The sequence below is a fragment of the Ranitomeya variabilis genome, chromosome 3 (genome assembly GCF_051348905.1).
Source record: "Ranitomeya variabilis isolate aRanVar5 chromosome 3, aRanVar5.hap1, whole genome shotgun sequence".
Classification (NCBI taxonomy): Eukaryota; Metazoa; Chordata; class Amphibia; order Anura; family Dendrobatidae; genus Ranitomeya; species Ranitomeya variabilis.
The window spans coordinates 408,814,801-409,103,158 of record NC_135234.1 but is presented as its reverse complement, the minus strand read 5'-3'; the positions used below and the strand labels follow the sequence as shown (position 1 = coordinate 409,103,158).

The following is a 288,358-nucleotide window of genomic DNA, read 5'->3' as shown; positions in this document are numbered from 1 at the left end:
ACCGTCACACTCAGCAACTTTGCACAGAGAACGACAACAATCCGTGACGTTTCAGCGTCCTGGATAGCGATCTCGTTGTGTTTGACACGCAGCAGCGATCTGGATCCCGCTGTGATATCGTTGGTCGGAGCTAGAAGTCCAGAACTTTATTTCATCGCCAGGTTGGCGTGTATCGTCATGTTTGACATCAAAAGCAACGACGCCAGCAACGAGCATAGGGGGCGTCGCAGCGTCTCCTTCTAGCCAGTCGGTACACTCCGGCTGTTTGACATGGAGCTAACAACCAGCGAGAACGAGAAGTTAGTCGCCGTTACGTCACTGGATCGCTCCTGCATCGTTCTGGAGTTGCTGTGTTTGACGTCTCTACAGCGACCTAAACAGCGACGCTCCAGCGATCTAGTTTAGGTCGGCTCGTTGTCTATATCGCCACAGCGTTGCTGAGTGTGACGGTACCTTTAGGCTACGTTCACATTTGCGTTGTGCGCCGCAGCGTCGGCGCCGCAGCGCACAACGCAAACAAAAACGCAGCAAAACGCATGCACAACGCTGCGTTTTGCGCCGCATGCGTCGTTTTTTTCATTGAATTTGGACGCAGCAAAAATGCAACTTGCTGCGTCCTCTGCGCCCCGACGCGGGCGCCGCAGCGAAGCATGCGGCGCAAAACGCAAGTGCGCCGCATGTCCATGCGCCCCCATGTTAAATATAGGGGCGCATGACGCATGCGGCGCCGCTGCGGCGCCCGACGCTGCGGCGCTGGCCGCAAATGTGAACGTAGCCTTAGTCATGTTTCTCTGGCCTTATATAGTGATTTGCACTATGTTTCATTTGGTTTCACCCTGCCCTTCAAGTGGCCAGCTTTCAAGATAAGATGAGACCAAGATATTAGTCATACATCAGATAATGGCCAATAAACCCATAGATACATAAAAGCCCACAAGGGTTAGGCCATGTTCACACAGTGCGTTTTTTACCGCGGAACCGCGGCGGTTTTGCCGCTGCGGTTCCGCAGCTGTTTTCCATGCAGGGTACAGTACACTGTACCCTATGGAAAACAGGACACACTGTGCACATGGTCCGGAAATTTAAAAAAAAAGCCGTGCTGAATAGCTCCCGGAAAAAAGAAGGAGCATGTCAATTCTTCTTCCTGAACCGCAGCGGTTCTGCACCCATAGACCTCCATTGTGAGGTCAAAATCGCAGTAAAACCCGCAGATCAAAAATATATCTGCGGGTTTTACTGCGGTTTGTTGTGCAGAACCGCTGCAGCCGGAAGTGCGGGGAAGCCGGCGGAAGTGCGGGGCCGGAAGTGCGTGGGCGGAGAGACATGGAGGCATACCGGCGCATGGGGATCGTGTCGGCCGTTTGATTGATTTGGTATGTGTGTCTGTGTGTGTGTGTATGTGTGTGTGTGTGTCTGTGTGTGTGTGTGTATGTGTATGTGTGTGTGTGTGTGTGTGTGCGTGTCCCCATGCGACGCTAGTGCCACCATTGTGCTAAGTCGCCGTATGGACTACTACTCCCATCCGGTATTAGGATGGGAGAGTTGTCCCTGTGTCCGGCGACTTAGCACAATGGTAAAGTTACACCAAACACCTACACACAATACACATACATGACACACAGTACAGTACATACAACACATAACACAGTATATACTCACCAACAGCACACTTGTAGGCGAAGCCCTCGATCCTCCAGGAAAAAATCGCAAAATAATAAACCAAATCCATACTCCCTGTCCGCAGAATCCATAAAACGAGTGTCCCACGCCGATCGGCTGCTCTCCGGCGATACACTGCCAGGAGCGAAGCTCCTAGCAGTGTGTCGCGTACTGTTCCGGAGTTCAATGACTCCGGCGTCTCGGTTAACAGCAGTACAGCTGCGTTGAACTTTCCCACGCAGCACTGCCGTTAAGCGAGAGTGCCGGGGTCAATGACCGCCGGTAAACTCGCTCGCGCATGCGCAGTGACACACCGACAGGAACTATGGCTCCTGTCAGTGTGTTGCTGCATCCGTGGAGAGCAGACATATCTCTGGATGTGTCTGTTCTCCATGGAAAATCTTCGTGGGATACGTGGCACTTAAATACGTGGCACTTAAATACGTGACACGTGTCACTTATACGTGATACGTGTCACTTAAATACATGATACGTGTCACTTAAATACGTGGCACGTGGCACTTAAATACGTGGCACTGAAATACGTGATACGTGGCACGTGGCACTTAAATACGTGGCACGTGGCACTGAAATACGTGGCACGTGGCACTGAAATATGTGGCACGTGGCACTTAAATACGTGGCACTGAAATACGTGGCACGTGGCACTGAAATACGTGGCACTTAAATATGTGGCACGTGGCACTTAAATACGTGGCACGTGGCACTGAGATACGTGGCACGTGGCACTTAAATACGTGGCACGTGGCACTGAAATACGTGGCACGTGGCACTTAAATACGTGGCACGTGGCACTGAAATACGTGGCACGTGGCACTGAAATACGTGGCACGTGGCACTGAAATACGTGGCACGTGGCACTTAAATATGTGGCACGTGGCACTTAAATACGTGGCACGTGGCACTGAGATACGTGGCACGTGGCACTTAAATACGTGGCACGTGGCACTAAAATACGTGGCACGTGGCACTTAAATACGTGATACGTGGCACTGAAATACGTGGCACTGAAATACGTGGCACTGAAATACGTGGCACGTGGCACTTAAATACGTGGCACTTAAATACGTGGCACGTGGCACTGAAATACGTGGCACTTAGGCTATGTTCACATTTGCGTTGTGCGCCGCAGCGTCGGCGCCGCAACACACAACGCAAAGTAAAACGCAGCAAAACGCATGCACAACGCTGCGTTTTGCGCCGCATGCGTCCTTTTTTTGATTGATTTTGGACGCAGCAAAAATGCAACTTGCTGCGTCCTCTGCGCCCGGATGCGTGCGCTGCAGTGACGCATGCGGCGCAAAACGCGGAGCGCTGTCATTCAAAACACGTCCACTCATTTTGGTGTTTAGTCCCAAAATGGAGGATGGAAGAAGAAAAGGGTTGGCCAAGGAAATGACATCATTTCTTTTTTTTTTTTCCCCCACTGCAGTTAAAGCTTTATTTGTGTCAAACACAGACAATTTGCAGAGAAAACTGCATACAAAACGCACAAAAAACCGCACTAAAAAACGCACCAAAAACGCACCAAAAACGCACCAAAAAACGCACCTGCGTTTTCTGCAGAGACCTGCAGATTCAGTCAGGAAAAAAAAAGGATGGAAATCCTGAACGTGTGAACATAGCCTTAGATAAAACTACCACAGACAGAGGTTAAATAAACCTTGTTTTACAATAACAAACTTAAAACTGTTTGTAAACTCAAAGGTCTTCAGACAATAAATAAACAGCTCGAAGGGTATGTGCACATGTCCGGATTTCTTGCAGAAATTTCCTGAAGAAAACCGGAAATTTTCTGCAAGAAATCCGCATTTTTTTTTTGCGTTTTTTTCGCGTTTTTTTTAGCATTCTGCAAGCGTAATTAGCTTGCAGAATGCTAAAGTTTTCCAAGCGATCTGTAGCATCGCTTGGAAAACTGACTGACAGGTTGGTCACACTTGTCAAACATACTGTTTGACAAGTGTGACCAACTTTTTACTATAGATGCTGCCTATGCAGCATCAATAGTAAAAGATAGAATGTTTAAAAATAATAAAAAAATGCTTATACTCACCCAGACGATCTCCTCAGCGGCGTCCGTTCCTCTTCCTATAGCTGGTGTGTGTGCGCAGGACCTTCCATGACGTCGCGGTCATGTGAGCGGTCACGTGAGCGGTCACATGACCGCTCACGACCAATCACAAGACAGTGACGTCATCACAGGTCCTTCACCGCACACCAGCTATGAGAACCGAAGCGGCAGCATGCAGCGGTGAGGCGGGAACACTGCGGGGGACATCGAAGGTGAGTATAGGACTATTTTTTATTTTAATTCTTTTATTTTTTTACCAATTATATGGTGCCCAGTGCGTGGAGGAGAGTCTCCTCTCCTCCACCCTGGGTACCAACCGCACATAATCTGCTAACTTCCCGCATGGTGTGCACAGCCCCGTGCGGGAAGTAAGCAGATCAATGCACTGCTAGGTGTGCGGAATCCCCGCAATTCCGCATTTTTAATGAACATGTTGCTTTTTTTTCCGCGATGCGATTTTTTCGCGGAAAAAATCGCAACATTTGCACAAAAAATGCAGAATACACGGTAAATAATAGGAGGCATATGTTGGCGTTTTTTTCGCGTTTTTATCACGTTTTTATAGCGAAAAAACGCGAAAAAAACGCTAAAAATCCTGAACGTGTGCACATGGCCTCAAGATTGTGTCACATTGAGCATTGTCTGTCTGTAAATGAATGACAAGAAATGCTGCTCTGTAATGGTCTGTATGCGTTCAGTATATTTCAAAATGGACTCAAAATAGCCATTTTTATATTCACATTACAATCCACTCTTGTCTATTTTGAGCCAAACATTATTTATACAAGGTACCATATCCTAAGGGGATGGTTTTAGTGGATGATTGGCATAAGGATAATAATGGAAGTGTGCACTGTATACAACAGCACAAAGCAATGCATGTGCAAATTATAGCAAGATTACTATTATATGTGAAGTTTTAAGTCACATCTTCTATGTCTTCATCTTGAGTTAATACCCCTGTCCGCTTTGTCCATAACTGTAAAGGGGTCCGTACTGCCACCAGACATGTTTCTAATATATTGGTAGCAGTAGTACTCTAAGGCCGGGGACACACTGGTGCGAGATACGGCCGAGTCTCGCTGGTTAAAAGCAAGCAGTGGCAGCGGCACTCCGGAGCGGAGCGTGCAGCTCCATGTATTGCTATGCGGCTGCACGCTCCGCTCTGGAGTGCCGGTGCCACAGCTTGCTTTTAACCAGCGAGACTCGGCCGTATCTCGCACCAGTGTGTCTCCGGCCTTAGTCATATAAAAATGGCTAGTGTTCATCAGCTGAGCCAAGTAAATCCATAGATTCTGTTTGGTCTTCATTAAGCTCCACTTTCCATGGTTGGTCTCTTGGTTTTCTTTCTGAAGATCTCTTGAGTAGTGACCAAACTTGAAAGGACCATGCACTCGGTGGCTGCAACGATGCACCATTTCCAGATTTTGATCTAAAGGGAAAATATATACTTGTCTGTTGAGACGTGTTCCCACTTGTCTTGCCGGAGCTTCATAACTATCAGCACATTATTTGATCCACAAGCAATTACTTCTACCAACGGCACCATCCCCGACGACCACACACTTAATAGTCTGCATGGCTGCAATCTTGTGTTGTCAGTCTCCACACTGATGACTTAATGCAGACCTCACTCTCTCCCTGTCTCTCCACCGGGCGTTGGCAGCTCTACACAGGGTTTCCTTGGCTGAGGGGATGGTGCCGTTGGTAAAACATGTCTCTTAATATCATACACAACAAACAAGTTCCCTTCAGAATATGTTCCAACGGTATCTGACAACTATGCTGTCACAGTTATGATCGGCGGAGAACCTTACACCCTAGGACTATTTGACACAGCAGGGCAGGAAGATTGCGACAGATTACGACCACTTAGCTATCCACAGACGGACGTCTTCCTCGTCTGCTTCTCCGTGGTGTCTCCATCCTCATTTGAAAATGTGAAAGAAAAGTGGGTACCAGAAATCACTCATCACTGTCCCAAGACTCCATTCTTGCTCGTCGGGACACAGATCGACTTAAGAGATGACCCCTCCACAATCGAGAAACTCGCAAAAAATAAACAGAAGCCAATCAGTCCAGAGACAGCCGAGAAGCTGACCCAAGACTTGAAGGCGGTGAAATACGTGGAGTGTTCCGCACTGACGCAGAGAGGTCTGAAGAATGTGTTTGATGAGGCTATCCTAGCTGCCCTCGAGCCTCCGGAAACTGAGCAATTACTTCTGCAGGTTCTGGAGGACCTTTGTCCCCCAGATTTTTACACCATCATTGATAGGATGTGAGAATCCAAATCCTTTAGCAAATTTAACCTGATGGGCACCCCCTCTGATCTGTGCCCATTGGTAAGTAGCTTTTTCTCCCAGGTGTCCATATTTCTGGTGTGCCCACTGAGTCAATCCGAGCCGTCCCTCAGTGGTGTCAGTCTTTGAACTGGATTCAGCAACTGATATTTTGGAATGTTCATCTGCTACTGAGTTGAAAAGTCTTTCCAGTGTACCTGAAGCACAATTAGCATCAACATTAAACACAGTCACTTTAATTCTTTGTACAATTACCCAGATATCTTGCCACAACTCTTTCCCCACAGTACAGGATTGTTCCATTCAGTAGTAGTAGGCACAAGCACACGGGTTTCTAAAAAATGTTGTAATTATAACCTTGCACCCACTGAACTGTTTTGGATTTACATAAATCAAACTGGCCTCCACCCTTGTATCTTCCAAAGCTTTACCATGTTGGCTGTTTTTATTTTTACAGTTTGTCACTAAATCTACATTAGGGCGTCTATCCATTTGTGGGGTGTGGCCAGCTAGTTAATCACTCTTATTTCCCCTCCCCATTGATCCTCCATTTTAGATGAAGGCATCTTGGTAGGAGATAATGATAGCCCCCTCAGTTGGGCTTTGAATTCCTGTATCAAGGATTTCACTTCAGCATAAAGATCCTCAATCCCCGCTGCTGTGGGCTTTGATGGAGACGACAAGGGAGTGGGCCCTCTCTCTCCCTGTGTCCTGTCTGGCCCCTGCTGTGGAGATTCAGAATCTTTTACTGTAACCATTTCATTATGTGACACAGCTGACTTTCTATTAATTCCTCTCTTTTGATACAAATTCCACATTGCGTCAGTACCAATCCCATCTATTTTATCCCTGTGGACGCCATCCTTTATTAAGGCCCTAAACATATATTTTCGGGTAATACGGGTCCTAGGATTGTAATTACTTTTGACATCATTCTGCTCTTCAGTGGGAAAATTACCCTTTTGTTTGGGACCCCAATCTTCCAGATCCCTTAACTGTCGAATTGCCTCCAATATACGGGCAATTGTTTTCCCTGTCTGATTTACCATTAGCGTCATCATGACATGTTTATAAGCTGGAGGGGCATTTCTAATGATACGATTTGTAACAGATATACTTACAACAACTTGCATATAATCATCATAGGTGTTTGCTGAAATAGCTTTTTTTCATGACCTCCTCCTTCAACCTCTGTCAAAACACTGTACTGAGTGGGCACCATCCACTAATGAGTAAAGGGATCTCCTTCAATCTCTGAGCACAATCTTTCAACGTAAACCATGGTTTTTCATTGGGCGGCCAGTCCGCCTCAGATGGGTATTTATGCTGCAATGCCATAGTCACAACATCAAGCATACTACACACCATATGTGGTTGCTGGATTAACAAAGTACAAAATGCCTCCTTCACTACAGGCTCATGACTGAGTTGGACAAATTTGGGGCCAACCACAGCATCCACCTGTACTCCATGAGCCCCCATCTCCCATAATCTGACTGCCCAAGCTACCGGGGATTAATTTGACTTTTGAGAAAAACGATCATGAAGGTCATTAAGCTCCTTCTGACTGTAATCCTCTACTGCATTCTCATTCCGTCTGCCTGTCGCTGTCTCTACAATATGTCTCCGATATATAGGATGAGCTTTCACTGGGTTAAGAGGAGGATCAATTTCCCTCTTCCCATGGAAATGTTCATCCTCAGACTCGGGATCGGTGATGTTTTCGGAGTCAGTTGAATTCCAAATATCACCATCCCACTGATCAGGGTTCCACTCTATCCCTGCTTTGGCTATGGCCAAGGCTACTTTGTTTTTATTCACCTTCCCTAACCTCTTTCTGTATTTATACTCTGCTACACGTACGGCAGCCTTTTCTGCAACATTTTGATATCCATCACATCTGTCCATTAATAACTTTTTCTGACATTGTGCTCTAACCAATGCATTCTGGGCCTCACACAACTGTTTTTCCAATTTCTGTACTTTTGTTAACATACGTATTTTTTCCTCATGCTGTTTTCTATATGCAGACAACAATATCCATCCGCGCCTAGCAATAGCGCCCAACTCTTTACCTTTCTCCACTTTCACTTTCTGTAAGCATGCAACAACATCAGCAGGTTCAGCATCTTTCAAACATTTGTCCCATGCTTCACCCAAACCAGCACTGTGCGACCACTTGGTTGCCAAAATATGATAGGGAGCCTGTTCCCAACCTGGAATCTCAATAGACTCACTCACCGCCACCTTTTTCTTAAAGAAGGGCATGTTTTACGCAATATAACACTATCACACAGAGTCCTGTTAATATTAATAAAAAAAAAACCTGAGCCTTCTGCGTATCTTGCCGACTACGCCAAATTATGTATTGCCAAGTTTTTAACACTAAGGTTCAGATACGGCTTTAAGGAAGGCTACTATTTGCGATATAACGCAATTTTATTTCAAAGTACAAAATTAAAGGAATGGTATGTGTTGTGAATTAGACTATACTGTTATGACCCCAATGGCAGAGGGTCTCAGAAATAAATACCAAGTGTGCAAACACAAAAAACCAGCTCATAGGGCAGTGGTAACTGGGCTGACCGTATATCTAATCCTAGCACCACAAATAGCAGCAGCCGGGGAACGTGCCTACGTTGGTTCTAGACGTCTCGCGCCAGCCGGAGAACTAACTAACCCTAGAAGGGAAAAGATAGACCTTTCTTGCCTCCAGAGAAAAGACCCCAAAAGTTGGATACAAGCCCCCAACAAATAATAACGGTGAGGTAAGAAGAAAAGACAAACGTAAGAATGAACTAGGTATTTAGCAAAGAGAGGCCCACTGACTAATAGCAGAATATAGTAAGATGACTTATACGGTCAGCAAAAACCCTATCAAAAATATCCACGCTGGATATTCAAGAACCCCCGAACCGTCTAACGGCCCGGGGGGAGAATACCAGCCCCCTAGAGCTTCCAGCAAAATCAGAAATCACATTTAGTACAAGCTGGACAAAAAATAAGAGCAATACAAATAACCAAAAATCAAGGAAGCAGGACTTAGCTTAATTTTGCAAGAACCAGGGCCAGCAGACAGGAGCAAACAGAAAGGACTGATTACAACGATGCTAGGCACCAGACTGAGAATTCAGGAAGTTCATATAGCAACACCCCTGGAATAACGACCCAGGTGGGTGCCAAACTGAGGAAAGACAATCCCAGAGTCATATCACTAGTGACCACAAGAGGGAGTCAAAAAAGTCTAATTCACAACAGGTATGATTGAATAGTATGATTGCGTACACCTTTGTATATTTTAAGATACAAAGTACATACAGTATAAGGATTAAATTCATATAATGATTAAGTACATATTAGGATTAATACATATAATGATTAAGTGCATATACTCACATCATCTGTCACCAATTTGCTTTTAAACTTCATCCGTCTGGAAAATCAGAGAAGCAACACCAAGACAGAGAACCCCTGGAAAATTCACAACACTCAAATAGCCATTTTTATATTCACATTATACCTGCCCAGGAGATGTGGTATGCTCCGTACACAGTCAGACACAGACAATTTTTAAAATGAACTTTTGTTCATGGGAAAAACCTTTTAATGTCACCGGCTACAGTGTGTGTGTGTGCGACTGTGTTCCGCTGGTGGTACCGCGCAAGAGGCTGATACCACCAGCAGTTTCCATATTGAGACACCCATCACTTGGGTGTCCTAATATGGCAGTCGGTGAACTTCTGCCGCTTGGAATTCTGGGATCTGGATGCATCTGGATGGAACAGGATGTGAAGACATTACAAGGTAAGTATATTTATATATATTAAGATACTGTTGAGTAGATATCAGACATGCATATATGGATAAAGTGTATTTGGTTACATAGTTTTTGTAAAAATGTCATGTATAGGCTAGGTGATTCCTGTTTCCATTAGGCAGATGCTTTCCAAGCTTCACATTCCAGTTATTATACTCATTTTGGAATTTTGTTTTCCTTATATTCAGTAAAAGAGGATTTTGACACTCACAGTAAAATCTGATTATCGTAGCCTTCATTGGGGACACAGAAAATAATGGGTAAAGTCTGCTGCTATCAGGAGGCTGATATTAAAATACTTCTTAAAGGGAACCTGTCACCAGGTTTGGCCGATAGGAGTTACGGCCACCACCTTTCAGGGCTTATCTACAGCAGGTGCTGGGTCTCTCTGACCTTTCCCGGTGCCTGCGAACTGCAGTAATTTGCCCGGCCCTCAGTAGGGCAGATAAGTACGCCTGCGCAGGAGCGCGATGCCGAGGAGCCATGAAACAAGCATTAGGGCCGCATTGCAAGAAGATGGGAGGCGCCACACTTGTGACACCCATCGGACCGGACCTCCCTGCAGGTGAGTGTAATAGAACTTATTTTTCTTCTCTTGCAGGTTGGATTGGGGGCGTATCTACAGCATTACAGCATTATACATTGCTGTAGATAAGCCCTGAAAGGTGATGGTCATAACTCGTATCGGCTGAACTTGGTGACAGGTTCCCTTTAAGAAAAAAATCTGCTCCTGCCCAAGAGGCTACATCTGGCCTGCTGACACCCAACTGTTCAGTTAGTGCTTAGTCATTTGGAGATGTAAAATAAAGACTACCCAGACAAAGGAGGATGCTGTGTCCCCCAATGAAGGTTATGAGAAAGTAATGAGTGAGTACCAAAAATCCTCTTTTCTTAGACACCTCATTGGAGGGCACAGAAAATGATGGGACTTCTCAAAGCAGTCCTTGGGGTGGGAAAATGAATAACAATATTGCAGAAGGAAGAATAGCAATCACATTACCACCTGTTCAACTGACACTTGCAGTACTCTTCTCCCAAGACTTGCGTCAGCCTTTGTATATGTAAGATCTCTGCAGAGATGTTGACTATAGTCTAAGTATCAATCTTAGGCTATGTGCACACGTTCAGGAAAGTTTGCAGGAAATCCGCTCACGTTTTTTTCACGCATTTTTTGCTTGTTTTTTTTGCGGATTTTTCCGGAGGTTCCTGTTAAATATTTGGCCAAGCCAGCCAGTTTTGATTTTTTTTGTGCTATTTTTGCGTGGATTTCCTTCACCTTCCACACGGGGGAAGAGAGAAGAGCTTTGCTAGATGTTGTGCAAGTTTTCAGGAATTCCACTACAAAACTTCAAGTCACAAAGATCTCACAGAACCTATAAGTAAGGAGACTTAACAGGTGTCAGATGGATTGACAGTAGTAGGAGTACTACAAGTGCCAGACGTGTTGAAGACAGACGTGCTGATGACCAGAGCCCAGCATTGTCCAACAAAGGAACTACAAGCTGAGATATTTCAAGGTAAGAAAAATGGATTTAATTAATTCATAAAAAAACCAAAAGATAGTCAGCTCACCTGAATATCAGCTATTCCACACCTGTTCCTGCACGGAAAAGTTGAGCACTCAGTCCACAGAAAAATCGATGAATCCAGTAGGAATGTAGTAAAATCAGTAAATTTATTTCTTCATTTTTAAAAAAAGGAAAGAGTTGAAGCCTATGGTACACCACTTGTAAATAAGTTATAATTTCTTACAGCATTATACACACATGGCAGCGTTCTTCAGACGTGTTTCGACTAACGTTTTAATCAACTAATTCATATGCTAATTTAAGTCAGCTGGAATTCTTATGTCTAGGTGAAAAATCTAGCTTAGAAATGTTTTGGCTTTCTTTATTTGCAGAATGCAAGATAGCAAATCTAAAGATAGATTCTAAGCTAATATCTAGGAAAAAAGAAAAAGAGCAAATTTAAAATATTTTACATTTGGTTGATGTTTTTCACAAGTTCGTTACAGAGAAGTCCAAAAAAAGACTGTGTACAAAGATATAACACAGACACACACATAAGACACAGACACTGCCACTGCTTTCTACAATGCCACTCTCGCATCAGCTATTGACACGGTTGCCCCTCTCGTCCATGGCAGAGTGCGACGTATCAATAGACAACCTTGGCACAATAACACCACTAAAAAGCTCCGGCAAGTGTCCAGGGTTGCGGAGCGGCGTTGGAAGAAAACACACTCGCAAGATGACTTCACTGTATTCAAACAAGCAACACTCGCTTTTAAATCTGCTCTCACCTCTGCTAAACAGGCCTACTTCACAACCCTCGTATCTTCCCTATCCTACAACCCCAAACAGTTATTCAAAACCTTTAACTCCCTCCTCCGCCCCCCACTGCCCCCTCCAACCTCCCTCATCTCTGCTGAGGACTTTGCCACACACTTTAAAAACAAGATCGACCAGACAAGGCAAGTCTTTATTGTTCAACCACCACAACCCCTTTGTATACCATACCAATGCCCAAACCCCATAACCTCCCTATCCAACATCACTGAAGGGGGGCTTAATTGTCTCCTCTCCAAATCGCACCTCACCACCTGTGCGCTCGACCCCATCCCACCTCCTCCCCAACCTCACCACCACACTTATCCCATCCCTAACCCACTTGTTCAACCTATCACTAACTTCTGGCACCTTCCCTTCTGCGTTCAAACATGCCACAATCACGCCTATCCTTAAAAAGCCAACCCTCGATCCAACTGCTATGTCCAGCTATCGCCCAATATCGCTGCTCCCATTCGCTTCCAAACTCCTGGAGCAGCACGTCCACGCTGAACTTTCCTCCCACCTCTCATCTAACTTGTTGTTAGACAATCTACAATCTGGTTTCCGCCCCCATCACTCAACTGAGACTGCCCTGACCAAAATCACTAACGACCTACTTACCGCCAAAGCTACTGGACAATACTCTGTACTCCTCCTTCTAGACCTGTCCTCTGCTTTCGACACAGTTGACCACTGCCTCCTACTATAGATCCTCTCCTCCTTTGGCATCAAAGACCTCGCCCTATCCTGGATCGCCTCGTACCTTTCCAATCGCACATTCAGCGTCTCCGACTCCCACACTACCTCCTCATCCCACCCTCTCTGTTGGAGTCCCCCAAGGCTCTGTTCTAGGACCCCTACTCTTCTCAATCTATACACTTGGCTTGGGACAACTCATAAAGTCCCATGGACTATATGATGACACTCAGATATGCCTCTCTGGCCCAGACGTCACCGCTCTGCTGTCCAGAATCCCAGAGTGCCTATCAGCCATATCCTCCTCTCGCTTCCTCAAACTCAATGTGGACAAATCTGAACTCATCATCTTTCCTCCATCCCACAGATCTTCCTTACCTGACCTATCTATTGCAATCAATGACATAATGCTTTCCCCCCGTACCAGAAGTCCGCTGCCTCGGAGTAACCTTCGACTCTGCCCTGTCCTTCAAACCGCACATCCAAGCTCTTTCCACCTCCTGTCGCCTCCAGCTCAAAAATATATCCAGAATCCATCTTTTCCTCAACCTTCAATCTACGAAAATGCTTGTGCATGCCCTCATAATCTCCCGCCTTGACTACTGCAACATCCTTTTCTGCAGCCTCCCTGCTAACACCCTTGCACCTCTCCAGTCCATCCTTAACTCTGCTGCCAGACTAATCCATCTCTCTCCTCGCTACTCCTCCGCTTCCCCCCCTCTGCAAATTTCTTCACTGGCTCCCATTCCCTCAGCGTATCCAGTTCAAATTGCTAATACTGACCTACAAAGCCATCCATAACCTGTCTGCTCCATATATCTCTGAACTAATCTCCCGATATCTTCCCTCACGTAATCTCCGGTCCTCCCAAGACCTCCTTCTCTCCTCATCCAATCGCCTCCAAGACTTCTCCCGAATATCCCCCATCCTCTGGAACTCTCTGCCCCAACACGTCCGACTATCAACCACATTCGGATCCTTCAGACGGAACCTGAAAACTCATCTCTTCAGAAAAGCCTACAGCCTGCACTGACCCCGCTGCCTCCTCATCACTACCGAAGCTACCGCCTCACCAACACCGGAGCTCCTGCAACCCCCAACCTACTGTCTCCTTCCCCATAATCCTGCAGAATGTAAGCCCGCAAGGGCAGGGTCCTCGCCCCTCTGTATCAGTCTGTCATTGTTAGTTTGTTTACTGTAAGTGATATCTGTAACTTGTATGTAACCCCTTCTCATGTACAGCACCATGGAATCAATGGTGCTATATAAATAAATAATAATAATAATAATATAAAAACAATAACACTGGTGCTCACCCAGAAAGAAACAACAGATCCTAAGCTGCTGGAATCAAGACAGAGCCTGTGCTACAATCTGTCCATATAAAGGTTCAACACATAATACTAAAAAGATGCCGCGCTATAGGATTGTTACATGCGAATAGTGTAACACAAAGCAACAATGGGAATATAGTGTATTCCACCCTTATGGCGTTGTTAGAGTTAATCTACACAAGGATTCCCATGGGTTAATGTGTAACAGCAGGGGAAGGGGGGAGAGGGAGGGGGGTTACGCCTGCAGTTCACACTGTCCCCTGCACGAATATATGTGAGTAACAGACGCAGCTGACTGTTTACCTGTAAGCCCAGCATGCGATATCCCTAAGAAGGTGCTGTAATGACTGGGTGTGGAGCCTCTTGCTTTGAGCGGACACCAGGGGAATCCAGCAGAGGTGTATCTAGCCTTTCCTGCACCCGGGGCAAAGGATCAGTTTGGCGCCCCCCCCCAAACCTCCCTCCCAAAAAACCTCCCCCATTTGAACCTTAACTCTATTGAAACTGTATGACCAAGCCAAGGTACATTCCTGAATCCTCATAATGTTAAACTAGATACCAATAAAAGTAAAATTAATTGAGACATCAGTAGGTTGTGTTTTTGAATATCAATATTGAATCAGGAGCCCCATATAATCCTGCATAAAGGTTAATAATGGCCCCATAAGATGCTCCATAGACACATTTGCCCAATATAGTGCTGCAGAAACGTTGATTATGGCCCCATAAGATGCTCCATAAAGATATTTGCGCCATATAGTGCTGCAGAAACGTTGATTATGGCCCCATAAGATGCTCCATAGAGACATTTGCCCCATATAGTGCTGCACAAACGTTATGGCCCCATACAGACACTTGCCCCGTTATAGTGCTGCACAAACGTTATGGCCCCATAAGATGCTCTATACAGACACTTGCCCCATATAGTGCTGCACAAACCTTATGGCCCCATAGATGCTCCATACAGACACTTGCCCCGTTATAGTGCTGCACAAACGTTATGGCCCCATAAGATGCTCCATACAGACACTTGCCCCGTTATAGTGCTGCACAAACGTTATGGCCCCATAAGATGCTCTATACAGACACTTGCCCCATATAGTGCTGCACAAACATTATGGCCCCATAAGATGCTCCATACAGGCACTTGCCCCATATAATGCTGCACAAATGTTATGGCCCCATAAGATGCTCTATACAGACACTTGCCCCATTATAGTGCTGCACAAACGTTATGGCCCCATAGATGCTTTATACAGACACTTGCCCCATATACTGCTGCACAAAAGTTATAGCCCCATAAGATGTTCTATACAGACACTTGCCCTATTATAGTGCTGCACAAATGTTATGGCCCCATAGATGCTCCATACAGACACTTGCCCCGTTATAGTGCTGCATAGGGTTGAGCGAAACGGGTCGATCATTTTCAAAAGTCGCCGACTTTTGGCTAAGTCGGCGTCTCATGAAACCCGATCCGACCCCTGTGCTTGTCGGCCATGCGGTACGCGACTTTCGCGCCAAAGTCGCGTTTCAATGACGCGAAAAGCGCCATTTCTCAGCCAATGAAGGTGAACGCAGAGTGTGGGCAGCGTGATGACATAGATCCTGGTCCCCACCATCTTAGAGAAGGGCATTGCAGTGATTGGCTTGCTGTCTGCGGCGTCACAGGGGCTATAAAGGGGCGTTCCCGCCGACCGCCATCTTACTGCTGCTGATCTGAGCTTAGGGACAGGTTGCTGCCGCTTCGTCAGAAGCAGGGAGAGCGTTAGGCAGGGTCCACTAACCACCAAACCGCTTGTGCTGCAGCGATTTCCACTGTCCAACACCACCTTCGGTGTGCAGGGACTGTGGAAGCTATTTTTTTTTTTTTTTCCCCTCAGCGCTGTAGCTCATTGGGCTGCCCTAGAAGGCTCCGTGATAGCTGTATTGCTGTGTGTACGCCACTGTGGAAACCAACTGCTTTTTTCAAAGCACATATCCTCTTGTTCCTTCCTTTCTGCACAGCTATCTTTTTTGTTTGTCCACACTTTTTATTTAATTTGTGCATCAGTCCACTCCTATTGCTGCCTGCCATACCTGGCTTAGATTACTGCAGGGAGATAGTAATTGTAGGACAGTCCCTGTTTTTTTTTTGTTTTTTTTGTGGGAGATTAAGATTGGCATTTCTGCTACAGTGCCATCCCTGTGTGTGCCATCTCTCACTGAGTGGGCCATAGAAAGCCTATTTATTTTTTCCGTGATTTGTGTTCTAAATTCTACCTCAACACAAAAACACTACATCAATCAGTGGGAGAAAAATATTGGCCTCAGTCAGGGCTTGTGTGCCACTGCTGTGTGTGCTATCTCTCATTCAGTGGGCTATAGAAAGCCTATTTTTTTTTATTTTTTTTTTAATATTATTTGGTTTCTAAAGTCTCCCTGAAAAAAAAAAAAAAAACTAAAAAAACAGTGGGAGAGTAATATTGCCCTTTCAGCTTGTGTGCCAGTCTTGACTCCTGGGTGTGCCACCTCTCTCTCTCATTCAGTGGGCCATAGAAAGGCTATTTTTTTTTTTGTTTTTTTTAATATTATTTGGTTTCTAAAGTCTCCCTGAAAAAAAAAAAAAAAACAGTGGGAGAGTAATATTGCCCTTTCAGCTTGTGTGCCAGTCTTGACTCCTGGGTGTGCCACCTCTCTCCCTCTCATTCAGTGGGCCATAGAAAGCCTATTTTTTTTTTTAAATATTATTGGGTTTCTAAAGTCTCCCTTAAAAAACAAAAAATACATAAAAAAACAGTGGGAGAGTAATATTGCCCTTTCAGCTTGTGTGCCAGGCTTGACTCCTGGGTGTGCCACCTCTCTCCCTCTCATTCAGTGGGCCATAGAAAGCCTATTTATTTTTTTTTTAAAATATTATTGGGTTTCTAAAGTCTCCCTTAAAAAACAAAAAATACATAAAAAAACAGTGGGAGAGTAATATTGCCCTTTCAGCTTGTGTGCCAGTCTTGACTCCTGGGTGTGCCACCTCTCTCTCATTCAGTGGGCCATAGAAAGCATTTTTTTTTTTTTTTCCTTGATTTGTGTTCTAAAATCTACCTCAACACAAAAACACTACATCAATCAGTGGGAGAAAAATATTGGCCTCAGTCAGGGCTTGTGTGCCACTGCTGTGTGTGCTATCTCTCATTCAGTGGGCTATAGAAAGCCTATTTATTTATTTATTTTTTTTCTTATTATTTGGTTTCTAAAGTCTCCCTGAAAAAAAAAAAAAAACATAAAAAAACAGTGGGAGAGTAATATTGCCCTTTCAGCTTGTGTGCCAGTCTTGACTCCTGGGTGTGCCACCTCTCTCCCTCTCATTCAGTGGGCCATAGAAAGCCTATTTATTTTTTTTTTTAAATATTATTGGGTTTCTAAAGTCTCCCTTAAAAAAACAAAAAATACATAAAAAAACAGTGGGAGAGTAATATTGCCCTTTCAGCTTGTGTGCCAGGCTTGACTCCTGGGTGTGCCACCTCTCTCCCTCTCATTCAGTGGGCCATAGAAAGCCTATTTATTTTTTTTTTTAAATATTATTGGGTTTCTAAAGTCTCCCTTAAAAAACAAAAAATACATAAAAAAACAGTGGGAGAGTAATATTGCCCTTTCAGCTTGTGTGCCAGTCTTGACTCCTGGGTGTGCCACCTCTCTCTCATTCAGTGGGCCATAGAAAGCATTTTTTTTTTTTTTTCCTTGATTTGTGTTCTAAAATCTACCTCAACACAAAAACACTACATCAATCAGTGGGAGAAAAATATTGGCCTCAGTCAGGGCTTGTGTGCCACTGCTGTGTGTGCTATCTCTCATTCAGTGGGCTATAGAAAGCCTATTTATTTATTTATTTTTTTTCTTATTATTTGGTTTCTAAAGTCTCCCTGAAAAAAAAAAAAAAAACATAAAAAAACAGTGGGAGAGTAATATTGCCCTTTCAGCTTGTGTGCCAGTCTTGACTCCTGGGTGTGCCACCTCTCTCCCTCTCATTCAGTGGGCCATAGAAAGCCTATTTATTTTTTTTTTTAAATATTATTGGGTTTCTAAAGTCTCCCTTAAAAAACAAAAAATACATAAAAAAACAGTGGGAGAGTAATATTGCCCTTTCAGCTTGTGTGCCAGTCTTGACTCCTGGGTGTGCCACCTCTCTCTCTCATTCAGTGGGCCATAGAAAGGCTATTTTTTTTTTTTTTTTTTGTAATATTATTTGGTTTCTAAAGTCTCCCTGAAAAAAAAAAAAAAAACATAAAAAAACAGTGGGAGAGTAATATTGCCCTTTCAGCTTGTGTGCCAGTCTTGACTCCTGGGTGTGCCACCTCTCTCCCTCTCATTCAGTGGGCCATAGAAAGCCTATTTATTTATTTTTTTAAATATTATTGGGTTTCTAAAGTCTCCCTTAAAAAACAAAAAATACATAAAAAAACAGTGGGAGAGTAATATTGCCCTTTCAGCTTGTGTGCCAGGCTTGACTCCTGGGTGTGCCACCTCTCTCCCTCTCATTCAGTGGGCCATAGAAAGCCTATTTATTTTTTTTTAAAAATATTATTGGGTTTCTAAAGTCTCCCTTAAAAAACAAAAAATACATAAAAAAACAGTGGGAGAGTAATATTGCCCTTTCAGCTTGTGTGCCAGTCTTGACTCCTGGGTGTGCCACCTCTCTCTCATTCAGTGGGCCATAGAAAGCATTTTTTTTTTTTTTCCTTGATTTGTGTTCTAAAATCTACCTCAACACAAAAACACTACATCAATCAGTGGGAGAAAAATATTGGCCTCAGTCAGGGCTTGTGTGCCACTGCTGTGTGTGCTATCTCTCATTCAGTGGGCTATAGAAAGCCTATTTATTTATTTATTTTTTTTCTTATTATTTGGTTTCTAAAGTCTCCCTGAAAAAAAAAAATAAATAAATAAAAAAACAGTGGGAGAGTAATATTGCCCTTTCAGCTTGTGTGCCAGTCTTGACTCCTGGGTGTGCCACCTCTCTCTCTCATTCAGTGGGCTATAGAAAGCCTATTTTTTTTTTTTTTTTTTTTTAATATTATTTGGTTTCTAAAGTCTCCCTGAAATAAAAAAAAAACTTAAAAAAACAGTGGGAGAGTAATATTGCCCTTTCAGCTTGTGCGCCAGTCTTGACTCCTGGGTGTGCCACCTCTCTCTCTCTAATTGTGGGCCATAGAAAGCCTTTTTTTTTTTTTTTTTTTTAATATTATTTGGTTTCTAAAGTCTCCCTGAGAAAAAAAAAAAAATAAATTAGGTGGGAGATTAATATTGACATTAGTGCTTGAGTGACAGTCCTGCGTGTGTGTCATCTCTGTGATTTTGTGCCACAGAAAACAGAGTGTGTAACATTGTGCCTGATTTTCCTTGTGGTCTCACCAACCTGTTAAGGGATATTGAAATCATACTGAAGTTATAGCTCACCGTGTAAGTTGTTTGACAGCAACAAATAAAGTTACTTTGGTTAAGATTTTAAAACAATGAGGAAGTCTGGTGCAAGAGGTCGTCGTGGGCGTTCATTGTCAGCTGGTAATGATGGTAGTGGTAGTGGAGCATCAGGTGGTCGTGGGGATAAAAATATTCCACCTAAGTCTGGAGCTGTGGAGCCAGTTTCGTCGTCAGGCTACACAAGGCCTCGAACGCTCTCTTTTCTGGGAGTAGGAAAACCGCTTTTAAAGGCGGAGCAGCAACAGCAAGTTTTGGCTTACATTGCAGACTCAGCCTCTAGCTCTTTTGCCTCCTCTTCCGAAACTGGTAAATGTAAAAGCAGCGCGTCGCTTGTGGATGTTCACGGTCAGGGACAAGTCGCTTCCTTGTCCTCCTCAGCAAAAACTACAACAAGAGAGAAGGATGCAGCAGGCGACACAACGGGTCACTCCATGGAGCTCTTTACACATACCGTCCCTGGCTTAGAAAGTGAAACATTTAACAGGCCATGCCCATTACAAGTATATTCTGACATGGAGTGCACTGATGCACAGCCAGAGTACTATGCTGCTCCTTTGACTCAGACCACCACATTGCCCTCTCAGGGTACAGATCCACAATCAGACCCTGATGAGACTATGTTGCCCCGCCACGAACGCTATACCACCGACCGACACAGTGACACAGACGAAGTTGCACACGAGCTCGAAGAGGAGGTAATAGATGACCCAGTTATTGACCCCGATTGGCAGCCATTGGGGGAACAGGGTGCAGGCGGCAGTAGTTCAGAAGCGGAGGTGGAGGAGGGGCCGCAGCAGGCATCAACATCGCAACAGGTTCCATCTGCCGGGCCCGTATCTGGCCCAAAACGCGTGTCAAAGCCAAAACCTGTTGGAGCACAGCGTTGCCATCCGGTTAAAGCTCAGTCTGCAATCCCTGAAAAGGGATCCGAGTCTAGGAAGAGTGCAGTCTGGCATTTTTTTAAACAAAATCCAACTGATCAGCGCAAAGTCATCTGTCAAAAATGTTCAACTAGCTTAAGCAGAGGTCAGAATCTGAAAAGTCTAAATACTAGTTGCATGCATAGACACTTAACCACCATGCATTTTCAAGCCTGGACTAACTACCAAACGTCCCTCAAGGTTGTAGCACCCTCGGCCAATGAAGCTAGTCAGCAACGCAACATCCCTTCCGTCACTGTAAGGCCACCATTTTCCGCACCACCGGCAGTATCTGTGCAGGTTTCTTTGCCAGCCAAAAGCAGTCAGGGTCAGGGAATCACCAGTTTTGTAGGAGGAAATATTGCATCTAGGGCACGGGCGGAAACAATACCGTCTCCAACCGTCTCTCAGTCTGCCATGTACACCGGCACACCCGAAAGTTCCACGATCTCCAGCTCTCCAGTCCAGCTCACCCTACATGAGACTCTGGTTAGAAAAAGGAAGTACTTATCCTCGCATCCGCGTACACAGTGTTTTAACGCCCACATAGCTAGACTAATCTCGTTAGAGATGATGCCCTACCGGTTAGTTGAAAGCGAAGCTTTTAAAGCCCTGATGGAGTACGCTGAACCACGATACGAGCTACCCAGTCGACACTTTTTTTCCAGAAAAGCCATCCCAGCCCTGCACCAGCATGTTAAACAGCGCATCGTCCATGCACTCAGGCAATCTGTGAGTACAAAGGTGCACCTGACTACAGATGCATGGACCAGTAGGCATGGCCAGGGACGTTATGTGTCCATCACGGCACACTGGGTGAATGTGGTGGATGCAGGGTCCACAGGCGACATCAATTTAGGGACAGTTGTGCCTAGCCCACGGTCTAGGAAACAGTTGGCTGTAGGCGTTCGCACCCCCTCCTCCTCCTCCTCCTCGTCCTCCTGCAGAAGCTACAGCTCTTCCACAGAACGCAGTCTGCCAACCACTCCATCGGCAGATGACACTGTTGCACACCAGTTGTCCCATTATGGGCCAGCTACTGCCAAGCGTCAGCAGGCTGTATTGGCTATGAAGTGCTTGGGCGACAACAGACACACCGCGGAAGTTCTGTCCGAGTTCTTGCAACAAGAAACGCAGTCGTGGCTGGGCACAGTAGATCTTGAGGCAGGCAAGGTAGTGAGTGATAACGGAAGGAATTTCATGGCTGCCATCTCCCTTTCCCAACTGAAACACATTCCTTGCCTGGCTCACACCTTAAACCTGGTGGTGCAGTGCTTATTGAAAACTTATCCTGGGTTCTCCGACCTGCTCCTCAAAGTGCGTGCACTTTGCTCACATATCCGACGTTCGCCTGTACACGCCAGCCGTATGCAGACCTATCAGCGGTCTTTGAACCTTCCCCAGCATCGCCTAATCATAGACGTTGCAACAAGGTGGAACTCAACACTGCACATGCTTCAGAGACTGTGCGAACAGAGGCGTGCTGTTATTTATTTGTGGGAGGATACACGGGCAGGCAGTAGGATGGCAGACATGGAGTTGTCAGGTGTGCAGTGGTCTAAGATACAAGACATGTGTCAAGTCCTTCAGTGTTTTGAGGAATGCACACGGCTGGTTAGTGCAGACAACACCGTAATAAGCATGAGCATCCCCCTAATGCGTCTGCTGATGCAAAGTTTGACGCACATAAAGGAGCAGGCGTCTGCACCAGAGGAAGAGGAAAGCCTTGATGACAGTCAGCCATTGTCTGGTCAGGGCAGTGTACAGGACGAGGTAGCGGGCGAAGAGGAGGTGGAGGACGAGGAGGATGATGGGGATGAGTATATTTTTAATGCCGAACCTTTCCCGGGGGCACAGGAAATTGGTTGCGTGTCACGGCCGGGTTCTGGTTTTTTGAGGGACACAAGTGACGTAGATTTGCCTGCAACTGCCCCTCAACCAATCACAACCGGAGATTTGACAACTGGAACTTTGGCCCACATGGCGGATTATGCCTTACGTATCCTAAAAAGGGACACACGCATTACGAAAATGATGAACGATGACGATTACTGGTTGGCCTGCCTCCTTGATCCACGCTATAAAGGCAAATTGCAAAATATTATGCCACATGAGAACTTGGAACTAATATTAGCAACCAAACAATCAACTCTTGTTGACCGTTTGCTTCAGGCATTCCCAGCACACAGCGCAGGTGATCGTTCTCACACGAGCTCCAGGGGGCAGCAGACTAGGAGTGTTAGGGGTGCACACATCAGAAGTGGCGTTGGACAGAGGGGTTTTCTGACCAGGTTGTGGAGTGATTTTGCTATGACCGCAGACAGGACAGGTACTGCTGCATCAATTGAAAGTGACAGGAGACAACATTTGTCCAGTATGGTTACTAACTATTTTTCATCCCTTATCGATGTTCTCCCTCAACCGTCATTCCCATTTGATTACTGGGCCTCCAAATTAGACACCTGGCCAGAATTGGCAGAATATGCATTGCAGGAGCTTGCTTGCCCGGCAGCAAGTGTCCTATCAGAAAGAGTATTCAGTGCTGCAGGTTCAATATTAACCGAAAAAAGGACTCGTCTGGCTACCCAAAATGTTGACGATCTAACATTCATTAAAATGAACCACAACTGGATTTCGAAATCTTTTGCCCCACCTTGCCCGGCCGACACCTAGCTTTCCTATGAAAGGCTCTTGCCTGTGAATTACTTTTCTAATGTCTAATTTGCTGCAGCTGATTGTACAGCATACGACATGTTTACACCTCCCTAAATGGCCAAACTCCCCACACGGGGCCGTGGTATCGCGACTTGGCGCAAGCACCCGTGAGACTGCTGTTTGTCTGAAGAGGTGGGTGTGCTCGCTTTTGGTTGACGGCATTGCTACTGGGTCCCTCATAGTACAATGTAGTGTCTCTGGCGGTGGTGGTGCGCACCCAACGTCAGACACACCGTTGTAACATGAGGGGCCCTGGGGCGGTCCCGCCGGCCTCTAGAGAGTTCCCCCCTACCCCAGCTCAAAATGTGCTCTACCACATGCAAAATTATGTCGCACAGCTCCACCAATCTTTAGTCTATTCGCTGACATCATTCAATGTCTGGCACTGACAATACAAATTTGTAGACATCTATGATGCAACTTAAAGTAGTCTGTGTCTGTGTCCTATATTGGCACCATTAAATAGTTACTGCCAAATTACTATGTCAGAAACTCAGCAGATGAGCCCACCCCTGTACCTAAGTATGCCACCTTTTTTTTTGTTTTGGTTGTTTTGCGAGACATTAACATCTATTTATATTTTGGGAGTACTGGGACAGACACTCCTTGCACTACTCCTCCACTCACCACCAAGCTGCCCGTGTATCCATGTAACCGCTGTAAAACTGCCATGAGCCTATTGTTTGTTATTTTAGGCCTTTGAAGCCTGTCTGCGGTCCCTCCTTCCACTAGTCCTCCACTGACCAGACCACTGCTGCCCGTGTACCCCTGGAACCAATTATAAAGTGCCTACAGCCAGCCCATTTTTTTATGTTAGGCCTTTGAAGCCTGTCTGCGGTCCCTCCTTCCACTAGTCCTCCACTGACCAGACCACTGCTGCCCGTGTACCCCTGGAACCAATTATAAAGTGCCTACAGCCAGCCCATTTTTTTATGTTAGGCCTTTGAAGCCTGTCTGCGGTCCCTCCTTCCACTAGTCCTCCACTGACCAGACCACTGCTGCCCGTGTACCCCTGGAACCAATTATAAAGTGCCTACAGCCAGCCCATTTTTTTATGTTAGGCCTTTGAAGCCTGTCTGCGGTCCCTCCTTCCACTAGTCCTCCACTGGCCAGACCACTGCTGCCCGTGTACCCCTGGAACCAATTATAAAGTGCCTACAGCCAGCCCATTTTTTTATGTTAGGCCTTTGAAGCCTGTCTGCGGTCCCTCCTTCCACTAGTCCTCCACTGGCCAGACCACTGCTGCCCGTGTACCCCTGGAACCAATTATAAAGTGCCTACAGCCAGCCCATTTTTTTATGTTAGGCCTTTGAAGCCTGTCTGCAGTCCCTCCTTCCACTAGTCCTCCACTGACCAGACCACTGCTGCCCGTGTACCCCTGGAACCAATTATAAAGTGCCTACAGCCAGCCCATTTTTTTATGTTAGGCCTTTGAAGCCTGTCTGCGGTCCCTCCTTCCACTAGTCCTCCACTGACCAGACCACTGCTGCCCGTGTACCCCTGGAACCAATTATAAAGTGCCTACAGCCAGCCCATTTTTTTATGTTAGGCCTTTGAAGCCTGTCTGCGGTCCCTCCTTCCACTAGTCCTCCACTGACCAGACCACTGCTGCCCGTGTACCCCTGGAACCAATTATAAAGTGCCTACAGCCAGCCCATTTTTTTATGTTAGGCCTTTGAAGCCTGTCTGCGGTCCCTCCTTCCACTAGTCCTCCACTGACCAGACCACTGCTGCCCGTGTACCCCTGGAACCAATTATAAAGTGCCTACAGCCAGCCCGTTTTTTTATGTTAGGCCTTTGAAGCCTGTCTGCGGTCCCTCCTTCCACTAGTCCTCCACTGGCCAGACCACTGCTGCCCGTGTACCCCTGGAACCAATTATAAAGTGCCTACAGCCAGCCCATTTTCTTATGTTAGGCCTTTGAAGCCTGTCTGCGGTCCCTACTTTAAATACTCCTCCACTGACCACCAAGCTGCCTGCCCGTCTATCCATGTAACCGCTGTAAAACTGCAATGAGCCTATTGTTTGTTATTTTAGGCCTTTGATAGCCTGTCTGCGGCCCCTACTTGCAATACTCCTCCACTGACCACAATGCTGCCTGGAGTGCCTGCCTGTGTATCCATGTAACCGATGTAAAACTGCCATGACTGCCTACTGTTTGTTATTTTAGGCCTTTGATAGCCTGTCTGCAGCCCCTACTTGCAATACTCCTCCACTGACCACACCAATGCTGCCCGTGTACCCCTGGAACCTATTTAAAAGTTCATAGAGCCTAGTTATATATTTTATTTACTATTAATAAGGCCATGATGGACTACGCTGTACCACGCTACAAGCTAACCAGTCGACACTTCTTTTGCGAGAAAAGCCATCCCAACCCTCCACCAGCATGTAGAAGACCGCATTGTCCATGCACTCTGGCAATCTGTGAGTACAAAGGTGCACCTGACAACAGACGCATGGACCTGTAGGCATGGCCACGGAAGATTACGTGTCCATTACGGCGCAATGGGTTAATGTGGTGGATGCATGGTCCACAGGGGACAGCCTACTAAGTCTGTCTGCAGTCCCTAATTCAAATTGTCCTCCACTGTCTAAATCGGAGCTTCCACCTTCTGGCTTTCGGCCTATAGTATCAGAAATTAAACTGCATTTGGCCTTCAACTTTGGTTAGGGCCTACTAACGGCTTCTGCCCCTCCCTGGTGTTGCCCTCAACTAAATAAAGCTGAGCTTCAACCTTCTGCTCCAAATTACCATTTTAAAAAATGCAATAGGCTTTTCCGGCCTACTAAAGGTGTCTGTCTGTGTGCCCCTGCCTGGTGTTGTCCTCAACTAAATAAAGCTGAGCTTCAACCTTCTGCTCCAAATTACCATTTTAAAAAATGCAATAGGCTTTTCCGGCCTACTAAAGGTGTCTGTCTGTGTGCCCCTGCCTGGTGTTGTCCTCAACTAAATAAAGCTGAGCTTCAACCTTCTGCTCCAAATTACCATTTTAAAAAATGCAATAGGCTTTTCCGGCCTACTAAAGGTGTCTGTCTGTGTGCCCCTGCCTGGTGTTGTCCTCAACTAAATAAAGCTGAGCTTCAACCTTCCGGCTCTCATTAAGTGGTTTTAAAAAAAAAAAATGGTGGTTAGGGCCTACTAACGGCTTCTGCCCCTCCCTGGTGTTGCCCTCAACTAAATAAAGCTGAGCTTCAACCTTCTGCTCCAAATTACCATTTTAAAAAATGCAATAGGCTTTTCCGGCCTACTAAAGGTGTCTGTCTGTGTGCCCCTGCCTGGTGTTGCCCTCAACTAAATAAAGCTGAGCTTCAACCTTCTGCTCCAAATTACCATTTTAAAAAATGCAATAGGCTTTTCCGGCCTACTAAAGGTGTCTGTCTGTGTGCCCCTGCCTGGTGTTGTCCTCAACTAAATAAAGCTGAGCTTCAACCTTCTGCTCCAAATTACCATTTTAAAAAATGCAATAGGCTTTTCCGGCCTACTAAAGGTGTCTGTCTGTGTGCCCCTGCCTGGTGTTGTCCTCAACTAAATAAAGCTGAGCTTCAACCTTCCGGCTCTCATTAAGTGGTTTTAAAAAAAAAAAATGGTGGTTAGGGCCTACTAACGGCTTCTGCCCCTCCCTGGTGTTGCCCTCAACTAAATAAAGCTGAGCTTCAACCTTCTGCTCCAAATTACCATTTTAAAAAATGCAATAGGCTTTTCCGGCCTACTAAAGGTGTCTGTCTGTGTGCCCCTGCCTGGTGTTGCCCTCAACTAAATAAAGCTGAGCTTCAACCTTCTGCTCCAAATTACCATTTTAAAAAATGCAATAGGCTTTTCCGGCCTACTAAAGGTGTCTGTCTGTGTGCCCCTGCCTGGTGTTGTCCTCAACTAAATAAAGCTGAGCTTCAACCTTCTGCTCCAAATTACCATTTTAAAAAATGCAATAGGCTTTTCCGGCCTACTAAAGGTGTCTGTCTGTGTGCCCCTGCCTGGTGTTGTCCTCAACTAAATAAAGCTGAGCTTCAACCTTCCGGCTCTCATTAAGTGGTTTTAAAAAAAAAAATGGTGGTTAGGGCCTACTAACGGCTTCTGCCCCTCCCTGGTGTTGCCCTCAACTAAATAAAGCTGAGCTTCAACCTTCTGCTCCAAATTACCATTTTAAAAAATGCAATAGGCTTTTCCGGCCTACTAAAGGTGTCTGTCTGTGTGCCCCTGCCTGGTGTTGTCCTCAACTAAATAAAGCTGAGCTTCAACCTTCTGCTCCAAATTACCATTTTAAAAAATGCAATAGGCTTTTCCGGCCTACTAAAGGTGTCTGTCTGTGTGCCCCTGCCTGGTGTTGTCCTCAACTAAATAAAGCTGAGCTTCAACCTTCTGCTCCAAATTACCATTTTAAAAAATGCAATAGGCTTTTCCGGCCTACTAAAGGTGTCTGTCTGTGTGCCCCTGCCTGGTGTTGTCCTCAACTAAATAAAGCTGAGCTTCAACCTTCCGGCTCTCATTAAGTGGTTTTAAAAAAAAAAAATGGTGGTTAGGGCCTACTAACGGCTTCTGCCCCTCCCTGGTGTTGCCCTCAACTAAATAAAGCTGAGCTTCAACCTTCTGCTCCAAATTACCATTTTAAAAAATGCAATAGGCTTTTCCGGCCTACTAAAGGTGTCTGTCTGTGTGCCCCTGCCTGGTGTTGCCCTCAACTAAATAAAGCTGAGCTTCAACCTCCTGCTCCAAATTACCATTTTAAAAAATGCAATAGGCTTTTCCGGCCTACTAAAGGTGTCTGCCCCTCCCTGGTGTTGTCCTCAACTGAACAAAGCTGAGCTTCCACATTCTGGCTTTCGCCCTATACTATCAGATATTAAACTGCATTTGGCCTACTAGTGTGGTTAGGCCCTTGAAACAGTGTCTGCTGCTCTTGGGTTTGCTACTCCACTGAACAAAGCAATGCCGCCTGTTTAGTCCTGTTACCAATTTTGAACTGCATGTAGCCTACTTTATTCTTTGGCCCTATATCTGTTTCCTCCTCATCCTGCCCATTGCCCAGCCACTGCTAAATGAGTCTGCTGGTACATTGACCTAGACCACTACATTCCCCTTGTACTCTACACAGCCAGAATCTGACCCTGCTGAAAGTAAGGTTCCCCTTCCCGCATGTTATACCACCTTACACAGGGACAAAGAGGAAGGTGCAGATGAAAGTGCAGGTTCCTTCATCAGGTGGGGGGGCATACTCGTTGGCGACGTCACTGGCACAGGGCCCCTCAGAGTACGCAAAAGTGTCGCTGCTGGTGGGAGGCGCCCCCGCCATGCAAACACACCGCCGTACTTTGAGGGGCCCTGTGCCAGTGGCAATGCGAACGAGTGGGCCCCCCCCTGCTTGCTCAGGATCACAGCACTTGCAACGTTTAAATACTTACCTTTCCCTGCAACACCGCCGTGACGTAGTCCACATTTCCTGGGCCCACGAAAAACTTGAGCCAGCCCTACTCCCCCCACAACTTTCCCCCAATTCCCTATGCCCAACTATTATTATACAGTTAATTAAGATTGGCAAGCTTCAGAAACAAGAATGGATGTTTTTGGCATTAAAATGGGCACTGTAGGTGTTTTCCTGGCCTCCACTCACTGCCGACTATGCTTCCCCATTGACTTGCATTGGGTTTCGTGTTTCGGTCGATCCCCGACTTTTAGCGATAATCGGCCGACTGCACTCGACTCGACTCTGGACAAAATCGGGTTTCCCAAAACCCTACTCGATCTTAAAAAAATGAAAGTCGCTCAACCCTAGTGCTGTACAAACGTTATGGTCCCATAGATGCTCCATATAGACACTTGCCCCGTTATAGTGCTGCACAAACGTTATGGCCCCATGAGATACTCCATACAGATATTTGCCCCATTTGCTGTTGCTGCGATAAAAAAAAATCACATACTCACCTCTCCATCGCTTAGGCCCCCAACACTTTCAATATTCACCTGCTCCTCGTTCCAGCCGCCGCTCCATCTTCCGCCTCCTCTGCACTGACGTTCAGGCAGAGGGCGCGCGCTAACTACGTCACCGCGCCCTCTGACCTCAGCGTCACTGCAGAAGACGGAGCGGCAGCTGGAACGAGGAGCAAGTGAATATCACGCAGCGCTCCCCTCCCGTTATACTCACCTGGCGCGGTGCAGTCCCTTCCCCGGCACTGCTGCTTCTTCCTGTACTGAGCGGTCACCGTTACCGCTCATTACAGTAATGAACATGCGGCTCCACCCCTATGGGAGGTGGAGCCACATATTCATTACTGTAATGAGCGGTACCATGTGACCGCTCAGTACAGGAAGAAGCTGGGGTACCGGGCAGCCAGGGACCGGGCCAGGAGTAGATGAGTATAATAAGACAGCTGCCGCACCCCCTCCCTGGCCCTGCCAACCCCTGGGTATGACTCAACGAGGAGCCTCCTTGGACCTCCGCATCATCAGGCGGCCCGCTGGTGCCCCCCTGTCGGCTGCGCCCGGGGCACATGCCCCGGCTATCCCCCCTGGATACACCATTGGAATCCGGTGCCATGTGTGTCCGATGTTAAGGCGCTTGTGTAGAGCCAGGGACTCCCCGGCCGAAGGTGTCCCTGGATACAGCACGGGATAGGAATGAAAATGGTCGCTAAGCTCCGCCTACCTGTGACATCACACTAAGGAAGGAGCGCTGTAGTGCTCAAAGGAATGTGAATAGACCAACCGACGCGTTTCAAAGAGCTGCGCTCTTCTTCATTAGGGTTACGGTCCCTCAAACTCCCCGTCCTTCATATATGTTCTGTGCAGGCGAAGCCACGCCCCCAATCTCACCCCAGATACCAAGCAAGGATATAAGCCCTCAATTACCCATACTAGGAGCTGATTAACCCTATAGTAGTAAACCAAAAGGCAACAGTTAATTTCTAAGGAGTGAAAGGCTGGGTGAAAATTTTATACCTATTCAAAAAGCAAAGTTTGTTTAATTCATTAAATTTATTAGATTTATTAAAATTACAATTAAAATTAGGACCCTCCAGGAAATTCTCCCCAACTGGGAGTTGTGTGGTCCCTAATAGTGAAAATATTTAAAATTACTGTATATTTAAAAATGTGCAAAAATGTACATAGGGATATGAATAAAAGCCTAAGAGTTTTGCATATGACTAACTCATGTGGCTGGTGTTCCGAATAAAATGTATGACTGTGGAACATAAAAACAACTAATATTGTGGCCCCCAACAACTTCTACTTGCCCCATAGATGGATGTTCAAATATTAATATTCAGTCTAGAATGCAAATCCAGTTCTTGGTTTAAACCTTTTGGGGCTAAAGTGTCCAGGGTGAAAATCCACTGTGTTTCTACCCTGGACATGCTTTTAATAAAATCGCCCCCTCTTGGACTTTGATGGACCTTTTGAATGCCAATAAATAAAATCCCTTTAGTTGACCTATTGTGTCTTTCCATGAAGTGACGCGACAGCGGGTATCCAATATACCCTTTTTGGATGTTTTTTAGGTGTTCCTTAATACGCACCATCAGACACCGTTTCGTGCGTCCAACATACAATTTCTGGCAGGGTCATTGAATTAGATAAATAACTCCCGTGGAGAAGCATGAGATATTTTCCTTTATCTTGAATTCCCTTGTTCCACTTGAATTCTTGAACGCAACCTGCTGGATTTTTTTAACCCCTTAGTGACAGAGCCAATTTGGTACTTAATGACCGAGCCAATTTTTACAATTTTGACCACTGTCATTTTATGAGGTTATAACTCTGGAACGCTTTATCAGATCCTGCTGATTCTGAGACTGTTTTTTCGAGACATATTGTACTTCAAGATAGTGGTAACATTTCTTCGATATTACTTGCGATTATTTATGAAAAAAAACGGAAATATGGCGAAAATTTTTAAAATTTTGCAATTTTCAAAATTTGTATTTTTATGCCCTTAAATCAGAGAGATATGTCACGAAAAATAGTTAATAAATAACATTTCCCACATGTCCACTTTACATCAGCACAATTTTGGAAACAAAATTTTTTTTTGTTAGGGAGTTATAAGGGTTAAAAGTTGACCAGCAATTTCTCATTTTTACAACACCATGTTTTTTTTAGGGACCACATCACCTTTGAAGTCATTTTGAGGGGTCTATATGATAGAAAATAACCAAGTGTGACACCATTCTAAAAACTGCACCCCTCAAGCTGCTCAAAACCACATTCAAGAAGTTTATTAACCCTTTACGTATTTCACAGGAACTGAAACAATGTGGAAGCAAAAAATGAACATTTAACTTTTTTTTGCAAACATTTTACTTCAGAACCATTTTTTTTTAATTTTCACAAGTGTAAAAACAGAAATTTAACCACAAATTTTGTTGTGCAATTTCTCCTGAGTACGCCGATACCCCATATGTGGAGGTAAACCACTGTTTGGGCGCACCGCAGAGCTTGGAAGTGAAGGAGCGCCGTTTGACTGTTTCAATGCAGAATTGGCTGGAATTGAGATCGGACGCCATGTCGCGTTTGGAGAGCCCCTAATGTGCCTAAACAGTGGAAACCCCCCACAAGTGACACCATTTTGGAAACTAGACCCCTTAAGGAACTTATCTAGATGTGTGGTGAGCCCTTTGAACCCCCAAGTGCTTCACAGAAGTTTATAACGTAGACCCGTGAAAATAAAAAATCGCATTTGTTTTCACAAAAATGATTTTTTCGCCCACAAATTCTTATTTTCACAAGGGTAACAGGAGAAATTAGACCACAAAAGTTGTTGTGCAATTTCTCGTGAGCACGTTGATACCCCATATGTGGGGGTAAACCACTGTTTGGGCGCACCGTAGAGCTTGGAAGAGAAGGAGTGTCGTTTTACTTTTTCAATGTAGAATTGGCTGGAATTGAGATTGGACGCCATGTCACGTTTGGAGAGCCCCTGATGTGCCTAAACAGTGGAAACCCCCCACAATTGACACCATTTTGGAAACTAGACCCCTTAAGGAACTTATCTAGATGTGTGGTGAGCACTTTAAACCCCCAGGTGCTTCACAGAAGTTTATAACGTAGAGCCGTGAAAATAAAAAAATCGCATTTTTTCTACAAAAATGATCTTTTTGCCTCCAAATTTTTATTTTACCAAGGGTAACAGGAGAAAATGGACCCCAGAAGTTGTTGTACAATTTGTCCTGAGTACGCCGACACCCCATATGTGGGGGTAAACTACTGTTTGGGCGCATGGCTGAGCTCGGAAGCAAAGGAGCGCCATTTGACTTTTCAATGCAAAATTGACTGGAATTGAGATCGGACGCCATGTCGCGTTTGGAGAGCCCCTGATGTACCTAAACAGTAGAAACCCCCCAAAAGTGACCCCATTTTGGAAACTAGACCCCCCATGGAACTTATCTAGATGTGTAGTGAGAACTTTGAATGCCCAAGTGCATCACAGAAGTTTATAATGCAGAGTCGTGAAAATAAAAAATATTTTTTTTTTTTAACAAAAAAGATTTTTTAGCCCCCAAGTTTTTATTTTCACAAGGGTAACAAGAGAAATTGGACCCCAAAAGTTGTTGTCCAATTTGTCCTGAGTATGCTGGTACCCAATATGTGGGGGTAAACCACTGTTTGGGCGCACGGCAGAGCTCGGAAGGGAAGGAGCGCCATTTTGGAATGCAGGCTTTGATAGAATGGTCTGCGGGCGTTATGTTGCGTTTGCAGAGCCACTGATGTACCTAAACAGTAGAAACCCCCCACAAGTGACCCCATTTTGGAAACTAGACCCCCCAAGGAACTTATCTAGATATGTGGTGAGAACTTTGAATGCCCAAGTGCTTCACAGAAGTTTATAATGCAGAGTAGTGAAAATAGAAAAAAAATTTTTTTCCACAAAAAAGATTTTTTAACCCCCAAATTTTTATTTTCACAAGGGTAACAAGAGAAATTGGACACCAATATTTGTTCTCCAATTTGTCCTGAGTATGCTGGTACCCCATATGTGGGGGTAAGCCACTGTTTGGGCACACGGCAGAGCTCGGAAGAGAAGGAGCGCCATTTTGGAATTCAGACTTTGATAGAATTGTCTGTGGGTGTTATGTTGCGTTTGCAGAGCCCCTGATGTACCTAAACAGTAGAAACCCCCCACAAGTGACCAAATTTTGGAAACTAGACCCCCTAAGGAACTTATCTAGATATGTGGTGAGAACTTTGAATGCTCAAGTGCTTCACAGAAGTTTATAATGCAGAGTAGTGAATATAAAAAAATATTTTTTTTCCCACAAAAATGATTTTTAGCCCCCAAGTTTTTATTTTCACAAGGGTAACAGGAGAAATTGGACCCCAAAAGTTGTTGTCCAATTTATCCCGAGTACGCTGATGCCCCATATGTGGGGGTAAACCACTGTTTGGGCGCACGGCAGAGCTCAGAAGGGAGGGAGCACCATTTGACTTTTTTAGCACAAAATTGTCTGTCGTGTTTGGAGACCCCCTGATGTACCTAAACAGTGGAAACCCCCCAATTCTAACTCCAACCCTAACTCCAGCACACCCCTAACCCTAATCTCAACCCGATCCATAATCCTAATCACAACTAGTGTTGAGCGATACCGTCCGATACTTGAAAGTATCGGTATCGGAAAGTATCGGCCGATACCGGCAAAGTATCGGATCCAATCCGATACCAATACCCGATACCAATACAAGTCAATGGGACTCAAGTATCGGACGGTATCCCTGATGGTTCCCAGGGTCTGAAGGAGAGGAAACTCTCCTTCAGGCCCTGGGATCCATATTAATGTGTAAAAGAAAGAATTAAAATAAAAAATATTGCTATACTCACCTCTCCGACGCAGCCTGGACCTCAGCGAGGGAACTGGCAGCGTTGTTTGCTTAAAATTCGCGCGTTTACTTCCTTACTTGAAGTCCCGGCTTGTGATTGATCGCGTGCCGCCCATGTGGCCGCGACGCGACCAATCACAGCAAGCCGTGACGTAATTTTAGGTCCTTCAGGATTTTAAAATTACGTTCTGGCTTGTGATTGGTCGCGTCGTGGTCACATGGGCGACGCGACCAATCACAAGCCGTGACATCACGGGAGGCTGGACACGCGCGCATTGTCCTGCCTCCCGTGACGTCCCGGCTTGTGATTGGTCGCGTCGCCCATGTGACCGCGACGCGACCAATCACAAGCCAGAACGTAATTTTAAAATCCTGAAGGACCTAAAATTACGTCACGGCTTGCTGTGATTGGTCGCGTCGTGGCCACATGGGCGGCACGCGACCAATCACAAGCCGGGACTTCAAGTAAGGAAGTAAACGCGCGAATTTTAAGCAAACAACGCTGCCGGTTCCCTCGCTGAGGTCCAGGCTGCGTCGGAGAGGTGAGTATAGCAATATTTTTTATTTTAATTCTCTCTTTTACACATTATTACATTAATGTTGTTTCGATACCGATACCCGATACCACAAAAGTATCGGATCTCGGTATCGGAATTCCGATACCCGCAAGTATCGGCCGATACCCGATACTTGCGGTATCGGAATGCTCAACACTAATCACAACCCTAACGATAATCACAACCCTAACCCCAAAACAGCCCTAATCTCAACTCTAACCATAACCCTATTCAAAACCCTAAATCCAACACACCCCTAACCCTAATCTCAACCCTAACCTCAAACCTAACCCTAATCCCAATACACCCCTAACCCTAATCCCAACCCTAACCTTAACCCTAATCCCAACCCTAAACCTAATCCCAACCCTAATCCCAAACGTAACCCTAATCCTAACCGTAACCCTAATACCAACCCTAATCCAAACCCTAACCCTAATCCCAACTCTATCCCTAACTTTAGCCCCAACCCTAACCCTAATTTTAGCCCCAACCCTAGCCCTAACCCTAACTTTAGCCCCAATCCTAACCCTAAATTTAACCCTAACCCTAGCCCTAACTTTAGCCCCAACCCTAACCCTAAGGCTACTTTCACACTTGCGTCGTGTGGCATCCGTCACAATCCGTCGTTTTGGACAAAAAACGGATCCTGCAAATGTGCCCACAGGATGCCTTTTTTGCCCATAGACTTGTATTACCGACGGATGGCCACACGTCGCGTCCATCGTGCACTGGATCCGTTGTGTTTTGGCGGACCGTCGTCACAAAAAAAGTTCAATGTAACCTTTTTTTTGTACGTCGCATCCGCCATTTCCGCGCATGCGTGGCCGTAACTCTGCCCCCTCCTCCCCAAGACATAGACTGGGCAGTGGATGCGTTGAAAAACTGCATCCACTGCCCACGTTGTGCACAATTTTCACAACGTGCGTCGGTACGTCGGGCTGACGCATTGCGACCGCCCCGTACCGACGCAAGTGTGAAAGAAGCCTAAGGCTACTTTCACACTAGCGTCGTACTCGGCCCATCGCAGTGTGTCGGGCCGACGTACCGATGCTAGCGTTGTAAGCGCCGCACAACGGGTGCAGAGGATGCTGTTTTTTCAACGCATCCGCTGCCCCATTGTGAGGTGCGGGGAGGCAGGGGCGGAGTTCCGGCCGCGCATGCGCGGTCGGAAATGGCGGGCGCGTCGCACAAAAAAAGTTACATGTAGCTTTTTTTGTGCCGACGGTCCACCAAAGCACGACGCATCCATCGCACGACGGATGCGACGTGTGGCAATCCGTCGCAATGTGTCGCTAATGCAAGTCAATGGAGAAAAAACGCATCCTGCAAGCACTTTTGCAGGAAGCGTTTTTTCTCCAACGACGCATTGCGACGGAAGCCAAAAAACGCTAGTGTGAAAGTAGCCTAACCCTAACCCTAGCCCTAACCCTAAATTTAGCCCCAACCCTAGCCCTAACCCTAGCCCTAACCCTAGCCCTAACCCTAGCCCTAACCCTAACCCTAATCCTAGCCCTAACCCTAACCCTAATTTTAGCCCCAACTCGTCTCTCCTGCCGGCCGGCAGATGGCAGCAGATGGCGGGCGCACTGCGCATGTGCCTGCCATTTTCTTTGCAGAGGAAGAAGCCGGCCGGCAAGAGGAGACGCAGGAGGACCCGGGGACACCGGGTGAGTATGATAGGGTCCCCGAATCCCCCTATTTCTCTGTCCTCTGATGTGCGATCACATCAGAGGACAGAGAATTACAGATCGCTTTTTTTTTTTTGCGGTCGCCGGTAAACAGTTAATTACCGGCGATCGCAAAACAGGGGTCGGTAAAAACCGACCCCGATCATGTTCTTTGGGGTCTCGGCTACCCCCGGCAGCCGAGACCCCAAAGATCTTCCGGGTGCCGGGAGGCGAGCGCACTGCGCATGCGCCCGCCGTTTTTTCCCGGAAAAAAGATGGCGGTGCCCATCGGGAGCCACGAGGAGCACCGGGGGAGATAGGTGAGTATTGGGGGGCTATTGGGGGCCATCGGGGACACTATTTATCTGTCCTCCGATGTGCGACCGCCGGTAAACGGTTAATTACCGGCGATCGCAACTTGGGGGTCGGTAAAACCCCCCCGAATCATGTTCTCTGGGGTCTCGGCTACCCTCGGCAACCGAGACCCCAGAGAAAATCCGACTCTGGGGGGCGCTATTCACTTTTTCCACAGCGCCATTAATTAACGGCGCTGTGGTTTAAGTACCCTTAGCGGCCGCCGTTAAAAGGCGTATCGGCGGTCGTTAAGGGGTTAAAATTAGTATTAATGCAGCCATATCAACTGCCACATGAATCTGGGGGCACTTGGCAAGTGTTCCCCAACTATTTTATCCTGACATAAGGTCATCCAGTGCTTACTAATAATCCGCCTAAACTGTTTATGGCCTGCATGAAACTGAGTAATAAATGGTAGTTGGCTTATCTGTTCTTTAATATTGGGTGATTTTACGGTTATCGGCTTATTGCTATGTAGTAATGTGTTTCTTGGTACGACCCCTGTCATGATCTCAATGGCAAGAGAACATAGCATAAGCATATATAGGAACTAGCTCTTGGAAGATGGAAACTGAGCTGACCATGAACTAAACCTAACGCACAACTAGCAGTGGCCGGGTAGCATGCCTACGTTGATTCTAGATGCCCAGCACCAGCCGGAGGACTAAATAATGCTAGCAGAGGAAAATATCAGTCCTAGCTCACCTCTAGAGAAATACCCCGAAAGGAGACAGAGGCCCCCCACATGTATTGGCGGTGAATTAAGATGAAATAACAAACGTAGTATGAAAATAGGTTTAGCAAATTTGAGGTCCACTTACTACATAGCAGAAGACAGAAAGGACACTTTCATGGTCAGCTGAAAACCCTATCAAAACACCATCCAGAAATTACTTTAAAACTCTGGCATTAACTCATAACACCAGAGTGGCAATTCCTGTTCACAAGAGCTTTCCAGACACAGTAACGAAACTACAGCTGTGAACTGGAACAAAAATGCAAAAACAAACATGGACAAGAGTCCAACTTATCTAGTAGTTGTCTAGGAGCAGGAACAAGCACAGAGAGGCTTCTGATAACATTGTTGACCGGCAAGCAACTAACAGAGCAGCAAGGTTATATAGCGACTCCCACATCTTGATGGGAACAGGTGAACAGAGAAGATGAAAACACCAGTTCAATTCCACCAGTAGCCACCGGGGGAGCCCAGAATCCAAATTCACAACAGTACCCCCCCCTCAAGGAGGGGGCACCGAACCCTCACCAGAACCACCAGGGCGATCAGGATGGGCCCTATGAAAGGCACGAACCAGATCAGAGGCATGAACATCAGATGCATTCACCCAAGAATTATCCTCCTGGCCGTATCCCTTCCACTTGACCAGATACTGGAGTCTCCGTCTGGAAACACGAGAGTCTAAGATTTTCTCCACAACGTACTCCAACTCACCCTCAACCAACACCGGAGCAGGAGGCTCAACGGAAGGCACAACCGGTACCTCATACCTGCGCAATAATGACCGATGAAAAACGTTATGAATAGAAAAGGATGCAGGGAGGTCCAAACGGAAGGAAACAGGGTTAAGAATCTCCAATATCTTATACGGGCCGATGAACCGAGGCTTAAACTTAGGAGAAGAGACCCTCATAGGGACAAAACGAGAAGACAACCACACCAAATCCCCAACACAAAGCCGAGGACCAACACGACGGTGGCGGTTGGCAAAAAGCTGAGTCTTCTCCTGGGACAACCCCAAATTGTCCACCACCTGCCCCCAGATCTGATGCAATCTCTCCACCACAGCATCCACTCCAGGACAATCCGAAGATTCCACCTGACCAGAGGAAAATCGAGGATGAAACCCCGAATTACAGAAAAACGGGGACACCAAAGTGGCAGAGCTGGCCCGATTATTGAGAGCGAACTCTGCCAATGGCAAAAAAGCAACCCAATCATCCTGGTCAGCAGACACAAAACACCTCAGATATGTCTCCAGGGTCTGATTAGTCCGCTCGGTCTGGCCATTCGTCTGAGGATGGAAAGCGGACGAAAAAGATAAATCTATGCCCATCCTAGCACAGAATGCCCGCCAAAATCTAGACACGAATTGGGTCCCTCTGTCAGAAATGATATTCTCAGGAATACCATGCAAACGAACAACATTTTGAAAAAACAGAGGAACCAACTCGGAAGAAGAAGGCAACTTGGGCAGAGGAACCAAATGGACCATCTTAGAGAAACGGTCACACACCACCCAGATGACAGACATCTTCTGAGAAACAGGCAGATCTGAAATAAAATCCATCGAGATGTGCGTCCAAGGCCTCTTAGGAATAGGCAAGGGCAACAACAATCCACTAGCCCGAGAGCAACAAGGCTTGGCCCGAGCACAAACGTCACAAGACTGCACAAAGCCTCGCACATCTCGTGACAGGGAAGGCCACCAGAAGGACCTTGCCACCAAATCCCTGGTACCAAAAATGCCAGGATGACCTGCCAACGCAGAAGAATGAATCTCAGAGATGACTCTACTGGTCCAATCATCAGGAACAAACAGTTTATCAGGTGGGCAACGATCCGGTCTATCTGCCTGAAACTCCTGCAAGGCCCGCCGCAGGTCTGGAGAAACGGCTGACAATACCACTCCATCCTTAAGGATACCTGTGGGCTCAGAGTTACCAGGCGAGTCAGGCTCAAAACTCCTAGAAAGGGCATCCGCCTTAACATTCTTAGAACCCGGTAGGTATGACACCACAAAATTAAACCGAGAAAAAAATAATGACCAGCGCGCCTGTCTAGGATTCAGGCGCCTGGCGGTCTCAAGATAAATCAAGTTTTTGTGGTCAGTCAATACCACCACCTGATGTCTGGCCCCCTCAAGCCAATGGCGCCACTCCTCAAAAGCCCACTTCATGGCCAAAAGCTCCCGATTCCCAACATCATAATTCCGCTCAGCGGGCGAAAATTTACGGGAAAAGAAGGCACAAGGCCTCATCACGGAGCAGTCAGAACTTTTCTGCGACAACACTGCCCCAGCTCCGATCTCAGAAGCGTCGACCTCAACCTGAAAAGGTAGAGCAACATCAGGCTGACGCAACACAGGGGCAGAGGAAAAACGGCGCTTAAGCTCCCGAAAGGCCTCCACAGCGTCAGGGGACCAATCAGCAACATCAGCACCCTTCTTAGTCAAATCGGTCAATGGCTTAGCAATATCCGAAAAACCAGCAATAAATCGACGATAAAAATTAGCAAAGCCCAAAAATTTCTGAAGACTCTTAAGAGAAGAGGGCTGCATCCAATCACAAATAGCTTGAACCTTGACAGGATCCATTTCAATGGAAGAGGGAGAAAAAATATATCCCAAAAAGGAAATCCTCTGTACCCCAAAAACACACTTAGAACCCTTCACACACAAAGAATTAGACCGCAAAACCTGGAAAACCCTCCTGACTTGCTGGACATGAGAGTCCCAGTCATCCGAAAAAATCAGAATATCATCCAGATACACAATCATAAATTTGTCCAAATAATCTCGAAAAATATCATGCATAAAGGACTGGAAAACTGACGGAGCATTTGAAAGACCAAAAGGCATCACTAAATACTCAAAGTGTCCCTCGGGCGTATTAAATGCGGTTTTCCACTCATCCCCCTGCCTGATTCGCACCAAATTATACGCCCCACGAAGGTCAATCTTAGAGAACCACTTGGCCCCCTTTATGCGAGCAAACAAATCAGTCAGCAACGGCAAAGGGTATTGATATTTTACAGTGATTTTATTCAAAAGCCGATAATCGATACATGGTCTCAAAGAGCCGTCTTTTTTTGACACAAAGAAAAAACCGGCTCCTAAGGGAGATGACGATGGACGAATATGTCCCTTTTCCAAGGACTCCTTTATATATTCTCGCATAGCAGCGTGTTCAGGCACAGACAGATTAAATAAACGACCCTTTGGGTATTTACTACCCGGGATTAAATCAATGGCACAATCGCACTCTCGGTGCGGAGGTAATGAACCAAGCTTGGATTCTTCAAAGACGTCACGATAGTCAGACAGGAACTCAGGAATTTCAGAGGGAATAGATGATGAAATGGAAACCACAGGTACATCCCCATGAGCCCCCTTACATCCCCAGCTCAACACAGACATAGCTCTCCAGTCGAGGACTGGGTTGTGAGATTGCAACCAAGGCAATCCTAGCACCAAATCATCATGTAGATTATACAGCACCAGAAAGCGAATAATCTCCTGGTGATCCGGATTAATACGCATAGTTACTTGTGTCCAGTATTGTGGTTTATTATTAGCCAATGGGGTGGAGTCAATCCCCTTCAGAGGAATAAGAGTCTCCAAAGGCTCTAAATCATACCCACAGCGTTTGGCAAAGGACCAATCCATAAGACTCAAAGCGGCGCCAGAGTCGACATAGGCGTCCGTGGTAATAGATGACAAAGAGCAAATCAGGGTCACAGATAGAATAAACTTAGATGGTAAGGTGCAAATGGAAACAGATTTATCAAGCTTTTCAGTGCGCCTAGAGCATGCTGATATAACATGAGTAGAATCACCACAATAGAAACACAACCCATTTTTCCGTCTAAAATTCTGCCGCTCGCTTCGGGACAGAATTCTATCACACTGCATACTCTCTGGCGACTTCTCAGTGGACACCGCCAGATGATGCACTGGTTTGCGCTCCCGCAAACGCCTATCGATCTGAATAGCCATTGTCATGGACTCATTCAGACCCGCAGGCACAGGGAACCCCACCATAACATCCTTAATGGCATCAGAGAGACCCTCTCTGAAAGTCGCCGCCAGGGCGCACTCATTCCACTGAGTAAGCACAGACCATTTACGGAATCTTTGGCAGTAAATTTCCGCTTCATCTTGCCCCTGAGATAGGGACATCAAAGTTTTTTCTGCCTGAAGCTCCAAATGAGGTTCGTCATAAAGCAACCCCAAGGCCAGAAAAAACGCATCCACATTGAGCAACGCAGGATCCCCTGGTGTCAATGAAAAAGCCCAGTCTTGAGGGTCGCCCCGGAGCAAGGAAATCACAATCCTGACCTGCTGTGCAGGGTCTCCGGCAGAGCGAGATTTCAGGGACAAAAATAATTTGCAATTATTTCGAAAATTCTGAAACCCAGATCTATTCCCCGAGAAAAATTCCGGCAAAGGAATTCTCGGCTCAGATACAGGTGCATGACAAACAAAATCTTGCAAATTTTGTACCTTCGTGGCGAGATTATTCAAACCTGCAGTTACACTCTGAAGATCCATTACAAACAGGTGGACACAGAGCCATTCAAAGATTAGAAGGAGAGAAAAAAAAAAAAAAATTTCAGCAGACTACTTATTTCTCTCCTTTCTCAGCCAAGGATTTTAACCCTTTAGTTGGCCGGTCAAACTGTCATGATCTCAATGGCAAGAGAACATAGCATAAGCATATATAGGAACTAGCTCTTGGAAGATGGAAACTGAGCTGACCATGAACTAAACCTAACGCACAACTAGCAGTGGCCGGGTAGCATGCCTACGTTGATTCTAGATGCCCAGCACCAGCCGGAGGACTAAATAATGCTAGCAGAGGAAAATATCAGTCCTAGCTCACCTCTAGAGAAATACCCCGAAAGGAGACAGAGGCCCCCCACATGTATTGGCGGTGAATTAAGATGAAATAACAAACGTAGTATGAAAATAGGTTTAGCAAATTTGAGGTCCACTTACTACATAGCAGAAGACAGAAAGGACACTTTCATGGTCAGCTGAAAACCCTATCAAAACACCATCCAGAAATTACTTTAAAACTCTGGCATTAACTCATAACACCAGAGTGGCAATTCCTGTTCACAAGAGCTTTCCAGACACAGTAACGAAACTACAGCTGTGAACTGGAACAAAAATGCAAAAACAAACATGGACAAGAGTCCAACTTATCTAGTAGTTGTCTAGGAGCAGGAACAAGCACAGAGAGGCTTCTGATAACATTGTTGACCGGCAAGCAACTAACAGAGCAGCAAGGTTATATAGCGACTCCCACATCTTGATGGGAACAGGTGAACAGAGAAGATGAAAACACCAGTTCAATTCCACCAGTAGCCACCGGGGGAGCCCAGAATCCAAATTCACAACAGACCCCCATTTCAAATTTTGCTTTATCCAATAAGGATTTTGGGTAGCCTTTATCTATCAACTGTTCTGTTAGGTAGTCTGATTCTCTATAGTAGTCGTCAATTTTCGTGCAGTTGCGTCTTATTTGCATGAACTGGCTCTTCGGTATGTTAGTAAGCCATACAGGGAGATGGCAGCTTATGTGAATAAAACTATTTGCATCAACTTCATTGCGATAACATTTCGTTTGTACCTGGTTACCTTCTACATAGATGTTGAGGTCTAGGAAATTGATACTTGTGGTGCTGGTTGTTGGGGTAAATTCAAGGCCATAATCATTCACATTTAGACTCGATAAAAAGCCATCAAGATCATTTTGTGTACCTTCCCAAGTAAATAAGACGTAATCTATGAACCGACGCCAAAAAACCAAGCCCGTATGTAGTTGCCCAGTTTGATACATGTGAGACTCCTCCCATTTGCCTACATACAAATTAGCGTAGCTTGGGGCAAATCGAGTTCCCATGGCTGTACCCCACGTTTGCACAAAAAATTGGTCCTCATAAACAAAATAATTGTGTTGCAGAATAAATTGTATGCATTCCTGTATGAACTCAACCTGTGTTGGTTTATAAGTGCCCAATAGTTCAAGATAGTGCCATGTGGCAGTTGTTATGGCTGCATTAATACTAATTTTAAAAAAATCCAGCAGATTGCGTTCAAGAATTCAAGTGGAACAAGGGAATTCAAGATAAAGGAAAATATCTCATGCTTCTCGACGGGAGTTATTTATCTAATTCAATGCCCCTGCCGGAAATTGTATGTTGGATGCACGAAACGGTGTCTGATGGTGCGTATTAAGGAACACCTAAAAAACATCCAAAAAGGGTATATTGGACACCCGCTGTCGTGTCACTTCATGGAAAGACACAATAGGTCAACTAAAGGGATTTTATTTACTGGCATTCAAAAGGTCCATCAAAGACCAAGAGGGGGCGATTTTATTAAAAGCATATCCAGGGTAGAAACTGTTATGAGCTGGTGGTTTAGGAGCAACATGGGACGTGCTCTGGAGGAGGTGGTACCTATACTGACCGCAGTTCCTGAGCTTAACACAACACTAGAAGTAGCCGTGGGATGTTCCTGTCACTCCCTAGACACCTCGTCACAGCCGGAGGACTAACTACCCCTAAAGATAGAAACAGGAAAGCTATCTTTCCTCAGAGGAAATCCCCAAAGGATAGGACAGCCCCCCACAAATATTGACTGTGAGTGGAGAGGGAAATGACATACGCAGAATGAAACCAGGATGTAGCAAAGGAGGCCAGTCTAACTAGATAAATAGAACAGGAAAGAATACTGTGCGGTCAGCATTAAAAACTAGAAAAATCCACCACAGAGTTTACAAAAATCTCCACACCTGACTAAAGGTGTGGAGGGTAAATCTGCTTCCCAGAGCTTCCAGCTTAACTGAATAAATCCATACTGACAAGCTGGACTAGAAAAAACATAGAAAGTGCAGAAAGATTAAGTCCAAAACAAGTGGACTGCAAAAGAACAAGCAAGGACTTATCTTTGCTGAACTGGTCAGAATATCAGGGAAATCCAAGCAGAGATGTGAATCCAGCCAGGAACCATTGACAACTGGCACAGGCTGAAGGATAGAACCAGGCTAAATAGTCGAGCCAGAAAGACAATCAGTGGAAGCAGCTGCTGACTACTAAATCCAAGGAGCAGCAGTACTGTTGTGTATCCGCTTTTTGGGCTCCCCTGGTGGTTGCTGGTGGTACTGGTGACTTGTTTGCACTTTGCTGCTTCTGTTCACCTGCTTCCATCAGCGTTTGGGAGTTTCCTATTTAGCCTTGCTCTCCAGTCATTTCCTTGCCGGTCATCATTGTAACCAGAGCCTTCGGTTGCATGTTCCTGCTACTAGTCTGCTGATCAGCTAAGTGGACTTTGTCCTTTTGTTTTGTACCTTTTGTCCAGTTTGCAGTTTTTGTAATTCTCTGTAGCTGGAAGCTCTTGCGGGCTGAAATTGCCACTCCTGTGTCATGAGTTGACACAGGAGTCTTAAAGTAATTTCAGGATGGTTTTTGAAAGGGTTTTCAGTTGACCGTGAAGTCCTCTTTTGTATCCTTCTGCTATCTAGTAAGTGGACCTCTCTTTGCTAAATCTACTTTCATACTGTGTATGTCTTTTCCTCTTAATTCACCGTTATTACATGTGGGGGGCTGCTATCATCTTTTGGGGTATTTCCCTAGAGGTAAGCCAGGTCTGTTTCTTCCTCTACCAGGCGTAGTTAGTCCTCCGGCTGGCGCGTGGCATATAGGAAGCCGTAGGTATGCTCCCTGGCTACTATTAGTTGTGTGGTAGATTTAGCTCACGGTCAACTCGAGTTTCCATCACCCGAGAGCTCGTTCGTTATTTATATGTTTCTTACGTTCCCTTGCCATTGGGAACCATGACAGTATGACCGGCCAGTGTTAAACTTATTGGCAGAAGAAAGGAGAGAAAAAAGAAGTCTGTAAATTTTTATTTTTTTTTTCTCTTTTTCCCCTATGCTTGCTCCATAGTTGGATCAGTTGTATTTCAGCTCTAATTACAGCCTTTGCCTTTCTCTCCTTATAATCCTTGAATGGCTCTGAGCTCACCTGTTTAAAGATGGATCCTCAGAGTTTGGCTGCAGGTTTAAATAATCTTGCTACGAAGGTTCAAAATTTACAAGATTTTGTTATACAGGTCCTTCTCAAAAAATTAGCATATAGTGTTAAATTTCATTATTTACCATAATGTAATGATTACAATTAAACTTTCATATATTATAGATTCATTATCCACCAACTGAAATTTGTCAGGTCTTTTATTGTTTTAATACTGATGATTTTGGCATACAACTCCTGAAAACCCAAAAAACCTGTCTCAATAAATTAGCATATCAAGAAAAGGTTCTCTAAACGACCTATTACCCTAATCTTCTGAATCAACTAATTAACTCTAAACACATGCAAAAGATACCTGAGGCTTTTAAAAACTCCCTGCCTGGTTCATTACTCAAAACCCCCATCATGGGTAAGACTAGCAACCTGACAGATGTCAAGAAGGCCATCATTGACACCCTCAAGCAAGAGGGTAAGACCCAGAAAGAAATTTCTCAACAAATAGGCTGTTCCCAGAGTGCTGTATCAAGGCACCTCAATGGTAAGTCTGTTGGAAGGAAACAATGTGGCAGAAAACGCTGTACAACGAGAAGAGGTGACCGGACCCTGAGGAAGATTGTGGAGAAGGACCGATTCCAGACCTTGGGGAACCTGAGGAAGCAGTGGACTGAGTCTGGTGTGGAAACATCCAGAGCCACCGTGCACAGGCGTGTGCAGGAAATGGGCTACAGGTGCCGCATTCCCCAGGTAAAGCCACTTTTGAACCATAAACAGCGGCAGAAGCGCCTGACCTGGGCTACAGAGAAGCAGCACTGGACTGTTGCTAAGTGGTCCCAAGTACTTTTTTCTGATGAAAGCAAATTTTGCATGTCATTCGGAAATCAAGGTGCCAGAGTCTGGAGGAAGACTGGGGAGAAGGAAATGCCAAAATGCCTGAAGTCCAGTATCAAGTACCCACAGTCAGTGATGGTGTGGGGTGCCATGTCAGCTGCTGGTGTTGGTCCACTGTGTTTCATCAAGGGCAGGGTCAATGCAGCTAGCTATCAGGAGATTTTGGAGCACTTCATGCTTCCATCGGCTGAAATGCTTTATGGAGATGAAGATTTCATTTTTCAGCACGACCTGGCACCTGCTCACAGTGCCAAAACCACTGGTAAATGGTTTACTGACCATGGTATTACTGTGCTCAATTGGCCTGCCAACTCTCCTGACCTGAACCCCATAGAGAATCTGTGGGATATTGTGAAGAGAAAGTTGAGAGACGCAAGACCCAACACTCTGGATGAGCTTAAGGCCGCTATTGAAGCATCCTGGGCCTCCATAACATCTCAGCAGTGTCACAGGCTGATTGCCTCCATGCCACGCCGCATTGAAGCAGTCATTTCTGCCAAAGGATTCCCGACCAAGTATTGAGTGCATAACTGAACATTATTATTTGATGGTTTTTTTGTTTGTTATTAAAAAACACTTTTATTTGATTGGACGGGTGAAATATGCTAATTTATTGAGACAGGTTTTTTGGGTTTTCAGGAGTTGTATGCCAAAATCATCAGTATTAAAACAATAAAAGACCTGACAAATTTCAGTTGGTGGATAATGAATCTATAATATATGAAAGTTTAATTGTAATCATTACATTATGGTAAATAATGAAATTTAACACTATATGCTAATTTTTTGAGAAGGACCTGTACATGCTCCTATTTCTGAACCTAAAATCCCTACACCAGAGGTGTTTTCCGGAGATAGATCTCGGTTTTTGAATTTCAAATATAATTGTAAATTATTCCTTTCTCTCAGACCTCACTCCTCAGGAGATCCTGTCCAGCAGGTTAAGATTGTAATCTCTTTGCTGCGAGGTGACCCTCAAAATTGGGCATTTTCATTGGCACCAGGGGATCCTGCGTTGCTCAATGTGGATGCGTTTTTCCTGGCTTTAGGGTTGCTTTATGAGGAACCTAATTTGGAGATTCAAGCTGAAAAAGCTTTGATAGCCCTATCTCAAGGGCAAGATGAAGCGGAGATATACTGCCAAAAATTTCGTAAATGGTCTGTGCTTACTCAGTGGAATGAGTGCGCCTTAGCGGCAAATTTCAGAGAGGGTCTTTCTGATGCCGTTAAAGATGTTATGGTCGGGTTCCCTGCGCCTACAGGTCTGAATGAGTCCATGACAATGGCAATTCAGATTGATCGGCGTTTGCGGGAGCGCAAACCCGTGCACCATTTGGCGGTATCTTCTGAAGAGACGCCAGAGAAAATGCAATGTGACAGAGTTATGTCCAGAAGCGAGCGGCAGAATTATAGGCGTAAAAATGGGTTATGCTTCTATTGTGGTGATTCTGCTCATGTTATATCGGCATGCTCTAAACGTACTAGGAAGGTTGACAAGTCCATTTCAATTGGCACTTTACAGTCCAAATTTATTTTGTCTGTAACCTTGATTTGTTCATTATCAGTTATTACCGTGGATGCCTATGTGGACTCTGGCGCCGCTCTGAGTCTTATGGACTGGTCCTTTGCCAGGCGCTGTGGGTTTGATTTAGAGCCTCTGGAAGTCCCTATACCTCTGAAGGGTATTGATTCTACACCTTTGGCTTGTAATAAACCACAGTTCTGGATGCAAGTGACTATGCGTATGACTCCAGACCATCAGGAGGTGATTCGCTTCCTTGTGTTGTACAATTTACATGATGTTTTGGTGCTTGGATTACCATGGTTACAGTCTCATAACCCAGTCCTTGACTGGAAAGCTATGTCTGTGTTAAGCTGGGGATGTCGGGGGGCTCATGGGGACACTCCTATGGTGTCCATTTCGTCATCTATTCCATCTGAGATTCCGGCATTTTTGTCTGATTATCGTGATATTTTTGAAGAGCCTAAGATTGGTTCACTCCCTCCTCACAGGGATTGTGATTGCGCCATAGATCTGATTCCTGGCAGTAAATTTCCAAAGGGTCGTTTGTTTAACCTATCTGTACCTGAACATGCTGCTATGCGCGAGTATATTAAGGAGTCCCTGGAAAAGGGACATATTCGTCCTTCTTCATCACCTTTAGGAGCCGGTTTTTTCTTTGTCTCTAAAAAGGATGGCTCTCTGAGGCCTTGTATTGATTATCGACTCCTGAATAAAATTACAGTCAAATATCAGTATCCATTGCCTTTGCTGACTGATTTGTTTGCTCGCATAAGGGGGGCTAAGTGGTTCTCTAAGATTGATCTTCGTGGGGCGTATAATTTGGTGCGAATTAAGCAGGGGGATGAGTGGAAAACCGCATTTAATACGCCTGAGGGCCATTTTGAGTATTTGGTAATGCCTTTCGGCCTTTCTAATGCTCCTTCGGTCTTTCAGTCCTTAATGCATGATATTTTCCGTGAATATTTGGATAAATTTTTGATTGTTTACTTGGATGATATTTTGATTTCTTCTGATGACTGGGAGTCTCATGTTCAGCAGGTCAGGAGGGTTTTTCAGGTTTTGCGGGAGAATTCTTTGTGTGTAAAGGGTTCAAAGTGTGTTTTTGGGGTTCAAAAAATTTCCTTTTTGGGGTACATTTTTTTCCCTTCTTCTATTGAGATGGACCCTGTCAAGGTTCGGGCTATTTACGACTGGACGCAGCCTACTTCTCTGAAGAGTCTCCAGAAATTCTTGGGCTTTGCTAATTTTTATCGTCGATTTATAGCTGGTTTTTCTGGCGTTGCTAAACCTCTGACGGATTTGACTAAAAAGGGTGCTGATGTTGCCAATTGATCCCCTGCTGCCGTGGAGGCCTTTCGGGAGCTTAAGCGCCGCTTTTTGTCTGCCCCTGTGTTGCGCCAGCCTGATGTTTCTCTTCCCTTTCAGGTTGAGGTCTATGCTTCCGAGATCGGAGCGGGGGCGGTTTTGTCGCAGAAAAGTTCCGACTGCTCGGTGATGAGACCTTGTGCGTTCTTTTCGCGAAAATTTTCGGCCGCCGAGCGAAACTATGATGTTGGTAATCGGGAGCTTTTGGCCATGAAGTGGGCATTTGAGGAGTGGCGTCATTGGCTTGAGGGTGCCAGACATCAGGTGGTGGTTTTGACTGATCACAAGAATTTAATTTATTTGGAGTCTGCCAGGCGCCTGAATCCTAGACAGGCACGTTGGTCGTTGTTCTTTTCCCGGTTTAATTTTGTGGTCTCGTACTTACCTGGTTCTAGGAATGTGAAGGCAGATGCTCTTTCTAGGAGTTTTGAGCCTGACTCTCCTGGGAATTCTGAACCTGCTGGTGTCCTTAAGGATGGAGTGGTTTTGTCTGCTGTCTCTCCAGATTTGCGACGTGCTTTGCAAGAATTTCAGGCGGATAGACCTGATCGTTGTCCGTCTGGTAGACTGTTTGTTCCTGACGAGTGGACCACTAGAGTCATCTCGGAAGTTCATTCTTCTACTCTGGCAGGTCATCCGGGAATTTTTGGCACCAGAGATTTGGTGGCTAGATCCTTCTGGTGGCCTTCCCTGTCTCGAGATGTGCGTGTTTTTGTGCAGTCTTGCGATGTGTGTGCTCGGGCCAAGCCTTGTTGTTCTAGGGCTAGTGGGTTGTTGTTGCCCTTGCCTATTCCGAAGAGGCCTTGGACGCACATCTCTATGGACTTTATCTCGGACCTCCCTGTTTCTCAGAAGATGTCTGTCATCTGGGTGGTGTGTGACCGTTTTTCTAAAATGGTTCATTTGGTGCCATTGCCTAAGTTGCCTTCCTCATCTGAGTTGGTCCCTCTGTTTTTTCAAAATGTGGTTCGCTTGCATGGTATTCCGGAAAACATCGTTTCTGACAGGGGTACCCAGTTCGTGTCTAGATTTTGGCGGGCTGTCTGTGCCAGGTTGGGCATTGATTTGTCTTTTTCGTCTGCATTCCATCCTCAGACCAATGGCCAGACGGAACGAACTAATCAAACTTTGGAGACTTATTTGAGGTGTTTTGTGTCTGCGGATCATGATGATTGGGTTGCCTTTCTGCCGTTGGCGGAGTTTGCTCTTAATAATCGGGCTAGTTCTGCCACTTTGGTTTCTCCTTTCTTTTGCAATTCAGGGTTTCATCCGCGTTTTTCATCTGGTCAGGTTGAATCTTCGGATTGTCCTGGAGTGGATGCGGTAGTGGATCGGTTGCATCAGATTTGGGGACAAGTGGTGGATAATTTGGAATTGTCCCAGGAGAGGACTCAGCAGTTTGCTAACCGCCGTCGTCGTGTTGGCCCCCACCTTCGTGTTGGGGACTTGGTGTGGTTGTCTTCCCGTTTTGTCCCTATGAGGGTTTCTTCTCCTAAATTTAAGCCTCGGTTCATCGGTCCTTATAGGATTTTGGAGATTCTTAACCCTGTTTTCTTTCGTTTGGACCTCCCGGCATCTTTCGCTATCCATAATGTGTTCCATCGGTCGTTGTTGCGGAGATATGAGGTACCGGTGGTTCCTTCTACTGAACCTCCTGCTCCTGTGCTGGTGGAGGGTGAATTGGAGTACGTGGTAGAAAAGATCTTGGACTCCCGTATTTCCAGACGGAGACTTCAATATCTGGTTAAATGGAAGGGCTATGGTCAGGAAGATAATTCTTGGGTAACTGCCTCTGAGGTTCATGCCTCGGATTTGGTTCGTGCCTTTCATAGGGCTCATCCAGATCGCCCTGGCGGTTCTTGTGAGGGTTCGGTGCCCCCTCCTTAAGGGGAGGGTACTGTTGTGTATCCGCTTTTTGGGCTCCCCTGGTGGTTGCTGGTGGTACTGGTGACTTGTTTGCACTTTGCTGCTTCTGTTCACCTGCTTCCATCAGCGTTTGGGAGTTTCCTATTTAGCCTTGCTCTCCAGTCATTTCCTTGCCGGTCATCATTGTAACCAGAGCCTTCGGTTGCATGTTCCTGCTACTAGTCTGCTGATCAGCTAAGTGGACTTTGTCCTTTTGTTTTGTACCTTTTGTCCAGTTTGCAGTTTTTGTAATTCTCTGTAGCTGGAAGCTCTTGCGGGCTGAAATTGCCACTCCTGTGTCATGAGTTGACACAGGAGTCTTAAAGTAATTTCAGGATGGTTTTTGAAAGGGTTTTCAGTTGACCGTGAAGTCCTGTTTTGTATCCTTCTGCTATCTAGTAAGTGGACCTCTCTTTGCTAAATCTACTTTCATACTGTGTATGTCTTTTCCTCTTAATTCACCGTTATTACATGTGGGGGGCTGCTATCATCTTTTGGGGTATTTCCCTAGACGTAAGCCAGGTCTGTTTCTTCCTCTACCAGGCGTAGTTAGTCCTCCGGCTGGCGCGTGGCATATAGGAAGCCGTAGGTATGCTCCCTGGCTACTATTAGTTGTGTGGTAGATTTAGCTCACGGTCAACTCGAGTTTCCATCACCCGAGAGCTCGTTCGTTATTTATATGTTTCTTACGTTCCCTTGCCATTGGGAACCATGACACAGTACCACTTAAAACCACCGGAGGGAGCCCAAGAGCAGAACTCGCAAAAATGCCACTTACAACCACCGGAGGGAGCCCAAGAGCGGAATTCACAACAAGAAACACAGTGGATTTTCACCCTGGACACTTTAGCCCCAAAAGGTTTAAACCAAGAACTGGATTTGCATTCTAGACTGAATATTAATATTTGAACATCCGTCTATAGGGCAAGTAGAAGTTGTTGGGGGCCACAATATTAGTTGTTTTTATGTTCCACAGTCAACATTTTATTCGGAACACCAGCCACATGAGTTAGTCATATGCAAAACTCTTAGGCTTTTATTCATATCCTTATGTACATTTTTGCACATTTTTAAATATAATTTTAAATATTTTCACTATTAGGGACCACACAACTCCCAGTTGGGGAGAATTTCCTGGAGGGTCCTAATTTTAATTCTAATTTTAATAAATCTAATAAATTTAATGAATTAAACAAACTTTGCTTTTAATCAGCTCCTAGTATGGGTAATTGAGAGCTTATATCCTTGCTTGGTATCTGGGGTGAGATTGGGGGCGTGGCTTCACCTGCACAGAACATATATGAAGGACGGGGAGTTTGAGGGACCGTAACCCTAATGAAGAAGAGCGCAGCTCTTTGAAACGCGTCGGTTGGTCTATTCACATTCCTTTGAGCACTACAGCGCTCCTTCCTTAGTGTGACGTCACAGGTAGGCGGAGCTTAGCGACCATTTTCATTCCTATCCCGTGCTGTATCCAGCGACGCCTTCGGCCGGGGAGTCCCTAGCTCTACACAAGCGCCTTAACATCGGACACACACGGCAATGGATTCCCCTGGTGTCCGCTCCAAGCAAGAGGCTCCACACCCAGTCATTACAGCACCTTCTTAGGGATATCGCATGCTGGGCTTACAGGTAAGCTGTCAGCTGCGTCTGTTACTCACATATATTATTCGTGCAGGGGACAGTGTGAACTGCAGGCGTAACCCCCCTCTCTCTCCCCCCTTCCCCTGCTGTTACACATTAACCCATGGGAATCCTTGTGTAGATATACTGTGTAGAAAGAATTTCTAAGGAAATTAATGATGTTCCCAAGATTGACTGTAATGTGGAGAGTCAAAAAGATGTGACACACATGTCTGTAATGGCCACTCAAGGTGACCTTGTGTCTCATGATGAAAAACAAGATGGAGGAAACGTAGGGGCCATGACAACTGACAAAGATGATGTACAAGGGCCACTAAAAATAGAAGACGAGTCGGAGGCCCAACAACTCATTCAAACTAAATCTAGGAAAATCTTGTTAAAATTATGCAAAATCATTCCTGCATATAATGACAAAATCCATGTGTGCAGAAATTCAGAGATATTTAAGAGTTTTGCTGATAAGTTTGATTTGACTAATGAGGAGAAAAGTCAGTTGTTTAAAATATGGCTTCCAGTAACTTTTCCAGAAGGTTCTCATTAAAAATGCAGAATGATGAGTTCCATGAAGAAATGACTGATGTAGAAAGATTAAAAATTTTGATATTCTGTGGTTTAAAAAAAAATTATCCAGATATTGATATTCTTAAAATTAAGGATTGGCCGGAAAGAATGTACTTTTACATTCATGTCCATATTTGAAAGGTTGTACAAAACTGTCATTACAAATTTCAATAAACAATCAATAATAAATTGTTTTGTAAACAAATTTGGATTCGTAAATCCAGCATCTCGTGTTATTGCATCACAAAAAGATTCTTTATTTGAATGTGCGCAATCCCTTGATTTTTCTAGAAAACATGAGAATTTTGAAAGGAAAACAAATTATACTAAGTTTTTGAAAACAGACAGAATTATATCATATCAGAAACCAAAATCTGAGTTATTCCCAAAATCACATCTATGAAGTACGAAGAAAATTACGCATTTGTTATAAGCCCTATGAAAAAATGCAGGAGTCCTCCAGTGAAGTTGCTCTGAAAGGGTTAAAAGCTGAATGTTCAAATCTGTCTGTAAAGATGGCGGAAATTGGCAGACAGAAACAGGTGAGCATAGGGGGTGAGCTGAACACTCCATTTTCACAGCTCTTCAAAGAATCCATAAGTCTAAAAATGGCAATTTTGAATAGAGGTTTTCAACAAATTATCGACAGAGAGATAAATTTTGGTTTAGGAATTTGCTAAAAATGTAATTATATTATATGATGTGTAAATGAGTTATACAATGTATAATTAATATGTAATTATTGTAAACAGTATAATTCTGCAGTTATATATTAATATAGTATACAGTAAATACTTTCGCATATTTGTATAAGTAGAGATTATATTAACTGTATTTTTATATGTATAATGAAATAATTCGAATTTACTCTAATAATACTTAGAATTACATTAAATGCATTTCTACTATATAATTGTCTAAGGGTCACTTCCGTCTTTCTGTCTGTCTGTAACGGAAATCCCAAGTCACTGATTGGTCGCGGCAAACCAGCCACGACCAATCAGCGACGGCCACAGTCCGGCGGCAAAATGGCCGCTCCCTACTCCCTGCAGTCAGTGCCCGGCGCCCGCTCCATACTCCCCTCCAGTCACCGCTCACACAGGGTTAATGGCTGCGTTAACGGATTGCGTTATGCCGCGGTGTAACGCACTCCGTTAACGCTGCTATTAACCCTGTGTGACCAACTTTTTACTATTGATGCTGCCTATGCAGCATCAATAGTAAAAAGATCTAATGTTAAAAATAATAATAAAAAAAAAAAATAGTTATATACTCACCGTCCGTCGCACCCTCGGATCCAGAACAGGCCTTTCCCACTCCTCGCGACGTTCCGGTGACCGCTCCATGCATTGCGATCTCACGAGATGCTGACATAACGGTCTCGCGAGACCGCTACGTCATCAACCTCGCGAGACCGCAATGCACTCTTGGGATTGGAGCGCGCGAGGAGCATCGGTAAACGCTTCGCCTGGATCCGGGGGCCAACGGAAGGTGAGTATATAACTATTTTTAATTTTAATTCTTTTTTTTAAACAGGGATATGATGCCCACATTGCTATATACTACGTGGGCTGTGCAATATACTACGTGGGCTGTGCAATATACTACGTGGGCTGTGCAATATACTACGTGAGCTGTGCAATATACTACGTGAGCTGTGCAATATACTACGTGGCTGTGCAATATATTACGTGGGCTGTGCTATATACTTTGTGGCTGTGTTATACACTACGTGGGCTGTTATATACTACGTGGGCTGTGCTATATACTATGTGGGCTGTGTTTTACACTACATGGGCTGTTATATACAATACGTGGGCTGTTATACACTATGTGGGCTGTGTTATATACTGCGTGCGTGGGCTGTTATATACTACGTGAGCTGTGTTATATGCTACGTGGGCTGTTATAAACTACGTGGCTGTGTTATATGCTATGCGGGCTGTTATACACTCCGTGGGCTGTGCTATATACTCTGTGGGCTGTGTTATATACTCCGTGGGCTGTGCTATATACTCCGTTGGCTGTGCTATATACTCCGTGGGCTGTGCTATATACTACGTGGCTGTGCTATATACTACGTGGCTGTGCTATTTACTAGGTGGGCTGTTATATACTACGTGAGCTGTGTTATATGCTACGTGGGCTGTTATAAACTACGTGGCTGTGTTATATGCTATGCGGCCTGTTATACACCCCGTGGGCTGTGCTATATACTCCGTGGGCTGTGTTATATACTCCGTGGGCTGTGCTATATACTCCGTGGGCTGTGCTATATACTACGTGGCCGGCCGCGAACAATCAGCGACAGACGCAGTCCGGCTGCAAATTGGCGCGGGATTTGAACCACGCTTCGCTAATTGGTCACGGTTGGCCGAATCCTGTGTATTCAATGTATTATTCTAAAATCTTCATAAATAAACTACATACATATTCTAGAATACTCGATGCGTTCGAATCGGGCTACCATCTAGTATTAAATATATACATATGTATAAGATATTTAAATTATTTTGTTTTTTAAATAAATATGAAATTAATCTTTATCTTTCATTTTCCCTTAGAATTTTAATTTCAAAGCAGGAATTGAACAAAAAAACCTCTTACATGGATTTATGTCTTTATTTACACAGGAAGTTATAATAACTGTATGATTTTATATATTTAACACTTAAAAGAAATAATACATAATTAACAATTTAAAATTTGTGTACTGTAAGTTTTTTCTGTAACAATCTAAAACTTGTTTTTCTTTGCATGGTAATAATATATATATTTTTTCTCCACTGCATGGCATGACATGTCACACCCCTGTTTCAATTTAGCGCTGTAAGAAGAATTGAGAAGCCCCTCAGCCATTACAAATCAAATGATTCAGTTGCAGGCCCAGGGCCGTATTTAGAGTTTCTGCTGCCCTAGGCACTTTTAGTGCTGCCTCACCCATTGGTGAGTATGACAATATCGGCAGTGACTTTGGCAAGAATCGCTGATGTGAAAGTCGCATTTTGCAGCAGATCCAGCAGTTTTTCTGCATGTGCCGCATAACGGATCACTTACGGCAACACTGCGTTCAGCCTCATTCATTCCTTAAGGGATTTGCGGCACTTGCCATGATCGGGCAAATGCGGTACCATACCTCCCAACTTTTGAAGAAGGGAAGGAGGTATAAAGTTTGCGGCACACTACGTGCGCTGTGGCAAATTTTAGGCCACGCCTCTGACCACACCCATTTCACAACTAGTCACACCCATATCCACGTCCCAACCACAGCCATTTAGCACTGCTGATCACACTGTTTTATAAACAATAGTTATAAACCCAAAAAAATATGGCCACACAGTGCTCCATACTGTATAATGGCCACACATGATGCTCCATACTGTATAATGGCCACATATGATGCTCAATACTGTATAACGGCCACCACACATGATGCTCCATACTGTATAATGGCCACACAGTTCTCCATACTGTATAATGGCCACACATGATGCTCAATAAATGTATAATGGCCACACAGTGCTCCATACTGTATAATGGCCACACAGTGCTCCATATTGTATAATGGCCACACATAGTGCTCCATACTGTATAACGGCCACACAGTTCTCCATACTGTATAATGATCCCACATGATGCTAAATACTGTATAATGGCCACACATGATGCTCCATACTGTATAACGGTCACACATGATGCTCCATACTGTATAATGGCCATTGGCCACACATGATGCTCCATACTGTATAACGGCCACACATGATGCTTAATACTGTATAATGGCCACACACAGTTCTCCATACTGTATAATGATCCCACATGATGCTCAATACTGTATAATGACCCCCTCCTGTATGCATGGCTCATCTCCCTCCCATCCCATATGCATGGCTTATATCCCCCCTCCTGTATGCATGGCTCATATTCCCCCTTCTGTATGCATGGCTCATATTCCCCCTCCTGTATTCATGGCTCATATTTCCCCTCCTGTATGCATGGCTCATATTCCCCCCCTTAATGCATGGCTCATATTCCCCCCTGAATGCATGGCTCATATTCCCCCCCTGTATGCATGGCTCATAGTCCCCCTCCTTTATGCATGGCTCATATTCCCCCTCCTGTATGCATGGCTCATATTCCCCCTCCTGTATGCATGGCTCATATTCCCCCTCCTGTATGCATGGCTTATGTCCTCCTTCATCCCCCCGTCCCTCATACTCACCTGTTCCACACCGCGTGGCCGCGCCAACATCCCTCTGGCTCTTTCCCGACTCCCGGCAAAGCACCTTCTTCCTGAGTGAGCAGTCATGTGATACCGCTCATTAAGGTCATGAATATGTGCATATTCATGACCTTAATGAGCGGTACCACGTGACCTCTCATTCAGGACGAGCTGCAGATGCCGAGACTAGGCATCGCTGGAGCAGGGTGAGTATCGTCTTCAAGGAGGGTGGGTGGGAGGCGGGCGGGCGGGCGGCCGGGGTGGGGTGGGGGGGGTGCGGGGTCGCGGTCAGTCGGGAGGTGACCCAGGACTTATGAAGAAAAAAAAAAAAACCTTGCTCAGGTGCCGCCCCCTGCATTGTCCCCACCCTAGGCACATGCCCTCAAATGCCTAGTGGCAAATACGGCCCTATACCAAATATAGCTGTAGAAAAAATGCTCAAGTTTCTTATGGATGAGTCCTATCTATAGATATTTTACAAAGTGTTAGGTTATGTGTATTTGGGGAATATTCAAACAAATATTAAAATATTAAATTTAATAATTTACAATGCACATTGATAATTAGGATACAATATTTTGGGTTAACATACATGTATTCTTATTCTTTGTATGTGAAATATGTAGTTTCAACTTCTATGTGTGTCACAGTCTGAGTGACAGATGACAGATGAGAGTATGAGCAGCTGCTAAGAGTGAAGTTAACTTAAGAGTGAATAACGTGGAATGTGTATGTACAGTATGAGAGAGGCCTCATGGTATTCTATGAAATATTATTTACTCAACATATATTTCTATATTTCTTTAGTAATTACTATTACTTGATTTAGTTAATTGTGAATAAGTGCAATCACACATCAATATGGTTTATCAAGAAAATCTACATTTAGAACATTTTCCCAAATGATAATTTTATGGTATTCAGCGTTTTTTTTGTTACATAGATGGGTACACATCTTCAAACAAATATATGGCACAAGCTGATATGACAGTTATAAAATATAATTATTTTTAATTTTGATTTCAACAAATGCATTTTTTTATAAAATATTATTTTTGGGTAATAAGGGGGAAATGTGTTTTTGATCCTGATTACATCATCACATTTCAATACCTCTTCTTCACACATTTTAATAAAAAATATTAATAAGGTATTATTGGGTGTAATAACATTAAGTATTATAACATTCATTTTTTTTCTCTAATAAAGGGTATTATATGCAAAGTTGCATAATTTCAATATTTTGGTAATCCAAGGTTATGACAACATCTACATAATGGAAATATTAAAGGGAATGTGTTATTGAGACATAACCTCTGCATTTATCATCAACATATAAAGGCCTTATTTTTATTCTAATTTTTATTTTTCATTTTTATTCTTACTTCATTCTTATTCTTAATTTTTATTTTTTATCTCAAGAAAAAAAATCAATATTTAATAAACTAATGTCTAGTATAAGAATATTGATTTATTAAATATAGTGATCATATGGTTTCATTATATAAGAAATGTTTCGATTCTGAGTTAAATACAACAATTCTTTCACTCATTCATTCATTTATTCATATATATTCTTATTTTGGTTCATGGCTACGCATTCTTACATATTATTGGTCTAATAAATATAGTTTATTAATAAAGTTTTAGTAATAAAGATGGAAACACTTGTTACATAAAAGACACACTGACATCTATGGGTTCAAAAAGAAATTACACCTATGACATAAAAATGTCCTATCACAAAGAATATGGTTAATAATGTATTATCATTTATTATTATTATTTTATTTTTCCAAATATGAATTCCATATTGATATTCTGATGATGATAATAATTATATGGATATTATTGATTGCTATGGTGTGCTGTGATATTATAGGTTAGGAAAATTTCCAGATTTGTTATAGAATAGGGAATGAAGACTTCAATCAAGAAACTGAAGTTATGTTAATAAAGACTTTTCATATTTCTAAATTCAATTGATTCTTAAAAGTTGCAAGAAGAAAAAGCCGTTATCCAGAAGTTCCACAAGGTAACAATGTTATGATTTCTGAGTAATAATAGACTGTGTCAATTTCAATTCATGTCATCACTGACAATCACAACTGCAGCATCCATCACTGACAACTATGAGTACAGTATCTAAACTGACAACCACAATTGCAGAGGACGATGATCCTATGATGCTAAGATGAACTGTGTTATCACGCTTTACTATCTTCCAGTGGTTTCCTATCACCTATATAAGACTTCCATGAAAGCTGGTGAAGAATAAGGTAATTGTCAGGACGCTACAACCCTGACATGTGTCCTGTGCACTAAGAACTGGTTATGGTGCTATGTTTAGCAAGGAAGAGTCAATTTAACCCTTTCTGTGCTGACCAAAGACGTCACACCTGTTCCAAGACCAGTGCGGATGATATGGAAGGATTCCAGATGATTTCCAAGGCAAGCCAATGTAGGTCCAGGTGCGTCCAGGTGACACTGCACAGATATTAAAGCTACATTTCATCTATGAACTTTGTTTTCTTATCAACATTTGAATTTATGGACTTTGATTGACACATGACACACAGTCTCTACAAAATCTACATGCTATCATCTATTTCAAAAGAATTATAATAAAGATTGTTTTAAAAGAACCAAGAAGACGACATCAAGATGAAGACCAGATGACATCAGACCTGAGATGCTTCAATTCTGTATAGGGAAGTGTAATTATATATTTTATATGAATATTGGTCACGGCTTACCATAACATGAATTTACATATCATTATGTTATTGAGTACGTATAACAATATTATTATTATTCATATTATTATGAACATTAAATTATTTTGCCAAATGAGAAGAAAAGAAGAAAGAAAATCTAATTATTAATATGTTTACTTTGAGGGTTCCAATCAATGTCTGTCACCCTCAAAAGGGGAATTGTTAAATATTAATTATTGAATTATTCTTATACTGAATTCTGTACTGAACACATTGCCTTTCGCTGACGTTACAAAAGCTATTTCTGTATATATAGCTCAGAGTATAAGTTAACACCATATAGAGAGGACATGTGATCTGTAGGACACATATATAACTGAGACTCACAGAAGGGTGGGGGCTCGTCACATGGGGGCTGTCACCTCCTGCCTTCACCATCATCCTCCATGGACGTCAGACAAGTCACACAAGGAAGGTACAGCTGGTAGCCATGATTCTACTCCATGAAAGAAAGATGACTTCTACTCCATCTCAGAAACGATGAGTAACAAGCGCTGATATTTACAAATGGGCAATCTGTTCGTAACTATTTCATCTATTTTTATGTTTTGCTGCAATGTGGTTTTTCTGTGGACAATTCAATAAACCACTACATTTTTTATGAAAATATCATGACATTTTTTCTTTAAGAGTAACGCACCTGGTGAATAGTCTTGATTAAATAAATGTTCAAAATAAGCATATTTAACAGTTCCCAATGCAATAATATAGCTGCAAATCCGCAAAAAATCTCCATAATTAACCCCTTACTGACCTCGGACAGGATAGTACGTCCGAGGTCAGCTCCCCTGCTTTGATGCAGGGCTCCGCGGTGAGCCCGCATCAAAGCCGGGACATGTCAGCTGTTTTGAACAGCTGACATGTGCCCGCAATAGCGGCGGGTGAAATTGCGATTCACCCACCGCTATTAACTAGTTAAATGCCGCTGTCAAACGCAGGCAGCGGCATTTAACTACCACATCCGGCCGGGCGGCGGGAAATGACGTCATCGCCGACCCCCGTCACATGATCAGAGGTCGGCGATGCTTCAGTATTGTAACCATAGAGGTCCTTGAGACCTCTATGGTTACTGATCCCTGGTAGCTGTGAGCGCCACCCTGTGGTCGTCGCTCACAGCACACCTGATTTTCTGCTACATAGCAGCGAACAGCAGATTGCTGCTATGTAGCAGAGCCGATCGTGCTGTGCCTGCTTCTAGCCTCCCATGGAGGCTATAGAAGCATGGCAAAAGTAAAAAAAAAAAAAAAAGTTAAAAAAAGTGAAAAAAATAAAAAATATATAAAAGTTTAAATCACCCCCCTTTCGCCCCAATCAAAATAAATCAATAAAATAAATCAAACCTACACATATTTGGTATCGCCGCATTCAGAATCGCCCGATCTATCAATTAAAAAAAAGCATTCACCTGATCGCTAAACGGCGTAACGAGAAAAAAAATCGAAACGCCAGAATTACGTTTTTTTGGTCGCCGCGACATTGCATTAAAATACAATAATGGGCGATCAAAAGAATGTATCTGCACCGAATTGGAATCATTAACCACTTCATTACCCAGCCTATTTTGACCTTAATGACCTGGCCATTTTTTGCAATTCTGACCAGTGTCCCTTTATGAGGTAATAACTCAGGAACGCTTCAACGGATCCTAGCGATTCTGAGATTGTTTTTTCGTGACATATTGGGCTTCATGATAGTGGTAAATTTAGGTCGATAATTTCTGAGTTTATTTGTGAAAAAAATGGAAATTTGGCGAAAATTTTGAAAATTTCGCAATTTTCACATTTTGAATTTTTATTCTGTTAAACCAGAGAGTTATGTGACACAAAATAGTTAATAAATAACATTTCCCACATGTCTACTTTACATCAGCACAATCTTGGAAACAAATTTTTTTTTTGCTAGGAAGTTATAAGGGTTAAAATTTGACCAGTGATTTCTCATTTTACAACAAAATTTACAAAACCATTTTTTTAGGGACCACCTCACATTTGAAGTCAGTTTGAGGGTTCTATATGGCTGAAAATACCCAAAAGTGACACCATTCTAAAAACTGCACCCCTCAAGGTGCTCAAAACCACATTCAAGAAGTTTATTAACCCTTCAGGTGTTTCACAGCAGCAGAAGCAACATGGAAGGAAAAAATTAACATTTAACTTTTTAGTCACAAAAATGATCTTTTAGCAACAATTTATTTATTTTCCCAAGGGTAAAAGGAGAAACTGGACCACGAACGTTGTTGTCCAATTTGTCCTGAGTATGCTGATACCTCATATGTGGGGGTAAACCACTGTTTGGGCGCACGGCAGGGCTTGGAAGGGAAGGAGTGCCATTTGACTTTTTGAATGAAAAATTGGCTCCAATCTTTAGCGGACACCATGTCGCGTTTGGAGAGCCCCCGTGTGCCTAAACATTGGAGCTCCCCCACAAGTGAACGCATTTTGGAAACTAGACTCCCCAAGGAACTTATCTAGAAGCATAGTGAGCACTTTAAACCCCCAGGTGCTTCACAAATTAATCCATAACAATGAAAAAGTCCTTTTTTTTCGCAAAAAAATTATTTTAGCCTCAATTTTTTATTTTTCACATGGGCAACAGGATAAAATGGATCCTAAAATTTGTTGCACAATTTCTCCTGAGTACACCGATACCTCACGTGGGGGTAAACCACTGTTTGGGCACATGGTAAGTCTCGGAAGGGAAGGAGCGCCATTTGACTTTTTGAATGAAAAATTATCTCAATCGCTAGCGGACACCATGTCAGGTTTGGAGAGCCCCTGTGTGCCTAAACATTGGAGCTCCCCCACAAGTGATCCCATTTTGGAAACTAGACCTGCCAAGGAACTTATCTAGAAGCATAGTGAGCACTTTAAACCCTCAGGTGCTTCACAAATTGATCCATAAAAATGAAAAAGTACTTTTTTTTCACACAAAATTTCTTTTAGCCTCAATTTTTTCATTTTCACATGGGCAACAGGTTAAAATGGATCCTAAAATTTGTTGGGCAATTTCTCCTGAGTATGCCGATACCTCATATGTGGGGGTAAACCACTGTTTGGGTGCACGGCAAGGCTCGGAAGGGAAGGCGCGCCATTTGACTTTTTGAATGGAAAATTAGCTCCAATCGTTAGCGGACACCATCTAGATGCATAGTGAGCACTTAAAACCCCCAGGTGCTTCACAGAAGTTTATAACGCAGAGCCATGAAAATAAAAAAATATTTTTCTTTCCTCAAAAATTATTTTTAGCCCGGAATTTTTTATTTTCCCAAGGGTAATAGGAGAAATTGGACCCCAAATGTTGTTGTACAGTTTGTCCTGAGTACGATGATACCCCATATATGGGGGTAAACCACTGTTTGGGCGCACGGCAGGGCTCGGAAGGGGAGGCACGCCATTTGGCTTTTTGAATGGAAAATTAGCTTCAATCATTAGCGGACACCATGTCGCGTTTGGAGAGCCCCTGTGTGCCTAAACATTGAAGCTCCCCCACAAGTGACCCCATTTTGGAAACTAGACCTCCCAAGGAACTAATCTAGATGTGTGGTGAGCACTTTGAACCCCCAAGTGCTTCACAGAAGTTTATAACGCAGAGCCATGAAAATAAAAAATAATTTTTCTTTTCTCAAAAATGATTTTTTAGCCCACAATTTTTTATTTTGCCAAGAGTAACAGGAGAAATTGGACCCCAAAAGTTTTTGTCCAGTTTCTCCTGAGTACGCTGATACCCCATATGTGGGGGTAAACCACGGTTTTGGCACACGTCGGGGTTCGGAAGGGAAGTAGTGACGTTTTGAAATGCAGACTTTGATGGAATGCTCTGCGGGCGTCACGTTGCGTTTGCAGAGCCCCTGATGTGCCTAAACAGTAGGAACTCCCCACAAGTGACCCCACTTTGGAAACTAGACCCCCAAGGGAACTTATCTAGATGTGTGGTGAGCACTTTGAACCCCCAAGTGCTTCACAGAAGTTTATAACGCAGAGCCGTGAAAATAATAAATGTGTTTTCTTTCCTCAAAAATATTTTTTTAGCCCAGAATTTTTTAATTTTCCCAAGGGTAACAGGAGAAATTTGACCCCAAAAGTTGTTGTCCAGTTTCTCCTGAGTAAGCTGATACCCCATATGTGGGGGTAAACCACTGTTTGGGCACATGCCGGGGCTCAGAAGGGAAGTAGTGACGATTTAGAATGCAGACTTTGATGGAATGGTCTGCGGGCATCATGTTACGTTTGCAGAGCCCCTGATGTGCCTAAACAGTAGAAACCCCCCACAAGTGACCCCATTTTGGAAACTAGACCCCCCAAGGAACTTATCTAGATGTGTGGTGAGCACGTTCAACCCCCAAGTGCTTCACAGAAATTTACAACGCAGAGCCGTGAAAATAAAAAATCATTTTTCTTTCCTCAAAAAAGATGTTTTAGCAAGCAATTTTTTATTTTCACAAGGGTAACAGGAGAAATTGGACCCCAATATTTGTTGCCCAGTTTGTTGTGAGTACGCTGATACCCCATATGTGGGGGTAAACCACTGTTTGGGCGCACGTCAGGGCTCAGAAGGGAAGTAGTGACATTTGAAATGCAGACTTTGATGGAATGGTCTGCGGGCGTCACGTTGCATTTGCAGAGCCCCTGATGTGCCTATAGAGTAGAAACCGTCCACAAGTGACCCCATTTTGGAAACTAGACTCCCCATGGAACTTATCTAGATGTGTGGTGAGCACGTTCAACCCCCAAGTGCTTCACAGAAGTTTACAACGCAGAGCCGTGAAAATAAAAAATCATTTTTCTTTCCTCAAAAAAGATGTTTTAGCAAGCAATTTTTTATTTTCACAAGGGTAACAGGAGAAATTGGACCACAATATTTGTTGCCCAGTTTGTCCCGAGTACGCTGGTACCCCATGTGTGGGGTTAAACCACTGTTTGGGCGCACGTCGGGGCTTGGAAGGGAGGGAGCACCATTTGAATTTTTGAACGCAAGATTGGCTGGAATCAATGGTGGCGCCATGTTGCGCTTGGAGACCCCTGATGTGCCTAAACAGTGGAAACCCCTCAATTCTAACTTCAACACTAACCCCAACACACCCCTAACCCTAATCCCAACTGTAGCCATAACCCTAATCACAACCCTAACCCCAACACACCCCTAACCACAACCCTAACCCCAACACACCCGTAACCCTATTCCCAACCCTAACCCTAATCCTAACCCTAATCCCAACCCTAACCCTAATCCCAATCCTAACCACAACTGTAACCCCAACACACCCCTAACCCTATCCGTAACCCTAACCACAAGCCTAATCTTAACCCTATTTCCAACCCTAGCCCTAATTCCAACCCTAACTCTAATTCCAACCCTAACCCTAAGGCTATGTGCCCACGTTGCGGATTCGTGTGAGATTTTTCCGCACCATTTTTGAAAAATCCGCAGGTAAAAGGCACTGCATTTTACCTGCGGATTTACAGCGGATTTCCAGTGTTTTTTTGTGCGGATTTCACCTGCGGATTCCTATTGAGGAACAGGTGTAAAACGCTGCAGAATCCGCACAAAATTGACATGCTGCGGAAAATACAACACAGCGTTTCCGCACGGTATTTTCCGCACCATGGGCACAGCGGATTTGGTTTTCCATAGGTGTAAATGGTACTGTAAACCTGATGGAAAACTGCTACGAATTCGCAGCGGCCAATCCGTTGCGGATCCGCGGCCAATCTGCTGCGGATCCGCGGCCAGTCCGCTGCGGATCCGCAGCCAAATCCCCACTGTGTGCACATGCCCTAACCCTACCCCTAACCCTAACCCTACCCCTAACCCTAGTTCTAACCCTAGTTCTAACCCTAACCCTAGTGGAAAAAGAAAAAAAAATATTTTCTTTTTTTTTATTATTGTCCCTACCTATGGGGGTGATAAAGGGGGGGGGTCATTTACTATTTTTTTTATTTTGATCACTGTGATAGGTTTTATCACAGTGATCAAAATGTAGCTGGAACGAATCTGCCGGCCGGCAGATTCGGCGGGCACACTGCGCATGCGCCCGCCATTTTGGAAGATGGCGGCGCCCATGGAGAAGACGGACGGACGCCCGGAGGCTCGGTAAGTATGAGGGGGGTGATCTGAGCACGGGGGGGGGATCTGAGCACAGGGGGGTGGCATCGGAGCACGGGGGAGCGGGCAGGAGGACGGGGGAGCGGGCAGGACGACCTAGGGGGGCGGACCACATAACGGAGGACTGGGGAGGAGATCGGTGGGTGTGGGGGGGGGACAGATTAGGTTTTCCAGCCATGGCCGATGATATTGCAGCATCGGCCATGGCTGGATTGTAATATTTCACCATTTTTCATAGTGAAATATTACAAATCGCTCTGATTGGCTGTTTCACTTTCAACAGCCAATCAGAGTGATCGTAGCCACGGGGGGGGGGGGGGAAGTACCACTCCCCCTGTCCCTGCAGATCGGGTGAAATTGGAGTTAACCCTTTCACCCGATCTGCAGGGACGCGATCATTCCATGACGCCACATAGGCGTCACAGGTCGGATTGGCACCGACTTTCATGATGCCTACGTGGCGTCAAAGGTCGGGAAGGGGTTAAAAACGCCAGCTCAGCACACAAAAAATAAGCCCTCAACCAACCCCAGATCATGAAAAATGGAGACGCTACGAGTATCGGAAAATGGCACAATTTATTTTTATTTTTTTTTAGCAAAGTTTGGAATTTTTTTTCACCACTTAGGTAAAAAATAACCTAGTCATGTTAGGTGTCTATGAACTCGTAGTGACCTGGAGAATCATAATGGCAGGTCAGTTTTAGCATTTAGTGAACCTAACAAAAAGCCAAGCAAAAAACAAGTGTGGGATTGCATTTTTTTTGCAATTTCACCGCACTTGGAATTTTTTTCCCGTTTTCTAGTACACGACATGGTAAAACCAATGATGTTGTTCAAAAGTACAACTCATCCCGCAAAAAATAAGCCCTCACATGGCCAAACTGACGGAAAAATTAAAAAGTTATCGCTCTGGGAAGGAGGGGAGCAAAAAACGAACACGGAAAACGAAAAATCACAAAGTCATGAAGGGGTTAATGAACATGCTGCAATTTTTTTCGCGGAATGCATTTAGTTGATGGGATGCTTAATGTAAGCGGTTTTTAAGTATTTTTGCAGTGGAAAACCACCCAAAAAAATGAAAAAAAAAAAAACCTTGAAAAATCCAGAACGTGTGCACATAGCCTAACAGAGTAGACCAATAAACTTTATACCAGGCTATTTGTGCTCCCGAAGGTGTAGGATCCAAAGTTTCTTATTATCCAAAAAAGGTTTTTATTTTTTTCTCAAGAAAAGCACATACATTGATAGCATAAAATGTTTTCCTCAGGTATATTGTGATAAGTGTTCCAAAATTGTGGATAGCTTTATAAGAGGTAGTATTATGCTAAATAGGGTGTGGACCACTAAAATTAGTTCCTAACACACCCACTATATAGCTGCTATACAAGATAGAAGTTTACAAGAGGACATAATGATGGTAAAAGCAAATGCATTACATAAATATATAAAAAGCATAATAAAATTAGATTATAACAGATAATATATAAAATATGTTAATGAATATCATAAAATTGCAATATAATTATATAGCGAATATAAATGGTTGTATGTGACTAAAATACATTTAAAACACATAGATTATAAAAAGAGTGCTAATTAGAGTTATGGAAAACAGTTTTCTTTTTTTTTTATATCCCCTCAAGGACTTCATTTAACCCAACTGGAAGTCCCCATTTTAAAAATCCAATAGGATTCTTTGCGATTCAATTTATCAGTGCAGCTAGAGCAGTTCTCCGGAATTTGCTCAACTGGTGTAACTTTTATGTTAAATTGTTTGTTGTGCTTCAAACATAAGTGTCGAGACAAACTGTTTCATGAAGCCATTTTTTGCATTGTAAACAAACTCCTATACAGAAAAGTATGCGCTGGCGTGTACTCCGGAGGACAGAGAATGAACTTCAATTCAATATTGCGGCCAGCATGCAGCCAGCGGGTAAGGAAAGGGTGAATCAAACACCCGAAAACCCCGCCCATATGACCCAAAACTGGTCCCGCCAAATTCAGGTGACAGGTTCCCTTTAAATAGCAAAACCACAGGTGTAATAGATCTAAATTAAGGAGACGCCATAGGTATATGGCGCCACGATCACCACGCGACCGCCGCCATCACCATGAAAGGGAACCGGAAGTACGTCATCTCCCAGAATCCCCAGCAAAGGACGGGGACGGCGCATGCGTGTCACGGCGCTCGACATCACCGCAGCCATGTTGATTAAGGGAACACAGTAGGTATACAGTGCTGCAATCACCACGCAACCGCCACCACCAAAAGGACAGGGACCCGGAACATACGTCACCGAGTGCCCTAAGAAGACATAGTTGGTGGCGCTCCTCCCAGAGTCCTAACCAGAAGACGGAGACAGCGCATGCGTGACACAGCGTCTCCTTAATTTAGATGCTGTGCATCTGTCAGGGCTTGGACTCATTCTTGATTTAATCTCCTTCGTAACTGTAGTTGCCTCCAAGGCAAAGTGCTTCTCTAGGTCAAGTAGCGCTTCCTCAGATAATATAGAAAGTTTAAGCAAATGCAAGTGAGATTTTATTTTATCCTGAACTTGAGATATAGGAAGGTCTCTAAAATGACTATGCATATCTTTCCCCTCAGAGGATTTTATGAATGGGATATAAATGTTTAAAGTGTGTGGGTGTAGAGCTCTTGACAGTAGCTTGCCACTCCTATTGCCTAGTTGCTAAAAGTGGCTTCTAATTCGTTCTCTAAAACATTGAGTCTTCTGATCTCTAATTGCTAATAATTTCAGTCTAGCTGAAAGTTATGTGTGTATAGGTGAAGATGGATTACGTTTATGTTGTGTTTCAAGCTTAGAGATTTGGGAAGAACAATCAGTTATTTCTGTTGCCTGTTCTTTCTTGAGGGGTGCTCCATGCGATAAGAGAACGCCTCTTAGGACACTCTTCTGAGCCTCCCATTTAAGGCCTCTTTCACACTAGCGTCGTGAACTGCACGTCGCTATGCGTCGTTTTGTAGAAAAAACGCATCCTGCAAAAGTGCTTGCAGGATGTGTTTTTTCTCCATTGACTTGCATTAGCGACGCATTGCCACACGTCGCAACCGTCGTGTGACGGTTGCGTCGTGTTGCGTCGGACCGTCGCCACCAAAAAACGTTGCTTGTAACGTTTTTTGGAGCGTCGTGCCGGTCTTTTCCGACCGCGCATGCGCGGCCGGAACTCCGCCCCCGCCTCCCCGCACCTCACAATGGGGCAGTGGATGCGTTAATAAAGAGCATCCGCCGCCCCAGTTGTGCGGCGCTTCTACAGTATGCGTCGGTGTGCCGCAACGTCGCATTGCAACGTGCAGTGCACGACGCTAATGTGAAAGTAGCCTAATTGAGTGGGAGGTAGGATCCTGGTCGTGATCAGAAACAAAATTCCGAATAGTTTGTTTGGTTCTCAAATGAGGACCCAATTGTATTGAAAAATAGATTGGAGCGTGATCTTACCATAATATACATTGACATTGTCAGAGATTGACAGCAGCATTTAACAGGTTAACATTCACTGGTGGATGGCAAATCCACCTGTGGTTGTTAGGGGCACATATCAGCTGTTGAAATTAGCTTACATGTGCCGGAAAAGATGTGGGCTCAGCGCCGGAGTCCACATCAAAGGGCTAGACCCGACATGCGCCTTACATGTATGATGCAACATGAAGGGGTTAAAGCTCTGTTTATACAATCTAACTCTATTGAATTTACTTCAGTGTCGCCCAAAAGATCCAGAAACAGTTTCTGCACTGTAGAGTCCAATTTCAGATGTGTTTATAGATTTCAGTAAACAGTGAATGCAGATGTTGTTACGACTGTTGCGGTTTTCTAAGTACTCCACCCCCGATGTTAACTCCACCAGCATGGATGTGTGGCTAAAAATGATGTCTCTATGAGCTTGTAATTCTTTTAATACATTTTCCTGAGGCTTTTCAACCTCCACCACCCGTGAACTCAGTCTTTAATGCATGGTGTTCCATTTTATAAGTACTTTCTACACTGCTCAAAAAAAATAAAGGGAACACTAAAATCCCACATCCTAGATATCACTGAATGAAATATTCCAGTTATAAATCTTTATTCATTACACAGTGGAATGCGTTGAGAACAATAAAACCTAAAAATTATCAACGTAAATCACAACTAATATCCCACGGAGGTCTGGAGTTGGAATGATGCTCAAAATCAAATTAGAGAATGAAGTTACAGGCTGATCCAACTTCAGTGGAAATGACTCAAGACAAGGAAATGATGCTCAGTAGTGTGTGTGGCCTCCACGTGCCTGTATAATCTCCCTACAACGTCTGGGCATGCTTATGATGAGGCAGCGGATGGTCTCTTGAGGGATCTCCTCCGAGACCTGGACTAAAGCATCTGCCAACTCCTGGACAGTCTGTGGTGCAACGTGACATTGGTGGAGACATGATGTCCAAGATGTGTTCAATCAGATTCAGGTTTGGGGAACGGGCGGGCCAGTCCATAGCTTCAATGCCTTCATCTTGCAGGAACTGCTGACATACTCCAGCCACATGAGGTCTGGCATTGTCTTGCATTAGGAAGAACCCAAGGCCAACCGCACCAGCATATGGTCTCACAAGGGGTCTGAGGATGTCATCTCGGTACCTAATGGCAGTCAGGCTACCTCTGGCAAGCACACGGAAGGCTGTGCGGCCCTCCAAAGAAATGCCACCCCACACCATTACTGACCCACTGCCAAACCGGTCATGCTGAAGGATGTTACAGGCAGCAGATCGCTTTCCACGGTGTCTTCAGACTCTGTCACGTCTGTCACATGTGATCAGTGTGAACTTGCTTTCACAGGGTGCCAGTGGCAAATTTGCCAATCCTGGTGTTCTGTGGCAAATGCCAAGTGTCCTGCACGGTGTTGGGCTATGAGCACAACCCCCATCTGTGGATGTCGGGCACTCAGCCCATCCTCATGGAGTCAGTTTCTAACCGTTTGTGCAGGCACATTCACATTTGTGGCCTGCTGGAGGTCATTTTGCAGGGCTCTGGTAGTGCTCCTCCTGTTCCTCCTTGCACAAAGGCGGAGGTAGCGGTCCTGCTGCTGGGTTGTTGCCCTCCTACGGCCCCCTCCACATCTCCTGGTGTACTGGCCTGTCTCCTGGTAGCGCCTCCAGCCTCTGGCCACTACGCTTACAGACACACCAAACCTTCTTGCCACGGCTTGCATTGGTGTGTCATCCTGGATGAGCTGCACTACCTGAGCCACTTGTGTGGGTTGTAGAGTCCATCTCATGCTACCACGAGTGTGAAAGCATAACCAACATTCAAAAGTGACCAAAACATCAGCCAGAAAGCATTGGTACTGAGATGTGGTCTGTGGTCCCCACCTGCAGAACCACCCCTTTATTGAGTGTGTCTTGATAATTGCCAATAATTTCCATCTGTTGTCCCATTTGCACAACAGCATGTGAAATTGATTGTCAAACAGTGTTGCTTCCTAAGTGGACAGTTTGATTTCACAGAAGTTTCATTTACTTGGAGTTATATTCTGTTGTTTAAGTGTTCCCTTTATTTTTTTGAGCAGTGTAGTATGCAAATGAACCTCTCCAGGTCTTATTTAGTAGTTAAGGTTTTAATATATTTACTTATTAGTGATGAGCGAATATACTCGTTACTCGAGATTTCCCGAGCACGCTCGGGTGTCTTCCGAGTATTTTTTAGTGCTCGGAGATTTAGTTTTCTTCGCCGCATCTGAATGATTTACATCTGTTAGCCAGCTTGATTACATGTGGGGATTCCCTAGCAACCAGGCAACCCCCACATGTACTTATGCTGGCTAACAGATGTAAATCATTCAGCTGTGGCGAAGAAAACAATCTCCGAGCACTAAAAAATCATCGGAGGGCTCATCACTATTACTTATCTCATGCAAGTTCATGCTGTCTGCTTCCTCACAGTCCTCTTTTGCTGTTTATGAGGAGAATTGCAAGAGGCTGAGGTCTACCTTTGCAATGAGCAGTCTGGAAGGGCTGCCGGTGCCATTTTGGAGTTGGTGCTTGTGGCACGAGAATGGGTGTTTGAGCTCAAACATAGGTCCATGTTGCTCTGATCGCCTTCTACGCTGGTACTCAGTTTGTTAAGTCGTCTGGCTTTGCCCAAATGCTTTTGAGGCAAATATCTCTGCTTGATAGTGACGGCAAGGGAGGATTAGGCACAGAGCTGCAGGCGCACACATCTTAGGGTATGTTTCCATGGTTAGTAAACGCTGCGGATTGGACGCTGCATACAGCCGCAGCATCCAAATGTTACAGCATAGTGGAGGGGATTTTATGAAATCCCATCTCCACTATGCGTGCACGGACTCCTCCAGCTTCCCTGCGTATATGCACAAGCGGCGTGTCTTTTTAGACCGCAGCCTGTCACTTTAGAGCGTCTCCGCAAGATGTCTCCACAAGATTAATATCACAGTCCAATGTATAGGATGCGGCGATTCCGCATGGTTCAATGAACACATGCGGAATCACTGCGCGTACAAAAGCCGGTAGCGCTTTGGATGGAGCAGACATGTGCTGCGTCCAAAGTGCTGCCAATACTGAACGTAGAAACATACCCTTACTCCTCCATCAGTATGCCCTGCCTCCCGTTTGCTTTTCTCATATACTTTAAAAAAAACAAAACAATTAGGCTAGGGTCATATTGCGTTAGGGCAGTCCATTTAGCGCATAGCGCTACGGACTGCGCTAACGTAATGTCCCAAAAGGGATCGCGTTAGCCGATCCCGCTAGCGCAGATCCCCGATCTGCGCTAGCGAAGAACGGACCGCGAACGCTGCAAGCAGCGTTCGCGGTCCGTCACTCAAATGACGGCACATCGCTAGCGCACGCCCAATGTGGGCGGGCGCTAGCGACGCGTTCACCATTACAGGCTATGGCGGCGTTAACGGACTACGTTAACACCGCGTTATGCCACGGTGTAACGTAGTCCGTTAAACGCGGTCACATAACGCAATGTGACCCTAGCCTTAGAATATTACATTAGACAGATATGCTCTGAAATATATATTCTCTGAAAATGAGTTCTTAACAGTCCCAAAACGCCACCTGCAACCGTCTGACTAGGATTTCTAAAGATCATGTGGGATGTACAAAAATTAGAAATATAACTTCTAACACTGGAAGTGGATATAAATCCACGCCGCCAATGTTCCAGAATGTAGTAGGAGGATCCAAATACAGAGAATCGTCAGCTGCCTCAGCTGGTAAGGAATCTCCTCAGAATTTTCATGTTCCCAAGCCCCCAAGAAAAGATTTGCATAGGATGGTGCACATAAAGCCTCCATTGCACTTTCCTGTATTTGGAGTCTCTTCAGTAGCGTAGCTACTGGGGGTCAGAGGGGGTGGTCGCCTGGGGCCCCGTACTCTGAGGGGGCCCACCCGGACCTACTGTAATTATCGGCGTGCACAGCGCACCCATGCAGTTACACTATGGGGCCCCTGAGCAGATGGGGGGGCCGGTGCCAGCAGTGGGCCCCCCGCCAGTCATCGCAGGTTTAACTATCAGCTTAATGCCGATACAGTTGACCGCATTGATGAGGAGCTTCACGCTCCCACTCCCATCATCCCCCTATCAGTGTCTGACGCAGACACTGACAATGGTCGTGATGACATCACTACCTGGCACCTGCTGTCAGATGAGCGGGAGCTCGGAGCAGCGCAGGAGCCAGGAGGAAGAGAGGTATTTATTTTATTTTTTATGGAGGTGCATCATACTATAGAGGCCTGAGGGGGTGCATTATATTAGAGTCTGCCTGGGGGTGCATTATATTACAGTCTGCCTATGGGGGCTGCATTATATTAGAGTCTTCCCAAGGGTGTATTATATTACGGTCTGCCTATGGGGGGCTGCATTATATCAGTTTGCCTATGGGGGCTGCATTATATTAGCATCTGCCTGGGGGGTGCATTATATTAGTCTGCCTATGGGGGACTGCCTTATATTACAGTCTGCCTTTGGGAGGCTGCATTATATTACAGTCTGCCTATGGGGGGCTGCATTATTTTACAGTCTGTCTATGGGGGCTGCATTAAATTACAGTCTGCCTATGGGGGCTGCCTTATATTAGTCTGCCTATGGGGGCTGTCTTATATTACAGTCTGGCTATGGGGGGCTGCCTTACATTACAGTCTGCCTATGGGGGCTGCATTATATTAGAGTCTTCCCAAGGGTGTATTATATTACGGTCTGCCTATGGGGGGCTGCATTATATCAGTTTGCCTATGGGGGCTGCATTATATTAGCATCTGCCTGGGGGGTGCATTATATTAGTCTGCCTATGGGGGACTGCCTTATATTACAGTCTGCCTTTGGGAGGCTGCATTATATTACAGTCTGCTTATGGGGGGCTGCATTATTTTACAGTCTGTCTATGGGGGCTGCATTAAATTACAGTCTGCCTATGGGGGCTGCCTTATATTAGTCTGCCTATGGGGGCTGTCTTATATTACAGTCTGGCTATGGGGGGCTGCCTTACATTACAGTCTGGCTATGGGGGGCTGCATTATACTATAGAGTCTGCTTATGGGGGGCTGTATTATACTATAGAGTCTGCCTATGGGTCGGGCTGCATTGTACTCTAGAGTCTGCCTATGGGGGGGCTGTATTATAGTCTGCCTATGGGGGCCTGCATTATACAATATAGAACCTGCCTATGGCGGTGCATTATACTATAGGGAGTTTGCCTATGAGGGGTGCATTATACTATATAGAGTCTTCCTATGGGGAGTGCATTATACTATATTGAGGACTATCTAGTGCATTATACTATATTGAGGCTATCTAGGGGGCCATCATACAGTGTGGAGATTACAGTAAGGGGGTCATCATACAGTTTTGGAGCTATCAAACAGTTTGGGGGATACTAAGGGGTCAGTATATATATAGTGAGGGGGCATTATACTGTGTATAAGAGAACATCATATTGTGTATAGGGGAGATGTACAGGGGGGAGACTCGGGTCATTATTAAATGTAAAGTGGGCACTTATAGGGGAACTCAGGTTACCGTGACTGTCAACGGGGCACACAGGGCACTATTACTTTCTAGGGGACAAAATGTGGGCACTGTTTTCTATGGCACTTGCACCTGGCATTACTATATTCTAGAGCCGTGATGACGAACCTATGACACGCGTGTCCGCACTGACAAGCGGAGCCATTTTCGATGACTTGCGGCCGCATCCAGCCGCATAGAGAGAAGTATGGGGCCGCATGCGGAGAAGGATGTTTCATCCTCGGCTCCTGCATGGCCAGGTGCAGTAGCTGAGGATAGAGATGGGCGAACCCGAACAGTAGAGTCAGATAGACTGCCCAGACATCAGGTGTTTGTCGCGCTGTCATGTGCTTGTCAAAAGACAGCGTGAGCACTCAGCTGTGATTGGAGGTATAAAGTTTACCTCCGGTCACTGGTGTCAGTTGATGTGACAACTGTTCCCATCATCTGACACCTGCTACCGCTAATTACAGTGAGAACAGGAGCTGCGGATGGGAGTATTCATCAGCCACTGCTGCACTGTAAATAAATAATAATAAAAAAAAAACCTGCATGGGCTCGCCCCTATTTCTGGTAACCAGACAAGCAAAACTCACAGCTGGGGGCTGCAACCCTCAGCTGTCAGTGTTAGCAAGGTTGGTTATAAAGAATAGAGGGGTTCCCACACTGTTTTTTTAAATTATTTAAATAAATCATTTAAAAAAACAACGTGAGGTCCCCTCATTTTTGACAACCAGCCTTGCTAAAGCTGACAGATGGGGTTGGTATTCTCAGGCTGGTAAGGGGCCATGGATATTGGGCCCCTCAGCCTAAAAATAGCAGTCCGCAGCTGCCCAGAAAAGGCTCATCTATTAGATGCGCCATTTCTGGCGCTTTGCCCTGCTCTTAAAACTTGCACTGTAGCGGTGGCAAGTGGGGTGATAGTTGGGGGGGGTTGATGTCACCTTTGTATTGTCTGGTGGCCTCAAGCTCCGAGGATAGTAATGGAGATGCTTCAATAAGAGGCCCCCATTAATTGAAAAAGACTCCTTTAATAACCTTAATTAAACCATACTTACGATCTCTCCTATTTTCACTGAAGCACTCGTTCTCCTGTAATAAAACTGAAATAAAAAAACAAGAATGTACCATACCTGTCCATTGTTCTGTCCCACGCCATAATCCATGTCTGGGGAGAAATAGTTTTCATCCTGGACGGTGCCAAGATGTGAGCGCAGCCTTAGTGACTAGTGGTGACATCACTGAGGCTGCGTTCCCAGGCGGGCTGAACTGCGGTGACCTCGGTGAGATTCCCGCTAGCACCATGAGAAAAACTAACGGTGCTAGCGGGGATGTCACCGAGGTCACCGCAGTTCAGCCCAGCTGGGAACAGAGCCTTACTGACCGGAGGTAACCTAGGTGACGTCACCACCGGTCTCTGAGGCTGCGCTTGCAGCAGTTCATTCACCAGTGGTTCTCAGCCTGGACGGTCGCATCTTGGCACCGTCCAGGTTGAAAACTGTTTATCCCCCAGACATGGATTACAGCGTGGGACAGAACGACAGACAAGTATGGTATATTGGTTTTTTTTTATTTTAGTTTTATTACAGGAGAACGAGGGCTTCGATGGAAATAGGCGTTTAAATAACAATGGAAAACTGTTTTTATTTCTAATAAAGGACTTTATTCTGGCTGTGTCTTTATTTACCATACAACTATAGGATTATTAATAGATAGGTGTCTCATAACGGATAATGGATAGGTGACTTCAACCCCACAAATATGAACCCTACTTGCCACCACTACAGGACAAGTGGGAAGAGCCGGGCAAAGTGCCAGAATTGGTTTATCTAATAGATGTGCCTTTTCTGGGCAGCTGCGGGCTGCCCTTTTTAGGCTGGGGGGACAATATCCATGTTGTGAGTTTTTATTATCCAACTTGTTTTTATTATTTATTTACAGCACAGGAGCAGCTGATCAATTCTCCCATCCGCCGCTTCTGCTCTCACTGTTATTAGCGGCTGCAGGTGTCGGATGATGGGATCAGTAGTCCCAACAGCTGAAACCATTGACCTGAGGTAAACTTTATACCTCCGATCACAGCTGAGTGCTCACGCTGTCTTTTGACAGCGTGGGAACCGCAGGTCTCTGACCAGCGGGGAGGATTTCACCGCCGAACAGAAGCGATGTTTGCCACGCTGCCAAGCACATGACAGCGCGACAAACACCCTGTGTTTGAGCAGCCTATCCAACTTTACTGTTTGGGTTCGCCCATCTCTATCCTCAGCTACTGCACCTGGCCGTGCAGGAGCAGAGGATGAAACATGGCAGCGTGGCAAACACTGGATGTTCGGGCCCCCATTCAAGTGAATGGGGCTGGACCTGAACATCCAGGGGTCCACCCATCTATGTAGTGTAGAATACTCTGTGCGGGAGGTCTGTAGGCCAAAACAACAGAACTCCGACACAGAGCATCTAGTTGTGGGACTTCCGGTTTTCTTTGACTTCACTTCTGGCTGGCAGAGCAGTGGATTGCTGCGGGGGACGCATCTCTGGGGGCCCTGTGATCACCATTACCAGCAGCCACATAACCACAGCAACCATCATCCAATCTACTGTTCTGGGATGCCATGGATTTCTATTTGACCATAGTTACTGAGATAAGTGAGGAGGCTGGGAGAGGTGAAGGCCAGTGCTATGTTTACCACTTCCCACCATTAGAAATAGCGTCAGCCATCTTCATTTACATAAGGAACTCCATCTTGCAGCATAGTGCAGAATCCATTTCACCACTATTACTGTTGTGCATTCTTATTAACCCCTATTTCTGCTGATTAACCCTGACCTTTCCGAAATGACAGCTACATGTGCCATCTTGTGATCAGTTAACCCCTAATTGCCTGCAAGGCTAACAGGCTATCTATAATTCTATCTTCTGTCACTGCCCCCCTGATGGAGAACCCAAAAAATAAAAAACAAGGTTAAGTAAAGGAAGTGGTAGTAGCAGTAGCCAACCTTTTCAAGAGACATGAACCAAGATGTATGCCATTATAGAAAAAAAATTGCAGATCATTTTGCGTTCTATGTACTGAAACGGTAGTAAGCAGAACGTGCAATATAAATAGACATTTTGAAACTAATCATTCCCAGCTCTTGAAAAATAAGTGAGGATGAAAGGAAGGAATACATTTCCAGGCAGCTACACACCCAGGGTTGGACTGGGGTGTCTGGGGCTCACCAGCGGAATGGACTCTAGGGGCCCACCCTACATCTATATGCAAATATCTGTCAGTTGTTGTCCCCATTATAGTGGAGCATCGGCTGCAAAACACAGGTGGCTCCTGCACATCTACTGTGCGCCCCCATAACTGGGATGTATAATTATGGTAGTTTACATTAATGGGGTTCTTTGGTTAAAACAAGTTATCACCGATACATGGCCTCCATAGGATAGGTGATCGCTTAGGTCCGACCAATAGAAACTACACCGATCGGAAGAATGAGGAAGTTTTATCGTTGATAGGACACTTATCCCCATTTTAAAATGGAGCGTTGGCTGGGATATCTGAACCCAGCTCCATTCATTCTCTTTGGAGCTTCTAGAAAAAAACAAGTGCAGCCACTGAAGGAATGAATGGATCAGTGGTCAAGTCGGATATGCCACTCCAGTCTAATGGGGATAAAAAGTTCCACATTTTGCTGAATGGGTCCAAGTAGTCAGACCCCCACCAATCAATACGCTATCACCTATCCTGTGCTAGGTGATTACATTTTTCCACAGGAAACCCCCTGTAAGTGTATTTCTGATCCTGTTTTCCAACTATTTAATCTCTAAAGGAAATAAAGAATCTTCTCCTTAATAATATCAGCGAGAACAAGTGACCGCCATTTACAACACAATCCCCTATTCCAAGACCAATACCACCACACAGGAAGAAATGCCGCCACACCATGACCAGACCACATATTACCACCACACAGTGACCGAATAATATGACATATTACCAGCATATAGGGACCAAATAATAAAACATACAAGGGACAAATACCGCCACACCATGACCAGACCACAAATTACCACCACATAGTGACCGAATACTACAATACTGATTATGAATACAAACCACAATACTAGCAACACTGTTATTACCACACTATACACCGTAGCTCTGTATATAGTGAGTGTACAGGTAATACAGTGACCTCCAGTGACATTATACACAGGAGCTCTGTATATGGCATCAGTATACAGGTAATACAGTGATCACTGGTGACATTATACACAGGAGCTCTGTATATAGTGTCAGTGTACAGATAATACAGTGATCACTAGTGACATTATACACAGCTCTGTATATAGTGTCAGTGTACAGGTAATACAGGGATCACCAGTGACATTATACACAGGAGATTTGTATATAGCGTCTGTGTACAGATAATACAGTGATCACCAGTGACATACACAGGAGATCTGTATATAGTGTCAGTGTTCAGGTAATACAGGGATCACCAGTGACATTATATGCAGGAGATTTGTATATAGCGTCTGTGTACAGATAATACAGTGATCACCAGTGACATACACAGGAGATCTGTATATAGTGTCAGTGTACAGGTAATACAGGGATCACCAGTGACATTATATGCAGGAGATTTGTATATAGCGTCTGTGTACAGATAATACAGTGATCACCAGTGACATACACAGGAGATCTGTATATAGCGTCAGTGTACAGGTAATACAGTGATCACCAGTGACATTATACACAGGAGCTCTGTAGTCAGTGTACAGGTAATACAGTGACCACCAGTCACAGTATATAGTGTATAGTGTGCATGTATATGTAATACACTGACTCACGAGTTAACGTCTGTAGTTAAAGTCCTTCATCTTCGCTTTTCTTCTTTAATCAACAAAGACCGCTGTCACTTCTTCCAGCCAGGACTCGTCTCTGCAAAAAATAACACACAGTCATCAATAGCTGATCGCTTTCAGAGCACTTTCCTCACTTTTCCCGACTTCTACACTACGTCAGATGAAGAAGAAAAGCGACAGTGCCGCCCTGCCCAGTAACAGGACCTCCCTTTTGTTCCCTCCATGGAAAACTGTTTCCTAAAAGTAAATTATACTACAGTAATAATAATGTCCCTAATTGGACCCTAAAGAAATTATGTTCCCCACTTGTCACCATAAACTAATATCGCATGTTCCTCATTCTGGCCCTTGAACAGTAATTAAGTCCCTCATCCCGGCCCCCTTTAATAATCTCTCCCAGCCTGGCCCCCTATATTTTATAATATGCCCCAGCCTGGCCCTTTATATTTTATAATATGCCCCAGCCTGGCCCCCAGTTACCCATCCCGCTTCCCTAGCTATACATACTGGCCCTCATATGTCGCTTGTCCTGCCCCACCATATATCTCTCCTGGACCCCGTATATCCTTCCTGGTCCCTTGTCCTGCCACCCCCATATATCCATCCTGGCCCCCCATATATATGCTTCCTGGTCTCTTGTCCTGCCTCCCATATATCCATCCTGGCCCCTCCCCATATATCCATCATGCCCCCCCATATATATGATTCCTGGTCCCTTGTCCTGCCTTCTCCCCCATAAATCCATCTTGGCCCCCCATATATATGCATCCTGGCTCCCCATATATCCATCCTGGTCGCTTGCCTTGCGCCCCCATATATCCATCCTACCCCCCCATATATCCATCCTAGCCACCCCATATATGCATCCTGGTCCTTTGTCCTGCCCCCCCAGATATGCAACCTGTCCCCCCATAAATATGCATCCTGGTCTCTTGTCTTGCACCCCTTCCCCAGAACTCCATCTTGGCATCCCATATATACAGTTAAGTCCATATATATTTGGACAGACAAAATTTTTCTAATTTTGGTATAGACATTACCACAATGAATTTTAAACAAAACAATTCAGATGCAGTTGAAGTTCAGACTTTCAGCTTTCATTTGAGGGTGTCCTCATTAAAATTGGATGAAGGGTTTAGGCGTTTCAGCTCCTTAACATGTGCCACTCTGTTTTTAAAGGGACCAAAAGTAATTGGACAGATTAAATAATTTTAAATAAAATGTTCATTTCTAGTACTTGGTTGAAAACCCTTTGTTGGCAATGACTGCCTGAAGTCTTGAACTCATGGCCATCACCAGACGCTGTGTTTCCTCCTTTTTGATGCTCTGCCAGGCCTTTACTGCGGTGGTTTTCAGTTGCTGTTTGTTTGTGGGTCTTTCGGTCTGAAGTTTAGTCTTTAACAAGTGAAATGCATGCTCAATTGGGTTGAGATCAGGTGACTGACTTGGCCATTCAAGAATATTCCAATTCTTTGCTTTAATAAACTCCTGGGTTGCTTTGGCTTTATGTTTTGGGTCATTGTCCATCTGTAGTATGAAACGACGACCAATCAGTTTGGCTGCATTTGTCTGGATCTGACCACACAGTATGGCTCTGAATACCTCAGAAATCATTCGGCTGTTTCTGTCCTGTGTCACATCATCAATAAACACTAGTGACCCAGTGCCACTGGCAGCCATGCATGCCCAAGCCATCACACTGCCTCCGCCGTGTTTTACAGATGATGTGGTATGCTTTGGATCATGAGCTGTACCACGCCTTCGCCATGGTTTTCTATTTCCATCATTCTGGTAGAGGTTGATCATGGTTTCATCTGTCCAAAGAATGTTCTTCCAGAACTCTGCTGGCTTTTTTAGATGTTTTTTTAGCAAAGTCCACTCTAGCCTTTTTCTTCTTGATGCTTATGAGTGGCTTGCACCGTGCAGTGAACCCTCTGTATTTACTTTCATGCAGTCTTCTCTTTATGGTAGATTTGGATATTGATACGCCTACCTCCTGGAGAGTGTTGTTCACTTGGTTGGCTGTTGTGAAGGGGTTTCTCTTCACCATGGAGATTATTCTGCGATCATCCACCACTGTTGTCTTCCGTGGGCGCCCAGGTCTTTTTGCATTGATGAGTTCACCAGTGCTTTCTTTCTTTCTCAGGATGTCCCAAACTGTAGATTTTGCCACTCCTAATATTGTAGCAATTTCTCGGAAGGTTTTTTTCTGTTTTCGCAGCTTAAGGATGGCTTGTTTCACCTGCATGGAGAGCTCCTTTGACCGCATGTTTACTTCACAGCAAAACCTTCCAAATGCAAGCACCACACCTCAAATCAACTCCAGGCCTTTTATCTGCTTACCGTATATACTCGAGTATAAGCCAACCCAAGTATAAGCCGACCCCCCTAATTTTGCCACAAAAAACTGGGAAAACTTATTGACTCGAGTATAAGCCTAGGGTGGAAAATGCAGCAGCTACCGGTGAATTTCAAAAATAAAAATAGATGCTCCATACCATTCATTATTGCCCCATAGATGCTCCATATAAAGCTGTGCCATATATAATGCTCCATACCATTGATTATTGCCCCATATATTATCCATATATAGCTGTGCCATATAGAATGCTCTGCACTGTTCATTATGGCCCCATAGATGCTCCATATAAAGCTGTGCCACATATACAATGCTCTGCACCGTTCATTATGGCCCTATAGATGCTCCATATAAAGCTGTGCCACATATACAATGCTCTGCACCGTTCATTATGGCCCTATAGATGCTCCAAATAAAGCTGTGCCACATATACAATGCTCTGCACCGTTCATTATGGCCCTATAGATGCTCCATATAAAGCTGTGCCATATATGCTCTGCACCGTTCATTATGGCCCCATAGATGCTCCACATAAAGCTGTGCATATGCTCTGCACCGTTCATTATGGCCCTATATATGCTCCACATAAAGCTGTGCCATATATGCTCTGCACCGTTCATTATGGCCCTATAGATGCTCCATATAAAGCTGTGCCATATATGCTCTGCACCGTTCATTATGGCCCCATAGATGCTCATTATAAAGCTGTGCCATATATGCTCTGCACCGTTCATTATGGCCCCATAGATGCTCCTTATAAAGCTGTGCCATATATGCTCTGCACCGTTCATTATGGCCCCATAGATGCTCCTTATAAAGCTGTGCCATATATGCTCTGCACCGTTCATTATGGCCCCATAGATGCTCCTTATAAAACTGTGCCATATATAATGCTCTGCACCGTTCATTATGGCCCCATAGATGCTCATTATATAGCTGTGCCCTATATGCTCTGCACCGTTCAGTTTGGCCCCATAGATGCTCCTTATAAAGCTGTGCCCTATATGCTCTGCACCGTTGCCCCATAGATACTCCACATAAATCTGTGCCATATATAACGCTGGTGCTGCTGCTGCAATAAAAAAAAAAAACACATACTCACCTCTCTTGCTTGCAGCTCCCCAGCGTCCGGTCCCGGCATCTCTCCGCACTGACTGATCAGGCAGAGGGCGGCGCCCTCTGACCTGAACAGTCAGAACGGAGAGACGCCGGGAAGACAGAGCGGCGCCCGGCGTGTGGAACGAGGATAGGTAAATATGCGATACTTACCTGCTCCCGGCGTCCCGCTCCTTCCCCCAGACAGCTGGTCTCCGGGTGCCGCAACATGATCGCAGTGTTCCGGCGGTATAGGGAAGCACCGCGCAGGGAGGGGGCTCCCTGCGTGCTTCCCTGAGACCCCCGGAGCAACGCATTCCAAATGACGCTCCTTCCCTTCCGAGCTCTGCCATGCGTTCAAACGGTGGTTCCCCCCACATATGGGGTAGCAGCGTACTCAGGACAAATTGGACAACAACTTTTAACATCTAGATGAGTTCCTTCCCTTCCGAGCTCTCCCATGCGCCCAAACAGTGGTTTACCCCCACAAATGGGGTATCGGCATACTCAGGACAAATTGTACAACTACTTTTGGGGTCCAATTTCTTCTCTTGCCCTTGGGAAAATAAAAAATTGGGGGTGAAAAGATCATTTTTGTGAAAAAATGATTTTTTTTATTTTTACGGCTCTGCATTATAACTTCTGTGAATCACTTAATGGGTCAAAGTGCTCACCACACATCTAGATAAGTTCCTTAGGGGGGTCTACTTTCCAAAATGGTGTCACTTGTGGGGGGTTTCAATGTTTAGGTACATCAGTTGGTCTCCAAACGCAACATGGCGTCCCATCTCAATTCCTGTCGATTTTGCATTGAAAAGTCAAAGGGCGCTCGTTCCCTTCCGAGCTCTCCCATGCGCCCAAACAGTGGTTTACCCAAACATATGGGGTATCGGCGTACTCAGGACAAATTGTACAACAACTTTTGGGGTCCATGTTCTCCTGTTACCCTTGGTAAAATAAAATAAATTGGAGCTGAAGTAAATTTTTTGTGAAAAAAAGTTAAATGTTCATTTTTATTTAAACATTCCAAAAATTCCTGTGAAACATCTGAAGGGCTAATAAACTTCTTGAATGTGGTTTTGAGCACCTTGTGGGGTGTAGTTTTTAGAATGGTGTCACACTTGGTTATTTTCTATCATATAGACCCCTCAAAATGACTTCAAATGAGATGTGGTCCCTAAAAAAAAAATTGTGTTGTAAAAATGAGAAATTGCTGGTCAACTTTTAACCCTTATAACTCCCTAACAAAAAAAAATTTTGGTTCCAAAATTGTGCTGATGTAAAGTAGACATGTGGAAAATGTAACTTATTAAGTATTTTGTGTGACATATCTCTGTGATTTAATTGCATAAAAATTTAAAGTTGGAAAATTATGAAATTTTCAAAATTTTTGCCAAATTTCCATTTTTTTCACAAATAAACGCAGGTAATATCAAAGAAATTTTACCACTATCATGAAGTACAATATGTCTCGAGAAAACAATATCAGAATCACTGGGATCCGTTGAAGCGTTCCAGAGTTATAACCTCATAAAGGGACAGTGGTCAGAATTGTAAAAATTGGCCTGGTCATTAACGTGCAAACCACCCTTGGGGTAAAGGGGTTAGAATTCATTGTGGTAATGTCTATAACCAAAATTAGAAAAATGTCTCTGTCCAAATATATATGGACTGAACTGTATGCATCCTGGCTCCCTATATATCCATCCTGGTCCCTTGTCCTGCCATCCCCCATATATCCATCCTACTCCCCTCGATATATATCTAAACTTGCCGCCCCATATATGCATCCTGGTCCCTTATCCTGCCCCCCATAAATCCATCCTGGCTCCCCCATATATCTGTCCTGGTCCCTTGTCCTGCCACCCCCATATATCCATCCTGCCCCCCTCCATATACAGGTCCTTCTCAAAAAATTAGCATATAGTGTTAAATTTCATTATTTACCATAATGTAATGATTACAATTAAACTTTCATATATTATAGATTCATTATCCACCAACTGAAATTTGTCAGGTCTTTTATTGTTTTAATACTGATGATTTTGGCATACAACTCCTGATAACCCAAAAAACCTGTCTCAATAAATTAGCATATTTCACCCGGCCAATCAAATAAAAGTGTTTTTTAATAACAAACAAAAAAACCATCAAATAATAATGTTCAGTTATGCACTCAATACTTGGTCGGGAATCCTTTGGCAGAAATGACTGCTTCAATGCGGCGTGGCATGGAGGCAATCAGCCTGTGACACTGCTGAGATGTTATGGAGGCCCAGGATGCTTCAATAGCGGCCTTAAGCTCATCCAGAGTGTTGGGTCTTGCGTCTCTCAACTTTCTCTTCACAATATCCCACAGATTCTCTATGGGGTTCAGGTCAGGAGAGTTGGCAGGCCAATTGAGCACAGTAATACCATGGTCAGTAAACCATTTACCAGTGGTTTTGGCACTGTGAGCAGGTGCCAGGTCGTGCTGAAAAATGAAATCTTCATCTCCATAAAGCATTTCAGCCGATGGAAGCATGAAGTGCTCCAAAATCTCCTGATAGCTAGCTGCATTGACCCTGCCCTTGATGAAACACAGTGGACCAACACCAGCAGCTGACATGGCACCCCACACCATCACTGACTGTGGGTACTTGACACTGGACTTCAGGCATTTTGGCATTTCCTTCTCCCCAGTCTTCCTCCAGACTCTGGCACCTTGATTTCCGAATGACATGCAAAATTTGCTTTCATCAGAAAAAAGTACTTGGGACCACTTAGCAACAGTCCAGTGCTGCTTCTCTGTAGCCCAGGTCAGGCGCTTCTGCCGCTGTTTATGGTTCAAAAGTGGCTTTACCTGGGGAATGCGGCACCTGTAGCCCATTTCCTGCACACGCCTGTGCACGGTGGCTCTGGATGTTTCCACACCAGACTCAGTCCACTGCTTCCTCAGGTTCCCCAAGGTCTGGAATCGGTCCTTCTCCACAATCTTCCTCAGGGTCCGGTCACCTCTTCTCGTTGTACAGCGTTTTCTGCCACATTTTTGCCTTCCAACAGACTTACCATTGAGGTGCCTTGATACAGCACTCTGGGAACAGCCTATTTGTTTAGAAATTTCTTTCTGGGTCTTACCCTCTTGCTTGAGGGTGTCAATGATGGCCTTCTTGACATCTGTCAGGTCGCTAGTCTTACCCATGATGGGGGTTTTGAGTAATGAACCAGGCAGGGAGTTTTTAAAAGCCTCAGGTATCTTTTGCATGTGTTTAGAGTTAATTAGTTGATTCAGAAGATTAGGGTAATAGGTTGTTTAGAGAACCTTTCTTGATATGCTAATTTATTGAGACAGGTTTTTTGGGTTATCAGGAGTTGTATGCCAAAATCATCAGTATTAAAACAATAAAAGACCTGACAAATTTCAGTTGGTGGATAATGAATCTATAATATATGAAAGTTTAATTGTAATCATTACATTATGGTAAATAATGAAATTTAACACTATATGCTAATTTTTTGAGAAGGACCTGTATATGCTTCCTGGTCTCTTGTCCTGCCCCACACATATCCATCCTGGCCCCACATATATGCAACCGGCTCCCCCCATAAATATGCATCCTGGTCCCTTGTCCTGCGCCCCTCCCCCATCACTCCATCTTGGCCTCCCATATATATGCATTCTGGCTCCCTATATATCCATCTTGGTCCCTTGTCCATCCTACCCCCCTCGATATTTATCCATCCTTGCCACCCCATATATGCATCCTGGTCCCTTATCATGCCCCCCATAAATCCATCCTGGCTCCTCCATATATCCGTCCTGGTCCCTTGTCCTGCCACCCCATATATATGCTTCCTGGTATCTTGACCTGCCCTCCATATATCTATCCTAGCCCCACATATATGCAACCTGGCCCCCCATATATATCCATTCTGCCTCCCCCTCTCCCCACCCCCATTTACTGCTCTGGCAAAAGTTAAGAGACCACCACATCAAAACCCTGTCATGGTCAGCCCAATCTCCAGACCTGAACCTCATTGAAAACCTCTGGAATGTATTCAAGAGGTTGATGGATAGTCACAAGCCATTAAACAAAGAACTGCTTCAATTTTTGTGCCAGAAGCAGTGTGAAAGACTGGTGGAAAGCATGCCCAGATCCTTGAAAGCTGTGATTAAAAGTCGTGGTTATTCCACAAACTATTGATTTCTAAACTCTTCCTGAGTTAAAACATTAATATTGTTGTTTCTAAATGATTATGAACTTGCATTCTTTGCATTATTTGAGGTCTGAAAGCACTGTTTGTATTTTTAATTTGGACCATTTCTCCTTTTCAGAAAAACAACCCAAAATTTATTGCTTGGAACTTCGGCGACATGTCAGAAGTTTATTGAATAAATGAACAATTTACATTTTACTAAAAAATATACCTATAAAGAGAAAAATCAGACAAACTGATAATATTGCAGTGGTCTCTTAATTTTTGCCACAGCTATATATGCATGCTGGTCCCTTGTCCTGACCCCCTCCCCCATAAATCCATCTTGGCCCCATATATATCCATCCTGGACCCCTGTCCTGCCCCCCCATAAACCCATCCTCGCTCCCCCATATATCCATCTTGGCACCCCAAATATCCATCCTGGTCCCTTGTCCTGCCACCCCCATATATCCATCCAGGCCCCCCCATATGTATCCATCCTGCCCCTTGTCCTGCCCCCTGTATGTGTATCCATCTTGGCCCCTTGTCCTGCCCCTGGCCCCCCATATGTGTATCCATCCTGCCCTGAGAGCGAGATAAAAAAAATCCTCTTTGGCTACTTTCGCACTTGCGGCTGTACGGGGCTGTCGCTAAGCGTTGGCGCGACGTACGTTGTGAAAATTCAGCACATCGTGGGCAGCGGATTGTGTTTTTCAACGCATCCGCTGCCCATTCTAAAGTCCTAGGGAGGAGGGGGCGGAGTTCCGGCCACGCATGCGAGGTAGGAAATGGCGGACCCGACGTACGAAAAAACGTTCCCTTGAACGTTTTTTCGTGACGACAGTCCGCCAAAACACGACGCATCCAGTGCACGGCAGACGCGACGTATGGCCATACGTTGCGATCCGTCGGCAATACAAGTCTATGGGAAAAAAACATCCTGTGGGCACACTTGCAGGATGCTTTTTTTCCCCAAAACGACGCAAGTGTGAAAGTAGCCTTACCTGCCTGCGCTCCCGGCGTTATCCTCCTCCTCCTCTGCAGGTCGGCGCACACATACTAACATGGCCGCCGACTTAGCAGAGGCCAGCGGTGAATGTGTGCGCCGACGGGCGCACACTCCTCAGTATTGATCGGGATGTGCACCACAGCGGTTCAGGTAATGAACGCTGCGTGCGCGCGCCCCTGCACATACGCGGCCTGCGCTTTTAAAGGCCCTGTGCCCCCAAAAATCGCAGACTTTTTTTTCTTCTCCTCCTCCTCTCCTTCCCACAGCCAAGGGCCCACCAGGGATTTCCCCGGTACCCCACCAGGCCAGTCCAACCCTGGCTACACCTTTAGAAGAGCCAATCTAATTCCATCCTTAAATTTGTAAAACGCTCTACAAATTTAACATCTGCAAGTTTGAACATTGCTCACTCCATAGCTCAGCATGGGAAAGCCCTAACTGAGGGAGAATTTATTAAAGAAACTCTAGCATGCGCACCAGTTCTATTTCACGATATGCAGAATATCAATTAAAGAGAGACATGAAAAATATTTACAATCACAATCTCTCTTGATGAAACTACTGATGTCACATCACATGCTCAGTTGGTCATTATTGGTCGATATTCTGATGGTCTCACAATAAGAGAAGTGTTGATAAAGTTAGTATCAGTGCCAACAAGTACATCAGGAAGCAAAATATGTAAGGTTGCTATAAAAACATTCCGTGACTTAAGCATTGATATCTCTAAAGTTGTGTCAGGGACGACAGATGAGGCACCAAACATGGTGGGGAAACAAGTCGGATTTGTCAAATTGTTTACGGAAGCTATTGAACATCCGATTGTGTCTTTTTATTGTATTATCCATCAGGAGGCTTTATGTGCCAAGGCAGGATTCACCGACTTAAAACGACAATGTCAGTTGTTACAAAAATTGTTAATTTAATAGCTGCTCACCCCCTTCACAAGCAAGAATTTTCTGCACTTTTACTGGAAGTTGATTCCATCTACAGTGGATTGCTGATATACAATAATGTAAGATGGCTTAGCCGAGGCAAAGTTCTTGAGCGCTTTGTGGAGTTCTTTGAGAAATTAAGGTATTTCTTGAGGATAAGGATCTGGGAAACTTTCCTCAACTCAATGATAAGTGGGTCAACAACCTGATGTTTTTTACAGATCTCTCTGTTCATATTAATGAACTGAACTTAAAGTTACAAGGTTTTGGCAAAAGTATTGACGTTATGTTTGGATACATAAAAGCTTTTGAAAGTAAACTTATACATTTTAGTTTCTACATTTTAAGTATTTTCCTCGAGTAACAAAGTATTTTGAGAAGGACAGTGCAGCTGTACAAAATGAAATGGAACCCTTGCATATAAAGTACCAGCATGTTTTAAGCTCGTTACTTGACCAGCTCAGTGATAAATTTAGAAGTCTAGAATGGACCATGAAAATAATTAAGTATCCTGATGCAGTAGTCTACAGTAGTTTGGAATTAAATGGTTTACAATGTATGCAAATTGATGATTTGGAGATGCAACTTGCAGAATTTCAAGACAGCATCTGGCCTCAGGTGTTTGTCGACTTGAGGTCAAAGCTTGAGAATCTGGAAAGGTGCCGCTTGGAGAATCACGAGGAGTGCCACTAAGAACAGGAAATTTGGAGTGCCTGGAACCAAATACCAGACACTTTTAGCACCCTGAAAAATATAGCAATGGCTTTACTCACAATTTCTCCCTCTACGTACTTTTGTGGGACCTTATTCTCAGCGTTAAATAATATCAAAACCAACAAAAGAAACAGATTGACAGATGAAGGTAGTAGCGCTTTCTTGGGCTTGAAGTGTTCAAAATACCACCCTTCAATTGAAGATTTAGCAACAAAAAAGTCACTAATAGGCAGGTTAAAGAATTCACCCTTCCCCTCACTTATCTTAGTTCACAGCCCCACACACCCAAGTTAAATAACATCAAGACCAACAAATGAAACCGACTGACAGATGAACAAAGAAGTCACTAAGCAGGTAAGTTAAATAATTAATTTTTGGTTTATTAAAACAGGATTTTTTTGGTTGCTAAGGGTACCGTCTCACAGTGGCACTTTGGTCACTATGACGGTACGATCCGTGACGTTCCAGCGATATCCATACGATCTCGCTGTGTTTGACACGCAGCAGCGATCAGGGACCCCGCTGAGAATCGTACGTCGTAGCACATCGTTTGGAACTTTATTTCGTCGCTGGATCTCCCGCTGTCATCGCTGGATCGGTGTGTGTGACACCGATCCAGCGATGCATTCGCTTGTAACCAGGGTAAACATCGGGTTACTAAGCGCAGGGCCGCGCTTCGTAACCCGATGTTTACCCTGGTTACCATCGTAAATGTAAAAAAAACCAAACAGTACATACTCACATTCCTGTGTCCGTCAGGTCCCTCGCCGTCTGCTTCCCGCACTGAGTGCCAGCCGGAAAGCAGGGCACAGCGGTGACGTCACCGCTGTGCTCTGCTTTTACTTTACGGCCGGCACTCACAGTCAGTGCGGGAAGCAGACGGCGAGGGACCTGACGGACACCGGAATGTGAGTATGTACTGTGGGTTTTTTTTACATTTACGATGGTAACCAGGGTAAACATCGGGTTACTAAGCGTGGCCCTGCGCTTTGTAACCCGATGTTTACCCTGGTTATCCGGGGACTTCGGCATCGTTGGTCGCTGGAGAGCTGTCTGTGTGACAGCTCTCCAGCAACCACACAACGACTTACCAACGATCACGGCCAGGTCGTATCGCTGGTCGTGATCGTTGGTAAATCGTTTAGTGTGACGGTACCCTTACTGTAAAATCTGTTTCTCGCAGCCTTCATTGGGGGGGGGGGGGGGGGGGGACACAGGAACCATGGGTGTATTGCTGCTGCCACTATTGAAGGCTGACACTATGCACAAAAAAAGTTAGCTCCTCCTCTGCAGTATACACCCCACTGACTGGCATTCTGACAATCAGTTAGTGAGAAAGCAATAAAGTTAAAAAGTTGACAGAACACAATCACAGATGTCTGAACTGTAAACATAGAACCTAGAAAACAAAGAACAACATCAACATGGGAGGGTGATGTGTCCCCCAATGAAAGGTCTGAGAAAGATTTTATGGTAAGCAACCAAAAAATCCTGTTTTCTCTCTCGCTTCATTGGGGGACACAGGAACCATGGGACGTCCCAAAGCAGTCACTGGGGAGGGAGAAAAAGACTTCCATCAGGTCGGAGAACTCACCACTGCGGCCTGCAAAATCCGTCTGCCTAGGCTGGCGTCTGCCGAACCGTAGGTATAGACCTTGTAAAATTTGCCGAACGTGTGGACGGAAGACCAGGTTGCCGCTTAGCAAAGCTGTAGGGTGGAAGCCCTGTGGTGCAGTGCCCAGGAGGCGCCAACTGCCCGGCTAGAGTGAGCCTTAACCCCAGGAGGGGGCACTCTGTTCTTGAACCGGTAAGCCTCCAAAATTGCCGTTCTGATCCAGCGAGCAATAGTCACCTTAGAAGCTGGCAAGTCTCTGCGCATACCATCTGGAATGACGAAAAGAGAGTCTGTCTTCCAAAAAGAGGCTGTTCTAGCCAAACAGACCTTCACTGCCCTGACCAGGTCTAATTTGTTCAAAGAATGCTCCAGAGAAGGAGTCGGAGACAGACAAAAAAAAGGGAAGAACAATGTCCTCATTGGAGGTGGAAGGCGGACACCACCTTAGGAAGTACAGTGGAGGCCGCAGGACCACCTTATCCTGGTGAATAACCAAGAAAGGAGGTCGACAAGAAAGGGCCGCGAACTCCGAGACGCGCCGGATGGAAGTGATGGCCACAAGAACGGCCACCTTCCAGGACCGAAAAGACAGGGAAAACTCAGAGGCTCAAAGGGGGAGCCCTTCAGGACCTCCAGGACTAGATTAAGATCCCATGGATCCATGGGAACCCGGTACAGAGGGGCCGCATGCGCTACTCCCTGAAGAAAAGTCTTGACATGTGGTCGGGAAGATAGCGTCTTCTGGAAAAGAATGGAGAGCGCTGAAACTTGACCCTTTAGGGAGCTAAGGGCAAGACCTGCGTCCAGTCCGGCCTGGAGAAATGCCAAAATGGAAGGGAGAGAAAATGACATAGGTGGAACGCGATTGGACTCACACCAGGAGATAGGCCCTCCAGGTCCGATAGTAGATCCTAGAAGATGACGGCTTCCTAGCCTGGATCATGGTGTAAATCGCCCGATCTGAAAACCCGGATGCTTTTAGAACCTCGGTCTCAACAGCCACGCCGTCAAACTGAGCGACCGAGAATTTGAATGGCAGATCGGACCCTGAGACAGCAGATCGGATCTGTCTGGAAGCCACCAGGGGGCATCCACGAGAAGGTTGACGATATCCGCGAACCAAGACCTTGTGGGCCAGTCCGGTGTGATCAGAAGGACCGGCACCCCCTCTGCCTTGATCTTCTTCAACAGCTTGGGAAGAAGGGGAAGGGGATGTAACAGATAGAGGAGCACGAACTGCGACCAAGGAATGGCCAGAGCATCGGCGCCCACTGTGAGAAGATCGCAGGACCTGGAGGCGATCCGAGGGACCTTCCTGTTCAGACAGGATGCCATGAGGTCCACATCCGGAGTCCCCCATCGAAGACAAATCTGATGGAAGACCTCCTGATGCAGGGACCATTCCCCTGTCACGAGGCCCTTGCAGCTGAGAAAATCGGCGGCCCAGTTGTCCACGCCAGAGATATGCACTGCAGATATCACCGGAACCGTCGCCTCTGCCCAAAGGAGGATCTTGGATACCTTGGCCAATGCCAAGGGACTCAGAGTCCCTCCCTGGTGGTTGACATATGCCACTGCTGTGGCATTGTTCATCTGAATTCGAATTGGGAGACCCCTGAGAAGTCTTTCCCGGTGAATAAGGGACAGAAAGTTGGCCTGTATCTTGAGGACGTTGATCGGCAGAGAAGACTCCTGCGCGATCAACGACCCTGAATCCGTCAGGTTGCCGAGGAGGCTGGCGTCCATTGTCACCACCTGCCAGGAACAGGAAGGAAGGACCTGTCCTGGGAGATGAGGGGTGACATCAACCACCAATTGAGGGACCGTTTGACCCAGGACGAGAGCAGAATCAGACGATCCTTGAGAAAAGACAGACCTGTAACACTGCGAAAGGATTGCTTGCTGAAGAGGTCTTGAGTGAAATTGAGCGAAAGGAATCGTTTCCGAAGTTGCTACCATCCTCCCCAGGACCTTCATGGCCGATCGGAAGGATGGAAGCCGGGGGCCCTGAAGCAAGCGAACTTCCCGAAGAATAGCTCTCTTCTCTTTGGGAAGGAGGACTCTTGCCTGATGGGTGTCGAACAGCATGTCTAGAAACACGAGGTGCTCAGAGGGAACAAGACAGGACTTCTTCCTGTTGACAATCCACCCGAAATGGGACAGGGTATCGAGGACAATGGTCAGACTTTCGTGAGCCTGGGAAAAAGACGGGGCCTTGATAAGAATGTCGTCGAGGTATGGAAAGAGCACCAGACCTCTGATCCTCAAAATAGCCATCAACGCTGCCATGATCTTTGCAATTTGGTTCAAATCCAGCACCAAAACATCCTCCGAAGGCGCGTCCGAGAACGCCTCGCCTGACTTGGGGGAGGAAGACCGGGAAGAAGCAGAGCGCTGAGACGGACCGTGGGGTGAGATGGAATGGGAAGAGGACTCAGTCCGGCGTTCCTGTCGGGATCTTTTGCAGCCTATATTGGAAGTCTCGGACGGAGCTTCCTGTGACCCGCTGGCTACTGCGGAAGTCTGTAGGGGCAACCTATCAAGTACGGACACCAGGGTCTGAGACACAGATTGTGACAGAGAGGAAGCCCACCCTGGGGTAGAGGCGTCACTCTGAAGCGGAGCAGCAGGGAGTTCCTGGGCAGTGGGCACAGTGGGGTTGCTGCAGGCCTGACAGAGGGAAGAGGACTGACCTGAGGGAAGCCTACAGTTACAGGACGAACATACAAAGTGTCTGACTAAAGCAGAAGAAGAGGAAGCAAGAGGACGGGATCGTTCTCCCTTCGAATTAGACATGATGAACGGGCCCCTAAAGAAAATGCCAGGTTAGGAGACAAGAGGGCAGAGGAGAGTGTCAGTATGCATTGCAGAGCTACTCACGGCAGATGTCCTGTAAAGGCTTCCAGACAGTAGAGGCTGCAGAGCTCAGTGGAAAACAGGTCCTGCAGAGGAAAACACCAACCAGAGCCACAGGCGGAAAATGGGGACCGACGAGAAGATACAGGGCAAAAAGCGCACACTGTCAGAAGTGCGCTCTGTGATGGCTGGAAGAGGGGGGGAGCCAACCATGAGAGAAGTTTGGCGCCTAACGAAAATATGCTGCGGCCAGGAGTGGGCGGAGCCAACTGCATGATCCGGGAGGACGAAGAAGGCACCGGTGGGCGGAGCTCGCCGGGAGCCAGAAGAGGATGAGACGGCGGGAGAAAAGCCCGCCCAAAGGAGAACGGAATGGGGGCGAAGTCACAACGCCAGAGTAGGCCCCGACAGAAGCTGGGGCCTAAATTAGAACCGCCGGTGGGAGAAGTGGCGCGGAGGCCTACAAGGCCTCTGCGCTGACGCAGCGATTACCTCCACCCTGGGGAAAAAAAAGGGAACCCAGAGAAAAGGTACCGGAAACGTGGGGAACTATCTAGTGTAAAAGAGATCCAGGGTGAGATAGGAACCCTGGACCCCCAAGCTGAGCCTAGCAGGGATGAGCCCTAAAATACTCACCTTCTGCATCCTGCACCTCAGTCACACTTGAGGAAGAACCCTTGGGATAGAGGTACCTTATAATCCAGGGAATAAGTATGGGGCGTCCAGAAAGACCTGTTGATGGACGTCCTCGTCTCCTCGAACAGACAGGCTCTGGAGGGCGAGCGGGTGGGAGACTGGGCTAGGACCGGTCCGGATCTCCTCAACACACTGCTGTGTTAGGGGTCTTGGTCCTGCCGCCAGATCTATGAGGATACGGGGTGGCAGTACACGCTGTACTCATTGTATGTGGGAGTACAGTTGTGACCGTTCACACTGTATCCTTCCGGAAACCTGAAAAGGAACGGCGCACATTGAGGTAGATATGGGTTTAATGAAAGACCCGTGTCCACTTCCTACTGACACCAAGCTAAACTGATTTTCAGAATGCCAGTCGGTGGGCTGTATACTGCATAGGAGGAGCTAATTTTTGGGCATAGTGTCAGCCTCCTAGTGGCAGCAGCATACACCCATGGTTTCTGTGCCCCCAATGAAGCGAGAAATAGTTATATTACAATGATACATTTTTGTTATTTAAACTATAAATATAGCTAAATTATGTTTTCTTTCTCGAAGTGACACCACTCGTATGCTCTTTTTTGGCGCATTTTGACACATCAAGTTCAAAAGGTTGCCCATCACTGTTCTAGAGGGTCGATTTAGAATGTAAAGGGCACACAGTACCACACAGTAGGTGCATTAATAGGGACACATACGGCAGCAGCGCTCGGTATTGGGGTATCAGCAGGATAAGGAGTTTGTGCAGGTTGGGAATAGATGACTGTACTGAAAATATGAGACGTGAAATGTGTCTTTGTTGTAATTTCTGCAGACGAGTCCTGGCTGGAAGAAGTTGTGTCAGTCTGGGCCAGATGGAAAAGACGTGAAAAGTGAACAATTCCATCAGAAAGAACGTCAGCGGTAAGTCATTATCTGTAACTGTGCTGTGATCTCTTATATGTTCTGCAGGGCTGGTATTTACCACTGACCATATGGCGGTAATATCAGTGTTGAGCTTTATAAAGATCATTTTCAGTAACAGCACTGTCATCTCCTACATCCACTATTAGGGTGTAGCACACAGTTGCAATCAACGTTACCTGGTTAGGGGCTGACTCAGAACTTTCTTCCCCACCCCGGAACCACCAAAACCCTAGCTACGCCTCTGCTCTTACTACATTCTGAATCATTGGCATCGTGAATTTATATCCACTTCAAATTCGTACAAGTTACTCCATACTGTGGATTGGCAGCAGCTGATTTCTTCAGCTGATCTAGGGGTTGCTACTTTAGCAACCTCATAAGGTGAGCACATTCTGCTTTAACTTCCCTTTTTAACCAGGATAAAATCCTATTGCTCTCATTGTCATTTTGGTTTTTATCCATTTGAAAAACAAATTTAAGCATCTTGTCCCTTTGTTGTTTGAATATCACACTAGTACCGTCTTGAAGGGTTATGATCTGAGAAAATGGGGGAATGAAAAAATCAGTTGAATCATTATTGACATGTGTATACTTTTAGAAGTTGAGAAAAATGCTGTGTGACAGAGCACACAAGCACTAACATTGCATTGAATCAGCTGAGAAACCTCAAACTTAGAGATCAGATGAAAGGAAATTTGTCAGAAAATTACCTATTAAAATTTTTTTTTTATTACATAGACTTTTTCCACTTCTCCGTGTCTCTTGAACTCATCATCCACGCTAGGGAAAAAAAACAAAAACAAAACAGCTCAAATCCATATTGGTCAACTTAAAACAGACCACCGGCACAGTGAGAGACCAAGCAGTCACAGGTGATTCAGATGTGGCTTCTTGCCAATTTATTTCACTTTAGTGTTGGATTCACTGACACACAGCTCAGTATCTATAGATAGATAGATATAATCGTCTAAGGGGTACTTCCGTCTCTTTGTCTGTCTGTCAAGGAAATCCCGCGTCGCTGATTGGTCGCGGCCAGCAGGGCACAGCGACGGGCACAGTCCGGCCACGAATTCGCCCCTTCCTACTCTGTCAGTGCCCCCTCCATACTCCCCTCCAGTCACACAGGGTTAATGGCTGCGTTACACCGCGTTATGCCACGGTGTAACGCAGTCCGTTAACGCTGCTATTAACCCTGTGAGACCAACTTTTTACTATTGATGCTGCCTATGCAGCATCAATAGTAAAAAGATCTAATGTTAAAATAAAAAGAATAAAAAATCATTATATACTCACCTTCCGGCGCCTTTCTTGCTCCTCGCGACACTCCGGGCCATGCATTGCGGTCTCGCGAGATGACGTAGTGGTCTCGCAAGACCGCTACGTCATCTCGCGAGACCGCAATGGATTCTTGGGACCGAAGCGTTCCAAGGAGCATCGCTAAACACCTCGCCTGGATCCAGGACCCGCCGGTAGGTGAGTATATAACTATTTTGTTTTTAATTTTTTTTTTTTTTAACAGGGATATGGTGCCCACATTGCTATATACTACGTGGGCTGTGTTATATACGGTGTCTCTGCGCTATATGCTACGTGGGTGGTGCTATATACTACGTGGGATGTGTTATATACTGCGTGGGATGCTATATACTACATCTCTGTGCTATATACTACATGGGCTGTGCTATATACTACATCGCTGTGCTATATACTGCGTGAGCTGTGTTATATACTGCATCTCTGTGCTATATACTACGTGGGCTGTGCAATATATTACGTGGCTGGGCAATATACTACGTGGCTGTGTTATATACTGTGTGAGCTGTGCTATATACTACGTGCGATACATGAAATGTGAATAGCATACTGGCTTGTGAAATCTATGAAAAAACACATGAGATGCTTAGCACAAGATTTAGCCAGTATGCTATTCACATTTCATGTATCGCACATTTCCTTGCTTTAGCACAATAAACTTGAGTGCAGCCATTATCTATTTGCTATGTAAGACTTTTTGGTTATGCACCAGTTCAGACTAGATTGCTGTTCAGTCAGTTTTCCTATATTTACTATGTACTGTTTTTTCTGACTTGAACGCCCCGCCCTTCACCATGCTGTGATTTTAATTACATCCAAACACAGTTGGTTCCGACCTTCCTATAAATGCAGGCTTTACCATGTTATTAGCCATAGGTAAGTGTTCACACTAGGCAGACAGGTTAGTTACCCATCCGATCTGAGATTACCTTGACGTTTGGTGGATGGGCTCACAATTTTTGGCCAAATCTTGTGCTAAGCATCTCATGTGTTTTTTCATAGATTTCACAAGCCAGTATGCTATTCACATTTCATGTATCGCACATTTCCTTGCTTTAGCACAGTAAAATTGAGTGCAGCCATTACCTATTTGCTATATGCTACGTGGGCTGTTATATGCTACGTGGGCTGTGTTATATGCTACGTGGGCTGTGTTATATGCTACGTGGGCTATGGTATATTTCTCTGCTGTATCTGTGCATCATGAATCGTGGTATGTGTTAGAGGGGGGCCCACTGAGACTCTTTCGCCTGGGGCCCTCAAAAACTGGAGCTGGCCCTGGCTTCACTGATTGATTCATGGCCGACCGGGTGCGACCAGTGACAGGCGCAGTCCGGCCGCGAATTGGCACGGAATTTGAACCATGCTTCGCTAACTGGTCGCGCCGGCCGGCTGAATCCTGTGTATAAATTGCATTATTCTGAAAACTTCATAAACTACATACATATTCTAGAATACCCGATGCATTAGAATCGGGCCACCATCTAGTTGCTTTATATTGTCCTCCATGCTACTGATTATGTCTGTTACAAAGAAAGAAGAGCAAGAACCCTTCTCTTGGTGTACTGTGTAAGGGATTCAGCAGCTGGTTTCCACCCACCAGGTCAGAGAGAATTGAAAATTAGACATGGAACTTGCATATGAGAAAAGTTATGGAAAAAGCAAGACGCAAATTATAATGTCCAGGATGAGTGTTATTCCTCTGAAATGATAGAGGCACCTTAACCACCTTAAGGACTGGGCGATTTTTTTTTGGCGCCTTTGGTCTGCCGCCTTCTTCCCAGAGTTAGAACGTTTTTATATTTCCACCAACATGGCTGCATAAGGTCTTGTTTTTGTGGGTTGAGTTGTACTTTTGAATAACATTCATTTACTATATAATTGTCTAAGGGTCACTTCCGTCTGTCTGTCTGTCCTTTCTATCACGGATATTCATTGGTCGCGGAATCCAAGTCGCTGATTGGTCGTGGCAAAACAGCCACGACCAATCAGCGACGGGCACAGTCCGGCAGAAAAATGGCCGCTCCTTCCTCCCCGCAGTCAGAGTGCCCGCTCCGTACTCCCCTCCAGTCTGCCCTCACACAGGGTTAATGGCAGTGGTAACGGACAGCGTTATGCCGCGGTGTAATGCACTCCGTTACCGCTGCTATTAACCCAGTGTGACCTACTTTTTACTATTCATGCTGTCTATGCAGCATCAATAGTAAAACGATCTAATGTTAAAAATAATAATAATAAAAAAATTGTTATATACTCACCGTCCGTCGGCCCCTGGATCGACAACAGGCCTTTCCCGCTCGCGATGCTCCGGTGACCGCTCCATGCTGCGATCTCGCGAGGTTATGACGTAGACCGCTACGTCATCATCTCGCGACACCGCAATGCACTCGAGACCGGAGCGCATGAACAGCGTCAGTAACCGCTTCGCTTGGATCCAGGGGCTCCGGAAGGTGAGTATATAACTGTTTTATTTTATTTCTTTTTTTTTTTTTTTTTTTTAACAGGGATATGATGCCCACATTGCTATATACTGCGTGGGCTGGGCAATGTACTGCGTGGGCTGGGCAATGTACTGCGTGGGCTGGGCAATGTACTGCGTGGGCTGGGCAATGTACTGCGTGGGCTGGGCAATGTACTGCGTGGGCTGGGCAATGTACTGCGTGGGCTGGGCAATGTACTGCGTGGGCTGCGCAATGTACTGCGTGGGCTGCGCAATGTACTGCGTGGGCTGCGCAATGTACTGCGTGGGCTGCGCAATGTACTGCGTGGGCTGCGCAATGTACTGCGTGGGCTGCGCAATGTACTGCGTGGGCTGCGCAATGTACTGCGTGGGCTGCGCAATGTACTGCGTGGGCTGCGCAATGTACTGCGTGGGCTGCGCAATGTACTGCGTGGGCTGCGCAATGTACTGCGTGGGCTGCGCAATGTACTGCGTGGGCTGCGCAATGTACTGCGTTTGCTTTTGTCTTCATTTTTTGAGACCCATAACATTTTCATTTTGTAGCTGACATAGCTGTGTGAGGACTTTTATTTTGCAGGGTGACCTGATTTTTTTATTGATACTATTCTGGGATAGATAGGGCTTAAGGGAGGGGGGGTGTCCATTACTTGTCAACCCCTTTGTCCTAATAATGTCCCTTCGGGTGGCCTTGAATGTCTTCGGTTGTAAGACTCCTTTTAAAGGGAACCAGTCACCATGTTTTTGCCATTTAATCTGAGCGCAGCGTAATGTAGGGCAAAAGAGCCCGATTACAATGATACGTCACTTATTATACTGTGTATTGCAGTTTCAAGTCAATAATTGTTTCATCAGCAGGAGATTATCACTGCCTGACTATATCTCATGTGCAGAGCAGTCAGGCTAATCATTGTAACCCCACCTGATTAGCAGGATGCTGACAATTCAGCGCACATAGGAAGCTGCTACTCAGGCGGGGTCATACGCAGCCCAAAAGTCTTAGCTCTGCAACATCTACATCAGCTGCTCTCAGATTACATAGCAAAAACCTGATACGATTCCCTTTAAGGCCCGAAATTCTAGCTTTTCGACAATACTTGCAATCACAATCAACTAGATTATATTTAATCTTATCAACTAACCACTTAATTCAAGTAAAAAAACAAAAACAGAAAAATTGTGGCGCTTTTTCCTGTTTGTTTTATTTATTCATAATATACATTTATACAAGCCATAATAAAAGGCTATTTTTGCAACGGTTCTATGAGTTGTAATCTAGATTTAAGAATAACGCATGCAGTTTACAAACGAGAGGTAGAAACACGGTATTAAAGACCTAGAAATGCACAAATGGGCATCTGTATATTCCACAAGCAGGTACATAAATAAAAACACTTCAAAGTAATTGGCAGAATTTTTGATAAATAATATAAAAATGGCTGTCAAGTAAAATAAAACACATGGTGCATTGAAATATTAATATATTGCAGCGGTGGTGTAAGTACTACTTTATGACCATCAATGTATTTTAGCAGAAGTCTCAAAATCCGGTAGTAAACGGTCAAGCATCAGAATTTAGTGAAACAAATGGTGTTGGAAGTTTGGCTAAAAACATAAAATTATGGTTTTGTTTTTTTCACATACTGTCCTTAAGTGTATAGTAGCAGACATTAGTCTTATTATCAAGTAACATCCATAATGGGTACATGCAAAATCTCAGACTGCTTTAATTAGAGGAGGAGGTTTATTTCAATACTCGTGGCAAAAAGAAGACAGCAAAGTTTTCCGAGATTCTTAAACTTTTAGACCAGTAGCATAAAAAAATGCAAACATTTAAAAATATCATATGCCGTGTCCCTCAACGTGAACACATTGTGTTAGTCAAGCGGAGACCTACATGGTATATGCCAGGCATCTGTTCCGCATGGGAACGTGCATGCATTTTCCACATCTGCACAGTAGGTCTGTGAAATGCCTCCATTAAATGTAATGACCAAGTAGAAACAAGAATCATAACTTCATATAAAACTCGCTGGTATTTCATTTTCTACTTAAATGCTTTTTAGAACTTAAAAAATGGCTGTTATGCCAGTTATGTTTTCAGAACTGAACATGTAAAAAAAGGAGCAAAAAAACATCTAAAACAACAAACTTAAAACACGGTGGCGCAGTATTTGTCTTTCTAACTTTCATCATATGTATAAAAAAAAAAAAAGTGTATCAAGGACCTAGAACTGCACTAAAGGTGTGAAAACGTGTAGAAAGAATACGGTGAGCCCATGTGAAAGAATTCGGACTTCGGTGTAACCCATTTTCGGTAAACTACTAAAAATGACATAAAAGGCTTATCCAAACGTGTCACATTAGACAATAAAAGTGGCATGTTACACATGAAATAAATGAGTGGCACTGCTGTTCTTCAAAAAGAAAGAAGAAACGTCACCAAGTACTGGCCTCCAGTGACCATAACTCTAGTTTTACCGGTCACACAGCAGTTCTGTCTACTAACCTTTGGTGCCATAGCTGTGAGCGGCTCTTCCTGCGTCTTCTACTGTTCAGACATGTGAGCTGCACACTAATATTTGCAGGCCACACTACAGACTTCGGGGTATAATTGTCCGGCAGGAGCTACTGTCTCTTAATACCTAACAGAGTAGTAGTAGTCACACACGTCTAGATTACAGCACTGCTCCTTCTCTAACACTGTCCATGGAACTCATTTACGTCTGGTAGGAGAACACCCGATTAGAGAACTAGAGTAAGTCAGCACATTTCACATGCACAAACCAATATATATGCAACACACGACACCTGTAGAGAAAGCAAATACCCATAAAATAAAAACCTTATTAAAAACAAACATATTAGTAATCAAGTATTAGACAAATAGATACAAAAAGGGTCACAAGTAAATTTTTTTTTTTACCATTTGTAAAGTTTTTAGGAAGCTACATATTAAATTCCACTTTTTGATACATACAATGAAATGATAACTTTTTCAGTAAATCCATTGTGCCTTTTCATATTGATAAGAGTTCCATACAAGATCATTTACAGTTTTAAGAAATTAGTGCAAAATAAATTGGTTTAAAAGTAGAACGTCAGGTAGCCACATCAAAAGGAGGGTAAATTAACCAACACTGCATGGCCGAGCGCCGTTTTGTTTTTTTTTTTGTTTCCTTTACTTCTGTTCCTACTCAAAATAAAGTGCTTTTCTTCTATTTCGGTTGGATGGATCCTCTGGGTTCAGACGTTGTACCAGAAACCCTGGGTGAGTAGGTAAACACTGAACACTTCACTACTGGAATACTGGGTTGCGGCTTGTGAAGGTTTCCCTACTGGTTTCATCACCTCCACCTTCCTGGAGCAACCGTAGTTCATTATCGAAAATACATATCCAAAATTAAAAATTTCCCTCCATATTACATGTAGATTGAAAGGCATGGTATGCAAGGAGTGTCTCTAAAATAAGGCAGCCTTCCTGCAGCCCCCTGATTTATTTTCACTCGGAAAGCCACCAATGGAGATTTTGGTTCCTCTTTCCATGTGTTAGATGTACAAGTATATATACACTGATCTACACTACAGTGGTCCCTTGTATTCGTCTTCAGCTGTCCATTACTATTCATACAGAGCGACGGCTCCATAGAGTGCAGACAGTCTTCCTTCCACACTGGCTTTATCTGGGAAAAAGGGTTAAAACAAACAAAAAAAAAGGTTTAAAAACAATGACGAGGGTGTTAAAAATCATATAAAACACAAGTGTAGCTAGACTATAAAACATTAGTAATGCTCCAAGCACAGGGATATTCTAGCTTGCGATGATACAATAAAAAAGGATGAAAGCATGGTCAGACATTTATAAGGCACCACCTTGTATGGAAAATTCAACCCATCTCACGCAACCCTTTGTATCCCTAAATCTGTCAAAGTAATTAAGTGAGAAGCTAAACTCCGCAACAGAACAATTCAAACTTGTCAGTTAAGTCTCATTTCTTTTGTGTGTACTTTAATAAAAACAAAAACAGTAACTTAAAAAAAAATATATATTTTTCCATAGGATAGCAGATAATTTGCTGATCGCAGTGGGACCACCCTTAGGGAACCCCCAGCATTTGGGACTTTAGAACATGAATAAAAGGCCTGCAGAGAACCATCTTGAACAGAGCAGCGATGCGCTTGGTCTCTGCTCCATTAATTGGACAATGGAACGTCAAGAAATAGCGGAGTACAGTGCTTGGCGTTCTCCGCCAGTCCCACTGACCATGAAAGAAACACGTCAAATCATGAGCACCTCCATTCCATTCAACATGGGGACGCAGAGTCCCGCTCTCGAGATCGGTGGCGATCCAGCCACTTGGGCCCATAGATAGAGGATAACTTGTTTCTTTGTAAATAACCCCTTATAGCTTATCTTTTGGCATAATGGACGAGTACACGATATGCTGTAGAATCGAGCTGCCCAAGCCACGGGTTAAAAAGGAAAAAGAATCACACAGCCAGGATCTGATTCATGCTGTCTGTGGTTTAGGCAGCAGGATTCTTATGATCGGTTCCCTTTAACTGCCCACAGTCAAGATTTCATCTGGCTATTATTCAATAGGAGTCTCTATCATTCGGATCTAGTGGCTATATAGCTGTCCTGGTCGTTCGATGGAAACACAGGCACACTACATGAACAGGACAGATTTTTATCCACCGGAATAAACATTGAAGATTCAAATTAAATGATAGCGAGCCGAATTATTGAACATTTTAAAGGCACAGATACACAAAGTATATTGGGAAAAGTTTTAAAGCTTTTATTATATAAAAATTAACATTTCTAATTTTTTTTTATATGGTTCAGATTCTGACAAGGACAATTGACATGTATCAACCGTTGGCATCTAATCACTGGGGCGCTCATAATTAGGACTTATGAAGAAGTCTGTGCAAATCAGAGCAAGGACCGCTAATGCACAGGATGGCCGCGAGTCTCGTGACCTGCACGTGACCGCTTCATGAATGAAAAAGGAGTGCAAGGATTTGGATATCTCTAATAATCATATTTTATTCACAATAGAACATAAAACACATATCAAGAGTTGGAAATTGGAAATTTTTCTATGTACCGTAATTTGAAAAAATTAACTCATTTAGAAATGGATGACCGAAACATGTCAAAAAAGGTGGCACAGAGCCATGTCTACCATTGTAAAGCATCGCTTATTCTTTTTACAACAGTCTAAACGGCTGGGAAGTGAGGAGACAGATTGATGAAGTTTTGAGAAAGGAACACTTTGGAATCTCTGAAACTTTTGATATTATGTACTGTAGATGGTAGGATATTCAAAGGCTTTGCAATTTTACGGTGAGGAACAGGTTTCTGACATTTTTCAACAATTTTTAGATGCTGTTCTACAGACTGGCGAACCTCTGACCATCATTGGTTCTGGGAATGTGCAGACGATCGGTAAACTCTGCGAGTTGGACACTGCGTACTTATGCAGCATCCAAATGTTACAGCAAGAATTCCCATGCACACTATGTGTCCAGAGATGCCCGCAGCTCACCTGCAGAGACGGACATGCGCTGTGCCCAAACTGCCAATTCCTGATAGTCTGCACAGACCCCAACAGCTCTTTTTATACAGTCATGTGACTTAATTGAAAGTTGACCCACCACCTCTTTTTCCATTAGTACCATTTACTTTTCCAGCCTTTTGTTAACACCGTCCCAATTTTTTTGAGACGTGTTTCTGCCGTCAATTTCTCAATTAGACGTTTCCATTTTATTTGAAAACAATAAGAATATTTCAACTCATGATCTGATCTGTCTTCTATATCCTGTTATGAACAATACATAGCTTAAAAAAAAATTATAAAAAAAAAATTGCATTCTTGTTTTATATACAGAATAGTACAAGCTGGGATGCGGTGTAACATGTACACATAGTATGTATTATAGGGAATAATCACAACCCTAATGAACCAATATAATGCAAGGCTCTTTTGCAAGATGGCATTCTAGGCTTGAGCCATCAAGGTTTGTGGCGGCAGTCTGCAGAATTGTGAATGCAGCTCTGGATGATAGACAAATATCAGCCTGTTCTTTAATGTACGCATGGTCTGATACAAAATATATAAATGTTCTATGGTGAATAAAATAAACTATCATTGATACAGTTGTTCTCACACAATCCTGATATTAGAGGTTTTAAATGCAACTATGAATTTTCTCTTATAGCATTTACTTATGCACACAGTTTTAGGATTATTGACATGATTAAAGACGATCCACCCCTCTCACTCCATGAACCTTACATTTATGGACATTTTCAATGTCTGCAGGGCTCTGTAGGATCTTTGTTAAGCCTTCTAGTAGAAGTGCTGCTTTGTGGTAGCGATAGGCAATATCTTCTGTCTGCTGGAACATTTCATCTAGTGCAGCCGACTGAACCTGGTACAAACGGAGAAAAACTATAATGACCCCAACGGATTCTAAGCAGTCGGTCGCTCATGCATGTTCTAAAGCGTTCAACATGGGAGATAGCATGGAAGCAGAACTCCAATGGAAACCAAGATAAAAGAAACATTTAAACATCTCATTTGAAGCCTTTCTCAAGCATAACCATGATATTATGCCAGTGCAATTATATACACAAACATAAGTCAAATCCATTTAGTCCGTTATTGTGGGTTAAAAAAACTTCTATGAAAATTTTTAAAATTATTCTTGTGAGATACTGATTAATTTTACTTTTTAAAGGGTATACTCATTCATGCTGGGTACTGTACAAACACAAGTCGAAACCATTTAGACATGATTCTAATATGTGAATAGAGTGATAAAAATACAATATTACATAAGCAGAGAATCAATAGCGCATAATCCTTAGCTACGTTGACGATTATATAACCCTAGGCTGAGTAATACAATTTAGTGAACTCATGTGAAAAGTAAACATAACATTAAGAATGCTCGCGAAGCAATGTGGAATTTTAATGAATTTGGCATAAAAAAAACCCAGCAACTAATACCACAAGACAAAAAGGAAATGTGATAAATGCAAATGACGAATCACTTGTGTTCATATGACTGCATTACTCAGCCGGGGGCTATAAATTATTCATTACATTATCTATGTGCTTAGCTATTATATTTTATCACCATTCACATATGACTAGATTTTACTGTGTACACCCCCTTTAAAAAGACTTATCAGTATGTCACTGAACACAAGAAGAATTTCTAAAATTTTGACATGACTGGGTTTTATAGAACATTTTTTAGGCCCCAACATGAACGTAAGTTTAATAATGTAACTTTCAGCACAAAATCTACAGTTTTACTCAAATTGGTTGATGCAAAAAAAATTTATATAAATCATCAAAAACAACTACACCTAGTCTTTTGTATGACCTGCATGATTTTTTTTTAAGGACAGCACCAAGTCTTCTAGGCATGGAGTGAACAAGTTGGCCACATACTGTAACATCCATCTTTTTCCATTCTTCAAGATCGACCTCTTTTAGTCCCCGAGTCCTGGATGGCGAGTAATGCCCAATTTGTCTCTTCAGAATTTCCCATAGGTGTTTCGGTTGGGGTCACACTTGGCCACTGAATCACTTTCACCCATTTTCTTCAGAAATGCTACGTAGCCTTTTATAATCATAGTCATGTTAAAAAAGTAGCGTTTAACAAGAGCACGGAGTGATGGTAGCATCTCCTCTTTGAACATAGAGCAGTCTATCTGTGAATTCATGATATCTTCAAAGAAATGTAGCCCCTCGACACCAGCAGTACTCATGCAGCCCCAAAAAGGACACTGCCACCATGTATCACTGTAGGCATATAGTTTTCTTTGTACTCCTCGCCTTTGAAACGTCGTATAGTTTTGAAGCCATCTGTTCCATTAACATTTATCTTGGTCTCATCACTTCAGAGTATAGAGTCCAAGTAGTCTTATTTTTTGTTGTTGTTTTTTTTTTTAGCATGGGCCCTGGCAAATTGTAGACAAGCCTTTTATTTGCATGGGCTTTAGGAGAGGCTTCCTCATGTATGCCATTCCTCTGCAGTGTACACCATATTGTGTCACAGAAAACACTCCCATTTGGCTTGGAACAGTCGTGGAAAAATTCTACCATGTCTGAACTAATCCTCTCAGATATTAGTGTTTCTTTAGAATATAAATTTGCCTTCTTGCCTTATAAAGACGATAAAAACATCAGCTAATAAGATAAATTCACAAAATGTGGGTGCAGATGTAATAGCCCTCTTACCATTTCCACAGCACAATTGTAGATTAATTTTTCTGCTGTGACACTGTTTATCTCGTCCACAAATGTCTGTTTGTCTGAGAAAAAGCGATTCAGCTGCTCAGTCAGTTTCTTGCTCATGCTGATGCAGAACTTATATCGGTCATTCATGGTTTTCACCACTGTAACAATAATGAAAAAAGCCTCAGGGTCACTGGTTCTTACGAATGGGTTTGTGGATGAATCTGGTGTGCAAGGACAGCATTTTACCTTGTTTTACAGCACTTGAAGGGGTCAACTTTGCTGATTTGATCTGTGATTTGGCAAGCTGCAGAGAGGAGGCCAGGAACTGAGCCGATTTCATGTACAGTACCAGCTGTTCCACTTGTCTGAGAAAACAATAGGGCGAGGTCAATTACGGTCCTCATTAATTCCCTACCAGGGTAAACAGATCATGTTATGACCACCAGATGCTCGAGGGCTATGAGGGGTCAAGAATCAGACGCGTAGAGATTACCAACTCACTAGCACAAATTAGGACACGGAGAGCAAGAAATAAACCACATCCGGAGATGTTATAAGACTCCTCCAGGCTATTGCATTCTGCCTTTTTCAGAAAAAATTGTATACTGCATCAATTTGTCATAGTCACTTACCCCCATTCTTTGCTCAGCTGGCTTATCTGATCTACCACCACACTTTCCTGTATCTGGTAAAGGGACACGGCTGAGGCGCAGAAATCCGTATTTCCACTGCGGCTTGCGGTCAACTCCATGACACATTCAGTAAAGGCAAGCATCAGATTGAGGTGTCGTAGGGTTTCTGTGTGTTCCCTCTGATTACAGAAATAGAGATATATAGAAACTAATGTTAAAGGGTTTTTTCAACACCACAAGTGGTTAAAATTGCAAAGTCCTTGTAAAGAAGAGCATCTATACAATTTAGGTGTTATAAAAAAAAAAAAAATGAAATCCTCTATTCTAGAGGACAGGGAATTTTTATTCAATTATTTACCTAATATACCCATCATCATTGCCTAGGATTGCCGGCCACTGCCGATAAGCTACAGCGGTAGCCATTATCCTAGGCAACAAGCTGTAAGCAATAAGGAAGGAGAGCAGTGCTTACAAGTTCTTTTCCATAAAGCTTGAAGTGTGGTTCTGAACTGAATCCAGCAAATTTCAGTGCCATTGTGCTCCTCAGATGCAAAGTTGATTCTGCTAGCTGCATTGTAGAGGGCACAGCGCGGATCAGCGGCTCAACAATGACTCCGATCCAAGCTGCTAATCTTCAAGAGTGGCCCATCCCCAAGCAAACAAAGCCAGGAGGCTGGTTAACAGTGTGCTCCTGAAAATTTATGTTGATGATGATGATGATAACAGCTCTTTAATTATCTTAAAACTCTGTTCCCAAACAGCCCCTTAAAGTTGTGTAGTTACATTTACCGGTACCCATTTATTGGAAGCCAACTGGCAAGTCAGCTGTAAATGTCTAGTATTCAAACCACCTCATGAGACTAACAAACATCACACTAGTTATATCATTAGATCTAATATGAATATACTGTGGTCATACATTTATGGACATTAGAGGGAACAGTTGCAATACTCATGAACCACGAAGAAAAACAACGACAGAAAATTCCAAAGAAACTTAATTTTGATTATCTAAATTATTAAATAACCAGGTACAGAAGGAAAAAAGGAAAGGGAGGGGTTAAACCCACTAACACATGCAGAGAATAGGATACTCGGGGGACATTATCTGTATTGACAGCACAAGCTGAAGGGTCATATAGAATCTTATAAAGCGCGACCACATATATTACACATTTCCCATATAGCCTAGTCAATTAATATCCTAGCTCCTGTAATATATAGCAATAAAACAGCCACATCAGCTGATGTCATTACCAGTAGTCGGCCAGGAATGTGTCCACGAGCGTCCTCCCCGACACGCGTTTCGGCAGTATAGCCTCTCAAGGGGACCCCTTGAGAAAGGCTATACTGCCGAAACGCGCGTCGGGGAGGACGCTCGTGGACACATCTAAATTATCTTTGGAATTTTCAGTTTTTCTTCGTTGTTCAAATGTCTAGTATTGTAGAATGATCAAATTTCCATCTTCATAATGATATGTGGAACGAGTGTAATATTACATCATTACTAGTGCTATAGCACTCAGGAGAAAAAAATAAAATCAATGACGCAAGGTTTTAAAAGTGAAGTGCAGTAATCTAGGGAAATGTCCACTGTTATTTTTGCATTCACACTATTCATAAAAGGATTAAGCCTTGGCCTTAAACATTACATGCAGTTTGCTAATCTGAAAATGTTCTATCCATCTTTGAATGTAACGTCACCCATTATTCTAGCCGCAGCATCGTTCATACCTCCATGAGTGTTTCTTCAGGCAGTTCAGGAGCCTCAAAGGTTATAAAATCTTCAAGACTAGGCGGTGATGTGCCATAAGACATGTATTTGAGGGCCGGTGCTGCATCTGCTCCAGGAGGAGAGGAACCCATGTGTATTCCCGAGGGGGATCCCATATACACCCGGCCACTAGTGGAGCACAGCGAGCCACCAGAGCTGTTTGAACCAACTGTATGTGAGGAAAAAAAAAAACATAAATATGTAAAATATCGACTGCATAAATCAATATACGTTAGGCCGCTTTTTAAGCACCAGCTTTTGTTCACATACGTGAAAAACAGTCAGTGGTGTTTTTTTCAGTGTGCAGGATACAATTTTTGGTTCGTGTGCCCCTTTTTACAATCCTTTTTTGCATCCATTAAAAAAAAAATAAATTTTCTTCACTATTCCTACTTAAATGAACAATCAAATACAGATTGCACCCGTATTACATTGTATGCTAAACCATTAATTTTGTTTTTTCCACAGGACAGACTTAAATCACACAGATCAAATTAGGACGTGCTTCCAAGTTTTTGATTTTTTTTTGCAATACGTCCAAAAAATAAAATTAGACCTGTTAACAGACAGACTGATTGTTAGGGGCTGTGACCTACCCCCAAAAAATAGTGGGTAACACAACTATCAAAAAAGTGACGTCTGATAATGTGGCTGTTGAACAATCATATGTCCGAGTCACTGTGCTGACCACGTTCCAGTGTTAGAAACGAGCTCGGTTTCACACGACAAGATATGCTAGGACTTCTTCATAAAAGAATATGCCAGCTTAAAGGGGAACTCACACACATCCACATAATAGATGATCTCTGGGAGCACCACCACAGATTAGTAGGAGCCTGAGTGGCGCTAAAGATTACAGGCGTGCTGCTGATAATTAAAAAGACTAAAGGAACACTGGAGAAATCAGAGTACAGCTCTTGGCTTCTTTCATCAGCGTTAAAAGGTCTTGAATGGAGAGGCAGTGGACATGCATGGCTGTCAATTCAAACAGCTCCAGACCATACTACAATGGGAAATAGGACCCCCATTATAAGGGGGTTTGTCCCATTTCAAATAATAGGCTATATGCTCAGCAAAATATTAACAAATTGAGCTCTTATTTGCCATCCCCAGGTCAAGAACTACCGCTCACTGCTGCTCAGGTCTTTGTTGATAGGCTGCAGAGGTGATGCCACGTAGACAGTGCTGCAGACAATCACAGAGCTCAGCGTCTTGTTCAGCCTGCATCAGCATCACTGCAGTAGCCTAATAAGACAACAGCAGTAGTGGAGAGGCATTGCTGGACCTGGAGAGGGTGAGCAAACACTCGGTTTATTACTTATATCTTGGAGCCAATAGGCTAACAATATATGAAACGAGACAATCCATCTTCTTGTACGCTCAACACATTTGACCTTCTTTATTAGAATATAAAAAAAAAGAAATTGTGCCCACCCTACCTGATGTGGCTCGAGCCCTCATCATCATGTGAGTACACGTGGGTGGGGTGGCGCTGCTAGGAGGAGAGCCCACTGTAAACATCACTCCTCTATTAGCCATGGCAGGCACTGTGAGGACGCTTCCTGTAGCACCAGAAGGGACTGGAAAGTAATAAATAGAAATACATATACTACAGACTATATGCACTGGAAGAAACTGAAGATCTACACTAGTTTTCACATGCTCATTTTCAACAGTGCTAATTCAAAACCAAAAAATAGTACCCATCAATGACTAGTAAAAGAATGCCCATACCTGTATCCATGGGACGCTCAGAGTTCAGACTGTCTGTGCTGCCCTGGTAATGCTGTCCTCCTAGGATCGTCCTGCTGGTCTGATCTGACAATTTCCCAGCACTCACAGACCTGTAAAGGAGACCACCATGCTTTACTGATGGTATTATTCACATTAGAAGCGTGGCACAGCCCACAGAAGGACAGGTACGGAAAGTTAAATATGGCCCGCTTAGGAGAACCGTGGGAAAAATAAGTGGCTATATCCATTTATAAAAAAATAAAATCCAAATAATTTATTACCTGTCCATGAAAATGTTTACTGTGGATTTAAAGACCTCTCTGACGTGTTTCTGGTGTTCGAGTCTATGACTGTGCGTAACCCAAGGCCGGAAACGCATCAGATGTATCTTTGAATCCACAGAAATAGTTTTAATGGACATAAAAAAAAATCCAAATGCTGTATAATAAGTGGATGTACTCACTTTTTTTCCCCCATGGTTCTCCTATGTTCTGCAAGTTAACAGCAGAAGCAAGTCCCACACATTGTGCAAAGTCTAAGAATAATTAACGGGGCGAGTTAAAAAAAAACAAAAACCAAACACTTTCTGAGAACAGCTAAGATTGTCCTTCATGGAAGACTAACAAGGACTTATCAATTCAGGATGAGGTCCCAGAAATTAAGCACCAAACTTTAATAGAGAAGATGGTAACAAAAATGATTTGTAAATTTTGCGAATTGGAGAACTTGGGATGATTGGTTGGACTTCAGGGACGTTCCAGACATTGATAGATGGATGTAAGGTAGCGCTGCCATCTTATATTATAGCACAGATGTCATCTGTCCCCTCCCTACCCTCATCTCCTCAGCTTAATCTTCACCCATTTTTTTTTTTTATCTTGTTTTGTTTTACGTCAACTTCTTATTTTACATTTTCATCACATTATAAGCAAGTCCTACTGGCCTATGTACTATTGGAACTATAATACCATTGCCAAATAAAATCATGTCCTTCACCAATGCTTCCAAAGACCGCACTCAGATGTCCGTGATTTTTAGGTTTCCAAAAAACTAAACTGTCCAATTATCTGTATTTTTGACAAATTTTCATCAGTGTTTGGTCAGTGTGTCAGTTGTTTTCTTGCCTACGGGAAGTTCTCAAACTTCTATCAAACGAACATAACTGGATAGCACTCATACCTATGATGAAAATAAAGCTTTTTGCTGATCGCTTTGATCCACTGTTTTGGAGAGAAAGTGCTTTGTGTGCTAACCGTGCTTCGTGTGCTAACCATTTATTCCAGAAGATGGCGATCCTGAAAGCTAATCGACCACCCAATCTGTCAAAACGAGTATAGATCTATATAACCATCTTTCTATAAAAATAAGTTTTGTATTCCTATGTAAAAATGTTGCCAAAAATGTGTATATCAATGTGCTTTATGAGGAAAAAAAAAGCTAAAACGTTCTTATAACAAATGTCCACTAGATGGCAGAAGGCCTCTTTTATATCAGTCCAAATTCATGACACTTTGCTTCTTGCACCACAAGATCAAGACACCATACTAGTAATTATTCACAAGGTTACATGCTCTCACCTTCCAAATGTGGCTTTGCCATGTTCTCCAGTGCCAGCCTTTTCATTCCCATGTGGGCAATGGAAATGAGAGCAATCCCTCGGTTCCAACAAGTCTTTGACCTGTACAAGAGTATCCACAGGTCCCTGACGAGTAACCAAAGCAGGGAGGTTTGATGAGGCTTGTGTTTTGGGGATCTTGAATGGAGCGGATGCCTGGAAATATAGCATTATTAAAGGTTAAAATCGAAGACTAAGAGTATTAAGCTCTATACTGGGTGAAGAGCATGCATTTGGCAGAAGATGAATCCAACTGTATATTGCAGGCAAAAGAATACGTTATAACAAACCACCTTGGTGGGTGATCCTATAATGGTGGGTAAGGGGCTCTTATATAGCCATTCTGAACTCCTCGGTGATGATCCCATGTGTTTTGTAGGAGACGCTCCAAGACTGACAGGTCGAGCTGGCTGTGGAGAATGACTAAAGCCATGCCCAGCATATGATGGGCAGACAGGATCCGAGTGTTGCTTCCGGAGCTTCTGCTTGTTCTGATAGATGTCTGTGAGGGTCGGGGCACTTGGCAGCCTTCCACCTAGCAAACACTGAGGTGACTGCGACTGTGGCACTGGGGAACCTGGACACACAGAAAAGACGTCCTATTACAAAGCTCAAATTCCCCGCATGTAGCAAAAATACAGCAGAAGGCGCCACATCCTGCTCTCAGGACACCAACATCCATTAAAGGAATCCTCTAGATAAACCGAATACATTGTGCTGGCTTCATTCACTTTCATCATGCCTGCAATAAAGAGCTATATACCGAACTGGAATGCTGAAACTGGAGGTTCAATCCAGGATCAGTTCAGAGAGTTTTTTGATGAACCGGGCTTACAGCATGCTTATACAATATCATAGTTTTAAGGTTGAAGATAGATAGGAGTCCATCAAGTTCAACCTATAGCCTAACATGTTGATCCAGAGGAAGGCAAAAACCCCATGAGGCAGAAATTAGTAGTTCCATAATAAGGGAGCCACAAGTCTACTTGGAATAAACACAATCAACTTTCTTGCACGTGAAAGGTCTACTTAGGCTGCCCTGAATTACATAGCTACAGCTACAAGATCTGCCCTGAATTACATAGCTACAGTTACAAGATTGGCTCTGTATTACATAGCTACAGTTACAAGATCTGCCCTGAATTACACAGCTACAGTTACAAGATCTGCCCTGAATTACATAGCTACAGTTACAAGATTGGCTCTGTATTACATAGCTACAGTTACAAGATCTGCCCTGAATTACACAGCTACAGTTACAAGATCTGCCCTGAATTACACAGCTACAGTTACAAGATCTGCTCTGTATTACACAGCTACAGTTACAAGATCTGCCCTGAATTACATAGCTACAGTTACAAGATCTGCTCTGTATTACATAGCTACAGTTACAAGATCTGCCCTGAATTACATAGCTACAGTTACAAGATCTGCTCTGTATTACATAGCTACAGTTACAAGATCTGCTCTGTATTACATAGCTACAGATACACGATCTGCTCTGTATTACATAGCTACAGATACACGATCTGCTCTGTATTACATAGCTACAGATACAAGATCTGCTCTGTATTACATAGTTAGTTACAAGATCTGCTCTGTATTACATAGCTACAGTAACAAGATCTGCTCTGTATTACATAGCTACAGATACAAGATCTGCTCTGTATTACATAGCTACAGTTATAAGATCTGCTCTGCTTAGGTTGCCCTATTTATTTAGCCATTATGATTGATTAGAAACAGCACTCCAATGTAATGGATCAAAAAAAAGTGATTTTTTAAATTTTAGGCTTCACATTGAGTTCTGGTACCCGTTCGGTGGTCGCATAAAGGCTTAAGTCCGAACTCCCCACAAAACAGAATTTGGATGTATGCGCCGGCAGGGCCATAGACTATAATCGTACCAGCAGAACACGTACATACATACATCCATCTATACTTTTAGATCTGGTACAGGTAGCATGCATTTCATTATATTTTATGTATTCTAGTCTGCTAGGTTCTGACACACTATTATTGGTGCCATATATATCTTATAACTACATGGCTGGGAATTATCATATTGACACTTAAGTTTCAAGCCCAGACATATAAGTTCATTCTAGGTTCAGATAAGTTTTTGCTGGACCAGCCTTACCACATGCTTGACGGTCACAAGTCTGCTTGGAAAAGGGCCAATAATTTCTTGTAGTGAAAGGTCTGCTCGGGCTAGGTGCTTTTCATTCAGATAAAAGGTCTATTTGGGTGAGGCAGGCTTTGTTCACCTCACTTGGTCTTTCCCAGTGTTATATATTGACAGGTTGGGAACGGCTGTACTCTTGTAACTTACAGTTATAGATTAGAACAGCAGCTCCTTATAATATACCTATAAACCCATCATTTGCAGATGACCGTGATCGGACAATAAAGCACCAGGTTGAATTCAGTTTATTTCAGGACCCATCAGTAGACATCAGGCTGCCATAAAACAACCAGTGTCAGATGATGGACGGAGATGAAACCTATGAGGATCCTCAGCCACACAGCTGACAGCAAGGCTTCCTGGGATACATTATATGAAGATATGTCCATACCCGCAGAAGGCCCGGAGCACCGCTTCATATAATCAATGTGATCTCTGTGTAGAAACACTTAATAGGATGTATCCAAGAGAGACAGGTCATTAATTGCAAATGTACATTATAAAATAGCTCATTACATACTTCAAGTGATCTACTGGACATGGATTAATTTCTGATAAATGTGTATTTCTATATTGTTTTTTGCAATTAAGAATCAAATACATTTTCATGGTTCGATGTCTGTTGATGCATGTGGCGAATATCTGCAATCTTACCTCCTGAAGAGCTTCTACTCCTGTACTCGTGGACTTGAGCATGACCACAACAACAGTGTCCAATTTGCTCTGGTATGGTTCCCACTGTATAACATAAAACAAAAAAAGAATGACAACCAGCCCATATATACACATGGAGGTTGTGAATTGTATTGTCACATCATCTAAGTGCAGGGATAGATAAGCATCCTCATAAGAGTAGAAACTACTAATGTTAAGGAAGTTCTAAGCCCCTGTATAACTATATATACCCCATTTAGTAAGGAGATAAGGTGTCATCCTGCCATGCTCGATCATATTTTTCGATCAAGCCAAAGTCACTTGGTTAGCATCTGAGCACATTCGCTCATCACTAGTAAGCACAATGAGTATATTAGGTATGCCATCTAAATAAAGTGGCAATGCCCAACCAATGCTGTTGGCAGTATTTGTATACCTGTCATGTAGGCCAAATCTCAAAGGAAGACTAAGAATAAAGAAAACCGCCTTCTCCAAGCTAAAGGTGGCCATGTGCACTGAGCACTTACTCAACATTTACCCTACTTCAACACAAAAACGAGAGCAGGTCAATGACAGCCGCCATGAGTGATAAGTGGTCACTGAAAAATACAGAGCTATGACATGGTCATCGGCTTTGCCAAAAATGAGTAGCATGGAATATGTATGTATGGACTCACAGCTATGGAACGGCACTACAATGAGGCAGGCATACATGCACATCTGGGTCAGTGGAACTTAGAAGCTATATTTGTAGTTCTGGTGCAGGAGGAATATCCCGAGAAAATGAGAACATCGCATTATTAAAAATTACCTAAAGGAGAATAAGGTCGAGAAGAGCCAGTGGATAACCGACGACCAGTTGCTGACACCATGTCTCCAGAACTTGGTGATCCAGAACCCACTTTTAAAAAGCCCATGGGGCTAGTATTAGAGCGTCTTACTGCCCCAGATCTGTAGCAAGGGGAAAGGAGAAAAAAAAGAAGAAGAAAGAGGGTTGATATGGGGAATAACACATTAATTCATGCATGCACGCACTCAGCTTTTCCCCTTTAGGAAACCATAATGGTATATATGGAACACATAACAGGATAGTACATAAAAAGAGTCCTATGTAAACATCTGACCCAGAAACGGCCAAAGAGAGCGATTAAATGAATATTTTGCGGAGCGGCTTTATCCCATCTTTTTTTAAATACCGATATTTCCAAAAAAGGGATAGATATCAAAAGACTGACTAGCACATCCAAACAGAAAACAGGTGTGAACAAGTGCTTACGTAGCATAGCCATCTCCATATGTACCAACAAATAAAGTAGTACTCTGTAGCACTATAGCATGCAAACATGAAATATATAAAATCTGAATTGCATTACTGCACTAGAGAGTGTGTATATGTATTCATGTTTGCATGCTATAGCGCTACAGAGTGCTACTTTATTTGTTGGTTATATATGGAGATGGCTACTCTTAGTAAGCACCTGTTCACACCTGTTTTCTATTTGGACGCGCTGGTAGATCTTTTGATATTTAATACTTGAACTCTGTGACTGAGCACTCCACCCCTCAGCCGCTGGCATTTTTAAATTACAATAGGATCCTATCTTCCCATATAAATCAGCAACGAACAACACAGCAACATGTTAAATTGTGAGACTAGGCACCATAAAAATTATAAATCAGGAGAAAAAACAGAGTATAACTGTTAAAAAGCTTATTTTTATTGTGAAACAAAGTACCAAAGATTATAAAAAATGTAAACAAAACAGACAAATTTGACACTGCAGAGTCAGCTCCTACTTATAGCTTCCTGATACAATGAGGGCAGTAAGCCATTAGCCAGGGGAGTGCAAGTTATACAGACCAGTGGAATATCACAGTATAAATACAAATTTGCAACATTTCAATAAAGTATAAAAAAGTATATAAATGTAGGCTTTAGCCCAAGAGAAGATTCACACAGGCAGGTTCCCAGCAATGAGAATCGCCTTATTGTGGCTGCCGGGCACACATGAATTAGCCAATTCATGAGCTAAGTATTCTCAATTTCACTAATTTTCTAGAGCAGTAATGAAATTCAAGTTTCATGTTTGCATGTTATAGCGCTACAGCGTGTTACTTTATTTGTTGGTCAAAAAAAAGAATAAAGACTGGACAAACTCCCCAAACAGGGGTATAGTGGCTGCAACATTTCTGCAAATACTTCTGAACAGCTTATTGATTATTCAAATTTAGGCTTCTTTTACACTTATCGGGATTTTTGCAGCCCGTTATTGTGGGCTTTTTTTGCAGGCCGTATTGCCGCAATTTTCCTGGTCTGCCGCAATAAAGGACCACAAAAAACTTCTTTTGGATTTCCAATACTATGGCAAAAGTATTGGAAAAACAAACAAACCGCGGTCCGCAAAACTGGAAGTCACGGTGCGCCACAAAAACAACCTTCCGTTGTTTTTGCGGCCCCACTGAGCGTGTACGGCGCTCCTACGAATTTTTGCGGCCCCATAGAAATGCATTGGGGCAGCAGAAACGGGCTGAAGAAACACAGCAAGTGTAAAACCAGCCTTAACGGGTTATTCTCAAATCATAAATGGGTAAAATGCCAAAGTATTAGGAAAAACAAGCAAGCAACTTTGCAATTTATTTTTTCTAAATAATAGAGGGATTTTATACATTTTTGTATACTTCTCACTGTCTAGGGCAGTGTTCCCCAAGTTCAGTCCCTCAAGAGCCACCAACGGGTCATGTTTTCAGGATTTCCTTAGTATTGCCCAGGTAGGAATTCCATCATCTAGATAGGCAACAATTCCATCACCTGGGCCATACTAAGGAAATCCTGAAAACATGACCTGTTGGTGGCTCTTGAGGACTGGAGTTGGTGAACACTGGTCTAGGTTATCGGCCACCTCTGCAGCGGCCGATCTCCTAGGAAAGAAGTGCAATTTTTACAAGGGCTTTCCAACAGAACTTGTAAGCTGGATCTTGACAGCTTCAGTGCCCCTCTGCTTTACTGGCGCTGCAGAGTCAAAGCTGCAGCATGAGAAAATGCACATTTTAAATCATCACGATGATGCTGCTGGTCCAAACTGTCAATCAAGAACACACTGTCCCGCACCTTCCCCTCCGCGGGTTCTTAGCTCTGAATATACCAAAGAAAAAAAAGCAGTAGAGGTGGTCGAGCCCTGTGCTGTTCATATGACATCTAATATATTCAGTTAAACGTTGATATGGTCAACACTGAGTTACATAAAATCAGTGTGAACGAAGTCTTGAGACCAGATGGGCTGCATTGAAAGGTTCTTAAGAAGCTTGGCTCAGCAACTGGAGCAAAGCTATTTTCAAAAAGGGCTCTACGGGTTTCACAGGTTAATACAGACCAGATAGCTTAACAGTGCGGAAAAAAGATTGAGGGGCTTGTAAGGTATATACAGAAGTGTAGGGTACTAAAATATTATTACAAATTATAGAGAGTATGGTTTTTTGAAGGACATACGTTGTTAAACCAACCAGATAGATTTTTTTTTACGACGAGGTGGGCAGAAACCTAGATGGAGACGAAGCTGGAGCCACAAAAGTAATAAGTGGCATGGTGAGTCTTAATTTTGAGGAAAAACTAAAAGCATTAAAATGTATTTAAAAAAAAAAGATGTCAAAGGTGGGACATGATTAACTTGTACAATTACATTAATGGCCCATACACAAAATACATACAAAATGCGATTTCATGTAGAACATGCTCAAAAGACGATGGTCTGGAGAAAAAAAAATAATAATAATTTAACCCCTTGATGAGTCAGGCCTTTACCATGAGAACTAATCTGTAGAGCAGTCTACCCCAGGAGCTGGTCACAATGGAAATAGTTCATTGTTTCACAAAGAGCTTAGGCTACGTTCACATTTGCGGTCTGCGCCGCAGCGTCGGGCGCCGCAGCGTCGCCGCATGCGTCATGCGCCCCTATATTTAACATGGGGGCGCATGGACATGCGTCGCACTTGCGTTTTGCGCCGCATGCGTCCCTGCGGCGCACACGTCCGGGCGCAGAGGACGCAGAAAGTGGCATTTTTGCTGCGTCCAAAATCAATTAAAAAAAGGGCGCATGCGGCGCAAAACGCAGCGTTGTGCATGCGTTTTGCTGCGTTTTTGTTTGCGTTGTGCGTTGCGGCGCCGACGCTGCGGCACACAACGCAAATGTGAACGTAGCCTTAGAAGTTAGTTTCTTTCCTTTAAAGAAACAACATTAAATACTTATGTACATGTGTGTAAATACTTGTATGCCCAATTACTCCGAGAATACTTTTGTCATCGTTGGGCAAAAAAGTATTTATATACATTTTTCTGGGTAATATGGTACCACAATATAATTTGTATTGTATTGTATATGTGTAAAATTCGTGTTCTGAATGTTGATCCAGTTTATCATAACCTAGGAGAGGGAAAGCTTGCTCCTTTAGGGCAGCCTGGATAATGTATTGTGGATGTACTTCTCTCCTTTATCCTTTCCCATCCCCAGTTTGAACATGTCTTTTCAACCAAACTAACTTTGTAAAACTTCTACTCCGCTTTTCATTTAAATGAAAGAACTTGTAATTACAATAAGCATGCATTCTGGACCATACCTGGGTGACCCATGTAGGTTAGTCGTCGGGCTGGCAGTGGATGAAAGATTCTGCTCAATGCGTTGATAGTTCCGTAGTTGGGTGGGCACAGGAATGGGTGCTGTCTCGCTCCGTGGTGAAATTTGAGGCTGGTTTTGCCTAGAGTTAAAAAACACGAACAGTGGGAATAAATCCCTGTGTACTGGTCGTTGGGTTATCTGAACCATTGCACAACAGGAGTTGCAAAAACAAGAAAAAGGACTGCAGTGTTACAACTAATGGCTTTAAAAATCAATTTCCTCTACTCAGTGTAAAAAATGCTTTAGTTCAAGCTGCTGTAGAAAGTCTCTCCTGTGGTCTATTCATTAGAGTATACAGACGAAAAAAATGGAGCTTGATAATCAACAGGACTAAGTCCCTCCCGTCAATAAAGCGCTGCTGTGCAAAACAAAGCAGTTCTAGGAAAGTCCTCTTCCAAGAAGAACAGGAAGTACAAGCGCACTGTTTACAGGAGCCTAGCCATGTGCAGCACAAGGCAGTACAAAGATCCCTCATCCAGATCACTGCGCTCCACACTCAGGGCAACAACTAACGCAGGTCTCGTATCTCCAGCAAGAAATATTTACACACCTACTATAAAACATCAGGAACAATTACGTCAAATGTCCTGAACCACAACAATAATTTTCATTTGCACTCACTTTGCTGACAACACAAGAAATGGAAAAACAAAATGAACTAGAAACACTGACCTTAGGCGAGAAACAACAAGTGAGCTGACGTAAGCTCCATATATACTTAAAGCATCATTGCACGTCGAAAACAGAAGTCTGTTTTTATTACCATTTCACTCTGACAGTATTAATAGCACTCTCATACCCAATTAGACCGCACCTCTAAAGTATTTACAGTTAACAAATGTAGATTAGAAGGGGATTACCAATGTCATAACACCTCAGTAATCTGGCTGCTGTTTGTTTTAAAAACAAGCTGTGCCTTACTCACCTTCCTCGAGTCCAATGCAGAGTCTCCAACTAAAGGGGAATAAGCAGAGATTCTTCTGTGGTGCATGTACATTTTCTCCTGCGTAACACTGACCAATCATAAGTTGATATCATGCAGGGGGGGGGGGGGGGGGGGACAGTAAACATTCCCCAAGAGAAGGTCTTTCTCTATGCAAGACATGTAATGACAAACAGCCCTGCTCTACTGTGATTACAAGTGGGGGAGGGGAGTAGAGCAGAGCAAAGTCTTTACAAAAACTACTTGTTGCGCTCGTCACCCAGCGGTCGGTGTGGGGGTAGGGTTGTACAGTGCTGAGAGAGAAGAGCTGCAAGAGGTTTTTGTAATATCACACAGCTCTGCTCTACTCCCCAGCTTGTAATGGCACACAGCTCTGCTCTACTCCCCAGCTTGTAATGGCACACAGCTCTGCTCTACTTCCCAGCTTGTAATGTCACACAGCTCTGCTCTACTCCCCAGCTTGTAATGACACACAGCTCTGCTCTACTCCCCAGCTTGTAATGTCACACAGCTCTGCTCTACTCCCCAGCTTGTAATGACACACAGCTCTGCTCTACTCCCCAGCTTGTAATGGCACACAGCTCTGCTCTACTCCCCAGCTTATAATGACACACAGCTCTGCTCTACTCCCCAGCTTATAATGACACAGCTCTGCTCTACTCCCCAGCTTGTAATGACACACAGCTCTACTCTACTCCCCAGCTTGTAATGACACACAGCTCTGCTCTACTCCCCAGCTTGTAATGACACACAGCTCTGCTCTACTCCCCAGCTTGTAATGGCACACAGCTCTGCTCTACTCCCCAGCTTGTAATGGCACACAGCTCTGCTCTACTCCCCAGCTTGTAATGGCACACAGCTCTGCTCTACTCCCCAGCTTGTAATGTCACACAGCTCTGCTCTACTCCCCAGCTTGTAATGTCACACAGCCCTGCTCTACTCCCCAGCTTGTAATGACACACAGCTCTGCTCTACTCCCCAGCTTGTAATGGCACACAGCTCTGCTCTACTCCCCAGCTTGTAATGGCACACAGCTCTGCTCTACTTCCCAGCTTGTAATGGCACACAGCTCTGCTCTACTCCCCAGCTTATAATGACACACAGCTCTGCTCTACTCCCCAGCTTGTAATGACACAGCTCTGCTCTACTCCCCAGCTTGTAATGACACACAGCTCTGCTCTACTCTACTCCCCAGCTTGTAATGACACACAGCTCTGCTCTACTCCCCAGCTTGTAATGTCACACAGCTCTGCTCTACTCCCCAGCTTGTAATGTCACACAGCCCTGCTCTACTCCCCAGCTTGTAATGACACACAGCTCTGCTCTACTCCCCAGCTTGTAATGACACACAGCTCTGCTCTACTCCCCAGCTTGTAATGGCACACAGCTCTGCTCTACTCCCCAGCTTGTAATGGCACACAGCTCTGCTCTACTTCCCAGCTTGTAATGGCACACAGCTCTGCTCTACTCCCCAGCTTGTAATGGCACACAGCTCTGCTCTACTCCCCAGCTTGTAATGACACACAGCTCTGCTCTACTTCCCAGCTTGTAATGACAGATACTGGCAGTGAGAGGAGCAGATCTGTGTGACATTACATGTGTCACACAGAAACCTGGGTCTGACACTCTGGGGGTGTTTCCCCCACACCCCCTTTATGTTTTCTGCTTCTGATTGGCCAGAGTCATAAGGTGGGGAAAAAAGCAACTGCCCCCAGTAAAGAATCTCTAATTCTTTTGGTCTTAGTGAAAAATAGAATCTAAACTTTCAATCTAATATGGTTAATGTCTTTGCAACAGAAAGCTGGTTCCTAACTATTCGGAGTTCATTTTGCAGGTCTAGGTCAGAGAGAGGGGCAAGTCTCCTGTCATATAGGTATATTTTATAGTTGAAAAACCCAAGTGTATGAGGTGGCCTTGTCATGACGGATGGGCTTACACCATTTGATGTAAATATGTACTATGCGCTTCAAATGTATAAGCACAGTAAATAGGGAAGTGATGCAAAAGACAAGAATACGGAATGTCTGCAAATCTTAGCGTCAACAGGGTGCTGCTTCCTCTTTGTGTTTGATTACTTCTCAAGCATCGAGATCAGCATCGACTTTGTATTTAAAGAGCCAGAATAGTTTTGATGCTAGTCTCTAGTTGTACTGTCAGTCACCACTTACTATACAAAGTTGATCACCTGATCATATTTACACATTTGGTTACAAGAAGAATTATGTGCAGAAGACCAATAAATATTTTACAACATGGTAAGTCACGTCTTCTGACAAAGCAAAGAATGTAATTTTCCTTGATCCAAAAGACCCCATAAATTGATAAAAACGGACCTTTTGTTGTACTGATTGGAATGTGTCTCAAGTCACAAAATGAGCCTTTCCTTAAAAAAATGTTTGCATCCTTTATATAGGCCATCAATGTTTGATCAGTGGTGGCTTTCTCCATGGGATTTGTACAGCTGTCCATACAGAAAAGTCAGGCTATGTGCACACGTCAGGATTTCTTGCAGAAATTTTCCTGACAAAAACCGGACATTTCTGCCAGAAATCCACATGCGGTTTTTTTCGCGTTTTTGACGCGTTTTTTGTGTGTGTTTTTTTTTGCGGTTTTTCCCAATGCATAGAACAGCAGGGAAAACGTGGAAAATCCGCAAAATTAATGAACATGCTGCTTTTTTTTTTTACAGTGATGCATTTTTTTTGTGGAAAAAAAAGCACCATGTGCACAAAACATGCAGAGTGCATTCTAAATGATAGGATGCATAATGTATGTGTTTTTAATGAGTTTTTATAGCGTTATCACGAAAAAACGCGAGAAACACGCGAAAAAACCTGAACGTGTGCACATATACCCTCAATGTGCCTGTGTAAACAATGATGACAAGATGGAATGGCCACTTTATTGTGACCAGTGGGGGTCTCGCATTGGAAATCCAAAACTCAAATATCATTTAGTACTTAGGAGGCCCTTCAAAAAAGGACAGAACTAATCAGCCTTCTCTCCCTAAAACAAGCAATGTGTCTTGTTGTTCACCTGACAATATTCAATAAAAAAAGCAAGCTGAATAGAATTGTGGCTGTAAATTAGTGACTGTCAGTACAGTACTAATTCTCAGGAAACAGCTGCAGAAAAAAAAAAATAAATAAATAAATAATTGGATGCTTTTTTTTCCATGGCAATTCTATGATATTTAGATTAGATCTTCAGTCCCAACAGGATATAACTCACAAGGGAGCGGTCAGAGGTAATAAAGCAATCGCCAAGTAACAGTAATAAATGCCTTTATTTAATATGCAATTCATGATTGCACCAATATATTCCAAAGCGCAGACACCTCATAGTAGTGACAGCAACTGCATCTACGATATATCATAGCCCTGTATAATGCCAATTGTAGAAAAGACAGGCGGGTAACACCGCAGGCAAAATGCGGTTGAATGCTAAAAGTGAATCTGCCACTGAGATTACACCCCCCCCCCCAATATATGGGCATACAGATCTCTGAAATATAAATCAATCAACAGCTTTATAATGTCTATCTCTTGCTGCATTCTCAAATAATTAGCATTTTCATTCATATGCAAATTAAAGTGCATCAAGTGCTTTGGGCATGGCAAAGCACATAAGGAGCCAATACCTCTCCAGGCTATCCCCCCCTTCCCAGGACCAACCCGCTTAGCTGTACTGATGGCTCACTGCGATTTCCTCGTCAGTGAGCTATCAAGCTACAGAGGCCGATGCTAGGCAGTGAAAGCCAGGCAGAAGCTTGTTAAGTGCTCGGTCAAGCACAGATCGCCACTCCTGCGTTTTTTAAAAATTATTTATTATTATAGCGCATTTATTCCATTGCGCTTTACATGTGAAAAGGGGTAAACATAATAAAAACCAAGTACAATAATCTTGAACAAAACAAGTGAAGACTGGTACAGGAGGGGAGAGGCCCTGCCCTTGAAGGATCACACTCTACAAGGGATGGGTGAGGATGCAGTAGGTGAGGATAGAGCTGGGCAGTGGTGCTACCAACGCAAGATCCCTGTTCTTATACTCACCCAATAACGTCTTCAGCTCACCCAAGTGCTGTTCCGGTCACACAGCACGATCTTGTGACCGCAACTTCCGAAAGACCAGAAGTATCAGTCACAAGTTCTCAATGTACCGTAAGTCTATGAAAGGCAGAATGAAGCTCTCAGATGTGTATCGAAAAGTGGCCTCCATTTCGCTCCAAGAAACAATGGAGCGATACTGCAGGTCACAAACCTGGACATCGACGACACAGACGGGAGCAGTGCTGATAAAAGACGAAGAGGGTGGCGGGTGAGTATTCGAGCAGGGGGCTGGGAATTTACATTAGTGGCATCACTCCAGCACTGCAACAATAATAAAAAACAAAACAAAAACACTGAAGTGGTGCTTTAACGCTTCAATTGCAAATGAATCAAAATACAAATCTCTTGGGAATGCAGCAAAAGATAGAAGATATAAAAGGTGTTGTTGGATTTACATTTCAAACACCTGCATGCCCAAATATTGGTTTGAAAGGTTGATCTTACATATTCCCTTTAAAGACACCTGATCCTTTCCAAACTGCAGCTGTACAGTGATCATCTGTTTTTCAATAGTAATGAGAAAAGTGGACACTACCTGCCCTACTGTAGCTTGCATGTGCATATGGGAAGGGAGGGCACAAAGACTGATAGGAACAAATGGAAATTATCACCCAATTATATTATGTAATAATATTGCTGAATTTTCAGAAAGTTCAGCATTTTTTTCTGAAATACCTGGCTATTTTTTTTTTTTCTTTAGATCCACCATATTTTTCCAGAGATATGGGCCTTTTTTAGGACTTTATATTTGGTGCTAACTTTTACGGTCTTTAACAAGGGGGCTCACAGGGTAATGATGCATCATAAAGCCTTAGCAATTTAGGATTTAAAGAAAAAAACAAACAAACAAACGTTACTCAGGCAAACAATAGAAATAAAATAGGAGAAACCTGGCCACTTTTAATCTGGCGACTGGTCCTGGCTAAGAACTGATAAAATAAGCAGCAGGATTTTAGGATTTACCCGGAAGCCATACTATTCGAATACAAGCATAATATTGTTCATGTGTTTTGTAGTGGATTCCTTACAATACACCAGTGTCAGTTTTCTGGATTTCTAGATTCTAGAAATACCTGGTGGGAACAGTTGCAGAACTGCAGCGAGAGGGGCTACAAGGGGCTTTCTGTGTTTGTCCAGATCCCCCTGATGTATTCAAGGGAGACTGCCTGTAAAGTTGAGAAAATATAAACGACATCACTAAGATCCTTCTCAGGCCAAATACACAAAATGCTTCATATTGCAAATACTGAGTGGTTCCTAACATACTGGCAGATTCTCCATTAATAGAAATCGTGTAACTAAAGGGCCGACTCCGTTAGACGGCAGATTTATGTTATACCAGTACACACATCGGTCACTATCTCTTGTTAGAATGTTCTACACGGCTGCAGAAAACCTCAATTGCCAAAGCAATAAAGTAAGCTGAAGTGGGCGATAACTTACCCTCCGCACATCAGGAACTCACTAGACGCCCTGCGCCCGGCTGCCCCTGTAGGCATATCATCTGCAATAAAAGCAACACTAATTATGTTCAGGAACTCAGGCTTGCTCCTAAAGCATCATATATCACTTTCTGCAACACAAAGTACTTATTTGTCACACTGAGGGCTGCTATTTGATAGATGTGGTAAAGCTGTCATACAAAGAATCACATTAAAAAAAAATTTCAATCCTGCACCTTAGGAAAAGGTGAAAACCTTGTCTTTATTGAATAACCCTCTCAATAAAAAAATTAATAAAAAAAACAACATAACAGCCTCGCGCGTTTCAGACACCCAAGATTCATAGGGAGTATGAAGCGACTAAGGGTGTCATGTATGACTTATTACCAATGGTTTTTTATTTATTTTATTGAGATTGTTATTCAATACAGACAACGTTTTTACTTTTTCCCACTGTGTCGGATTGCATCTTTTTTCTCTACTTGATACGTTGACTTGAGGATACTGGCCTGGAGATCAGAGATCAGAGAGCATCGCTGAAAAGAGGATAATTTGTATTTTCCTTGTGGAAGTGGGTGGATATTCTACCTTATTATAGGTTATACAAAAAGGCACCTAAGAAAGATCAGAGACCCCACAACACCAAAACTTAGGGGCTGAGGTCTATATCAATTGTTGGGTCGGAGTTAAATTTTGCTGCTTTACTTGTTTTCTAGTTTTTCTTTGCTTTAGAAAAAAACTAAAATAAAATCGGGTTTCATAAAGATGGAGCAGGTTGGAAATTAATATGCATGCTTAGCTTTGAGGGAGACAGGAAAAATAATGGGGGAATTTACTAAGGTAATAAGACACACTTTTCCTTAAAAAATGTAGAGGAAAATGGGTGTTGTGTCTCTTAGTCCAGATGCACCTGCTGGCTGTGGATGGGGAGGATGGGGGCGAGGAAGCGACAGAGCAGCGGGTCATAGGAGGCAGGAAAGGGCTGCTGTGGCCAACTCCTGTGCCCACTGCAGCCAATATCAATTATGTTTAGCCAACACAGTAAAATGTTAAAATGTAACTGTAAGCCTGATTTAACTTTTTTTTAAATTATTTTGTGAATAATATTCTAGTAGAACGCACTACAACAGGAATCTTACATGAGTGGTCGGAGGATGGGTTGCTTGGTACCAGGACAAAGTCATCTGTGTCACATGAAGAGTTCTTGCTGCTTGTGCTGGCAGAGTCCTTGGAGATTTGTAAGTAATTTGGAGGACCCAATGGGGGAGATGACAGATGTTCTTCCTGGATATGCTGCATATCCGGCAGAGACTAGGAAATAAAATAATTTAAAAAAAATTACTTATGCATGTAATCAATTTACACTGCTAGCAGAAAAGTGATGTCTGCAAATTGCAGACATAAGTTCCATAGAAATCTGATTTAGTTCAAATTCTACAGTCACTAAGTTTAAAAAAGCAAAAGTACATTTAGGTTCTTCGTAAACACTATTTTTGATAAAAAATGCTTAAAAGCCATCCCACCATCGGCAAGGTGACCCTGTTCAGGATGGTCCTACAGCAGTGTTTCTCAACTCCAGTCCTCAAGACCCACCAACAGGTCATGTTTTCAGGATTTCCTTTGTATTGCATGGGTGATGGAATTGACGCTTGAGCAGGTGCTGAAATCATCACCTGAGCAATACTAAGGATATCCTGAAAACGTGACCTGTTGGTGGGTCTTGAGGACTGGAGTGGAGAAACACTGTCCTACAGTGTCTAAAATTAAAAGCCAGGGTGTGGCCTCCCTTTCTTGAGCTGGACATTACATTTAAATAGTTTCCCATGGCTGGTGTCCACAGTTTGGGACACGGTCCTTTATCTGCCCTTATACACATTGAGGTCGAGTCTGGCACATGGTACAGTTTTTGCTATTAGCCAGTGTAGAACCATCCCAAACAGGGTCACCTTGCCGAAGGTAAGAAGGCTCCTATGTTTTTGATTTTAATCGAAAACCGTGTTTACTAATAACTTAAGTAAAAAAGCAAAAGTGCATTTCAATAACATATTTAGTTAGAGCATGGTATATGATCATTTTGTATCTTGTAGGTTTTGCCTGTTTAATGGTCAATGTGAACATCCATTTATGTGCTGCATGTATACCAACTTAAACCCAAGCTCCATTTTTGGGGGGCAAATTATACAGTCGAAAAATTGCTAGTTTTTTAAAGGTGATAGGTAATGATTACACTGAACCCAAACAAGCAGTGTAATCTACTAACGTCATGTTGTAAAGCAGGAGGAGATTAATATATGGTTTTGCAGGGAAAAAAATGGAGTCATTTACAACCTCTGCTCTTACTGGGCTTAGTAGTCCAAAAGGCAGTTCTATTCAGTGATTGAAAGTCTTCCTTGTATGACTATGCAAACAAATAGAGGCTACTAAGCAGGACCACCTACTTGACATCTAGAATGAGCAATGACCCCCATGAATGAAATACAATTATATTTCACATAGTATTTTCCTATAATACTATATACCAGTCTGTTCAGCTCCTTCTGCTCTATAACATTCCCCCTTTATTTATGTGGAACACATTCAGAAACTGAAAAGGTACAACAACAAAATAGCCACTAGTTCTCATTTAACCCCTTGAGTTTGTTTTTTTTTTTCGGTTTTGCGTTTTAGTTTTTCGCTCCCCTCTTTCCCAGAGCCATAACTTTTTTATTTTTCCATCAATATGGTCATGTGAGGGCTTATTTTTTGCGGGATAAGTTGTACTTTTGAACAGCACCTGGTTGGTTTTATCATGTCGTGTACTACAAGAAAGGAAAAAAAATTGCAATTGTGGTGAAATTGCAAAAAAAGTTCAATCCCACACTTGATTTTTGCTTGGCTTTTTTGCTAGGTTCAATAAAAACTAAAAAACTGACCTGCCATTATAATTCTCCAGGTCATTACGAGTTCATAGACACCAAACATGTCTATGTTCTTTTTTATCTAAGTGGTGAAAAAAAATTCCAAACTTTGCTAAAAAATAAAAAAAATGCACCATTTTCCGATACCCGTAGCATCTCCAATTTTCATGATCTGGGGTCGGTTGAGGGCTTATTTTTTGCGTGCCGAGCTGGCGTTTTTAATGATACCATTTTGGTGCAGCTACGTTCTTTTGATCAACCATTATTGCATTTTAATGCAATGTCGCGGCAACCAAGAAAACGTAATTCTGGCGTTTTGAAATTTCTCACTATGCCGTTTAGCGATCAGGTTAATTGTTTTTTTTTGTTGTTGATAGAACGGGTGATTCTGAATACGACGATACTAAATGTGTCTAGGTTTGATTTTTTTTTTACTGTTACTTTGAACGGGGCAAAAGAGGTGATTTGAACTTTTACGTTTTTATTATTTTTTTCCATATTTATAAACACTTTAGCCTCCATGGGAGGCTAGAAGCTGGCATAATTGCCCCTATGTAGCTGAATTACAGCATTGCTATGAGCGACTGCAGCGCCCCAGAGTCCTGGTCGTTGCAGTATTGTCACTCTGCCACTAAGGGGAGTGATGGTACGTCTGATGGCACTAAAGGAGTTCACCTGACCAGGTATCACAGTCACACACTACACTTCACACTCAGGCCACCAGGGGGAGCAAAAGGTTCTATGTATTAGGCCACTCCTCACACTCTGGTAAAACTGGGAGTCGGATAGGAAGTTAGAGAGAAGCTGACTGGGTTTTGCCCAGGTAACATCTAGTGAGAGAGAGTTGCTTGGGAAGATTCAGGGAGGTCCCTGTCAGGGGTGGGATCCTGGCAGTGGCCTAGCACGAGACAGATCGTTACGGAGCCGTGCCTGCACCTCATTGCGGCGGCATCCTAAGAAAGGACACGAAGCGAGGTATATTGTGGAGAAGTGAGAAAAGAGATCACAGCACAAAGGAGATAGAACCAGGAGGAGTCGTGCCCCAAGATCGGCAACATCCTTCTGAGGCGCGTAGCCGGCGGCCGGAACGCCGAAGAAGTAATAGGCTTTACGCATTACTTTGAACTACGGCAGGGCAGTTAACTCTAGGTTGGCTGTCTCACCTTTACACCTAATGAAGACAACGGAGGCAATTGTGGGAGAGGGGCGTCTCTAGGGTCCCTATAAAATAACTCCAGGCCTACCCCGTCATACTGGTGCGTCCTATCCAAACCATCTGGGGGACGGAGAGAAAGAACAGAAACATACACGACAGTTGTGAGGACTATCCCGTGGTGCTCAGCAGGGAGGTACTACAACACACAGGCGCTAGTAGGAAGGCTACTGATTTCCACCTGCAAAGGGAACTCTGGATGTGCCTTCGGACCGGCCGGTCTCAGCCAGCCCTGTTAGCAGTGCTCTGGATTGCGGATGCCGAAGCCTTCAGTAAAGAGGTAAAGAGACTGGAACCCTGTGTCTTCGTCATTTACTGCGACCTACACCATTACCATCTACTCATCAAGGGAAGCCCTGGGGACATACTTCACCTGTGGGAAATTACAACATCTAGCTGCCATTCCATCACCCCAGCGGACCTCTAGCAGCGTTGGTCACCCTGACCGAATACCACAGGTGGCGTCACGAACACTTGACAAACTTTCACCTACACCTTTATTTGGAGTCCCTCTTAGCAGGGCCACGGACCGGGTCAGGCCACCGTGACACCCCTAGAACAGAGACCGAGGGACCTGGTACCGAGTACCCCGCTGCCCTGCGTTTGGGGGCCGCTCCAAAACTTGGCGTCACGAACAGGATCTACTTAAGCCTGAGAATCAGGTCATGTGTGCCTTGGAACTGTGACTGAATTGTGCTTGAATCGTGATTTATTGCAAAGACTGTGTATTGCTATTTACCGCCAAAAAATTCCCACCAAAAACCGCCGCCATTACAGCGCAACGAGGAGCGCAGAAGAAGAAGAAGGGCGTGCAATGGGAGGGAACCACCAAAGTGGCGCCGAAAGTGACGACCGCCCCCTCCGACTACTGCTGCAAGAAGACGACGTGCCCCAAAGTACAGGAGAACCGCCCCCTGATTTGCAACGGCGGGAACCAAGACGAGAAGTAGCCTCACCCTCAGAAAATGGCGGAACCATGTGTGTGCGCAGCTGCCGACCGCGAAACAGCGAGGGTGACCAGCGAGTACCTGAACGATGCCGAAGTGATCCCGGAATGTCCCCGCCAACCAGGGCCGACCCGAACCCGCCGCCGCTGGAGGATCCGCACCTCTTGGAGCCGCAGGCGGAGGAGCTGAGTCAACCTATCCCGAACACGGAGCCAGCAGATGTGAAGCAATGGATGTCGGAGCTATCCCAGAGGGTCGCATTGGAAGAACCGCGGTCCGAGCCGCTGCCGACTACAGTGTCCTCGTCAATGGAACGGACCGGCATCGGTGGAACCACATCAGACACAGGTATGGAAAGCGCCCCTGCTCTACCGACCGATCCTGCTCCCGTGACCGCTCCCCGACCCGACAATGACCGATTCCTCGCCGCTGAGCTGGTAGTGATAACCCCCGATAATATGGAGAAGCTGGTGCCTCCGTTACCGACAACTATGGGGGAACCACTAGATGTGAGCTCAGAGGGGGTGATCTTCCAATGGGATACCCCAAGCATTGGAACGGATGGGGCGAGACAGGAGGGACTCAGCATTGCTGTGCTCACCTGGGAACAATATAAACAATGCTTAATTCTACACTGGAAAAACCGAAAAGAGACAGAACAAAGAGACCCACCGAAAGTACAAGAACCAAAGACTGAACGCAGTAAGAAAAACTTGGTAAAACAGGGGACTGTACTAGCCTTTTACCCGAAACGGAGTTGGGGCTTTATACAGGAGCCGGGATTGCCGACTGAAGTCTTCTTTACCAGTTACAACGTGAAGACCCCGTTCCGCAACGGATATGACAACCAACGTCTACGTAGAGGGGACCAGGTGACCTACACTCGCCATCGGAGTGCGCAAGGGTGGTGCGCTCGGAACGTTCAACGATGCGAGCCTGCAGTGGCGCCACCTGCTGTCCTGACTACGACTAACTCTGACCTGACAAATTCTACTACTACCACCACTGTGTGCATTATTGCCGCTACTGAACTTGCTACCAAAACTGACATTCGAATTCAGACCCCTGGTGACCTGGCCGCACCTGAGAGACGAACCACTGATACTGACACCGCATCAGAAAAGGACACGGAATCAAAGCTTTCCCGGTCAGGAAGCGTCCGCTACCGACTGATGCCTTGCAACCTACTATGAGAACAAACCTTGGAACCACGAGTATGTACATAGTTCTTTAAAACGGTTTGTCTGTTTTGCTACTAAAACCCGTTTAGGGTTATTCTTAAAGGGATCCCTTTGTTGACCCGGGATCCTTATTGTTTTTGAGTTTGCACAAGTTTTTCTATTTTTGCATCAAAGAACACTGGAATCATGAACTGTGCTTATTACAAACTGCTTGAAAATAGTTTGCACCTTCTTAAAGGAGCCCCCTACTGGTTTTACAGAAAGAAGAGCTTTTAGAAGAGACTATTCCTGATTACAGCGCAGAAGTTCTTGCTTTAAACTGACTTGCAAATAATTTGCACTACCTCAGAAGAGACTTGGTTTCCTCTTAAAGGGAATGTCTAATTGTTGCACTTAGCCTAAACCATAATGTGCCTTAAAGAAGTTAGATAGTAATAATGTTGATACATAGTAGTAGTATGTAGTTGGTAAGCTAATAATAAGAAATGTTTGATGATGTTGAGAAATAGAAACTGAGGACAGAAGAAAAGTTGAAAGCCGATGAAAGTGAACCCGTAGGGGTTAGTGAGTCCTCTAGAGAGCCATAGATAGATGGTTGATAAATCTTGCACTTAGGAAAATAAAGAAGAGTTAATTTGTACTGTAGCGTTAGATAATATACCTTTAGTGGGTACCTGCCCTTACGCCCTTAAAGGAAAAGTTAAGTTATTGTTCAAGAAAAGTTTGCACTTAGTAGAAAGTAGATAGTATGCCCGGCTGGGTAATGATAGTTATTTATAGTTAGTTAATTATAAGTGTTATTTAAAATCTTAGGCACAATGTAAATATGTTTGTTTGCAACGTTCAAGTGTACCCATCTCCCATAAAGGGAAGCACTGTTAAATTTACTTGTTTACAGCATTCCAAAATTTTGTATGTCTTTTGCTAACATGTATTGTTGTTGTTCTTTTCCCAGTCCGGGAGTACTGGATTTAACGGGGGGGGGGGAGGGGGGGGGAGTGCAGCGCCCCAGAGTCCTGGTCATTGCAGTATTGTCGCTCTGCCACAAGGGGGAGTGATGGTACGTCTGATGGCACTAAAGGAGTTCACCTGACCAGGTATCAGTGTCACACACCACACTTAGGCCACCAGGGGGAGCAAAAGGTTCTATGTATTAGGCCACTCCTCACACTCTGGTAAAACTGGGAGTCGGATAGGAAGTTAGAGAGAAGCTGACTGGGTTTTGCCCAGGTAACATCTAGTGAGAGAGTTGCTTGGGAAGATTCAAGGAGGTCCCTGTCAGGGGTGGGATCCTGGCAGTGGCCTAGCACGAGACAGATCGTTACGGAGCCGCGCCTGCACCTCATTGCGGCGGCATCCTAAGAAAGGACACGAAGCGAAGTATATTGTGGAGAAGTGAGAAAAGAGATCACAGCACAAAGGAGATAGAACCAGGAGGAGTCGTGCCCCAAGATCGGCAACATCCTTCTGAGGCGCATAGCCGGCGGCCGGAACGCCGAGGAAGTAATAGGCTCTACGCATTACTTTGAACTACGGCAGGGCAGTTAACTCTAGGTTGGCTGTCTCACCTTTACACCTAATGAAGACAACGGAGGCAACTGTGGGAGAGGGGCATCTCTAGGGTCCCTATAAAAACTCCTGGCCTACCCGTCATACTGGTGCGTCCAATCCAAACCATCTGGGGGACGGAGAGAAAGAACAGAAACATACACGACAGTTGTGAGGACTATCCCGTGGTGCTCAGCAGGGAGGTACTAAAACACACAGGCGCTAGTAGGAAGGCTACTGATTTCCACCTGCAAAGGGAACTCTGGATGTGCCTTCGGACCGGCCGGTCTCAGCCAGCCCTGTTAGCAGTGCTCTGGATTGCGGATGCCGAAGCCTTCAGTAAAGAGGTAAAGAGACTGCAACCCTGTGTCCTCGTCATTTACTGCGACCTACACCATTACCATCTACTCATTAAGGGAAGCCCTGGGGACATACTTCACCTGTGGGAAGTTACAACATCTAGCTGCCATTCCATCACCCCAGCGGACTCCTAGCAGCGTTGGTCACCCTGACCGAATACCACAGGTGGCGTCACGAACACTTGACAAACTTTCACCTACACCTTTATTTGGAGTCCCTCTTAGTAGGGCCACGGACCGGGTTGGGCCACCGTGACACCCCTAGAACCGAGACCGAGGGACCCGGTACCGAGTACCCCGCTGCCCTGCGTTTGGGGGCCGCTCCACGACGACCACAGAGGTCTCAAGGAGACCTCTGGTTTTCATGCCAAAGATGGCCGGAAGCGCACGTTAAATGCTGCTGTAAGTTTAACAGCGGCATTTAACTAGTTAATAGGCACGGGCGGATAGCGATCCCGCCCGCGCCTATTGTGGGCACATGTCAGCTGTTCAAAACAGCTGACATCTTGCAGCTTTGAGGTGGGCTCACCGCCGGACCTCAAAGCGTGGGTACTGACGTCCGACGCACTATTCCGCACATCCGCCTCCTTTGAGTTACCAAGTGAGACAATCTTTTGTCCCATCAAGCTAATTACAGGTTCATTGCTGGTAGCACACGATTTTTAAAAGTATTCTACAAAGAACAGAGTGATGATTTTATTCATGGAAGTAGTAAAGTTTCTAAAAACTTACAGGAGGAGATGCAAAGCGACAAGATGGTGAGCTTCCACAGGAGCTGCCAGAAATACTTGACCCCGAGTAAGTAGGCACTGGGACAGGACAGGCTAAAATATACAAGAATATTAGAAAAAACATTAACATTTGTACCTTGTCAAGTCCCTGAGCTTCCACAATTCTGTCATTCTTCTCCTTTTTGCGCTGCATCACTCCACTGCGAATACAGATTACACAACAACCACAAGACGGATTTCATCAACCAAGGGATCATTCTACTCAGCATAACGGCGCCGACCTGACACTGTCTGTAGGGTACTGTGCACAATCCTGCTGACAGGTTCACTTTAATTGTTTTGATCAAGCGACAAGAATTATTAAATCAATCATCATAATTTAATGGTCTTCTCCTCTGTCCAATGCTCTAGATTCGGCAGCACAAGAGCCATGTGCTTATGTGGCAATGCTAGGAACAGTTCATTATTATGTTCCCAGCAAACTTAGGGTCATGTTAACTGCGGTAAGATTAATAACCAATTCGCAAAAAAGGTAAATGGGATTAAAGAAAAATCCAGGATATACAACAGCACTGTAAGCATCTATTGCTATTCTCCATTTTTGAACTGGCCCAAGTAAACTAAAAAAAAATAAAAAAAATAAAAATTGAACCGACAAGTACGCACCGGCAAGAATTTGCACTTTGACTACATCTGGCAGGCTCATTACTAACCACAAGAAGGATCAATATTTACCCTCCACAGTATGTACTCACACTTTTTGACTGTAGACACCTGAACTAAGAAAGGATGATTGAAAAATCCCTCTGTAGAAGAAAAAAATAAATACGGTATTAGTGGACGTACATCCTCAGCCAGCTAGCGGATCATATGATTAAAGTGCAAGTCCATATTCTACATTTACTTGGCATCACAAGACTTCTGACATCTGGAAAATAGGGATTTCATTTTAACATTTTTAAAATAGAAGTTCTGGCACTGGGCTAAGGAATATGTTGAAGAGTAACCGTAATTTTTTTTTGCCATAAATCAATAATACAAGTGAAAATAAGAAACTTTGTAATTTAATTTATCCATTTTACTCATTTATAAAGCACCATAATTCCACAGCGCTATATAGATATGATTATCGCTGTCCCCACCGGGGCTCAAAATCTAAATTCCCATCAGTATGCTTTTGGAGTGGGAGGAAATCCACGCAAACACGGGGAGAACATTCAAACTCCTAGAAGATGTCCTTGGTGGGATTTGAACCCAGGACCCCAGTGCTAAACACGGAGCCATATCTTAGAGAAATTTGCTTCTTTCTCCACTGGGACTGATCATTTTCAAAATTCACAATTCCAGGTAAAATCTGTATTCAGTGAAGATACCGAAATAGGAGATGACTGTTGGTTTTTATAAACTTCTAAGGGAAGGGGAGGAAGAATGAGGAGATCTGTCTCCACCTCCTCCTTCCCAATTCTCTTCTCTACTCTCTATATAGAATCATATTACTAGCATCTCCCATCTCCTCTCAGTAAAGCAAAAATCTGCCTTCACCGAATACAGATTTAACCAGGGAATTAAGAAAGAAGCAGATTTCTCTCATAAGACAAATGAAAATAAAGTAACTTTGTATTCTCTATTTGCAGAACAAAATATTAAAATGACGGTTATTCATAACAAAATATTCCTTTTGTGTCACTAGTGTTACTTAAAATATTTCACGTAAAAAAAATTGGAGTGGTTTTAACATTGATATATTCCAATTACGTTCCATAACAACAATACAAGAGTTGACAGTTGTTAATATTAAGTTATTGTTAAACATTAGATTATACCATATTTTTTGGACTAGTCCGAAAGCATGCTTACCAGGGGAATGGTAGGGTCCCTTCCTCAGGAGACTGGCGATGACAGAAGTGTGGTGACGCTGCGGGCCAGGTGTCGGCCGTGAACACAGCAGAGTGCATCATCGTTTCCTGGTGGCCATTTTCCTTTTTCTTGAGTCTGTGCGTTTCACGGAAATGGTTGCTGTAGGCCAGCTGGGCTGAGATCCCAATCTGCGCACGAGCCGCTTCCAGTGGCCCACGGCTTCAGGAAAACCAATGATGTACTCCGCTGTGCTTACTGTGCACTGACACCAGAGGCCTGCAGCATCTCCACACTTCTGCCATTGATGGCTTCCTGAGGAAGGGACCCTGCTCCATACAACACACTTTGTTCTGCCTCACCACGGACTCCGGGCCTCAGGAAGAGACCATGCCTCCTGTGACCACGCTCAGCCGCCACTTTAAAATCGGTCTATAAGATAGAACCCCATCTTATAAAAATCTTTTTTTCCCCCCCATTTTCCACCGCAAAATTTGGGGTGCGTCTTATAGTCCGATAAATAGGGCAAGTATTGCCAGCTTGATGAGGTATTAATATAACCTCTTACATAAAGTACATGAACCAATTATGTGTGCACTAGAGGAATGTAAAGAAGAAAGGGGCGAGGAAAGAGTGTAGGAAGGAAAAGGAGGAGGGACAAAAACAAACAAACAAAAAAAAAGACTCCATGACTAAAACTGAAACCAGTACTTCAGTGGAGACCACATCTACCACAACATTCTATTTTAAGTATTATTTTCTGACAACCAGATTGCCAGGTCATTCCCCCACTGAATAATATCCAACATGTCCATTGGCGATGACAAGCTTTGGGGTGAGTGGTATGTGCAATCATGCTTTCCAATTTTATTTTTTTATGTATTATTTTTTTTTCAAACTTTTTTAACAGTAACTTCAACAAATCCAACACCTTAGAATAACACTTGTCCAGTACGCAGACTGGGTAAACAAGAGTTTGATGTAGGACATATTTTTGGGATACTTATTGGAGATCATTCAGTTGATTGGTAACAAAAGTCTTAGTGGGAGGAACATAAGAGAAACAAAAAAGTCAAAAAGGGTTAAACAACAAAATAAAATCTTCACAAAACCCATCTTAAAAAAGAGGAATAAGAGCATTAATGCCATCAATTGTCATCTAGCCATGGTTTCTCATATTCTCAGTCAGCTATTAATTTGGAGCAGGCCCAAATTGGTTTTAAGATCGTCCAGAATATACCACCCAGTTGATTTGAAAGACTTTATCATTTTATTTTTTTCCTCCCTATTGCAATATTTTCAAATAAACCGTTTCCGTTTTAGTAGAAATGTATCTGCTTGTGATTATTTGTAATGGCTTAAGTTGGGTTATCAGTTCAAGTATAGGAGGGGGAGGAGGATTTTAACCAGTGGTCAGATTTAATTTCTTTGATAGTAATACTATGGTATGTAAAAGTTTTGGAGACGCTTTGCAGACCCTATTGTTTAACTCTGAGTCCTTCAGTAGTGTTGGAGTGCTATTTGAGGAGCTAGGGGGCGTAATGAGCTATAAAATTAGCTTGCTAAAGTTGGGACTGATTTCCAGAAAGAAGCAGTATCGGGGCACAGCCAAATGCCATGATAAATATCAGAATTATGCAGTTGGCATTTGGGGCATGCAGTTAACCCATCTTCTGTTGGGTCCGTTTTAGGAATATTGAACACGAAAATGGCCACATGCATAAGTTTCCCTCCAAGCTTCATTGATCATGTTCTTCCGGAATGCAGAGCACCCCGATCTAATTTTAGATGGGATATCCAATGGTTCAGTTGTAGCTTTCAGTATTTATAGTTAAATACAAGGTTTCCAAAAGAAAAATATCACAAGAATCTAGGTTATAACTCCAAAAGCATTACATACACAAAAATACCCTATCAAAGATATTAAGTCAAAGAGAGTGAAAGTATATTCAACCATAAAAGTTTTTTTTATTAGAGTTCATTCAAATTAACAAAAATTATGAACAAAGTAACACAATCAAAAACAAAAGCAGGATAAGTGTATGGGGTAATTAAATAGGAATATAGCCATAGAATCTAATTTTATCTTTAATAGCAGCACAAAGACAAAGTGCAAGTGCATAATAAAAAAACATATGAAAAACGCAATTCATTGTGTGCATAAGAGCATACTGAAAGGATCAAAGCAAAATGCCAATGTAAACAAGGGAAATCCAATGTGAACTCCAAATCCCCAAAGTAATAAAGTACATACTCATGTGAGCTGGAGATTATAGATAATATGCAGCGTTTAGAAAGTAAAGTGCCGGCTGTGCAAACCGAGAATTAAACATATGGTAAAAATGGGCTATTACCTACATGATATGGAGAGTAGATGGACCCCGACCTGCCGCCCTTACGCGCGTTTCGCCATATCTTTGTCAGGAGGCGTCTTTTTGCAACAATAGTTACTTTAGCTGGTGCCTCTTTAGTACTATTATCTCTAGAAGACTGGATTATGTCTAATACTAGCAACACCTTCCTAATATTAAGAGTCGCTGATCAGCCTTTAATAAAGCCTGCCTGTGAAGGCGAGATAAGGTTAGGGAGGAAACAGGCCAATCTGTCAGGTTTTTCATTTTCATAATATTGTTAACTTCTTCCACCCAGTCAGCCAAAGTGGGAGTTTTTGTGGATTTCCAGTGACAAGGAATAATTGACATAACAGTTATTAGAAAGTGACTAAGAATATATTTCTTTGCCTTTGAGATTGAATCTGGAGTAATGGAAAGTAGGCCTATTTGGGGGGAGGGTGAGATCAGGTACCTGGGAGACTATTGTGCAGTGGGAAAATGGAATTCCATAACCCAGAAACCAATGGGTATTCCCACCATATATGTAACAGACCCGGCAGCACCACCAGAAGATGCCAGAAACAGAGGGGAAGATTCTATGTAGCATAGTGGGACAACAATACCATCTAGACAGACTATTACAATTTTTCTCCTGTACACAGCAAGTAGTAGGTAATTTATGGGAGATTATGAATGCTCGCCAATCCACTGAAATTTGAACACCAAATTCCTTCTAGCAAGCCCCAATAAAGGCTAGAGGGTCATTGCATGTGTCCCTTTGTGTTGCTTTGTATACACAAGATAGAAGTTTAGTACAAGCACGTACTTGAGTGATTAAGGCTTCAAAAGGAGTGAATTCATATTTTGTACTAGTCAGAGATATGTGAGAATTTATAAATGACCCGAGCTGGAAACAAGCCAGCCAAGATAGACTCCTACCTAGACAAGAGCCACCAAGTTCCGTGAAGGAAGAAAAAGAACCTGATCCTATGAGAATGCATCTACTATCTAACCCCAGTGGATCTGTCTCAGATTAGAAAGGAGTCCACAGCTGAAGCAGTGGGGTGGGAAGGGCGAGGGGGAATCCGGGTTGTTAAACAAGGGCATTAATGGACCCAGCCTATGTGATATTGACAACAAGACTTGCTCACATGTTTGCAAAAAGCGATGAGTGAGTATTGGTAATTGTTTAGTTTGTACATATATGTTGTCAATCCAAGGTAAAGATGTGAGTGTCCAGAGAGAGCGGTCCCCTTCCAGTTTCGCACGCTTATGTTGTTCCACAGACCTGAACCAGTCCACTGCTCTCATAATTGCAGATTGATGTTTTTTTTTTTTTTTTTTGTTTTAGATCAGGTAGACTAGTCTTTATTCTTGGGACGACCATTTTAAAACGTATCCTAGGCCTCGACGTTCCCCATACACAGTAGTCAATATATCATACTACCAAACAACATATCCACTAACACTACTGTGATGGTCTTTGGAGGATGAATTACCTAGAACTAAAAAGGAGGAGTTTTTGAAGGCCTCTTTGTGCCTTCTCAAAACTTCAGTGGCCCTTTATGCACCATGTCATACCGCTCTAACACAGTAAGGGCTTGCTGTCTAAAACAAGGCAAAGGCTTTTGTAATGACTGGACATGCTGACTATTAAAGAACTTTCAGCCATTTCTCATCTGCTTCTAAAGAAGACAATAGCAAGGAGGAAGTAAAGGATTGCAGTAAATTCAAGTCTCATATAGCTCTGTAAAGGTAATGAGTGTGAAGCCAATAAGTTAGGCTACTTTCACACTTCCGTCTTAGGCTGGCCTCACACTCGGCGTATAAAAATACGGTCCGTTTATTACGGCCGTAATACGCAGAAAAGTCCCCAAAATAGTGACCCGTATGTCATCCGTAGGCAGGGTGTGTCAGCGTATTTTGCGCATGGCATCCTCCGTATGTAATCCGTATGGCATCCGTACTGCGAGATTTTCTCGCAGGCTTACAAAACCGACATCTAATGGATTTTTGGGCTCAAATGTTCGTTAAAACATATATACAGTATATATATACATACACACATATACACACATATATACATACATATATTATATATATATTCTGTATTTATATTTAATTCAGCGCGATATATGTGAAAAGCCGGTAATTCAATCGCCGGCTCTTCATTTCTCCTTCCCAAACCCGACATGATATGAGACATGATTTACATACAGTAAACCATCTCATATTCCTTTTTTTTTTTGCATATTCCACACTACTAATGTTAGTAGTGTGTATGTGCAAAATTTGGGCGCTGTAGCTGCTAAAATAAAGGGTTAGGCTAATTTCACACTAGCGTTTACCTGATCTGCGGCAGGCTGCGGACTTCCTCCGTGAAGCCCCGTCCCCCGCCGCACCTTCGCCGCTAGCTCCGCCTACTTCTGCATGCGGCCTGTGTACCTATATTTAACATTAGGTACGCAGGTCGTGCTGCAGTATGCAGATGGTGCCGCATGCGTCGTTTTGACGATGCGAAAAAAAAAATGCTTCATGGCTGCGTCTACGATGGACGACACATGCGGCACCATCCGCATACTGCGGCACGACCTGCGTACCTAATGTTAAATATAGGTACACAGGCCGCATGCAGAAGTAGGCGGAGGTGCGGCGGGGGGCGGGGCTTCACGGAAGAAGTCCGCAGCCCGCCGCAGATCAGGTAAACGCTAGTGTGAAACTAGCCTTAAATGGCAGAAAAAATTGGCGTATATACATACCTTCCGATGATCTGTCACGTCCCACGATGTAAATCCATCTGAAGGGGTTAAATCATTTTACAGCCAGAAGCTGTGCTAATGCACTCGCTCGTGCCTGTAAAACCCCGGGTACTGAATGGAAAGCAGGGTGACCTGTAGTTACCTTGAGTTGCGGTGATGCGCCCCCTGCTGGATGTCCTCATATGAACTCGAGCGCGGGAACTTTTCCAAGGCTCCAGTTCATGAGGACATCCAGCAGAGGGCGCATCACCGCAACTCAAGGTAACTACAGATCACCCAGCTTTCCATTCAGTACCCGGGGTTTTACAGGCATGAGCGAGTGCATTAGCACAGCTCCTGGCTGTAAAATGATTTAACCCCTTCAGATGGATTTACATCGTGGGACGTGACAGATCATCGGAAGGTATGTATATTGTTGGTTTATTATTTTTCCTTTGTTACAGAGCGAGGGTCTTCAGGTGGATTGAGAGAGCAATAAACTATTACAACAACCTGTGTGTTTATTTCATTAAAATACTTTGCAATATTGTGTGTGGGTTTTTTTTTAACCATTTCGTACTATTGGATTAATAATGGATAGGTGTCATAATTGACGCCTCTCCATTATTAATCTGGCTTAATGTCACCTTACAATAGCAAGGTGACATTAACCCTTCATTACCCCATATCCCACCGCTACACGGGAGTGGGAAGAGAGTGGCCAAGTGCCAGAATAGGCGCATCTTCCAGATGTGCCTTTTCTGGGGTGGCTGGGGGCCGATGTTTTTAGCCAGGGGGGGGCAATAACCATGGACCCTCTCTAGGCTATTAATATCTGCCCTCAGTCACTGGCTTTACCACCCTGGCGGAGAAAATTGCGCGGGAGCCCACGCCAATTTTTTCCGCCATTTAACCCTTTATTTTACAAGCTACAGCGCCCAAATTTTGCACATACACACTACTAACATTAGTAGTGTGGAATATGCAAAAAAAAAGGGATATGAGATGGTTTACTGTATGTAAACCATGTCTCATATCCTGTCGGGTTTGTGAAGTAGAAATGAAAAGCCGACAATTGAATTACCGCTGGTCCGTGTGGAATCCGTATTTTTATCGCCCCCATAGACTTTCATTGGTAGGATTTTTTTGCGCTATACGATGACAAACGCAGCATGCTGGGATTTTCTACGGCCGTATAAGACCGTATATTACGGATGCGTAATATACGGCAGATAGGAGCTGGGCCATAGAGATTCATTGGGCCGTGTGCAATGCGTATTTTACGGACGTAGTTTATGCGCTAATACGTCCGTAAAACTCGCTAGTGTGAGGCCGGCCTTAAGGTGTATGTCGCAATGCGTCGTTTTGGAGAAAAAACGCATCCTGCAAAGTTGCCCGCAGGATGCGTTTTTTCTCCATAGACTTGCATTAGCGACGTATTGTAACGTATGGCCACACGTCACATCAGTCGTGTGACGGATGCGTCGTGTTTTGGCGCCCGCGACGCACAAAAAAACTTTTTTTTGTCTGTTGGTTCCGCTTTTTCCGACTGCGCATGAGCGGCCGGAACTCCACCCCCTCCTCCCCGCTCATCACACAGGGCAGCAGATGCGTCGTAAGACTGCATCCGCTGCCCACGTTGTGCTACATTTAGCACACTGTCCGTCGGTACGTCGGGCCGACGGTTTGCTATGGCCCCGTACCGACGGAAGTGTGAAAGTAGCCTAAATGAAGTTACCAATCGTTGAAAAAAAATTATGATATACTGTACATAAATGTGTGGGTTTTTTTGTTTGTTTCATTTATTTTAACCGGCATACTGTAAAATATTTTTTTTCCCCCATTAAGTTTTCAAATCTATTTTGCTTTACTGAATCTAAAAAAAAAAAAAATTAAAAAAAAATAAACCTACATAAAAAACCCTATCTGCATATCCAATAAAACTCTAGTACACTGTAATCACGGCCTCTCAAGCACAACATGAAAAGCCATGCTAAAAATACAACTACCATAATTAGCAAGAGCCAAAAGCATTTTAAAAAAGGAATTACAATAAAAAAAAAACCATTACAGATATAACGCATCATGGAAAACATTGTAGGATTATGTGGTGTGGGAAAGTGTTAACACTATTATTGAAAAATCATTTTTATTCCTTTTTAGCTAAATAGATCTATTTCAAGAGACGTAAACAAACAATTTGGTTCGTCAAAATCTTGGCAGACATGCAGGCTGACTACATTATCTCCATGAAGACGAGGTGTGCATGGCTGCTGGCTCTGTTGTCAGAGAGGAGAATTGCGACACCGACTGTGCTGATCAGCCTTCTACGCCCCCGAATCTCCAGATAGGACAATAAAGCCTCGGGAACAGAATGTTCTCATGAGGATAAAAGCTTTTATTTAAAAACCTTGGATTTGTGGCAAAGGACCAATAACACCTTGCTATATACAGCTTATTCAGATTACACGCTCCTAAAAAACAAGATGACAAGTCGCCACTTCAACCACAATGACAGCCAGAAAAGAATATATTACAACCCCCATAGTGAGGACTACCACAAACAATCAGCCTATAATATATATATAGCTTGCTTATATAATGGGATATTACGTAATATGACTCATGCTACAGAAAGACATTTCTTTAAAAGGGAATCTGTCAATTCCCCCACTGCTTTTACACCGCACACGTCATGTGCAGTTGGTAGTCCTTTATTCAGGTATTTTAGTCATGTTTTTATTTATTTTTTTCTTTAATACTACTGCATATATTTGAGTAAAATTAACTTATATACGGTACATCAGTTTGCTGTACGGTAAAGAACCAGGACTAGTCCGGTGAGAAGTTTACACACAGACTAGTCAGGTTAAGAAACAGCAGCAACGTCCCCTCACTGTGACTGACAGTCCCTGTACTGCAGGCTCCTTCACCACCTGTGCTCCTCCTGACACCTCTCTTCTCCCGTCACTGCTGTCCTGTCTACTGGAAGAGCAAAACAGAGGTGGCGGGAAGAGTGGAAGCTGAGGAGGCCATCAGTGCAGAGACAGTGAATCTCAATCTCGGGTTGTAACTGCAGCTATTGAATCCGGACTAGTCTCAATGTGAAAACGTCTCACCAGACTAGTCTCGGTTCATTACCCATACAGCGAGCTGATTTATACAAGCTCGTTTTTCTCAAATATGTGCAAAAATGAACATTCTACACCAAATTCTGTCATACAGGTGCTCCCTATTAGGATTCCATTGACCTTCTTCAGGAGTTTAGCATTGGTTCAAACTAAGTTTGCTTGGCCTGGCAAACCTCCTCATATTAGAAGATCTATATTACATCACCATCAATTTTCAGGGGGTATAGCTATTCCCAACCTCAGATCTAATTACATTGCCTCTCACTTGCTAGGATATTGGAATGCTGAAGGAATTGTACCAGAAAAGCATGGGTCAAAATTGAGCAAAGCTTTACAAATATCTCTCTGTTATATCCCTCTCATATCAGCCCCCTGGTTAGACTCATCTATGGTCAAAGTGCTTAAGACACATCCCACAATAGGGGCTACCCTAGCATGCAGTAATCGTACTGCAGTACTCTTACATGTTCCCCATTTTGGGTAATCCACTTTTCCTCCCGGGTCTTGATGACCGTGTTTTTCCAAATAAATAAGGGCCACTTTAGAATTTGTCATTTTGGAGCAGGACACCTCATCTCCTTGGTATTTCTTCACCATCCACCCTGGACATCTGGAGATAGGTCGGCTCTTGCATTTTTTCCAGTCACTTCCTCCTAGAGCCTTCTATAATAGTGAGAAAATGACTTTCCAGACAGCTTGCTCAAGTGAGGACCTGTGAGGCACACTGATTTTCATACTCTACTAATTAACCCACCAGACCTTCCGGTCACCAGGCTTCTGACACAATGCGAAGGGTATTTAGGCTTTTCTCTATCGAAAGATCAATGGAGGCAAATTTTCTCTAACGTATAAAGCGTTGATCTGTTCTTGTTTTCATGAGGCCAGTTGTAAATTGTTGTTATCTCGATGGTATAGTTCCGACATGAGGAAGGTGATCCATTACACATTTTTGGTCATGCAAGCTAATCACTCCGTTTTGTGGAATCAGTGACATGAAGGTTCACTGATCTCATGACTGACCTTACTCCTGCTCTTGTCCTTCTCCATCACTGCGACATCCCACTAAAAATACACAGGTATTCTATACTGAGGCACCTAATTGTGACGGCTCGGGCATGCATACCCCTTCTCTGGAAAAAAAAAAAAAAAAAAAAGATACCGTCCAGAAAATTGCCCTTTGGTTCTCTAATGTAAATGAGGTGATGCTGATGGAAGAACTGACTGCTAAAGCTAATAACGCTTTTGAGCGGTTTTATAAGACTTACTGATTCAATTTTAGATCTTTTGTCGAGTATGGGGCACACAGAGGACCACTGAACACAGGACCCCTAGCCATGATTAACACTCCCCCATCCTGTCTCTCTTTCCCTGCATCTTCTCAGCTGCTTTCTCTTTTTTTCCTTTCTCAATCTGCTTCTCCCTTGGTTTATATCTCATATTTGGCTGGTGTTACAAGGAAACTTTACAATAGAAACAATTATACAATAAAACAATCTAAGAATTTAGTATGACTAATGACCTCAATGTCACACTCCTAATGACTACCTTTATGGACATTGTACCATGTTACTTGCCATTACGTACATATGTGGCACATTCAGTGCCTTTGGTTTTTGTGGTTTCTTATGCAATTTAATAAAGAAATTAAAAAAAAAAAAAAAACATGACAGAAATATCTGAACAAAGTACTAGAAGTAAGGGCTGCAGAGTAAAAGCATTACGGCACCGGGGAGGTTTCCCCTAAATCATTATGTGGCACTTGGTTCCTCAGCTGACTGCACACATCAGATAGAAATTTGCTGATCACTTATTGTCAGCTTTACAGACATGTATGTCACCGACACAGATCAGTCTGGGAACTGACCAGTTTGCAGCAAGCTGCAATGCAGGAATAATCAGCGTTATTCACTTCACTGTCAGTGGGTATAAATCTTATGGCATTCGGGAGCATGAGCTAGACTTCTACTTTCACCTAAACAGTTCATTCTAATCTATGGCCTGTAAGAAGATTAATACATCCACCAAACCATAAAGCCAAGAGACTTGCTGGACTTCTAAGAGTAAAGTGGAGCTGGTCTAAAGTGTATGAACACTAGAACACAACGTGCCTGCTCCATGGCCCTATGTGAGGCAGACGACTACACACAATAACAAATGGCCTGTAGTGTCTCCTTAATATTCCTTCCGAACACCAGAACCATACATCTCTCTGCTGTGCACCATGTGAAGCTCTATTTTTATCCATGATGCATCGGCTCATGTTCTGCCATCAGACCCTGCGCTGTCACTCCACCGATAATCACCATGCACCGTACACACAGCTCATCTGTATGCTGACCGCACTGGCAGCTCCGCTCTGTATGGAGGCAAAATTCAGCACACACAAAAGGGGAAGATTGTGACTTTTATTACCAGATATGAAATTTACCTTCAACCCATTTATTTTTTGAACTGGTGTAAATTACAGACACCAGGTTCCAGAATTCAGCAGATTGTTGCGGGTGAGGCCGCACACAAGCATGCAATTTGGCACTACAATCTGGCCTTTAAATACAAGGCCAGCTCAAGTCTGTCAGAACGCGAGCAACTAGTACAAAGCTATAAACAATCCCAGCCCTTCTACATAATCTGTCTGCATCACAGGTCATCTTGGGCTTCTCTGAAAATCCTAGGCTTCTAGAAAACCATGTGAGGAAGTAATGACATAAAACTCACCAAAATCTAGCCTGTCTTTTTGGTTTCTCTGGAGTAGTCCCAGCAGCAAGTCAGATAGATAAGCAGATGTTTCTCCAGGAATGCTGTAATGATAAATAAAGGAAAGCGTCAGCTACAACCAAGATTCCATAAGAACATAAATGAGACACTGGACACATTTGTCAAAATTGGGCTTGTTACTCGCAGAATATTAGTATTAATAAAATTGGCTGGAGATTCAGTGTTGTCCAGATCACTGGGAAATTTCTAACACTTTCCACTACTCTTGTTCTAGTGGAAAACCATCAGGTTGGACCTGATATTGTGCCAATCCATCATCATGGTACGCATGGCTGATTAAAGGGACTATCCCTATATTTTTCCTACTGGGCTAAAAACTGAAAACTGTTGACGATTCTGCTGCTTCACATCAACAGAGCAGCTCTCTTATTTCGGGCTGCTCTGTCCACAAGGCGTGACTGTGGACATGTTGATTAACCGGCAGCTCCCCGCAGTAATGCAGCGGGGAACCAAAGGTCAAACAGGTATGACAATGGCAGTGACGCCACGTCAACAGAGCAGAGCCAGAAAGGAAAAAGAACAGCTGCTCTCTCGATGTTAAGTCCCCGAAATATGTAGGAATACCAGATTGGCGCCAGGCTTAACAGCATGTAGTTGGAAACACTCTGCCTGTAAATTCTTAGGCCCATAAGAAAAAAATAAAATAGTCCCAGATAACCAATTCAATGTGGTAATGTGCAATGGAAAAGTCGCAATAAGATTGCAAAATCCCCCCCCCCGTAAATGTGTGAAATATTAAAAATGTGACAGTACCTTGGAACTAGGTTCTTATTCTTTTCATAAAACAGTCTCAGATCTTGAGGGCTATTTGCCTGTCATAAAGAATAGGTAGACTTTATACATCCATGTACTTATACAACAGTAGCCATTTATGTTGCATCAAGGGCATGAAAGGAACACGCAGCCCAATACGTGATGTGAGCTTACACAGAGGGTGTGACTGGATGACGTAAACCATAGAAATATTGAATCCACCAATCACCAGAATATTGCTTGTGCAAATTTTTTAAAGGAAAGCTTCAGCCCAAACTTATAATATAAATTAAGCACATAGAATCATAGAATGGTAGAGTTGGAAGGGACCTCAAGGGTCATCGTGTCCAACCCCCTGCTCAATGCAGGATTCACTAAATCATCCCAGACAGATGTCTGTCCAGCCCGTTTGAAAACTTCTATTGAAGGAGAACTCACCACCTCTCGTGGCAGCCATTGATCACCCTCACTGTCTTTTGTGGTGGACATCACCCTTATAAAAATTCCAGCTTAGTGTTCAAATTGCTGCCTCTTTTCTGCAGAAACCGAGGTTTAATCAAATATGCTAATTAGCATTGCATAATTGGTAACAAGGCTCCGTGCTGTCCACTGATTTTTTCATGTCCCTCATTGGTGATTGACAGCACTGGCTTGCTTGGCTTGAGCATGGGTCTGTGCAGAGGAATCGTAAGACTGTGCGGTTAATCGCCTCTGAGGAAGGTGGGAACAGGAAAGATCAGTGGGCAGAACAGTGCACCGAGCCTCTTGGCCAAACCAAGGGGGCGCCGAGCCACATAATTAGCATGCTTCATTAAACTTCAGAGGCAGCAATTAGAACACTATAGGTGCAATTTTTATAGGGGTCAATATGTATATTACACATATGTATATTACACATATGTATATTACAGATATGTATATTACACATATATATATATATATATATTTATATTTATTTATTTGTCTAAGGGGTACTTCCGTCTTTCTGTCTGCAACTTCCGTCACGGAAATCCCGCGTCGCCGATTGGTCTCGCCAGCTGCCTGTCATGGCTGCCGCGACCAATCAGCGACGGGAATAGTCCGATTAGTCCCTCCCTACTCCCCTGCAGTCAGTACCTGGCACCCATGTATGTATGTATGTATGTATGTATGTATGTATGTATGTATGTATGTATGTATGTATGTATGTATGTATGTATGCATGCATGCATGTATGTATGTATGTATGCATGCATGCATATAGCAGCCACATAGTATAAAGCACAGGCCAAGTAGTATTTGTCTGCTATATACTACGTGGCCTGAGCTATATACTATTTGGCTGCTATATACATACATACATGTTCTAGAATACCCGATGCGTTAGAATCGGGCTACCATCACATACATACATACATACATACATACATACATCTCCCCTACAAGGCTTTGTGTTAAGGATCTACAGTACTTTGGCTAACAGACTTCCTCATAGGCCACTTTCATGTCAGTATTTTGGATCAGTATATTGAAGTCAAAATCAGAAGTGGGGCCAATTTTTGTGTTTTAAAACTATGCCCTGAATGTTTCCAGGATAGCCCGACTCCTACTGAATGCATTTATTATACTGGCAGGCAAGGCAGTCATGACCTTTGTGAAAAAGTATTTGGCAGAGGTTTCATCAATCTAGTAATATGCGGTGTGAAGTTTGACAAATCTTTGCAAGCAGAAATTAGACTAGATTTTAGAGGAAATTGCATAGAGATGGAATAGAAAATTATATGTCTAGGAACTGGGGAATAATTTTGCATAAAACCATATAAAAAAAATCACAGCAAATGCTGTATATGGGGGTCCAGGAACGGGTGGGAGAGTTTAAAGACTATGAACATATATCCTTCTGTATTCAATGGTAGACACCCCATTCTAGCAGGTCATGTAACCTGCAATATAGAATCGCCGAGACTTCACATCGAATGTGCACTGTTATTAATAGTAAATATCACTTTGTGGTATCAAGAGGATGCCAAGAGCTACAAATCAAACTTCTTATACCATTTAACCAAAACCACAGGCGGCAATTTATCTACCGACAATAAATCTAGCTGTATCAAAGGCTGCGGTTACCTGAAAAGGTGGCTTGCCAACCAGACACTGATAAAGCACCGTCCCTATGCTCCACAGGTCCGCCTTTGCATCGTAATGTTGAGACATAATAACTTCCGGAGCCTAAAAATTAAATCACCGGACTGTTATCTGGGAAATGTAGCAATATATTTACAGACGCAGCAGAGATGACGAAATATAGGTAAAATACAAGTAGTATGCGATCTTTAAAGGGAACTGGTCAATGAGAAAAACGCTATTACCTGCGGATATGAAGTTATTCTACAGGTTAAGAGCATTCTGAAACCATGCGACGCCCGGACTTAGACCACCACTTAGACCACCACTGCCAGGAGGAAATAAACTTTATTCCCCACAGGAGCGTTCAGGTTTCAGTCGCGGGGGGTGGTGACCACTGTGTGTATAGAGAGCAGAAACTGTAACCACATCCCTGGCACTGACTGACAGCAGGATAAGCATTAGAGCCGGCTATCAGTCAGTGCCAGGCAAGTGTTATACATAGAGCGATGACCGAAACAGTGCTGCTGCCGCCCCTCTGACTGAAATCCGAGAATTGCCGAGAGAAATGGAGTTCATTTCCTCCTAGTAGCGGGGTTCCAAGTGCCATCGCCAAGCAGGTTCAGAACGCTATTAACCCGATATCTGCAGGTTAATAGTGTATTTTTCACGTGACCGGTTCCTGTTGATAACTCCTACAGGTTTCTTACACCCCAAAGAACATACTGTAAAAGGTCTAAAAAGATGTGGCTGTATGACAAGTTTGCTCTCTTCCAACCCCTTAAAAATTAGAGGTTTACCAAGGGTGTGGAAAGTTTCCATTAGTTAATAGCCACTACTCGATCCATACCAGCAGTGTAGTATTACACGCGACTGCAGGTTAATGCGATCGCCCGTATACTACACAGATCAAGTCACTTTGATAGCAGTTTTATGTTGTGGCTTATAAAAAAGGACTCTGATAAAGGGAGCACTCCAAAATATCATGTGTGACAACCCATTTAAGCCAAAAATATGAACATCTAAACGTTCTGAACTACTAAAGAGTCAAAGAAACATACTATTACCATACTATTTGTTTGAAACGTTAAAAAAAAAAGAAAGAAAGAAAAAAGGATACTAAACTAACAAAAAAGTTAGTATTGTGCGGCAGTCCTCCCTTCCTACTAGATAACCACCAGCTGCAGACAGGAGCCCATGCTCCGTGCTGGAAGAGCTCGGCGCAGGGAACAACAGCCAGGTAATTAGCAACTACCCACCGGTAACTTTTTGGACCCATGGCCAAAAAAACTCAAACCCCAGATAACCCCCTAAGTATCAAGTTCCAAATGTTACAGGGTAACTTTCATCTTATGAACCTTTTGAAATGTCAGAAGGTTTTGTGTGGTGGGTCTGTGTCCTGAGAACGCCGTCCACGGCTACAACAGAAGACAAGGAGCAATTCTTTAACAGGATTCTAGGAATTCAAATAGGACTCAGCCATTATCACCACCCTGACAGGTCACAGTGACTCACAAAGCTCACACGGCGTTCTCAGGGCAAACACTGCAGGACACCACATTTCTGTTACACAACAAACAAAGAAACTAAATTATTTATATGGCATGGTGACTGTGTATAGTATCGATGAGATGTCAATGTACAAAAGTGGATCCGTCACCAGATTTCACAATACAAAACTTTATATATTATTAAGTAGATATCTGAGACCTGATAAGGCTGGTGTACTTACTTTAAACATTTAGGTCAATCGATGTATAATCTTTTGTAAAAGTTTAGATCTGGCTATAATGCTCATTTTCATAAAAGAATTATACTGCCATGGATTTACATGGCATGTACACCAGCCCCATCAAGTCTAAGAAATCAATTTAATAATGTGCAGAGTTTGTATTGTGAAATCTGGTGACAAATCTGCTTTAAGTTTATTTAGTCCATAGTAAAGTTTGTCCTTCCAGTATGTATCAGAATAACCTCAATATACTTTCATCTACAGCAGACCTAAGCAAAGTGCGGCTATCCAAAGGATGCAGATAGCAGTGAATATAATGGTGGATAAGGGGCCTCCGATGTCTTCATCCATCACCCCGGGTGTAAAACAGACAGCAGATGCTATTATGTTACTACTTGGTATCTCATGTGCAGAGCCTCAGTACACACAGCAAATACCGGAGCTGAAAATCGGGGGAACAATAGATGGGTATGCGTTTTGTTTTTTCCTCATATACGTGTCTGTATATAGGAGAGCTATGCGAGTGCTCATGCCGTATATATGAGGGTCATACTGTATTTGGTGACTCATACTGTATATAGGGGCTATGTGGGGGATCATACAGTATATATGAGGGTCATACTGTATATAGGGGCTATGTGGGGGATTATACAATATGAGGGTCATACTGTATATAGGGGCTATGTGGGGGATCATACAGTATATATGAGGGTCATACTGTATATAGGGGCTATGTGGGGGATCATACAATATGAGGGTCATACTGTATATAGGGGCTATGTGGGGGATCATACAGTATATATGAGGGTCATACTGTATATAGGGGCTATGTGGGGGCTCATAATGTATATAGAAGGGTCATACTGTATATAGGTGTTATGTGGGGGATCATACAGTATATATGATGGTCATACTGTATATAGGGGCTATGTGGGGGATCATACAGTATATATATGAGGGTCATACTGTATATAGGGGCTATGTGGGGGATCATACAGTATATATATGAGGGTCATACTGTATATAGAGGTTATGTGGGGGATCATACAGTATATATGAGGGTCATACTGTGTATAGGGGCTATGTGGGGGTCATACTGTATATAGAAGGGTCATACTGTATATAGGGGTTATGTGGGGGATCATACTGTATATAGAAGGGTCATACTGTATACAGGGATTATGTGGGGGATCATACTATATGTGAGGGTCATACTGTATATAGGGGCTATGCGGGGGATCATACTGTATAAAGAAGCTGTGGGGTTTCACGCTGTATAAGGGTCTGTCTGTGGGCTTGATGCTGTATAAAGGAGGGTGCTGTGTGGGATCATACTGTATTGAGGTACTGTGGGGGCTTATACTGTATATAGGGGCTGTGTGTTTGCTCATACAGTATATAGTTGGGGTGTCAGCATACTTAATTCTGATCAATATTCAGTGATACAATTATATAAAATGATAAATTGTTAACATTAATATTGAGCAGAATTAATGTCAGACTATTGGTTTGTCACATCCAAACATGCGCGGTCTCTCATGTGGCCCCTTGGGAAAATTAATTGCCCACCCATTATCTAGAGGCTTTTACAGTATACACTGGCATACACATTACTTTTACCTAATGTGAACGAGCTAATGTTCTAGTCATCTTCTGACTACTGTATATAGGTGTCTTATGAACTGTCCCTGATGACTGATGTCATGAGAAAAGAAAAAATTGAACATGCTGGATATTTTAACACCACCAATTCAGTTGTTAACCAACGCCAATTGAAAAAACATGAACCCTTAGGAGAGCATCCATGTTCATGACAAAGTTAGGAGTAATAGCCATCATTCAAAAGACATCTTAATAGGACATGAAGCTATACAGGTAAATGACAGCCTGTAACAAAACGTGTAATTAAGTCTGGGGGTTGCAGAAGACAATAGTTTGGGTCACACTACAGGGACTTTTCATGGTATCTGCCTGTAACTACTAGGCTTGTACGTGGTTATATATGTGACTGTGGTTAACAAGTCTATATAGCATTATAAGGAAGCATGTTCGTATAATTACAACTATGGACCAGTTTAGCATCACAGCTTATTGACGAGAAGTCTAAGCAAGATCACTTTTACAAGATTTTCCATGCCTCTGGTAACTCGTCGAGTTATTACAGTGTTTTTTGTTTTGTTTTTTTAAATCAACTTATCCCCTATCCACACGATAGGGAATAAAGTGCTAATCACTGAGGGTCTGACTTCTGGGATCCCGAGATAGGGACTCTGGAACCGTTCTGAATGGAGTAGAGGTGCACATGCTTGGCCTTGGTCCAACATACCATGAAAGGAGTGGAAGTGTGCATGCCTGGCCTTGGTCCCACAAACCAGAATGGAGTGGAGATAAGCATGCTTGGCCTTAGTCCCACAGACCATGAATGGAGTGGAGGTGAGCATGCTTGGCTTTGGTCACACAGACCACAAATGGAGTGGAGGGGCGCAAGCTTGGCCTTGGTCCCACAGACCATGAATGGAGTGGAGGGGCGCAAGCTTGGCCTTGGTCCCACAGACCATGAATGGAGTGGAGGTGAGCATGCTTGGCCTTGGTACCACCGACCATGAATGGATTGGAGGTGCACATGTTTGTCCTTGGTCCCACAGACCATTGATGGAGAGAAAGAAGTGCATGTGCACCTGCACATCTGCTCCATTCAAAAATGGGACTTCAGAGAGGTGTTCTCAGGGTTCCAGAGCACCAATCTAGAGATCCCCGGGGCTCCCAGCGGTTGGACCCCTAGTGATTAGCAATTATCCCCTATCCTTTAGATGGGGCACAATATGCTCTTTTGGGTACAACCCTTTAATACTCGGCATGAACTTCAACTGTCAAAAAACGAGTCTTTGCAGTATTTTAGGGATTAGTAACTAGTAGAGTAAAGTGGCACCCTTCAAGCAAGTATAAGTATGTTTCACTACGGTTTTAAGGCAAATGTACATTATTGTCACATGAAGAATTATGCAAAACTCTACTGACCATGTACATTGGAGATCCACATAATGTGGCAGCCATCATGTTACTCTGTAAATAACGTGCAAAGCCAAAGTCCGCTAGAAGAGAGACAAATAAAAAAAAAAAAGTGCATGAGAATCCACATGAATCACCAACAAACAAAAAAGCCAATAGTTTTAAGGGAAGTAAAGCTTACCGTTAGAGAGTCTGATACATTAATGGAACTGCTACAACACTACACCAATAGTGGCCCAATGCAGAGCTTGGATAGTAATAGCTGGTGGTAATATTCACTCGGAATATGAGCCACTGAAAGGAGTTCATACATAGTATGCAGATAGAGATCTATGCCGCGCATTCTAGTTTGCAAAAAAAAAAAAAAAAAAGACAGGCACCTCCTAGCAAAATCAAATGCATGTATAGGTGCAAGTTGCTGCATTGCAATACTATACAAACACGAGCACGCGGAGACAAACGTGAACAGAGTGTCTGCCTATTCATTCAGTGGCTTGCAAAACTATTAACCCCTTTGGCATTTTTTTGTGTTTTGCTACCTCACAACATGGAATTTCATTGTTTTTTTTTTTGTTGTTTGTTTTTTTTGAGAGTTTGCATCAGTTCATGTAAAGAACATGTCTACAACTGTGAATATTTGGGGTTCTTTTTATTGCGAAGTAAACAACAAATAAAACAAAATAACTGAAAATAACAGTGTGCATAACTATTCACCCCCCTAAAGTCAGTACTTTATAGAGTTTCCTTTTGCAGCAATTACAACTGCAAGTTGCTTCGGATAAGCCTCTACGAGCTTTCCAATGAGATTTTTACCCATTCCTCTGGGCAAAACCTCTCCAGCTCCTTCAAGTTCGATGGTTTCCTCTTGTGAACAGCAGTCTGACCACAGATTCTCAATTGAATTAAGGTCTGGGCTGTGACTAGGCCACTGCAAAACATTTACATGTTTTCCTTTAAACCACTCGAGTGTTGCTTAACCAGTATGCTCTGGGTCACTGTCTTGTTGGAAGGCGAGACTCCATATCCCAGGTTCAAATCACAAACAGGTTTTACTCAAGAATATTCCTGTGTTTCGCACCATCCACCTTCCCCTGCTGCCAAAAAACATGCCCACAGCATGATGCTGCCACCACATTTCACTGTGGGGATGGTATTTTTGGGGTGGTGAGCTGTGTTGGTTTGGCGCTAGACATAACGTTTACCTTGGTGGCCAAAAAGTTAGATTCTGGCCTCATATGACCACAGCACATTTTTCCATACATTTGGAGAGTCTCATGTCTTGGCAAACTCAAAACGAGCCTTACAATATTTGTGTGTTAGTAAACGCATTTTTTCTGGCTACTCTTCCATAAAGGCCACCTCTATGGCTTATTGTGGTCGTATGGACAGATACTCCAGTCTATGCTTATGAACTCTGCAGCTCCTTCAGGATAACCTTTGGTCTCTGTGCTGCCTCTCCAATTAACACCCTGCTTGCCAGGTCGACCCTCTCTTGGCAGGTTTCTTGTGGTACCATGTTCTTTCCATTTGATGATAATTGATTCGATGGTGCTGCGGGGATCATGAGAAATTGGGACAATTATTATTATTTTATTTTTTATTACCCAACCCTCATTTGTACTTCAGGAAAACTTTGTCCTTGACTTGTTTGGAGATCTCTTTGGTCTTCAAGGTAGCATTTGCTTAGTACTGCCTCCTGCTTAATGGTGTTGCAGTCTCTGTGACCTTTCAAAAAAGGTGTGTATATACTGAGAGACTTGAGGCACTTAGATTGCACACAGGTGGACTTCCTTTCACTAAGCATGTGACTTATGAAGGTAATTACTATCAGCAGAAATTTTTTTTGGGGGGGGCTTCATTGCAAAAGGGGTGAATACATATGTACAGTAGGTATGGAAAGTATTCAGACTCCTTTAAATTTTTCATTCTTTCATTGCAGCCATTTGGTAAATTCAAAAAAGTTCATTTTTCTCTCATTAATGTACACTCTGCACATATTGACTGAGAAAAACCCAGACATGTAGAAATTTTTGCACATTCATTGAAAAAGAAAAACTGAAATAGCACATGGTCATAAGTATTCAGACCCTTTGCTCAGACACTCATATTTAAGTCACATGCTGTCCATTCCCTGGTTATCCTCCTTGAGATGGTTCTACTCCTTCATTGGAGTCCAGTTGTGTTAATTAAACTGATAGGACTTGATTTGGAAAGGCACACATCTGTCTATGTAAGACCTCACAGCTCACAGTGCATGTCAGACCAAATGAGAATCATGAGTCAAAGGAACTGGCCAAGGAGCTCAGAGACAGAATTGTGGCAAGACACACATCTGGCCAAGGTTACAAAAGAATTTCTGCAGTGCTCAAGGTTCCTAAGAGCACAATGGCCTCCATAATCCTTAAATGGAAGAAGTTTGGGACCACCAGAAGTCTTTCTAGACCTGGCCGTCCAGCCAAACTGAGCAATCATGGGAGAAGAATCTTGGTGAGAGGTAAAGAAGAACCCCAAGATCACTGTGGCTGAGCTCCAGAGATGCAGTTCGGAGATGGGAGAAAGTTCCACAAAGTCAACTATCACTGCAGCCCTCCACCAGTCAGGTCTTTATGGCAGAGTGGCCCGACGGAAGCTTCTCCTCAGTGCAAGACATATGAGAAGCTTGCATAGAGTTTGCCAAAAAAAACAAAAAAAAACACACGAAGGACTCCCAGACTGAGAAATAAGATTCTCTGGTCTGATGAGATGAAGATAGTGGTATGTGTGGAGAAAACCAGGTACTGCTCATCACTGCAAAATACAATCTCAACAGTGAAATACGGTGGTGGCAACATCATGCTATGGGGGTGTTTTTCAGCTGCAGGGACAGGACGACTGGTTGCAATTGAAGGAAACATGAATGCGGCCAAGTACAGAAATATCCTGGATGAAAACCTCTTCCAGAGTGCTCTGGACCTCACACTTGGCCGAAGGTTCACCTTCCAAGACAATGACCCTAAGCACACAGCTAAAATAACAAAGGAGTGGCTTCAGAACAACTCTGTGACCATTCATGACTGGCCCAGCCAGAGCCCTGACTTAAACCCAATTGAGCATCTCTGGAGAGACCTGAAAATAGCTGTCCACCAATGTTCACCATTCAACCTGACGGAACTGGAGAGGATTTGCAAGGAACAAATGGTGGATGATCCCCAAATCCAGAAGTGAAAAACTTATTGCATCATTCCCAAGAAGACTCATGCCTGTACTAGCTCAAAAGGGTGCTTCTACTCAATACTGAGCAAAGGGTCTGAATACTTATCACCACGTAATATTTCAGTTTTTCTTTAATAAATTAGCAAAAATGTCTACATTTCTGTTTTTTTCTCAGTCAAGATGAGGTGCAGAGTGTACATTAATGAGAAAAATAATGAACTTACCAAATGGCTGCAATGAAACGAAGATTGAAAACTTTAAAGGGGTCTGAATACTTTCCGTACCCACTGTACATGCCAATTTTAAAATTATTTGATCCAATAAATTTAATTTATGCCTCTATTTTTCTCACTTCACTGATTTAGACTATTTAGTGCTAATGCATCACACACAAATCGGATTCCAAAAAAAACATTTAAACACACGTTATAATGTAACAAAATGGTAAAAAGACGAGGGGTGTGAATACGTTTGCAAGCCACTGGATCTATAATGTACACGCATGCCTAAGCTCGCTGTATTGGTTTGTGTGTAATCTCATTAGTAACAGGCTATAATCTACTTTCTAATTGCTTTTTACAGCATTGCAATCATTGTCCCCAATGCCCTAGAAATAGGCTGCAAGATTATGCTTTACATAGTCCATGTAGTTTTCTTTAGAATTTGCTATTTTTAAGCATTAAAAGGAGCATTACTCTACTGGACCGTACAACAATGCCAAATGTAAATCACAATCACTGCTCATTACCCAGCATGGCAGAGAACAGCCAATTCTTCACAATCATTATAACCAGCCAACTCTTTCCCTGCACAAAGTCAAACAGTGATAGGACTTCTTATTCCTGTATACTGGGCAGAGTACACCTCCGATCTACATTTGGACAATGCAGCAATAAGCCTTCCAGCTGGATCCTGTTCACATTGACTTACCAAACTGTTTTTTCTGTTAGTTACCCTGCAGTGGACAGAGGCCTGGCTCAGGCTACCGTGACTGAGCATGTGTGCACACCAGCTCGTTGGCGGGACAGGCAAACTGTGATACACTGAACAGGTGGCGCTATACTAGTAAATGTCGTAACTCTTCGCTGGCTGTTTTATCACACATCATATAAACTGAAAATTTGGTTAATTTTGTATGATCTATACAATAGATAAGACTTAAACAGTGAGATAACCCTTTCAGATAAATAATTCATAGTATTTCTTCAACACATTTTTGTATTCTATGCAAATAGAAGAATATGATCGCCTTTTATATACCATACTTAAAAGGATTTTCCCACGAACAAAGTACATTTTAATAAACGGATCTTGGAATAAATATATGTTCCACAATTGGATGTGTAAAAAAAAAAAAAAGTTCCCGTGCCGAGATAATCTTCTAAAATGTTCCCCTTTATAATGGCTGTGTCTCACCGTGCAGGAACATGGTCTGATCATACCACAGCTCCTGGGCAGGGGAGGAAGCAAAAGAGTATACTGACAGGACAGCACAGGAATGCAGCAGATTATGCTTTATGTCAGGTAAAGCAAGATTTTATACAGGCAGGGAAAGGTTTTTCCTTACAGAAAATAGCAGCAGCTGTGGTCCCATGCGGTCCTGTTGATGGTGACTAGAAATAACTGTCCAACATGCTAGCTAAATACAGATTTCTATAATAACTTACCAATCTTTATCCGGATGCCACTAAAAGTTGACTTCTTCCGACTAGCGTAAGAGAGAAGGATATTTTGCGGCTTCAGGTCCCGGTGGATAATGCCCTTGCTGTGTAGCACCCGCATTGCAGCTGCAATCTGTTGCAGGAAGACTCGTATGGTGTCTTCACTCAAGGTTCCTTTGGCTGCATTGTACAAAAAAAAAATAAAAGATAAAAAAAAAGAAGAATGGGTTATTAAAGCCAAAAGCATTTTACGCCTACGGTACCTTTGATCTACATAAATTATTTATTTTTAGAGCACCATTGATCCCATGCTGCTGCACACGTGAAAAGGAATTACCGGTATATAGAAAGTACAAATAATACAATGGGGAAAAAAAAACTAACATTAACATACTGGGGCAGAAGGGAGACGGCCCTGGCCTTGCTGACTTAAAGCCTGCAGGATAATGCAATTAATTGTACAAGGGTTTAGTTTCCACTGGGTATTTTACAAAATAAAATAGACCTGTATTGGCTGCTAATACCCAGTAACTAGAGAGTAGTGAATCCATTTGCAGGATCCTGGTCTAGCTGTGACCTCCATATTCTGTGGCTGCCACGCAGTAGCCCGGTGAACCGCCTTCTACCTGCCTGAATCTCAGAGACCTCTTCTGATCGGTAGGCCCAGTGTGAAGTCATCATTGCAGTGTGATGCAGGCATGTTACGGCAGGTCTATAGTACCAAACATAAGAAGTGCCAGGGTTTCCGGCAGGTAGGAAGCGGGTCACTTGCCTCCGGTCTGGAAGCCACCAACCACTGATGTTTTTGTTGGACCAGGGTCCTGTGAATCGATTCACTCGTCTCCACCGGTAACCCTCACATTTTATCAACGCCTCCTTTCCCAACATATATCATGTAACCAAGTTGGTAAAAGGAGAAAAAAAAAAAAATCTACACAAAAACAAATCACTCACTACCACAATGCACCCCAACAAAATACAATATGAAAATAGAGGTCTTCACCAATATGTTATTAATGGGACACAACAAAATGGAAAATCCAGATAGACTATTTGGGTTACATTAGCTTCGGATCAATCTCCGGGGATCTGACCGGCTTTATTAGATGTGAGTATACCGTTGTGGCAGATTAGAAGAACTGGACTTTTTTTTATACTTTAAAGTACATCTGCTTTGCCCTTTCGGAAGACGGGTATGCCATTCAAAGTCTCAAGCAGTGTAACGCCATGACACCTCTTTGATTGTCCCTGAGGAAAAGATGTGTGTGTGTGCTTCCCGAATAGTTGACTCCTTTCATGCAGCATTAGCCTAACACTGATGCTGCCAGCAAGCGCCAAGCCCTGTGTGTAGCTGGGTTAAGTAAGGACAGCCTGTTGGCCCGCATTCATATTACAACTAGAGCTCGCATCCAAAACAAAGCAGAGTGACAAGAAAACCCCCCAGAAATAGATAACTAAAAACACAGGCACAAACAACTTACGACAAGAACGTGAATATTTTACCATGTGTGGGTACACAGTGTTCAATGCTATAAAATGACAACATCAATATGTTACCACTTTCCAGAAATATTAAAATATTCAGATACTTCAGATTTGGCCTCATTCTACTGTGACAAACCATGCAAAGGTGTCAAACTATGGTCATCTGACCCTCGTTTCTCAAGTGATTTGGCCACTGCCCATGGGTGCAGAATGGATGTAAAGGTTGTGAATAATAATTTATCATTTAAGATTTTTTTTTTTTTATCTACAGTCTTTCACTAGATGAAGTGTGCAGAACAATTCCATAGCCCAGATTCAGTATGGTCTCTGTGCATTTTTCTAGAGTAAAAATAATGACTTATGAAGTGCGGATATCAAGGAAACCTCTTTTTTTGGAGCTGCCCGAAAATAAAACCTATATGGTCAAAAGTTTAATTTCATATTAATTTATTTGTTAAAACTTTTGTGATTACTCCCCAGAGGGCTCCCCTTTCTCAGGACATGGAAGGAATTGATCCTCAGGTTAAATACATCATAATACATATATTTCTAGTAGTTAAAAGTACAATAGCACTCTGGTGGAAAAAGAATTGGATTCACCCAACTTTACAGATATTCTGGATACAATCTATCAGCATAGTGCTGCATTAGAATGGAGATTTGCTGCCAACACCAATAGTATTAGAAAATATCTGAAAAAAATGGAAGATTTGGAGTGGCAAGTTTTGTAAAGAGTAAATCTTTTGTAGACATGCAAGATGGATAAAAATTGTTACTTTATAGCTCTTTCCAATACATTGCATAAGAAAAATTGTATTATATTTTATTCAAAAGATAAAAAAAAATAAAAAAAAAATAATGACTTATGTTGGTGCCTTAATTAGCATTTAAAGTGTTAGTCCCAAAATCAGAATGTGGTCTTATGTAGGCACAAATTAATAAATCCATAATGAACATTATTATAATTATTGATAAATTTGCCCCGTATTACACATAAGGGTGCACATCAGGCTCTATTTACCCAAGAGTTGTCACTAGTTCCATGTAGATACACTGATTTCGGTTGAGCATTTGCTGTGAAGTCTTTCTCAACTGGTGTTCAATATAACTTTCTTGTCCTTCCACCACTGATAGAGCGTTTCCTACTTTTACAATACACTCTGCTTCTGTGCACTATATGGTCTAGTACACAACTCTACCTGAATGATTGTTATCTTCTGGCATCTAAATCAACACAGGTACATGCGTGTTACATCAAAGATCTGTTAGCTAGCTTCCATCAGAACTCAACTGTCCTGCTCTACTGGGGAGCTTGAAATAACTAAATACAGCAGAGTTTAGACGAGCAAGGCGGAGTTGTGTTTGATGCCTACTGCATGCAGACCAATGAGGAGGATATCTTCTGCTATATGCATCAACAAAGGACTATTTGCAGTTCGACATCAGTGATCTGTTAGCAGAAGGCATCAAACACAGCTTAGCAATGGTTGTCCAAGTCCTGGTGTAAATAGCTATTTCTTTTTTTTTAAACAAGACTTTTTATTGATTTATATCAAATAATACACGTGCTGTCAAATAGAAAATACAGAATAAAGTCAACATCAAGAATAATAGGAATATAGTGTGTCACACTACAGTGAACCACTGGTAGAATGAGAATCAAAATAGCAATTTTTTCAACATAAACTTTAGAAACTATAGAAACTGAGAATTAAAACTTGCAAGATTTAAGCAAAAAAGAGATCGTCCAAAGCCGGTTTAATGAGATTCCATTTACCCCATCTTGTTTGGAACTGTTCCTCTGTTAAATGAAGGGTAAAATGAATTTTTTCGTACGCTTGTTGGTTATCTACAAACATAATTAAGGTTTTGATGTCAGGAGCCTGCTTACTTTTCCAACCTTTCGCTATGTGGAAAGCCGCAGACATCAAGATATTGCATATCAAGTAAATAGCTATTTCTATCTTAGAAGTTGAAGCACAGAGCAGAGCAGGACAGTCCACTGATCTGTTACCTAGTTTCCAGCAGAGCTGATGTGACACACATGCAACTGTGTGGATGTAGATGGCAGAAGATAAAGTCCTTCAAGAGGAGTCCTGTACAGGACCAAATAGAGGAACTGACCAAGATGAAAATAGGCCCATGGGTATAAGAGAAATCTTTTCTGTGTGTTTGATCTGTATATTAAACAAGAAGTATGCATTTACTAGGCTTTGCGAAATATACGGTAATATGGTTGCATTAATAACCCCTTAATTTGCACTGTTAAAGCTCGTTTTAGTTAAATTTGCAACAGGAACAGAATAGCTGGTCTCAGGAGCGCAGAAGGAGAACACAGACACCTGTTAGGCTGTGTGCAGATTTTTCGCATTTTTTTCACTATAAAAACACATACATTATGCATCCCATCATTTAGAATGCATTCTGCAATTTTTGTGCACATGATGCATTTTTTTCCGTGAAAAAAACGCATCGCGGTAAAAAATGCAGCATGTTCATTAATTTTGCGGATTTTTTGCGGCTTTCCCACTATATTATTGCATTGGGAACCTCCGGAAAAATCCGCGAGAAAAATGCATGCGGATTTCTTGCAGAAAATGTCCAGTTTTGCTCAGGAAATTTCTGCAAGAAATCCTAAACGTGTGCACATAGCCTTAGGGTAAAACCACAACGCGTTTCAACGGCGTGCGCTATCTTCTTCAGGTGATATAAATATCCACCTGAAGAAGACGGCGCATGCCGTTGAAACGCATTGTGGTTTCACGCGTCAGTATATACCACGGCCGACTTAGCGCTTTGTCCGCAGACAAAGCACTTTAACATTTGGCTTTACACTTTGATTTAATCTCTATTACATCGCTGTACTTTCCGCTGTAAATTTTTTTTTTCCAAAAACAAAAAAACGTATGAAATCAGAGGGGAGAAGAATTTGTCTCGGTGTTGATCCAATACTTCTATGTTGTATTTGATACAATTACAGGTGACCATCTAATGTGCATGGGGGCCACTCACTGTAGATTGAGCTTGTTGACTCACTCAATCCATTTTTCCTCCTGGTAGATAAGATACCTTCAGGGGTATCTGACAGCCGTATACTCCCCTCCAAGAGATGGCTGTAACAGAAGGATCTATCAAAGGCAGATGGGCAACTTTAGTTGTTTTTTTCCAGCAAGTTAGAAGGGTGCGTTGGTAATGGGGTCTTGAGGACAACAGGCAAAATGTTATGGGGAAAGCATGGATTTGTATTGAGAAGCATGTAAAGGTGGGCTTGGTTATGGTATACAAGAAGGACCATTTGACAGAATCTTGTGAGATACCATCTTTCCTAGACTGTTTTTAACCCCTTACCGACCTCCGCCGTACTATTACGGCGGAGGTCGGTACCCCCGCTTTGATGCAGGCTGCGGCTGTGAGCCTGCATCAAAGTTGGGACATGTGAGATGTTTTGAACAGCTGACATGTGCCCGCAATAGCGGCGGGTGTAATGGCGATTCACCAGCCGCTATTATCTAGTTAAATGCCGCTGTCAAACGCTGACAGCGGCATTTAATCGGCGCTTCCGGCCATGTGGCCGGAAATGAGGGCATCACCAACCCCCGTCACATGATCGGAGGTCAGCGATGCGTCGGTATAGCAACCAGAGGTCTCCTTGAGACCTCTATGGTTGCTGATACCAGCTTGCTGTGAGCAAGCCTGTAATACAGCTACATAGGAGTGATCTGATGATCGCTGCTATATAGCAGAGCCGATCAGGCTATGCCAGCTTCTGGCCTCCCATGGAGGCTATTGAAGCATGGCAAAAGTAAAAAAAAAAAAAAAAAAGTTTTAAAAAAATATGAAAAAAAAAAAAAGTTTAAAATCACCCCCCCTTTAGCCCCATTCAAAATAAAAACAAACAAAAAAAAAAAAAAATCAAGCCTACATACTGTACATTTGGTATCGCCACATTCAAAATCGCCCGATCTATCAATAAAAAAAGATTAACCTGATCGCTAAACAGCGTAACGAGAAAAAAATTCGAAACGCCAGAACTACGTTTTTTTGGTTGCCGCGACATTGCATTAAAATGCAATAACGGGCGATTAAAAGAACATATCTGCACCAAAATGGTATCATTAAAAATGTCAGCTTGGCACGCAAGAAATAAGCCCTCACCTGACCCCAGATCACGAAAAATGGAGACGCTACGAGTATTGGAAGTTGCGCCTTTTTTTTTTTTTTTTTTTTTTAGCAAAGTTTGGAACTTTTTTTACCACTTAGACAAACCGTAACCTAGACATGTTTGGTGTCTATGAACTTGTAATGACCTGGAGAATCAAAATGGCAGGCCAGTTTTAGCATTTAGTGAACCTAGCAAAAAAAGCCAAACTAAAAACAAGTGTGGGATTGCACTTTTTTTTGCAATTTCACCGCACTTGGAATTTTTTTCCCGTTTTCTAGTACACGACATGCTAAAACCAATGAGGTTGTTCAAAAGTGCAACTTGTCCCGCAAAAAAACAGCCCTCACATGGCCATATTGACGGAAAAATAAAAAAGTTATGGCTCTGGGAAGGAGGGGAGCGAAAAACGAGACCGCAAAAACGGAAAAGGGCAAGGTCTTGAAGGGGTTAATGATAGAAAACTATAATTGCATTCTATTCCTCCATGATTAATTTGTGTCCTAGATATATGGAGAGGCAAATCTACTGAATTTAGGGTTGAATCCAAAAAGTGGTCACCTTGACGCTGCTGGATGGGCTTATACAATTTGATCAAGGCTGTAAAGTAATGCAAGTTGTGTGTGTGCAGCTATAGTGGAGTCCATGCATTCATTAATTGCCAAGTGCTGTTGCATAGTGATTGAAAAGGGGTGTCAGACTTTGAGCACCAAACCTTGTATCTTGTGGTTTAAACAGATGGTTTAAATAGATACACGCTCCTCATTGAACCCTCCTTTATAAAGGAAACATGAAAACTAGAGAAATAAAAAAGCAGAACCAGAAAGTTAGTTACATGTGGCCTCCACTGTAGACAGAGCGGTAGAAGAGATTAACGCTGTAGCAAGCAGGCCCCAGACTAAAATAAGAAAAAAACAAAAATAACCCTAAACCTATTGTGCTCATCATAAGCGCGCGTGCGTGCGTGCGTGTGTGTGTGTACTAAATGTAAAGTCTTCTGCAGAATAAGGAAGGTTATTTTTTGCGTGTGCCTCCCCTTGGGATTGCAGCTGGAGAGAATAATATTCTGCTTGTTTTTTTTGTTCTTTTTCAGATCTTAAAAAGGTTAAAAAAAAACCTAGCGACAACCGAGAGTAATAGCCAAGACAATGAAACCGAGCTGGGAAAACAAGCGGCTCCTGTTACTCCTTGACGTCTATTCTAGAGGATGGATTTTCATGAACAAAGATTAAAATGTCTTTTTTTTCTACTAAGTCTACTACATGATAGTTTTACAAAAGGGAAACAAAAGTACCTTGTAAATAATCTGCCAGGTCTCCTCCATTACAGTACTGAAAAAAAGAATACATTAGGATGATTCACAGGCTAGAAAATCTACAATATTTGCATAATAGCAGCCCAGTGTAGCGGCAAAAAAGAGCCACAATCTGGTAAGTATGTTTTCAGACTACTCCTAATGACCACATGTTCAGACAAGGGTTTATACTTCCCCTTTCTACAGTCCTGTAAGCAAAGAAAAACAAAACACTTGTCTTTACGCACGAGAGCCCAAAACTTGTTCAGCTGCACATGGGTACAATGCTGAACTTGATGTACGGATGTCATGCACTCACTGCCTCTCTATATCATGCCCTACAAGCATTGTTCTAGTTAAAGGGGGGGTAATAATAATAATAATAATAATAATAATAATAATAACAATAACCATAAAAATCATAAAAATCATAAAAATAATAATAAAAATAATAATAATAAAATCATAACAATAAAATAATAATAATAATAATAATAATAATAATAATATTATTATTATTGGGTAGTCCATATGCAAGAAAAATTGGACCTCAGGTAAAGCGTAACACTCCACTCCAACGCCATATCTCGGCTTCTATTATCAAATTGTCAAAAGCAAAAAAGCCCTAACTAAAAACTATTACAATTTTACTTTTATTTAGACTAGCTATTAATAGAACTAACATTTAAATTTGCAGCAATCAGTATGTGGTTTGGACAAATTTGGGGATAACAATATCTGTCTCCAATATAGCCCTCGCACAACCTTGTATTTAAATATGGATCAGTGTAACCGCGGACCTAAATCATCCTATCTTACTGTTTTCACGGCCCACATAACTGACTATTGCTCATTAGGAAACCGTTCTAAGCCTCCCCAACATGTTTCACCACACAACTGGCATCATCAGGGGATTAAAGCTATAATGATATATTAAATAATTCATTAATATATTAATTATATTTTATAGCTTTAATTCCCTGAAGATGCCAATTGTCTGGTGAAACATGTTGGGGAGGCTTAGAACTGTTTCCTAATAAGCAATAGTCAGTTATGTGGACAATTCAAAGAGTAAGCTAGGATGATTTAGGTCCACGGCTACATTGATCTATACTTAAATACAAGGTTGTGCGATTGGGGGATAAATCAGAGACAGATAGTTCTCTCCAAATTTGCCCAAACCACATACTGATCGCTGCAAATTTATCATGTTATTCCTATTAACAATGTAAATAAAAGTTACATTTTAAGTCTTTAGTTAGGGATTTTTTGCCTTTGGCAATTTGATAATATTTGTACGTACCCTACGCTGACGGTTTGAGCACCATAGTTTAGTTTTAGTATCTCTGCTTCTCACTCTGTTCACTGTTAACAGGGCTACAACAGTGATGTACATGTGACCACTGCATCCAATCAGTGGCCTCAGTTCCGAGGCAAGAGGTGGCGTATTGTAGGCGGGACGTCACCACTGCAGCCCTGAAAAGACCGCCAGACTCAAGCAACAACTGGTAAGCAATGCCAATTCTATCATTGTAAATCCTTACCTACCAGTGGGCTCATTTTTTACTGTTACCACAATTTAACGGACAACCCCTTAAATGCAGGTGCATCCTCCAAAAAATAAATAAATAAATAAAAATAATTAATGGCAATAACTAAGGGTCTCTTCAGGCTAAATTTGCAGGAGAGACATTACCCCCTGCACGCTTACATTAGAAATGTAGAGACATTTTTATACAATCTCCAATAGGCAGAAATTTATTTTTTTTAGAGGTAAAATGGAGCTCATATTTGATGTCACTTTAATGATCACATTAGAAAACTGAACGATTAATAATTACCCTATATAAAGCATTATTAGAAATTAAAGTCCACATGAAATTCCAAATTCTCCGTCCCCCAAGAGCTGTCAGCAGAATACAGGCATGTGCTGACACAGACCATCACGGCCCGCTAATAGGCAGTGTAACATTGTCAGCAGTGCACTGCAAGAATGTGTGCGGCTAATTGACTTACAATGTCCTATGTGATTACATTTTTATCATTGTATTGGCATGCATGGGATTAGCAGATAAAGGGTTGATAGATCCTTCAACTTTATTCTACACTAGATAATAGCTCAGCATAAAGCACTATTAGCAAGCCTACAGAATTCCACACTTCCCTACATAAATGCAATCAGACATACCATAGAACATGCTTACCTCCATGACCAAGAAAACAGAGTTGGGCATTTCCTGCAAAAAAAAAAAAAAATGAAATGACAACATATAAGATTGATTGGACATTTCAATCACATGACAATAATATAACCATCAAAGAGGTTTTATGAAAAGAAAGAAAAAAAATCAATTGTTACAATAGAAAATGTACCGTCACCAGCAAACACGAGATATCAGCACCATACAGATACCATTGCAGGCTGGCTAAGGGTATGTGCACACGTTAAGCATTTACTGCCAACATTTCTTTTTTTTGGAAGGTCAAAAAAAAAAAAAGGCTGCATTAAAAAAAAAAAAAGTTTGCGCTTGTCAAGTTTTTCCCCGATCTATTAGAATGGGTGCAAAACACAGCAAACAAAAGATAAGCAACCTATGCATGAGTCTTCAGGAATCACATTCACTGTGCTGGAAGTGCAAACTGCTGAGTTTTTGCAGCAAAAACGTAACATGTAAAACATTCTCTAAAATAGCATGCAATTACCATGATGGAAGCAGTGCACTCATGTCAACCTCCCAGTTGTCACAAACGTTTTCAATCTATGGATCCCACCAACATAAAATTTTTGTCCAGATACATAGGGAACAAACCAAAAAACCTAAGAGGAACCCCATACAAATTTAAGTCTGCTGAACTTTGAAAAACAGGCCTTAGATTGTTGGTCAATATAACATCCAACATTCATAGTCTGAATACAGACCTTGATCTCTGGTCTGGCTTGCAGGTCTCTTGACCCAAACCCTCAATTTGCCTATGACGCTTGGAGTCCCACGACCGGTTAGAAAAATGAGGTCTGTACTTGAACTGTTAATGTCAGATATGTAAAACTGGCCTAATTTGTTTGAGGACCTCCTTGCTATTCTCCAACTATTAAAGAGGTTATCCACTGCTTTTACATTGATGCTCTATCTCTAGGATAGGGCATCAATGTCTGATCGGCTGGGGTCCGGCACTCTGCACCCCCGCCAATCAGCAGTTATGGGTGCCAGCGGCCAGAAATACTTACTTGTGGAGCTTGGCCGTCTACTTGTAGTGACCGCCGTGGGGTACTACACATCCGCTTCCTACACAATCCAATAGGAAACAGATGTGCATTAACAAGCCCCGGCCACTACAAGTAGACCGCAAAGCTCCCAACTGATCAGACATTAATGACCTAAGAATTGGGCATCAATGTAATAGTGGACAACTTCTTTCATTTCAAGGGTAGCTGGAATCAAATGGTCTTAATTCAATGACCATTTCTATTAATTCTGAGGGTGATAAGCCGCTGCCAGACATCTTTCTTCGTGTTAAAAACACAAATTCTTGGGCAAGTCCAGCGTCCGTGTGCATTGCAAGAGTTGGGTGAGAGCCATCAGACGAATCAGTATTCAGTTGAGAACTACATAATGTGTATGGGCACTAATCTATCCAGAGCCCACACTGGGGAGGCAGCAACATATCCCCCTACATACAGTGGGACATGTCTCCAATAAGTTGTAAAATTAAACTCATACAAAGGAGTAAGGACTAGTATAACTTACCATGCTATTACATACTGCAAGATAAATACATAAAATAATGTATAATGGGTCCAACAAAGGAAAAAAACAACACTTCCATGGTCTCCTTCTGGTATACAGAAGCCTAAATTTGGCATATACATTGGTGTATATACTAAGAAAAGCTAAAAAAAAAAAAAACAAACAGATTCTACGGTCCAGATTCCACACATGCAGTTTTTAAGTCACTTTTTTTTGTAATCTCCTGGATTTCGCTGACATTTATTGCGCCAAATAAATGACGACTGTCCATGCGACTATGAGCAAAAAGTTGCAATTTAAAAAAAAAAAAAAAAAAAAAGGTGCAAATGAATCAGCATCTGGAATCGTTAAGACTGTGTGGGTTGGGTGACTAAAAAAAAAAAAAAAGATATATACCGTATATACTCGAGTATAAGCCGACCCGAGTATAAGCCGACCCCCCTAATTTTGCCACAAAAAATTGGGAAAACTTATTGACTCGAGTATAAGCCTAGGGTGGAAAATGCAGCAGCTACCGGTGAATTTCAAAATTAGAAATAGATACTCCATACCATTCATTATGGCCCCATAGATGCTCCACATAAAGCTGTGCCATATATACAATGCTCTGCACCGTTGCCCCATAGATAGCTGTGCCATATATATATATAATGCTCTGCACCATTGCCCCATAGCTCTGCCATATAGTGCTCTGCACCATTGCCCCATAGCTGTGCCATATAGTGCTCTGCACCGTTGCCCCATAGCTGTGCTATATAGTGCTCTGCACCGTTGCCCCATAGCTGTGCCATATAGTGCTCTGCACCGTTGCCCCATAGCTGTGCCATATAGTGCTCTGCACCGTTGCCCCATAGCTGTGCCATATAGTGCTCTGCACCGTTGCCCTATAGCTGTGCCATATAGTGCTCTGCACCGTTGCCCCATAGCTCTGCCATATAGTGCTCTGCACCATTGCCCCATAGCTGTGCCATATAGTGCTCTGCACCGTTGCCCCATAGCTGTGCCATATAGTGCTCTGCACCGTTGCCCCATAGCTGTGCCATATAGTGCTCTGCACCGTTGCCCCATAGCTGTGCCATATAGTGCTCTGCACCGTTGCCCCATAGCTCTGCCATATAGTGCTCTGCACCATTGCCCCATAGCTGTGCCATATAGTGCTCTGCACCGTTGCCCCATAGCTGTGCTATATAGTGCTCTGCACCGTTGCCCCATAGCTGTGCCATATAGTGCTCTGCACCGTTGCCCCATAGCTGTGCCATATAGTGCTCTGCACCGTTGCCCCATAGCTCTGCCATATAGTGCTCTGCACCATTGCCCCATAGCTGTGCCATATAGTGCTCTGCACCGTTGCCCCATAGCTGTGCTATATAGTGCTCTGCACCGTTGCCCCATAGCTGTGCCATATAGTGCTCTGCACCGTTGCCCCATAGCTGTGCCATATAGTGCTCTGCACCGTTGCCCCATAGATGCTCCACATAAATCTGTGCTGCTGCAATAAAAAAAAACAAAAAACCACATACTCACCTGTCTTGCTTGCAGCTCCTCGGCGCCATCTTCCCGGCGTCTCTCTGCACTGATTGATCAGGCAGAGGGCGGCGCGCACACTATATGCGTCATCGCGCCCTCTGCCTGAACAGTCAGTGCAGAGAGACGCCGGGAAGATGGCGCGACGCCCGGCGTGTGGAACGAGGACAGGTGAATATGACATACTTACCTGCTCCCGGCGTCCCGCTCCTTCCCCCTGCCTGTCTTCGGTGCCGCAGCCTCTTGCTCTTATCAGCGGTCACCGGCACCGCTTCATTAGAGAAATGAATATGCGGCTCCGCCCCTATGGGAGGTGGAGCAGCCTATTCATTTCTCTAATGAGCGGTCCCACGTGACCGCTCAGGGGAAGAGGCTGCGGCACCCGGAGACAGTGGGACGTGCAGGGGGGTGCCAGGAGCCCCGGAAGCAGGTGAGTATATGACAGTGCTCACCCGCCGACCCCACCACCGATCATGACTCGAGTATAAGCCGAGGGGGCACTTTCAGCTATATATATATATATAGCGAATACATGTGAAACAGACATGAAAATGACGCAAATAGAATACAAAACTTGGTGGACAAAAAAAAAAAGAAGGGTGCAAAACTAGGAAGACAACAAGCAATGGTGAATCAGGACCCCGGTGTGAAGTGAACATTACTTTACTGAATCCTTCGGCAATGTATAGTAGCACGATGCATAGCTGAATTAAAACTTATAAGGGGGCGGCTGCAATGGATGCACACTCGTTATTGACTCTTTAGTACAAGCTTTATTTTACTAGTCCTTTTCCATGATTCCCGAGCACTATGTTTGGAGAACAGCGGCCTATTTTCCCATGGACACTATCTTGCGTGTTATCACAGGCCCATTTTCCGGTCTCTCGTTTTCCTAGAAAGAGCTTTTCTAGGAATGCTAACCCTACTTGCATAAATAACTCATAACATGGCTAGCCTCTGAAGACAGATTATTCACGCCATGTGGCTCATATTACAGTCAGAAAGTTCGTTTTCTAACCTTCCACAGCTGGAAGTGTTTGACCCCATTAATCATTAGTCATGTGAAGGGCTGTAGGGCCCCAGCAATAATTGGTTAGATTGCCTGTAGGGTGCCAGAGGCGCTTTGCACAGCGCTCAGTAAGAGCAGAGGATTGTTCTCTATTCACACAGATACTTTACAAAACAAAAGGCTTGCACTAAGTAAATTGACAGTAAACTACATTACCGGTTACTCCAAAGGAACATTTCATTTAATAATTCAACATGAACGAGGAGACCGAGAGGTTCTCCAAACGTTACTATTTAATAAAGATGGTGGATTACCAAACAAGTTGTCAGGTCTGATCTGCGCTTGCAGAGAGTAACGCTATCAGACAGACAAATGTAAGCAATAGAATGCATGAACGAGCAGGAAAACTCAAGCATTGGCCAAGGCTCAAGATCACAGAAAATCTCTTTGCGAAACACTATGCAGTATCGTCGGAGAGGAATGTCAGTTAATGGCGGCCAAAGAGTATCCAAAATGGCAGTCCATGCATTTCTGCGCGCGGAATTGAACTGCACATGCACAAGATGCCTTCGCTCTATGAACATGAATGAGATCTCAGTGCTGGGGAGGCAGTCAGGGAATTTATGGATCTGCCTCGTGTTTTTCGTATCAAGGGGAGGTGAGAAAGCACAGCGATTTAGCGGATGGAACGTGCGTCGGGGTTATTATTATTATTTATTTATTGTTATAGCGCCATTTATTCCATGGCGCTTTACAAGTGAGGAGGGGTATACATAATAAAAACAAGTACAATAATCTTGAACAATACAAGTCATAACTGGTACAGTAGGAGAGAGGACCCTGCCCGCGAAGGCTCACAATCTACAAGGGATGGGTGAGAATACAGTAGGTGAGGGTAGAGCTGGTCATGCAGCGGTTTGGTCGATCGGTGGTTACTGCAGGTTGTAGGCTTGTCGGAAGAGGTGAGTCTTCAGATTCTTTTTGAAGGTTTCGATGGTGGGCGAGAGTCTGATGTGTTGTGGTAGAGGGTTCCAGAGTATGGGTGATACGCGAGAGAAATCTTGTATACGATTGTGGGAAGAGGAGATAAGAGGGGAGTAGAGAAGGAGATCTTGTGAGGATCGGAGGTTGCGTGTAGGAAAGTACCGGGAGATGAGGTCACAGATGTAAGGAGGAGACAGGTTGTGGATGGCTTTGTACGTCATGGTTAGGGTTTTGTACTGGAGTCTCTGGGCAATGGGGAGCCAGTGAAGGGATTGACAGAGGGGAGAGGCCAGAGAATAGCGGGGGGACAGGTGGATTAGTCGGGCAGCAGAGTTTAGAATAGATTGGAGGGGTGCGAGAGTGTTTGAGGGGAGGCCACAGAGCAGGAGGTTGCAGTAGTCAAGGCGAGAGATGATGAGGGCATGGACTAGGGTTTTTGCAGATTCTTGGTTGAGGAATGAACGGATTCGTGCAATATTTTTGAGTTGAAGTCGGCAGGAAGTGGAAAGGGCTTGGATATGTGGTTTGAAGGAGAGATCAGCATCAAGGATAACCCCGAGGCAGCGAGCTTGTGGGACTGGGGAGAGTGGGCAGCCATTTACTGTAATGGATAGGTTCGTTGGGGGGGGTCACGTGAGATGGGGGAAAGATGATGAATTCTGTTTTGTCCATGTTAAGTTTCAGAAATTTAGCGGAGAAGAAGGATGAAATAGTGGACAGACATTGAGGGATTCTGGTTAGTAGGGAGGTGATATCTGGTCCAGAGATGTAGATCTGTGTGTCATCAGCATAGAGGTGATACTGAAAGCCATGAGATTCTATGAGCTGTCCCAGGCCAAAGGTGTAAATGGAGAAGAGTCGGGGCCCAAGGACTGAACCTTGTGGGACTCCGACAGATAGGGGGCGAGGTGAGGAGGTGGTGTGTGAGTGGGAGACGCTGAATGTCCGGTCTGTTAGGTATGATGAGATCCAGGATAGGGCCAAGTCTGTGATGCCAAGGGATGAGAGGGTCTGTAATAATAGGGAATGGTCCACTGTGTCAAAGGCAGCCGACAGGTCGAGGAGGAGAACAGAGTAGTGTCGCTTGCTCTTGGCGGTTAAGAGGTCATTGGTGACCTTAGTTAGCGCAGTTTCAGTGGAATGGTGTGACCGGAAGCCAGATTGTAAGCGGTCAAAGAGGGAGCAAGAAGAGAGATGGGAGGACAGTTCAAGGTAGACGTGTTGTTCCAGTAGTTTTGAGGCATAGGGGAGAAGTGATATAGGGCGATAGCTAGATACAGAGGATGGGTCAAGAGAGCTTTTTGAGGATAGGTGTGATGAGGCATGTTTAAAGCTTGAGGGGAAAACACCAGTTGTTAGTGATAGGTTGAAGAGATGGGTTAGGGTTGGGATGAAGATTGTGGTGAGGTTTGGGATGAGGTGGGATGGGAGCGGGTCAAGTGCACAGGTGGTGAGATGCGATCGAGAGTAGAGTGGCAAGTTGATCTTCTGTAATGGTGGAGTAGTTGGTTTTGGAGGTGGAGGGTAGGGAAGTTAGGAGGAAGGGCTCTGGGGCTTGTTGACCAAAACGGTCTCTGATGTTATCAATCTTCTGCTTGAAGAATGAGGCAAAGTCTTCAGCAGAGATAAGTGAGGAGGGAGGAGGTGCTGGGGGACGGAGGAGAGAATTGAAGGTGTTGAATAACTGTTTAGGGTTGTGAGACAGGGAGGATATGAGAGATGAGAAGTAGGTTTGTTTAGCTGTGGCGAGTGCGGTCTTGAAAGTAGTGAGGGACTGTTTGAATGCGATTAAGTGGTCGTTGGAGTGGGATCTTTTCCATCTGCGCTCAGCAGCCCTGGAAGCTCGCCTCAGTTCTTTGGTCAGGCTGGTGTGCCAGGGCTGTCTGTTGATTTTGCGAGCTTTGGTATGTGTAAGTGGGGCAGCAGATTCCAAAGCTACAGCTATTGTGGTGTTATATAGAGCGGCAGCATCATCCGCATTGTGTATGGAACTTATGTCTGTGAGAGGGAGGAGGGTTGTCTACTTATGCTGCGGTGGTGTCTCTGCAACTTAGTAAGGTTATATATGCCACTAATGGTGTATACAAATGTTAGTGGCTTACTATGCCAAACTTGCATATATAAAACTTTTTTATTCCACATTTGTGTTTGTACCTCTGAAAGGACAGCAATGACTCTTTTTGATATGGGAGATTTATGCAGAGTTTTTCCTATCTACTACTGTTTTTTGCTGTCAGGCAGGATCCGGCAAATTTTTTGAAAAAACGGATCCGTTGCAAATTGTGAAAAACTGATGCAACTGATCTTTTTTTTTTTTTTTTTAAATATAATATATATATTATAAAATGTAATAGATTGATAGAGATATATCTAATTAAAATAATATATATATATATATATATATATATATATATATATATATATATATATATATATATATATATATATATATATATATATCTATATCTATATATATCTAGAATGACGACCAAGACCCTGTACACACTGAGAGAAACAGCTATGACAGTACAGTCAACAAAAGTGGCAGAAAGCTCCTGAACGTATGTAGAAGTCTAGGACTTCATATCCTTAATGGACGAAGCAAGGGTGACTCCTTAGGAAGGTATACACTAAACTCCCATGTAGGGAGGAGTGTAGTAGACTACGCCATTACAGATCTGAACCTGGCAGATGTCAGCGCCCTCATAGTCACCCCACAAACGCACCTGTCAGACCACAGCCAACTTCTTCTGTACATGAAATCTACAGAGAAACCATCCACTCAGAAGCCACAGCAGAGCGGCCTCTTCACCCGGCCTCCATCCTAAAAATGGTCCAAAATGTCGGCACTAAAGTATAAAGAAGCTTCCAGCAGACCTGAAATACAGCGGATGCTGCACCACTTCTACAACCTCAAGTACAAGCCAAACCCAGAGGGAGTGAGCCAAGCCGCAAAGGACCTCAACAATATATTCTACGCAATGGCCAGACTGTCCGACCTTAAAAAAGTCGACTACAAGAGACCAAAAGAAACACAGGTCAATGGCTGGTTTGACAAAGAATGTAAAGCTGTACGGAAGACCCTGAGAACAGCCTCCAACAAGAAACACAGAGACCCCAACCACCTGGGTCTGAGGGAAGCCTATAACTCCATACAAAGGCAGTACAAAACCCTCCTCAGGAGGAAGAAGCAGAGTTACATCTCTACCAAGCTTAACCAACTCCGAGACGCCCTCCAAGACAACTCCTTCTGGGAACTATGGAACCACATGGGCACCAAAGACAAGAAAAACAACACCCATATCCAAAATGGCAACCTCTGGCTCCAATACTTCAGAGACCTCTATAAAGACATTCCAAAGGAAGAGCTAAGCCAAGAACAGGAAAACATAATGGCGAAACTAAAAGCAATGGAGGAAAAAATCAAAAACTTCCAAAACCCGGTGGATACACCTATAACACTACAGGAAGTAGCCGAGAGACTCTCCTCCATAAGATGTAGAAAAGCCAGTGGCCTGGACGGAATCCTACCAGAAATGCTAAAGTACAGCCCACCAGAAATACAGGCTGCAATGGTTAAACTCAAATATTGTGCTGAGCGCTGGCTACTTCCCTCGTACCTGGAACCAAGGCCTCATCACACCCATCCACAAGAGTGGGGACAGGTATGACCCAGCCAACTACAGAGGCATATGTGTCAGCAGCAACCTGGGAAAACTGTTCAACAGTATCCTGAACAAGAGGATCCTCACCTTCCTCACCGAGCACAACGTCCTCAGCAAGAGCCAAGCAGGGTTCATGCCGAACCACTGACCACATCTACACTCTGCACAGCCTCATTCAGAGACACGTCTACAATACAAAGAATGGGAAGATATACGCCTGCTTTGTGGACTTTAAAAAGGCCTTTGACTCATTGTGGCACCCGGGCTTATTCCTGAAACTGCTGGAGAGCGGAATAGGAGGAAAGACCTATGATGTCATCAAAAGCTCCTACACCGAGAACCGCTGCAGCGTGAGTGTGAACGGCAGAAGAACGGCTTATTTCCAGCAGAACCGCGGGGTCAGACAAGGCTGCAGCCTAAGTCCAACACTCTTCAACATTTACATCAACGAGCTGGCTACGGTCCTGGAATCCTCCTCAGCACCAGGTCTCACCCTCCACGACACGCAGGTGAAATTCCTGCTGTATGCAGATGACCTGCTGCTGCTGTCACCAACCGAGAAAGGCCTCCAGGACAACCTGAAAATCCTAGAGAAATTCAGCTCCACCTGGGCTCTACCGGTCAACCTAAAGAAAACCAACACCATGGTGTTCCAGAGGAGAAAGAGAAAATCAGACCAGCACCCATCATTTGTCCTCAACAACTGCGACCTCACAGGAACGGACAAATATACCTACCTGGGCCTAGAGATTCACCGGTCAGGGAGCTTCAAACAAGCCATAGAGACCCTGAAAGACAAGGCCTGCAAAACCTTCTATGCCATCCAAAGGAAACTCTACCATCTGAAGCCACCAGTGAGGGTCTGGCTAAAAATCTTCGACTCCATCATCGCCCCAATCCTCCTGTATGGCAGCGAAGTCTGGGGTCCCCACACCTACCCAGACTAGTCAAGGTGGGATTCCAGTCCAACAGAAATATTCCACCTGGAATTCTGCAAGCACCTTCTCCAGGTCCATCGGAGCACCTCCAACAGTGCTTGTCGGGCCGAGCTGGGCAGATTCCCTCTACACCTAACAGTTCTAAAGAGGGCGCTGTCATTCCGGGCTCACCTGCATAGGAGCAATCCAAGCTCCCATCACCATAAAGCCCTGATACATGTAGGTGAAACAGAAAAACCAGAACCCTCGGAACAGCCCAGCCAAACCCAACTGGACCAGAACACCAATCACAAGAACCTGACAAAAGCTGGAATCAGGAAGATGGCAGAAGAAGGCCAGGAGAGGTATGTCAGTGACTGGAAGAATGATATCAACAACTCACAGAAACTGAACACGTACCGGAGTCTACAGAGAGAATACAGACTGGCCCCATATCTGGAGAAACTCCCGGACCCCAGAGATCGCAAGATCCTGAGCCGATATAGACTCAGTGCCCACAGTCTGGCCATCGAATGTGGCCGACACAGGCAGAACTACAAGCCCAGGGAGGAAAGACTGTGCCAACACTGTGATCAGGAGGCCATAGAGGACGAAACCCACTTCCTGCTACACTGCTCCAAATACTCAGCAGTGAGGGACACTCACTTCAGGAGACTCTCACATCTCTTCCCGGACTTCATCACCATGAAGGAGGAAGAGAAAACATATATCCTGCTGGGAGAAGAAGAGAGAGCAGTGGAGATAGCAGCGCGGTATGTGAGCGAATGTCATAGACTGCGAGAAAGAGAACTATGATGCCATGGACTATAGCCCCCACAATTGATCTGCCCCCATCCACCTTCCCTATGCCATGGACTATAGCCCCCACCCTGGATCTGCCCCCATCCACCTTCCCTACAGCTCCTACCCAACATCCCCACAGTCCCTATTCCTATTGCCTTTATACACTTGCTTTGGCAAAACTGATGTGCATTTGGTCCTGCCAATAAAGCTTATTTGAATTTGAATTATATCTCTATATATCTATATATATATATCTCTATATATCTCTATATATCTATATATATATATATCTCTATATATCTATATATATCTATCTATCTATATATCTATATATCTCTCTATCCACACACACACACATATAATTAGATGGTGGCCTGATTCTAACGCATCGGGTATTCTAGAATATGTATAGTAGTATATAGCTCAGCCCACGCAGCATCTAACACAGCCCACGCAGCATCTAACACAGCCCACGCAGCATCTAACACAGCCCACGCAGCATCTAACACAGCCCACGCAGCATCTAACACAGCCCACGCAGCATCTAACACAGCCCACGCAGCATCTAACACAGCCCACGCAGCATCTAACACAGCCCACGCAGCATCTAACACAGCCCACGCAGCATCTAACACAGCCCACGCAGCATCTAACACAGCCCACGCAGCATCTAACACAGCCCACGCAGCATCTAACACAGCCCACGCAGCATTTAACACAGCCCACGCAGCATCTAACACAGCCCACGCAGCATCTTACACAGCCCACGTAGTATATAGCAGTGTGGGCATCATATCCCTGTTAAAAAAAAAGAATTAAAATAAAAAATAGTTATATACTCACCTTTCGGCGGCCCCCGGATCCAGCCCAGTCGTTTAGCGATGCTCCTCGCGACGCTCCAGTCCCAAGAATGCATTGCGGCAATAACACATGATGATGTAGCAGTCTCGCGAGACCGCTATGTCATCATCTCGTGAGACCGAATGTCATCTCCCGTCATTGCCGCAATGGATTCTTGGGACCGGAGCGTCACGAGGAGCTGGAAAGGCACCGGAAGGTGAGAATATAATGAGTTTTTTTTTTTGTTATTTTTAACATTAGATCTTTTTACTATTGATGCTGCATAGGCAGCATCAATAGTAAAAAGTTGGTCACACAGGGTTAATAGATGCGCTAACGGACTGCTTAACCGCTATGGGGGCACTGACTGGAGGGGAGTAGGGAAGGGCCAATTCGCGGCCGGACTGTGCCAGTCGCTGATTGGTCGCGGCCGGCCGTGACCAATTAGCGACGAAGGATTTCCGTGACAGACAAACAGATGGAAGTGACCCTTAGACGATTTTATAGATAGATACACGATGCGTTAGAATCGGGCCACCATCTAGTGTATTTATAAAATATAATATAATGCATGACATTATACCTGAGGAAGACTCAAAGTCGTCGAAAGCGGTTGTATTTTAGTTTGAAATAAAAATCATCCTTGAATCAGAATATCAAGTTCCATCATCATCCTTCAGGAGAGCAAATTGCTGGGAAAAATATTTGTAAAGAATTTTCTGAACTGTATTTGAACCTGCTGTTCGTAATTATACATTTCTGCGGAGATCCACTGCTGTGTGTCCTTATTTTTCACTGGTTTGTGTGTGATTAGTATGTAACATTTTAGGTGCTAATAAAGTATTTTTGTACATTTTTAAACACTCCTTTGCTCTTCCCATTTTCTAATTCTTATTTTGGCATTAAGTCAGAGAGTTGCTGCCTCCATCATGGTCAGAAGCCACAATGCAAATGGAAAAATTACCGTCCTCCATTGCTCTTTTCTCATTATTACACATGCAGGCAACAGTAATAAATCACCCTCCTAAGGTCTATTAGAAAGATGCTGAATGTTACAAACGTACAAAGCACTGAGCAATACAAGATTACTATCTCTCTATACAAGAAGTGAAAAATCTGTTAATGAAGAATTTTAAGCAACGCACATCATTCCTTTGGGGGTACTCTCTAACATTAAGAAAACACTGCACACACCTACCAGATGGATAAAGATTAGTGATGAGCGAATATAATTGTTACTCGAGATTTCTCGAGCATGCTCGGGGGTCCTCCAAGTATTTTTTAGTGCTCGGAGATTTAGTTTTTCTTGCAGCAGCTGAATGATTTACATTTGATAGCCAGCATAAGTACATGTGGGGGTTGCCTGGTTGCTAGGGAATCCCCACATGTACTTATGCTGGCTAATAGATGCAAATCATTCAGCTGCTGCAAGAAAAACAAACTCAGAGCACTAACAAAACAAAAATACTCAGGTCACCCGAGAAATCTCGAGTAACGAGTATATATTCGCTCATCTCTACTAAATATAGAAAATGTCCTCCCCACCAGTTCTGGCCAGGGAGAGCTTTTTGCTGTGAATTCACTTAGATTTTTTGGAGTGTGCCAATCAACCCCCTTTGTACACTTGTAACATGGCAAGAAAAATTAAATCCCATGTAGACATTATGGGCTGCATGCCCAGTTTCAGAAGTAAGCAGCAGAATAATAGCAAACCATCTGACATGCTGAGCTCGCAATATCCAAGCCTATATAAAACTACAGGGAGATTATATATACATACACTGCTCAAAAAAAATAAAGGGAACAGAAATCCCACATCCTAGACATCACTGAATGTGACAAAGAAGGACGGAGAAGACCGAGTTTCTCAATGTATCCGCGCTGAGCACACACTATGGAAGTTTTCTTGAAAGCTTTATTGTGCCGATGCGTTTCGTGGCAATCTGCCAATTCCTCAGGGCCAAAGAGGAAGTGGCAGATTGCCACGAAACGCGTCGGCACAATAAAGCATTCAAGAAAACTTCCATCGTTGTGTGGTCAGCGCGGATACATTGAGAAACCCGGTCTTCTCCTTCCTTCTTTGTCACATTGGTATCCACAGGAGTCTGCAGCGACCACTGCTTCTTATATTCTGCACGGGGTTGTGACTTTTCACAACCTCTAAAAGTGAGTGCACCTACCGTGTATTGTCATCCAAATCATCATTTGTATTGCCCTATGTGCGCCCTCTCTCCTTAATTTCAGACATCACTGAATTAAATATTCCAGTTGTAAATCTTTATTCATTAGATAGTGGAATGTGTTGAGAAAAATTAAACCTAAAAATTATCAACGTAAATCACAACTAATATCCCACGGAGGTCTGGAGTTGGAATGATGCTCAAAATAAAAGTGTAAAATGAAGTTACAGGCTGATCCAACTTCAGTGAAAATGCCTCAAGACAAGGAAATGATGCTCAGTAGTGCGTGTGCCCTCCATGTGCCTGTATGACCTCCCTACAACGCCTCGGCGTGCTCCTGATGAGAAGGCGGATGGTCTCCTGAGGGATCTCCTCCCAGACGTGGACTAAAGTATCCGCCAACTCCTGGACAGTCTGTGGTGCAATGTGACGTTGGTGGATGGTGCGGGACATGATGTCCAAGATGCGTTCAATCGGATTCAGGTCTGGGGAACAGGCGGGCCAGTCCATAGCTTCAATGCCTTCATCTTGCAGGAACTGCTGACACACTCCAGCCACATGAGGTCTGGCATTGTCCTGCATTAGGAGGAACCCAGGGCCAACCACACCAGCATATGGTCTCACAAGGGGTCTGAGGATCAAATCTCGGTACCTGATGGCAGTCAGGTTACCTCTGGTGAGCACATGGAGGGCTGTGTGGCCCTCCAAAGAAATGCCACCCCACACCATTACTGACCCACTGCTAAACCGGTCATGCTGCAGGATATTGCAGGCAGCAGATCGCTCTCCACGGCGTCTCCAGACTCTGTCACATGTGCTCAGTGTGAACCTGCTTTCATCTGTGAAGAGCACAGGGCGCCAGTGGCAAATTTGCCAATCCTGTTCTGTGGCAAATGCCAAGTATCCTGCATGGTGTTGGTCTGTGAGCACAACCCCCATCTGTGGACGTCGAGCACTCAGACCATCCTCATGGAGTCGGTTTCTAACCGTTTGTGCAGACATGCACATTTGTGGCCTGATGGAGGTAATTTTGCAGGGCTCTGGCAGTGCTACTCCTGTTCCTCCTTGCACAAAGGCTGAGGTAGCGGTCCTGCTGCTGGTTTGCTGCCCTCCTACGGCCCCCTTCACATCTCCTAGTGTACTGGCCTGTCTCCTGGTAGCGCCTCCAGCCTCTGGACACTATGCTGACAGACACAGCAAACCTTCTTGCCACAGCTCGCATTGATGTGCCATCCTGGATGAGCTACCTGAGCCACTTGTGTGGGTTGTAGAGTCGGTCTCATGCTACCACGAGTGTGAAAACACAACCAACATTCAAAAGTGACCAAGACATCAGCCTGAAAGCATTGGTACTGAGATGTGGTCTGTGGTCCCCACCTGCAGAACCACTCCTTTATTGAGTGTGTCTTGACAATTGCCAATAATTTCCATCTGTTGTCTATTCCACTTGCACATCAGCATGTGAAATTGATTGTCAAACAGTGCTACTTCCTAAGTGGACAGTTTGATTTCACAGAAGTTTGATTTATTTGGAGTTATATTCTGTTTAAGTGTTCCCTTTATTTTTTTTTAGCAGAATATATATTATATACGCACACACACATATATACATACACATACATACGTATATATATATATATTTATTTTTCTTTTATAAACACTGTCTACATTTCTGGATTAATTATACAAAATGTAATAGCTCTGTTCCTCTTGCTCTGTAAACCTCACCCCTGATACCATAAAAAAACACGTGTACAATAGAATATCATAGGTACAACTGCTATCCGTGAAAATCACGAATGGAATTTGTAAGCAAAATATGGAAGTATGAATGAATCTTTAGTGTGAGACTTTGTCCAAACTTGGTAGATTTGGATTGTCCTTACTTTTTTACGAACCCCATTTAGAAAGGGGAAGACATGTAGCGTGCAGAGTGTGAATACATCCTTAAACTGATCATTAAAACAAGTCTTGAACCATTCCTGGTTAGACACAGGGTTTATAGTGGCTGAGACAGCAGATTCTCGTCCCCCTTCCCTTCTGTGTTGGGTGAGGGTGGTGAGAGCTGATGCAGGTGCTGTAAAGTGTTACTTAGCATGCTTACAATGTTATTTTTCCATCCCCCCTCCTCTTTCTCCAGTCTCTCCCAGACAGATTAGTACTCATGCAGTGTAAATTTAGATACAGAGTGGAATTCAGTCTGTCGCAGTATGGAGTGAATGGGTTCATATTGTAACTAATATCTTGTCACACACAGCTTCAACCATTGCAGTTATGCATTAAGGGCTGTAGAAGGGAGAACAGATGAACACAAATTCTTATAGTACTATATCATATAGCCTTGCACAAACAGACCTACCGTACCTATTTTTTCCACCACATATCACTATGCTTAAATTTTGGTATAAATAGCAGAAAAAAAAAAGTGTTTTATGTTTTGTTTTGTTTTTTAACCCCAGAATGTGGTCTGGCCATGTGATGTTGGTAGAGATTGGGATCTCTGTGAGTCGATCACAAGGAGTGCATTTTCAAGCAAAATCCTAGTTCGAAAAAAGCAACTTTTTTTTTTTTTTTTTTTGGAGCATTTTGACAAGGCTCTAGTGTGAAGTTTGGCATATATTCCATGAGAAATCCACAAAAAAAGAGGAGACGTGTCAGTTAATTTTCAAAACCTCGTAAAAAAATAAATTATTGTTCTTTGAAAAGCAATATGGTTTTCCCATTAAAATTGACAGAAATAAATAATACTTGAAGAGGGTTTAGTTGTGAATTTTGGTTCAGAATCCATGGGTTTAAGTGGTAATGTTTCTCCTTGTGGAGTGTGACAAGCCAAGCCTGGGCATGTCAGAATGAGCAGATTTATAAGCCATGCAATGCTCCTCTGGGAAATTATACTCGAGTATAAGCCAACCCGAGCCGACCCCCTAATTTTGCCACAAAAAACTAGGAAAACTTAATGACTCGAGTATGAGCCTAGGGTGGAAACTGCAGCATCTACCGGTAAGTTTCAAAAATAAAAATAGGTACCACTAAAAGTAAAATTAATTGAGATATCAGTAGGTTAAGTGTTTTTGAATATCTCACCTACTGTATCCTCACTCATCCCTTGTAGATTGTGAGCCCTCGCAGGCAGGGTCCTCTCTCCTCCTGTACCAGTTGTGACTTGTATTGTTCAAGATTATTGTACTTGTTTATATTATGTATACCCCTCCTCACATGTAAAGCGCCATGGAATAACCCATGGCGCTATAAAAATAATCAATAATAATAATAATATCCATATTGAATCAGGAGCCCCATATAATGCTCCATACAGTTCATGATGGCCCCATAAGATGCTCCATATTAAAATATTCCCCATATAATGCTGCACAAATGTTAATAATGGCCCCATAAGATGCTCCATGGACAAATTTGCCCCATACAGTACTGCATAAAGGTTAATAAGGGCCCCATAAGATGCCCCATAGAGATATTTACCCCATATGCTGTAGCTGCGATTAAAAAAAATATATATATATCACATACTCACCTCTCGTCGCTCAGGCCCCCGGCACTTGCTATCGTCACCAGTCCTCTTTCCAGCGCCGCTGTGTCTTCTGCGTCCTCTGAACTAGCGTTCAGGCAGAGGGCGCGGACTAACCACGTCATCGCGCCCTCTGACCTGAGCATCACTGCAGAGAACGCGGAAGACGGAGCGGCGCCGGAACAAGAGGTGAATATCGCACACTGCTGCTCACCCTCCCCATTATACTCACCTGCTCCCGGCGCGGTCCCTGCACGTCCCTTCCCTGGTTCTCCGGGCGCGGCAGCTTCTTCCTGTATTGAGCGGTCACCGGTATCGCTCATTACAGTAAAGAATATGCGGCTCCACCCCTATGGGAGTGGCGTCAGGTCCATATTCATTACTGTAATGAGCGGTACTACGTGACCGCTCAACGCTGGAAGAAGCTGCCGGCACCCGGAGATGCAGGGTACGCGCCAGGAGCAGGCGAGTATGTCACAGCCGCCGCTCCCCAGCCGACCCCCCCCCCCCCCGGGACAATGACTCGAGTATAAGCCGAGAGGGGCACTTTCAGCCTTAAAAAAATGGGCTGAAAATATCAGCTTATACTCAAGTATATACAGTAAATATGCAAACTGTCTCTTCAGAGAGGAAGAGGACTAGGATCCAGAAAAAATAATAAAAAAGTGCACAAACTATTCTAGTCCAAGTGACAAATTTTGACTTGGCTAACAAGACTAGATTTACATACAGGAAAGCGCGGGCCATATCTCTGGAAATAAGAGGGTCAGGAACAAAAGGAAAACAATGCCAGATTTAGAAAAAGAGGTAACAGCGGCATTTACACCAGATAAAACAAATATTTGCCAAGTGACAAAACCTCATTAAAGAGGACATGCAAACTTTTCATGTTGAACAGGAAATATGATGTAATAGTGGCTGCTGAGCTGAACGTTTTTGTTTCTCTTAGACATCTTTTAGATATTAGCAATCAAGGCATTTAGCACCTAATGAGAAAAATAAAGTTAAAAGGGTAATCCATCTCCAAAATCCGATCCAAAAATAATAAAGATATTCGCAAATACCTTCTGATTCACCAGTTCACTTTCCCCATATGCAAGGCACTGCAGTAGCTTAGGTGTCCATGGTTAGGAAAACTCATAGTGACAGTTCGATTTCCATGGTTACTAACAACAACTAATTTACTGGAATGCCCTGCACATGGAGTGAGCGACATAGTGAATCAGAAGAACTAGACAACATTTTTAATTGGAGGTATTGGCTAATATTACACCTACTACATATTGGGATCGGCTCTTCAAGATGTGAATAGCCTTTTAAATACAAGTTGGGGTCATCATATAGTACCCGATTAAAACCCTTTTCCCACTATATTATACTGACTAGTTCGGCCTAAATTTATAAAAAAAAAAAAAAAAAAGTTCAGTTAGGGTACCAGAACAGTAACCAACCCCATTCAGGTAAACGGGGGGCTCGAAAATCTGTTGGTTCCCACGATGTCCTCTATATGACAGCCTGGGAAACCCCAGCATTTAACCGGCGGTAATCTTACTGAACTCACTGCTTGTCACAGCCACTAAGTACAATTTTGTCCGACCCAATTTTGGAGTTGTGTGTGAAAATTACCACCAATTTTTTTTTCTCTTTTTTTTTTTTGTGTCAATGCACAAAGGAAATTAACATGTTTATAACAAAACTTGTCTAATTGCAATCATTTTCTGGGAGAAATAATTACTTTTCTGGAATAATTTCAAGGGTGTCAACAACTGTGGCCATGACTATATAATTAGTACAGTGCATGTATAGCTTACTGTACATGTATTTAGCTAATAAATAAAAAATGTAAAAAAATGTGGGTTAACCTATTTTTAAAAACAAGCAAAGGCTAAGCAGACAGATGCAGGCTGATATTAATGGGATGAAGGGGGCATGGATATTGGTCCTCTCCCAGACTAAACACCAGCCTGCAGCCAGCCCAGAAATAGAATATCCATTAGAATCGCCAATTTTGGAGCTTAGACTCGGCTCTTCCCGCTTGCCCTGGTGCATTGGCAAGCGGGGTAATGGTTTTGGGGTTGATGTCAGCAGTGTAATGTCCGCTGACATTAAGACCAGGGGTTAGTAATGGAGAGAGTTCTGTCAGACACGCTCATTACTAACCCCGTAGTCAAAAGCAATAAACAAACACAGAGAAAAGTTTTTCAATTGTAAGAAGCACTCAGTCAATTACCCAATTTTATCCATTTATAACCTTTAAAAAATAAAATAATCCAAAAGGGGTCCGCTGTAAATCAATCCCAAGTTCCACAACAATCCTCAACTCTGTTACATCCGGATGCAGTGCTGAGCGGTGACATCAGTAATATGACCGGTGAGCACGGCAGCCGGAACACAATGACAGTAGCGTGGGAAACCGGCTACTGAAACAAGTGCTGACGTCAGTAAGCTGATCGCAGTTCACACCCGATTAACTGCGGCAATCTTACTGACATCAACCCGCAGCGGTCTGTTTTACCTGCACTTTTAATCAAAAATATTAGGGCCCCCGTTTTTTGTTTTTTTTTAACATATTGCACCGGCCAATCACAGCCATGCTACTACTTGGCAAAGCTGTGATTAAGCCGAAAGCGCCCACACTGGGAAAGTCTGTTGATTGACTGCGCTGCAGACTTTCAACAAGCTTTGTTCGAGCTGCCGAACACAAACAGTAACATGGACTTCCGTGAGAAGTCCTTGTTCGGGGTCCATGCACAGACACAGTGTCCGGTCCGGCCCAGGAATGTTACGGTTCTGGTTTGTTCATCAGTAATGCTGACCAATCATAAGCAAGCAGCAACACAGGAGAAAAAGAACACGTCCCCAAAATGGCTTAGAGCAGGTTTGTCAGTGTGTAAAATGTAATGATACAGCTCTGATCTCCTGGTCTAAGGGCTCATTTCCACATGCGAGGCACACGTCCGTATCTCGCATGTGGAAACCAAGCTCTGGCGCCGGCACTTTGGAGCGGAGCTGTGCAGCTCCATGTGTTCCTATGCGGCCGCACGCTCCGCTCTGGAGTGCCGGCTCCATAGCTTGGTTTCCACATGCGAGATACGGACGCATGCCTCGCATGTGGAAATGAGCCCTAACAGTGTATGATTAAAAAGTGCTGGCAATAGAGCCCAGATAACTCGTTTCAGACAAGGACCCTGTGGGAGGAGGGTCATTGTCACAGAATTGAGCTGTGTTACATAACAGCTTTCTTCTTCCGCCAGCACAGTCATCTCTGCTGTACTGCCCCTGCCCCCCAACACTACTCGTCTCTAGATATGCTAGTAATCACACTTGCGTCTATTATGCTAAACCAGCATTTTAAAAAAAGCTGCAAAAACGCCTAGTGTGAACTTAGTCCTAATGTATAGATTTAGTGTGTTTTAAGTCTTTTAGAAAACTACGTGCGAGCCTGAAAAGCTACTGAAGAACATTTGGAATACAGTTAAGAGATCAGTATAATACTCTTAAATTTGAAAGTAAAAAAACCAAAAAACTATAGGACAGAACACAGGCATTGCTTACTAACTGTTTATTCTGGCTCCATTGCCATTTATGGGAGAATATCTCTCACAAAGCAACCTACCAAATTACAAATAAAGTATGTAAATGTTGATGAAGAAAACCAATTCTGCATTGGGGGTACTCCATACTGTGGTATATTGTCCGACTGTTAGGGATGGCCGAACATCTAAAAGATATAGAGGCTTCTGAGTTTCCCGATGGGAGAGGTTAGGGGAGATCAAGATTAGGAAATTGTATTTCCACTGCCTGGTCCTTTTGCCCTGGAAGAGAACTCAAAGTTTCAAACTGAGAGCATGCTCCATCGAGCCGAATGTTCATAGCTTTGGGGATTCAGCCTTTTAACCCCTTCATGACCCAGCCTATTTTGACCTTAATGACCTGGCCGTTTTTTGCAATTCTGACCAGTGTCCCTTTATGAGGTAATAACTCAGGAACGCTTCAATGGATCCTAGCGGTTCCGAGATTGTTTTTTCGTGACATATTGGGCTTCATGTTAGTGGTAAATTTAGGTCGATAATTTCTGAGTTTATTTGTGAAAAAAAACGGAAGTCTGGCGAAAAATTTCGCAATTTTCACATTTTTAATTTTTATTCTGTTAAACAAGAGAGTTATGTAACACAAAATAGTTAATAAGTAACATTTCCCACATGTCTACTTTACATCAGCACAATTTTGGAAACAAAATTTTTTTTTTGCTAGGAAGTTATAAGGGTTAAAATTTGACCAGTGATTTCTCATTTTTACAACAAAATTTACAAAACCATTTTTTTTTTTAGGGACCACCTCACATTTGAAGTCAGTTTGAGGGTTCTATATGGCAGAAAATATCCAAAAGTGACACCATTCTAAAAACTGCACCCCGCAAGGTGCTCAAAACCACATTCAAGAAGTTTATTAACCCTTCAGGTGTTTCACAGCAGCAGAAGCAACATGGAAGGAAAAAATGAACATTTAACTTTTTAGTCACAAAAATGATCTTTTAGCAACAATTTTTTTATTTTCCCAAGGGTAAAAGGAGAAACTGGACTACGACCGTTGTTGTCCAATTTGTCCTGAGTACGCTGATACCTCATATGTGGGGGTAAACCACTGTTTGGGCGCACGGCAGGGCTCGGAAGGGAAGGAGCGCCATTTGACTTTTTGAATGAAAAATTGGCTCCAATCTTTAGCGGACACCATGTCGCGTTTGGAGAGCCCCCGTGTGCCTAAACATTGGAGCTCCCCCACAAGTGACCCCATTTTGGAAACTAGACCCCCCCAAGGAACTTATCTAGAAGCATAGTGAGCACTTTAAACCCCCAGGTGCTTCACAAATTGATTCGTAAAAATGAAAAAGTACTTTTTTTTTTTTTCCTCACAAAAAAATTATTTTAGCCTCAATTTTTTCATTTTCACATGGGCAACAGGATAAAATGGATCCTAAAATTTGTTGGGCAATTTCTCCTGAGTACGTAGATACCTCATATGTGGGGGTAAACCACTGTTTGGGTGCACGGCAAGGCTCAGAAGGGAAGGCGCGCCATTTGACTTTTTGAATGGAAAATTAGCTCCAATCGTTAGCGGACACCATGTCACGTTTGGAGAGCCCCTGTGTGCCTAAACATTGGAGCTCCCCTACAAGTGACCCCATTTTGGAAACTAGACCCACCCAAGGAACTTATCGAGATGCATAGTGAGCACTTTGAACCACCAAGTGCTTCACAGAAGTTTACAACGCAGAGCCGTGAAAATAAAAAAAATCTTTTTTCTTTCCTCAAAAATGATGTTTTAGCAAGCAATTTTTTACTTTTGCAAGAGTAACAGGAGAAATTGGACCCCAATAGTTGTTGTCCAGTTTGTCCTGAGTACGCTGGTACCCCATATGTGGGGGTAAACCACTGTTTAGGCACAGGTCGGGGCTCGGAAGGGAAGTAGTGAAGATGAAAATCGCATGTGTTACTTGTCTCAGAAAAACTGCTAGGAAACTATCAGATTGTATAGCCAATTAAAAAAATGGACAATACACATGAGTAAAAAAAAAAAAAAAAAGCAAATGGATGAAAAACAGTCCTTTTTTTGCAGGTGTTTTTCAGTTATGAATAGGATTTAAGACTTCTTAGCACATTATGTTTAAAAGTCAAATTTTAGCTTCAAGTTTCATTTCATGCTTAGGGATGGAAAACGTGATTTTAATATCCATTAGGCCCTGTTTATACTGCGTTTCTGCAAGTTTAGAATTCCCACCGGAATGGCCCAAAAGATGGGGAGTCAGATGAAGCCCCTATGGGGCCATAAACTGCAATGAAAGGAATGGAGTCACATGTGCACACGGTCAGTATTTTACCTCAGTATTTGTAAGCCAAAACCAGGAGAGGAACAATCAGAGGAGAAGTGTGAAAGACATCACCACTTCTGGATTTATCACCCACTCCTGGTTTTAGCTTACAAACACTGAGGTAAAAAAAACTCACCAAACACTAAACATGTGCCCGTGGCCTAAGAATACTGCAGAACACTTCTAGAAGCAGTTTATCTCTTAAGGACAGGTTAACATGTCGACCTAGTCACTGGACTGAAAATAGGACACTGATCCTATGAGAAGCCTCATGACAAACATTCAGCAGTTTGGAAGCGTTCCAGACTGAAGCAGCATGCGTCCCAGCACTCGCTAAATACGGAGCACAGAGCAAGATTCACACAGTCACATGAGAAACTCCCAAGGTCAGCTGGAAGCCACAGGAAGAATAACTAAGCCACATGAGCAGAAGATTTCCAAGGCGAGATGACATCTCTGAGCAACCAGACATTAAATAAATGTGACATTAACATTAGTCTCCGACTACTTCTTTCCAGAAGTCTATGTCACTGGAACAAAATCTGCAAGTGCATGTATTTTAAGATTTCTGACCACATGCCTTCCTTGTGTTTCCATGTAATAAATGCAAGTCAAGGACAAATACAAGATTCAAAGGGGAGTCATTTAAGGGTATGTTCATATATACAGTTTATTTATGTACATTTTGAAGATGTGCTTCAAAATCCATGAAACAAGAAAGAAAGATTAAGTGAACATACTTTATGACAAGGAGCACACCAAGACTTGCTGCAATTTTTTTCTATTCTCTGAACACATGGAGCTCCCACTATAAAACCATCACCTATTAGCTAAAGGGCTGAGTAGCTATAGCTAGTCTCTTGACATTCGGAGGTCCTGGCACATCTGTGCATTACAAGGACACTCCAGTGGGAAATGTACATGCTGAGCTAGCACTCTAGGAAGGTTCCACAGAAAGTTTACTCACAGGTGACAGATGATCCCTGGTGGTCCAAGAAGCAGGACCTCACGCTAAATTACATTGTTTTTGATGAAGAGCCATTTTTCTATTCCGTCATGGCACACATTTTTTTTTTTTTTAACAGAAGTGACAGAACACCTTACTATTGATTTAACTTGCTGACAAAATGCCATATTACCTTCACATTTCATGATGGCAATTCAATATTTTCACAAAAGAAGTTCAACATCTGCAAGCAAAGAGAAATAAGAACTTGGTCTACCTATTCAACCTTTGAAAGTGTCAATATTAGTGTTTTTGGTGGGTAATTTTTTTTTTTTTTTTAAAGGGGTTGTCCAGGATAAAGCTATTGATGACCTTTTCTTGGGACAGGTTATCATTCAGACCGGCGAGGTTTCAACACTCAGAACATTCACCCATCAGTTGATTTCACCTTTGGCGGCAGCCAGATGTAAACCGCGAATGAAGCAAGAGCAGCACAGCTCCATTCACTGTGTAGTGGCCGTTGACGTGAACTGCGGCTCCGCTTCCATCCACTTAGGAGCTTAGTTGCAGTTCTCAGCAACAGCCACTGCACAGTTAACAGTGAACAGATTCCAAAGTACTGGATGCTTTTGACCCTTAGGCGCTGGAGGCATCTTCTACTTTACTATGTTATCTTTCATGTCATCTTGAGAAAAACTCAGATTTTCTCTTTGCACCATAAATAAGGACAAGTGAATCAAATGTGCTATCCATCAAGAGCAGCACTCCAATGTACAAACTTACTCTTCTAGTTCGTTACACAAGTCTGTATGGCCAGACCAGACAAGCATGGTTTTTTTCATGGTGGGGGTCTAATAAGGGCAATAGTTCCCTTTCTATAAAAGCAAAGATATTGCTCTATCCATGAATGCATTACGATCCTGTTTTTATCTAGGTCTCATTGTGCCCTGCGATTACCAGAGATTATATGCTCAAGAGTTATGTAATTTAAAAGATTTATACATACAGCTCACACAACATGACAGCTAGTGCAACTAATGGCCTTCCATTGTCTGACTCCGACATTCACTTCTCAAAAAAAAAAAAAGCAGATCACCGTGTACAGCGATGTATCTACAGAGGGCTCGGGGGAATATTACAGAACAATCAATCACGGAAGGAACAAGACTCCTCCACTGAAAATAATGCTAGTATTGTATAAATAGAAAAAAAAAAAGTCCACAGGAAAAATCAGGTTGCTGTGCGAGCATGGTTGGTTACTGTATAGTGAAAACACCTAGTAGTGCACAAGTTGCAATCTGTGATCATACTTAAACTATTTTACCTAAAGATATAGTAGTTACTGTATGTCCAGCAATGTGTCAGTTACTGGGCTGCATGCTATAGTTATAATAAAATCACTGTAGTAATCAGCAGTAGATTATCACTCAGAGCAGGGGTGGGGAACCTCAGGCATGCGGGCCGTGAACAGTCCGCAATGACCTTTCCTCCAGCCCCCGGGCAGATTCCCAGGGGCCGTAATACTCAGGCAGGCAGCTGGCCCTTTTATTTTCACATTTTGTTTGGGTTTTTTTTTTTTTTTGTTTAAATCAAGTAAATTTTTATTGGATTTTCATACATTTACAGATAGGAAAAACAGGATATCCAAACCAGAACATTTGAACCACAACTCTTCCTCCCCACAAAATCAAACCCACTATTAAATTTCTTCTTACTTCTTCACTACTGATCATTGCGGCGCGTGCAATGAAAGATTACATTTCAGAGTCAGTACCAGTGTCAGAATGTACTTTGTGATCGGAGTTAGCACGCAATGCGCTTCAGTCCTACAAGATGACTACAGCCCCATGTCTCCTCCGGTGGCCATCTACACCGCAGCCCCATATTTCCTGCCGTGGCCGTCTATGCTGCAGCCCCACGTCTCCTCCTGTGGCTGTCTATGCTGCAGCCCCACGTCTCCTCCTGTGGCTGTCTATGCTGCAGCCCCACGTCTCCTCCTGTGGCTGTCTACAACGCAGCCCCACGTCTCCTCCTGTGGCTGTCTACAACGCAGCCCCACGTCTCCTCCTGTGGCTGTCTACAACGCAGCCCCACGTCTCCTCCCGTGGCCGTCTATGCTGCAGCCCCGCGTCTCCTGTGGCCGTCTATGCCGCAGCCCCGCGTCTCCTGTGGCCGTCTATGCCGCAGCCCCATGTCTCCTTTAATGTATATACCAGCGTCTATTTTTCCTGTGTGACATATAAAAACACTTAATGCGTCTCCTATGTATAGTTCTTTACACAACGCTATCATCGCAGCAAGTCACCTATGCTCCAGGCCGCCGCAAATCTGGAAGAGCAACATCATCAATAGCACCTAACAGGGCCGGACTGGCCATCGGGCACTTCTGGCAAATGCCAGAAGGGCTGGTGCCAGTAGTGGGCCGCTCGATCCGCCTCCCTCCCCCCCTCGCCGTCGCATTCAACTATACCGGCGTATAGACGCCGGTACAGTTGAATGCAATGATGGAGGAGAGAGCGTCTACAGACGCTCCCTCTCCCATCATTCCCCGCTCTGCCTCTGACACTGCGGGTGCGCGATGACGTCATATCATCACGCACCTGCTGTGTCCCGGGCAGACTGCAGCTGCTGAGACAGGAGCAGGAACCAGGAAGCAACGCTGGCAAGAGGAGAGGTGAGGAGAGGTTTGTTTTTTTTTACTGGACTGTGTGGGGCCATTCTCGGGGGGGTGGAGGAAGAGAAGAGATGCGGGCTGTGCTCTGTGCTGTATATAGTACTCTGTGGGCTGTGCTGTATATAGTACTCTGTGGGCTGTGCTGTATATAGTACTCTGTGGGCTGTGCTGTATATAGTACTCTGTGGGCTGTGCTGTATATAGTACTCTGTGGGCTGTGCTGTATATAGTACTCTGTGGGCTGTGCTGTATATAGTACTCTGTGGGCTGTGCTGTATATAGTACTCTGTGGGCTGTGCTGTATATAGTACTCTGTGGGCTGTGCTGTATATAGTACTCTGTGGGCTGTGCTGTATATAGTACTCTGTGGGCTGTGCTGTATATAGTACTCTGTGGGCTGTGCTGTATATAGTACTCTGTGGGCTGTGCTGTATATAGTACTCTGTGGGCTGTGCTGTATATAGTACTCTGTGGGCTGTGCTGTATATAGTACTCTGTGGGCTGCGCTGTATATAGTACTCTGTGGGCTGCGCTGTATATAGTACTCTGTGGGCTGCGCTGTATATAGTACTCTGTGGGCTGCGCTGTATATAGTACTCTGTGGGCTGCGCTGTATATATTGCTCTGTGGGCTGCGCTGTATATAGTGCTCTGTGGGCTGCGCTGTATATAGTACTCTGTGGGCTGCGCTGTATATATTGCTCTGTGGGCTGCGCTGTATATAGTGCTCTGTGGGCTGTGCTGTATATAGTGCTCTGGGCTGTGCTGTATATAGTATTCTGTGGGCTGTGCTGTATATAGTGCTCTGTGGGCTGTGCTGTATATAGTGCTCTGGGCTGTGCTGTATATAGTATTCTGTGGGCTGTGCTGTATATAGTGCTCTGTGGGCTGTGCTGTATATAGTGCTCTGGGCTGTGCTGTATATAGTATTCTGTGGGCTGTGCTGTATATATTACTCTGTGGGCTGTGCTGTATGTAGTACACTGGGCTGAGCTGTATATAGTACTCTGTGGGCTGTGCTGTATATATTGCTCTGTGGGCTGTGCTGTATATAGTGCTCTGTGGGCTGTGCTGTATATAGTGCTCTGTGGGCTGTGCTGTATATAGTGCTCTGTGGGCTGTGCTGTATACTACTGTTTGGTCTGTGCTGTATACTTCTACATGGGCTGTGCTGTATACTACTGTGTGGTCTGTGCTGTATACTGCTGCATGGGCTGTGTTATCTACTACACGTGCTGTGCTATATTATGCAGGCTGTGCTATATACTATACGGTTTGTGCTATATACTATGCGGGCTTTGCTATATACTATGGGGAGTATATTATATTCTATGGGGGAGGCCATGTTATGTACTATGTGGCTGTGTTATATACTATTGTGGGGGTATATTATATTCTATGGGGGAGGCTGTGTTATATACTATGGGGGAGGCTGTTATATACTTTGGGGGGCTGCATTATATTCTATGGGGGGCTACATTATATATTATGGGGAGGTGGGCTGTATTATATTCTATGGGGGGTTACATAATACTCTGTGAGGTGGCTGCATTATACTCTGGGGTGGCTGCATTATACTATATGTGGGCTGCATTATACTGTATCGAGGACTATGGGGAATACGTTATACTATATGAAGAACTATGGGGTGCATTATACTATGGGAAGTGAATTGTAGTACATGGATGACTATGGCGGTGCATTATACTATATGGAGCACTATGAGGAGTGTATTATACTATGTGGAGGACTGAGCAGTGTATTTTAATATGGAGGACTATAGGAAGTGTATTATACTATATGGATGACTGTGGAGCACATTATAATATATGGAGGACTATGGGGTGTATTTTACTAAACAAGTAAAATGCTGCATATTCAGATTGTTTTTGCTGGAACAAAAATCATTGTTCTCAGCAGCACATCGCGGGTGTAAACTGTAGATGTGCTGCTTATAACATGATACTGTATGGTGATCTGTTAGTGATCTATTAGTGATCGTTCTGTCCCATCATTATTCCTCAGTTGGTGGAAAGAGGCCGGGAAACAAGCGTTGAACAACTTCCGTATTGTCGATCAAACTCATTTAGCGGCCTGAACTCAGCGCATGTAAATACAACAGAAAGGCTTCTGTGTGATGTGCAATATGTTAGCATTTGGGGCCCCATTTTAAACTTGACCTAAAACCGGCCCTGCCTACAAGTGTACAAAGATATTATACAGTCACCATGTGACAAGTGGGCCTGTGTAACTTCAAATGCCAGGGCTGAATTTTAGTCCCAGTCCGGCCCTGGCACCTAACATCACACAAAAGAAAAAGCAGCTCCGGCCGTCACATTAGGGGCGTGTTAAATGTTTGACAAAATATACAGGGTAATTTTCAAGTTGATAATTCTGTATGGCCCAGGAAGTATGGTATAAATATCCAAATGGCCTTTGGCAGAAAAAAGGTTCCCCACTTAAAGGATTAGTAACACTACTGCTGTATAATCCTTCATACTCATGAGCTGTCATAACCTCCCCACACTACTGATTGGCAGCTTTCTGCCTATGCACAGTGTACACATGCTCACCAAGAAACGTGTGCATTGATTAGTATAACTACAACCACCGTATCATAGGGGAAAACATGTAAAGGCAGAGGGAAAGTGGGAGAGTTCATTTAATATATGGCTTAGCTTACCTGGACATCATATAGAGCCACAATGTTTTCATGCTGTAGCTCCTAGATGGAAAAGAAGAGAAAAAGACAGGAGATCAGTTACCAGATAAGACAAGAAGTTTGGGGTTTTACTGCAACAGAGGCACAACCATTCCTGTGCTGCAGAGCTGAACTAATGTTAATATATGCCGAAAAATGATATTCACAAAAAGATAATGTCAAAAGACATTTGTGAAGTTATAATCAGTGTGAGGAAGTAAGGGCCTGTACACCTAAAGCGCTATTCACAAGTCCACATGGCACATATGTGTTGCATTGGAACACAATCTATCTTATAATCAATTTATGCAGTCACATTTTTTATTATTTATTTTATTTTTTTTTACAGATACTACACATACCTATTATAATCTATGTTGATATTCACATGTGCATGTTTTTTCATGGACCGTGTCTCTCTGCAAAACACAGACTTGTCAGGTTTTTTTGGCTTTACAGAGGGACAATGTATGGCCCTGGCTGTGGAGGAGGAAGAGGACGCTTTCCGCTGAGGGAGCAAGGTCAGGCGAGAAGAATTTTTTTTAAATATATAGTATTCTAATTTAGTGAGATAATGACTTTTGGGTTTTCATTGGCTGTAAGCCATAATCCTCAACATTAACAGAACTAAACAATTGAAATAGATTACACTTTTGGTAACGACTCTATAATATATGAGTTTCACTTTTTGTATTGAACAACAAATAAATGAACGTTTTGATGATAGTCTAAATTTTGTGAGATGCACCTGTACATTGTAGTGGACCACCTTTTTAGTAATTTATTTTTTCCCCCCAAGAACGTGTTTAAATACCAACATATAAATGAGGCCCAAGATGTATTAAGATCATCATAGGGTAATAATGTAGTTTGGCATATTGATGGTGTAAGACTATGACCCCTAAGGTCATCTAGGGACAATACACAATGACTAAGCAAGTGCTTGAGTGGATCCAAAATCTGAAGAAAGCAAAAGCTACAAAATAGCAAAGCAAAATTTTACTCACTCACAAAATAAAAAATGTAGATGGGATGGATACAGACACTTGTATTCTACCCTGCAGCTTGCATGGCTGTTAAATTATAGATCATTGATCTCTATGGTAACTGGAATGTCAGAAGATGCTGCCGATATCCGTAACACATGGTGATCCATTAGATCTGCTATCTGGGGTTGTGATCTCATACAGTATACTGTTTGTAAGCAGGTATAAACATCCAGAAATTGTGGCAAACCACAGAATAAGGAGCCATTTGTAGCCAAGCAGCATTATTTTGAATAGTGACCACAACACTGGGTGTAAAGCCGACCATAGATATAGCGACATGGCTTTTTGTCAAACAGCGACTGTCTGCCATAACTTTCCCTTTAGCATAGAATTATTATTAATATTATCCATAGATACAGTATATTATATAACATACTAAGGGGTCTCAAACACGTGTCCAGCGAGCCAGGTGCCGCCGACGTCAGCATTTATTTTCATCTGAATGTGAGGAGCAGAATCAGCTCTGCACCACAGTACCAATACCAGCCACTGGCCAATCAGAGGCCAACAGCCAAGGTCGTCACCCTGACGCGGCCGCACATGAATTAACTGCTAAGCGCCTTGGATGTGGAGGAGGAGGAAGAGGATGCTGTCCGCTGAGGGAGCGAGGTCAGGTGAGAAGAATTTTTTTTATTATGTGTATGTAAAGAACAGCAGAATGGGGGACATCGTTACAAGAAGGGGACAAGGATGGGGACATTTCTATAAGATGGTACAGTACAAGGGACATTACAGGACTGAAGACATTACTACACGGGGATAATTGTAAAACTATAATACTGTATTTTTTAGGATGAAGAAATTTGTACAAATACTTAAAACTGTAATTTTCGTCAGTTTAGTGGATGTAGCTAATGTCGCCATTAGAATTACGGGCTTTCTAGAAATTTTATTTTATTTTTTTTTTCTTAATTTTACATGTTTGCAACCTTGTGTAAGGAAGAGAGGTCCAATATCGGAAGACTAGAATAGTGTATGCCTTTATAGCCACTATGTGCAGTCAGTGCGGCAAAGAACACAAGGCAATACTTTCCTATTATTCCACAATTTTTGTTGCTCATCTCTGATAAAATAACCCAATTTCCCAGCAGAAATATCTTTCAAATTTAATTGAGGAATAGTAGGATTGCACACACATTCAAACAGACAGACTATTTGCTTTTTTTTTTTTTTTGTCTGCCTCACCATCCCAAATGGTATCAGTCGGGTTCGCTCACATCTGCGTATATAAACTAGCCGAGATTCTCAGCTAGAAATGTTAGGAGAGTGATAAGTTTTTTTCCCTCACATACCATCTGTGTGACATGTGTATGCAATCAGTTTTTAAAATCCGCTTTTACATACGGTAATTCTTTCTCTCATTTCAAGTTAGTTTACAAACTAATAAAGTAATCTTATATACAGAGATACGGTAGATTAGATTATAGATGTAGAGATTTAATGTCACAAGCCCCCTATAAACTAGCACCCTTTAGTGTCTCATGTGGCACTAAAGGGTGTTTAACCTTATTTAACCTAATAAATAATTAAGAACACACCCTGGGGTTCTCCCAATCTTTAAATAACTAGCTAAGGGAAAGCAGACAGCTGTGGGTAGGTGTTTTCAGTCTGGGAAGGGGCTAATAAACATGGAGCTTCCCTGTCTATTAATATCAGCTCACAGCTGCCTGCTTAGCCTTTACTGGTTATTAGAAAAAAAAAAAAAAAGAAGGATGCACCAAGTCTGTCACTTAGCCTCGGCTCACGCAGATTGCCCAGGTACGGTGGCAATTGGGATAATGGTCATGGAGTTGTTGAAAGCGTTGTAATGTATGCTGACCTCAAGGCCAAGGGTTAGTTGCTAACCACGTAATCAAAAGAAATAAAAAACACACACACACACTATTTTCAAAAAGCACTCAATGACAGATTACCTCTTTTTCCTATTACCATGATAAAATCCACAGGGTCCATGGTAATCCAAATGGAGGTCCCACGACGACCCCAGTCTTCGTCCAGTCTGTGGAGCCCCGTTTAAACAACAAAGCACCATAGAATGGAGTATCAGCCACCGCCGGTTCTCACGCTGCATAGCGCGAGAACCCGGCTGCTGTGACGAGCGGCAATGCCAGTTAGGTCACCTCAGTTAACAGCTGCAGAACTGCGGTAACCTTACTGATGCCACAGCTCACAGCGTGAGACCTGCCTGCGCAGCGCGGGAACCGGCAGCAAGTTCTTGCGCTGCGGGCGGTGATGTCAGTAGGGTTACCGCAGTTCAGCGGCTGTGAACTGCGATAACCTTACTGACTTCACTGCATGTCACTGAAGCCAGGTTCTCACACTACACAGAGTGAGAACCGGCAGTGGCTGCAGCTCCAGTCCATTGTGCTACATTTTCTGAACGGGGCTCCAAAGAATGGATGAAGAAGATGGGGTTCGTTGTGGGACCTCCACTTAGATTACGGCACACCCTGTGGATTTTTTTTTATGGTAATAAATACGAAAAAGAGGGAATGTGTCGGTGAGTGCTTTTTTACAATTAAAGGACTTGTGTGTTTCTCTCTTTTGACTACAGGGTTAGTAAATGAGGTGTCTGATAGACACTTCATTACTAACCCCTGGGCTTGAGGTCAATGGACATTAGACAGCTGATATCAACCCCAAAACCATTACACTGATTGCCAATGCACCAGGGAAGAGCTGTGGCCAAGTGCCAGAATTGGAGCATCTACTGGATGGCGGCTGAGGGCTGGTCTTCGGCTTGAAAGGTGCCAATATCTATGGACCTTTCCAGTCCATTAATATCAGCCCGCAGCTGTCTGCTTAACCTTTGCTGGTTATTAAAAATGAGGGTGACGCCACACCTGATTTTTAAATTTATTGTTTCCTAAATACAAGTACAGAAAACTACACATGCATGGCACAAATTATATATCTCCCTGACATAGCCCTAACTTGTGTGAGTAGTGTATTTGGTTTTCAGGCATATTTTCAGCATGAACCTAAAATGCACTCTAACCTTTTTCAGGTGAACTTAACGTGGCAGTCTCTAAACTTTTGAATGCACATGTCCAACTGTTCAATGTTTCAGTACTTTTTGCACAACTTGGTGTTCTCTAACAAGGAACTTAATGGCAATATCTACAACAGGTGTTTGATTCATTAATCAGCCAATACATTTCGGGGTTCAATTAAAATTAGTATTTAAGCAGTCCTCTACATCGTGCGGTTCACATTTTGACATCATGAGACCAAGAAGACACCTAAAAATTGATTAACAGTACCTTGCCATTGCGAGGCTCCAAACAGGATGTTCTCAGACGGAAGTGGCCACTCAGCGTGTCACAAAGTGAAATCAACAGGTTGCAACAAAGATTAAGAGAGACTGGAAAAGTCACAGAAAATCAGAACTAGACATCCTTTGGCCACATGCCACACTGATGATCGCTTCATTGTGAACAATTCCATTCGCAATCGGATGATGAATGCCACACAACTACAGGTACATTTAAGGGAGGTGAGAAGCACCCAAGTTTCGAATCATATGAAACAGTTTACATCAGTATGGTCTGCGTGCTGGACGATCTGCAAAAAGGTACCTCACCACATCAGCAAGTACAAGCGTCATCGTCTTGCAAGGCCCAGGGAGTATCTACGGTTGACGATGAACCAGTATGCCTCTGCTGTTCATTGATGAAAGTCCATTCACACTGAGCAGAAATGATAGTCACCAAAGCTGTTGAAGACGTCAAGGAGAGCACTATGCATCAGCTACTAGTCACTAGACGAGCCTTTGGTGGTGGTGGTGTAAGTGTGGGCAATATAGAGCTGGCCTAAAGTTTGTGAATGGTACAGTGACAAGCCCATACTACTTGAACAACATCATTAATCCAGTCATTGTGCCTCTGCACAAACAACACTAACTCAATTTCATCGTCATGGGAGACACTGCTCCAGTTCAGAGGTCCCATTAGGGAACGGCTGCTGGAGACTGGCATACCTTAAATGGAATGGCCTGCTCTCTTTCTCCAGACCTGAATCCCATAGAAAACCTATGGGATCAGCTAAGTCGCCATGTAGAGGCTCGTAACTCTGCTCACAGAACCTCAATAACCTGATGACCGCCTTTCAAGAAGAGTGGGATGCCATATCTCAGACAATAACTTGACTTGTGAACAGCATAAGACGTCGTTCACGATAAAATATCACTGTAGTGCGATCTTTACGTTTTCCATAAATTTCGCTTGAAAGCCAAATATTTCTTTTGTGAGTAGTGTATTTCTATCTATTCTATTTTGACGGTTCGGGCTGTAAATTTACTATACTCGGCTGATAAAATGTTGTCTTTCCTTTGAGATGTGGGCATAAAAATTGGATGACACACATGGTTCGTTGTACAAGGAGATTTTTTCTCGCACCTATTGGCTTGGATTGGCGAGTGAGATCAGCAGCATGTCGCAATTTTTTACTCAGCAAAATCCGAGCGGAGAAAAAAAAAAAAAAACGCAGGTAAGCACCGACTCATTTACTAACATTGATCTGAGTGCAATGCAATGTTTTCAGACTTCTACGCAGTTGTGAGAGAGGCATAACAGAGAACCGAAGCCTGAAGAGCGGAGACTGAACGTGCCACTCTATAAAACTAATGGAAACTACAGATATTCAAGAGCCCAAGTCAAGTCAGAACTTGGAGGGGTCGTTTACTAAGACTCCCCCACTTTGGAGGTCACACATAACATTGCAGATTGTAGCTAATTTAGTGCTAAAATGCACAATTGGTGGAGAAGGGTTGAACTTGATGGACCCAAGTCTTTATTGAACCCATGCAACTATAACAGCTCCTAGACATTGAATAATGTCATCTTGTGACACGTCTAATTACCTCAGCGGATAATACAACTGGAAAGATTGTCACAAGACAATTCCACATTCTCTCTCCACTGTACATTTTTCTTCTAATGATACATTAGGTGTTTTTCTAGCCATTAGCGATTTTAGACACGCATTCGAGTCAGTGAGCCGATCTACGACTACTTATAACCACTGAACAATGGGCTGTCAGTCAGATTCCTATACGTAGAGGGGAGTGGAAAATTGTGAGAATACAGTAGGAGTTATGACCACAGGGAGGAGGAGAGCAGCTCGGCTAACTCTATTATTGTGTTTTGAAGTCTATGAAGCATGACTCCCACGCTGTCAGCCCTGGATGTTTAAAATAGTAAGCAACTTGATGGCAGGAATCATATATCAGACAGCATGTGACCAGGATTCCAGCCTCCGGATGGTTACTAGGCTTCTTACAGTTAGGGCTCGTACACGTGACCCATTTTCTCATACGAATGCCATCTGTGGTTTTCACGTATAGCACTCACTTATAATATTCTGAGACCGGACCACACTTGGAGGACAACCAAATGCGGGTCAATTTTGGCAGACTCCACATATGGGAAAAACTGATGCCTCTCTGATCAATAACCTGATCAGAATAACTGGTCTGTTTCTTGTATGAGGGGAAATCAATAGAGTGAATCGGCCCCTCTACCCTCTCACAACCTTCTTCTCTCCTCCACGCTTTTACGTTCCTCACTCATTTACCGCCAAGACTTCTCCCGAGTATCCACCATACTCTGCAATTCTGTGTCCCAACATGTCTGAAATTTCAGATGAAACCTGAAATTGCAACTCTTTAGCAAGCTTACAGCCTGCAATAACCCACCTCATCACCACCACAACCACCCAATCTACTGTCGTCTTCCACATTATTATGTAGACTGAGCTCATAAAGGCTGGGCCTTCTCCTAAATGTCATTGTTAGCTAGTTGTTGGAATCAATAGTGCTCTAAAAGTAATAATAATAATAATAATACCTTGAAGGTCTGCCTATCCTTTATGATGGCCCTAGGATGCTGAATAAATTAAAAAAAAATACAAAAACCTATACACTTACTAGTGATGAGCGAGTGTGCTCGGTTAAGGTGTTATCCGTGCGTGCTCATGTCCTAATAGAGTGTCTTGGTCTTGCTCTAATACAATGCTCAAGTTCCCGCGGCTGCATGTCTCGTGGATGTTCGAAAGCAGCAACACATGCAGGGATTGCCTAACAAACAGGGGGGGGGGGGGGGGGGGGGATCTGCCTGTGTTGTATCGGGGGGGGGGGGGGGGGGAACACACCACACAGGTCTAATAGTAGGCCACAAAAATTATCTTGATTTCAATCTCATTTTAAGGGTCACCCCCTCAAAAAAAAATAAAATGAGATGTCATCGCTTCAGGGTGCAGCCGCCTACTCTGCATTTAAGGTGGAATAGACACCTTTTGACCATCCATAAAATGCACAGATGAATAGGAGTCTCCAAAAGGAAGCAAGACAATCTTTGCAGTCATCCAAAAGATCATGAGAAAAGGATTGCTAGAAGTAGACAACTCCTTTAAATTCTGAATAGTAAAAGATCTGATCTTCAAAATCTAGACTCACCAAAATTGCAGATTATGGCTTTTAAAAGTCAGCAAACTAGTAACAGAAGATGACAGGGGACAACTCAAGGACATCAGGAGTAGCAAGAGTTCAGGCAAAAATAGAGAAGTTGGAGTCAAACTGAAGGAAGGGAATAAGTCTGACAGAATGTCATCTAAATTAGATAAATAAAGGATAGGAAAGATCCAGTCCGACTTCTTATTTGTATCCTGTCCCATGTCTCTAGGCAGGAGGAAGCCTTTAAGTTCAACCTTAATTAAAAGTCGAATACGTCTACGTGGTGATGGCGCAGTTACACGGGTGTGAAAAATTGCTCTTTAAATTTTTTTCAAGAACAAATGGCGATATACAACCCAACAGTGAAACACGCAGCCCTTGGGATTCGTAAGTATTAAAGACAATAAAAGTCAAGAGACGCATTAGAAAATTCTGCGTCAGTTATTATAGGGTTAATCAATCATTTAAGGGATTACTTTTACAGCATTGCATGGCATCTGTGGTATCAAAGGCAGAATAATCCTCTTTGCTGCATTCATAGTACCCAGAGATTTATCATTGAAATTTGTCTGTACTGAACAACACAGTGGATCACGGAGCTCGTACAATATAGCAATGATTACTTTTCATCAATCATACAGAGAACAACCACCATGGACACCATGAACCCGAGGGTTGTATGCACTTACAAGGACCCTCATATGTACTAGTGGTGAGTATGTGCATTATTGGATGCCCCTATCAATTATACACATGGGACCATTTTTCCAATAGCAGCTCTTGGAATAAGATCAGCCAGACCCCACAAGATTATTTGGTATAAATAAATAAATTTAAAAAAAAAAAAAGAATCTATATACTAGTTACAGTTAGTGAGTTCTTTCCATTCTTGGCACTCTGTTACTGTGGGGGTATGGAGAGGTAAGTAGCAATAATGAAGGTTTTCAATGTTGTAAAGTGGGAAAACGTTCCTCCATAACGATGTGATAGACTTGACAAAGTCTTACAGAAAATGACTAATTCAAGTTATTGCCGCTAAAGGCAATTGTATGAGATATTGATACATGGGATGTACTTAATTTTTCAAGAAATAATGACATGGCATTATTATAAGTTGTTCACTTGAGGTTCTACTTACCTCATTTTAAGTCACGCTAATAAACATTTTTTATCATGATTATATATGATAATAAAATCATAGAATTCAAACTATAATTAATTTCTCTCGCTCTCTCTATAAAAAAAATATATATATATATATATATATATATATATATATATATATATATATATATATATATATATATATATATATATATACATACACACACACCTCACTTTGCAAGCTTTGTAGATCTAAAACGTAACTTGTGTGTGAATAAAGGATTGTTCTCACTTAAAATGGAAGTGCTGCCTCAATTTGGCTCAATTTAGTTTTTTTTTTATTACAATATCACACACATGCCTAGGAACATTATTAATGAGGTTATTAATAGTTGTCTTAGGAATGCTTTGCCACAGTTAATACAAATCAAGATCCACTGCTGGCAGCTCCCTTTGCAGTTGTCAACCAATGATGTCCCAGATGTGCTCGATGGGCGACAAGACCAGAAACACCTGCAGGCCATGGTAGCACATTTAGGACACGCAGGCTGCTCGCAGCAGCATGACCAACATGAGGCCTGGCATTGTCATGTTGAAAAATGGCTGTACCACTGGCTACATGACCAAATCAATGTAATGTTGAGTAATTAGTGTAGAAATAGGGACAACATGCTACATGATGGAGATCCTTGGCAAGGGGGAAGCCGTACCTGCTACACTCAGTCTTATGTGTCCGTTTCTCTAAAGCTGCAAGTCCCGCTTTAGAGCAGTTTTTGTTCTTTTCCCCTCTTGCTGTATAGATCCAACAGAAATAACTCCTCCAGCCAAAATCCAGGTAAAATAATAGAACTTTATTCCAGTGCAATTAAAAAGTGAATGCCATACGGGAATACAGTATAAAATTCCCTACACGTTTCTGACCGTAAACCAGTCCTTAACATGGATAACAAAAATGAATGTTTAAATAGGAAGCGCTGCAATAATTGCATGGATTGAGTATTCATTAAATAAATTGGGTTCGCATGAAACACAAACTCCAAAAATACCTCCAACAAAATGGAGCATCGCCATCCCTAAACACCTTGTTATAAAATGCAAAACCAGCTTGCAAACTGGTAAATGAAAAATAATTTACATATGAAGGAGAAAAAAAAAAGTGCATAAATGAAAAGAGACAATGACAAACAAATATAAAGAATGAAAAAAATACATGTGGTTTTTTATGGGTTGTACCGACATCTGGTGAGAATGTCATATCAATAGCACATTTAGAATTAGATTCACTTAGATAATTGGGGACGTATTCAATACTTATTTTACCCGCTGTACATATGATAAACGCATGTTAGTAAGGCTACTTTCACACTAGCGTCGGGCCGAGGTTCCCGACGCTAGCGTTGTCTCCGCCGCACGACGGGGGCAGCGGATGCATTTTTCCAGCGCATCCGCTGCCCCATTGTGAGGTGCGGGGAGGTGGGGGCGGAGTTCCGGCCGCGCATGCGCGGTCGGAAAAAGCAGACCGTCGTGAGCAAAAAACGTTACATGTAGCGTTTTTTGGTCCCAACGGTCCGCCACAACATGGCGCAACCGTCGCACGACGGTTGCGACGTGTGTCAATCCGTCGCAATACGTCGCTTAATGTAAGTCTATGGGGAAAAAAAGCATCCTGCAAGCACTTTTGCAGGATGCGTTTTTTCGACAAAACGACGCATTGTGGCGGATTGCAGTTAACGCCAGTGTGAAAGTAGCCTAACATTTACTCTAGCCGGCGAGGATGATTCTTCACCTTATGTCAGGTCTGGCAGTACATCGGCCATTAATCACCCAGCATGATCGAACATGAATGGTCACTATAAACTAGAACTGCCAATATTAGCTGGAATGTGCTTGTCTGTGTCAAAATAATGATTGTTAATCACACAAACATTAGGTCAACCATCACATACTTTATTATTAATGGTATTTATTTCACCATTTAGTCCTCGGGACAATAATCTGTCCTGGTCGCACGGTGTACGGCTTGTTACAAGTACTGACTAATCTGTCCATCACATGACCTGGGGAGGTTTGTAGCCACCGGCCACAGAGGTTGAATATCCAGTGAAACTAATTAAAACCAGACACTGTGGCATTTCCAGATGGCGATAATGTTTGCGTCTGTCATTAGATTTCTCATCGCACGCCAGCGCTGACCAACATGCTGGAAAATGTCATTGAGAATGTCAACAAGCCTCGATTTCGCACCTTGGGGAATATTCATGGTGCAAGCACCTCATCAATTAATTCTTGCTTGCACTACATAGGAGGACCAAGGAACGCAGGTGTTTTACTGCCCACGGACATCGACATCTGCCGCCCTTGCTCAGCATTACAGATCAATGGGAACTTCTTCCTCACTGGCCCTTATTAACAATGTGAAATGTAAGAGGGGAGAAGAACAAGACCTGCCTGGAGGAGAATAAATGAGGCCAACAGCTCTAAAAGCAATACCTGCAGCTTTAGAGACACAGACACAGGATATTCTAGTCTTATGTCTTTGGTGGTGGTCTTCAAAAGGGTTGTCCAGTCTTTTTACCGCTGTAGTGGTGCTTCTAATCCAGGTTCCTTGCCCCTACGATCATACTTATCAGCCACCGTCTTTACCTTCTATTGCCAGCGCTCCCGTCGGTCTCCAGCGGTTTGTGGCCTGACAGATGGCTCCAGTATTTGCTGGAGGTCACTTTTTAATGTCAGTCTATGAGAACCTCGTTCTGGCTCTCATAATCTTGTATTGAGATCTTGTGACCGTTACTTCTGACTTCCGGTCAGAAGATGCAGGTCACAAAAGAAGCGGCGCAGGAGTAGGGCTTTAAGTTCATAGTCTGTAGTATGTGTCTGTAGACTTGTGAACCCTCACATCGTGGGCACTGCACACTTTGTGGATTCACTGATACCGGGCAGTCATGTGACCGCAAGTATGTGATTCGCATACTTCCGGCCACATTCCGACTAGACTATCCGGCCTCGATCAATTCATTTGCAGTGAGTGATGCTGCGCCCATCTAGTTGGCACATGACCACATGTATACAAACCACATATTTGCGGTCACGCAACCGCCGCAGCCTGCACCGGAGAATCCTCAAAGTGCACTGTGCGCACAATGTGGGGGTTCACAAATCTGGAGTCAGAGAGTAACTGCAGACTTTTAGCTTAAGATCGGACAACCCCTTTATCAAATAAACTTGTAATTATACTGCAATTATTGTTTTTTTCAGATGAAACAAGATTACATATTTCGTCTAAAATGAGTATTCGCTTACCTTTAAAATTTTAATTTCTTTGCCAAGCAAGATTTGCGACTTTGATAAGTTCTTTTTATTGATGCTTTTAACGGCCACCTCCCAGTCTGTTTTCTAAATGGAAAAAAAAAAGGGATTAAAACAAACTTTTCCACAGAAGCATTAGAAACAAAAGTAATAATTACATTTCATGTTCTCTTGCTCTGAAATCTTGGCAGCAGCCACAGATCCGTTTGCCAAATCCCTTGCAGACAGCTGCGCTCAGTCATTGGCATGGATTTAAAAACAAATATATGATTAGCACAACCACGTTTCAAAACAGCGATGACGTGACAAAGTAATGAAGACAGAGCAAAATAAAGGAGGCCTTTGACGTATGGCACATCCATAGGACACTGGATATGAGCGATATGTAGCCTAGGTGATTATATTTACTGACACTTTGCTTAAAGGGAAACTGTCACCAGGTTTTTGCTACTCCATCTTAGAGGAGCATGGTAGGGGCAGAAATACAGATTCCAGTGACGTGTCACTTACTGCAGTTGTGATAAAATCCCTGCTTTATCTGCTGCAGATCTACCAGTTCTGACTGCTGAGCTCTGTAGAACCCATCCACACCGCCGACTGACAGCTTTCTGTGCACGCTGTACATCTCTCTGGAATTGTATGGCAGATTTACAAAAAAGCTGCATACTCAGAGGGGCATCAGACATAAAATAAGGGAAATAACTTAGCAGTATAGAACTGGTGAAAGGTCCTTTTTAAATATGATTGACCTACGGTATATAAACCAACAGGATACAAAACAGAGGGATTGATCTTCTTACCAAACGTTCTCCTCTCCAATCAATTCTGAATGCGGCAGCTAGGATTGTATTTCTGTCCAGCTTCTACACCAATGCATCCACCCTGTGCCAGTCATTGCACTGGTTACCAAACCGATACAAAATCATTGCGCTCACTCACAAAGCTCTCCACCATACATCTCCTCCATCATCTGTCTATCACCCTTCCTGTGCTCTCCATTCTGAAACTGATCTAAGATTAACATCCTCCATAATCCAAACCTCCCACTTCCATCTTCAAGACTTCTCTAGTGCTGCGCCAGGTTTTTTTTTTTTTGTTTGTTTTAAAGCACTACCCCAGACGATCCAACTAATACCTTGCCCACACATTTTTAGGTGAGCTTTAGAAACACATCTCTTTAGACAGGCCTATTATCTCACTACAGTAATCCAACTCGTTCCTGTTCCATCTTCTAGATTTCCCTCTTATTCATCGGTCTCCATATCCTCCATGCACCCAATAGCGCTTGGTAACCGTACTTCGATACTGGCTGATGACCGGATCATGCAGCATATATCATAGCCCCTATTTATTATACTGATGGCTGGACCATATATGACAAGCCCCACTGCTCCTGTATCTGAACTGTGTGTTATTTTGTAATGTCTTTATTGCCTATATGTGTCCCCGCTTATATTGTAAAGTGCTGCGGAATATATTGGCACCATATAAATAAATTATTCATTATATCCATGAATGATCCTATAAATGGGAAATCTATACAACTACTGTACACCGATTTATGGATCCTGCGTTTTAGGGTACAGAAGAGCTCTGCAAGCATTTATCAGCAGGCAGTAAAGAAGAAGGAGGTCTGAAAATCATTCTGGCCACCTCCTGCTTTCAGCACATAGATTGTACATGAGCCTCAAGAACAAAAATACCAAAAGCACTGATTATTTAGCAATTAATTCTAAGTTACAGAGGGGTTTTGAAACAGATCTAGCTGCATCGAGCAGGTGAGCAATTACAAGAAGCGTAAAATTCAGTATTATGGCAATAAACAAGGTTCCTACAGACTTTGGATGGCGATGATGTGCTGCGGCCACATCTGCAGTCAGACTGGCTGTATCAGCTCTACCTCACACAGCACAAATCCCCAAGCTGCCGCGCTGTCCATCCATCCATATCACTGGGAGTAAGTGACGGATAAGGCAGACACCTTCATCACAGCAGAAGACACTGGGGACATTGGTATGTGGATTATGGCCTGGACCCTCTGGAATAGAATTATCTTTACAAATAATTACAGGCTTCAATGTAGATGTTTAGCCAACAGCGATTTATTGACTATACATTTTATGACTTACAATGACAACCCTGTTATTAGCAGACTCAAGGAGCATTTACGCTACTGTATTTACTGTCTTTAGTTTTATGACCAGCATACATCTGAGGACATGATGCTTTATTACGTGTTGATTCTACAAAAAATTTGCAGATAAGAAAAAAAGAAGAACGACGCAGCTCCTGGTGTAGCAAACCATCTTACTTCCCCTGCCCATTCTGACATTAAGAGTGGAGGAACACTAAACATTTAAGAGGTTATCTGGAACTTTTCGTATTTTTCCCTATGGGGCTAAAAAAAATACTGCCAGATAGTACTTAACTACCACACTGTTCTGGTCGGTGCCGATCTCTCAGAGCAGTCAGGGGCTGCGAATCTGCAGCTTCTGGTGAGGTCATGTTGACAGAGCAGCTCCTTCTCTGTCAATGGGGCGTCCCTGCCAATGTCATGCTGATTGACAGGCGGCTTAAACATGCCTAACTGCGGGAAGCAGGCTGCCAATCAGCACGACGATGGCAGGGATGCACTATTGACAGACCAAGCTGAAAGAGGAAGAGCTACTTTCTTGACATGAAGACGCAAAATCGTAGGAGGAACAGTATGTAACCACTTTGAGGAGGCAAAGATTGGTGCAGGGCAGAATAGGAAGGTAGTTAGCAGCTAACTGCAAGTTCTTAATACCATAGGACAAAATTAGGAAAGAAAACCCATTAAAGCGAACCTGTCACGCCGTTTTTTCAGTATGAGATAAAAATACCGTTAAATAGGGCCTGAGCCGTGCTTTACAATAGTGTATTTTTTGTCCCCTGATTGCCCACCTATGCTGCCGAAATACCTTACAAAAGTCGCTGTTTTCGCCTGTCAATCACGCTGGTCTGGTCAAAAGGGCGTGGTTAAATCGCTGTTTCTCCCTCACCTCTTGCTTACCTTCCCGGCGTTGGTGTAGTGGTTCGCGCATGCTCAGCAGCCGAATGCACTGCGCAACGGTCGAAAAAGAGTGCGATATGGTTATCGGTGGGGGCGGCCATCTTCCTGAGGCCGCGCGTGCGCAGATGGAGTGCTCTGCTTCACGGGGCTTCAGGAAAATGGCCGCGGGATGCCGCGAGTGCGCAGATGGAGATCGCGGCGGCCATTTTCCTGAAGCAGAGTTCGCATCTCGGCTTCAGGAAAATGGCCGCTGCGATCTCCGTCTGCACACGCGCGGCATCCCGTGGCCATTTTCCTGAAGCCCCGGGCAGCAGAGCACTCCATCTGCGGACGCGCGGCCTCAGGAAGATGGCCGCCCCCACCGATAACCAGGGGAATAGCACAGATCGCGCTCTTTTTCGACCGTTGCGCAGTGCATTCGGCTGCTGCGCATGCGCGAACCACTACGCCAACGCCGGGAAGATAAGCAAGAGGTGAGGGAGAAACAGCGATTTAACCACGCCCTTTTGACCAGACCAACATGATTGACAGGCGAAAACGGCGACTTTTGTAAGGTATTTCGGCAGCATAGGTGGGCAATCAGGGTACAAAAAATACACTATTGTAAAGCACAGCTCAGGCCCTATTTAACGGTATTTTTATCTCATACTGAAAAAATGGGGTGACAGGTTCCCTTTAACCAAGGACTTTCTGATATACCAAACCTAACTTGTCTGCTTCAGTATTGTTTGTTGTTACCATGTAATAATCCTGCATTGTACTGTTCCTCTCTTATGCCTCCTACTGTAGAAATGTATGACTAAATTCACAACTGGGAGTTACCATTCCTGTTGTCATTAAGGGTGGTCTGACATGGAGCTCTTGGTGTCCAGTCAATAGGGGCAATCACATACTGAATAGAACTTGCACATAAACTGTGGGACTCTTCATATGTCTATTTTTGGGGCGTCAAGTGGTGCTCACCAAACACGGAGATGTATTTGATTTTCATAAGAGTCACGGATCAAACTTTCTAATGCAAGACCATGAGCACGTGGAATAAAAAAAAAATAAAAAATTTAGAACAGAGATGTTTGTAGGAGAAACTTCAGATGTTCTTGTAAGCAAAAAAAAAAAAATTGACTGTAAAACCCTACACAACGACCACTCATGAAACCGTGATCCAAAATGCTGATGTATATTTTTTACATACAAGAAAAATCACTGCTGTCTGAATGAGCCCTCAGAGCAGTGACTGAACCCGCGGCACCCCAGTGAGTGAAGCCCGAACGCTGCCGGGGAGAATGAAGTTCATGTTCTCCCCACTCGGCATAGTGCTGGCACCGGGCAGGTTAATAACGCTATTAACCTGCAGATTAACCCCATATCTACAGGTTAATAGCATTTTTTCTGGGGACAAGTTCCCTTTAACATGCTACTACCTTTAGGTTGCACAGAATTTCCGAGATTCAGGTAAGTTCTAATAGAAAGATGTTCACTTACTACATGTACAGTTTACATATTCATCCATAAATCCTGACCTGGGGCTAACAATGGCACTCTGTAGTGCCTAGTTCAGTCAGAATGGTGAGCAGGGCATGTCTTACCCATCAGCTGAGGTGTATCCATTCCGATGGTCTGTACAGTCACCATAGGGGACCCCAGATGAGCATTTCGCCACACACAGCACTGGTCCGGCAAACGATCCTCCACGGCAGCCGGTCTTCACTTACACGCCTCACATCCTCGGGCACTTACTAGGTCTCATGACACCGAGTAAGGTTTAGAATCTTGGCCTCATGTGACACCGACGTTTGTGGGCCCAGAGGCACCCAGGACCAGACGGGATGCCGGACCAGGGGTCTGCTTATCAAAATTGGGCATCTCTACAGCGTACCCCTCTCCTACAAAACTAAAATATTGCATCTCCTGGTTCCCCTTCAATCACTTAGTAAGAAAAACAATACACCACTTACCCCTTAATAATAACAGGTACCCTCAATTCCCCAGTAGCTACAGCTGGCCTGCTACCCCCAAATGTCCGCACCTCCCACAATGCATGCTAAATATGAGCAATGGGCGAAGGCTAGGTGCACACGTAGAATGATCCACTGCGGATTTTTCCGCAGCGGATTTGATAAATCTGCAGGGCAAAAACGCTGCGTTTTTGATGCGGATTTACCGTGGTTTTTCTGCGGTTTTACACCTGCGGTTTTCTATAGGAGCAGCTGTAAAACCGCTGCGGAATCCGCAGAAAGAAGTGACATGCTGCAGAATGTAAACCGCTGTGTTTCCACGCGTTTTTTTCCGCAGCATGTGCACAGCGTTTTCTGTTTCCCATAGGTTTACATTGTAATGTAAACTCATGGGAAACTGCTGCGGATCCGGAGCAAATTCCGCATCGTGTGCACATACCCTAAGGGTATGTGTCCACGTTCAGGATTGCATCAGGATTTGGTCAGGATTTTCCATCAGTATTTGTAAGCCAAAACCAGGAGTGGAACAATTAGAGGAAAAGAAACACATGCACCAATTCTGCATTTATCACCCACTCCTGGTTTTGGCTTACAAATACTGACATAAAATCCTGACCAAATCCTGATGCAATCCTGAACGTGGACACATACCCTAAGAGTCTTGGATATGGTCAGCCCTGTGTGCCCATTCCCCCGTGCCCAGAAGGACAGGTCTTTGCCCGCTTGTTGCAAGCTACATGCACAACTGGGGGGGGATAGGAACTTATTCACAAAGAGCAAATATCTAAGTTGCTAAAGTGATCAAGTCCTGTTCAGTTTAACTTTGATTTTTTTATTTTTATAAAAAACTCCCTATTGTGAATCTTTGGGAAAAAAAAAAAAAAAAAAAAAAAAAAAAAAAAAAAACACATGTAGAAACGAGTCGCCCCAACATGAGACATTCCTCACAGCGCAGACTAGTGATGTGAGGGATCCCGGAATATCTAGAGGGACATTCACAGACTGAGACAGACATGGCTCAGTGTGAAAGGCATCCCATAACTCCACATAATAAAGGCTTGGAGAGGAGCCATGGTAGGCGAAAACGTTACGCCATCATCCGTTGGGACATCGAGAACGCGTCACCTGTGTTCTGGGATTAGCAGGTGGCAGCGGGGCAAGTACCCGGAATAATATACAATCGATCAACACAGGTGGAAGGGACGAGTGGAGGCGCTGTCCACAGCAACCAATGGGGTTCCTGCTTCTATTTACACAAGGAGTTCTGTAAATGAAAGCAGTCATCTGATTGGCTGCCAGTGACACTCCCCCACAGATTACTAGTGTTATATACACACAGTCCATCCTGCCAGCGGTCACACTGATGGACAGACAGCTGTTATGACTGACAGGCGGGTCACGTGTGTTCCCTATGAGGAGACACACAGGAGCGGCGGGCGAGACAGTCCCCTAGGACGGAGGCCGCTTACCTTCCTGTGCCGCCCTTTAAACACCACGGCGAAGGCTCCGTGCCCGATCAGGTCCTTCCTGCAGTACTCGAAGTCTCCCACCACCTCCATGTTGGGGCTGCGGGGCTGTCATTCAGTAGCCCCCGTGCACCTCCTCGCCCCACAGGCGCCCCTGTCTCAAGAGCAAGTGACCGTCAGCAGCTGGCCAGCATCCTGCGTGTCCCCAGCGGCCCATGCCATCCCGGGGGCGGCTCACATCATGTGCTGCTGACACCCGCCGGGGCGCCGCTGTGCCCGTTAAGCCTCGTACACGGGAGCCGCGTCCATCCCTCCGCGCCGTCCCTACTGCCTTTGTGTCTCCGCGTAACGGGAGAGACTACAGCTAATGCCGGAAGCGGGGGGTTTGTCCTGGCTAATGCTGCTGCTCCTAACTCCGCCCAGCTCTACCTGCACACCCAATCAGAAGGCAGGAACAGCGGACCAATCACAGCGCAGTAGATGCAGCATGCTGAGTCCAGGGAGCGCTGTGATTGGCTGCTGCAGGGCTGCTGAGCTGATGGTGCTCGCTGGGAGGAGACTAGAGCTGTCCTCAGTGCGGTGCGGGTGTAGACGCAGCTGAGTGTGAGCAGTGAGCAGTGAGCGGAGCATCTCACAGGAGTCCATATAGTATACTGACATGGCTATGTATAGAATGGAGGAGGTTAAGGCTGTGTGCACACGTTGCAGATTTGGGTGCAGAATTTTCTGCACAAAATCTGCATCTCCTGGCAGAAACGCAGCTGCGTTTTTGTGCGGTATTTATGCATTTATTGATGCGGTTTTTGTGCGGTTTTTAATGTGTTTATGAAAGCTAAATAAAGATGTATTATTGAACAAAAAAAAAGATTTGTGATGTCGTTATTGTCCAACCTCCTCTTTTACATTTGTCCAACCCACACTCCATTACACACAGATAGAAGGAATTAGATGGATAGCTCTACATCTAGATAGATCTATAGATGCATACATCTATCTCTAGATACAGGAAAGAAATATAGCTTGGTACCGTGTTAGCCAGTAGATAGAAAAATGTTTAGAATTGAGAGTCCTCAGTGGTTGATACCTTTTAATGGCTAACTGAAAAGATGGTAACAAATTGCAAGCTTTCGAGACTATGCCTGATGAAGAGACCTGTGTAGTCTCGAAAGCTTGCAATTTGTTACCATCTTTTCAGTTAGCCATTAAAAGGTATCAACTACTGAGGACTCTCAATTCTAAATATTTTTACATCTATCTATTCATATATCTATCTATAGATATATCTGGATAGATATATCTATGGCTAGATGTATGGATAGTGTAGGGTAGGCGTCCACGTTCAGTATTACATACGGATTAGCTGCGGATTGAACGCTGCATACAGCCGCAGCGTTCAACCCGCAGTGTCCAGATGTTACAGCATAATGGAGGGGATTTTATGAAATCCCATCTCCACTATGCATGCGAACACGCATCCGGCGGCCCTGCGTTTACGGACATGCGGCACGTCTTTTTAGAATGCAGCATGTCTGTTTACCTTGCAGCGACGCTCCGTCACCGCAAGGTAAATCACAGGGTCCTATATATGGGGTGCAGAGATTCCGGATGTGTGCAATGGACACACACCCTATAGATATATCCATAGATATATTTATAAATATATCTATAGATAGATTATCCATAGATGTATAATAGCAAGGCCAATGCTTATTAATGAATGTTTGATGAAAAAAACACGGTAAAAAAATGGCGTGGTGCAATTTTCTGCACCAGAGGGGGAAAGCCAACTGCCGGGGGCCAATATTTGTAGCCTGGGAAGGGGTTAATACCCATGCCCCCTCCCAGGCTATGAATATCAGCCTGCAGCTGTCTGCGTAGCCTTTACTGGCTATTAAAATAGGGGGACCCCCCCCCGCAAAAAAAAAAAATGACATGGGGTCCCCCTATATTTTATAGCCAGAAAGGCTATGCAGACAGCTGCGGGCTGATATTCATAGCCTAGAGGGGCCATGGTTATTGCCCCCCCCCCCGGCTACAAATATCAGCCCGCAGCCGCCCCAGAAATGATTCATCTGTAGGATGCACCAATTCCGGCACTTAGCCCCTCTCTTCCCACTCCCCTGTAGCGGTGGGATATGGGGTAATAAGGGGTTAATGTCACCTTGCTATTGTGACATTAAGCCGGGTTAATAATGGAGAGGCGTCAATAAGATGCCTATCCATTATTAATCCTAGAGTAGTAAAAGAGTTAAACACAAATAAAGACACAGCCAGAAAAAAGTATTTTAATATTCTTAATTTAACCATACTTACCATACTCGATCACCTGCAAAAAATTAAAAATAATAAACCGTATACTCCCTGTCTAACGCAGTCCAATTAATAACGAGTCTCCCACGACGATCTCCCCTATAGAACATTGACATTGGGTGATGTCACTGCTCTATAGACCTCCAGTGACACACTGACAGGAGACAATGGCTCCTGCAGTGCAACACTGAAGAGGTTACCCTAGTTCAGGGTCTCACTTTATTACATTGCTGCGTGGGAACTTTCTCACACAGCAGTGCCACAAGTGAGACTAGGGACTATTTTTTACAGTGGCGGAGGAATACAGTGCGGAAGGATACCTTCCGTCATTGTATTCCTGGAGCCCCTGGAGAGCTGTCGCATCAGCTGATGCTGCTGATCTCCACGGGAGATCGTCGTGGGACACTTGTTTTAACCCCTTCATGACCCAGCCTATTTTGACCTTAATGAGCTGGCCGTTTTTTGCAATTCTGACCACTGTCCCTTTATGAGGTAATAATCCAGGAACGCTTCAAAGGATCCTAGCGGTTATGAGACTGTTTTTTCATGACATATTGGGCTTCACATTAGTGGTAAATTTAGGTCGATAATTTTTGCGTTTATTTGTGAAAAAAATGGAAATTTGGCTAAAATTTTGAAAATTTCGCAATTTTCAAATTTTGAATTTTTATTCTGTTAAACGAGAGAGTTATGTGACACAAAATAGTTAATAATTAACATTACCCACATATCTACTTTACATCAGCACAATTTTGGAAACCAAATTTTTTTTTGCTAGGAAGTTATGAGGGTTAAAATTTGACCAGCGATTTCTCATTTTTACAGCAAAATTTACAAAACCATTTTTTTTAGGAACCACCTCACATTTGAAGTCAGTTTGAGGGGTCTATATGGCTGAAAATACCCAAAAGTGACACCATTCTAAAAACTGCACCCCTCAAGGTGCTCAAAACCACATTCAAGAAGTTTATTAACCCTTCAGGTGCTTCACAGCAGCAGAAGCAACATGGAAGGAAAAAATGAACATTTAACTTTTTAGTCACAAAAATCATCTTTTAGCAACTATTTTTTATTTTCCCAAAGGTAAAAAGAGAAACTGGACCCCAAAAGTTATTGTACAATTTGTCCTGAGTACGCATATACCCCATATGTGGGGGGGAACCACTGTTTGGGCGCACGACAGGGCTCAGAAGGGAAAGTGCGCCATTTGACTTTTTCAATGAAAAATTTGCTCCAATCTTTAGCGGACACCATGTCGCGTTTGGAGAGCCCCGGTATGCATAAACATTGGAGCTCCCCCTCAAGTGACCCCATTTTGGAAACTAGACCCCCCAAGGAACTTATCTAGATGCATAGTGAGCACTTTCAACCCTCAAGTGCTTCACAAATTGATCCGTAAAAATGAAAAAGTACTTTTTTTCACAAAAAATTTCTTTTAGCCTCAATTTGTTCATTTCCACATGAGCAACAGGATAAAATGAATCATAAAATTTATTGGGCAATTTCTCCTGAGTACACTGATACCTCATAAGTGGGGGTAATCCACTGTTTGGGCACACGGCAGGGCTCGGAAGGGAAGGAGCGCCATTTGACTTTTTGAATGAAAAATTAGCTCCAATTGTTAGCAGACACCATGTCGCGTTTGGAGAGCCCCTGTGTGCCTAAACATTGGAGCTCCGACACATGTGACCCCATTTTGGAAACTAGACCTCCCATGGAACTAATCTAGATGTGCGGTGACCACTTTAAACCCCCAAGTACTTCACAGAAGTTTATAACGCAGAGCCGTGAAAATAAAAAATAATTTTTCTTTCCTCAAAAATTATTTTTTAGCCGGCAATTTTTTATTTTCACAAGAGTAACCGCAGAAATTGGACCCCAAAAGTTGTTGCCCAGTTTGTCCCGAGTATGCTGGTACCCCATATGTGGGGGTAAACCACTGTTTGGGCACACGTCGGGGCTCGGAAGGGAAGTAGTGACGTTTTGAAATGCAGACTTTGATGGAATGCTCTGCGGGCATCACGTTGCATTTGCAGAGCCCCTGATGTGCCTAAACAGTAGAAACCCCCCACAAGTGACCCCATTTTGTAAACTAGATCCCCCAAGGAAATTATCTAGATATGTGTTGAGCACTTTGAACCCCCAAATACTTCACAGAAGTTTACAACGCAGAGCCGTGAAAATAAAAAATCATTTTTCTTTCCTCAAAAATGATGTTTTAGCAAGCAATTTTTTATTTTCACAAGGGTAAAAGGAGAAATTGGACCCCAATAGTTGTTGCCCAGTTTGTCCCGAGTATGCTGGTACCCCATATGTGGGGGTAAACCACTGTTTGGGCGCACATCGGGGCTCGGAAGGGAGGGAGCACCATTTGACTTTTTGAACGCAAGATTGGCTGGAATCAATGGTGGCGCCATGTTGCTTTTGGAGACCCCTGATGTGCCTAAACAGTGGAAACTCCTCAATTCTAACTCCAACACTAACCCCAACACACCCCTAACCCTAATCCCAACTCTAGCCATAACCCTAACCCAGGGCCGGCGTCAACACCCGGCCTACCAGGGCAAGTGCCGGGGCCCTGACGAGACAGGGGGGCCCACTCACACAGTCATAGAGCCATCTGGCTGCTTTAACCCTTTCTACCCTTTCAATTTGCGCTGGCACAAGCATCTTCTCACTGTCAGTGCAGGGCCAGGCACACATAGGGGTTAATTAAGGACACAGCCAGCGTGACATTGTGGGCGGAGAGTTCTCCTGCTCTGAATCTCCTGGCTGTGTGCACTCCTGAACTTATCGGAGGAGACGGAGCTCCTACCAGCACCTGAGTGAGTGCAATGCTATATCGTTGTATGTTCTGACAGTCTGGGACTGGGTGACCTGGGGCGGCCATGGGCTGGGCGGCTGCAGCTGATATATATATATATATATATATATATATATATATATACTACAGCAGCCGCCCAGCCCAGGCCCCCACCACAGCCTGTATAGATACAGTGTATATAATATATATACAGGACAGGTGCTGGGGGCCTGGGCTGGGTGGCTGTTGAAGTATATACACTGCACAGTACCTCTCCCCTGTATATATACACCGCACAGTACCTCTCCTCCTGTGTATATACACTGTACAGTACCACTCCTCCTGTATATATATACACTGCACAGTACCACTCCTCCTGTATATATACACTGTACAGTACCTCTCCTCCTGTATATATGCACTGCACAGTACCTCTCCTGTCCTGTATATATACACCACACAGTACCACTCCTCCTGTATATATACACTGCACAGTACCACTCCTCCTGTATATATACACTGCACAGTACCACTCCTCCTGTATATATACACTGCACAGTACCACTCCTCCTGTATATATATACACTGCACAGTACCACTCCTCCTGTATATATACACTGTACAGTACCTCTCCTCCTGTATATATGCACTGCACAGTACCTCTCCTGTCCTGTATATATACACCACACAGTACCACTCATCCTGTATATATACACTGCACAGTACCACTCCTCCTGTATATATGCACTGCACAGTACCGCTCCTCCTGTATATATACACTGCATAGTACCACTCCTCCTGTATATATACACTGCACAGTACCACTCCTCCTGTATATATACACTGCACAGTACCACTCCTCCTGTCCTGTATATATACACAGCACAGTACATCTCCCCTGTATATATACACACTGCACAGTACCTCTCCCCTGTATATATATACCGCACAGTACCACTCCTGTATATATACACCACACAGTACATCTCCCCGGTATATATACACACTGCACAGTACCTCTCCCCTGTATATATATACCGCACAGTACCACTCCTGTATATATACACTGCACAGTACCTCTCCCCTCTATATATACACTGTACAGTACCGCTCCTCCTGTATATATACACTACACAGTACCGCTCCTCCTCCCCTGTATATATACACTGCAGAATTTACAATAGCTATCACTCATGTAAGAAGTGAAATCTGGCATTGTACTCTACCTATATTTATCTGCTGTATCTGGGCATCATGAATCGTGGTATGTGTTAAAGGGGGGGCCCACTGAGACTCTTTCGCCCGGGGCCCTCAAAAACCTGGAGCCGGCCCTGCCCTAACCACAACCCTAACCCCAACACACCCCTAACCACAACCCTAACCCCAACACACCCCTAACCCTAATCCCAACCCTAACCCTTATCCTAACCCTAATCCCAACCCTAACCACAACCCTAACCCCAACACACCCCTAACCATAACCCTAACCACAAGCCTAATCTTAATCCTATTTCCAACCCTAACTCTAAGTCCAACCTAACCCTAAGGCTATGTGCCCTCGTTTGAGATTTTTCCGCACCATTTTTGAAAAATCCGCAGGTAAAAGGCACTGCGTTTTACCTGCGGATTTACCACGGATTTCCAGTGGTTTTTGTGCGGATTTCACCTGTGGATTCCTATTGAGGAACAGGTGTAAAACGCTGCGGAATCCGCACAAAGAATTGACATGCTGTGGAAAATACAGCGCAGCGTTTCCGCGCGGTATTTTCCGCACCATGGGCACAGCGGATTTGGTTTTCCATAGGTTTACTAATTCTAAGGCTATGTGCACACGCTGCGGTTCCGCAGCAGTTTCCCATGAGTTTATAGTTGAATGTAAACCTATGGGAAACAAAAAACGCTGTGCACATGCTGCGGAAAAAACTGCGTGGAAACGAAGCGGTTTACATTCCGCAGCATGTCACTTCTTTCTGCGGATTCCGCAGTTGTTTTACAACTGCTCCAATAGAAAACCGCAGTTGTAAAACCGCAGTGAAATCTGCAGAAAAACCGCAGAAAAACCACAGTGAATCCGCTGCGGAAAAATCCGCAGAGGACCAGAATACGTGTGCATAGCCATAGCCTAACCCTAACCCTAACCCTAGTTCTAACCCTAGTTCTAACCCTAGTGGAAAAAAAATATATATATAATTTTTTTTATTTTATTGTTGTCCCTACCTATGGGGGTGAAAAAGCGGGGGGGGTCATTTACTATTTTTTTATTTTGATCACTGTGATAGGTTTTATCACAGTGATCAAAATGTACATGGAACGAATCAAACAAAAATGCAAACACACGCACAGTCCGGCACACACCCGGACAGTCTCGCACAGCGCTGCACAAATCCGCACACACCCGAACAGCCCGCAGACCCCGCCCACACACATACACGCACACAGTCACCGCCCACTTTCCGCCCACACACTTCCCTCCTCCCGAACTTCAGAGTTTCTTGGACCCACATCCGCAGCAAATCCGCAGGTCTTTTTTACATCTGCGGTTTTGCTGCGGATGTGCCCGACCCAATGCAAGTCTATGGGTGCAGAAACGCTGCAGTTCCGCACAAAAGAAGTGACATGCTGCGGAAAAAAAAAGCTGCGTTTCGGTGCTGCTTTTCCCGCAGCATGTGCACAAGTCTGCGGCTCCCATAGGCTTACATTGGTTGTGCACTACACTGCGGATTTGATGCAATTCCGTGCGGCAAAAAATGCTGCGGAACTGCAATCAAATCCGCAATGTGTGCACACAGCCTAAGGGTATGTGCACACGTTGCAGATTTTGATGTGGATCCACAGCGTTTTTGGACGCGCGGAATTGCATCAAATCCGCAGTGTAGTGCACAACCAATGGGAAATTCAGAATTGGAGTGCACATGCTGTGGAAAAATCTGCACTGAGTCGCGTTTTATTTTCCGCAGCATGTCAATTCTTTTTGCGGATCTGCAGTGTTTCTGCACCCATTGACTTCCATTGTGTCAGGCCAATCCACAGCAAACCCGCATGTTTAAAAAGATCTGCGGTTTTGCTGCGGAGTTGGGTGCGAGACACGCTGCAGAAAGCAAAGGGGAAGAGTGTGTGGGCGGAGACTGTGTATGGGCAGAGACTGTGTGTGAGCGGAGGATGTACATGTCTGCAGTGGTCTGTGTGTATCTGTCTGTGCAGCTCTGTGACAGCTAGCCGATGATGAGACAGTAGTAGTCCCATCATCCAGATACTGTGTGGAATAGTAAAAAAAAAAAAAAAAAAATCACACATACACACGTACAGTACAGATACTCACCATACAGCTAATCCCTGACTCCCTCAATCGCCTGCAAAAAAAATAAATAAATAAACCAACAGTATACTCCCTGTTCTGACGTAATCCATTTAATATCGAGTGTCCCACGACGATCTCCCATGTAGAGCTGTCACATCGGGAGATGTGACCGCTCTCCAGGGGCCTCCGATGTACAGTGACAGGAGATATTACTCCCGCACTGTATCACTCCGCCTTAAATCATATAAACCAGACCACAAAAACACCTTCACTGTCAAATCATAAGGTGCCAGGATGTGATATGAAAGTTCAGTGCATGCATACAAACTAACCAAAAAAGAAAGAATAGCACCAGAAGAACCAGATTTTTTTTAAAAGTAACAATCTTATTAACTCAAAAATAAAAATAACAATAGTAAACAGGAATATGACAAAGGACTCACCAAAAGAGGTGGCAAAGCGGTACACAACAGGCAATCACACAGAGAAAAACAAATAAGTGGTCAGCCTAAAAAAGTGTCAGTGCATCGTGCAGAAGATTAATAGAGGTATGCACAAATACATATGCATATACCAATTGTAAACAGATGTACCAAACACCATCAAACCACATCCGAAGGTGTCAATGAATGACATACAGATAATAATAGAGCATGACCAGTAAGGCTATGTGCACACCATGCAGATTTAGTGCAGTTCTGCAGCGTTTTTTTCTGCTGCAGAAACGCTGCAGAACTGCACTGTGATTTACAGTACAATGTAAATCAATGTGAAAAAAAAAAAAGCTGTGCACATGGTGCAGAAAAATCCGTGCAGAAACGCTGCAGATTTCAAAGAAGTGCATGTCACTTCTTTTGTGCAGAACTGCAGCGTTTCTGCACCCATTGACTCCCATTTTGTAGGTCAAATCCACATAAAAACTGCAGATGTAAATACCATCTGCATATTTTATGTGGATTTGGATGTCAAAACCGCAGCAGAAGGAAGTGACGTCAGTGATGTGGAGGAAGTGTGTGGTACTGTCGGATGGGGATCGATGTGAGGCGTATGGTAGAAATGGTATGTATAGTGTCTGTGTGTGTGTGTGTGTGTCTGTCTGTCAGTAGTGACTCATTGTAGTCATTCGTCGGGTGGGACTACTTCTCCCATCGAAATGTGATGATGGGAGAGTTGTCCCATCGTCAGGCGACTGACTACAATGGGTTAAAAACACAAACACACATTTACATGTAGTACATACTCACCACACACGTCCCCGAAGGCCACCATCCACGATCATCCTTGTCCCAAAATAAAAAAAAATAAATAAAGAAATCTTTTCCGTCGTAATCCATAGTATAGGTTGTCCCACGACGTCCTCCGGTGATACACTGCAGGAGTTAATCGCTCCTGCCATGTATCGGAGCTGCCTGTTCATTTCCTGGAGTTAAATGAACTCCGGGAGCTCACTTTACGGCAATTGAACTGCCGTGAAATCTCTCACGCAGCAGTGTCGTAAAGCGAGAGTCCCTGAGTTCATTGAACTCCGCTAAACTCTCGCGCATGCGCAGACACACTGCAGGAGCTTTTGCTCCTGTCAGTGTGTTTTGGCAGCCATGGAGAGCAGTCACAACTCCTGGTGTGGCTGTTCTCCATGGCAGATCGTCGTGGGACACTCGATATTAATGGACTACGTCGGAAAAGACTACAGATCATCAAGGGATTTGTAAGTATGGTAAAATTTAGAATATTAAAATACTTTTTCCTGTGTCTTTTTTTTTGTGTTCAGTAATTTGGGGTTAATAATGGATAGGCGTCTTATAGACGCCTCTCCATTATTAACTGGGGTTAACGTCACCTTGCAATGTCAAGGTGACGTTAACCCCTTATTACCCCATATCCCACCGCTACACAGGAGTGGGAAGAGAGAGGCTAAGCGCCTGTGGGCTGATATTCATAGCCTGGGAAGATTAACCCCTTCCCTGGCTACAAATTAGCAGCCTGCAGTCGCTGGCTTTCCCTTTCTGGACATGAAAATTGGGCGGGAGCCTACGCCAATTTTTTTTTAGGGGTTAATAATGCGTTGTTGGGCGCAGCGTCGGCGACGCATACCGACGCATGCGTCATGCGCCCCTATCTTTAACATTGGGGGCGCATGGACATGCACCAGTATGCGTTGTACTGCGTTTTACGACGCATGCGTCATATAGATGCACAAGACAGGGCGCAGGGGACGCTACTTGTAGTGTTTTCCCTGCGCCGAAATTCCCGATCTGTAGGATCTTATGACAACGCATGCGTCGCAAAACGCTGCGTTATGTACATGCGTTGTTGGTTGCGTTGCGTCGCCGACGCTGCGCCCAACAACGCAAATGTGAACGTAGCCTTACAATGTCAAGGTGACGTTAACCCCTTATCACGTAAATATATATATATTTTTTAAACTTTATTTCTTTATTTAGCTTTAAAAAAGCAGACAAATCAGCATAAAAAAACGCATAAAAAACGCACTAAAAAACTGCACCAAAACTGCACTGCAAAAAGCGCACAAAAAATGCACAAAAAACACATAAAAAACGCATAAAAAAACGCAGGAATTGTCAGCTGCGTTTTCTGCACCAAATCTGCATCGTGTGCACATACCCTAAAAGTAAGGGTATGTGCACAAGTCAGGATTTCTTGCAGAAATTTCCTGAAGAAAACTGGAAATTTTCTGCAAGAAATCCGCATTTTTTTTGTGTGTTTTTTTCCCCGTTTTTTTCGCATTTTTTTTAGCATTTTGCAAGCGTAATTAGCTTGCAGAATGTAAAGTTTTCCAAGCGATCTGTAGCATCGCTTGTAAAACTGACTGACAGGTTGGTCACACTTGACAAACATAGTGTTTGACAAGTGTGACCAACTTTTTACTATAGATGCTGCTTATGCAGCATCAATAGTAAAAAGATATCGTTAAAAATAATAAAAAAATTAAAAAATGGTTATACTCACCTGCAGACAGCCAATCTCCTCAGCGGCGTCCGTTCCTATAGATGGTGTGTGTGCAGGACCTTCCATGACGTCGTGGTCATGTGACCGCGACGTCATCGCGGTCATGTGACCACGACGTCATCGCAGGTCCTTCACACACACCATCTATAGGAACGGAAGCGGCAGCATGCACCGCTGAGGCGGGAAGACTCCGGGGGCCATCGAAGGTGAGTATATGACTATTTTTTATTTTAATTCTTTTTTTTTTTACCAATTATATGGTGCCCAGTCCGTGGAGGAGAGTCTCCTCTCCTCCACCCTGGGTACCAACCGCACATAATCTGCTTACTTCCCGCATGGTGTGCACAGCCCCGTGCGGGAAGTAAGCAGATCAATGCATTCCTAGGTGTGCGGAATCCCCGCAATTCCGCAAATTTAATGAACATGTTGCTTTTTTTTCCGCTATGCAATTTTTTCGCGGAAAAAAATGCAACATTTGCACAAGAAATGCGGAATACACTGTAAATAATAGGAGGCATATGTAAGCGTTTTTTTCGCGTTTTTATCACGTTTTTATAGCGAAAAAAACGCGAAAAATACTGAACGTGTGCACATGGCCTCATAGTAAAAAAAAGTCCATGATCGACCACGATGTCACCCACCCCAACGCGCGTTTCGGCCACGTGCCTTCTTCCGGGGGTCAATTATTGCTCTATGATATTATTTTTGGATTCCTACATTTGAGGTTTGGTCTATGCCTGGGGGGCTCTGCACCGGACTCTATTTTTCTATGTTCACTTTTGTGTTTTTTGTGCTGCTCAAATACTTTTTCTATATAGATATATCTATAGATAGATAGATCTATAGATATCTATAGATCTATCTATCTATAGATATTCACTTATATTTGTTTTGCGTGTGTAAACATTATATGCGAACATGGTATGTGATGATATTATGGACTTCAATGGAGTATGTAAAAGAAGAGGTTGGACAAAGAAATATCACATTTTTTTTTTGTTAAATAATAGATCTTTATTTAGCATACAAATCTGCATGAAAATCCGCATAAAAAACGCATGAAAAACACATCAAATCAGCATGGATTTTTACCTGCGTTTTCTGCCAAGAGAGGAAGAATCTGCGCAGAAAATTCCACAGGCAAATCCGCAATATGTGTGTAAAGACCAGAGATCCGAATAAGATCCAGGTGGTCACAAACCGAGACTGAGGCAGAAGTAACAATACTGTCTTCACTAAAATAACAGTTTGAGTGAGGTTTAATTTGAAGGAAAGGAAGTTCCCGCTTTGAGTGTGCTACACTGAGGTTTAGAATAAATTTACCTGTCCAAAAGGTCAAACAAGATACTAAGAAAACAGGTGTAAAACGGATGGGGTGGTATTATGGGACCCCCTGGGATGGCACACTGAGTATAAAACGTTCAAAACCCACAATAACAATAAATATAAATATAACAGAAGTTCTTAAACACTTAATCTGGGGATACCCGGGTATCTATTAATATGGTACCATGAACCTGAGGTGAGTCTCTGCTCAGGCATATATCCTGTATCGGCTACAGCTAGTCCCAAATTCTCCGGCGTCAAAACAGCTACAGCAAAATAAGGCTCAGCGTCTTGTCGGCCGATGCTGAGCCCACACGCTGGGGACTGCTCTGTAGCCTCAGGGTACGGAACGGGACTGGTCCTGGTCCCTCTCCATACGGATGGAACAGGATACCTTCTCTCATCCAGCAGTCACTCACAACTTCTTTGAAAGAAACCCGCCCGGGTCTGCACAGGATCAAAGTCTACAACGTCTTTTCAGCTCTAGACAGCAGGGATTCCATAGAGCTCCAAAGTCACAAAGCTCTCATGAATTCTCCGTACTTGTTTCACAGCAGAACCATAGGTTCACAAGAGGAAGGGGTTAACACCCTCACAAACACGCTGGCAGCAAACAGTCCTTACAGAGTCCAAATATCTCACATCTTACAGCTGCCTCACTCTGCGTCTCACATGGCAATGTCTCTTAGTGATGTGTCGTTCACGAACGAGCCGACACAAAGAGCCGGCTCCCTGCTGTGAACGATGGGAGCCGGCACGCCAGTGAGAGCCACTAAAATTCCTGAATGGCTCTCACTGGGCGTAAAATCCCGGACTTCGGCATGTGTAACTCCGCCCACCTGAGCAAAACCCCGCCCACTCTTTAATTTAATTGGTTAAGAAGTGGGCGGAGTTTCTGCAGTAGGTGGGCGGAGTTTCGGACGGCTGAATAGATATTCAATAGGGATCCATTTAGGATCCAAAAAGAGCCGTTTTGTGAGCCGAAAGAGCCGGCTCTTTTTGGTGAGCGGAGCCATGAGAGCCGGATCACCAAAAAGAGCCGGACTGCCCATCACTAATGTCTCTGCTTCCAGCAGCATCACCTCTCAGCGTCCTATACAGCAGACACTAGATTCCACCCCTTGTGCACACTTTCCCAGGCTTTTTCTCTCAGCTCAGATCTGCAGCAGGGTCCTAATGCTCTCCTGATGTTATTACAGTTCATCCTCTTACATACCTCCCCACTCAAAGTTGTCTTGGGTAAAGCGCTGAGGTGGTATTCCCGCCATAGATCACGTAGCTCTCCTGAGACCCACTCCAACAGGCTCAGTCCCAGAGGGAGCTGGAGACTCTTCCGTGGTATCATCAGAGGGAGCAAATAAGGCTGCTTCCTCCTGAGGTGTGGCGCCCTGTGACACAACTTCTGGTCCAACTGACTTGACTCTCCCTCCTCAGCAGGACATACCACATTCTCAACACTCTCTTAACAAGGGGACAGATTGATCACAGGGGGCAAGTAAGCAGAAGCAGGAGAAGGCACACCATCAAATTCAAAAACACTAGGAGTACCCATCCCTTGAGATGCGGCCTCTGGCTCCATGGGAGTGGGGGCTGAATCTTCAAACCAGCATCGTTGTAGCATGTTACGGTGAAGATTATGAGTTGACCCCCCGTCTCCACTGGCTTGACCTCGTAAACTGGAATCTCAGGATTCACCTGTTTTTTTTTTCGCCTCCCACCAGTCACTCAGCTTCCCTGAGCATCGTTTGGCTCTCACCAACACTCTATCTCCTGGAGAAAACGGCTCTGCTTGCACGGGTCACTTGTCCTTATGGGCCACCTGACGTAGGCGATCATCCACCACCTGATGCACCACCCTTAATCGCCACTGATGCTCTTGTACCCATTCGGATGCAGTCCGAGGGGGATTGGAGGAGGGATCCGGCATGCTCAAATCCTCAATGCCCCTGCCGGGCCTCCCAAACATCAACATGTGTGGTGAATAGCCAGTAGTGCTGTGCACTGTATTATTGTAGGCCCACATCAATTCGGGGAGATACTCAGGCCAGCGTGCTTGCTGTTTACCCTCTAATATCCTCAACTTCTGCAACAGGGTCTGATTAAAGCGCTCTCATGCTCCGATTCCCTGGGGGTGATAAGGTGTCGTTCTCAACTGATCGAGACAATACAGCTGGTACAGCTCTTTCATCAGTGTCCCCTGGAAGCATGCCCCCTGACCGAGTGTATTCTCTGTGGACACCCGAACACTTGGAGGAAATGTCGACACATGGCCTCAGCCACCGACTCTGCCGTCTGGTCTCTTGTTGGCACCGCTACAGCATACTTGGTAAAGTGATCTGTCATTACCAATGCGAGTACCCTATCAAAACATAGTCAATCATGAGTAGCTCTAATGGAGCGGAAGTCTGAATAGACTGTGTGGGGGCCCGCTGCTCAGGGTTTTACTGAGCTCATAGACCCGACACTGTCGACCCGCGTCTGCCACCATCCCTCCCAACTCAGGACAATAGAGGACTCGCTGTAACCACTGAAGTGTCTTTTCAGCTCCAAAGTGGGCTCCTTTCTCATGCGCCTCTCGATCGACCACTGGACCCAGCTTCACAGTGATCACCAGTTGGTACCGGTTTTGAAGCTCAGATGGCAGATACACTTTACGATACAAGAGGCCCTGTTCCACACACAACTTGTCCCACTGTCGCAGTAGTTTCATTCCTTCCGTGGACAGTTGAGCCTTGTCCTCTGCATGGGGCCAGACCCCATTTTGTACCCAACAGCGCACAAGTGCAATGTATGGGCACTCGTCCTGGTCTTTTGTCCAATCTGAGGGAGTTTTTCCCAGGACACAAGGCATCCCTGATGCCACCCCACTTGAGTGTATCACATGTCGTAAGATAGGTATCTGCCCCAAGGCCGGAGTTTCAGTGTCCTCAAGTTGGTCATCAACATTCTCCCCCGAGGACCCAAGGTGTACCTTTGACAATGCATCTGCATTTGCGTTTTCTTGCCCAGAGCGAAACTTAATACGATAATTAAATTTAGCAAGGTGAGAAACCCACCGCTGCTCCAACGCTCCCAGTTTTGCACTCTCTAAGTGAGCCAGAGGGTTGTTATCTGTCATGACTAGCAGCTCAGCTCCTGTTAGATATTCGGCAAAGTGTTCTGTCATTGCCCACACCAGAGCCAGCAATTCCAGCCAAAATGAGCTGTAGTTGGCTGGATTTTGCTCTGTGTCTCTTAAAGACCTGCTGCCATAGGCAATCATGCACTCCTGGCCATCCTGCACCTTTGCTAGTACCGCCCCCAACCCATGAAGGCTGCCATCTGTGTACAACAGAAAAGGGGCAACAAACTGGGCATATGCCAACAACGGGTCACTCAGGGCGGTTTTCACTTTATCAAATGCCTTTTTCTGCTGGGGTCCCCATTGGATGGGGCAGTTTCGAGGACCCAGCACTGTCCCTCTAAAAAGTTCAGTCAGGGGACCCACCACTTGTGAGAATTTAGGCACAAATCGCCGATAGTACCTCGCTAAGCCCAAGAAGGCCTGCACCTCTCGCAGGTCGCAGGGAGACGGCCACTCCTGTACAGCCTTAACCTTACTGGCAGCAGGCAGCACCCTGTCCAGGGTCACCACCTGGCCCAAATACTCAATCTGGCTCTGGAACAATTGACTTTTTTTGGCTTTATTTTTAGGCCATAGCGACTGAGCCACCAGAGAACTTGATGTAATTTCTCAAGATGGTGTTCAAATGAGGTCCCGAACACCACTATGTCATCTAGGTTTATCAGGACCCATTCAAAATTCAGATCGCTTATGCAATGTTCCATAAGGCGTTGGAAGGTTCCCGGAGCATTAGTGAGCCCGAAGGGCATCCGGTTGAATTCATAGAGAACCATTGGCAAGACAAACGCTGTCTTGGCCTGATCTTTTTTGGCCATTGGTACCTGCCAGTAGTCACTTGCAAAATCCAACGTCGAGAAATACTTGGCCCGACCCAAGGTCAACAGTGATTCTTCACTACAAGGTAAAGTATACAGTATGCATCCCACACCGTGTGGGCATTACATTTTCGATAGTCCGCACAAAATCGAAGGGTCCCATCCTTCTTTTGGACTAAGACCATGGGAGCCGCCCAGGGACTCTGGCTCTCTCAGATCACATGATTGTGAAGCATACTGGCCACCATGCCCTTCACCTCTTGATAGAGCACCGGGGGAATTTGACGATAATGTTCCCTAATGGGAGAAGTATCCCCCGTGGGAATCTCATGCTCAATCGTCCGAGCACATCCGAAGTCTTCCCCATGTCGCGAAAAGGTCTCTTGATGCTCCCACAAAACTCTCTCCAACTGCTCCAACTGCACGAAGGTCAGTCTCTCCCGATCCACTCCCATCTGATCCATGATCACATGACCATTACATTCTTCGGTAGGAGGTTCGATCTGGCCTACCTCAATCGCATATGTCCAGGATGACTGTTGATCTGGGCGCAGTTAAAATACTGCTTTGTCAGGCATCTTCCCGCCAGCACAAACAGTTCCTCCAGAATGGTCCCAGTGGAAATTGTAACAGCCTCATCTAGGACGTTGATGCATCGGACAGGCACCCGACCATTCTTCACAATCGCTAGAGGCCGGACCACGTGTCCCTTGGCAAATGAGGACTTCTCTGGAGCTGGCTCGAGTAGTACTTCAAGCCTATTCAATCTCTGCACAACCCCAATCAGCAGCATTACGAGTTCCTCTTGTCTGGGTGCCAGCAAGATCGTGGTCCGCGATGGCACTTGAGCCAGGCCCACCCGGCCCTCTGGGACTGTACTCTTCAGAAGGTCGCAGCTCAGCACTAGATGGTGTAACATTCTCTGTGTGGGTCAGTGGTTTGTATCACTGGTCCAGTATAGCGGTCCCTCACTGGCATACATCTGATGATTCAAATCTTGCAGCACGTTCATTCCGAACATCACCTCCATTCCTCTTCTGGGGGGGATGTTCCACCAGCACAATCCCTTTCTGACCCAGCTCTTGACCAAACATTTTCAACTGCATCCACACAATCCCCTTAACCATCAGATGGTCATTTTTAGTGGCGGTAAGTAGTGTTGAGCATTCCGATGCTGCAAGTATCGGGTATCGGCCGATACTTGCTGTATCGGAATTCCGATACCGGGATTCCGATACTCTTGTGGTATCGGGTATCGGGTATCGGAACAACATTTTATTTTAATTCTCTCTTTTACACATTTTAACATTGTTAAAATGTGTAAAAGAGAGAATTAAAATAAAAAATATCGCTATACTCACCTGTCCGACGCAGCCGGGACCTCAGCGCAGGAACCGGCAGCGTTGTTTGTTTAAAATTCCCGCTTTTACATGGTTACGCGAACTCCCGGCTTGTGATTGGTCAGGGCGCCCATGTTGCCGGGCCGCGGACCAATCACAGCAAGCCGTGACGAAAATACGTCACGGCTTGCTGTGATTGGTCCGCGTCCCGGCAACATGGCCGCCATTAACCAATCACAAGCCGTGACGTCACGGGAGGCTGGACTTGCGCGCTTTTGAAAAAGCGCGCGTGTCCAGCCTCCAGTGACGTCCCGGCTTATGATTGGTTGCGCCGCGATCAACCAATCACAAGCCGGGAGGCTGGACACGCGCGCAATTTTAAAATGCGCGCTTGTCCTGCCTCCCGTGACGTCACGGCTTGTGATTGGTTAATGGCGGCCATGTTGCCGGGCCGCGGACCAATCACAGCAAGCCGTGACGTATTTTCGTCACGGCTTGCTGTGATTGGTCCGCGTCCCGGCAACATGGCGCCGTGACCAATCATAAGCCGGGACGTCACTGGAGGCTGGACACGCGCGCTTTTTCAAAAGCGCGCAAGTCCAGCCTCCCGTGACGTCACGGCTTGTGATTGGTTAATGGCGGCCATGTTGCCGGGCCGCGGACCAATCACAGCAAGCCGTGACGTATTTTCGTCACGGCTTGCTGTGATTGGTCCGCGGCCCGGCAACATGGGCGCCCTGACCAATCACAAGCCGGGAGTTCGCGTAACCATGTAAAAGCGGGAATTTTAAACAAACAACGCTGCCGGTTCCTGCGCTGAGGTCCCGGCTGCGTCGGAGAGGTAAAGTATAGCGATATTTTTTATTTTAATTCTTTCTTTTACACATTTATATGGTTCCCAGGGCCTGAAGGAGAGTTTCCTCTCCTTCAGACCCTGGGAACCATCAGGAATACCGTCCGATACTTGAGTCCCATTGACTTGTATTGGTATCGGGTATCGGTATCGGATTGGATCCGATACTTTGCCGGTATCGGCCGATACTTTCCGATACCGATACTTTCAAGTATCGGACGGTATCGCTCAACACTAGCGGTAAGTCGTATCACTCGGCTGTCCTCAGGAACCACTAGTTGACTGAAGTATATCTCATACACTTCTAAGGGCATTATGGTACATTCGGATCCCGTGTCAACCAAGCATCTCATCTTCCGCCCTTCAAACTCCACTTCCAGCACTGGACTGCATGCAAACAAATCTTGGTCATCCCATCGCGGCATTTGTGGAGGGTGGGTCACTGCTGCTCGCCCTCATCAGCGGTTGGGAGTTTAACGCCGGCGAAGGAGCCTCCGGGGCTGCGGACATCCAGCAGTAACGAGAGATGTCCAGGTGCCCACATCTCCAGCAGGTGATGGCTCCTCAACGAGGACTTGAATCATTCAAGGGGGGTGACCTGGCAGTCTCTGGAATCACTGTTCCAGAAGGCATGGCATATGCCCACTCCATGGGAGTAGAGACGGGCCCCACTTTGAGTTGAGATATCTCCAGCTTTAGCTCCTTCAACTCAGCACGCAGAGCCTGTACAACATTTACCAGCTCTTCCCCTTCTGGCCCTGACACCCAGCATTCCCCCAATTGTGCACTGTCCGCTGCCCCCTCAACCACCAGGGTAGACTCCTCTTCCCTTTCCATTAGTTGAAGTATCTCTCATACACTTCTAAGGGCATTATGGTACATTCGGATCCCGTGTCAACCAAGCATCGCATCTTCCGCCCTTCAAACTCCGCTTCCAGCACTGGAATGCATGCAAACAAATCTTGTTCATCCCATTGCGGCCTTTGTGGAGGGTGGGTCGCTGCTGCTCACCCTCATCAGCGGTTGGGAGTTTAACGCCAGCTAAGGAGCCTCCGGGGCTGTGGGCATCCAGCAGTAACGAGAGATGTCCCAGCTGCCCACATCTCCAGCAGGTGACGGCTCCTCAACGAGGACTTGAATCATTCAAGGGGGGTGACCTGGCAGTCTGTGGAATCACTGTTCCAGAAGGCACGGCATGTGCCCACACTGTGGGAGTAGAGACGGGCCCTGCTCTGAGTTGAGATATCCAGCTTTAGCTCCTTCAACTCAGCATGCAGAGCCTGTACAAGATTTACCAGCTCTTCCCCTTCTGACCCTGACGCCCGGCCTTCCCCCAATTGTGCACTGTCCACGTCCCCTTAACCACCAGGGTGAACGCCTCCTCCCTTTCCACCGCGGCTTGATAAATCTGCCAGAAGGATAATTCTGGTGCAGACCGGGCCATCTCCATCAGTTTGTCCCAGAGGAGTCTTAACTAATCCGGTGATGAATTGAACCCAGAGCAAGTGGTCCACCTCTCAGAACACCCCTATAGTCCCTGGGTCTAGTCGCTGCATATCATTCAACGTCTCCTGTAATATATTAGAGTATTGCATCAGGGACTCGCATTCCCTTTGGGGGCAATTAAAGAACAGGGACCAAAGCTGGATCACCCGAGCTTGACCTCCTGAACTTCCCTCTAACAGTTCCAAAATTTTCTCTAACGTATTCCTCTCTGATTCTGGGCATACCCTCACCATTCGCCTAGCGTCACCCTCTAGTGCATTTAATGCCAGCTCAGCACGTAACGCGGGGGCCAGATTACACATACGAAGAATACTCCAGACACTCTCAGCCCAATCCTGCAACGCCATGTTACGCCCGTCGTATTTCGGCATGTGCTGGAGTAAAGCTCCTACTGACACATACCCTCCCGGAGTTGCTGCGGCTGCCAGGTGATCCGCGACCAGCGAAGGAGCTGCTGGTGCAACAGGGTCATTTCTTTCCTCACCTCTGTCCATGACAAACACTGGATCCTGCCGACTACTCCAAAGATGTAAAGACCAGAGGACCGAATAAGATCCAGGTGGTCACAAACCGAGACTGAGGCAGAAATAACAATACTGTCTTTACTGAAATGACAGTTTTAGTGAGGTTTAGTACATGAAGGAAACAGACAAATTCTCTTTCTATTACACTCATTCAGCCAGAGCTGAAATCAATGTATTAATCCCAAAGTTCCCGCTTTAAGTGTGCTACACTGAGGTAGAAATAATATCACATTTTTTTTGTTGTTAAATAATAGATCTTTATTTAGCATACAAATCTGCATGAAAATCCGCATAAAAAACGCATGAAAAACACATCAAATCAGCATGGATTTTTACCTGCGTTTTCTGCCAAGAGAGGAAGAATCTGCGCAGAAAATTCCACAGGCAAATCCGCAATATGTGTGTAAAGACCAGAGATCCGAATAAGATCCAGGTGGTCACAAACCGAGACTGAGGCAGAAGTAACAATACTGTCTTCACTAAAATAACAGTTTGAGTGAGGTTTAATTTGAAGGAAAGGAAGTTCCCGCTTTGAGTGTGCTACACTGAGGTTTAGAATAAATTTACCTGTCCAAAAGGTCAAACAAGATACTAAGAAAACAGGTGTAAAACGGATGGGGTGGTATTATGGGACCCCCTGGGATGGCACACTGAGTATAAAACGTTCAAAACCCACAATAACAATAAATATAAATATAACAGAAGTTCTTAAACACTTAATCTGGGGATACTCAGGTAATTATTATTATGGTACCGTTAACCTGAGGTGAGTCTCTACTCAAGCATATACCTTGCATCGGCTGCAGCCAGTCCCAAATTCTTTGGCGCCAAAACAGCCACAGCAAAACAAGGCTCCGCGTCTTGTCGGCCGATGCAGAGTCCACACGTCGGGGACTTACAGTTCTGTAGCCTCAGGATACGGTACGGGATAGCACTTCAACGGGGCTCGTCCGGGTCCCTCTCCATACGGATGGTACAAGATACCGTCTCTCATCCAGCAGTCACTCACAACTTCTCTGCAAGCAACCCGCCTGGGTCTGTACAGGAACAAAGTCTACAACGTCTTTTCAGCTCAGCACAGCAGGGATTTCATAGAGCTCCAAAGTCACACAGCTCTCATGAATTCTCTGTACTTGTTTAACATCAGAACCACAGATTCACAAGAGGAATGTTTTAAGATCCTCACAAACACACTAATAGCAAGCAGTCCTTACAGAGTCCAAATTTCTCACTTCTTACAGCTGCCTTACTCTGCGTCTCACATAGCAGTCTCTCTGCTTCCAGCAGCATCACCTCACAGCGTCCTATACCGCAGACACTAGACGCTTCTGGCGTTGTCTATTGGTCATGAGTGGCTTGACAGAAGGAATGTGACCCTTGTAGCCCATGTCCTGGATACTTCTGTGTGTGGTGGCTCTTGAAACAATGACTCCAGCAGCAGTCCTCTCCTTGTGAATCTCTCCCAAATTTTTGAATGGCCTTTTCTTAACAATCCTTTTAATGCTGCGGTTATCCCGGTTGTTTGTGCACCTTTTTCTACCACACTTTTTCCTTCCACTCAACTTACCATTAATATGCTTGGATACAGCACTCTGTGAACAGCCAGCTTCTTTAGCAATAATAATAATACATTTTATATATATAGCGCCAACATATTCCACAGCGCTTTACAAATTATAGAGGGGACTTGTACAGACGATAGACATTACAGCATAACAGAAATCACAGTTCAAAATAGATACCAAGAGGAGTGAGGGCCCTGCTCCCAAGCTTACAAACTATGAGGAAAAGGGGAGACACGAGAGGCGGATGGTAAAAATTGCTTTAGTTATTCGGACCAGCCATAGTGTAAGGCTCAGGTGTTCATGTAAAGCTGCATGAACCATTTAACTGCCTAAGTATGTAGCAGTACAGACACAGAGGGCTATTAACTGCATAAAGTGTATGAGAACATGATGCGAGGAACCTGACTATGGTTTTGTTTATTTTTTTTTTTGAATGGGCCACACAGGGATAGTTAGGTTAGTGCGTTGAGGCGGTAGGCCAATCTGAACAAATTAGTTTTTAGGGCATGCTTAAAACTGTGGGGATTAATTGTATTAACCTAGGTAGTGCATTCCAAAGAATCAGCGCAGCACGTGTAAAGTCTTGGAGACGGGAGTGGGAGGTTCTGATTATTGAGGATGCTAACCTGAGGTCATTAGCGGAGTGGAGGGTACGGGTAGGGTGGTAGACTGAGACCAGAGAGGAGATGTAGGGTGGTGCTGAGCCATGGAGTGCTTTGTGAATGAGGCTAGTAGTTTTGTACTGGATTCTGGAGTGGATGGGTAGCCAGTGTAGTGACTGACACAATGTAGAGGCATCGGTGTAACGGTTGGTGAGGAATATGATCCTGGCTGCAGCATTCAGGACAGATTGGAGCGGGGAGAGTTGGGAGGCCGATTAGTAGAGAGTTACAATAGTCCAGACGAGAATGAATAAGTGAAACAGTAAGTTTTTGCAGAGTCGAAAGTAAGAAAAGGGCGAATTCTAGAAATGTTTTTGAGATGCAGTTAAGAAGAGCGAGCCAGTGATCGGATGTGGGGGATGAATGAAAGCTCGGAATCAAGTTTGACCCCAAGACAGCGGGAATATTGCTTTGGAGTAATGGTGGAACCGCACACGGAGATGGCAATGTCAGGCAAAGGTAGATTAATAGAGGGAACAAACACGAGGAGTTCAGTTTTTGACAGGTTCAGTTTCAGATAGAGGGAGGACATGATGTTAGAGACAGCGGTAAGACAATCACTGGTGTTTTCTAAAAAGGTCGGCGTGATATCAGGAGAAGTGTATAATTGGGTGTCGTCAGCATAGAGATGGTACTGGAACCCAAATCTACTGATTGTTTGTCCAATAGGGGCAGTATACAAAGAGAAGAGGAGGGGGCCTAGGACTGATCCTTGAGGAACCCCAACAGTAAGGGTACCGTCTCACAGTGGCACTTTTGTCGCTACGACGGTACGATCCGTGACGTTCCAGCGATATCCATACGATATCGCTGTGTCTGACACGCAGCAGCGATCAGGGACCCTGCTGAGACTCGTACGTCGTAGCAGATCATTTGGAACTTTATTTCGTCGCTGGATCTCCCGCTGTCATCGCTGGATTGGTGTGTTTGACACTGATCCAGCGATGCGTTCGCTTGTAACAGGGTAAACATCAGGTTACTAAGTGCAGGGCCGCGCTTAGTAACCCGATGTTTACCCTGGTTTCCATCGTAAATGTAAAAAAAAAAAAAACGTACATACTCAGGTCCCTCGCCGTCTGCTTCCCGCACTGACTGCCGGCCGGCCGGAAAGTAAAAGCAGAGCACAGCGGTGACGTCACCGCTGTGCTCTGCTTTCACTTTACGGCCGGCACTCAGTCAGTGCGGGAAGCAGACGGCGAGGGACCTGACGGACACCGGAATGTGAGTATGTACGTTTTTTGTTTTTTTTTACATTTACGATGGTAACCAGGGTAAACATCGGGTTACTAAGCGCGGCCCTGCGCTTAGTAACCCAATGTTTACCCTGGTTACCCGGGGACTTCGGCATCGTTGGTCGCTGGAGAGCTGTCTGTGTGACAGCTCCCCAGCGACCACACAACGACTTACCAACGATCACGGCCAGGTCGTATCGCTGGTCGTGATCGTTGGTAAATCGTTTTGTGTAACGGTACCCTAAGGGGAAGGGAGGAGGAGGAACCAGCAAAAGATACAGTGAAGGATCGGTCAGAGAGATAGGAGGAGAACCAGGAGAGAACGGTGTCCTTGAGGCCGATGGAGCGGAGCATAGTGAGGAGGAGCTGATGATCCACAGTGTCAAATGCTGCGGAGAGATCCAAGAGAATTAGCATGGAGTAGTGACCATTAGATTTAGCTGTTAGTAGGTCATTAGAGACTTTAGTGAGGGCAGTTTCAGTAGAGTGTAAAGAGCAGAAACCAGATTGAAGAGGGTCGAGAAGAGAGTTATCTGAGAGATAGCAGGTAAGACGGGAGTGGACCAGGCGTTCGAGGAGTTTAGAGATGAAGGGAAGATTAGAGACAGGTCTATAATTAGCGGCACAGTTTTGATCGAGGGATGGTTTTTAAAGTAATGGATGTATGATGGCATGTTTAAATGAGGATGGAAAAATACCGGAAGTGAGAGAAAGGTTGAATATTTTTGTTAGGTGAGAGGTGACAGCCGGGGAAAGGGACTGGAGGAGATGTGATGGAATGGGGTCACTGGTGCAAGTGGTTGAGCGAGAAGATGCAAGGAGCCTGATTACTTCTTCTTCTGTAACTGGTTCAATGACAGAGAGTGAACTAAATGCAGTGGGGGAGGGAGGACAGTGCATGGTATGAAGATATTGGGAGATAATTTCCTGTCGGATATGGCCAATTTTTTATTTGAAGTAATTGGCCAGATCGTCAGTGCGGAGATCCGTGGTTGGGGCCTGCACTCTTGGGTTGAGTAGGGACTGGAAAGTGTCAAAGAGACGTTTAGGGTTATTGGACAGTGAGATTATGTGGGTGTTGAAATAGGTTTGTTTGGAGAGGTGAAGGGCAGAGTTGTATGTTTTTAGCATGAACTTATAATGGATGAAATCTTCGGGTAGATTAGATTTTCTCCACAGACGTTCGGCGCACCTGGAGCACCGTTTCAGGAAACGTGTTTGCAGCGTGTGCCACGGTTGTCGCCGTCTGTGCTGATTTGTTTTATGTATAGGAGGTGCAGCTATATCCAGGGCACTTTGCAGGGTTTCATTGCAATGCTTCAGAGCAGAATCAGGACATGAGATGGAGGAGATTGGGGCCAGTGAGGACTGCAAGTTCTTCATAAGTTTCTGGGTGTTAATGGCCTGTATGTTTCTATAAGTGTGGAAAGTGGGGGTGACCTGAGCAGGATGGCAGTTCTTGATAGAGAATGAAAGAAGGTTGTGGTCAGAGAGAGGGAGAGAGGAGTTTGTGAAATCATCCACTGAGCAAAGCCGGGAGAAGACCAAGTCGAGGGAGTTTCCATCTTCATGCGTTGGAGAGTTAGTATGCTGCGAGAGGCCGAAAGAGGTGGTTAGAGATAAAAGGTGAGAAGCAGATGGGGAGAAGCAATTGGAATGTTGAAATCACCCATGATGAGGGTGGGGGTGTCACAGGAGAGAAAGTGTGGAAGCCAGGTGGCAAAGTGATCCAGGAACTGATGAGAGGGGCTGGGAGGATGATACACCACCGCCACTCGCATGGAGAAGGGGATGTAGAGTCTGACAGCATGGACCTCAAAGGAAGGGAATACAAGTGAGGGTACTTGGGGGATAACTTGGAAGGTACATTTGGGTGAAAGGAGCAGACCAACGCCTCCACCTGCTCTGTTTTCCGATCTTGGGGTATGAGAAAAGTGTAGTCCACCATATTAATGAGCAGCAGCAGCGGTGGTGTCTGACTGCTGGATCCAGGTTTCAGTAAGAGCCAGGAGATTAAGAGAATTAGAAAGGAAGAAGTCATGGATGAAGGAGAGTTTATTACACACAGAGCGAGAATTCCAAAGGGCACAATTGAAAAAGACAGAAGGCATGCAGGGAATATTAATAAGGTTAGAGGGGTTTCTGAGTGCAGCAGTTGGGAGGTTTCTCCAGCGACTAGGAGAAGGAGGATAGAAAGAGTGAGCAGATGGTTAAGTGATTTGTGAGAGCGTCTCTTGTGTTGGATGGTGGGACTGAATGGATCTGCGCTGTTAAGCAATGTGAACAGAGTATGAGTGCTATACATAGGAGAGGCAAGCACAGAGGGGCCGATATGGATGGAGTGTAAACAGTTAATGCAAGGGCGGTGAAAGTGTGTGAATGCGGAAGCCAGGACATAGATTATACAAATACATATGGTGAATATTTGTTCCGTTCCAAATGAACAGGGATTAGATTTAGATTGTCTTACCTGTCTCCTGCCCTGTCTAACTGCCATGTTATAACTGCGAGTACTTAGAAAAAGTACTTTGAATAAATGTACACGAATAATAGTGCACGAATGCACCCCTGCACGAATGCTTCCCCAAAGTATGTCTACATTTATAGAAGGCTAGCTCTTAGATCTCACTTTTGTTTTATTTTCCCCTCTCGTTAGCAATCAATCTAACTCAGTTGAGACAGCAGGACACAATAAATGTAGTGAACAGATAAACAAATGTCCAGGTGTACATGGATTATAAACCGCTTTGAAACAGTTATGTGATCTCTCTGCATGAGGACAAGCAGAAGTGAGTTAAATATCTATAAACAAAAACAATTGCATAATAAGATGGCTAACATATATAGATATATGCAGGATTCAATGCCGAAGATGGAATGACTCAGATACCATTCAGGCTGCTTGCTGTCATACTACAACGAGTGATGTTGAGGATCAGAGGGATTTCAATCTGAGAACTGGAACACGTAGGAAGCAGTACCCTGACATGTTTAATAAAACAAGTAAACGCCAGAAGAACAGAGACCAATTTAAGGTAGTGAATCTGTCACACCATGTGATGACCCCAATTCAAATGGAGGTACTAGAACGGGGCCTTAACTTTTCTCCCTCTTCCCGAATAGATGCATTCGTAGCCATCAAGGATACCCACCTACTGTCTAGAAAAATAATTTTAAAGAAACTACACTTTAAGAACTCAACACCGAACCCTGACACTACACCTGATGAAATTGAGGCACTGGAGGCCCTCATTTCTTTGGAGGAGGAAAATATGGCAACGGAGGTGAGTAATATTCCTAATCATCTGTATAGTAGTTCTAAAAAATTCCCGGCCTTAAGTCTGTGTCCGGCAGTGGAAGTCTTTTCAAAACTTGTTACACGGGACATAGAGCAGTTGGCCAAAAGAGGTAAAAATCAATCGAATTTGAATGGGATTGAACGCCGGGCTCTAGAAGAATTGAAATCCTGGAAGGATGTGGTGTATAAACCTACCGATAAAGGGGGTAACCTGGTAGTGTGGCCCTGCCAGATGTATGAGAAACAGGCCTACAGGCTGCTCAATGATACAACGTGTTATCGGAAGGTAACGTTTAACCCCTTACTTTCCTTCCAGGATAAGCTCCTGGATATTCTGGATAAGGCATTCACTGAAGGAATCATTTCTAAGAAGTTGCTGGACACTATGAAGAATCTGCAGCCAAAGTTACCAACTTTTTACATCATCCCTAAACTGCATAAAAACCCCACGGATCCACCTGGGCGACCAATTGTTGCAGGTATTGGGGGATTATGTGAGATTGTTTCTGGCATAGTAGATTATTTTCTAAAACCTATAGTTTCCACTCTGCCGTCGTACATTAAGGACACGACAGCAGTCCTTCAGCGTATAGACCAATTACAGGTAGAGGATAGTGTCATTATGGTCACGGCGGACGTGGAGGCGTTGTATACGTCAATTCGCCATACGGACGGGATACAGGCCACTAAATGGTTTCTACAGTCAAGCAACATTCATCCCCCCATTGCCGACCTGATTTTGGTATTATTAGAATTTATTTTGAAACATAATGTGTTCACGTTTAACAACGACATTTTTCTTCAGATACAAGGTACAGCAATGGGGGCGTCCTGCGCCCCGGCTTACCAAATTTATTTTTGGGGGCGTGGGAAAGGAGCATTTTCCAGGGGGACCTCATCCAGGATGTGGACTTAGTCCACAACTGGATGAGGTACATTGACGATATTTTGTTTTTTTGGGAGGGCCCCATTGAGAGACTCGAGCGCTTTATGAAAACCCTGAACAATAATGAGATTAATGTTAAGCTTACCTTTCATACTGGCAGAAGCCTGGATTTTTGGGACCTGAAGATTATGATGACATCGGAGGGACATATCAGCACTGATGTGTTTAGGAAGCCTACGGCTACGAATGCTCTATTACAAGCGGACTCGTCCAATCTCCAATCAACCATCAGGGGAATTCCTATAGGACAATTCCTGCGCCTAAGGAGAATATGTTCGGAAGACGAACTATTTGAACATCAAGCTATGGATTTAACCCGGAGATTTAAAGCAAGAGGATATAGCTCTCGGTGTATAAAAAGAGGATACAGGAGAGCAAAGAGATCTACCAGGAATGATTTATTATACAAGCAGAGCAATGGGACTAGAAATGAAGAGGAAAACCAGGTGAGATTCATCTCTACCTATAATAGCCAGTGGTCGGGTCTAACGGACATTATTCGGAAACACTGGGAGGTACTAATGGTAGATCCGACCCTTAAACGGGTATTGCCCCCTGCTCCATCCTTTGTGGCTAGGCGCTCACCAAATCTCAAGGATGCTTTGGTTCGGAGCCACTATGTAGCTCCGGGCTCGGGACCTTCTAGACCTGTAGGGGGAGAACGTAAAGGTTTTTTCCCCTGTGGGTTGTGTAAGGGATGCCTTAACCTTACAAGAGCTACCGGTTTCAGTAACTTTGATGGATCAAGGATATATGAGATCAGGAAGCATCTGAATTGCAGTTCCCGGGGAGTTATCTACCATGCCCAGTGCCCTTGCGGCAAGATATATATCGGATTAACCACTAGGGAACTGAAGGTGAGAACAAGGGAGCATATTAGGGATATCAATAAGGCCAAAACGGTTAAAGATGAAACAACATTGAAGACCCTGCCTAGACACTTTAGAAGATACCATAATGGGCAGGCTGGTGGTTTAAAAATTAAGGGCATAGACCAGATTAATGTCAACATACGGGGCGGTGATTTAGGCAGGAGTTTGGCCCAATTGGAGAGCAAGTGGATCTATAGGCTGGGGACCATGACCCCGCAAGGCCTGAATGAGAACTTGGGATTCGCATCTTTCTTATAACCTTTTGGGCTCAGAATATGATACAATTTCCTGGTTACTATATGAGAGACATCCTTTTATGGGATAGGGTTATATGTTTGTTTTAGTGGGTTTTAATAATAATAAATGTTTGAGTTTATGATTTTAACGGTTTATTTTATTGATTTATAGGAACATGTGATATCATTGCACTACCATTACTGTTCTGTTGCGTTGTACAGAAAGGACACCCCTTAGTGCCAGACGGATGGCGAAAGAGAATAATGCCGAGAATATGGATACCAAGGCCCTTTTCAAGAATTGAAGAGTTTTGAATAAGATAGTCTGTAATTGTTTTGCACTTTCTATTTATCTTATGGGGGCAGCCCCATGTACTATACATAGAGGTTACCATATGTGTGTTTTGATTGCATTACTTGTTATTATGGACTTTGAGGGTCTCCCGGTCTAACGGGTGGAATGAGGGGGAGGGGGCTTCTCTGATGGAGATATGGGGGGTTTATTTATAGTATGGAGCAATAATGTACCATAGAAATGTATTTTTAATTATATATATAATTAGCACTTTAGTTTAAATAAATTCAAATAAGCACTTGTCACTTTAATAATACTGGTAATAAATCACTTTTAGTATTAATTTTTATAGATGGTCGGTTTCAATTGAAGGATTAATTATAGCACTTTTGTTCTTAATATTGTTGCACTCGCACTAATTACGGGCACATTGCACTTTTTCTGTGTAATTATGGGGTTAAGATATTACACATTTTTATGAGAGGGTCACACACTGCTTCTGTGAATAACAGGCCCCTTAATGCGGCAATTCCCATTCCCCCTTTTTTATTTCTTTGAATAGTACGCTTTATGTGGTGGTTTTTTAATTCAGGACTTTAGTCCTTTAATATCGTTGCACTTGCACCTACAATGGCACATAGCACTTTTCTGTGTTGTCATGGGGTTAAGATATCACACATCCCCACGTGATGGTCCCCACGTGATGGTTACTGCTTCTGTGAATAACGGCCCCTCAGTGTGGCAATCTCCATTCCCCCTTCCCCTTTTATGCTTCCCTGAACTGTACCATCTACTTTGACAGCATTGGTGGTGCCGGGCAGTGCGCACGCGCCTCTCACTGTCCCACTCACTTCAGAATGCGTTCTATACTGGATAGCTTGCGTTCCAGCAAGCATTCCACTGAGCGCAAGTCCGGAAGTGACATTTACCTGGGACTAGGGAAGAAGAGACGCATGCGCCGATAAATGCCTGCAGTTACTTAGTAACGTTCGCGATCACATGTTCTTGTATTCCGGAGCTTATTGGAGCCTATGCACGATAAAAACCCTGCACTCCCCTTCCCCAGACACACCCCCGGAAGAAGCTATCTGCGAAACGCGCGTTGGGGTGAGGTGGGATGCCGAACCTGCTACAGGTAGATATGGTGACTGCTGATTTAAGATTGATATTTATACTGTGTTAGTTGCACTATATATGCTTAGGCAATAGTTAGTGCTATGTACTTTAGATATATACAGCGCTACTGTTCTATACTGCAGGATGTGCCATTTGGCATGATATATATGGTGGTTCCCCACCTCTTGTTTAGGTGCTTGTGCACTACGGCAATGGATATGTTTTTCCACTAATAAAGCCTTGTTTTATTATTATTTGGATCTCTTCGTATTTTTCGGCTGCTTAGTGGCAGATCGAAGTTTTGTTAGCATGCTTGCTGTCAGGGACTGGAGAGATAGACATGCAGGGTATTGCAGTTCAGAGAATGAATGATAAGTTTACCATTCAGGCTGCTTGCAATTACCTTTTGATAACCTCCTTGTGGAGTGTGTCAATGACAGCCTTCAGGACATCTGTCAAGTCAGCAGTCTTCCCCATGATTGTGGAGCCTACTGAAACAGACTAAGGGACCTTTTTAAATGCTTAGGAAGCCTTTGCAGGTGTTTTTTGTTAATTATTCTAATTTACTGAGATAATGACTTTTGGGTTTTCATTGGCTGCAAGCCATAATCATCAACATTAACAGAAATATACACTTGAAATAGATCACTCTTTGTAATGACGCTATACATGAGTTGCACTTTTTGTATTGAAGAACTGAAATAAGTTAACGTTTTGATGATATTCTAATTTTGTGAGAAGTACCTGTACATGGAGGACTATGGGCTGTGCATTATACTACATGGAGGACTGTTATGGACCTGGTGGTTAGGAGCACCCGGAATGACCTGATGAGTAAACTCAAAATCGGAACTAGCTCTGGGAAGTGGGAACTCTGCTGACCGCAAACCCTACTCCTATCACACACACTAGAAATAGCCGTGGAGTGTACCTAACTCTCCCTAGACGCCTCTTCACAGCCTAAGAGCTAACTACCCCTAAAGATAGAAATAGAAGCCTAACCTTGCCTCAAAGAAATTCCCCAAAGGTAAAGGCAGCCCCCCACATATATTGACTGTGAGTTAAGAGGAAAGTCACAAACACAGGAATCAAACAGGTTTTAGCAAAGGAGGCCAGACTTCACTAAATAGTCAGAGGATAGAAAAGGGAACTATGCGGTCAGCACAAAAGACTACAAAAAACCACGCAGAGTAAGCAAAAAGACTCCCCACACCGACTCACGGTGTGGAGGTGCCACTCTGCACCCCCAGAGCATCCAGGTAGCAAGGAAATATCATGATAGCAAGCTGGACTAGAAATTAGCAGTACTAAGAAATATATTCAGGAAGCAGTAACAACAAATGAACTAGCAAAGACTTAGCTTCTGCTGGAGTAGACAGGTCCTCAGAGAAGTCCAAGAGAGATCTGAACCAATACTGAAACATTGACAGCTGGCATGAAGTAACGATCTGAGTGGAGTTAAATAGGGAAGCCAGCATAGCAATAAATGAGAGCAGCTGACAAAGCCAACCTCAGTGACCAGCAGTTCCGCTCAAAGCCACCAGAGGGAGTCCAAGAGCAGAACTAACCAAAGTACCATTCATGACCACAGGAGGGAGTCCGAGAACGGAATTCACAACAGTACCCCCCCCTTGAGGAGGGGTCACCGAACCCTCACCAGGGCCCCCAGGCCGATCAGGATGAGCCAAATGAAAGGCACGAACTAAATCGGCAGCGTGGACATCGGAGGCAACAACCCAGGAATTATCCTCCTGACCATAGCACTTCCATTTAACCAGGTACTGAAGCTTCCGTCTCGAAATACAAGAATCCAAATTTTTTTCCACCACATACTCCAACTCCCCCTCAACCAACACCGGAGCAGGAGGATCAACGGAGGGAACCATAGGCGCCACGTACCTCCGCAACAACGACCTATGGAACACATTATGGATGGCAAAGGAAGCTGGAAGGACCAAACGAAATGACACAGGGTTGAGAATTTCAGAAATCTTATAAGGACCAATGAAACGAGGCTTAAACTTAGGAGAAGAAACCTTCATAGGAACATAACGAGAAGACAACCAAACCAAATCCCCAACACGAAGTCGGGGACCAACACAATGACGGCGGTTAGCGAAACGTTGAGCCTTCTCCTGGGACAACGTCAGATTGTCCACTACGTGAGTCCAAATTTGCTGCAACCTGTCCACCACAGAATCCACACCAGGACAGTCAGAAGGCTCAACCTGCCCCAAAGAAAAACGAGGATGAATACCAGAATTGCAAAAAAAAGGCGAAACCAAAAGTAGCCGAACTGGCCCGATTATTAAGGGCGAACTCAGCCAATGGCAAGAAGGTCACCCAATCATCCTGATCAGCAGAAACAAAGCATCTCAGATAGGCTTCCAAAGTCTGGTTGGTTCGTTCGGTTTGGCCATTTGTCTGAGGATGGAAAGCCGAAGAAAAAGACAAATCAATGCCCATCTTAGCACAAAAGGACCGCCAAAACCTAGAGACAAACTGGGAACCTCTGTCCGACACAATGTTCTCCGGAATGCCATGCAAACGAACCACATGTTGAAAAAACAATGGCACCAAATCAGAGGAGGAAGGTAATTTAGGCAAGGGTACCAAATGGACCATCTTAGAAAAGCGATCACAAACCACCCAGATGACAGACATCTTTTGAGATACAGGAAGATCTGATATAAAATCCATGGAAACATGCGTCCAAGGCCTTTTCGGAACTGGCAAGGGCAAAAGCAACCCACTGGCACGAGAACAGCAGGGCTTAGCCCGAGCACAAGTCCCACAGGACTGCACAAAAGAACGCACATCCCGTGACAAGGAAGGCCACCAAAAGGACCTAGCCACCAAATCTCTGGTCCCAAAAATCCCAGGATGACCAGCCAACACTGAGCAATGAACCTCAGAAATAACTCTGCTAGTCCATCTATCAGGGACAAACAGTTTCTCCGCTGGACAACGGCTAGGTCTATCAGCCTGAAACTCCTGCAGCACCCGCCGCAAATCAGGGGAGATGGCAGACAGAATTACCCCCTCTTTGAGAATACCAGCTGGCTCAGGGACTCCCGGAGAATCAGGCACAAAACTCCTAGAAAGGGCATCCGCCTTCACATTCTTAGAACCTGGAAGGTATGAGACCACAAAATCGAAACGGGAGAAAAACAGCGACCATCGAGCCTGTCTAGGATTCAACCGCTTGGCAGACTCGAGATAAGTCAGATTTTTGTGATCTGTCAAGACCACCACGCGGTGCTTGGCTCCCTCAAGCCAATGTCGCCACTCCTCGAATGCCCACTTCATAGCTAGCAGCTCCCGATTGCCAACATCATAATTACGCTCAGCAGGCGAAAACTTTCTAGAAAAGAAGGCACATGGCTTCATCACAGAGCCATCAGAACTTCTTTGAGACAAAACAGCCCCTGCTCCAATCTCAGAAGCATCAACCTCGACCTGAAAAGGGAGCAAAACATCTGGCTGACGCAACACAGGGGCCGAAGAAAAACAACGTTTCAGCTCCTGAAAAGCCTCAACGGCCGCAGAGGACCAATTCACCACATCAGCACCTTTCTTTGTCAAATCATCAAAGGTTTAACCACACTAGAAAAATTAGCGATGAAGCGACGGTAAAAATTAGCAAAGCCCAGGAATTTCTGGAGGCTCTTCACAGATGTAGGTTGAGTCCAATCATAAATGGCCTGAACTTTAACAGGATCCATCTCGATAGTAGAAGGGGAAAAAATGAAGCCCAAAAAGGAAACCTTCTGAACTCCGAAGAGACATTTAGACCCCTTCACAAACAAGGAATTAGCACGAAGGACCTGGAATACCATTCTGACCTGTTTCACATGAGACTCCCAATCATCCGAAAAGACCAAAATATCATCCAAATATACAATCATGAATCTATCCAGATACTTTCGGAAGATGTCATGCATAAAGGACTGAAACACAGATGGAGCATTTGAAAGCCGGAATGGCATTACCAGGTACTCAAAATGGCCCTCGGGCGTATTAAATGCTGTTTTCCATTCATCGCCCTGTTTAATACGCAGAAGGTTATACGCCCCTCGAAGATCTATCTTGGTGAACCAACTAGCCCCCTTAATCCGAGCAAACAAATCAGACAGCAGAGGCAAAGGGTACTGAAATTTGACCGTGATTTTATTGAGAAGGCGGTAATCTATACAGGGTCTCAGAGAACCATCCTTCTTGGCCACAAAAAAGAACCCTGCTCCCAACGGTGATGAAGACGGGCGAATATGCCATTTCTCCAAGGACTCCTTTATATAACTCCGCATAGCGGCGTGCTCTGGCACAGATAAATTGAAAAGTCGGCCCTTAGGAAACTTACTACCAGGAATCAAATTTATAGCACAATCACAATCCCTATGAGGGGGTAGGACACTGGATTTGGGCTCATCAAATACATCCTGGTAATCCGACAGAAACTCAGGGACTTCAGAAGGAGTGGAAGCAGAAATTGACACCAATGGAACATCGCCATGTACCCCTTGACAACCCCAACTAGACACAGACATTGATTTCCAATCCAATACTGGATTATGAACCTGTAGCCATGGCAAACCCAACACGACCACATCATGCAAATTATGCAACACCAAAAAGCGAATATCTTCCTGATGTGCAGGAGCCATGCACATGGTCAACTGAGTCCAGTACTGAGGTTTATTCTTGGCCAACGGCGTGGCATCAATTCCCCTTAATGGAATAGGATACTGCAAAGGCTCCAAGAAAAAACCACAGCGCCTGGCAAATGCCAAGTCCATCAAATTCAGGGCAGCGCCTGAATCCACAAATGTCATAACCGAGTAGATGACAAAGAGCAAATCAGAGTAACAGACAAAAGAAATTTAGGCTGTACAGTACCAATGGTGACAGACCTAGCGAACTGCTTAGTGCGCTTAGGACAATCAGAGATAGCATGAGTGGGGTCACCACAGTAAAAACACAGCCTATTCTGACGTCTGTGTTCTTGCCGTTCAGTTCTGGTCAAAGTTCTATCACATTGCATAAGCTCAGGCCTCTGCTCAGAGGACACCGCCAAATGGTGCACAATTTTGCGCTCACGCAAACGCCGATCAATTTGGATGGCCAAGGACATTGATTCATTCAGACCAGCAGGCGTGGGGAACCCCACCATAACATCCTTAAGGGCTTCAGAAAGACCCTTTCTAAAAATTGCTGCCAGGGCACACTCATTCCATTGAGTAAGCACAGACCATTTTCTAAACTTCTGACAATATATCTCCGCTTCATCCTGACCCTGACACAAAGCTAGCAAGATTTTCTCTGCCTGAACCACTGAATTCGGTTCGTCATAAAGCAATCCAAGCGCAAGAAAAAACGCATCTACATTAAGCAATGCAGGATCTCCTGGCGCAAGGGAGAATGCCCAGTCTTGAGGGTCGCCACGCAACAAAGAAATAATAATTTTTACTTGCTGAATGGGGTCACCAGAGGAGCGGGATTTCAAAGCAAGAAACAGTTTACAATTATTTTTGAAATTCAGAAACTTAGATCTATCCCCAGAAAACAAATCAGGAATTGGAATTCTAGGCTCTAACATCGGATTCTGAACTACATAATCTTGAATGCTTTGTACCCTTGCAGTGAGATGATCCACACAAGAGGACAGACCTTGAATATCCATATCTACACCTGAGTCCTGAACCACCCAGAGGTTAAGGGGAAAAGAGAGACAAAACACACTGCAAAGAAAAAAAAATGGGTTCAGAACTTCTCTTATCCCTCTTTTGAGATGCATTAACACTTTATGGCCAGCTGTACTGTTATGGACCTGGTGGTTAGGAGCACCCGGAATGACCTGATGAGTAAACTCAAAATCGGAACTATCTCTGGGAAGTGGGAACTCTGCTGACCGCAAACCCTACTCCTATCACACACACTAGAAATAGCCATGGAGCGTACCTAACTCTCCCTAGATGCCTTTTCACAGCCTAAGAGCTAACTACCCCTAAAGATAGAAATAGAAGCCTAACCTTGCCTCAGAGAAATTCCCCAAAGGTAAAGGCAGCCCCCCACATATATTGACTGTGAGTTAAGAGGAAAGTCACAAACACAGGAATCAAACAGGTTTTAGCAAAGGAGGCCAGACTTCACTAAATAGTCAGAGGATAGAAAAGGGAACTATGCGGTCAGCACAAAAGACTACAAAAAAACACGCAGAGTAAGCAAAAAGACTCCCCACACCGACTCACGGTGTGGAGGTGCCACTCTGCACCCCCAGAGCTTCCAGGTAGCAAGGGAATATCATGATAGCAAGCTGGACTAGAAATTAGCAGTACTAAGAAATATATTCAGGAAGCAGTAACAACAAATGAACTAGCAAAGACTTAGCTTCTGCTGGAGTAGACAGGTCCTCAGAGAAGTCCAAGAGAGAGATCTGAACCAATACTGAAACATTGACAGCTGGCATGAAGTAACGATCTGAGTGGAGTTAAATAGGGAAGCCAGCATAGCAATAAACGAGAGCAGCTGACAAAGCCAACCTCCGTGACCAGCAGTTCCGCTCAAAGCCACCAGAGGGAGTCCAAGAGCAGAACTAACCAAAGTACCATTCATGACCACAGGAGGGAGTCCGAGAATGGAATTCACAACAGAGGACTATTGGCTATGCATTTTATATGAAGGACTATGGAGGGTCCATTATATTATATAGAGGACTATGGAATGAATTATGCTATATGAAAGATAATGGTGGGTGCTTTATCCTGTGTGGAGGGCTATGTGGGTGCATTATACTATATGAAGGACTATGGGGTGTAAAATATACTATAGGGAGGACTATGTTATGGGGCCCTATGAATTCTATGTACGGTGAGTATAATAATTTTTACTTTTTTCCATCAATTAAAGAAAATCCGCAGGATGGGAGACATATACCAAGATGGGGTGTGAATATATATATATATATATATATATATATATATATATATATATATATCAGGAAGGACCACAGTATAAGGCAAACATACCAGGATGGGGGATATACAGTTGTTCAAAAGTGTTTGCCACTCCCGACTTCCTACTCTTTTGCATATTTGTCATACTTAAATGCACATCTCCAGGTCCCTGTGTGACAGTGATAGCCCACCTTAAAGCATAAATTAACTGTGGTTTATCACATCTTTAGGAAGCTGCATTCAAATTCCCTAGCCACACGCAAGCCTGATTACTTTGCAGGCAGGTCCTATTTAAGTGATTTCTTGACTGAGAACAGGTGTAGCAGTAAAGTATACCGAAAGATCCTCAAAAGCTAGACATCATGCCACGAGGCAAAGAAATCCTGGAACAAATGGAAAACAAAGAAATTGACATCTATCAGTGTGGAAAAGGTTATAAAGCCATTTCTCAAGCTTTGGAACCTCAGCGACCCACAGTGAGAGCGATTATCCATTATCTATGGGGAGTGCATTATTCTATATAATGCATTATTCTATATTGAGTACTATGGGGCGCATTATACTATATGGAGGACTATGGAGCATATTATACTAGATGGATGACTATGGGGCACATTATACTATATAGAGGACGATGGGGTGGGCATTATACAATATGGAGAACTACGGTGCACATTATACTATATGGAAGACTATGGGGCACATTATATTAGATGGAGGACTATGGGGCATATTGTACTATATGGATGACTATAGGGCACATTATACTATATAGAGGACAATGGGTTGGGCATTATACAATATGGAGAACTACGGTGCACATTATACTATATAGAAGACTATGGGGCACATTATACTAGATGGAGGGCTATGGGGCATATTGTACTATATGGATGACTATAGGGCACATTATACTATATAGAGGACGATGGGGTGAGCATTATACAATATGGAGGACTATGGTGCACATTATACTATATGGAAGACTATGGGGTGCGTTCTACTATATGCAGGCTATGAGGTGTATTATACTAATGCTGCCTATTCATCGAGTGATTGGATTGTTTATGCTGCAAAACAAATATCAATGTTCTCAGCAGCACATCACTCGGTGAAAACTGCAGATATGTTGCTGATAACATGATACTGTATATGGACAGATTGATCTAGTAGTGATTGTTCTGTCCCCATCATTGTTCCTCTGCCAGTGTAAAGAGGCGCCAGGGAACAAGCGTCAAACTAGTTCAATATTGTCAATCACGCTCGTGTAGTGGCCTGAACTCAGCGCAGGTAAAGTACAGACCAAAAGTTTGGACACACCTTTTCATTTAAAGATTTTTCTGTATTTTCATGACTATGAAAATTGTAAATTCGCACTGAAGGCATCAAAACTATGAATTAACACATGTGGAATTATATACTTAACAAAAAAGTGTGAAACAACTGAAAATGTCTTATATTCTAGGTTCTTCAAAGTAGCCACCTTTTGCTTTGATGACTGCTTTGCACACTCTTGGCATTCTCTTGATGAGCTACAAGAGGTAGTCACTGGGAATGGTTTTCACTTCACAGGTGTGCCCTGTCAGGTTTAATAAGTGGGATTTCTTGCCTTATAAATGGGGTTGGGACCATCAGTTGTGTTGAGCAGAAGTGTGGTGGATACACAGCTGATAGTCCTACTGAATAGACTGTTCAGTTGTTTCACACTTTTTTGTTAAGTATATAATACCACATGTGTTAATTCATAGTTTTGATGCCTTCAGTGTGAATGTACAATTTTCATAGTCATGAAAATACAGAAAAATCTTTAAATGAGAAGGTGTGTCCAAACTTTTGGTCTGTACTGTAAATGCAACTGAAATGTATCGGTGTGATGGTGCAATAGGCTAGCATTTGGGGCCCCACTTTAAACGTTCACCAAGGGCCCCGCTTTGTCTAAAATTGGCCCTGATCAAGCAGCACATTTAAAATACACTATTTATTATATTTTTGGGGGTCCCAGCATCTCTGTGTCTTTTTCCCTGCAATTGTGTTTTTTCATAATTATTGGACTATATTATTGTGTATTGGACTTTTGATCTATTAATAAATTTACTATTTTATTAGACCTGATTGCTCCTTTTTTCTCCTTTTGATCTATTTATTATACTGATGGCTGGACCATATATGACAAGAACTTTCTACCTATTGAGTCCCCCCTAATTTCCTTATAGATTGTAAGGTTAGGAGCAGGGCCCTCACGCCTCCTGTAACTGCTGAACTGTGTTACTTTGTGATGTCTTTATTGTCCCTGCTTAATTGTACATTGCTGCGGAATTTGTTGGTGTGTCCACCACTGTTAAACTGGGCTTCCTTGTGACTACAGTACTAGATGAAATTGTTCTGACATTTTGTCTCCATCCATAAAAAACATTTGCACTTCTAATTCTATTAATAATTGTGGAGTCCAAACATCAAGTGAGGGGCCCAAGTTTCTCTCTGATAGACCTTTTGGACCCTATTTATTGTAGGGGCTTTTTACTATGTAAAAAAGAATAAAAATCTGGTATCTCTGTTGTTAAAAGATAAAAAAAAGTCTGTTGAAAATTGAGTGTTATTATATGCAGATATACAGCAAATTTTCACAGTGTAAACCCTGGAAAACACAAACTGTAGTACAAGAGACTTTGTAAAACAGTTTAGGACTTTTTCTCTATTTCACCTGTCTCTCCTATGACAGTAATCAATTACTATATGAACCAACTTAGCAAGTCAGCATTCAAGCAGGTAAAGCTAATTATCATGTCAGACAGTGATTTATTTCCAGCCATTTTAGCATGTTCACTTGAGATTATTCAGATCACATATTCACTGGTTATACGAATGTAACATAAGCAATAAGTTGATCTGTTCTCTTTGGACTGCGCTGTTTTCGATGATCTTATGTGCTGAGTAAATGCTAAAGGCTAATCTTCTGAATGATCAAAGCTCAGATGCTGCCTATCTGAATAAAATATTCATTTTTCTGCTGCAGCATAAGTTGTTGGAAAATTATTTAAACCGTATTTCCATATTACATTGTCACAATCTACTATATAATTGTCTTAGGGTCACTTCCGTCTTTTTGTCTGTCCTTCTGTCGGTCTGTCACGGATATTCATTGGTCGCGGCCTTTGTCTGTCATGGAAATCCATGTCACTGATTGGTCGTGGCAAAACGGCCACGACCAATCAGCGACGGCACAGTCCAGCAGCAAAATGGCCGCTCCTTACTCCCCGCAGTCAGTGCCCGGCGCCCGCTCCATACTCCCCTCCAGTCAGCGCTCACACAGGGTTAATGGCAGCGGTAACAGACCACGTTATGCCACGGGTAACGCACTCCGTTACCGCTGTTTTAACCCTGTGTGTCCCCAACTTTTTACTATTGATGCTGCCTATGCAGCATCAATAGTAAAAAAATGTAATGTTAAAAATAATAAAAAAAACAAACAAACAACCTGCTATTCTCACCCTCCATAGTCCGCCAAGCCGCATGCGGCTGCCACCATCTTCCGTTCCCAGAGATGCATTGCGAAATTACCCAGAAGACTTAGCGGTCTCGCGAGACCGCTACGTCTTCTGGGTAATTTCGCAATGCATCCTGGGAACGGAAGATGGCGGCAGCCGCGCGCGCATCGCCAGAGCTTCGGTGGATCCCGGTGGGTGAGTATATCACTATTTTTTATTTTAATTATTTTTTAAACAGGGATATGATGCCCACACTGCTAAATACTGCGTGGGCTGTGTGATATACTGCATGGGCTGTGCTATATACTGCGGGGGCTGTGCTATATATTATGTGGGCAGTGTGATATACTGCGTGAGCTGTGTGATATACTGCGGGGGCTGTGCTATATACTACATGGGCAGTGTTCTATACTGCGTGGGCTGTGTGATATACTGCGGGGGCTGTGCTATATACTACATGGGCAGTGTTATATACTATGTGGGCTGTGTGATATACTGCGGGGGCTGTGCTATATACTACATGGGCAGTGTTATATACTACGTGGGCTGTGTGATATACTGCGAGGCTGTGCTATATACTACATGGGCAGTGTTATATACTGCGGGGGCTGTGCTATATACTACATGGGCTGTGTTATATACTGTGTGGGCTGTGCTATATACTACATGCCCTATGTTATATACTACGTCGCCTGTGTTATATACTGCGTGGCTGCTATATACTGCGTGGGCTGTGTTATGTACTGCATGGCCTGTATTAACGCATCCGGTATTCTAGAATATGTATGTATGTATACAGTTCTATGAAAAAGTTTGGGCACCCCTATTAATCTTAAGCTTAATGTTTTATAAAAATTGTTTTTTGCAGCAGCAGCTATTTCAGTTTCATATATCTAATAACTGTTGGACACAGTAATGTTTCTGCCTTGAAATTAGGTTTATTGTACTAACAGAAAATGTGCAATCTGCATTCAAACAAAATTTGACAGGTGCATAAGTATGGGCACCCTTATCATTTTCTTATTTAAATACTCCGACCTACTTTTTACTGACTTACTAAAGCACTTTTTTTGGTTTTGTAACCTCATTGAGCTTTGAACTTCATAGCCAGGTGTATGCAATCATGAGAAAAGCTACTTAAAGTGGCCACTTGCAAGTTGTTCTCCTGTTTGAATCTCCTCTGAAGAGTGGCATCATGAGCTCCTCAAAACTGTCAAATGATCTGAAAACAAAGATTATTCAACATAGCTGTTCAGGGGAAGGATACAAAAAGCTGTCTCAGAGATTTAACCTGTCAATTTCCACTGTGAGGAACATAGTAAGGAAATGGAAGAACACAGGTACAGTTCTTGTTAAGGCCAGAAGTGGCAGGCCAAGAAAAACATCAGAAAGGCAGAGAAGAATGGTGAGATCAGTCAAGGACAATCCTCAGACCACCTCCAGAGAGCTGCAGCATCAACTTGCTGCAGATGGTGTCACTGTGCATTGGTCAACTATACAACGCACTTTGCACAAGGAGAAGCTGTATGGGAGAGTGATGCGAAAGAAGCCGTTTCTGCAAGCACGCCACAAACAGAGTCAGCTGAGGTATGCAAAAGCACATTTGGAGAAGCCAATTTCTTTTTGGAAGAAGGTCCTGTGGACTGATGAAACCAAGATTGAGTTGTTTGGTCATACAAAAAGGCATTATGCATGACGGCAAAAAAACACAGCATTCCAAGAAAAACATTCGCTACCCATAGTAAAATTTGGTGGAGGTTCCATCATGCTTTGGGGCTGTGTGGCCAATGCCGGCACTGGGAATCTTGTTAAAGTTGAGGGACGCATGGATTCCTCTCAGTATCAGCAGATTTTTGACAATAATGTTCATGAATCAGTGACAAAGTTGAAGTAACGCAGGGGATGGATCTTTCAGCAAGACAATGATCCAAAACACCGCTCCAGATCTACTCAGGCATTCATGCAGAGAAACAATTACACTGTTCTGGAATCGCCATCCCAGTCCCCAGACCTGAATATCATTGAACATCTGTGGGATCATTTGAAGAGGGCTGTCCATGCTCGGCGACCATCAAACTTAACTGAACTGGAATTGTTTTGTAAAGAGGAATGGTCAAAAATACCTTCATCCAGGATCCAGGAACTCATTAAAAGCTACAGGAAGCGACTAGAGGCTGTTATTTTTGCAAAAGGAGGATCTACTAAATATTAATGTCACTTTTCTGGTGAGGTGCCCATACTTATGCACCTGTCAAATTTTGTTTGAATGCAGATTGCACATTTTCTGTTAGTACAATAAACCTCATTTCAAGGCAGAAACATTACTGTGTCCAACAGTTATTAGACATATGAAACTGAAATAGCTGTGGCAAAAAAAACAATTTTTACAAAACATTAAGGTTAAGATTAATAGGGGTGCAAAAACTTTTTCATATAACTGTATAGCAGCCACATAGTACATAGCACAGGCCACTGTTATGATCCTAGTGGCTGAGGATCACAAAACGGACTAGCTAAGTTTATGAACATAGACACGAGCTCTAGGGAGGTGGTAACTGAACTGACCGCAAACCTGATCCTAACCAACACACTAAAGGTAGCTGGTGAACGTGCCTAAAATCCTGGATGTCTCGACGCAGCCTGAGAAACTATCTACTCCTGGAGGGAAAGTAAGACCTCGCTTGCCTCAAGAGAAATCACCCCAAAGATATAGGAAGCCCCCAACAAATATTAACGGTGAGGTAAGGGGAAAACACAAACGTAGAAATGAAAACAGATTCAGCAAATGAGGCCCGCTAATACTAGATAGCAGAAGACAGATAGTGAACTGTGCGGTCAGTAAAAAACCCTATGCAAAATATCCACGCTGAGAATACAAGAACCCCCACACCAACTAACGGTGTGGGGGGAGAAACTCAGCCCCCTAGAGCTACCAGCAAGCAAGGAAATCACAAATTAGCAAGCTGGACAAGAAAACAAAAATAAACCAAGAAACATATGACCACTGATGGTCAAAAAATGAATCAAGCAAAACTTAGCTTCTCTTGAAGAGACTGATAACGAAAGACTGCAGGAGAGCTCCAAAATAGCACTGAAGACATTGGCAGCAGGCAACAACTGAGAGTCCAGGTGAACTAAATAGGAAACCAGCCAAGAGATAACGAGACAGCTGATCCTGCCTCAGACCTGCAGAATGACACAAAGAACCACCAGAGGGAGCCCAAAGACAGCACTCACACAGTACCAGTTGTGACCACAAGAGGGAGCCCAAAAACAGAGTTCACAACAGTACCCCCCCCTTGAGGAGGGGTCACCGAACCCTCATCAAAACCCCCAGGGCGATCAGGATGAGCCACATGGAAGGCATGAACCAAATCGGCCGCATGAACATCAGAGGTGACAACCCAGGAATTATCCTCCTGACCATAGCCCTTCCACATAATTAAATACTGAAGCCTCCATCTAGAAATATGAGAATCCAAGATCTTCTCCACCACGTACTCCAATTCACCCTCAACCAGCACCGGAGCAGGGGGTTCAACAGAAGGAACCACAGGCACCACATACCTCCGCAATAAAGACCTATGGAACACGTTATGAATGGCAAACGACGCTGGGAGGTCCAAACGAAATGACACCGGGTTAAGGATTTCCAAAATCTTATAAGGACCGATGAAGCGAGGCTTGAATTTAGGAGAGGAAACCTTCATAGGAACATACCGAGAAGACAGCCATACCAAATCCCCAACAAGAAGTCGGGGACCCACACCGCGACAGCGGTTGGCAAAGCGCTGAGCCTTCTCCTGTGACAACTTCAAATTGTCCACCACATGGTTCCAAATCTGCTGCAACCTATCCACCACAGAATCCACCCCAGGACAGTCAGAAGGCTCAACCTGACCTGAGGAAAAACGAGGATGAAAACCAGAATTGCAGAAAAAAGGCGAAACCAAAGTAGCAGAACTAGCCCGATTATTAAGGGCAAACTCGGCCAATGGCAAAAAAAGTCACCCAATCATCCTGATCCGCAGAAACAAAACATCTTAAATAAGTTTCCAAGGTCTGATTAGTTCGCTCGGTTTGACCATTCGTCTGAGGATGGAAGGCCGACGAAAAAGACAAATCAATGCCCCTCTTAGCACAAAAGATCCGCCAAAATCTGGACACAAACTGGGATGCTCTGTCAGACACAATATTTTCAGGGATGCCGTGCAAGCGAACCACATTCTGAAAAAATAGAGGAACCAAATCGGAGGAGGAAGGCAACTTAGGCAAGGGCACCAAATGGACCATTTTGGAAAAACGATCACACACCACCCAGATGACAGACATTCTCTGAGAGACTGGAAGATCCGAAATAAAATCCATGGAAATGTGCGTCCAAGGCCTCTTCGGGACAGGCAAAGGCAAAATCAAACCGCTGGCACGAGAACAGCAAGGCTTAGCCCGAGCACAAATCCCGCAGGACTGCACAAAGGAACGCACATCCCGCGACAAGGAAGGCCACCAGAAGGACCTAGCCACCAAATCTCTGGTACCAAAAATCCCAGGATGTCCTGCCAACACCGAAGAATGAACCTCGGAAATAACTCTGCTGGTCCATCTATCTGGGACAAACAGTCTCTCTGGTGGGCAACGGTCCGGTCTATCCGCCTGAAATTTCTGCAGCACTCGTCGCAAATCTGGGGAAATGGCAAACAAAATCACTCCCTCTCTGAGGATACCAGCCGGCTCTGAAACTCCCAGAGAGTCAGGCACAAAACTCCTAGAAAGAGCATCAGCTTTCACGTTCTTCGAACCAGGCAGGTACGAGACCACGAAATCGAAACGGGAGAAAACAACGACCAACGAGCCTGTCTGGGATTCAGCCGCTTGGCAGACTCGAGATAAATCAGATTTTTGTGATCAGTTAAGACCACTACACGATGCTTAGCTCCCTCAAGCCAATGTCGCCACTCCTCAAATGCCCACTTAATAGCCAACAACTCCCGATTACCATCATCATAATTTCGCTCGGCAGGCGAAAACTTTCTTGAAAAGAAAGCACAAGGCTTCATCACAGAGCAATCAGAGCTTCTCTGCGACAAAACAGCCCCTGCTCCAATCTCAGAAGCATCAACCTCGACCTGAAAAGGAAGAGAGACATCAGGCGGACACAAAACTGGAGCCGAAGAAAACCGGCGCTTCAGCTCCCGAAAGGCTTCCACGGCCGCAGGAGACCAATTAGTCACATCAGAACCCTTCCTGGTCAAATCCGTCAAGGGTTTAACCACGCCAGAAAAATTAGCAATGAAGCGACGGTAAAAATTAGCAAAACCCAAGAACTTCTGAAGACTCTTAACAGATGTAGGCTGAGTCCAGTCATGAATAGCCTGGACCTTGACTGGGTCCATCTCAATAGTAGAAGGAGAAAAAATAAAACCCAAAAAGGAAACCTTCTGTACTCCGAAGAGACATTTTGAGCCCTTCACAAATAAGGCATTAGCACGCAGGACCTGAAATACCATCCTGACCTGCTTCACATGGGACTCCCAGTCCTCAGAAAAGACCAAAATGTCATCCAGATACACAATCATAAATTTATCCAGATATTCTCGGAAGATGTCATGCATGAAGGACTGGAACACAGAAGGAGCATTAGAGAGTCCAAAAGGCATCACCAAGTACTCAAAATGGCCTTCGGGCGTATTAAATGCTGTTTTCCATTCATCCCCCTGCTTAATGCGCACAAGGTTATACGCACCACAAAGATCTATCTTGGTGAACCAACTGGACCCCTTAATCCGAGCAAACAGATCAGACAACAATGGCAAAGGATACTGAAATTTGACCGTGATTTTATTTAGAAGACGATAATCTATACAAGGTCTCAGAGAACCATCCTTCTTGGCCACAAAAAAGAATCCTGCACCAAGAGGGGAGGAGGACGGGCGAATATGTCCCTTCTCTAAAGACTCCTTTATATAGCTCCGCATTGCGGCATGTTCTGGTACAGACAAATTAAAAAGTCGTCCCTTAGGGAACTTACTACCAGGAATCAAATTTATAGCACAATCACAATCCCTGTGAGGAGGCAGGGCACCGGATCTGGGCTCATCAAATACATCCTGGTAGTCCGACAAAAACTCAGGGACCTCAGAAGGAGTGGAAGAAGCAATTGATACCAAAGGAGCATCGCCATGAATCCCCTGGCAACCCCAACTTGACACAGACATAGCTTTCCAATCCAGAACTGGATTATGGGCCTGCAGCCATGGCAGACCCAACACGACAACATCATGCAAATTATGCAGCACAAGAAAGCGAATCGCCTCCTGATGTACAGGAGTCATGCACATGGTCACTTGAGTCCAATATTGAGGCTTATTCTCAGCCAATGGTGTAGCATCAATTCCCCTCAGTGGAATAGGGAATTCCAAAGGCTCCAGGACAAAACCACAGCGCCTAGCAAACGACAAATCCATCAGATTCAGGGCAGCACCTGAATCCACAAAAGCCATAACCGAGTAGGATGACAAAGAACAAATTAAAGTAACAGACAAAATGAATTTAGGCTGTATAGTACCAATGGTGACAGGTTTAGCGATTTTTTTAACGCGCTTAGAGCATGCTGAAATAACATGAGTTGAATCACCACAGTAAAAGCACAACCCATTTTGACGTCTATGATTTTGCCGCTCAATTCTGGTCAGAACTCGGTCACATTGCATAGACTCAGGTCTCTGTTCAGAAAACACCGCCAGATGGTGCGCAGATTTGCGCTCCCGCAAACGCCGATCAATCTGAATGGCCAAAGCCATTGAGTCATTCAGACTTGCAGGCGTGGGGAACCCCACCATAACATTCTTAATGGCTTCAGAAAGACCTTCTCTGAAATTTGCAGCCAGGGCACACTCATTCCATTGAGTAACACCGACCATTTCCGAAATTTTTGACAATACACCTCAGCTTCATCCTGGCCCTGAGAAAGAGCCAGCAAGGCCTTTTCTGCCTGGTTCTCAAGATTAGGTTCCTCATAAAGCAGTCCAAGCGCCAGAAAAAACGCATCCACATTCAGCAATGCAGGATCTCCTGGCACCAGAGAGAAGGCTCAATCTTGAGGGTCACCACGTAACAAGGAGATAACAATTTTAACTTGCTGAGCGGAATCACCAGAGGAACGAGGTCTCAAAGACAGAAATAATTTACAATTATTCTTAAAATTCAGAAACCTAGATCTATCTCCAGAAAACAACTCAGGAATAGGTATTTTTGGCTCTGACATAGGGCTATGAACAACAAAATCCGGAATGCTTTGCACCCTTGCAGCAAGATGATCCACACTAGAAGTCAGACTCTGAATATCCATGTCTGCAGCTGAACACAAAACCACCCAGAGATTAAGGGGATGAGAGAAGCTGGACAGACTGCAACAAAGATAGATAGAGAAAAAAAAAAAAATGTACTCAGGGCTTCTCTTATCCCACTTCTGCGATGCATTAAACACTTTTCTGGCCGGCTGTACTGTTATGATCCTAGTGGCTGAGGATCACAAAACGGACTAGCTAAGTTTATGAACATAGACACGAGCTCTAGGGAGGTGGTAACTGAACTGACCGCAAACCTGATCCTAACCAACACACTAAAGGTAGCTGGTGAACGTGCCTAAAATCCTGGATGTCTCGACGCAGCCTGAGAAACTATCTACTCCTGGAGGGAAAGTAAGACCTCGCTTGCCTCAAGAGAAATCACCCCAAAGATATAGGAAGCCCCCAACAAATAATAACGGTGAGGTAAGGGGAAAACACAAACGTAGAAATGAAAACAGATTCAGCAAATGAGGCCCGCTAATACTAGATAGCAGAAGACAGATAGTGAACTGTGCGGTCAGTAAAAAACCCTATGCAAAATATCCACGCTGAGAATACAAGAACCCCCACACCAACTAACGGTGTGGGGGGGGAGAAACTCAGCCCCCTAGAGCTACCAGCAAGCAAGGAAATCACAAATTAGCAAGCTGGACAAGAAAACAAAAATAAACCAAGAAACATATGACCACTGATGGTCAAAAAATGAATCAAGCAAAACTTAGCTTCTCTTGAAGAGACTGATAACGAAGGACTGCAGGAGAGCTCCAAAATAGCACTGAAGACATTGGCAGCAGGCAACAACTGAGAGTCCAGGTGAACTAAATAGGAAACCAGCCAAGAGATAACGAGACAGCTGATCCTGCCTCAGACCTGCAGAATGACACAAAGAACCACCAGAGGGAGCCCAAAGACAGCACTCACACAGTACCAGTTGTGACCACAAGAGGGAGCGCAAAAACAGAGTTCACAACAGGCCACGTACTATTTGTCTGCTATATACTACATGCCTCCTATATACTACGTGGCCTGTGCTATATACTATGTGGCTGCTATAATACATACATACATACATATTCTAGAATACCCGGTGTGTTAGAATCGGGCCACCATCTAGTTAGTAATAGTGATCTACGAAATATATAATTTTAATAACTCCGCAATAGATGCATTTCCAATATACTCAATATAAATACTTAAATCTTCAAATTGGAAATTGCTCCTGGAAAGTGTGTGCAATTTTATCTATTTAGAATTGAGAGTCCTCTGTGGTTGATACATTTTAATGGCTAACTGAAAAGATGGTAACAAATTGCAAGCTTTCGAGACTACAGTACACAGGTCTCTTCATCAGGCATAGACTAAAAGAAATTCTGGAGAATCACAAATTTATGCACAACACATCACAGAAAAAAAAAAAATAGATAAGACAGGTGACATGAAGCAGAATTACCATGAGTGATAAACAGTTATGCCCATAAATATTAGACCAGTTCTTAGGTAAGGAATGACTCTCAATTCTAAATATTTTTCTATCTACTGGCTAACACGGTACCAAGAGATATATCTTTCCTGTATCAATTTTATCTATTAATCCATGAGCTGCCTGTATAACTTATGTATCCTTCTGATTTAATATTTATTGATCAGCATATAGAAAGCAAATTAGAGAACTTTAATAGTAACAACACTTTGTTTTTTCATTAATCAACAGTACAAGCAAAATTTATTAATGTATCTTATTAGAGAAAAATGTCTCATCATCCACTTATTATTATTCGTCACTTTTTGTCTCAGCAGCACTGATCATTCACTTTCAAAATCTGCTCAAATCTATAAGCAGTGAGGAATCAGATTACACCTTCTGCCTATGGAAGCCTATAGAGAGGTGGGGGGAAAGCGAGAATGAAAAAAGACAAAGCACACAGACAAAATGCTTAAACTTTGAGTGCACAGGAAGTTGTGAAAAGAGGGGGGTGAAGGTGGGAGTACTACTAAAAATGCAAATGGTCACTCCTGCAGGCAGGGCTGCCACCAGGAATTTCAGGGCCCAATACTGGCAAAATTTTCAGGGCCTCTTGAGACTCCACCCAAGCTCCACACCAGCTCGGCCTCCTTCCACAGTCCCACCGTCCACTCATAGAAAAACTCCACATCTGCACCACGTTCTCAGCAATCGCACATTATCAGTTCCCATCTAACACCAGGTCACATATGTAGCCAGCAGCTTTTGTTTTGGCTAAAAGATTTTTTTTAAGTCACCATCACTACTAGGTAGACTCTTTTGGCCGGGCCCTACTCTCCTCTAACCTATTAAATATTTGTTAAAATATCCTGTATATTTCTATTTATGTTTCTTTAAGGGAATGTGTCACATACATGTTTTAAAATGAACAATAATACCACATACAGAGGACAAATACTACCACAGCATGACCAGGTCACATATTACCACCACATAGTGACCGAATACTACAATACTGATCATTAATAAAAAAAAAATAAATACTAATTTTACCATAAGTGCCATTATACACTTAATACAACTTTGTATATAGTACACAGTGTATAGTGTCATTGTACACGTAATACAGTGATCACCAGTGACATACACAGGAGCTCTGTATATAGTGTCAGTGTACAGGTAATACAGTGATTATCAGTGACAGTATACACAGGAGCTCTGTTTATACTGACAGTGTACACAGGGGCAGACACTGACAGCTTGGGGCCCCTGTGCAAGAAATGCATCTGGGCCCACCTCCTCTTATGGTGACAAAAAAAAATGAGATAGATATATATAGATAGCCACACACACACATATGTACATATATTGCCAACTCTTATTACACAATGACCTTTCTTGTTATGTATAGCACGCATTGAGCATGTTCTATGCTTATCCTCAAAATCAGATCAGAACAAAACATCCTCAGATCTGTCATATTCATGTATGTGTGAATGGACCTATAAAACTCTATGAGTCAGTGTGCCGCCTGATAAAAAAATCTGGAAGCACATGGACATTTCACACAAATGTGAGAATGTAGAATAAGGAATATTACAGATAACATTATTACTCCAAGTCACACAGAACAGATACAGAATACTATTTTCATCCAGGCTTTTATTGCTGATGTCTCATTTGACTAGATCCGCTTTCTCCTGTTTCTTCTCCATCTGGTCAGACCTTCATGTCGACATGGAGAAAGCAGAGAAATCCAGCAAAAATTAAAATTGTGTGTTCACAAAATACTGGATTACTTACCGGTAATGCTCTTTTATAGAGCCCACGACAGCAACCACCAGAGGGAACAGGAAACCTACAGAGAGATAAAAGGGGCGGCCCCCCCCCCCTCGCTCCTCAGTTTGTATTACAGAGAATAGGAGGAACTGCCGCCAGGCTTTAGTTAATAGGCTCAGTAATATGTACACATTTACAACTTATAAAGTATATTGTTCTACTATTAACTCCTCACCACCAAGGCACCTCGTGCTACTAAAAAAGGGAGGGATGTGAGTGGGTGCTGTCGTGGGCTCTATAAAAGAGCATTACCGGTAAGTAATCCGGTATTTTCTAATCGCCACGACAGCACCCATCAGAGAGATTTACAGAGACTATATTTTGGGTGGGTTCACCGTGTCAAGGACCGATATTTCAATGGCTAGATCCGAGGAAGAAGACAGATCTAATCTATAGTGCTTATAAAAAGGACTAGGTGAAGACCAGGTTGCGGCCTTACATATAAGGTCTATTGGCACATCTGCCTTCTCTGCCCAGGAAGTCGACAAAGATGATAATAAGCATCTTTAAGATCCAAGACTAACATATAGCAACCAGGAAAGATTTTTTATAGCTGAACGTATGGATCTTAAAAAGGTGTTTAATTTCCTTAAATTTATTATGGTTCTGTATGAACCATCAGGTTGGTAATAAGGAATAAGGGGGAATAAAACCCCCTCACTATTTGAGACAACGGAACTTCTACCAATACCCGTTTGGTTATGAGAGACTTAATTTCAAGTTCTAACGCCTCCTGTTGTGGTTTAGATTTTAGGGAAGTCAAAAGGAAAGAATCTGGAGGTGTCCGGATAAAGTCTAAGGTCAGGCCTGAAGATACTAGATCTATGGCCCAGGGATTAGATCTTATTTCTTTCCATTGTTTAGTGAATTGAATCAATCTACCCCCTACTGACAGACTAGGATTAACGGGATCTATCAGCCGATTTGAATGGACGCTTATTAAATAGGTTCCCCTTCTGTCTGAAGTCTTTGGTACTCCAGCGATCCTTAAAGTCTCTCCTAACAAACAGTGGCTTCCTGAACGCCCTTCTGTAAGAAGGAGTAAAAGGGTTAGGAAACCCTTTCTTCCTCTCACCCGCTTTGGTGAAGATGTCATCCAAAACAGTCCCAAACAGGTAATTACCCTGACAGGGTATAGCACACAGCTTAGATCTAGACTGGGCATCCCCCTTCCAATTCTTTAACCACAACGCCCGACGAGCTGTATTGGTTAGATTAGCCGTTCTGGCTGCTAAGCGGAGAGTCAATTGAGGCATCTGACAAAAAACCCGCAGCCCCCTTAATCAAGGGAATAGAGGTACGCAATTTCTCTCTAGACATACCCTTCTTAATGTTCTGATCTACCTGGTCTAGCCAAACCAGCATAGATTTGCTAGTGCACGTAGCAGAAATCGCTGGCTTAAATGCTGTGATACAAGCTTCCCATGACCTCTGTAGAAGCGCATCTGATTTCCTGTCCATTGGATCCGATAAAGATCCTGCGTCCTCTACAGGCAAAGAGGAGCGACGAGAAGTGGATGCCACCGCCGCATCCACTTTAGGCACCTTAGCCCAGGTAGCCAAGTCTTCATCGTCAAAGGGGTAACGTCTCTTACAAGATACAGGTACAAATCCCTTCTGTCCCTGTTTATTCCACTTCTTTTTCACAAGGTCCTTAATGGTCTGATTTACGGGAAATACATGACCCTTTCGCTGGGAGAGACCTGAAAACATAACCTCCTGTGGTGTTTGAGGTTCCTTGGATTCTGATAATCCCGTTGTGTTTCTTATGGATTTTACTAAATTATTTATACCGTCAGTAGGAAAACACACATAGTCCTCTTCCTCTGAGGAAACCGAAGCCTGAGAGTCGTCAGAATCAATTTCCCCACTTTCTGCAGACATGTCTGATCAGGGTGAGGATACTCTTTTGGTTATTTTCTCAATATTCATAGAGGGGCCACTACTCAAAGAATGAAGCTCCTCACGGATCATAAGACGGATATCATCCATTTTGACCGATCCCTCCTGTTGTAAGGTATTACTTATACAGATTTGACATAACCTCTTCATCTATGAGTCAGGCAAGGGTTCAGTACACAACGCACATTGCTTATGTTTTGTTTTGCCAGTCTTTTTTGCCAGTCTTTTGAAAAATAAAAGCAGAAAAGACCACCATAAGCATCAATGAAGTAATCTTCAGACTCACCCGGAATTATGATCATATACCGTCTGTAGAGTTGTTTGGCTGGCCTGGGGTGCAGAGCGGGCTGATCCTCTGCTCTTTACTGATTTCTCCGTGGAATCACTCACTTTCGAGTGTCCACTACCTTTCCTCCTGGCATCACCACTAGGTAACATTAACTCCTCCAGTGGGCGCTCCACAATATCCTCCTGAGATGACATGCTTGCGCACACTCTCCTGCCCTAAGCGGCGTTATATAGTATGCCACCATTTAAACACAACCTCTTTTTTTTTTACCTATCCAGACTCTGAGAGAGACCTGCGCTTCCATCCGGATACAGCTGACCCACCGCACAGGGGAGAGAAACATGGCGTCCACACCGCAAACGCCATTCCACCTCGCGACCCGGAAGTTCAAAAAACAACTTCTGGGATGCCCACGCTACTGCGCATGTACGCGCCTCCATGCTTCCCGGCGCTGAAGACACAGCTGCCGAAGGAGGGTAAGAGTCACTCCTGCAGTGACCGCGCCGCCCGTTCTTTTGTGAGCTTGTCACCTGCAGCTACACCCACTGCATAAATCTCCCTTCCTCACCGCTGGAGGGGGTACCAGCCATTCATGCACCTTACCGGTTCTGCCATGCAGTAGGTCACAAAACAGCATCCCAGCAGGGAGACTGTTTGAGAAAACACCAGGGAAACCCCGTGATGAGAACAGAGGAGGGGGGAGCCAGCAGGATCATTCCCCCGACCCTGTTACCCGCTCTGGAGCCCCTGCCGCTCAGCAGAGATGTACAGGCGGCCATCCAGGCAGGTCTTCTTCCTCTGCCTTACATCAGAGAATCTTCTCTGTGGGTTCCCATCTAGGAACAGGAAACCAAACTGAGGAGCGAAGGGGGCCGCCCCTTTTATCTCTGTAGGTTTCCTGTTCCTAGGGGCGGATACCCTCTCTCTGGTGGGTGCGGTCATGGCGATTAGAAAAGAGAGAATACAGGCATCTTTTGATGCGTTTCCAGCGACATGCGCTCTTTGACAAAGAGTGCATGTTGCTCGAAACTTGTCAAAAGATGCTTGTATTCTTTTTTCTGTGAACACACAATTTTAATTTTTGCTTCATGTACCTTGGAAAAAGCACTTTTTTGGATTTCATCTGTGAGCTGGATTTTTTTGCTTTCTCCATTGGATGTTGCAACCTGCTCAGGTGCTATCCTAGCTTCAGAAAAGTGGAATCGCAGGTGGTGAGCTAGATTTTCTTCTGTGATTTTGACTTCATGTCGACATGTCCCAGCCACGACTCATCTTGTCACGATGATCATGGCAGCCTTGAAAATAACAAGGGCACATATATTGTATACATACAGTACATGTGTGTCCCCCCTCAATACAGATATGTACCCCACCATTAAAAAGTGATAAGCAGTACTTTTCCCCTCATTAACTATATTCTCTGCCTCCCAATAATACAAATTATTCAGTCTCTTACTCTGCCCAATTAACTGTAAGGATAAGTGCATGCGTTACATTTGTTACGGAAAGTACGCAAGGTTTTACAGTACAAGCAAAGTGAATGAGATCCCTGAAGTCTCGTGCACATGCTGCTTATTGTTTTCCTTACAGATCTGCAGCAAATTCAAATCTGCATAATGTAGATTCTTGCATGGCATTTCACTCATTCTAATGGGGGAAAATGTGTAAGAATGGCAAAAACGCTGCCAAAAATTAAATGTGTTTTACGCAGCGTCTTTCCTGCCAACATATTAGGACATGCAGAATTTTCTCCTGCAAATCCTGAACGTGTACACATAACCTTAGTTCCTGTCTTGTGTTCCTCCAATCAGTATAAGTCCTTGATAACATCATAATGAATTTGGGGGTGGGAGAAGACACCATCAGATACTGAGAATCCTCTGCCACCTCCCAGTTCATTACAAGTCCTTCACAGTGTCTTCTCCCACCTTTCAGCTCATTATAAAGTGTCCTATGCACCTTATCACCTCCTCTCCCCAATAAATTTTAAGTCCCTGATAGAATCACAATAAATTGTGAGATGGGGGAGGATACTATCATGGGCTTACCACCCTCCTCCACCACCCAATTCATTTTACATCCATATCTAATGTCCTCCCTCTCCTCCTGTTCATAAGTCCATTATAAATCCCTCTTCCCAATCCCCACATCCCTCATTGTCCTCTCCCCCACATCCATCATTGTCCACTCCACCACCCCTATTATTGCCCTCTTCACTAACTCCATCATTGTCCTCTCCCCCACCACTTCCATCATTGTCCTCTCCACCACCCCAATCATTGTCCTCCCCCACCTCATTCATTGCTGTCTCCAACACCCCAATTCTGTTATCCCCCAACACCTCCATCATTGCCCTCTCCAACACCTAAAAACATTGTTCTCCCCCACCACTCTCATCATTGTCCACTCCCCCAGCTCCATCATTGCTTTCTCCCTCACACCCACATCTTTGCCTTCTTCCCCCAAACCCCATCATTGCCCTCATCACCACCTCCATCATTTCGTCTCTACCAACCCAATCATTGTTCTCCCCCACCTCCATTAGTTCCCTCTCAAACACCCCAATTTTGTTCTCCCCACCACTCCCATCATTGTCCTTTCCACCACCTCCATCATCGCCTTCTTCCCTACCACCCCATCATTGTTCTTTCCACCCGCTACCTCCATCACTGTCTTCTCCCTCTACACCCTCATCATTGCCCTATTCACCACATCCATCATTGCCTCCTGTCCCACCACCTTCTTCATTGCCCTCTCGAACACCCCAATCATTGTTCTCCCCAGCACTCCCATAATTGTCCTCCCCACCACTTTCATCATTGTCCTTTCCACCACCCGCATCATTGCCTTCTCCCCAAACACCCCCATCATTGCCCTCTCCAACACTCTAATCGTTGTCCCCCACCACTCCCATAATTGTCCTTTTCACCACCCCATCATTGCCTTTTCCCCTCCATCCCCATCATTGCATTCTCCCTATCATTGCCTTCTCCAACACCCCAATCATTGGTCTCCCCACCACTCTATTAATGGTCCTCCCCACCAACCCCCTCATTGCCCATTCCACCACCACCATCATTGCCTCCTCCCCCTCTATCCCATCCTTGCACTTTCCAACCACCACCATCATTGTCCTTTCCACCACCATCATTGCCTTCTCCACCACCCCCATCATTGCGCTTTTCACCACCTCCATCATTGCTTTCTGCCCCACGACCCCCATCATTGCCCTCTTCACCACCTACACACATACCACCGCTCATCTCTCCATTTGTTCCCCCACTGCTGCAGCATCTTCATAGCCGGCAGCTTTTTATCTGAAACAGATACATGCTGATGTCATCCAGCCGTGCAGCTGTGTCAGGAAGTGTGGGCAGGAAGCACAGGATGGATCCTTGCAGCTCCGCTCCACTGCCATTTTCTCCTGTAGGCAGCAAAGCTGCAGGAATCACTCCCCGCACATGATGGCAATCTGGCCAGGGGTCCCCCGGAGCCTTGGAGCTGGATAAGCAGTCCAGATTGCCCTCATTTTTAGCTGCCCTGAAGGAGCCCCCCTCCATCTCCGGGCCCTGGTGCAGTTACACATGCAGTATGTTCGCACCTGAGTGTATAGGTAACAGTGATCACCAGCAACATTATACACAGGAGCCCTGTGTATAGTGTACAGGTAATAGTGATCACCAGTGACATTATACACAGGAGCTCTGTATATTGCGTACAGTGTTCAAGTAATACAGTGATCACCAGTGACATTTCACATAAGAGCTCTGTATATAGTGTCACTGCACAGATAATAGTGATCACCGGTGACATTATACACGGGAGCTCTGTATATAGTATGCAATGTATACTGTCAGTGTACAGGTAACACGCTAACTCACCAGTGACGTCCCTAGTTGAAGTCCTTCATCTTTGCTTTTCATCTTCAATCAGCGCACACCGCCATCACTTCTTCCAGCCAGGACTCGACTCTGCAGAAAATAACAGTTATCTAGAGCACAGTCCTCAATTTTTCCTCAACCTCTACACTACGCCAGATGAAGAAAAAAAGCGTGTCGCCCTGCACAGCAGCAGAACCTCTCCTCCCTCCTCAAAAATATCCTTTAATTATCCCCAACAGTAATAATATCCCACATTCTGGACCACACGTCCTCTCAGTCTGTCTCACGTCTCTCCATATGGCCCCCATAGTCATTCACAATACTATAATGCATCCCATAGTCATATATAGTAGTATAATGCACCCTATAGTCATATATAGTATAATGCAAACCCAATGCAGTATTATGCACCCCATAGGAGTATAATGCACCCCCATAAGAGTATAATACACTCAATAGTTTCTCCTTACCTGGCCGAGGTCCAGCAGTGATCTCTACTAGATTTACCTGAGACGCGGACCGTCGATCCTGGCGACGTGCTTGCTGACGTCAGCTGCCGGCCTGTGATTGGCTGGCGGCTGTTAACTGTCGTCGTGTGGGAAGAATCTCCTGTTCGGCAACAGATTTTAACTGAACATGTGTCTGAAGACAGTTACTGAAGTGGCAGGATTCTGCCACTGGGGCCCAGTGAGCAGAATAGAGGGGGCCTGCAGCGGGCCCCCTCTGCTCACTGGGCCCTATATGCCAGTAAGGGCAGTAATGCCTTGATGATGACCCTGCCCGCAGGTGGCGCACATGGTTTGTGGACTCACTATACCACGGGCCCTGGCCTACCTAGGAGGGGCATGGATAAGCGGCTGATGATGGAGTCAAACTTGAGCTACAGGTAACCGCCAGGTACAACTCCTAGGCAGCTCCCTGTACTGCAGCTGCAGACCCCAGGAGTCAAGTTCACCGACACAGATAATGACTCAATCACTAACAGGCAGGATTTAGACTGTTCATACTACTCAGGTTCTGGGTGCTGTGACAGAGCGGATGCGGACACAAAGTCTCAGATGACTGTATTCCGATACTGGAACGGGCTCCGACAGTATGAACTCTAACCAGGACTAACACAGGTGAAGGTTCAAGTACTGATGGAATGGCTAAAGGGTTCAGGTACTGCCCGTGTGGCTTCTAAGGGTTCAGGTACCAACGATGCAGCTTCAAATGGCATGGATCGCCAGATGCAGTTTTGGGTTCGGGGCCTGGCCACGCAATGACCAGGGATTCAGGTTAAGGCTCACTACACGGGATATTAGGACAAGGGACCTGGACACACAGACATGGACACGCACGCTCGCACACAATGAACTATAGGGGTTGCTCAGGCACCTCCCTGGGTGCACATTATACAAGATGCCTCCCAGATATTTTTCATACAGTTTCACCCCCTTCCTCTTTTTTTTATCATTACTTGCTTTCTACAGTTGTGCTCAAAAGTTTATATACTGCGGCAGATGCAAGAGTCTGTCTGGATCTCAGAAACTCACTCAGCTTTTATGCACACACACTGATTACAAGCAAACAGGTCACATCCCCGGCGGTGCTGGATAGGCGGTCATGTGACCGCAAGTCTGAGATATGCTTAATTCTGGTCACATTCCAATTAGTCTGTATCTGACCTTGCTGAAAACATTTGCATTGAACGAGGCCACGTCTATCGAGTTGGCACATGACCTGCATGTATGCAAATCACAGACTTGTGATCACGTCCTTACTGACAGTACTAGAGATTTCCCACATCTCACAGTGCGCGCAATGTGAGAATTCACAAGTATTACGAGTGACTGTAGACTTATAGCTTAAGACTGGAAAACCCTTTAAAAAGTTAATGATCATTTAATTACATTTTGTATATATTATAGGCGTTGCAATGTGCTGCTAAACAGTGGGGGTTTGGGTCTTGCAACCCTAACGATTTATCCGTACACTGCCTTGAAGTGTGCAGCTCCTGTACAAGCTGTGCACACAGAGCAACATACAGGCTCAATAGTAATTCTATGGATTCTTCCACCACTCTGATGAAAGTGATGTACGGATGCATACTCTACTATTTAGCCCGTACACTGATCTCCACAAAACTTATTTTTTAATATATTATAGGGGTTTAAATGTGTTGCTGATAGGTGGGGGGGCCAAGTCTTGAACCCCAGAAAACGGTCAAAACACTGCGCTGAATTGCAGACGGCATCGCTCTTCAATGCGGTTATGACTGATTTCTTGAGTTCTCAGGACTCGGACCCCCACTTATCAACAGTACATTAAATTTTTTTTAAAAGTTACCCTATAAAGCCCTGGCCTATAAGACAACATTTATAGTATTGCATTGTCCATGTAGTCAAGTAGTCTGATAATCTTGTTTTCACAAGAAGTGTCCTAGACGAAAGTGGTAAACAGGTTTTTAAATTACCTCTCAAGTGTCATAAAACTAAAGCCCTCAGAAGCTGTCCTCCATATCCAATGAAACTGCAGCAAGGCATATAATGGTAGTGTACACTAAATTTGGTATTTTGGGAATTCAGCACTATTACCAACATTATTTCAGTGTTTTTGTTTCAGACTAGGGCTTGGTGCTTTTATAGCATGCAGCTGAAATTCTAGTCACACGCGAATTCCCCGGAGCCACGTACATTGCAGTCACATGGTAGTAAGGTCATGGCCCTTTCCAATTACACCTCAGCAGAATATAAAACCATTTATTTACAAAAGCTTTTGTTTCTCCTGTTCTGATTAATGACAATGTAACAGAAGACAGAATGAATTATAAAAATAAAAGCACCACCTGGAAATAATGCAAAAATCGCCATTATTGTTCAGTTACCAGTATTACCATACAAAAGAGCATAAAATTATTTTTCTACCTTAGCAACACCAAACCAGCACTAAATCTGTTGAAATTTAAGCACACACAGGGCCGGTTTTAGGCAAAGTGGGGCCCTAGGCAAAGTTTAAAATGGGGCCTCAAATGCTAACATATTGCACATCAGACAGAAGCATTTCGGTTGTATTGACATGCGCTGAGTTCAGGCCGCTAAATGAGTGTGATCGACAATATTGATATTGTTCAATGCTGGTTTCTCGGCCTCTTTCCACCATCTAAGAAAGAATGATGGGGACAGAATGATCACTAATAGATCACCATACAGTATCATGTTATCAGCAGCACATTTACAGTTTACACCGGCGATGTGCTGCTGAGAACAATGATTTTTGTTGCAGCATAAACAAACCAATCACTCGATTATGCAGCATTTTGCTTGTTTAGTATAATACACCCCATAGTCCTCCATATATTATAATGTGCACCACAGTCCTCCATATTGTAAAATGCACACCCCATAGTCCTCTATATAATATAATATGCCCCATAGTCCTCCATATAGTAAATTACACTCCTCAGTCCTCCATATAGTATTATACACTTCTCATAGTCCTCCATATAGTATAATACACTCCCCATAGTCCTCCATATATTAAAATACACTGCTCAGTCCTCCATATAGTATAATACACTCCTCATAGTGCTCCACATAGTATAATGCACCGCCATAGTCATCCATGTAGTACAATTCACTTCCCATAGTATAATGCACCCCATAGTTCTTCATATAGTATAATGTATTCCCTATAGTCTTCGATGCAGTATAATGCAGCCCACATATAATAGTAAGAATGGCCCCACAGTCCAGTACTCACTATTATAGTAAAAAAACAACAACAAAAAACAAACACACTTATCACCTCTACTCGTGCCCGCGCTGCTCCCACCTGGCTCCTGGCTCACCAGCTGCACTGCCTCGCACACAGTGAGTGCACGATGATGGGAGGGGAATCATGGGAGAGGGAGCGTCAGCTGATGCTCTCTCCTCCATCATTGCTTTGAACTGTAATGGCAGATGCCGATATAGTTCAATGCGGCGGCGGGCGGGCCCCCCTGCCTCACAGGGGCCCCATAGCGGCTGCGTGATGTGCCGCTAGTTGGGGGCCTCTGGGGGAGCAGGGGCCCTAAGCAGCTGCCCGATCTGCCTGTCCCTAATGCCAGCCCTGAGCACACACATACATTTACAGGTCAGAAAATATAAAATCACTCCATACAGTGCCCACATATAGTAATTCCACCACAGTGGTCACATTTTTTGTTATACGTTTTGTCCCTTCTCTGGCAATTTTTGAATTTTGAAATAGAGCAGCCAATCGGACTCCCAAGATTGCTCCATGCATTCTTTATACAGCACTTGGCAGCCCCACATGGGATTAAAACACTACTCCAGGGTTTCTTTTATTTTATCACTGGAGTGGTGCATCAAATCCAAGGTTCCTGACCCTAGTCTTAAACTCACTTATCGCCATCTTCACCGCCGCTTCCATCAGTCTCCATCAGTTTGTGACCTGCCGGGTTGCGCCAGTGTTTCATGGAGTGAGCTGGAGTTAACTTTTCAATGTAACTCTATTAGAGCTTCATTCTGGCCTTGTTCTGGTTCTCATAGACTTGCATTGAGAGCTTGTGTCTTAACTTCTGGCCAGTCAGAAGTTGCAATCACAAAGTGGAGCCGCAGTAGCAGAGTAGTGCCGAAAAAAGAAGACGCTGAAGGGCGAGTATGAGACTGTGGGCAGAGACCTTACATTAGAAGTGGTGAACACAGTGGGAAAAAATCCCAAAAACCGCTGGAGTGGTGCCTTAATGGAATGCAGGTCTCACATGTGCACTTCTGCTACATTCTACCAGTATAAAAGTTCCCCATTCTGCTGATCGTCATCAACAGATAACCCCTTTAACAGCATTATTATACCCATTACAAAACGTTAGGTGGTACAAGGGGAAACATTTTTCTGTTTGGAAAGCATCAACTTAGCATAATATGGTTTAAAAGTCAAGCAATGCTCCCGTTGGTATTTAAATATGCAAATTGATTTTTCAGAGAGGAAACAGTCAGGAATTCTAGTGCCACCTATTGGATGTAGCAATCTTAAAAGTCAATATTGACCTTTCAAAGGGTCTTGACACATGATTTAGGCTAAGAAGTCAAACCAGAAATTTAATGTTTTGGGGTGTTGGCCCTTTATCAGTGCAAAGCAGGAAAACTGGTTTGGCTATGTGAGAGACCTATGAAGTTGCTGCCCTCTTCCTCTCTGAAAAGGCTATATTTATATTTTAACATTAAGGCTAACATACCAGATCAATTTAATCTACGGTACCCTCAGTATATCCACCTGGAACCTGTAGTGACAAATATTAGAACCCAATATCCCAATGACCAACAGATCCCCATGTTATACGATGCACAGCTACATTAGCTCATTGAATCTTGTTTGATAACTGTAAGCAAAAGTGGTAGTGTGACACCTCCTCTACAAAATTGCTGAAGGCACTGGCATTTCTAGTTTTATGCATATGATCTTGCCATCACGTTCTATGCATCCATTTATTAATCCATTTATTATCAGTATCTGTAGGAAACATTTCTTCTATCAAGACTGCAGCAACAGTCAACTATATGTTGCAAGATCTGTGGAACCATCTTGTATATCAGATAGTACGGCAGTAAATGGATCTCTAACTTATGCCTGACCACTACAGTGCACACATAGCCACTCATTTCAGTTCTATATGATACCCATATTACAGTAGAATTTTTTCCTACCCAATAATACCAGGCCTGTGGACTACTGCTGACAGGCAGAAAAAAAACACCAGCCATTTTCAGAAGTTTGTACTGTGCATATGCTAAAACCGCTGACGTGTAGGGTAAGCAGAAACTATAAAACTTTTCAGTCACCACTGACCTAGCAATGACAGCATCTCCATGCCTCTGCTTGTGAGCTCCACTGAGGAAGGACATGGGTGAATAGCATAACTGTCTTCTTTGCTGTGTGAAAGTGGCGGCAAGCGAGAGACTGTGTCTCAGTGTTTTGTATCCTACAGTTATATGAAAAAGTTTGGGCACCCCTATTAATCTTAAGCTTAATGTTTTCTAAAAATTGTTTTTTTTTGCAACAGCTATTTCAGTTTCATATATCTAATAACTGTTGGTCACAGTAATGTTTCTGCCTTGAAATTAGGTTTATTGTACTAACAGAAAATGTGCAATCTGCATTCAAACAAAATTTGACAGGTGCATAAGTATGGGCACCTCACCAGAAAAGTGACATTAATATTTAGTAGATCCTCCTTTTGCAAAAATAGCAGCCTCTAGTCGATTCCTGTAGCTTTTAATGAGTTCCTGGATCCTGGATGAAGGTATTTTTGACCATTCCTCTTTACAAAACAATTCCAGTTCAGTTAAGTTTGATGGTCGCCGAGCATGGACAGCCCTCTTCAAATGATCCCACAGATGTTCAATGATATTCAGGTCTGGGGACTGGGATGGCCATTCCAGAACAGTGTAATTGTTCCTCTGCATGAATGCCTGAGTAGATTTGGAGCGGTGTTTTGGATCATTGTCTTGCTGAAAGATCCATCCCCTGCGTAACTTCAACTTTGTCACTGATTCATGAACATTATTGTCAAGAATCTGCTGATACTGAGGGGAATCCATGCGTCTCTCAACTTTAACAAGATTCCCGGTGCCGGCATTGGCCACACAGCCCCAAAACATGATGGAACCTCCACCAAATTTTACTGTGTTACAAGTGTTTTTCTTGGAATGCTGTGTTTTTTTTCCGCCATGCATAACGCATTTTTGTATGACCAAACAACTCAATCTTGGTTTCATCAGTCCACAGGACCTTCTTCCAAAAAGAAATTGGCTTCTCCAAATGTGCTTTTGCATACCTCAGCCGACTCTGTGGCATGCTTGCAGAAACGGCTTCTTTCGCATCACTCTCCCATACAGCTTCTCCTTGTGCAAAGTGCGTTGTATAGTTGACCGATGCACAGTGACACCATCTGCAGCAAGTTGATGTTGCAGCTCTCTGGAGGTGGTCTGAGGATTGTCCTTGACTGATCTCACCATTCTTCTTCTCTGCCTTTCTGATGTTTTTCTTGGCCTGCTACTTCTGGCCTTAACAAGAACTGTACCTGTGTTCTTCCATTTCCTTACTCTGTTCCTCACAGTGGAAATTGATAGGTTAAATCTCTTAGACAGCTTTTTGTATCCTTCCCCTGAACAACTATGTTGAATAATCTATGTTTTCAGATTTGACAGTTGTTTTGAGGAGCCCATGATGCCACTCTTCAGAGGAGATTCAAACAGGAGAACAACTTACAAGTGGCCACTTTAAGTAGCTTTTCTCATGATTGCATACACCTAGCTATGAAGTTCAAAGCTCAATGAGGTTACAAAACAAAAAAAGTGCTTTAGTAAGTCAGTAAAAAGTAGGTAGGAGTATTTAAAACAAGAAAAATGATAAGGGTGCCCATACTTATGCACCTGTCAAATTTTGTTTGAATGCAGATTGCACATTTTCTGTTAGTACAATAAACCTCATTTCAAGGCAGAAACATTACTGTGTCCAACAGTTATTAGATATATGAAACTGAAATAGCTGTTGCAAAAAAAACAATTTTTAGAAAACATTAAGCTTAAGATTAATAGGGGTGCCCAAACTTTTTCATATAACTGTATGTGATATATATACAGCAGTCTGTGTATCCTATGTTATGTATACAGCAGTCTCAGTATTTTCTATGTGATGTATATTATGCAGCCCCAGTTTATCATATGGGATGTGTTTTTAGCAGTCTCTGTGAATTCTATGATGTATATAAAGCAGTCTCCGTGAATGTTATACGAAGTGTATGCAGCTGTCTCAATATTGTTGCGTTTATTATTTTCTAGGTCTGCGTGCCTATGGGCCATGCGAATGAAGCAGTGATTGATCACTTTCTTATACACTTAATTAATAATTAACACGGGTTCTTCAGAGTCCCAGGTCTCAGGATCAGTAGGGGTCTCTTCCAAGCTCAATCTGGCTATCTGCCCAACCTGGTCCCTGCAGTTGGACCCCAGTTATCATTAAGTTCTCACCTATCCCACGGATAGGTGACGGCTTAAAAACTTAAGATAGACCCTTTAAGGGAGCAGTAAAAGACATGACTGAGTAAAGCAAAATTTGCTGAATCTTGCATTGGGTCTTGGTGGTTGGGGAAGTTATAATATGTTGACTGTTGAGGTTTGTGCGAGAGGGCTGCTTTTTTTTTCCTAGTTCGTCCCTGAAAAATACTATTTTACTGATTAATGAGTAGTCCAGGGTTAGAAGCTCATCGGTTTTCTTCCAAAAAGAGTGCCACATCTATTCACAGGTTGTAGGCAGTACTGCAACTCTCATTTATTTCAATGGGTTTGAGCTGCAATCCTAAACAATCATATTTAATCATTTACAATAAGAAATCAGTGGTTCTGGTTCACACAGGGACATCCGTTACAGCTGAGTAATGCATCAACTATTGAAACTGTCATACTAGTTTTAAAGTAATTTTTTTTCGAAGTAGGAAAAAACAATATTAGTATTTTTTTTTGTAAAACAAACAGGAAATATAGATTATTTTAAAATATGTCAAGGGGCACTAGGGATAGGACAGAAGGTTTGAAAACTTTAAAATGCATACATGGCTAAAAACTCATAATTCAGCTTTGATATCCATGGAGCATTTGACCGATGCAGAAAATAAATATCTTGTGTGAATCTAGTCAACATCAAGTTACATAACCACTGGCCTAAGGTTAGAGCTGAAAAAAACATCAATAAATTAAGCTTATGTAAGGGGATAAGACAAACTAGCATTAATAAGTTTACAAGATTTTAAGTCTTAAATTGAAAATCTACCTACAGTGGGGCAAAAAAGTATTGAGTCATTCAGCAATAGTGCAAGTTCCACCACTTAAAAAGATGAGAGGCGTCTGTAATTTACATCATAGGTAGACCTCAACTATGGGAGACAAACTGAGAAAAAAAAATCCAGAAAATCACATTGTCTGTTTTTTTATCATTTTATTTGCATATTATGGTGGAAAATAAGTATTTGGTCAGAAACAAACAATCAAGATTTCTGGCTCTCACAGACCTGTAACTTCTTCTTTAAGAGTCTCCTCTTTCCTCCACTCATTACCTGTAGTAATGGCACCTGTTTAAACTTGTTATCAGTATAAAAAGACACCTGTGCACACCCTCAAACAGTCTGACTCCAAACTCCACTATGGTGAAGACCAAAGAGCTGTCAAAGGACACCAGAAACAAAATTGTAGCCCTGCACCAGGCTGGGAAGACTGAATCTGCAATAGCCAACCAGCTTGGAGTGAAGAAATCAACAGTGGGAGCAATAATTAGAAAATGGAAGACATTCAAGACCACTGATAATCTCCCTCGATCTGGGGCTCCACGCAAAATCCCACCCCGTGGGGTCAGAATGATCACAAGAACGGTGAGCAAAAATCCCAGAACCACGCGGGGGGACCTAGTGAATGAACTGCAGAGAGCTGGGACCAATGTAACAAGGCCTACCATAAGTAATACACTACGCCACCATGGACTCAGATCCTGCAGTGCCAGACATGTCCCACTGCTTAAGCCAGTACATGTCCGGGCCCGTCTGAAGTTTGCTAGAGAGCATTTGGATGATCCAGAGGAGTTTTGGGAGAATGTCCTATGGTCTGATGAAACCAAACTGGAACTGTTTGGTAGAAACACAACTTGTCGTGTTTGGAGGAAAAAGAATACTGAGTTGCATCCATCAAACACCATACCTACTGTAAAGCATGGTGGTGTAAACATCATGCTTTGGGGCTGTTTCTCTGCAGAGGGGCCAGGACGACTGATCCGGGTACATGAAAGAATGAATGGGGCCATGTATCGTGAGATTTTGAGTGCAAACCTCCTTCCATCAGCAAGGGCATTGAAGATGAAACGTGGCTGGGTCTTTCAACATGACAATGATCCAAAGCACACCGCCAGGGCAACGAAGGAGTGGCTTCGTAAGAAGCATTTCAAGGTCCTGGAGTGGCCTAGCCAGTCTCCAGATCTCAACCCTATAGAAAACCTTTGGAGGGAGTTGAAAGTCCGTGTTGCCAAGCGAAAAGCCAAAAACATCACTGCTCTAGAGGAGATCTGCATGGAGGAATGGGCCAACATACCAACAACAGTGTGTGGCAACCTTGTGAAGACTTACAGAAAACGTTTGACCTCTGTCATTGCCAAAGGATATATTACAAAGTATTGGGATGAAATTTTGTTTCTGACCAAATACTTATTTTCCACCATAATATGCAAATAAAATGATAAAAAAACAGACAATGTGATTTTCTGGATTTTTTTTTCTCAGTTTGTCTCCCATAGTTGAGGTCTACCTATGATGTAAATTACAGACGCCTCTCATCTTTTTAAGTGGTGGAACTTGCACTATTGCTGACTGACTAAATACTTTTTTGCCCCACTGTAAATGTGACCTTACATGACAGTCACATTATGAGATCACCACGCTGGAGTTTATAGTCTTGGTCCGATTTTCCATTGTCAATCATGCCCAACAAATCCTTCATAATTTACTTTACAAAAAGATCAATGGCTGCACTCAATTTTACTGTACTAAAGCAAGGAAATGTGCGATACATGAAATGTGAATAGCATAATGGCTTGTGAAATCTATGAAAAAACACGAGATGCTTAGCACAAGATTTGGCCAAAAAATGGGAGCCCATCCACCAAACGTCAAGGTAATCTCAGATTGGATGGGTCCCTGACCTGACTGCCTAGTGTGAACACTTATCTATGGCTAATAACATGGTAAAGCCTGCATTTATAGGA

General features: G+C 43.9%; 1 protein-coding gene and 1 pseudogene across 2 annotated transcripts; one reads left to right on the top strand and one right to left on the bottom strand.

The window, feature by feature from the left end:
* Positions 1–5,329: 5,329 nt before the first annotated feature.
* LOC143817704 (cell division control protein 42 homolog pseudogene) lies at positions 5,330–6,066 on the top strand (annotated as a pseudogene).
* Positions 6,067–101,642: 95,576 nt separating this feature from the next.
* Positions 101,643–219,727, bottom strand: ULK2 (unc-51 like autophagy activating kinase 2). 2 transcript variants are annotated; one of them, XM_077296240.1, is made up of 28 exons: positions 219,329–219,727; positions 212,865–212,957; positions 200,943–200,984; positions 171,781–171,813; positions 169,577–169,613; positions 162,645–162,818; positions 157,795–157,868; positions 153,048–153,149; positions 150,942–151,000; positions 150,129–150,211; positions 138,113–138,163; positions 137,359–137,450; positions 129,621–129,792; positions 128,483–128,543; positions 128,113–128,205; positions 121,929–122,066; positions 118,129–118,268; positions 117,318–117,401; positions 114,772–115,055; positions 114,441–114,634; positions 112,864–112,973; positions 112,569–112,709; positions 111,090–111,298; positions 109,356–109,534; positions 108,970–109,088; positions 108,724–108,881; positions 106,765–106,900; positions 101,643–104,142 (listed from the first exon to the last, which is right to left on the bottom strand). In XM_077296240.1, the coding sequence occupies exons 1-28, from the start codon at positions 219,416–219,418 to the stop codon at positions 104,081–104,083; spliced, it is 3,210 nt and encodes a 1,069-aa protein (XP_077152355.1). In that variant the 5' UTR covers positions 219,419–219,727; the 3' UTR covers positions 101,643–104,080. The 2 variants fall into 2 exon arrangements, with proteins under 2 accessions (XP_077152355.1, XP_077152356.1); XM_077296241.1 differs by lacking the exon at positions 128,113–128,205.
* Between the last annotated feature and the right edge of the window lie 68,631 nt (positions 219,728–288,358).

Coding starts and splice junctions, on each gene's coding strand:
- ULK2 (XM_077296240.1), bottom strand. CDS start 219,418: ATGGAGGTGGTGGGAGACTTCGAGTACTGCAGGAAGGACCTGATCGGG. Junction 200,985..212,864: donor AAGAAATTAAAATTTTAAAG/GTAAGCGAATAC, acceptor TTTTCCATCTAG/GAGCTACAGCATGAAAACAT. Junction 114,635..114,771: donor TTATAGGATCACCCACCAAG/GTGGTTTGTTAT, acceptor CTATATTTCCAG/GCATCCGCTCCATTCAAGAT.